Source organism: Manduca sexta, chromosome 28 (genome assembly GCF_014839805.1).
Source record: "Manduca sexta isolate Smith_Timp_Sample1 chromosome 28, JHU_Msex_v1.0, whole genome shotgun sequence".
Classification (NCBI taxonomy): domain Eukaryota; kingdom Metazoa; phylum Arthropoda; class Insecta; order Lepidoptera; family Sphingidae; genus Manduca; species Manduca sexta.
In genome coordinates, this window is record NC_051142.1 from 5,662,770 (window position 1) to 5,951,127 (window position 288,358).

Sequence of the window (288,358 nt, forward strand, 5' to 3'; positions counted from 1 at the left end):
TACATAGTAAATGAATAGAAATATGAACTATTTTGGAAACATAAACATTTTTTATTTTACCGTGTTCAAGCATAATTATGCATATGAGATTTTAACAACGGCTTGCTTAACAGTTAGCAAAATTAAGATAATTGTGAAGACTAGCACTATAATTTTACACAATATAAAGAGCCATACTTAAGCTATTCACTATTATACACTATGCATTAGGTATAATAACTAATCTAACAACACAAAACTAAGAATTTATTTGAATATGATTATTCTCTCACGAAAAGCATTCCATGCATAATTTAACATTTTGCAATATCATATAATGGCACATTTGCTACTAAAAATGCTACAAAATACAGAAAATGTTGAATACATTATAATGAAAATATAATATTAAATTAAAAGGTAAAATTACTAATTCTGCACAATGTAAATCAATAAAAATATGAACAATTTGGGAAACATACACATAATACTTTTTGTAGAAATGTAATTTATTTACTTGACAATTATCTGGTAGGCTCATTTTAGGTTGTACAAGCATAATTATGTATATAAGATTTTTAACAACTATTTGCTTAACAGTCACCATAATGAAGATTATTTTAAAACTACTATGATTTTATACAATAAACAGAAAGCATAATAGCTAATTTAAAACCACAAAAATGTGGGTAATACACTTTAAAAAACATCAATTTCATTTGCAAAAATCGTAATAATTGTGGACAAAATACTATGAAGAACTTTAATTAAGTGAGATTAGGAACTACGCCTTCTTTGTGATCTATAACTCAATCCTTTTGTGACTTTCTCACGGATTAGAGTTTCCATTTCTATATCTTTAGGCCTTGAATCAATATTATTCATTCTATTATTAAAATTAATACACCACTGCTTAACTTGCATTCTAACTATGTAGGACCAAAAAGCTTTAATAACAGCCGTTTTGTGAATATTACAGTTGTACCAAGTAGTGTCAATATATTTTATTAAATTACTTATTAAGTCAGAATAAATATAAACACTGCAAAGAAATGGCATCATCTTGTCAATAATGTAAATACTCTGCCAGACCATTTGACTAAAATTATTAGAAGGATAACATAACCTATCTACATTGGAACTATATTCTCTTAAATTAATTAATTCGTGAAATGACTCTCTCTGAGATAATAGTGCTTTTGTACAATTATCACAATCTTTGCAGTTCAAATTGGACATCAAAAAACGACAAACTGCACCAGCAATATATGGTACAGACTTATGTTGGAATATATTCTCGTTAGGTATAGAAATTTCTATAAAGTTAGTTTCATTACATTGAAGACTATCAGTGTATGAACCATATTTTTGGTGGCTGACTAAATGTTTTAATGTTCCCAACATTTTGTCATCATCATCAGAACAATTAGTGTATAAAGATTTACCGGTAGTAATGTTGTTAATCAACAAGGTTTTAAAAGCCGATACAAAATGAGTACAATTAGGATTTGTACTAAAATTACCATGTGCCCTTATTTGACCAAAAAAGTTTTCTATCGGATCTTGATTAAGACGTCTAAGACTTTAAAAATTTAACACCATCAATTCTCAGCAGATCTGACCACAAATGTTTTATTGTTTTTATATTATGTTCAAAATGCTTCAGTGATAAAGGCTTCCTTTCCCTTTCATTGGAAGCGTCAAAGCGCATTGAAGCTAGCTTTTCACAGCATCATTCCAGAATGCAATGTGCTCCGAATTATATGAAAGAGCATGTTTTAACTTATTCCCATAATGACCAAAACCATTTAAACTATCAAACAAATTATTTATAAAAAGAAGAATTTCTGCTGTGAACAAACCATTTCCAATGTCTTCATTTAAACTTATGTAATCATGATCCTGGAGATGGCAGAGACTTCATCTGGATTTCTAGTGATGTAGCCACTTGCCGGCTAAAAACTTGGGCTGCAAATTTGACCTGAAATGTTAATAATATAAATAATATATTAGTAAATTAATAAATGAACGATTTTAATCATGGTATGATTATTTAATCTGTTATGAGCTTAAAGATATTTAATTAAATGGCCCAAAGAAATTGATATTCTGGCCAATACTTTCACAAGAATACGGCAATTTAACATATTATATTAAGGTTTTTTTATGACAATTGTTGTACATTATGCCAATTTCAAGTTGGGGAAAGTGGTTAATTTAATCACAGAATACGATTTATTGGAAACATGAAAGGAAAAGGATCAGTAATGATGATATAATTTTATTTCCTGATGATAGTACGGTACTATTCTCTGAGAAAACTCAGTTATTACTAGAGGCTAGAGTAAATAAGGCATTAGAGGACATTGTGAATTGGCTTACAGAAAACCATTTATAAATTAATTTAAAGTAAAACATCTTATTTTTTGAAATTAAACTAATTTTCGGATTCTATCGCGGTGTTCGTATTTTATTTTCTCCCGACGTTTTTGCAGCCTTCATGGTCATGATCCCCGTGGCCATGGAGGCTGCTATCTTGAAACGTCGGGAGAAAATAAAATACTCCAGCAAAAATAACAATATCTAACATTCGCGTAAATATAAGAAATCATTATCTTATTTTTTTTTTTCAAGAATAGGTCAGCAACTAAATTGCTTTCTATAAATTATCACTTACAGGCAGAAGCCATACGATTTTTAGGGCTCCAGGTGTACTGCAACTTAAAACTGGAAGGAACTTAAGGAAAAATTCTTACATTAACTAGTTTATTTATATACGAAATTTCAATATTTGTAAAAAGCCTACATATATTATGTACACTAAATATTATAGCAAACGAAATAAAAATGCCACCTAACAATACAGCTCTATTAGATAAGAGCAGAGGTATCTGCATGGGTCCAAGTCTATAATATAATAAATTACAAGTTGTATTGTAAACATAGAAAACATAGATATATTTAAACGTAAATTAAAAACCTTTTTAATTGATAAGACATATTATTATATAAGAGAATATTTACAGGAATAATTTTGTGTAACAATTTGTAACAACTGTGATAGATTATATTATATTATCATACCTACCTAATGCTATACTATATTAATATACTATATTAATAGTAAAATTATTATTTAGCTTAACTTTATATTGTAATTTTTGTCATTCGCCTAAATATGGTAAGACGCTATGTTATAAAATACACCACCTAATACTTAAGGTACCCATATTTGCAAAATAAATGAATTGATTCATTGATTGATATGGTAACGAAATTAAATAAAGAAATCTGATTATGGATATGTCGGAGATAAGCCAGTATCCACGTGTTCGGAGTCCATTATAATGAAAACACAAACTTAATATTGGTTGGTTTATTCTCTCTTGATCTTGGAACACAAGTGAAGTGAATTTAAAATGACCAGGCTTTATATAATCCAATTGAGTCATAGTGAATTTAACTGCAACTTCCTTTTTAGAAAAATAATTAAAATTACTGTACAATAAATCGTAGGTTATAGCTGAATATTCAAAATTAATATTATAATGAATTTTACATAATTAGATATAATATTACTTTACATAAATAACTTTTAAGTAAGCAAACTATTATTTTACATTATTTTCTAACAGATGCCGCTATTAACAAGGTGTGAATATTTTTACTTATAGATTAAAACAATGATATAGAAATCAGGATAATATTAACAATTCTAATTGAATTTACTTTAGACGTTTAGATTACATAAACAATTAAATAATGATATAAATAAATATCCATTATTTTCCAAACACTCAAATAGTCAATACAGTTTCTAATTTATTCTGAAACTTAATAAATAACAAATTGCGGTTGTAAATACTTGTTTAAATATCATTCTTTAATATTCTAGACTTTTCATAATAATATAATCACTAAATATAAATTTGCGCCCATAGATACGATGCGAGAATACGAAAGGCGATTACGATGCTATTGGGAAACATCTCGATAATGTAGATTGGGAAAAGGTACTTGGTCACAACGGCGTCAATGATATGCTCACTAAATTCTACGGTATTTTACATGAGACTATCCAACTTTATGTACCTAAATTTAAACTAAGAAGTAATAAGTATCCGGTTGGGTTTAATCGCAACCTCATATGTATGTTGAGAAAAAATAAGTTTCGGCAATGCTATAAATTTTTAAGAACCCGTTAAATGGAATAGAATTTAAATTACTCAGAGAGAGTTGCAGATCCTTATTAAATAAATGTTATAATACATTATCTTGAAAGTATAGAAGATAATATTTAAAATTTTTATAATCATTTTGGTCATTCATCAAGGCCAAAAGAAGAGGATCTTGCTTTCTCCCAGCTTCGATGTCCGATGGTAATCAAGTTAGTTCCAAAGAAGTTGAAATATGTAATATGTTTGCTTCGCACTTTGCATCAGTGTACGAGAAAGATACTAATGGAGTCGAATGTCGATGCTAACCCGAATTTTTCTTATCATTTCATGGATAGCTGTGCGAGTTACTCCTCGGACTTGGACTCGTAGTTTTACGTCGTTGCACATCACACTTAATGAAGTTTCACGTAAACTTAAGACTCTTGATATAAGCAAAGGTTCTGGCCCAGACAATATTCCACCAAATTTTATTGTTGCATGAACAAGAAATCTGACTAGTCCACTTTGTAAAATCTATAAAAATCACTGAAAACCGGAATTTTTCCAAAGAAATGGAAGGTAGCTAGAGTGGTGCCGATACACAAGTCGGGCAATAACACATTAATGTCCAACTATCGACCGATTTCTATTTTTTACTATGGCAAAATTGTTTGAATTTGTAGTATTTCCATATCTGGAAGCTTACTTCAAACCATTTTTAACTGAACACCAACATGGTTTTGTTAAATTTCGCTCAACAAGCACTAATTTGGTCTCTTTTACTGAGTTGCTTTCAGAAGTCTTAGACAATAACATGTTAATTGTACTAATAACTGCATGGTTTTTAAATTTCGCTCAACAAGCACTAATTTGGTCTCTTTTACTGAGTTGCTTTTCAGAAGTCTTAGACAATAACATGCAAACTGATGTAATATATACAAATTTCAGTAAGGCTTTTGACAACGTTTTCACGAACTCTTGCTGCAGAAGTTATCCGGGTATGGGTACTCTTGGCACATGTATGAATGGTTTCAATCTTATCTTACTGGTCGCACTTACCATGTGGTTCTTAATGGTTTTAGTTCCAATTTCCATCATATTGCTTCTGGGGTGCCCACAGGGCTCCCATTTGGGACTGTTATTTTTAATATGTTCATAAATGACATTATCAATTGCTTGCATCATTCCACACCTTTCATGTTTGCTGATGACCTAAAGATCCTGAAGTCCATTAATTCTCCCGACGATGTCAAATTGTTACTGAGCAATTTAGAGGACTCATTCATTAGAGGATTCCACATATGGAATATATAATTAAAAAGCATCTAGTTTGTTAGGCTTCGTTATAAGAAATGGAAAATGTTTAGTTTGTTATAGTTGATTATTAAGGTATTGCATTAGTATTTTAAGGTAGCCCACCACCACTCACCCCCCGCTAAGCTACGACCCTGGTGCACAGCTGTCTAATAAATTGTCGAACAATGTGAAAGACAGTGATACTTTTAATAATTTACTTAAGGTTATAGCTTAAGGTCCATTTTTCATACATTTTGTTTCACCTTTAATCTGGGTAACTAAACAAGTATTGACAAGTAAAGAATTTAAATTCACGTCTAGTTAGTGATTAGTTCTCGCAGTTGAAAGAAAAACGTAAAAATAATTAATATGCATGGATATTTCGGCCTTTAAAATTTCGTCGTATTAAACAAAATGTATGAAAAATGGACCTTAAGCTATAACCTTAAGTTACATATTATCGCGAAGAGTAACAAAGACTAACTAATATTGTTGCTTTAAGTGATAAATGCATGCATCTCATTATAAGTGTTCTTTAAATCTATAAATAATATATATTTTTTTACATGATTCTGTATGATGAATATACATAAAGTTTTATTTATTATGTCATGGTTAAAAGAACAAGGATGGATTTCAAGTAAAATAAGGCGGTGATATAAGGTAGATGTATCATATTTGGCACACGACATGACATTATGGGAATATAGATTTAAACCGAATTGAAAAAATAGACTGATTGTTTAAAAATACTCTACACTTTATAGAAAAATCATAAAGATAACTCAAAAAGCCCAAAATAATAATTTCATAAATAACTCCAAAAATAAGTTTAAAGCTGCATGGCAAATAATTAACAAATTCATACTACAAGTATCAAGAGTCAATAACGAACATAAAAATAATCACATATACAAATCTCACAGACAATGCATAGATGAATTTATTTATTATTTTGTTAATATTATTGAAAACAACATAACATTTATGAATAATGAATATATTATTATACAAAAAGTAATATGAAGAATTTTTGTTAATATTATTGAAAGCAACATAACATTTATGGATAATGAATATATTATATTCCAAAAAAGTAATATGAAGAATTATAGGTCTGTAATGTTTTTTTATGGTTATAGCAAAAATTCGTAATTTTCAAAAGTTATTGGGAAAGTAATTTACAGACTAACTGTGCTCATTACTCATATTTCGAAAAACATAAATTATTCTGTGCTGATCTAAAAGGTTTTCATAAGCACAGTTCTATTCATATGGCATTATTTGACCTGTTATCAACTGTTATGGCAGCTGTCGACAAAATAAATCCAGTCCAGGAGGTTTTTTATAATATTAATTTGTAGGTGACAAACTCCTATGCCTACAGTTGATGCATTATTATTTGAAGCAGCACAATAAATATGATGCCAGTTAGGCCAATTAGAGTTTGTATAAGGGTAATTTTTAATAATGTCAATATTGAAAAGTATATTAGGAGCAATTATCAAAGTACAATAATCATGCTTAAATAAGGGGAGGATTTCAATCTTTTATCAATCAGTCAAGACTTGTAAACAGAACTGTGATAGAACAATGTATATTTATTTACCTTCATTTTGTCATATGAAGTTGGATTTATGTGCTTCTCAGTAAGTTTGGTGCTTCTTGCTCTGCCACCAAAACCATCCACTTTATAAAGTCTCTCAATATACTCCCACTTTGCCCTTTGGTTGCCAATGAGTAGGTTTTTTCTGAAAATTATTGCGAAAACATTTCAATAAATGAGGTACATCATAGATATGGTACAGTTGGTTTGGGCCGATTTTATAACAGATGTCATTGGTATATTTGTTACTACGTGAGGGAGTTCAGCATTAGAATCTGATATTAATGACTTAATAGCAGCAACATTGGCAGAACCTTGGTCACTGATTGTAGCTCTTACTATGAATCCAGATTTAAAACTGCTAATACTATTTCTTTAATAATATTTTTTAAAACAAATGTTTTAACCCCATCTCGAGCAAAATAAAATGCAATTGGAATTTTCCAAGGAGAAAACAAACCCGTAACATAAAAACTAAAGCTTTATCAGCCACATTGTTTGTGCGTTTGCCAGAACCTATATCTTCAAAACCTTCAATGACCCCAGTAAAGAAATTAAAATTTAAGTGTTTTTTAATGGACATTTCATCAAACATTAATGTGCATTGCCTGTCTATTGCGTTGGTTTATCCAAGGCAGCATCTGCCAAATGTTGAAATATAAAGTCATTAATACCAGGCCTCAAAGGAATATTGCTGAGTAGAGAATTAATTCGGGATTTACATGGTAATGCTAAATGTTTTCGTAAAATCTATAGCACTTAGGGCTTAACTTATATAATGATAAAGCAAAAACTTTTTTCTGAGTCTGTGTAACGGCGACCTTTTAATGAATTACCAGTCAAACGTAATTGTGAATCTACTAATAATTTCCCATATGTACTCAAAATGTTATATTTTTCAAGAACACCTTTGTTTTTGGTGCATGAAGGTCAAATCTAGTCTTTAACTTTTTATACCTTGATTGCAAGAGACGTAATTTATTCTTTAAAATGTGAATTGAAGAGCGTAAAATTCGTTTACGAGGGGTACATTCATTGGAATTTAATCTAATACGATTAGTTAATCTACGTTTAACTAGGCTGTGACTTTTAATTTGTGCTCATTACACACAGCAATGGTGGTTGATGTGGAAGGGGTTATACATATTGGGTATTGCGTATTGTGAGGTATATTGGGAGTAAATTGAGTTGGAGTACTACTATTTGCTTCATTCAATGAAGCATGAATTGATACCGTGCTAGACAGCTCAGAACTTTGATGTTCTTGTATGATAGAACAATTTTGCTCTATAGTGGGTCGATTAAGTTCAGAAGGGTTAACTACTTTAAAAATAAAGGGTTCAGTAATGCTACTAGTGGGTTCAATTTCTAATATCAAATCTCGGTTTGTAACTTTATATTTATCTGTATTTCCTAAGTTTACTAAAGGAATCGCATTAGGTGTTAATCTTAGATTCTGTTTTATATGTTCGGGAATAAAATGTTTATGACAAAAACGAATGTTTTCGCGTTGAGTAGGAGGATAATTTTGTAGGAATGGACATAAACTTAACCACTCTTCCCACCTTTTTTTATTTGTGAACGGCACACTATAATATTTAATACCTCGGCCTCGAGTACTGCACCCGGGAACAGAGCACTTATAAACCATTATATTATCAAATAAATCAAACTATACGAAAAAAACAATTACACGTTTAAACTGGTAAACACTAAATGATTGCTTTTATAATATACTGTTTACAAAAACATTCACACACAATAAAGCACTATAATTAGATAATAAATAAATGAAAACCGCCTTCAAATCAAAATAGCGAATTGCGACGGAAAATTCAATTTCAAAGCAGCGGTTAAAGGTTAACCACAATAAAAATGGCGCTACGCGTCGTTTCAGAATCCGAGATTAGAGACGCTTATTTGCGATCGAATGACAGCTTATACTATAATACACACACTAATAAAGGACGTTGTGTAGAAAGAGACATTTAAGGAACGATTCATTAAATGTATGGAAAAATCGTGAAAAGTGAGATAGCTGCTCATCTAGTGTTACTTTTTTACGCCGAGTTAAACGGGTCTGGCATTGCACCTTCAGCGCCATTTTGAAAAAGTGACGTTTAATTTGTCAAAATATGTACTTCGTATTTTTTTTTACAATCTCGACTGAGGACGCCAAGTCATTGAACTAATGCAGTACCACTGGCGAAGTTACAATATTTATTTATAAAATAACGTACTAAACACGACTGTCACACCGTATGAACGATCGATGAATGAATGTAGTTTCGAACACAAGTTTCAAACCAGCAACTAATACATACAAATAAAATTAAATTGAAGTGTCCTTAATTTCGAAACAGACTTTTTTCAAAGCTTTTTTTTTCGCAAGTTATGTTACCGAAACCCAAACATGCGTTTTAAATAATTTGTCTACTTATATATTTATCCTGAGATGTCGTAATTCCTGACTAATCTGTAAATCTTCTTTTGTATCATTGACAAGTAGAGAACATTTAAAACTAATGGAAGTAACATTTTAGTCCGCGGAAGAGTTACTGGAAGAGTTGCACTAACCACCACCCCTGTAGGTTTGATCCGGAGTCTAATCTAGGGTTTAAGTATATTAGTTAGCACATGTTCGGCCTACGGTTTCTGAGTGGACCCGGGTTACTTAGCGGTTTAAAAAACGTTTTATTACCCAGTAGCGCTTATTTATTTTCAGTAAGATAGGAGAGTAGAAAAATGTCCTCGGATCTAAAAAAGTAATAGATACTACTTTACGAAAAACAACTAGAAACTTGCTATAAGTTCCTATTAGCGGCATCAATAAAAGGCCATACTGCATAGTGGTCTATGTAAGGGGTGGATTGGATGTCGCGGTCTGGAATCAGCCTGTGTATTAACACAAAATTCGGTTTGGCAGGCCAGGATTGTTATGTCTACTGCTGAGACATAATCACATCTCCTGAATTAATACTCTGTCTCGGCGCTACTGAATTAACTATTAAGTAGGTACAGTGGAATCACTTTCCTGTACGCGTGTAAAAAAAAACTAACGTTTCGTGTAACACCATGTGTAGCTACTCAGAATGAATGTATGTACTTAATACATGTTTTGGTACTACTGGCGTTACCACTTTGACTTAAGTAAGTATATACTTATATCTCACAGAAAACCAATATTGCGATCGTGTCAGGTTGGGGTTGCGTTTCCTAGCGTACAATTTCCAAAATTTCGTTACATTACATTTTAATTAGTTCCTCGTATTGATTTATTCCCTTTACGCTCATTATGTTTAAAACTACCTACCTGCTTATCGCTAGCTTGACTCTATTAATGCCTGGAGAGGTACCTACCTACATTGGATACCTACATATTTTTCGTAAATATAGGTACTTTTCTACAATGAACATAAATTAGTTAAGTAGGTACTTACTTAATTGAAATTTATTATTACCACAACATACTGGTAAGTCATTTAAAATAAAAATAGATTAAAAAAAAAAATGTTGAATATAATAAGGTCAGGGGGGAGGGTCAAGTGAACCAACGGGGTAAGTGCACCTACCCTAAAAAAATCTAAAACTATTGATGTTAGAAAATTACAACAATCTTATATCTATGCTACTAACTGAAATATAGATCCACTAAAAAATATAAATGGCTCTGTTCATTTTAATACGATTTATTCGCCATTTTATTTTAAGTGTCATTTAGACCTGTAAACAGAGATGACCCAGTGAAAGATAACATCAAATATTTCAAGATATTTAACATATTTCTGTAAACCAGTAAAGTGAGTACATAGTTTAAACCTTTTATTTTAACTTCCTGCCTGAATTTTATTTATATATATTAAAATAAAGTTTTTTTTAGCAATGTGAAAAAATGTACCCCAAAATTGTCGAGTAGGGCTAGTGCGCCACAGTTAATAGTCGTATGGCGCACTTGCCCCTGAACCATATATTACAAATCTTTTTTGAGAATATGTTTTACTAATATGACTTATTATTATTAAAATGTAACAGCATAATTTTTTGTACTCAAGGTATTTTGTTTTGAGCCGATTTAAATAAAAGGGCGTATTAGTTAATTCGTCGGATATTTGTTCGTTTCAGATGGTTCGTTTTTACAAAAGAAGAAATGAGAAATGTTATAAGGCTAAATACTAAGTAATTGAGTTATAACGCATTCAAAATTGTTAATTCCTACATTTTTGTATGTTTTTTTTAGTTTTTAGAAATAACATGGATTTCGTATTAAAGCTACCATTTCTTTATAACAACATATCCGCACATAAAACTCTAATATGAATACCTAAATATCGCAAAAAAAACGCGTAAAATGTTTTGAAGCCCTTATTTACAAATATATGGCGCACTTGCCCCGAATTTGATTTAAAAGCCATAGTTTGTTATAATATTGTGAGTTATTAAACATTATCTAAGTGCAATGCGGGTAAAACTTATTTTTCTATGGACTAAAATGAGTGTTTTCTTTATAATGTTTCGTATTGGCGATTTTTTTACACAGGTGCACTTGCCCCATTTCTGGAGGCAAGTGCGCCTACTACCATTTCTTTTTATTTTGAGCAAAATAATATTAATTTATTTTCTGATTTCCTTGAATGGCTATAGGTCGTCATCACAAAATACCAAATATTCTTAAATTAATAAAAGTACATTCTTAAGTCAGCACAAAAAGAAATTATTCTGCATTGAATCCAGCTATGAAAATTTTATGGCGCACTTCCCCCGACTGACCTTAAATACTTACGAATTATAAACACATTATTTAATGTACCCTTCCGTTCTCACAAAATTAAGAAACACATTATAAATCAGTTTTCCTAAACAAATAAACGAATAAGATGGTTTTCAGATAATTAGATGAATTTGCAATCTTCACAGTACTTGATCATTGTCTTATTTGGCAATTATTAAATACCTTTAAAAGTATCTAGTCTATTTGGAATACTTTTCAGAGAAATAAAAGTGTTCAAATGCCACATTCATCAGAATAATATTACTGGAAGCGTAACTTCCAAAAAAACAATACTGCAAGTAATTAAATAATAGACTAGCTATATTATACCAGCCATTAACTTTTTACATCGTCTCGATTTTAGACGTTAATAAATGGGGAGAACAAATTAGCTTTTTTGTGTCCATCGCATCGAAGCGATTCTTGCCTACAACCTTCATTTCATTACTCACCTATTGTGTCGTCATGGAATTATATTCTCAATAATTACTTCAAGGTTGTGTTCGCAAAGAAACCAAGTTTTGCATTTTAATGAAATATATTCAATTACATTCCACAAGGTTTTTAAAAGTCTAAACTTTGTAGCCTACTAAATGCATTTTTCCTATAGTTTCACCAAGGAAAAACCACAATGTCACCTCGGTTCCTACCAGGAAGAGCAGCCAAGCTTGTTTTACCGTCAGGTATCGGTAACACCCGGACCTCATAAATTCTATCAGCACTCTGATATCAGTGCGCAGCTTCTGTCGATAAAGATCAAACACATAAATCTTTATTGTTCTGGCAAAATATATTTTAACTCTCAAACCTATTGTACATTATCTTTACATTACCTATGTCTATGTATATTCAATTTTATTTCTTTGTATTTTTACGATGATCAAAAGAAGTGCATATGTAGGATATGCACTATGGGTCCTGGGTTCGATTGCTAGATCAGGTAACAGTGTGTAGGGCTTTTTAAATTATAATTTGAAGTAATCGTGTTAAAAAGATTCCTATCAGAATGAGGCTGTACATCGACTATATCATGGTTTTACATATTATAGGTACCATCATTTCCTCAGCTGTTGTAGGTGGAGCTATTTCTACCCTATAAAATCCTTTCGCAACTTCTATTTTTCTAGCTAGTTCAGATTTTCTGACGTCATCTAGTTTTTCTGAAATATAAATATTTTATTTTGAATCAAGACTTACTTGCAAAACGAATGGCTAAATATTGTGATTAGCGCCAAACACATTCAGAACCTCGTGCTGTCACTGTCATCGATGAGGAGTTAACAAAAAACTATGATAAAAAAAATGCATTAATCATAATATTTAGTGAGACGCTCATCGTTGTGCAAGCCAGCCTAAAAAATATTTTATCATAATTGCAAACTTGATCCTTGAATAATATTTTTTTTAAGATTTGATATGAGATTATAAATATATTGCGTATATGTGTAAGAGAGAATTATGTATATCAAATAAAATATAGGGTTTAAATAACCAAAATAAATCTTAACAAAACAACATGAAAAACATTATATAAGGTATCTATATAGCTAGTTAACATCGATTTTTATTTAATAAATTAGATAGTTAAGTACCTACCTATTGTAAAATAATAAGGTACTATAAGTATGTATTGTAAAGGTTTATTACTATTTAGGAGGTCAGTAAACTTTTTCCTTTGTTTGGATATAGCTTGTTTGTACACTTCCACAACATCAGTAACTACAGCCATCTTACCTGTAATCAAATAATTTCAAAAAGAACTGACGAAGTCCATGTTAATAACTCTCCTACTTCCTAGTATTATACATGTAAATCTTAGTATGGATGTACAAAGCAATCAAATATTATGAGTTTCTCGAACACAAAGATCAATGAGCTCTAGATAATAACTTACTAAAGTGTTTAACGTTTTTGGCATAGATCTACTTATTTTTATTGGGAAAGGAGGACTTTAAAGGCCGAGTCGTGTGCTATGTATAATTAAATTATTGTTATAATAATTAAACATGATATCTAAAATGAACAAAATCTACGTAAATATAGCCTACGTAAGTACCTACTTATTTATCAAAAACGTAAATATAATCCACTTACGAATTACGGTACTTGTACGCTTTACAGCATTTATGCCTGTAGACATATTTGCCCAGGTCTATTATTTCCAGAATAATAACCAGTGCTATTTTATAATAACAGCAATAAATGCCTGTAAGACTTAGGAAATACAGAAAAGGTGTTGAAAGCAGTAAGTAACGAAAGTTTTATGCTTTTTGATAATTATGGATAATTCAATTCAATTCAATTCAATTTTTAAATTGTGGCTCCATCGTTGGCAGACGATGATTTTGCCAATGTCAAAGTTGAAAGTAGGAAAGGTTACGGTAAATTTTTATGGGTCTAATATTATCTATGACTGTTGAGCGGTAAATAAAGCAATGGCAATACAAAATAATCGAAAAACACATTATACGTAAATTCAGAATAAGAATATTATGAATGTATAAAAATATTAAAATTCGAAATATAAGAAAATAAATACAGTACAAAACAGAGATAAAGAAATAAATTAAGGAGAATATAAAAACAAGTATCAAAAATCATAATCGGATATTATTAATTTTTAAAAATTTATAGAGGACTTTAATAAAAGGGGAATGGACTAAAGTTAAGACAAAGGGAATATTAATTGGGCGGGGGATGTCTGCAGGAAGAAGGTCATAGAGGGGGATTAATAGTTTAGGACAGAAAAAAAATATATGTTCCAAGGAACCCTCGTCCAAGCCACACTCGCACAAGGAGTGATCTTTCACACGAATTTTGGCTAAAAAAATTGGCGTGCAGACAAAACCGAGACGCAGACGAATGATCACAGATGTGATTAGTTTATCAGAAAAATTCTTCCTTCTAAACCAACATTTTGGAGAAATTGAAGGTTGAATGAAACCGAAATATTTTCCTTTAGTCTGTCTTGATAATTATGGATAAGTAATTAAAATTATTCTCAACACAGACGTATAAGAGTTGCAAAAATTTCGATAGAATACGTGTCAAATAAAACCTAAGTAATAAGGTTTGTGATAAAACGTATTATTTAAACTAGTTATACTTTTTGGTTTGTGAATATTGTACGAATAGAGTTGTTAATTATAAGCATGGCATTTTTACGGAATAACAAAATTAAAATTTTTGTATCTAGACTTACATTTAAAGATCTGGTTGGGCAAAGTGAATATTCTTTAAGATTTAACTTATTTCTCATAATTTATCCTGATACAATATTTCCATGTAGCTTTAGCGTTTCCAGGTAAATCTACATAATTCATTAAAGCCATGTTTCCACAATGAAAGTATAGGTATATATGATGTTCCAGTTAGACATAAGTTCAAAACTACAACATTTCAACTTCCAGCTTGCATATTATATGTTTACATTTCCACCAATCAAACTTTACTTTGCGTGTAGGTTACTTGCGTAAAAGAAAACGTGATATAATTTTAAGTTGATAAGTAAATAAATTCAGAGGTATGAGTAGTGCTCTATACCGACTAAGCCCTATCAATAAATAACAAAGTTGACCGATACTATTATTGTGGTCTGGCATCCAAGAGCACAGGCTATTTCATGTGCTGCTGGTCTGATATTCAGGTAGATTGCGGAATATTCTTTCTATTAATTATAATGTGCAGCAGATTAGTTCCATAATCTGCGCTTTACAACAGGGTAATTTAAATATTACTTTCTGAAATATTGTAGCAAAATCTTTGCTCTACATTGCTGTAATAGTTGTTCAGGCGTACAATAAATATAATACGCAAATTTAATCAGCTTTTGCGATTGACTAAAACATTAAATTTTAATAAGTCGGTTAATAATTTACTTGGTACATATTACCACACAAACTATAATGCACGTTATTTTATTTATTTAAGACTTTATTTGTTTATCTATATCCGAAGATTTTGTTTTTTTCTTCGGAAGTTTCGACATTCTACTTTGTCCTATTTTTTTTTAGGTGGCTCCTCTGGTTTTTCGGCTTCTGCTTCGCTCGCTTCCACATATTCTTCTTCGGCCTTAGCAGCAGCAGCTTCTTTTTCCTTTCTAACTCGTTCTTCTTCAGCATCAATTTCTTTAATCTGTTGTCGCAAGCCAGCTTTGAAATTATTAGCCGTGTTTGAACAATAATCTTCAAGTTTCCGAACAGTTGGTCCGTAAAAGAAGCCTATTGTCAGGGGCGGTGCCATTTCGAATTTTGCATATTGCCACGCTGATGTTATTTTTGGTGTCAGATGTTCAGTTACACCTGAAACAATAAAATTTATAATGTCATATGAATTCTGTTGTGAAAGATTGTTATTTTGTATTTAATGAGGACTCGCTTAAATCGTATCTGTATAACTATATTGATGCCAGAGCAATGTTCAGCCGGACCAACCTCCGACCGGGCCGCCGACCAGACTGGCGATTCGATTTTTTATTATATATCTATTGCTATTTCTCATGCTTTAAAGATAATAGCATGTTTGAAATTCAAGGAGATTGCACACCTAATATAATAATTACTTAAGTATGTCGATAGTAAAGTCTATCAATCTGCAATATATCAACGTGGTTGGCAAAAGATGTGAGCAATATCAAATGTACAGCAGGCCCTATTTTGTAAGCAGTAAAATAGTACAGGATTGATATTGTAATTATCACTAAGCCCTATAATGTATTCGATTCATGTACCTAATCCTTACTCGATTATTTAGCTTATCTACTTTGATCCCGTTCATTAAAGTATAAGTCTATGAGGCGACTAAATGTCACAAAGAAACATCTTGCCCTAAATACCTACTTCTGATTTGACATGATAGTTTTGATTTCCACCATATCATTAGCGTAGTAGCCACATCTGTCTATCGCTTTGGGGACAGAGCTAACTCCATATTGTTTTGTTTATTTATTTAATTTAAAATTGCTTAGCATTTCTTAGGCTGTTCGATTTTAGCGGATTTTACATTTGTTCCTATCCTCTTCTTGATTTTTTCTATTTCACTCTCCAGATATTTAAGTTCCCTCGGTAATAATTGTTTATCACGTATTTCTATTATTTTCAGCTCAAGGAGTCTAGAAATTTTATCCAGTATGGTCTCGAGTTTTTCAATTACTATATTATCCACAAGCTTTTCGGCCCGTGAAGATTCAATTTTCTTTTTGGCCGTGAACCATACTTTTGTCACAGCAGGACGAACTGTTTTCAAAGAAACTGTAATACAAAACAAAAGCGGACATTGTTATAATGTTCATTGTTATGTTAATACTGCACTTGACATTTTGGGAGCTCTACATCTTGTTACTAATATTAAATATTTACCATTGTTCACTTTTGCTTTGGTACAGTTTCAATGAAAGACTAGGAAATATCAAAGACAAGTCGATTATAGGCTATTAAGGTTTGCTTAAGGTCAGTATTTCGTTTTAGCAAAGTGCGTGTAGAGATCGAGACCAACTAGAAAAAGATTATAATATATTTTTTTACATTAATCTAGTTTACACAAAATAATAAAATGTATATTGTACCTAATACCAAATCGAGAGCTATTCTTGCTGTTCTGGCCATGTATGCTAGGTACAGTAGAAATTAAACGCTGCAGCTTCAATTAAGTATTATCTACTATAATTTGAAATATTTTAATTAAAGTTTTGGGGATAAAGTTATGACGTGGATGACATTTGTAACTAGGACAATCTAAATATTATTTTTTACGACTTTTGAATAGCCAGTACACAGGAACAAAACGCAAAATAAGTATTATTACCACTTAATAAGATTTTTCCACGATATTTCATTTTTATTTGCTTAATTTTTTTTTTATTAGCGACCTTCAATAAATAAACTTTGACCACTAGTGAGGCTCATTTTGTAAATTTTATATTTTTATTATAAATATAAATATATCGACCCAGTTTTAATTATCCTTGTAACTTAATTAATGGGATTCATAATGTATAAAATTGGTATTAGTCAGTTGAAACATCTTTACAAACAGTGTTTTATTATGATGTGTTCTGTATTACATTTATCAAAGTTTCATAACTATGAAAATTACTAAGAAAATGAAATTGTATTTTTAAAGGCTGCGAGACTATTTAAAATGATTACGACATAATGTAATTATTAACAAAAATTTATTTACATTACATGTAGTTACAGGTAAAGAATTGTGCTTTAAGTACTGATAATTCTCCAGATTTTTTCGAGTAATTAATTTCAAGTTCACTTTTTTCTTAATGTCAACATTTTTGCTAATCCGATCGTTTAATTTGCAGCATATTACTATTGTGATGTCGTTACTTTATAGATTTTTTTTATTTTGCGCATGTTCAAGAATAGTATATAAAATAAATTAGATATGAATGACACAATTTTCCTCAAGAAAAATGTTTATAGGTACTTGTATCTTCAATTATTATGTAGATAGCGGTTAGGAGTGCTTGTTGATTAAATCCGTGGGTTGGCTTGTTTAAAAAAGCATTGACTTTCGCACGCCACCAAAATAAATGCACACCTGTTACTGACATCTAACGTTACAATGTTATGGCTAATACTACACATTCGCAAACATTTACTTGTTCTGAATACTCGGCTCACAAATTGTTGAATAAATTCTAACCACGCGTGTGACTGAGAACGTGATTATATCTGAAAAAGAAATCCCACACTAAATTGTATAACAGGATTTCCAATTATTGATCAATTCTAAATATCTTTATAAAGTTGTCCTTATACGGTGTTAATATGATGATAAGTTACAAATAGAACTGCTGAATCAATAATTATGTACTTAGATCATTATTAAGTTAAAAGATTTTATGAAGCTTTGAACACTTGATTTTTAAGCCATTAATCAAAATTACTAGATTTAAACCAATAGTTTGATAATTAAATAATATAATTACATTTAGTTTGTAAACTGTACTTTCAACATTTAATTTTATTTAAATTGTTACTAAATATGTTCAGAATCTAAGCTTTGTGTGAATTTTTTAAATTCTTTTACATGTCATAACACACTGTTCTAACACACATTTCAAAATAGAGAACATTTCTAACTCGGTAAATAGGTTTTAGTCGCGTTAGCGTTCCTAGTTAAGTTTGCGATGCACGTCACCATGATATCAAAGTGTGATGGATGAATGGTACAGTTAGGGGTCAACAGAGCCTAAGTGCACACAAATAAGTCCAAATACAACGACCTCACTGAGCAAATTATTACTAATGCTATTTTCGAATCTGGGATTGCTTTAATTGCGGTACGGAAACTTAAATCTTATTAAACTCATTTTATTGTTTATGTTAAAGTATATAAAGTCACTTGCTTTACCTGAACAACCAAAACTTTTGAATTACTGTCGACTGTCAAATTCATACATTTAAGTGAAACTATCACACTCATTTAATATGCACGTTATACATACAAACATTTTTTTTTAAACTAGAGTTGAGTTTCAAAACTCGTTATAAACTTAATATTTCTTAATATTTCTTCTTCTATTCTCTTTACATTTAATGTATAATATCTAGGGCTAACGTGTTAAGCGACATATTAGTTGGAAATTACTACTAAGTATAAACTAAATTATAGTAAAGGAACAAATGTTCGCCAAGAAAAGAATAGAAGAAAAAAACAATTTTATTTGCATATTTCTTTATAAGTTGCAACCACAAGTAAATGTTAGTCATACTAAAGTCTAAACTTAAGTACTTGAAAAGGAAAAATATTATGTAAATCAATAGTCTTTATTCTTCCAAGTTCCAAGAAGTTCCAGTTAATTCCTAAATTCGTAATACTGGTCCCGTTCACTAAATTATTAAGCAATCATAATTTGCGAACACACAACGAATCATTGACCCAAATCAATTGTTTTATGTATGCACTTACTCACTGAGTAAAGTAGGTGCCACTGTTTATATTATTTAAACGATCCTTTATTGTAGGAAATTGAATCACTTTACCCATTTATCGCTGATGATTTCTTGTAAATTATTTCAACAATGTTGTATTTAATATTAATATACTTACTATATACATTTTCAACTCAGGTAGTGTGATAGAACACAGCCCGGTTCCTAACATAGCCCAGTTTTCATGAATCCTAGTTAAACTTTACCAAACAATTATAAATTATGTGGGTTTATGCGTCTGCGACTACAAATGAAATTGCATCTGCCTAGTTCCAAAGGCCAACTGCCATTTTTAAAGTGACTGTCATTTTTCTGTAGTGTCTCGTAAAAGAAATTCAAAGTACATTGCATTGTTTTTAACATTGCAAGAACACGTATAATCTGTTCGACATTGAATAAGTAAAGTTTTATTGTTTTTTCCTTGTCATAATATTTGCACAAGATTTTACTGATCTCAGATGAGGTGTTCCAAAGCCCACCATGCTTCCCAAACAAACCAAGAATAGCTGAATTGTTGCCAAATGTTATGCTAGATAACTACATATCTGTCACATTTTAATTCAAAGAGATTTTTTTTATATTTTGTATTTAGGTTACTGCGGCCAAGCTTTAAAAGTTTTGCTTATTTTATTGTTTTTTATTACAGGTAAAACTGTCTTTCTATGTGCTATAAGCGAAAGTAATAATTAAATATCGATAGCATACATACCTACGTTAACATTACGGGCCATGCATTCATGTTCCTAATGTGGCCCACCAACTACGTTTTTATCTATCGTCAATGCATCACTAATTCCAAAAAAGGGTCACGAGAGACAACTGATATAGAAAATCAATGTTCCGGCGGCCATAAGAATTATTTACTTTTTTCGTAAGCGGCCAATCATTGCTCCTCATAAATATAAGTTTATTAGCTTTGCTAATTAATTTTGCCCGTTGTATTAGCTTAACAAACAGTATTGTGCTCATATATATTAATAATTATTTATTTTAGCTTTATTTACAAACGGTGGATCGTGAATGAACTGACCTACTTATTCATCAAGTATACGACGATTAACCTTGTGATGGCCGGAAAATGTAATCATGTTTTTTCCTCCCATATATTAGGGTGTGTCCAGATTGACGAATGTGTCTCGAACACGGATTGAGTGCATGAAACGCGCGAAGGTCCTCCAACGACTAACTGCTGCCACGCGTGTAATACGGCGCGTGAGTTCAGTATATTAATTGCAAATGCAGTTGAGACGTGAGTACCTTGCAATTATTGCGCGTTCGAAGTATTTTCGCAAATCTGGATGCAACTTTATATAGTTAGTATTTTGTCATATCTCCAATGAAGATTCGTATTTATGTCTAAAATAAAGAAAACGTTTTAGTCTAGAGTGATCTAATACCGTTATAGTGTGCTAATGGCCTATGAAAAATAATAAATCCAAATAGATTAATTGTTATGATTGCCAGACTCATCCGTTATTCAGGAGGGTGCACCAAGCGTGAGGGTTAATTTGGGTCCGAAATATATTGGCAACATGCCACACACCCCTGAGGGCAGTATAATTAATATTAATTATTTAACGTTCTGTTTATCTCTACATGTATTTAAGTACTTTTGATACATTACACTCGGTGGTTAAGGTAATCACGTGTGTTTTTATACTTTTATTTTCCTCTAGCGATTGTAGAAGCGATGACACAAGCTTTGAACCGTCATGTAGGTAAAAATATTTATACAACGCGACTAGTGATATTAAAACGATAATATCTGCAATTTCCTGGACATCACCAAGGTAGTTCTACGAGCATAGAACTCGCCCTGTAGGATAATTTAGTAATTAATAAATATCTATAAATTCATCTACGTCGCGTTTACAACTGCAGAAGTTTTACCACGAACCATGCACTAGGGACTCTTATCAACTTGTTTTATTGCCATCTTGTTAACTGATGTGTGCTGGAAATATGCGAGAATATTAATAAGCATAACGGTTGCAGTGTACTGCTTTCTGACTTTATTACGAACTAGCTTCCGCTCGCAGCTTCGCCCGCGTGGTTTTCGGACTTCAAAAATGGAGAAGGGGCTCAATTTGTCGGGATGTTTTTTTAATGTATGGTGGTATGCAGGTGGTCCGATAGTCCGGTCAGGGTCTGATGATGGGATCCTGGTGAAATCGAAGGAAGCTTATAGCATGATTCATTATTCACGCGTGATGGCTTATTATTAGCGTATTTCATGTATAACTTTGGTGTTTCTTTACCGATTTCTATGATTCTTTTTTATGGAATATTTAATAATGTTAACTTTTTAATTACGGATGACTGAGAGTGTTATAAACGTAAGAGTAGACAAATATAATGAGAAAGCTTCGAACTGCTAAGCTATCGGGAGTTACGCGTGTTATTGTGAGTCAACCATAAAAGATAGACATATGCTGTCGTGGGATATTTTTTACATAATTTTAAGGAGAACATTTCCGTCATACATGATTTCTGCGTAGCTTTAACCATTAAGGTTGCACACGCGACGGAAGCTTAAAAAATGGAGTAACTTCTTCCGTTTTCCCAACATTTCCCTTCACTGCTGTGCTCCTATTAATTGTAGCGTGATGAAAAGTATACTATAACCAGCACAGGAGTATGACAAATAATTGTACCAAGTTTCTTTAAAATCCGTCGAGTAGTTTTTGTTTCTATAACGGTTATACAGACAGACAGACAGACAGACAGACAGACAAAAATTTTACTAATTGCATTTTTGGCATCAGTATCGATCCCTTATCACCCCCTGATAGTTATTTTGGAAATATATTTCATGTACAGAATTGACCTCTCTACAGATTTATTATAAGTATAGATTAAAATAATGTGCCACGACTGTTTTAAACTATTTTGACATAATAAAGATTAGAAACTAATAATATAGATAATAGCTATATTATTAGTAATAGCTTCCTGTTAACTAATTTAATCGAAATTATTATGTAGCGTCACGGACTCTACATTGATTTTCTTGTACTATGGATAGTTACGGAACTACCTATGAGGATGCTAACAAAGACTACTACGATTTGACGTCAGCCAGGGTCATGAACTTTGAAACCTTGAGTATAATTAAATTCTTGTGAGTTAGTTACTCATACTTATGCCGGAGCCATACTAAAGACTTATGTCAGATAAACCATAAGTTTTAGCCACAACTTATGGCGATAATTTAACAATAGAATTGGACATTTCATATGCAGTACTTGTACGACCTACGTTAACTAACCTGTGACAATAGCTTGTCTCATATTTTCATGGTAATTTACGTTGATTCTTCAATGTATGTACTTGAAGAAAATTCTGGTACGTTTTTATATTATGCGTAATCTTTTGTAACTTTAAGAGTCGATTCGTTTTAAGATTAAATGCAGGTGACCGTGACACCATTAAAAGTAGAACACGTAAAAACGACGTGTAAATATTTTGTTTTTTACTCTTCAAAATTAAGGACAATAAACTGAGGAAAGCAGGTGCATGATAAACGACAATCGTAGTTATAAAAACGACGAGTAAGTAATATTTTTTGTACGATAAAATATTAACCTTGTTTAATGTTTCCGTCGATATATGTTTAAATGTCAGAATGGTTTTTCGTATATTTTCCAACTAACTATAAAAAATTTACGTCTTTATGTTACAAAAACAAGTGTTTGCATTCACCTCAGATCTTAACACGTTTCTTGAAATTACTTATTACGCATACGATTACGATTCACCTGATGGTGAGTGGTACCATGAACATTTGCAATGCTAGGAGGCATAGAGATGCATTGCCGGCCTTTTAAGTGGAAATATGCTCTTTTTTTGAAGGTCACCAGGTCGTATCTGTCCAGAAATGCTGCATTTGTCCAGATATTTATTTACCCGTTCTAGGAGAAGACCATGACAATGTCGTCACTCGATAAACCACTTCACAATTGTAGGCTCTAATTGTACTGTCACAACTCGCGTGCCTCTCTGTATAGCACTTTCGCTTCACTAGTTGATGCAACTACAAAATTGTCCCCTAACATTGCATCATCGATCGTTCTAGCGTTCCGTAACATTTGGAAAAAATCCTGATGAGATACTTGATATGTAAATAGTATAAATATTATCAGATTCTGTTGTCACGTTACCACATGAAAACGTGAAGCGTGCTTTTCAATGTCTCATCACAGGGGAGCAACCAACATGGCGAAATGTTTGGTAAACATTGTCTAATTAGGGCCTTTACAGTAAAACATAATGCATGGTGTTAACTAATATCAATGGTAGCATATTGTTTTGTAAAGGTATAAAGAATTTCAACGAAAATATAATTTAAAGTTATTGAACAAATAGTAGACAAAATTAGTACCCAATAGCGTCGGTATGTAATTATTGATATTAATCTAATTGACAATTTTAATAAGATATGAGTACTATACTTCAACTGGACTTGTTTAGTCGTGAGATTTTTTATTTTGTTGGAAGTAACTGGAGATTAATATTTCTAGAATGATATCTATCATGTTCAAATAGATTAGATTTAGTAAATTGCTTCGAAACTGATTTGTATTAAAGTAGGTATCACCTTTAAAAAACCTATAACTAAAAAATTATATCTGCCCTAGAATTAGCTATACCAGAACACTATTACCATCATCACCTTAAAAGCTTTCGTCAAACATTTGTTTAAGGTGTAACAAATAATTAAGGTCATTAAACGCAAGAAAACTGCTAGTTAGAGTGGGATAATATAAATAGCCAATTACTTAATAGAAAAGAACCTTGGCACACCGCTCACACTCTCACTGTTCACGGTTTTTTTTCGAGCACATATAATTAGCACATTTAGTGGCATTTTGGGGTGATGTCCTAACATGCCGTTAGTGTCTTAGTGTGAATTGAACAATGTGTGTTTATCTCTTAAACAATAGTCGAATAGCATTGTGAACGAAGGTGAATCTGATAAACCATGACGTTTGAATTCTGAGGTTAGACAGTTATATAATAAGTTTTTGTGTTCGCGAGTACGTTACCTGGCATGGATGGCGGCGTTTAAAAGTTCATTACGTACCTGAACTATGTTAAACATACTCACATTAGGAACACCAGTAATGGTCCTGTTGCAAGAATTCACATATTCAGTAGAAATACTTGGTTTTTCTTTTTCTAGAAACTTGATTATAATGGATTTTAGGCCACAATGCTAAGCAGCTAGTGCATACTTGTGGAATTTAGGTTCTAAGGATTCATTTATACTCTTTTTGCTGCTGAAGTCGAGGGCACGTAGTAATTGCTACTCAAAGGGCATTCACTTATATATATCGTGATTCACGACCCAAATTTAAACAAGTTAAAAAAACCGTGTTACCCTGATTTAGTTTTAGAAGTCTGTTCTTTTAAATAAACACGAGACCGGGTAAACGTCTAAAGTTCTATACCAACGGATATCAAATTCGACATTAGGGTCACTTGGTGCATTTCAAGTCATGTCAGAATATAATTGTTATGTCGGTATGAGTTAAAAAGGCTATTTATTGACATAGCTGTGCTTCAACGTATTTGCTTTAAAGTTAACATAAGTCATATTCTGCAAAATAATGATATAGAAATACTGCCCTCGCGTGTTAACCTCCAGATTCATCTGGAGATGTCACGCTGCGTTCCGTATCTATAAGAGGAAATATTATAAGTAGAGGTGGGTCGTAACGTCTCAAATCTCAACAAAGATTCGAATAATCCGAAGCATAGCGAGACTGTTATATAAATATAGCTAAAATCAGATCTATCAAGCGTAACCCAGATAATAAAATATATTACTTGGCCATATTGCTCGACCGTTTGACTTAGTATGCCAATGTGTAACAAGCAAATGATAGTAACAGTAAATAGGCAACTGGTCGAGAGGTAATCGCGCCGATTAATATCAAATATGAAAGAGCTAAGCACGACAATGCATCGCCGCTCACTATTTCAAAACATCTTCATGTATACCAGCCACTGTTGCAATAACAGAGATTCTGTCACAGAATTGTTCGTCTTAAAAACTGGGTATAACTTGATATTTTCACTCATACTAATGTGGGTCAGAAATTAATTTATATCGTGAATTATGAAGCAACCAATATCACTGGTTATAACAATTATTAAAATTAGTTTTCTATTGTATAGGCCATTTGCAACCACTCCACTTGTAATAGACAAATATGTGGCAAATTCTGCAAATTTACTGTTACCGTAATCTAATTGTTATTCATGCGCTATTCTAGCTAATACGTTTTTTATCTTGCTTATCAAATCAACGGGCATGGTTAGTTTTTTTAAGCTGCTTACGTGTGTACAATGGAATCTGTTAGTACGTCTACGTATGGCAGTAATAATTAAACTATCTGAACCGTAACCCCGATATTAGACGCTTGGACACTTTTTCTGTGGTCCAGAAGTGTTTTTGTTGCCTTGTCCCCGTTCACAGGTTCGTTGCCTTCGGCGTCTAACTGGACGGTTTTTTACAAGACGAGATCTCGATAAGTACTATTCGATATTATGTAGCGGATGTGTTGTCATAATTTTAGGGCTCAGTATGTTTTTGTTGGAACTTGAACAACGTCTCTCAACCTTAATGATCACTTTAACATGAATTTAAACTCTTCAGTTGCCAAAAGACATTTCGATATGGATTATTTCATTTAAAAGTTGTGTTTTACTTATAACTAATTATTGCTCGCGGCTCCGTCTGCGTGGAAAGCCTTTAGCTATAAAATTCCGTAAAATACTATAGCAATTTTTTAAAGCCGTATAAACAACGCCAGCACCAATTATTTAAAGATTTAATTATTGAACATAGGAAAAATTTATAAGGATAAAACGTAGCCTATGCTATCCAAGATGTGGTAAATTTGTGTGCCAAATTTCATCCCAATATTTTCAAATGTTTCTGCGTTTACTTTTAACAAACATTTAAACGGCCAAACAATGATAATATTTGTAACAAGTAAAATAACATGTATTAATTACATTTTCGGTTCACGTATATTTGAATTTTTTGTACTTTAACAGGATACTGCTCTACTGGGCTAGATTAGTTGTTATTGATTAAACCGCGGAACCCTATCCCGTAAGAGTACGTTTCATTTACTATTACTTGTATTCAATCTAAATGTGGTTGTTGTTAATAATGACATTTTTTGCTGCAATGTGTGTTTAGATTTTGCTGTGGCATGACGCGTTTTTATGTGTCTGGAGATGAGTGAATGTGGCTTGAATTATTTCAACAATGACGAGATAAATAACACTGAATTGTAAAATGTTGTAATTTAATTCTGGACCGCCGTCTGGCAATTCGATCTTGAAATCTTAAAATTGGTTAGTGGGACATCCTTAACATTTTTCGTCGTTAGTGGCATTTACACTGTGGGTGTTTACTTTTTGGTTTTTAGGGTAGGTAGGCTATATTCATTATTAATAATTAGACGAGTAACATACAGAACTAATTCCTTTTAAAACATATTTCACTCTTGCATACCTAGACGTTGTATTGTAGGTGTAATTTGTACCACACGTTATGTTTGTTTTGTTCATTTTCCCACATACTCATCCTTTACCGTAACAGCTCGGTAATTAAATATGTAATTAAGGTTCGAAAAACTCATTTGCTCCCTCCCGGTGGGTTTGAACTCGCGACCTCGTAAGACGCTCTTAAGCTGGGTTTAGATTAGCAAGGAAACATGGAAATGTTATCTTGCTTAAGCAATTTTTACTAGGTCAACAGGCACGGCAAGGTAACTTCTACAACTTTTGAACCTTACCCCAACTTGCAGTGAGTAGCGCGTGTACAAAATTGTTGAAATATTGCCGCTAGTGTTAAAGTAGGTAGTTATTTACTATTGCTGCTAGAACTTGCTAGTTTAAACTGAATTCGGTCTCTACACCAGTACAGCAACTATTGCTATTTGAGTCCATTACAAGTATTCTGTTTGTTTTTACCATGAAACTGATATTAGGAAGTAAGTTGCGTAAACGATGTTTGTTTTCAACTCAATGACAAAAACTCAATGAGTTTCTGCGTGACCAAATAATAGTTCAATAAGCATTAATAATTCTCACTCAAAATATATATGCGTAAAACAAAACGTGACCACATCGATTGTGAGTTGTACACGTTAGCACGATAAAAACGTTTATAATTAGAATCACGATGTACAAATATTTTTGTAAAATGATGTCTAACCTTCAATATCAATGATGGTACGCTATGTTGATTCAATAAAACTTAACATTAAAGAACGTAAGCATATAAAATATTTTCGCAAAATTACCTCATAAAAGAGTAATGACCAAATTAATGAACACAACGTTTTGAATATTTAAGTAATTATTAATTCATTAAAGTAGCGGATTTTAACATTTCTCATATTAATTATTTCATTAAACTATTTAAAAAATAAGCAATGGTTCTTCAGTAGAAAATTACTATTACCTACTAAGTGTTTCTTTATTTAAGGTAAACTGCAAAATGTAATGGTCCTTGCAATTATACTATGAGTTCTTAAACAAAATAAACAAGGAAATCTTTATGTAGAAAACATGAATCTGAGAATATTCGTGATGAAGAAGACCTAGGACCGACCTCTGACGTCACACCCTCTTGTTATCATAGAAATGATTTTCCCATGATGCCATTATGATATCATCGGGTAGATTCTATTGAATTTTTGTACCTTAACACATCCGGAAATAATTGATATACTGTGTAAAGAATGAAGGGTAGACAGGAAATTCCAGTTTCGGGACGTCTTTGATTGTAGCAATATCTAGTAGGTTGGAATAGAATATAAAGTTTTGGGCCCGATTTAAAGAGAATAACTTCGTTTGTGACAATAGAGTGGCAAAAGACAGGTTGTCGATATTAAATATTTTAAAATACATTTTATTACGACCAATAATAACATTGGTGCATTATTTAGATATAGAAGTAAAGTAAGTGATATTGGGGTGTACTTTCTCGTAGTCTGAAATATGAGCCCGATATGACCCATCCTCTATCAGATCATGCAACGTAATATAATAGCAAAAAGAGGGCTGCGTGCACCCCTGCATACGTCTTTAGGGATAAACGTAATGTTTTCAATTAATGTTTTTTCACCTCCACACTGTTTCTGTCATCCTTTACTTCCATAACACAATAGCGACACGACGAGACTTCTAGATCGGATAAAATGATAAACAATAATTGTACATACATAGTTAATAAACTATTACTGAAGAAGCAATTATATTTCATATACAGCTCGTTAACTTCCACAGCTTCTTATCAGTGTCTATTGCATTCCTGTCGTTTCCGCGTTTCGCCCAGAAATTACTCCTTTAATCTTGCCTCCGTAAAGCTCGCTCGTTATCTTTTTAATTAAATTCCCCTTTATTGGCTGTGAAAGAAAAATATGCACACTACTCTTTTTTATTAATGGTAATGCGAGGATGTTTGGATGTTTGATAGAAGGAGATGCAGAGACCGCTAAACGGATTTAAAATAAATTTGGCTTATACATATATAGACCGTAACCTGGACCAACATGTAGGATATTTACTTTTTATCCAAGTAATTTGCTTTTGTGGCAATATCAAATATAACTATTTTACGATTTTTATAGCGGTTATTTATATGATTGTTTTCTCCCGACAATTCGAAGACTTTGCAGTCTATGTAGTCACGAAGCGGACAATATAAATAAACGTGATAAAACCCGTAAAATCATTTTATTTCAATATTAAATATTTGTAGCGGGAAACGTATTATACGCGAGCGGAGCTGAAAGCACCACCTCGTCATTAAAAAATTAAATTCTCTTAACATTGTTGCTAAAGAAAATATTTTAGGCAATTCATGTTGCTGACGTATTTGTTTAACAATGAAAATCACATAATAAAAGTAGGCTATCGTAAAGCATTCTTTGTGATAGCTCGCCTGTCACAAACACATTAGATTGTATTTTTTATATTCTAGGACACATGAATATTATCATCGGCTCTGATGCAGAGATATTTATTGATCGGCATTCTTCTCTGATCGTTTAATTATTTGAGTAAAGTTTATTATTATGTAAGTAATCCAATTTTATTCATAAATATGTTCATTATATTAATATCTACTTACCTAAATATTTTTTCTAAAAATAAACAAACTAAAAGAGAAAGTAAAGTATTAACTCGGAAAGTATAAGGATTTATTTAAAACTTATGATAGTGATGACTTTATGTAAACGCCACGTAGAGTTCAGAGATGCAAACATGAGCTCAGGAAATTATTAAAAATTGTGAAATAGATATTAAACAAAAACGTTAAATGTTACAAGATTAACGTTTTTTTATGATACGGTATGATGTAACAGCGAATCACTTATAAAAATATAACAACCGAGTCTTAATTTTTGAGTCACGATTCTGCTTTTGATTATCTAATCAAATATCTTGATGCCTATACTCAAAAGAAGTGCGCGGAGGTGGTTGGTAAGCGTGTTAGGTATGTAGGCATGCCTGCAATACGGACGAGGGATGATAAAATTTATTATTTATGTAAAAGCGTCCCTAAATGTAACTACATAGAGACTGTCTACTTAAGGTTACTTGTAACTATATCATTCAAGCTGGAAACTCACACAAAGGTCTCCCAAATAGTGATCCGACTTAGATGTTCTCAGCAAATTTGTGCTATTCCCAAAAACTATGTGATATTGAATAAAATTATATAAATTCCACTTGTCTACATAATTGCGACCTTATTGCGATTATAACATACGGAGAACTGATACCAACGGATAAATGCAATTTGGATAAGCAAAGGAAGTTCTAAATTCAAAAAGTTTTGCTGGTGGTAGGATATTTTTTATATCCGCTCGGATAGCAATCATCATACACAAGGAGTTAATACCCGCCATAGTGGCCCACGTAAGTGTGTCGCGTTTCGGGATCATCCTGTGTACATCTGGCTCCAATAAACTGGCATAATTGTGTCGACTGTCAAGGGATCCTCATCTCTCCTCAGTCGACATTCTATCAGACCTCAGACCACTTAGCATCAGGTGCAGTGGCGTCACTTTGCCGGGCAAAATTAAAGGCACAGTTACATAAATTACCGTACCAAGCATCATCGCGGGTAACACCGAGTAGTTTTAAATATAACTTAAAAATATAGATATACCTTAACATGAATGTTAATCTATGAATCACGATAAGCGTGCTCGTTTAGTTTATCCTCATTCAAAGTATTACGTGATTAGTTTAGTTTATGCAGGTATAGCCACGTGGCTGTACAGGAAACCAGCTGGCATTGTTCCTACGTCTCAGGTTGATAATGTTTGTTTGTGTCTCGTGATGTGAATATTCATTTCTTATTTATGATGTCACGGCGTTTATTTAACGTTTTTTATTCTTATTGACGTCATCTAGATTTACTTGATATTATAAATTAACTATTATCTAAACAATAACTAGGGACTATCAATCTTTAACTACAAATGACTACATTTTTACTAAAATTTAGTTAATTTTCACATTATATCTTAGTTTCGACTGCTATGTAGCTCACGGAAATACCACAAAATGGTTACAATGTAGCTAAGTGCTATTATTTTAAATTGTGGGATGCTGTTTGGTGGCCATATCCAGCGCATTGTCGTGCTATACCAGAATTTAGCGCAACAAAGGTGCCGAAGAAACTTGCTATCTAGGATAATAGGCTTAATATTCGTACCATTTCTAACGTTCCGACCACGATGTGCACGATAGAGTCAAGAAATAAAAGAATACTTACTGAGACAATATTTCTTTTTACAAAACTAACCATGTACAATTGAAAAAGTACTAATTGAATACTAACGTAGGTACGTATTGCACAGTACAACATCGAGTGCGATTATTATGCTAATTATAAGTTTTTAATTATCATTATTATTGTATTATATTTACATTATTTTTCCGCTGGGATTATGAGGTACGTGAGTTTAACATATCGTGTATATTGTGATAAATTTAATTGACAACTTTATCAATCGTGTTAATTACGACTTTCAAATTAAATAAGGTATGAAAATAATAAGATGGTATGGGCATTTGGAGAGGATGGATGATAGGAAATTGACAAAGAGGATATATAAGGCAAATGTGGATGGAAAATACGGTAGGGGTCGACTGCACTGAACCAACAAATATTAGATATCGGACATTCTTAGTAGAGGCCAGGTCAAAAGTACTCTGAACCTGCGGAATTGCATGAAAATATTGATGCAGGTGGAGTAGTCTGCCTACCTCTATGGGATAGAAGCGTGATACTATGTATGTATGAAAATAATTATTAACCTAGATAACATTTTGCTGTTGGGCGGCCTTTGTATAATAAATCAACCGTTGCTGGTTTATTATCTTAAAACGGTGAGATGAGACTGTGGGAACCAAAGAATTTAATTCGGCAGTAAAATACTTACACACAGTTTTATAGATCAGCAGCACAGATACCGATAAATCTTCAGAAATAAAGCATCCCTTGCTGGTCGAAGATTTCTTGGGCTTCACTTCAATTAATATTAGGTGAATTGCTTGTCATTGTTCTGAGATGAATTAATGATTTCTTATGTTTACGTCAATGTTAGACTTCAAAATAAAACTGTCGGCCCCGTGACCATGTAGACTGCAATCTTCGAAATGTCGGGAGAAAATTAAAATACATCTAACCGCGAATAAATTCGAAAGCTAATTTTATTTCGATTAAGTTAAGTTACTTTGCCGTGCTATAATGAAGAAATATTTCGATCAATAAGTATCACCTTTTCACTCATATAAAACCTAGTCAAAGTAATTTAATCAAGAAGGCATATCAAAAGAAAATTATTAAAGATTGTACACAGTCTTCACAATCAATTTCATCACGCGCACATTTTATATTGTACTCCACGTAACCTGTTTATGTTTTTCTAACGGAACATAATAATTGATCGTCAACATACTTCGAAGTGAACTTCAGCACACGCTAGCCGTGATCAATATTTATTGCTTTACATGTATTCAAATAAATTAAAAGTCTACGAGCTTGCCCAAGTCTTGTAGATTTAGAATTATGCGGTGGAAGCGGTGAAGTTGGTATGGAATTACTATTCATGATCTCCCGTGATATTGGCGTGTTAGCCTGTAATTGCTAGGTAGTCAGTAATAATTTAAACTTAGTGATGTAGTTAAGCACAATTGTATTTTTTTTTATATTATTTTCATACAATAATATAATACAATGACTAATAAACATTTAATTATATGGGGTGTGAATTAGTAGAAAGCTATTTAATTCGAAATTTATTTATTAAACATCAGGATCACCATATTATGATAAAACTGAGGTCTCGTCGATCTCCGATCGTTCATATAAAACATATTTTTGTTCACACCTCACCAATAGTACTCGTAATTGGCATACATTTTAGAATGGAATTCCGTGGGAGTCAGTTCCGTTGTGGTGTGACGAGGGCCTTAGAAATGCGCAATAAGAATGATAACAAGTCGCTTCGGGATAGAATAACAATCAGCTGTCATGCGCTCAGTGATAGTCGCTGACATTATACGGATACAGAGCTAGCATGCTCCGACGGACGGGCTAGCACGTACAACCGCAATTTTAACCCACGCAATATGACAGACGCCTATGAATATTTATTGCGATAGCTCCGATAACAACAAAATAGACGTAGGATCATTCTTCAACTACACTTCTCTCGTGGCCAAGAAAGTGTCGTAAACATGGATTGTTTTTCGCACTACATTAGCTGTTGGAAACATTTTTGGATAACTATTATTAATTAGTATAGTTGCCTGAATGGCGATTCGAAGGAAATTATTTATTCCATAGTAGTCTAATGTAATAGTTTTACAATATTTTCAGCAAATAAATGTGAAATGAAAAATATGTAAATAATACGTGAATAGGAGTGCCAAATTTCATAGAGACGGGAATATTATTATCTAATAGTCTATTGTCTGCATTAGAGACAGCGATCCAAAGTCTTATATACATCTAACTGTGTGTAATTTTTATCCATTGACGTAAAAAAGGATAGAGACTATCACTCCGTGAATCAGTAGTTTTCAAATTACTTTTGAACACCTAATCAGTTAATTAGTAAGTTAAGCAGGCTTAGCTTTAAAGTTGACTGAATAAGAAGTTTTCGAACTTACAACAACAAAGCTAGTAGAGCTTCAAAGAATCTAAAACCTTTAAACCTTATAAAACAAAACCTTATACAATACAGAGTCACGCGGAGTTTCAACCTCGTCTGAGTTAATAATATGATAACCGAAATTACCATGTGCTCAGTTATTTCCTTTCTCACTTCATTCTTATTCTTCCTCCTTAAAGGCTAGTATTACATGCACTCTATACCTCTAGTTATATTACCTGGTGGTGTAAAGTTCTTGCGCAATGATTATCAATAACAAGTAGGTGACTTCCCTACTCGTTTATTGTCCTTGAGGAACATAAAAATTTATTAATGATAGTCGTTCTCTAATAGCGTAGATTGCTATTACTTTCGGCGAACTTTCGGTAGTTTTGTACCTCCTACCATTAATTTTGTCGATAAGTTATTCTTTGCGCATTATTACGTAAAAAAAACTTACGTTCGTTGCTGCCTTGAACTTCCTTATTAAGCTAGTTAGGAACGAGTGACAGCAAACAATAGTGTCATTACTTTTATGACACTGATAATATGGTGGTTCTATTATTTTGGTTGTAAGGACGATAGTGTATTTGAAGATTAAATTAGACAAAGGCGAAGTGGCGTCCACAACATGAGTATTAGCAAACGTTATAGAATAAATATGTTGTCTGCTCCCAAGTGATTTGAGTGTCACGCAATATACCTATGGTTTCGTTAATCATTTGGTTTATACAATTTTTTTACAATACTATTTTCATGTTTCCCTTGCATATCCATTTATCGGCATTATAGTTAGCTCACTAGGATGTTGTAGCCAGACTAAGCTAATAAAAAACTGCACAATGGTGCGGTAAAGTCTGGAACTAATTTCTTGTAGTGACAACGTCAACTTTAAAACGAAAAAGCAAAGTGGCGACCATAAAACAGGTGTTTTATTTCTCCTAGTTCTTCATTAAATCCCGTATTGAAGTATTTTTATCTTCGCCCTTACCCATTATTTCTTATTTTGTCTCACATCTGTCTTTTGTCCTTGCTGCAGAAAATCGATATTGAATAAGTAACTCCCCAATGACCTTAGATACGAGGGCTGTGTACTACATTATACATGTGTCATTAGAGTAATAGGAAGCTCGGAACAATTGTAGCTAAGTATCCAGTAACAAGTACGTAATGTGTGATACACGATATGGGCCGTGTGTGGCAATATGAGACCAGTCTGTCGTTAAATTTATATAAGTGGCTATAGTCGTGTCAATATTATATTTAATTCATTGATAAATTGTTGTTTTGAAATTGTTTTATGTTTAGTTGGATATACAGAATCATTTCGACATTTCGTTACTAAATGAAGCCACATATTTATCTTCTTGAAAATAAGACTACAATAAGTAACTGTAGATATAAAAATAAAAAGTGTAAGTATAGAACAAAATAAATATCAATAAAAAGTAATTTTATGTTATACGCCCTAATGCGATGATTACTCTAAGAGAATTCGTCGCAGCGGCAACAACACACTTTCAGTCAGAAATACTCATTCACACGCCATATTCGCATTAAACTACGAAATGAAAAAAAAAACCAGAAGAGTAAAACTGGGATTTTTTTGTGAAAATATTCTTTATTTATAGATTATTTTTGGGATAATGTTAGCAAGTAATGACAAGTATTTGGTTTCATTTATTAACGCATGTCAGAATTACCCTTATAAATCGCTGATATAATTGGTTCATGAAACTAATGTGTAGTTTCTTTTTTTTTTAACATGACTAAGATATTCGTTAAGCTTTTCTTGACTAAGATATTCTTGCATGAGAAACAAAAATGCACAACGATATACGAATTTGATGCAGAAAGTCCCAAAAATGCAACCGCAACATGTGCGCGAATAAATTATGTAATACTTAGGTCATTACATAAGCTCAGTTTAATATTTCTAATGGGATAGAAGTGTATTTAGAGTATCCTAACTTCGCCAAGCTTCCGTTTCATGTGATAAAGGTGCTTAGCATCAAATCTGACTAAAAATCTAGCTCCAAAAATCGTATTTTCTAACGCCCAACCTGACAATTCTATAAGTACGTGGACCGCAAACGAAATAAAAGTATCCTGTCGGACACTCGGTCGATAGTCGGTTAACTTGAAATTCAATTATAATTTTGTTACTTACTCGTATTGGGAACAGAATTGCTGTTGCAAAAATTCGAACGTACGAACTCCGAACGCGAAAAGAATAAAATTTATAATGATAATATTGCTGTAGATTTTGGTTAACGAAAACTACATTAAGTTATAATTCATAAAACTGCGAAATAACGTATGATTATCTTACAACCCGAACTATTATTTCTTTAGAAGATAAGTACTAATACCACAGATTAAACTTTATCTAGAACTTCAAAAAGCAGATCCGTTTAACGTAATAAATGATTACATCCCAAGATAATACAGCCATTAAATCAATTGTAACTTCAAATAGTTGCATAAAAATTTATTAAGTTATAATTTTAGCATTTCTTTTATTAAAATTAGAGTTATGGTACTGATACTTACTTATTTATAATTTTTGGAAAATATGACACATGGCATCCAAAGTATAAAGACCTTCAGTCCAGTGCCATGATCAATATGGTAGACTCATGCTGTAGATATAAAATCGTAATTGGAATGGCATAACAGGCCAAAAAAATTCTATGTTAGGATCGTACTTTAAAATGTCTATTTTATCAGATATATACGAGTGCGTCAGATAAATCATTGGTATTATTGGGACTAAACACAGCATAAAAGAGACCAAATGTAACGTACAAATAGTTCCCAAGTACTTTTCCTTTACCTAGTTTAGTGACTCACTACACCAATACCTTCCACATTTCTAAGAAACCGCACAAATCATGAAACTAATCCGGATAAAATGGATGTTTAATTCTTTTACCTCAATCAATCTCAGCCTGGTTATAGCTTCTCGAACATATTCGCAGAACAAAGCGTGAAGACGTATATATTTTCGCAGATGAATTAACATTACCCGACCTACTTCATCCGTCCCCCTTCTTTATCTATCTCACAGTCATCTCTCCGTCGTAATGACACACAACAGGAAATGATGCGTAAAAATTTTATTGCAGCCCGGCAGCGGTAAAAATATGTTGGTAGTCAATAAAAATAATTATCATTTCAAACTGTATCGTTGATAAAATCAAACACAATATTTTTAATATTATCTTATTTTTTATAAATGCATTAGTTTTTTGGTTATTTTGCAAGATGTTTCAAAGTTTGTTAGATATATGCAGAACCACTGAACGGATTTAAATGAAATTCGATGACAGACAGACAATGTCGTCACTAATACGTATATATCGACTACGTTTTATTCCGGAAAAGTACAAACTATGAGATTTTTAATCCGAAAGAAATCTTTCACGCAGATGGTGTCGCAAGCAATAATAATAAGTCTACTAAATATAATTATTTCCAAAAATATGTATTATATCATAAGATGCCCTTGGATCAAGGAGGTAATGGTATTTGGCGGCATCTAATCATTAAATACACTGCTAGATTATTACTGTAATCTGCTTATCTATACTACTATATAAAGCTGAAGAGTTTGTTTGTTTGAACGCGCTAAACTCAGGAACTAATGGTTCGAATTGAAAAAATATTTTAGTGTTATATAGCCTATAACCCATTTACTGAGGAAAGTTATAGGCTATATAACATCGCACTATGAACCCTAGGAGCGGATCATCTTTGCAAATTTTTTGCAAAAACGGGAAAAAATTATTCCGTTTGAGACCTTATGTTGCCTGCGGAAACGGTTAAAGTCACGCAACAATCATGTAGGATTTAATTGTTCCTCTTAAAAAGATCTAAAAAAATATATATTTTAAAAACAAAGTCCTCCGCCGCATCTATCTGCCTGCCTGGACGTGTATAAAAGACAAAAACTAATCAACGGATTTTGATGTAATTTGACGCGGAATCAGTTTGACACCCTGCAATGGACATAGGCTACTTTCCGTTCCGGGAAAATATACCTAAACCGGGACTTAAATCTTGGAAAACTTCATGTCGGTTAAACTTTTTTACGCAGGCAGAGCCGCGAGCAAACGCTATAATCAAATGAAATAAACCCTTGATCAATTTTGACAGGGCCTGTTTAATTTAAAACCATAAATGCACCAAGTTCCTGTCCGATCAAATTTATTAACTTATCTATTAAAAATAAAGTTTAGATACATAAATATATAAGTAAATTAATTGGTATAGTATTTGTATTTTTATTAGCAAATTAAATCAATGTTTCAAATCAATTAATACCAGGGAGTACCTTTTTCGATTTATATCAACTGATTAGAATTGGAGATATATCCTGATGTAATCTATATAAGAAGCGTCATTTGTCGTAACTTGCCAGGCAATTCCAAGTGGGGGGAGTGGTGGGCCAAGCTATCAAATAATTCACCTTTATCTAATCATTACACATCACGTTTTAAGATATGTATATAATAACTGTCCTTCTTTCTACTGTTAGGCACGGCTTTGCTTTAAGATTTGGAAGGTCTAGAATAACCGTGCTGATGGTTGAATGCCTTTGGCGATTACCTCAGGCAGTTTTCCTTCTTGTGGTCAACACGGACAATGAGTATGATGTCACATTTTTATCCTGATATAAAGATCCAGCACAACCTACAGATACTACTAGCAAGACGCTTCAAGAAGGTAAGTAAAGCACTCATGTCTGCTTCTGACCCGCAGATTCCAAAGGCGACTAGGTTCAAATATTCGGGAAGGACGACTGCTTAGGAACACCGGCTGTCTCAAGAAATAAAGAACGTCACAAGGCAATCTTATTAGCAGGGAAACTGACTAACGAACAAGTTCCCAAAAGTGCTAGTAGATCAATCAATTCAGGATACTTCACACCGTCGCCTGTGTAATGTGCTATGTTAGAGACGTAGTAATTTCGCGGAAAATCGTATTTCAAAAAGTAATTACACAGTCGAAAAAAATACAAAATCCACGTATTCAAAATCGATTGCAGTAACAGCTATTTCGTTGAAATAACCAAAAGTTAAAATGTGGGATACTAAATACCGCATTAAACGACCGTGACTAATGCGTTTTAAAATTTAACATGGCCAAACTGCGATTGGTTTGATTATATTTTTTTTATCAAAATCCGTTTTAAATCTGCTTCTAGTTTAAAATACGATCTAGTCGACTGATCTGCTCCCTGTTCAGGAAATTGTGCAATACGTTTTCTATTACATTACATCGTGGCTTCCTAGTGCTCACCAACATACCGCTCCCGGAAGTCTGATAGACTCGGCCTCCGCATGAATGGCCATTTGTATCTCAATATTACATACCTACCATCCTGTGTTCTGGCCTGAATATTGCGATATAATTAGGGATTAAAATATATTTTTGTTTGCACGATCTAACACGTTCTCTATGTAAAGAATTATTCACATATATTTTATAACATTCTCAGAATTGAACGTTCAGTATGAAACAAATATTATAACATATACAAATAAAGTTGTACGCGTGGTAAGATGATGAATGAGGTTTGTACAGCTTTGATTAACTGCAGTGTAAAGTGTCCCAAGCGAACCCCCTACAATGAAAGCAGCCAGACGTTGTTTGTCGCTAATCTTAGCCGGGACAAAAAACGCAGTCGGGTTGTGGCCCTTCTTTCACGGTCTCAGGCCGGCGGGGCGCTTCCGAACCGCGCACACGTAGGATTATGTACCCACACAGTCCGCCGCGCGCCGTCACCGGGGGCGCCTGTGTCGCTTGCTCTGCATGTTCATTAAAACTTGTCTTTACGCAAGTTTAGACCTATATGTGCTTAAAGTCCACAGATATCTGGATTGATATATTTTCGGAGTGCTTCTTACAGAACCGTTTAACAGAACGGTTAGGTGCACGCTCGCAACTCAAATGCGGGCTTGGAACATTTGTGGGTGGAAAAATAAACATAACACTCCGGTGAGTTTATTTAGCTTGTTTTAAAATGCTCTTCATCTTTGCTTTCTCAGTGATAAAGATTGATCGCAGGATGGAAGTCCTTAGTATTGTCACGATTACCTTACTATTATCGTTGAACGAGTTATGTTAATTGGCATACCATGATGCCACTCGTACCACTTTTACAACTTTGATTAGGATTAAGATCACAGTGAAAGCGAAATTATCACATAAGTATGATGTTAAGTAGTAATTAACTTTTCTTTTTTTACTTTATCATTATGAAAACATCAGATTTAAGTATTCCTTTGAACGTATCTGAGATGAAGTGCGGCAATAAAATAACAAACTTATAATATTAAGGAAAACGTTCACATTTAATTACCCGTGTCTTTTGTACAAGGAGTACCTATATCCAAGTTTATATATGACGATTTTAGCTTTGGATTGACGCCAAGATGTAATAAATCTGGTACCAAAATTACGTATTTTTATGAATTTTACGTCCTAAATGAGCTAATACGTAAAGTAAACGCTGTTTAGCGCGTATTCATTTTGCTTACATCATTCTAGTCGCAAACATGTATATTGTATACATAAGCACATGATTTATTTTGCTTTAACTATTCACTATTATAACATATGTATATGAAGTTAGATTGAAAAGCTAATTTTATTGATAAATTAAAATTCCTGTGATTGCAATAGTCTTAAAGGTTCAAATCTGTACTGAGCTTCAAATGCGTTAATCTTAACAACTACAAGAGGATTTTCCAATTTGTAATAAACCTCCTTTTCATTATTTAAGTTTTAATGGCGGGCAAAATGACCGCCGGCCGAGATACAGGAACGTTCCAAGTTCAATTATTCAAAGTCGTTAGCGCAGATGGATTTGACAGAAGTTAAATACGAAGAATCAGTTCAATGTCTTGTATTTACTTAAAAAAGCGTCTTGTTGTGTCGGTTCTCGTTGCCAAGGAGCATTAAAAAGGTGCTAATGGAAAAAGGTACTTACTGGTTGTATTTTTGGGCATTGAATCACACGGATCGTCCTGTTTTATATTCAAACTAAAGCAATTTCACATCTTGCGGGGCTTCCTTTTTAATCGCGCGTTTATTTTTTTAAATATTGAGAAGATGATAATTTGACTCTGTAAGTACTTATATGAATTATTTCAAGCTTTGTTAAGGTGGTAGCTCAAGGTCCATTTTCATTTAATTCAAATTTAATATGACGAAATTTTAAAGGCCGAAATATCCATGATTATTAATTATTTTTACATTTTTCTTTCAACTGCGAGAACTAATCACTAACTAGACGTGAATTTAAATTCTTTACTTGCCAATACTTGTTTAGTTACCCAGATTAAAGCCGAAACAAAATGTATGAAAATGGACCTTGAGCTACCACCTTAATGCTCTTAATTTTAGACGAATTATGGCATCTCCAAATTATTTTAGTATATCAATAATACAATGTTTTAAATATTTTTCCATGATGTTGCTTTTGTTCCCTAATAAATAGGTGGCCATACCTACCGTCACGGCCGATACACGCCCCTCTGTCGCTGGCTAAATCAATAGACTGGCACACAGGGCGAACACAATACCCCAGACGTACTAAATAGAAGTGCATTCGAAAATGTGAATTTGAATATAAAAGAAAGCCGTGTGTGACAGTTCGTAACAGACTGAATAATAAAGCGGCCAAATTGTGATGCCTTTGTGCCTTTGTAGTCAAGCTTAAAGCTTGCAAGGCGAGTATCCTTTCTTGTATGGCTTTCTGTTAACGTTAGAGTACTTAGGTATGTTAGTACTGTCCGAAATTTTGCCATTGTTTAACACTGAAAGTGCCGCCGTTCCATTTTTGCCCCACCCGCAAGTATGATGTCTCTAACATTTTTATTTTTTAATTAAGATCGATATAAATTATTCACATGTATTCATATTATTGGTATAATCAATACAGCTCTCATATTAAAGGAACTAAAATAAAAAGCCGTTCGTTACACGTCACCCATGAAGCGAGGTGAGTGTCACCTTAGGGTGACACTTGGTGTAAATATTGTTTATATGCACAGATTGCCATTGGTTACCCATGGCAACCTGTGCAAATAAATTGTCTATAGATAACAATAAAGGTACTAGAAAACAATACTATTTATGTACCACTTGTTCTTTAAATAATAATAATAATATTAAATATAGATATTTACTGTATTAAATATCTATATTTAACAGTTATTCTATCATATGAGTTGTGATGATATTGTTCCTAAATCAGAAAATATTGAACTTACGATTTCTAATTTGATACGATTTTTTGTTAATCAATTAGACTTTAGATATAAATGAGTTGCAAATATTTTACTAAGAATTTTATTCATTACTTTCATATCGTATACCAATCACTATCATTGTAATATTTAAATAAATAGGGACAAATGTTTCAATAAGGCAGCTTATGGGGGTCTTAATCTTCGGTGCTTACTATGAAGTTTCTAATGTTAATCTTTTGGACCCTATACTTAGGTTAAATCAAGCAGAACCATTATATGCAACATGTAAAAAAAATTGCCTCTTTGTTGACACAATGAAATTAACTAAGAACTACTCCAAATTAAGGTACTGCATTGAAGTTCTATTCTAATTTTCTTATATTACGTGACTGAATACGGTTAAAATAAAATGATGTTCGCCACATAAAATATAATTCTTTTTTAAAAGTCTCATGTTTACAAAAAAATAAATACGTAAGTATTATAAATTAAATTAGATTTGCTCCAGATTTTTTGCAAACAAGCTAGAGCTTGTCGAGATCAGCTATATTTAATTAAATACTATTGCATAAATAATTTATCCTGAAGTTTACTTTTAATACCTAAAAACTAACTTAATTTACAATTGAAAATATACGTTATTTTTTCAAGGAGTCACGTTTGAATCTTCCCATTCGTGTCATCAATGCACACCCAAGCGTAACCACTCACACAATTGTTCGTTGTACTCATTAGACTGGCCTGGACAAAGAACTGGATCTATTCATAAGCTCAGTCAAGTGACACCGCCAGGTAAACTAGACCTCACGAACCGTAGTTTGTCTTTTACCCGACTACGGCATAGGCAAGGGAGATTATTATTTTAGCGTATTTATCAATTTTCATTTTTCTTTCTCTCACTCTAAAATCGTTTATTAGAGGTAATAAAAGTGTTAATGGATCCTTTTCAATAAGTATGAAATAAGGCATTATCATCCTAAGAAACACACGGTTAAATAAAATGTAAGAAAAATGTTTTTGATATTTGCATCATATATAATAAATACTCATGTGACCACGGCTTTATTTTATCAAGGATATTTCATTTTTATTTAAAGTCAGTATAAGTTTTTTATAATAGATTTTTTTAACACAGTTTTTCATATATGATCTAAATCAGTCAAAGCTCATTTTATATTGGCCGTTATTATTACACCCTTCAGTTCAAAATGCTACAAGTAGGTAAAGGGGAGACCCCAGCGTTACGCAACGTTGCTTTAGCAAATTAACATGTGCATGTAGTTGTTATTCCCTATGTTTACGAACCCTACCCTGGATGCCTTTTTGCAGAATATGCTAAAATTGTAGCTTTGAAATATTTTTTGCTTATTATTAATTTATAACTACCTATTATGTATTACACATTGGAAGCATGTATTAACGCTACTTATTTTGTTTTATTTTTATCTACATTGCTACAAAAATAATCTTTTGCTTTAAACGTAATCGTCGTATTTTGATTAGATAAAAATGCATTACACATAAATGACGCGTGACGATAATAATTTGTGTCTTTGAACATTTTTGCAAACATATTTTTATGAAAAATAAATTTTCTGTGTAATTTAGACTTCGATATTACATACGGTATAGATAGAATACAAGTCAATGAAGTCAGAGTTCATCTAAATAAATGTTAAAACATACGCCATAATGAAGACTTCAATTCGCTAGTCAGTCTCTTTACACTTTACATTTAAGACCACCATAGAGATAATTATCACAATGTTACTAAATCGGACATCATATTAATATTGCAACGTATCGCACCAGAGCAGTACAATAATAAACATTGCGATTAATGATGTAACTAACACATTATAATAAAAACGGCAACTGGCGATCGTGCGCGTTCATTAAACACAACAGTCTGGTACAATCTGCACTCTAACGACAGACAAAATTGTTCACCAATTTCTTAATATTATTAAACCTTGTAGTCAAGGGGCTCTATTCCGTCTACGGAGTCTTATCCGTTTTTTTGCAATTCCCTACGTTCTTAAAGGACAGCTTTTTACAGTCATATAGGTAAAAGAGTCAAAAATTCTCCTATTTATCTGTACTTCTATTAGAGTTGCCTTGCGATTAGAACAGCCGTAATTGTAAAAAAAAAAGATTTCCCCCCGTAGACAGGATAGGGTCCCCTGACTACACTAAAATTAATACTTATAGCATTTTATTCAATTATGCATGTAGATCTTCACGTCTAACTCTGCATATTATTGGAAAAACATCCGCTCTTAGTTTTAAATATGCAGGTTATTAACGGGCAACTAGTTAAGCTTGTGTAATTAAGTGGTCTCATAATATAAATTCTAGTCATCTTCCACGAGTCGAGGGAATATGACGGTACTTCGAGCTAGAAGCTGCGTAAATCATCCTTTCTTATCGAACAAATGACGTTCGAGATAGAACTGGTGTCGAGGGTTTGCAAAAAACCAACGCCATTGAAGGCGTAATGCCATGATATATGATACTTTAACGATAAAGAATGATTCTAAGTGCAGTGTGTGCCATTTTAACATAGGTAAGTTAAGTATTTAGTGTTGCATACAGCGAGTTCATGCTGTTTAGATAACTGAACACAATGCGCCTGCGCCGTCTGCATTCCACGCCACCAAGCGAACTCGGGAATTAGCTATAACGTATTTTAGAACCTTTAACACCGCACGCCGTCCAACGAGCTTAGTTTCACACATGTTTAGTTACTTTTAAGAAGGCCAAAGGAATGCGAGCCATTGTTTTTGCAGCTGTAAGTAATATGTACTGTACAGTTAGCACTAATGCTTTAACGAACTTCAAACTCACATCCGGAGAAGTAACCTTTCAGTATAAAATATACGGAGATTTGGAAAATATCAAAGGGCTTTGTAAAATGTTACAGCATGGCTGCATCTAAATGGCAAACTCTGCCAACACGCGGAGATAGATGCCGTCAATAGACAACTCATATATTCTGAACAAGTACTAGAACGATCGCCTGGAATGGTTCGAGTAACATAATTATTGTAATACTATTTCTACAGAAAGCTCTGAGAATCATCTACTTCTGATTGCGTGTTTTGGATACTAAAATCCATCATAATGTTCACCCAAGATACCAATCTTGGATTTACTGCAAATAATACCTCGGTAGGCTCGTCTGACTGTCTATCATCCGTATGTAGCGAAACCAATAGCAATATTTGTGATCATCACAACTTCTATCAACTCTTAAGATACTCTGGATGTTACTTTAGTCTGTACCTTTGAAGCTTTAATCAGAATGTACCAAACGGTACTAATGCATTTGTATAACAAAGGTTACGTCTAAGCGGCACTTAGGAATTCCTTGCTAGCAATAAAACTTGTGGTATGTGAGGCTTTCACGCCCTTTTAAAATGTTCGTTAGTGCGTGTAATTAATCTATCTCGCTATTACAGAAGAATGCGGTAAGCAGACATTAATTATTTTCTCGTTGTACTACAGTTGTAGTTGTCTCTACTTGTTTTATTGCCAAATTCTTAAGAGAAACCTAAGCAACTTTTGAATGAAGTTAGACCAAGGAATTCTGCTAATGTTTGTAGTTTAAAGTCTAAGATCCGAAATAGTAAGTTACATTTGATACTCGTTTCCGGCTCGGTAGAGGTAAAAGTAAATTTATAGTGATTTCGAGATCTAAATACATTTTTATTAGATGGTCTCATCACGTTAATAGTTGCATTATATAATGTACTCTAAATGCTAAATTTGCACGGAGTACATCTATGTCGTTTTGTAGAACAAAATCGTAATATGAAGGTAAAAATTAATTAGTTATACTAAGTACATAAATTTCGATGGTTTACTATTGATATCTTTGCTTATTTTAAATCTTTAATACATTTTTAACATGATTATCAACTAACGATAATCTGTGCAGCCGTTATTGTGTATCTTACCGTACATTACGTAATTATTTAAACGAGGCCGCGTCCATCAGGCGATTTAAAACAATAAGATTGAGCGACAAAACCTACACGCTTACTGGTAATCTTAGTTGTATGTGCATGAGTGAACAGGAACAAGTTTAGCATAGAAGCAATAACTAAATTCGTGTTAAACTTGAATATTTACTAGTTGCAGTGAGGTAAATCACACGTTTTATGCATGCATACGCATTCGTCCATAATAGATGAGTTCTAATTTGGTCTACGATGCGTCATCGTGAGAACTAAGTCGTGGCCATGCAAATTGTTTTCAAGTGCCTCTGGATCTGATCTTATCAACCAGTGCGTATTGTTAGAACACTGCTTCGAACGCATGCTTAGCCTAATCTTAGTGATTTTTTAAATATGATAACATTAATGACTTTCATTTAGCACCAGTAATAGTATAATATCAATTAAAATGCTGTCACTGACCTTACGGCCAGTAATATCTATACTTGCACTAATTTTGTAGACAAAGTTGCCGAGGTCGACGATGAAATAATAAAACCTCTCATGTTCTATCTTAGAAGTTTCTTATAATTTTATAGATTTTGTTCGACATCTAAGAATACTATTAAAATAAGGATTGGATATGTCCTCGATCCGTTATTTCTTGAACACTTGCTTGATAGTTTTGCTTCATATTTTTATACAATAATCCGCTTACCTTACAACATTCTTTATGGAAAAGATATTTTTTTATCCATGAGACAAGAAAATTGTAAGATTTAGCAAACATTATTATATATCATATTATTAAGTAACTATAAAATTTGCTGCATAAATGATTACAATAAGTAGACAAACCCAAGTTGGTTATGCAAAGCTTCGTAATTGCATGTAAATTATTTCTTTACGACACAGTAGGACACTTCAGTTTTAATCTATTTTAGCTTTGATGATTACAGTGGCCATTGTGCTAATGCCTTATCCCAAAGGGCCAGGGAATTGCATGTATCTTTAATAGCTCTGAACAGAATATGAATCTATACTATTATATAAAGCTGAAGAGTTTGTTTGTTTGTTTGTTTGTTTGTTTGTTTGTTTGTTTGTTTGTTTGAACGCGCTAATCTCAGGAACTACCGGTCCAAACTGAAAAATTCTTTTTGCGTTGGATAGCCCTTTGTTCGTGGAGTGCTATAGGCTATATATCATCACGCTATACCCAATAGGAGCGGAGCAGTAATGGCTAATCTTGGGAACTACCGATCCAAATTTAAAAATTCTTTTTGCGTTGGATAGCCCTTTGTTCGTGGAGTGCTATAGGCTATATATCATCACGCTATACCCAATAGGAGCGGAGCAGTAATGGCTAATCTCAGGAACTACCGGTCCAAACTGAAAAATTCTTTTTGCGTTGGATAGCCCTTTGTTCGTGGAGTGCTATAGGCTATATATCATCACGCTATACCCAATAGGAGCGGAGCAGTAATGGCTAATCTCGGGAACTACCGATTCGAACTGAATTTTTTTTTTTGTGTTGAATAGTCCTTTGTTTGTGGAGTGCTCAAAGTTATATATCATCACACTATGACCAATAGGACCAGAGCAGTAATGGCTAATCTCAGGAACTACCAGTTTGAACTGAAAAAATCTTTTTGTGTTGGATAGCCCTTTGTTCCTGGAGGGCTAGGCTATATATCATCACGCTATGACTCATAGGAGCGGAGCAGTAATGAAACATGTTGCAAAAACGGGGAAAAATTATTAGTTTTGAGAGCTTCCGTTGCGTGCGCTGCGTAAACGATTAAAGTTATGCAACAATGATGTATAACGGGATTGTTCCTCTTAAAAAGTGCTAAAAAATATATTATAAAACAAAGTCCCCCGCTGCATCTGTCTGCCTGAACGAGTTAAACTCAAAAACTACCCAACGTATTAAGATGAAATTTGGTATGGAGAAAGTTTGAGACCCTGGGAAGAACATAGGCTCCCGGGAAACTACTACTTTTATAACGGAAAACTTTAGCCTGAAAAACTTTATAACGCGGGCGGAGCCGCGGGCAAAAGCTAGTAAATTTATAATGTGATAAGAGTCATTTAAAATGGATAAAAACCTTCTTTATTATACTGAATCAAGAATCAGATATATATTTATATACTTATCAGTCCATTGAGCATTTGAGATTTGTATAATATGTAGTATAATTAATTTATCGTAGGTTAACAATGTTTTTTGATTACGATGAAATTTATGGTGATATTTATTGTACTGTTTCTCCTGGACTTTAAGTAAGTGATAATCATCGACGTCTTCATCGGTATGTTTTGTTTTGCTATTTTTTTTCGTCCATAAGTTTCTCTTAGCTATGCAAGCCCTTATGTAACGACGCCGCCGACACTGCATAAATATGCAGTTACTGTAATAAAAAGAGAAGGAATTACTAAGCATGATATTTTAGCAGGTAATTGTGTTTGTATTTTTATGATTTAGTATTTTACATAATATCATGTTAGTATTTTTATTTAGTCGCTGACTGATCAACAACATAACGCTTAATAGGGGACCGGACAGGTATTACCAAAAAATCTGAAATTCAGTTTAAAGTAAAGTTTGTAATATTAAAAATATTATCTCATATTTGTTTTTGTAAAAGAGTTGTGATTTGTATTTTTAAATCAATAAATAAAATAGAATAATTATAATATTTTTAGTCTATTCTTTATGGCAAATGAAACACCAATCACGGCGCATGACGTCACACGTGGGTAAAATGTAAACAAACAGACGTCATCTGGATGTCATACCGCGTTGTGTTATTTTAATGCTTTAAAGGTGTTTTTTGACACAGAACTGCTCTAATAATTAATATTAATTTATACGGGACGTTGTTACTATCTTCCAGCTTAACGTTTACAGATTGTTTAATCGATAATCATAATGGACCGCAAAAAATATCGTTGGTGCATCGTACCTGAATGTAATAATACTTCTATATCTTTACCAAACAAATTATTTATTGATGTACCACGAAAAGCAGATATACGAATAAAGTGGTTGCGGTTAGCAAGACGAACCTACGACGGAATGTCTGCAGACTCACCGATTTAGTTTTGTGAGGATCACTTTGATGTAAGTAAATAAAAAATAGTGTTTCGGTTTAAAATAAAACGATGAATATTTCAATTAATTAAATCATTTGTACACCTAGGGAGGTTGTGGTTATGAGATGTATTTATTTATGTTTTAGCTGCCACATGATATGGAATAGAATATTTATTTATATAGAATTCTGGTTGTTACACAGTAACCTGAGATTGCCTGAGATAACACGGTCTATGCAGTGTTGCCAGATCATAATTTCTCTTTACCCCAGGATTATTTGGAATTTAAAATTTTACCCTTAAACCAATCATAAATAATTCGGTACTTTTTTTCTATATCCTTATCTATGCAGACGCCACTTCTTTCTTCACTTCCACTTCAATAATTATTAATTTAATTATCTCATTTTATTAGGAACAACTAGCTGTACACGAAAATTGTATTGAATAAAAAATTATAATTGTTACATGGCCTACAATTTTTGTAGGAAACATCTTTCTCTAAGCCCAATATTTATTACAATACCGTGAAACAATAGCTTTAATACCTTAACTCGTAGAATTACCCCAAAAATTACCATAAAAAAATACCCTGCTGATTCAGTTTTACCCTAAATCTAGGGTAAATAACCCTAATCTGGCATTATTGAATCACTGTTCAAATGACAAGACTTGTCAAGTTGCTTTATCCACGTATGACGTCACACGAGACGAAATGACATAATGTAGCGTTTGCGCGGGAATTATAGCTATTTAACATTTAGGCATGGTTTTATGTACTTTTTAAGCTTTATTTGTGCAAAATACTATTTTTCTTGGCTATTTATATCCACAATGATCAATTTAAAACACCTTCTGAAAATTTGTCCGGTCCCCTATTGCTTCTAGGTTTTTTAAATATTAGTTTCAAGAATAGTTTCATTACACGAATACGGACGATAATACTTTTATAAAATAAGCTCACACATTACAACATGCTTACACGTAAAGCCGGTACCTAAACATTCACATACGGCATTTTAATTATACCAGTTTTTAAAATAACTAAAATTATTTTGGGCGACATTTTGTAACGGTATTACTTAGGTTATAAAAAATTTAAAAGTTTACAAACGCGACATAAACTGTAAGAGGCACCCAAGCTCCATTTTAAAAGTACCAAGTGCGGTATTATGATTCGTTAATTAAGTAATTGTGTTGCCAGTTTCATAACAAATGTCACTGATATTTATGTTATGCGAAATTCAACAAATCTCGCCGAGGTCGTGAGAAAGCTATGGTTCTATGCGCCGTAATATTTCTTTGTAAACATTGACCTGTCTGCCGGTTTTATTATTATTTAACAGAGTGGTGGAAGTCGAGTTGCATTCCTGCGCAGTATTGGCGAGTGTACGTGCGACGTGCGCGGCGCCACCGTGTGATACACTTACAGATTGCTCGAAGACCTATTTTGCGATGCACCGGTAATGCTTCAAATGCGCTCCAATTGACCGTTAAATGGAAAAACATTTAGCCGTTCAACATTACTGCCGGATGACAGAATATTCTTTATTGAAAATACATTTATTTTGAAGGTACTTGACGCTTTCACCGTAATGTGCTCAGGAGCCAAAATTGATTCGTGCGTTGGATTTCAATCTAAATATTGACTTGCTACTAACGGTGTTTTGTTTAGAGGTTCGTTCTTAAATGTAGTAAATGACTTTGGACACCAGTTCGTGCAGAATTATTCATCGTGGAAATTCGATCCGTATGCCTTTCAGCACACGTGGCTGCGGCGTCAATCTTCAAACTTAATTTTGCCAACGTGCCAAGAATTTGGACTTATCTTTTTAACCAGATGTCAATCGCGTCCAATTGCATTTGGAGTCACGAATAAGGAAAGATGTTATGTCATCCAGTACTAGAATTAGCATAGATCTTTCAGATGGGTTACATTAACGTCTGGGTTATGACTTATGACACAACGAGAAATTATAAAATGAGATTAGGAAGTACATATTAGACTGGAAAGCGTATTATTATCCTCCCAGAAACAACACGTTGAATTCTACAACTCGATGAGCAATGGATTCTTTTGTATTGAATAATGTCTACCTGGATTTGTAATGTATCGGTGTGCATATGCTTTTTCTAGTATTTTTTTTTATTATTATATATCTCATATTTTTATTTTGTACTAAAAACAAGAAAAGATGAACTTTGGTCCATGTTTTGAATTATTTTTGGCCTGCGAATGTGACTATAAACTTTAAGTTCTCTCGTTTTTTTAACTTAGTTAATTTATTAAACATCATAAGTTAGACATGCAACAATAAAATTGTAACAAGCCCGTGTCTGTAATATAGATATTAAAGAAAAATTATATGGGAGGTGTTTATTAGAGCAAGGGGGAAATAACAAGTTTTTAAAATTTTCGTCTTTATGATTTTTTTTACCGATGTATTGCTAGAGATCTAATTTAAAATATAGGCTCAATTTCCTCTCATAAAAAAATAAAGCTGGACTTTAATCCCGGGTTTTTTTTTACACGTGCAGAGGTGCGATCCAAAGCTAGCATACATCATATATGTATAATATAAACATATCAGTCCCAATATTTACAGAAGGTATAGATAGATATAATAAAATATGTCGGTTCCCTGTGTCTGGTATCATTGCAGTCGTTATCCAAATAAATTATGTAGCTATAGCATGACTCTTATCTCTTCCTTATATTATTTACTTGTATAGAAAGAATACCTGATAGAATGACACTCTGTGACTATACTCAAATACAATTAAAAAGTTATTGGTTTTTAAACACTATTGCAATTTAATGATTGGCATTAAGTAATCTATAAATTTTAAATCTAAATCAATGTAACTACGAATATTTAATTGATTCGAAAGGAGAACAACCTTTTGTCAGAAACTATTAACGTTAAAGCACTTCCTGGATTGGCTCCGAGTAAATTATTTTGCGATCGTTAAAGCGGTTCAAGACGAAAGCACGGAGTTAACATGTTACCTATTCTGAAGTAATTGACACATAATACGGCGCGCCGAGCCTGTTACGGCTGAAATACGCTTCGACCAGACCTTTTCGCAGCGGAGCAGATTTTATGCTGAATCGAAAAGTTTACTGCAAAACCGTTTACTACGGCTGCAAGTGCAGGGAACTCACAAGTTGTTACTGTAAATATTTTCGTTTGAAAGCCTTTAGTGCATATGTGTGTTTAAATCTCTTTCAATATTAAAAATGCAGAACGATTACTCCTCGCGGATATACTATTGAATCGATTATTTTCATGTGTGTGCCGTGCTGTTTGTTATTTACGCGGTATTCTGCGGCAAAATATAATTTATAGATAGATAAATAACAGTTTATTGAACACCACATCAGTGTAAGAAAAAACATATATACAAATTAACTATAGCAAATTTATTAACCTTGTCTTTAAACACGATTCATTATAATTATGTTTTAAACAGGAACGGTTAGAAATATATGAATGTAATAGAGTTATCAACTTCCTCGCTGCTCAGATAATACGTGACATAATAAAAAGGGACGGCATGAGAGCATCATTTTTTGCCAGCGTGCTCTACGTTCATACAAAAACGTTTGCGTTTATGAACTAGTTTTTGCATGCAGCTTTTTATGCTTCCATGTAATATTAATCTAGTTTTTCAACGCTCTGTAATTTCGCTTGACGTATTACGTATATTATGACACAAATTAAACTTATTTAAAAAAAATCAAATTGCTTGCATGAATATTTTACGTTATAGGAACTCGTGCTGGTGATAAATAAAAGTAGAGAAACTGTTTAATTACTCTTATCATCAAACTTTACAGAAAATAAATGGTTTTATGCTCGTGCAATGCTTAATCCAACCAACAAAGTGATAAAATGTTTTTGATTTTAAATCGAATATACAAATACTTACTTTAGAGTTATTTTATGGAAATAATATAATGCAATATAAGACACAATTGTTGCCAAATTAAAAAATGAAAAGTGTAACAAAATATTAATGAAGATACAGACGTCGAAATGTAGACTTTTGTCAATAAATTGCAATTCAAATATAAATGAAAATGTATTTTCTCTCAAGAGGTTAGAAATTTACAATTAGTTTTAACAATTAAAGCGTAAAGCATACATACTTTCAATCAAGTTTAGAGTACTTTTTTATTTTTTTTTCACGCAATATAAGTATTTGTATAAATGTGTACTTGTATATAATATTATTTATCGATCCATGCTGTTGAGATGGATCACGATTATTTATTATACTCGTACTATATATGTTTTTCTCTTATACTTGTAAATTCCTACCGCCTATGTATTCTTTTCTAAAGTTTTAATAGTAATCTCAGTTGACCCGTGATTCATCGTGACCTCATGTCAGGCATGTCATAACTTTTATTACCATAGATATATTTTTCTTATAAATAATTAATAAATTCAATTCTTATCAATATTTTTAAACAAAATATCGATTATCATATACAAGATTAGATTTAACTCGGGACTTTTCCCTTTGGGAAGACCATTTCGATTAAAGTTGTGGAACCACGAATTAATAAGATCTACATATCTATTTATGTATTTCCACAATAATGATTGGATCTCAATCTCTTCTTACTGAATGCTTATTATTTATAATAAAACTCTGCCAAAAACTTTTATTTTAATTTTAATTCGATTTATAAATTATGCGATTAGTTATTTAAAAGCTAGCTAAACTTTTATATACATATTTTTATATACATTATATACATATACACACCATACGGATTCCACAACAATTTTTCCTTTAAGACCCTATAATATAATATCTTACAATTGTTATAAGTATCGATAATGTCTAGACAGAGAACAATGCCCTAGAAAATTCCGAATGCCTAACCGACGGGAGTTAAAATAAGTTGCTATTAAGTTGAAATCGATGCCCGGAGCCATAAGCCCGTGGGAATTCCCAACTAAGCTTAGCAAAGGCAAAAAGAAATGATTCATACCTTACGCAGTAAGTGCGTCATTGATCCATCCTGTAGCGAGCAGGCATACTTAAATAGCGACACGCGATCAAGTTGATGCGTTTAGGTGCTTTTGTTACCAATATAAGGTGGTAGTGCGCATGAAAAAGCAGATTGTCATGTTAACGCTAACGACCATTAAGGTTTTTTTCTATATGAAGGCATATTTTCTAAAAGTAAGAGAGTGTGGGATGGATCTGGTCTAAGCGCATTTTTATTACATATTTTATGTAATGATAGGGTGTGATGATTAGGTAATTATGTGATGAAACGTCTGATAGAGTTACGTTGGTTTTGAAATTTCCTGTAATGGGCGATTGTCGTATTATTTATCGTAGGTCTGAAAATCCCATCCCCCATGTTTCTTCTAGCGTTGTTTTCTAAGATTGACAAAATGAATAATTAATATGATGTGTCTACTTACTGTCCTTTGGTGCGCATGCGCATTTAGCTGCAGTTCATTTACCGCTTTAATCTTCAATCATGCTGCAGTCAAGCAGGAAGCAACAATCGACTCTGGAAATCCTTGAATGAAATTGCATTTTTTGTCAATGACTACTTGTTTATTACGAACGCTATGTACAAGGCGTACGTGACGCGTTAAAGATATACAAGGAAAGCCTTCAATATACCCAGTAAAGCAGTCGCTTAGCACCTTGAATACGTTAGGGACATGTTTCTACGACCAAACAAATATTATAATAAAATATATTGTCGTATGAGTCACCCTATCGTGTAAGCAATATACAGAAATAGGACTCTTAAAGCCCCCAACGACATCAAATTCTCATAATTTTCAATTCATTCACGCGGATGTATTCAATTTTAGCTGTATCTTGTATTGCACGAACACGCACTATGCTGTTGATATTACAGTCATCGTTGAGTATTATTTACTTTGTGCCGTATTCATTGCGAATATTTTTGTACTTTATTATAAAGCGAGCTTTATTTTCTGTATTGTAAAGTAACAAACACACAAACGTCCAAATAATATAGTATACGGTTGACTAGACATTGCCGAGAATATAAATGAAAACATTCATGTCCTTACAAAATTAGTACTGACTTCTTTAACAATGCTCCTCGAGATAATTGGACAAAACAAGTGATAGAAATCTCGATAGCCACCGTTAACATAATGTTTGATCGTACAATGGATACAGTTCTATGGACAATGACATTCAATATGGAGAGTGGACCCGATTGGTACAAGGGCGCGGAGACCCACTTACGTCCAACATACCTCAATAAATAAAGCTGTACGGCGCCATTACGTATTTACACCTGTTATTTCAACCAACGTGTCAGGCAAAGGAAAAAACGTGACATGATTGCCGCTTGCTGGTACTTTGGATCTCTAAGCCTAAATTAGAAAAGCGAAGTCATAGATAACAGTCAATGATTGTGGGTTGTAAAATCTGGTTGAGAACGGAAGTTAAAAAAAATATATATTCCTATACTACAAATAGTTCAGACTAAAGTTGCTGAGAAGTACATCGGTCAGTCTCTTTGTTGTCAGTTTAACGACAAGTTTCCTTAATTCTTATAGTAAATACTACAATAATGGAACCAAATATATCACGGTTAAAAGCTATTGAAACAAATAATTCTGAGAATGGTTGTAGGTATATTATACTTAAGCTGTATTCGAAACCTTGATATAAAACATTTGGGGCATTACGAATTATCTTGTAAGCGGAACACGAAAGTATTAAGTGCTTAACGTTTTGTGTAGACGAATGCTTTAACACATACATGTGTACCACAATAAGATGGTTTACTATGGAACGTGTTCTTTGAATGCAGTAATTTCCTCCTTTCATTAACTGCTTTTCAGTTTGACGAGCTGGTGAGAAATTCCTAAACCTGTGAAAGGTCATATAGCTTTAGTTTGCAATCAGCTTTGCAGCTCTTTGAAACACCTGACATAAATTGAAGGTATGCAGGTAAAGAATACTTGGAAAGACGCCAACAGACGCTGTTTATAAAAGTCTTGGATCGAACGGATGTTTTAAACCACTTTTTGAAGACACATTCTCATTGATTTATGGACTGAATACTTGATTTTTTCGTGATGTTAAAATGAATTTGCTGTTTATAACAACAATTTAAGATATTTGGCATTGGATTTTGAGGACAGTGGCGTCGGTGCACTTAGCCAATTGAAATGTATAGTTGTGACTGCAATCTGTCAAGTTTTTGTACTGCCTCAAAGTCTACAATGGCGTGTGAAAACACACACGTTTTAACGTAAAATACCATACCTCAGTCTATTACTCAGTCATAGTGTGTAAAAAAAAAGGAAATTAGTAAACAGAATAGGTAAATAAATTGGTTGGAAAAATAAGTTACTCATTCAAAATTAATTACGTAGATTTTTTTATATTTTATTTTGTAAATTCCATAAATCAAGTGAGTCAATGCTTTAAACCGCTGTGCGACACAATCAGAGTTAGTACCTATCTCTCAAACCAAATTACCTTGACCCGCGGCAGTTCGTTCTCCAGCCAATTTGTTTTATAGACAAATGATTAAACTCATTGGTCGTCTAATAAGTTTGACCGTCTATGGTTATTGCATTTTATTTAACACTTGCTTCAATTATTATTTCACTTGCCTTGCGTTGACAGTGTAGGTACATAATGCAATAACAAAATTAAATTATGTTTTTTGTTGGCTTAACTTTATCTTATAATTTTATAATAATTATTTCACAACGTGTTCAAATGAGTAAATTTAACTCGAGGTCAGGTAAAAACCTTTTGTATACTTATTATTTATTTTACCCTAAGGTTCTTGTTGCAAAAGATGTAAAGCAAAATATTATCGCCATGACACGAACAATATTTCTGAGGTAAGCGAAAAAATGTATTCATATGAAAAAATTGCAAGACGTGCCTTATATGGTAACATTACGCTGCGCATTGAAATAAAATGTCGCGGCCTCGTTTATACCATTTGAAATAATGCACATACTTACTCAATAAAATTTTGTTACCCAATATCACTAAACAATATCAGTAAATGTTTTACTGTAGGTACAGAAACCCGACAGATAGATGTAAAAATAGCACTTTCTTATTTCGTAATATGTACAGGTTATTTTGTAATTGACGCTTTATTCCTACAAAGTTTTGCTTTTTGGAGACAATCTTGAAAGATTACCAAAGTTCTGTAAAAGACCTAAAACAGTTGACTTGTTTTCGATTTCTGTTTAGGTCAAAAGAGTGTTGGAAGATTCTGGGTTACGTAAACAATGCCGCATTTGTGGAAACGCAACTCTTTCACTGACTTGATTATATTATAAAAACAATATTTTAAACAAAATATAATCTCTATATATAGATTTATGTACTAGAATATGTGGTGAAAAATAAAGATAATAAAGGAAGTATTATTAAATAACATTTACGTGTAAATTAGTGGGCAAATTATAGTAATATTTCCATATAATATGTAGTTTTAAAGTCTAGATGTAAATGTAAATCTATGTATTCCGTAATCTTTTCCGTTTCAACTTCGAAGAACAATCAGAAAGATATAAATCGCAGGTGTTTATCTGGTCTGTTATACTATTAATTGCCTGGCCGACTCATAAAACTGTTGTCCTTGCATTTGCATAATATTTAAACAGGGCTAGTTCGTCTCAATTGCCTTAATTGCTTTGTTAATTGCGGTTTATTGATTCGAATGTCAGTTGGGATAGGTTCAGATTTCTTTCAGAATGTCAAAGACTTATTAGATTTTTATTTGTTATTGTTCGTTAAACAAAACTTGGCTTATATTTTGATCGGAGTTAATTGAGATTATAATAGAAAATGATTTAATGTACTACGTAATAGCGTTGGTTAGTATTGACCTCAGTCGAAATAAAATTGGGTAAATACATAGGATTATCTGAAAGTGAAGGGTCCGTGGAAATCGGCACAATAATTCTAGAGCACGAAAAGAACATTAGTCATTAGTCATACAATATTTATAAAAGATCATTTAAAGTTGGACTTTACCAACTTTAACAGTAGATATGAATTATATTAAGCCATTTCATAAAAGCCGGACCGAAGAAGTCATGATTGAGAAAACTTATTGTGGTCCTCTTAGGCGATTCCCAGACAAAATAACAAAGTTGTAATTTAAAATAATTTAAATACATATCAAAAATTACTATGCAAACCAATTTGTAACAGTATTTCTTATAAAAGACGTAAACATTTAGTCACAGCCATGTCCCTGGGAAACATTATAATTTTATATTATGGAATTTGTTATTAAAGTAGCACGTAGTGTAAAAACCAGCGGATGTATCAAAAACCGCATTTCGTTTTGGCGCGATTAAATTCGTGACGTCTCGGTTGTGGTGTGTTGTACCTTTTTTGTAACTTGTGGTTCTCGGAACTTCCTTAAAGAACCATCAATTTGCCGTGGCTTCGCCTCTGAACGGTCACAGGCCGACGACCTTCTACAGTGAGTCATTTATACGGCGATTAACTTACGGAAACAAGGTTGTTGGACATCACCAATGGCAGAAGCGTTTTGCAAGAATAAATATCTAGAAAAAAAACGCGCAAAAAATCAACCGAACTTCGCAGTTTGGACTCGGCTACGATGAAAATGAATAAAGCGGTTAGATTTTACACAAAAACCTTGTCTGTTTTTTATGATTTACTTATAAAATTCTTATGCTTAATTTATAACTTTATAGGTAATATTTATGCAAATATATTTATAATACACTACCTAGGTACAGCACAATTATTCATTCATAATTATTGTGAGAGAAAAATCATATTTTAAATGTTATAAAAGTATAGCTGTAAACCTATCTATAATTTATTGTTATAGATATCTCTAAAGTATAAAAATAATAATAATAATATCAGCCCTGTATTATATACTTGCCCACTGCTGAGCACGGGCCTCCTCTACTACTGAGAGGGATTAGGCCTTAGTCCACCACGCTGGCCTAGTGCGGATTAGTAGACTTCACACATCTTCGAAATTCCTATAGAGAACTTCTCAGATGTGCAGGTTTCCTCACGATGTTTTCTTTCACCGCTGAAGCGAACGATAAATTCACAAAGAATACACACATGATTTTAGAAAAGTCAGAGGTGTGTGCCCTTGGGATTTGAACCTGCGGACATTCGTCTTGGCAGTCCGTTCCACACCCGACTAGGCTATCGCCGCTTTTTAAAGTAAATAATACTATTAATTATATTAATTTCTAAAGTATAATACGTATAAAGAATTTTATAACATTTTATTTGCACCAACTCATAACTCTAACAAATACCAGAAACCTAATTAATGTTTGATTTTATGCAAGAGATTATTTTAATCCATTATCGCGTGTAAAAAATATAATGGAAACCCACGGTTGACTTAAATTCATTGCAGTAAATCGCAGTACGTGTCGCGCTAATGATTCTGCAACATGATTAACTATTCGCATTCATGTATTGTCTACAGACTAAATAGCCTGCTAGAAATAGTGCATCAATACTTGCCGCATTTGTGGAATCTTAACTTTTAATTCGGGGTACAGAAAAAGAAGTGCAGTGATACTTTTCATATAGGTACTACTACTACTACCTTCCATTGCCGCTTTACCTTGGGTAGGTACACTTATGCTTGTAGATACGTGTCACAAAATCATCAGCCACGCCATCGGCCTTGGGTAGCCCAGAGCTGTAACACTGCAGTTGCGGTGAAAGATATCAATTTGCCGCAAATCAGATTTATAAATTGTGTGCAGTTTTGCAAATTAAATGACAAGTACGGCAGTCGCGGTTAACGTGTACGCTTCTGTTAGAAACGCCGCTGACACTGTTACAACTTATTGAAACTTATTTTGTACGAGACTGCAATCAAAAGTTTTATTATCTGTGGGAATTCTATAATTGTCTATATACGCTAAAGTTAATGTATAGCAATTATCTTATGTATTAAGGAATATTAGAATCATGTACAGTTGAGACAAAAATCGTTCAGAATTCACATACAGAGGTCGGATAATGAGAGACAATTCAAATTAGATCAATTCAATTTCAGTGTACACGATTAATGCAGACGCATGAACAATGGATTTGGTCCAGTACCCTGACAGAATTTGCAAGCTCCTGGCCTAACTCGTAAAGCGATCGCATCAATGGCGCCGTTAACCCATCTAGGGCTTAATTAACCACGCCACACTTATTCTGTTTATAAATAATGAACGACCCGGCATCAGAGTTTCTTATAGTTCTTTAGGTTGTATTAATAAATAACTCAAATTCGCTCTCAAGTGCGATATCAACTTAAATGCTGATAAGTTAACGTCAGCATCTTAAGATCGTCGTTATTTCATAAACAGACATCAACATCTCACATTAGATGTGTCTAATGTGAGATGTTGATGTCTGTTTGTCTTTTGTCTTGTTTCCGTAAAATAATATGTGAGTGATGTGTCACTCACATATTATTTTACGAGATATCATAAGTCACAGCATAATATGATTTTGACAGCTGAGATTTTTCTATCATACAGCGCCAACTCACCTGACAACAGGCACCCAATTGACATCTCAAATATTGTTTCTACTTAAGATTAAACTCAGAAGTGAGATTGGTTTGTTGGTCCGGCCCTAAGAAATATTCATTAAAATTATATTAGTATCACCTTTATCACTTTTACTCAACGTAAATATAGTGCAGTAATCTTATGCGTGCCTAGGTTTTCATATACAAAAAATGCGTTATTCTGCATAGAGATGGCAGAGGCCTTTTAAAGGTCCAAATATATTTAAATAATAGGAAGGCAGAACACTCAGATTATCCACGACACCAGTAGCATAACGCAATAAAACTGAAATGTCGGAAATCCATCGGCCGATAATAGCACTATGAGATCGCAATGACTGACCGCTCACGACTACGTGATTGATCTAACCAGCGCTAGATTTAGTAGATTACCTCTATATGTTTCAAAACGGAATGACATTTCGGTTCCATGAAGTGCATTTCTTAAGTTGATTAAAGATAAGAAAAATGATGCCAGTCTGAGCAATAAACTGTAATAATGAATTTTAACACTCAAAATAGGATTTATTTTTTGTAATATACGTTTAGGTAAGTATTGAAAGAGCATATTAATATATAATTGCCGATTAACGTTCTACTTACGTTACATTTGTATTATTTATTACCACAGATTATTAGAAATTCTATATATATACCTTAAGGCGTAGGCAGAGCCGCCACTGGTACCAACGTTTGGTCCTGCGTATTCCGTCCCATGACATGATAGAGGACGAGCTTGTCGCCATAAGCAGCACAAATTCAATACTGAGTAAAAAAAAACAATATAACTGCCGGATTAAGACCGAACACAAGACCTCAGCATTACAGTCGTGCTTAAATAGAATTACCCCATCGAGGCAGTCAGTGCGTTTGTATAACTTCGACGAAACACACATCCTGGTGTTACTTAGTAATTTGAAAAAAGAATGTGTGAAAAACGTGATTCAAGTCTCCATTTGTTAATCTTAAACAAACTGTTAGAGTAACTTACAGTATAATTGGCACTGATTGGAATACAAAAGGATAATAAAAAAACACGACGTCAAACTGCGAATTTGTTCACTTCACCTCGCTCCATTTAAGATGCAAGTGTAAATGAGTGCGACTTTGTTAAAACGCCTGGTCCGCTCCTCCTTTCCCATTATGTATAAAATCTAGCCGTCTTGTTTGCATATCGTGACTCGACGTGGCTACCATTTCGTCGTAGTTGGCTCGAATATTGCGTATGCAGACCACGCTAGCTGCTTCCTGTTAATGAAGCGGCTGTCTGACTGCCACACTATGTTGCGACCGCGCGCCGTGTGCCGTACCGTTTGAGTTGCAAGACTGGCTAGTCAAAGGCCGGAAAAACATACAATGCATCATTCTTCACAATGAATTGATGCGGGAGCGATAATTCCAAGATTAGACTTGAATATTTTTCCTCTGCATTGATTCTCTTCGCGAACACAGTCAATTGTGATGACGTAAATGGTAGATAAAATTACACGTATACGGTTGGTTGAAGTGCAAATAAAAATAGCACTCTGTATCTAGCATCCACTTTGAAGACTATTCAGTTGAAAATTTATTTATGTCCAACATGTGTTCAAATAGAAAGAAAAACTCGGCTTTATGTTCATCGTCGTCCCGACTTTGTTTACTAGGTGCTGATTTGTGCGTCATGCGCGTTATGTATACACTGATGTTCAGTACGAAAGATAAATTATCTCCTTTTTTCATTCATGTTCGTTTTGATATAACGTGTTAAGTATATATACATTTTATCATTATGGGCTGAACTATAAAACTAAACACTTAGATAAAGTCAGAAATTAATATTTAAATTACAATAACATAATAGAACTAACTCAGAATTTCATGGAATGTTATATTTTATGTAGGTAATGCTAATAAGTCACTTTGTCATGTAAGAAACTTTAAACAAGGCCAAATAAATAAAATGTTTCCCATTATAATATGAACAATTCAAATTATTAATGCTTCATATAATTTTGCAACGGGTATTTACATATCAAGAAAAATGAGCGCGTTCTAATACAAAGATCGTGCGTGAAATACGTACCACGTGAATCGAATACGTTTGGCAAACAGAGTAATAGTGTACACTAACAAATTTACCCTACTTTTAGTTTTTAGCGTCTAACCAATATTACGTGGAGTTATGTAATGATTTCAGTTCGATATCTAGAATCTTGTTTACGTTTAGATATAAGAAAGTTATCAGAATTCCGCATAATATCGCTGATGGTTTTTTTAATTGTTTCAGTCTAATGGCTTTTACAGCTATACCGGATAAGTTTAAAGCTGTAGCCAGCATATTCATCAACGACTAGCGTTACTTCTGGGTGGCTCAAACTTCAGTTGGGCCGCTGAGCAATGTGGATGGATACTTAATGACGTCCGATACGTTATTTTGCCGGGACCGGCCATTAGCATCGTCTTCCTTTACGAGCTACGACATAAAACTGTCACATAATTTTGGTCCTTCGATTTAAGTTTGATAAACCATTATAATGTTTATGTATGTACATTAAAATACTTCAATATTAATATATTGAAGTATTTTGCCTTTATTTATTTATCTTCGTTTAGGTAGTTGATTATCGTAATTAATTTGTATTACCGAATCCGTATCATGTGCGGCAATCTTTGTAATGATTCCGTTATCTGTCTTACTGGTATTAGTTTTGATTTATATCTAGGTAAAATAACACAACTCTACAAATATCTTAGCTCCAATCTTAACTAGCTGACCTTGTACTCCCACTACATCTTGCATGGCCCATCTTCGCATTGCCCACATATACTATGCACATATTGTTACATATTTGCTTTCGCGTATTTGACTATCACGATAAAAGCAATTTCGTCACATGTACGTCCTCGTGTAACCAGCTTTTGCAACAGCCGTTCTATATCGATAAAAGGAAACCTTGGCATTATTAAATATGTGGAATCCGAAAAATTATAATTATTTACCAATCATGCGACTACCGATAGAAATCTACTGTATTTTATATTTATAATGTAAATTAAGTATATAACAGTATCATTGTATAGGCATACTTTTATTATTTTGTTGATAATCGTGTCTTAAATTAAACATCCAGTGTATTAAAGTTTTAATATAATGTTTGTATACTTATAATATTACATTTTTATTGTTATAATGATAAAAGTAGTAGGGCTTCATTACTTTAATTAAAGGGAGAAATAAAATAATTATATTTATGGTTATTATTCCGTTGATATATTTTGGAGTCACAAGATATTTTAAATAAAAAGATATGTAGTAGTTTGTGGTCACGTTAGACTTGTTATTACTTTAATACGAATAAACCATTATGATATTATTTTGCGAATTTAGAATGATTTGTTAAATTAATATAATATATAAGCGACACAGATCACCATTTGTTTGCTTCATATTCATTATCGCTGGGCAAACAAATTCTAACTTGATTTTAACAATGATATGAAAGTTATAAATATAATATATTTTGTCTATTTTTAAAGAATTAAGTGGATAGGTATAAAATGCATATACCTGGCACAAGAAGTCATAAAGTTGGTAAAATGCCTTGAAGGTCAAACATGATTTCTTCAATATATTTGGACTATTGCAGTAAAAGCAAAAGTACATGTAGGTCCGAATCGGTCCTACATATTTCACCCCTGATGAGATAGGAGGCGAGACTATCGCCAAATCGGCCACAAAATTAATAAATCATCGTTGTAGCCAAAATACTACTGTCCTCATCATAAATCGATTATTTTGTTACTTCACTGCAAATAAGCTATATTTCAGACAATTTTGACATCTATTCACACAAAATAACTTGCATAAAAGCATGACATAACCTCAAAGGCCTGTTTAAGCAGAATAAGATGTCAACTCATTGTATTTATGATAGGAGCATTTTATCGATACGTGCTTGCGATTCCCTACACGTTTGCTGCAAAAGAGTAAGTTAACTAAAGCATTATAATCCGTTTAAGTAAAACACTTTCACCTGTGAAGGTCGGACTGTGCTTTGAATTTACCGAACGCAAACTGCATTATACCGTATACGTAATGTGTACGTTTTACTTTACATATAAAAAGGTAGATATTAGCTGCCCCTCCGTTTATGAAGTTTGTACACTACGCGTAGATATAAACTCTGCTGCTTCAGGAGGTTTCTTGTTTCTGTTATTAAACGATTTGCTTTTATAATACAACGTATTTTTATGCGAATTTTGTATTTGGTAGGGGGCAATGACATGCCCCAGTTGTGTCTACATTGCGAATGGGTCTGAATATGAAAACAGTAAATAAAGTTCAGTAAATATATATAACAATATAAAATAAATATTTATACATTATTGCAAGGGTGTTTCAGATATTTTTATACATATTTTCTTTGTGAGAGTATAGACGTTTTTATTTATAGCCCGTGTGAGTCAGTCTTATAAATAATAATAGTAAATTATAAATAATAATATAAATATTTAAGTACAAACATGCATTATTGCAAGGTTATTTTAAATAAATAAAATTAACCCCTACACATTTTATATAAATATTTTAATATTCAACCATGAAACATTTGCAGCAGTATATCAAGAAGAATATTTAGTTTTATATAGAATTGCATTTGTACTGAATATACCGAAATTCGAGCATGTATTCAGTCTACCACATACAAACTACTTACCATATTTTTCACATTTACATGAATATTGTATTCGATGTCAACCACAGTATATCTCATATGCAGGTAATCTAATATTTGCAATAGAGGTGTTATGACACGGTTTACGAAATACTAAAACAAGCAAACCATAATAAATCAATAACAATGTCATAAGTTACGAGCATACGCTCGAGATTGATCGCTATTTTCATATGAATTAAAAAATATCTCGCTTTTCCGCTTTAGCTGTTTAATAGTATCTGTATCTAGCGAAATGGAGTTATAGATTTGCGAGTGTGACATGTCAATTTCCAACACTGCTATATCTTGTTTATCGGCTATTTAATTATTCAATTGTACGTTCCACGTCTTGGCCTTGTTTCATTCAGTGAGTGGACGCGAATAGTCTCATTAGCCGCCACTTGCGAGACAATCCGGACCAGCCACGATCTTATCTCAACATGAGTGGTTAATTCGATGTTGCTATTACCACTAATGGATCTATTCATAGTGTACGGACGATTGTTTAAAGCCTCGCGTTGAAAGTCGTGTGTGGAGAACCTCTATTTATCTAATGTACTTACCTAAGGGCCGTAATGCAATGAGCAGCAAGACTCCAAGAGCTGCTACTACAAAAATACCTACATTTATAGTCACCGCCACCATAGCGATCACTCTTCCTGCCATTATATTATATACTAACATTTTATACGAAACATAAAGGAATTCTAGACTATGTGTCCAGACAGACAGGGGGTCTCTCCCCCAAATTGGCGTAGTTTGATCCAGACTCCCCGGCGCAGATTAATACACGTCGAATCACGCCCAGTCTGGCGTCCAAATTTTTAAACCCCTGTCAGGCGTGAGGCATTCGCCGGCAGTATTTGATGTATTTCCGTTTATTGTATATATATAATTTATTTAGCGGTGTTTTATATGAAGAGTAAAGCTCTACCACCGTTCTTTTCATGCTTTTTATATTCTAAAGGTAATTTTTTATCATCAATTCTAGAGATCCAACGACATTTATGCTATTTATAATCTGATAATATATTAGTGAAACAGTTGAAGTATTTTATTTTTGCTATTTCATATTTTAATTTGAACCTCTTATTTGTATTTCACCGTATGAATAATAGGTTTGGTTAATCATTCCTGTAAGAATTTTCTGATTTCCATTTCTGCATTACCTATAAACAATGTATATTACTAACTCACAATCCTCAATTTGCTTGCATAAAGGGACTACGAAATTTTATTATGAATATCAGTAACTCGTGATATACATTGAGGCGTGAATGAATAATTTAAATATGACAAACTGGTTTCCTTGAAGCTTTATTGGAACCACAAAGGGCAAGTGACCACTGCGTTGGATTCCGATTCCGGTTAGGATGCAACCACGTCCACTTTTGTTAGCTGGATTGTTGACCCTGGAATGGTACTTTATCAAATTTAATGATATGCTACATTAACGCTAAAATACACTTTCAAACGACACAATTATAAGTACCGCTTAAAGTCTATTCTTATTTTCTATTTGTATTATGAATATTTATGGCTTGAGAAAACAAGACCCAAGTTTATAAAACCAAAGAAGAAATTAACTAACATCAAAGCCGTACTCAGACATAATAACAAAACTACCGTTAATATTAAAACCGGGTGTTACTAATAGCCAAAGTCACGACCTATGTCTAATATTAAAATTGCTTTGACCATGATGGATGTCCGCCGACCGCAAACGCTCACATGTTTCCCTTGCTGGGAAAACTGAATAGTTAAATTCACTGTAAGCAAATTCCCAGTTGACATAAGAACTTACGAGCCATTGTGCTGACCGCTCGTGACAAAGTAAAGCCGGGCGGAGGCACATAACGTCCCTCAATTTGCGTACCTGCCGGAGCTCTGAATTTTATTTGCAGCTTAACTTCGAGTTTGACAAATGCCCGTATGTGCGAAATTAAAACGGCTTTGTAGCTTTGAGACTTGATAAGTTAATGTTTTGTTTCATCTTATATTTCCTGGGAAGTGTCAAAGCGTGTTTCGAATATTATACAAACTGCGATTTTCAGAGCTTAAGTAGGGTTTACAAAATTTTGTTCCTTGGTTCCGATATTTTCTGATATTAAGTTACTGTGTAAAATGAATTTTACAATATTTAATTTTCACAACAAGCAGTCACTAATTAAAAACATAACACTAAATATTACATCTGAGACTCTCAAAATTTCGATCAGTAACATGACAAGAAAGGTCACATAAAATTGGGATGGCATGGCACGTCTACCGAGCCTAATTTATTAGATTGCAATAACGGAAAGAAGTGGTCATCTATGAAATAACCATTACGTTCCGTTACGCCTCGGCTGTCCTGCTGAGTCAAGGTCGGTGCGAACGCATTATCTAATCACTTACCTATACCGGTTTCGCGTTATTCATTATTTTTAATCACGATTCATGTTTTTAGTTCCCTTCTATTACCGTTGGTAGTCTTTGGGTAAACATTGAAGTGGAGAACTCTTCGGGCCGTATTGACAAACCAATGTCACCTTTGAGTAGCATCTTAGTAAACATTTAAAATGTTAAACAGCTGAGTCGGTGCAGTTTTATAAATAAAACACAGCTGTCAAAATCACATAGTGTGAATTAAGATGCCATTTGATGTGTTCTGGGTATGTTTAAATTAGAGTTTCTTCCTTAGATACCGATTTTAACTTAAAAGTGTCTCAGGTGATAACGCACTTCAGACGGAATCAGAGTTGTATGTATTAATTGGCCCTTAATGTAAGCACGCAGTTTTCAAAAATGGCTACAGATAATATTTGTAGTAATTTTACTATAGAGCTCTGTAAAGTTAAATGCAGGTATCCTAATTCTAATCAGTCTGATTAAAGGGATGCCCCCATTAAAACGGCGCGCTTACCGTATTTTCAGAGGCTATCTATTTGAAATTTGTAATATATAATGAAAAAAAATGAAAACATTTTATTTCTACAATATGTTATCTATACTCTGGGTGTTTTAATTTTTTTATAATGGGGTTATTGCTTCATTGATTTGAAATAACGAAAATATCACTCTAATGCTTTGTGAATCGCGTCCTAAAGTAAACATAATTTTATTAAAACAATTATTATAAATCTCTCTAGTAAATGTTTGCTATTTTCCGCTCATACTTAACTCGTGCGCCGTAAATGTATATAACAAATACTCAAGGTCGTTTGCTCCGAAGAGAGCCTTAAGTTGATCCTTCAATAGTTGGTGCACGGTTAATATCAAGAGACTTCTATGATTGCAATTATATTTATGGACTTTACTGACTGTTAAGACTTTTAAACATTTTAATACACAACATATTGTTTAAATAATATAATTAGTTATATTAACTCTACCTAATATTAAAACAGAATTTTCAAATACGCATTTGATATTGTTTAAGATACAAAGTTATAATTAGGTATTTTGTGTATTATCATCTGCGAAACTCTTTGAGACTTGTATTTACTCAGAGTATAAATAAATTGTTATTGTAAATTACAAATGTGAGTATGCGCAGAACAAATATTTATTTGTATGGCATTTAATTTTTTTTACAAGCACAAATAAAACTCATGTAAGTATGTCACCAATAATAATTGCAATGATAGTGTGAGCCTGTACGATAAACATATACATACACAAATTGCATAATTTATCGTGAGTCACTGTTCCATTTTAAATAAGTTACAAATATAACACTACATACTACTTTTAATGAGATCTAACCTTATGACCAAAAATATCTTTTTCTATAGGAAATGCCCACTTTATGAGAGCTGTTACGTTTGGTAAGTTCTTTCTAAAATGACCTCAGATTTACATAATCCAACACCCAAATACCTCCAACATTGAATTGTTTGACGAACAAAGAACATTTAAACGACGTAGCCACATTAAAATACTGCATTATTACGTTGCACGCATATAAAAAATATTGCGCAGTTTTATCAAAACTTCGATAATAATTATTGGCTAGTGATTCAGATGGGAGTACCCGAATGGGAATTCATGTACGATTAATTAATCAAAACATTGTGTGCCATAAGTGGAATACATGCTGTGGTAAAGTGGTAATTTTGACAACAAAGCCAATGGGTCGATTCGAACGGATTGGCATAGTGTCAAGTTTGCATCTGAGTTTTTTACGGTTAGACAGATTGCTGGAGGTTCAAAAATCCCCTTTATTTCTTAAGTCATATCCATAAAACAATTGCTATTTCTCCTTCTCAAAGGTTTTCGACGCAATCACAACAATTGTATTCACACAGCGCTGACCTGCTGTTGGACATTGTAAGCAGTTTAATAACTGGGCATTATGGGACTTTACACTTATATCTTAGGTGATAAATCCGGTGCAATGTCACATCGTGGTTTCTCCCCATTTCAAGGTTTGCGTAGTGTTAATTTAATTGAACAGTCGTATAGCTTACTATCAGACGAATGGTTTGTTCGTCTTCTCATTCATTTATATAAAAATATTTTTTCTGTGAGGGTGAATATTGACTAATTTACCTTGTATGACTTATGTTTCTACGCAGCATGAAGGTGTTATTAAGAAGTTTATAATTAATTATTATGTCTAATAACACGTATTTACAAACGGAAAATAGTTTCCTTATTCTTTTTTTTTATAAAATAGGTTATAATTAATAGGGCATAATTAAGTTTCTACTAACTTTAATATGCCAAAGTAATTAATTAAAAACTGGTACAAAACCTTTTGTTTATTTCACAAAGTTTATTAAACAAAAAATTGTGTGTATATTGTAACACAGCCTTCACTGTGTTACAATATACACACAATTTTTTGTTCCACACTGCATTTCACTAAGCGTCATCACTCATAAAGCAACTATATGGGTTTTAGAGAAATAAACCTCGTACGATACTGCAATAAGGCCATTTCTAAGCACATATAAATTCATAATGCAATCAAAAAGAAACAGGAAATACATTTTACGCGCGTAAAATTCACCATTACCGTGAATAATTGGTGTGTTTAGAATAATACGGAAAGGCCGTGTGCAATTAAAAAGTAAAATAACCGATGTTACATCACTGCACACCCATTAATTGTTCAAAATTATGCTAGACACAATATTGATTTAGTATGAATTTTGTACGAACACAAACAAACTATACCGATTTACTTAGGCACAATTGAGTTGTGATCACAATTGATGTAAAAATCGTAGAATATTTGGTTGTTTTAATTTAATATTAGATGTTGCGTGCACTTTCGACGGCGTGAAGCCTTCTTTGCTACAGCGATGGCTACAAGGTTTCGAAATCACTGTAACGATTTATAGCGCCACCTATGCGATGCCAGCACCATCTATTTCAGAAATCTGTTTATATAATTCCATTATCTCCCATAGAAGAAAATTACCGAAAGAAAAAATAGCCTTTATCTATCCATGTGGCATATTTCATCGAAACCCGCTCAGCTAATTCTGTGTTCACTTCTAACAAACATTCAGTTTGACAAACTCTCGTATTTATTAAAGATGAAAAAGTACTCCAATAATATTATGTACTAACGTATAACGCCTTTAATTAATACATCTTAGCGATTTACAAGAAAAAATTGGTGAATACAGTATTTTGTAGGTTTATCATAATATCTAGGTACCAAAGTAGGTATACTATGAGGTTTAAAATATAATATCGCACCAAGTGACCCCTTGCAAAATATCACCTACAATTTTATTTAATGCTTATTTTTAATTTCTCTATTCCGACATAAAAAAGTTAAGGCAATCCGCACAACAATTTTGTACGTATACAACAATAAATCGTAGCGAAAGTGCTTTATCAGGAAAGTTTTATGCCGGCTTTATCCCGCCAATCAAGGACCTTTTCCTGCGGACGGTTGTAATTATGCCCCATATAGGGCAATATACGCGCTATCTAATAGATAAGATAGTCTGCATTTCCTTGTGCTCTCATAAAACACTCGTTAGGGATATATTTATTTCTATATTATGCAGGATGCTGGTGGGAAATTGACTGCAATTTAATCTCACAGTAATGATTTTTGAATCAGAATATTTTCTACGAATAATAACATTGATTAAACAATAAAGATAATAACTTCCCTCCATGAATATCTGTTTTGAAAACATTATTTAAAGGGATAAATTATATAATACTTCTTGATGAGATTTAAAGTTTTCGCCCGTATCTATGGAACGGTATGCGCACGGCGAAAAGTAGCTGCACTAGGTGATAAAAGGAATGAGTATGTGTATGTGTCTGTGTTTTTTCGTTGGGAAAAATAAAATCCGTTCTCCCAAACCCCAGGGCATAATATTATCTCCATCTCCCTCATTTAGAGAATGTGGAAAAAGAGTAACACGCACGTAAATAAATCGAACATGAATTACACGAACGTGAGAAATCACATTCTAATAGCGTGCGGGATTACTCGTAACACTTTCCTTTACCGTTACAACATGCTAAATATAATTTAGTTAAGAACAACTCATTAATAAACTCCAATACTTTCCCGCATACGAATAACTGTTTTTTTACGTATCATATAGAATCCAAAAAGATACAACGATTTTCATCGGAGAATAATTTTTCAAACCATTAAACGGCCGCCTCATGGGCGCCAAGTATGATGCTGTGCGATTTAATATATTTAATCGCGCGTTAGTATTTTAGATTCATGAAGCTATACCAGTTTTGTTACAATGTGTCATGTTGAGCCACAGACCTAACTTGAAATATATATGAACGACTTGCGGCCCCTTATTTTTTTTTATTAGACGACATTAATATGGTATGTGCTTAACATTCATTACGTGATACTTTTACATTAAAATTCTACAGCTATCTTGCTAAACTATTGGAAAAATGTTCGAAAAGGAATGCAGAATTCAACGGTATTGCGATATCAGATCAAAAAGTATTTTACTGAGATATTTCGTGCAAGTTTTCTGTGTTACATTTAATAAAAAAATGTGTTACCGCATGAGTCTTACATTTATTAAGTATAAAAAAAGGGAAAATCATGTCTGGCTTTGAGTGCTATAAAAGCGGTGCATAAACGCTGTAATGATCTCTGCGTACATAATAATGAACAAAAATAACGTCTAACCAAGTTTATAATAATTGCAGTGTTCTGGTGAAATAAATTTATAGTGCTTACAGGTTTTATCATAATGAATGTCTTCGATTCCACGAGCAAATTCCACGCGCAGTAAGTTCTCGCGTTTAATCACGCGCCAAAACCGTGCAAGAAGAAATATACATCACATTTCCATAACATAAACTGGTAGGAAATGCCGGTGAACTTGTTTGTTATTACTTCTGTCGTGGTTTGTTTGCGTCTATTACAATTTAATTATACCAACCTACATAAATACGTAATATTGAAGCACTAATAAAATGTTGCAATACATAAAGGCACGATACTAAACCGCCAGCCAACCGCCGCCAGAATGAGTAGTGCTGTTAGAAGTTTACTTTAAGATCATATTATTTACTACCAACTTTGTATTCACACAGTACGCAGAAGCTATAAACTTCCTATAAATTGTATGGTAACAATGTTAAATCTGTCTGTCTGCTAGATATGAAAATAACCTTAAAGCTTGCTATGGGGTTGCGTGCTTCGCGGCACATAGAAATGGGAATAGAGATAAGATAGATTAATTTATCCCACAGTCGGTGCCGATACCATCTGACTAACTACGATCACGCGCCGATAAATGCTAATCAGAACACAACTCGCTAATTAAAACTCAGTGGGAAAAAAACTAGTCGTGGCGCCGTAGTTTGCTGTTTCACTATAAACAAAATATTGATTTACACTTCATTCATTGCGGCTCATACACATTCTTTAAAGTTTTTATAGTCCAGGCTGACTGCAGTCTGTCAGACACATAACATTTATTAAACTGGAAGTCTGAGTGTCCGTACGGATAGAAAATTGACATTTTGTGAAGAATAAAAGGTTAATTAAAAATCTGTTTATGCAACAGTAACCACGTGAATAAGCTAGTAATTTACATTCGTTATGTAATAATATTGTCTGGTTTTCAATAAAATCGATGGCTCGCCATGCTCACGACACTGATGACACAGAAGCCCGAAGGCATGTAATTAAAAATTTATTTAATTGCAATTCGCGTAACGCAACATGGCCATTTCGCAGCGCCCATACAATATACGGGACTTTTAATGCATTATAAAACTAGACAATTACAGTAATTGTGCCCCAGGTAAATGAAAGATATTTTATCGTTTCACTACGCATAATAATAGTTATTCAAATGAAGCATCTCTTTTGAATTACTATTTTATGCCACTGCATTATTACCAATTTCCTTTGCCTAACTGTAATTGAGATTACATGCGTCTTGGACATGAGTTTTCGCAGGAACTGCCGGCCGGCGGAGCTGCTTTTGCAAACGTCACTATGTTTAACGTTTTTTCAAACAGCTGCCACGAGTGACGTTTAAAACTGGGTATTAAAATAGCGTTGTGATTTGTTCCAGGAGCGGCATCAGAGCGAGGCGCCGACTCGGCGCCCAACTCCACACGCCTGCTGATGACACAATAAATTGTGATGCTGGCACGAACAGGTCCCTACAGGAAACTGCGTCCTAGAGGACGGCGAAGGACGTTCTAGCAATCGAATTTCTAGTTCTATAAGTGCAAGTGCCTAATTATTTTGTAAACATGTTGGGTAACCGACGTAACTTAATATTTAGAGTGAGCATTGTGATCAATATCGCCGTGCTGCTGTACGCGGCGATGCATCTGTCAGTGAACACCGCGCCTGGGGTGGAGTGGATACCCATCACGGTAGACGGATCCGAGAGGAGCGCCGAGCTGCGGTACCTCGGCCGAGAGGACGTCAGGAACGACACTGAAATGAGATCAATCGAGTCGAGCGTTAGGAATTTAGAGGAGTCGACATCGCAAAAGACTACTTCCACGATGCCGACTACAAACAAAACAGCGTCTAGTACCGCTTCTATGGTAGATATAGAGAAGAAGATTAGTGCTGTGCCCTCTGATGCAGATATAACTAATGAAACGCTCGACCTTGATGTAGTGGATGAGAACGCGCTGTCGGAAGCGACTTTGACACGACTGAAATGTTTACTCACCTGCACAGACAAGGACTTCGCTTCGCAAACAGTGCAGCGGGGGGAGTTCTGGGTGTTAAAGAACTACGTGCGCGCTGACCACGGCACGATTCAATGTCACGAGACAATTACTTACACCACTCATGCCGGTTTTGAGTTCCTCGATAACGTTCTGCCTTTAGTTGAAAGGTGAGTGTTCATTTATTTATTATTTTGTTTTAAGAATTACCAATTGTGTTTCGCAGATAATTATACAACAGTTTTGCCAAAAAAAATAATTTCAGCTAAAGAAATATGTAGGTAATACATCCATTAAATATGACATGAAGTATGAACGGTATATTATCACATCCCTATCCACACTATAATATGATATCGACGTCGGTTGTTTGTTACGTCGTTTAAGAAATAAATATCATATTGCTTTGTACCTTGGAATCTAGTAAAATCCAGTTATTAATTAATAAAGCGGAATATTCGCTTCATAAAACAACGAATGGACAACTTTCGTGTCTTGCCTTGACAGTTTTGACGCAGCTTCGGTGCAACTCAATTCGACTCATAATGCACCTTGCTAGATTTTTAATGATTTGTTTCATAGTTTATGTAATACACTAATAAAATAAGTGAGAAATAATAAAAACCTATTTCAAGATAGCTACGTATATTCCGACTCACTACGATCCTCAGTGAAGTAAATGCGTCATACGCGAAAATTTCAAATACACTATATTCAAGAACACCAAATCATAATACGATATTTTTATAATATCGTCACATTTTATTAAAATTTGATGATGATAAACGATCTAAAAACCTTAAACAGGCACCTCTCTATTAGTTTAATATATTGGGAATTACAAGCATTCTTTGTTTTGATACTTACACTAAAATTATAAACCAAACATATTTAGACAAATTATTGTGCATTTGACATAGGATCATTGACGTAACAATGATTTTTTCTTGGGACCAACCAACGTAGGGAGAAATGGCACCCCCCCCCCCCCCTCCATCCCTTATGAACCAGCATGGTAGAAATATGATTCAACTCCTACAATATCTAAGGGCTAATCGTTGTTGCTACTATGTCACAAGGCTCAATTCAGCTCAGCGCTGATAATTTGGATGATTGTAATTATTTCTGAAATCTGGATGACTGTTGAATCTAATTATACCGTCTTCAAAAATAAAAGTTAATAGCAATGGCATATTTTAAAGAAGAAATTGTATTATATTTAACAGACCTTATTCGGCCATCGCCTGAATCTATATTAAATGACACAATCAAATCTTTTTCAATAAAATTCAAAATAACAATTGTGTAAATTAAAAATAAATTACTTTTTCGGTATGATTTTATATTTCAAAACAATCAATTGTGTCGACTGAAAGGCATTACCAAATCACATGTAGAGCGGATATGTTATTAAAATTTTGCAATACATTATTACAACACGAAGCACATTCTAACAAAAGAATAAATGCAATTGATTCGGCTGATCGACATGGCTATTCATCATATGCCAACACTTTCGTAATAATACTGATGCAAATTCTTAATACTTAATGTTGTCATCTTCTTTCGTAAGACGGGTAAAAGTACTCGTGGGTGACTTACAGATTTGTAAATAATTTACTACCATATAATAGAATTATTTGTTATAATGATAATAATGATAATATGCTGAAACAACAATTATTGTACAGGGGCTCTTACCACAACCACACCACATCGCAGCAACAGAACGCAATCAACAGTGGTTCATATTATACTACAATTAATTAGGTACTCGTCAGAGACAGTATTGATAAATTAAGAAACAAATTATACTGCCATATCACTCCTATTTGAACTGTTACCAAATTTAACATCACCACTTTAAAAATATTATCTAAATCATAGGTTAGGCAGTTTAAATTTAATAACTGTAGTGTTTACATTTGTTTGTAAAACGACGATGAGTGTTCCATAACAAAACGTAACAATCACGTCAAATGTCACACGAATGGAGTATTGTATTAGGCAACAATCAAAACAACAATGTGATCGAGTGCCGCGCCAAGAGGCGTACCGCACACGATGTCGCCGAGTACCAACTACAAGTAAACTCTGTGAATGAATACACTCTAACAAAACTGTTCCCGGGATCTTGCCTTGTGTTTAGATGTTTATATATCTTGCGAATAGAACGCTTTTTGTTTAGTTTCTGTGATATATTGCACATCAAAATAAAGGATATGTTTATTACCACTTGATTAGTAAACTGTTTCTATCAAACTGTTGGGGGATTTAGCTTTAACTGATTCGAACTTAGACATTTTTTATATTCATTAAAACTAATAACTGTTACGCATCTTGTGTCTGAGTCTAGAATAATTAACGACATGTCCGAAAATGAAACGTACACTGGTTTGTTTATTAGAATGTGAAAAGAAGGATTCAGATAAAAATAAATATGTTCCTTTAGTACATTAGTATAACGACTGAAAACAAATTTCTAGACTAAAACAATTGACAAAAACTTTACTTATTGTCTTAAAGATTTCGTTGAGATTTTTTTTTTCAAGAACACTAACTACTAGGCTTTTTTCTGTATTTTTTAAACAAAATAACTGTGGATTGCATTGAATTCTCGCCCGATAATTGTAGGAAATAAATAATGCTTCGTTAAATATTGAGATATATAAGAAAGGGTTCACTCCATCGAATTTTCTCTAATTTCTTATATGTATAAAAGAAATTATATCTATCGCTGGTGTTTGTCAAAAACTGATGCAATTACAATAATATAAAGCGCATAATTCAGGTTGAAAACGCATATTTATCTGGGTGTTAATAAAATGTTATTGCTGCAATATATTTGGCACATGTTTTTAGGCAGGCAATCCGTAAACATTCAGTAAAGATAACCATTTATTTACTTAGGTGCGATTCTCGAAACGCGACCAGTTAACAGCTATATCACAGAATTAATGAATGTTGGAATTCGCCCAATTTTTTTCTTAATAATTTAGAGCATGGCTAAACGCATTTAATAACTGGGACTTAGCGCCTAAAGTGAAACGCGTTAGAAAAGCACGAAGCGTGAAATAGTTTACGTTGATACAGACAAAGTAAATTACATACAACTGCAAAAAATCAATGATCCGACCAATTCCGTTCGTCACGGCACTGGGTGTGGCGAATTGGATGTACTTCGCGGATTTATTAATAATAACATCATGTCGAATACCACGGCGGTCATATAAATCTTTATTGCGAGGCGACTGTGACACTGAATAACTAAGATCATTACGTTTACCGTTAGATGTAAAAGGGTTGTGTCTAAAACTGTCCATTATCTAATATTTAACTATTTTTAATGACCACAGCCTATTCGTAACGGAAACGTGCAAAATCACGTTGTTTATAGTGTACATAAATCTTCTAATATATTACTTACTGATATTATGTATATCACAGTGAGCCATAACGAAGATGTGTTACAGATGTGATCTGTGCGAGCATGATCATCGTTCGGGAGGCCGGGAACTGATTGCATTATACAGATATCGATAATAACAACGATATCTTTAACGAAGCTATTGAACAGCTGTTTTTTGATACCGCCATATTTCAACACTAACGGTCGCCGTCAATCGATAAGTTAACATTCATATAATAGACAGGAGCATCTCCATTTAAAATAAAACATCTAAACTCATTTTTATGTTTTGAATTTACGCGACAAGATATTGATTCAAAAATTAAACTTAAGTCGGTCAATAACTTTATGCGTATAAGTATATACTTTATTAAGCAATTGACATACATGACGAGCCTTTTCAATATGGTATGAACAAAACATATTAAAATTTGTTATTTTGCAACTATGATGTTTAAAGCTCGCACTGAATAAACAACTCGATTAAGTTAATTAATAATTTCTAGCTTATGTATATTATTAGCCTTACCTTTTCATAGTAATGCTACATCGAGTTTTAACATTAATATAAAAAGTATAATAATGTTAACCTTGTCTGTGGTTTCAAACTAAAAGATAAAGAACTTACTGACTAATGGCTAAATTACCATTCACTGGTCATTGAAAATCAATACTGAGCTATTTGAGGAATGTACTTAACCAACAACGGGTAAAATTTCAACAAATTACGAGAATAGTAATGACGCGTCTGAAGTTGTGTGGGTGAAGTCAGAAATTATCAAAACAATGTAAAACAGCATATGGTTTAATAGAGCTTGCAAATCTTACTTTGACTGGCGGTATTTCTGGAACCTATTTCTAAAAACATTGCAATAACCCCGAGGCAAGAGACACGGGTTTGTAAAACAGTTACATTGATTAAATAATATTGACTCTGTTTGTTCAATATCGTCAATTCCATTATCCTTCTTATCTAAAAGATCGGTAGAGAAATGCCTCATGGGATTTGCCCCTTACCGCCTCACCGCAGCTACACTCTTGGTTCGCAATATTCCTTACAAAAGCAACTTACTGTCTATTTACATCGCCATTCGAATCGCAGACTTAAGTTTCCACCCTCGACCCGGGCATTGTATTCTACATTAACAATGCCTTTTCTCGGAACGAAAAATAAACTAGAATTATCAACTGATTCTATTCTATGTTAAAATGACGAACAATCTTTTATTATATGACATCAGCAATAGGAAATTAATTCATTGTACAATATACAGCAGCTGCTTTCCTCGAAACTGAAAATGTAATTATCATAGAAAGTAGCAAAAAATCCTTCCCCGAAATACAGCTACCGACTGGCAAAAAATTCCGCGAACTGAAATCCAATCTAGGTGATAAAACAGATAGTCTATTGATTGACGTAGGCGTATTCAAATAATATGGTTAATTGCGATTGGTTTGTTGGGTTGAAAAAACGCGATCAGATAAACACTCTATTGTTTTGTGTTGCAATACGAACTACAGTTGTACATACATTTGTTCATTATCACGTTATTATTTGATAGCATAACGTCGGCAATGTTACAAAATATAGTAATTATAATATTTACACATTTCGAAACCAAACAAAAAGTAAACGTAGAATTATCAAGCCTCCGCCGGGATTCTGAGTAGTTCGGCTTAACAATAAGGTAAATACTTACTTCTGCCTCCCGTTAACACAACGGTCAAGAATAAATACAAAATGTTTACTCTCTCATATACCTCGCCGGCTACGTGCTCTATCCATATATTATGTCTATACATTAATTTGATGTCCTCAAATAAAGTTTAAGGACACAATACATACTTTCCAAAGTTAATGACAGCGCGTGTCATTGCCACTAACTGCTCGGTTACTTTTAATTTTCATTGTGGCCGACACTCATTGTCGTTCAAATTCATTCATTTCACGTTCATCTTACACTGAATAACTTTTTCAAGGCTTCTTATCCAATCCATGATCTAATTCACTAGTGTGAATGCGAGTACATTGCATTTTTATGGCTTGGGAATTTTAAATTGAATATTTATTATGAATACAGATAAAGTATTGTTAATAAAGTAAAATACTGCATCGTTATTCATTCTCTTCGGCATGCCAGAATGATTTATAAGTTTTCAAATAATATTCTTTTTATAGATCATACGTGACTGCAAGAAAACTGGGGCATCAATAGTAAAAAGAATTTAAAGCAATTTAAAAATATAATCGATCGATAGCAGTTGATTTGTGTTTGAGCGCAAGTTTTCTCAGTTTTTAGAAACACACATTTCCCTATAGTATAGCATATAAAGGATTATCTCCATATGAAAAAAAAACAAATATATGAGGAATATACTGATATTTCTGAATAATATTTGGTGTATTCTTCGTCTATAATTCCGTGTAAGAAAATATTTTTTATTCCGATTCCAAAAATTACTTGTAGACGTTATATAAACTAGGAGTTATTAAACATTGCTAAAGTAGCACTTCGCCAAGTAGAATATATAGTCATAGTTTTCTTAGCCGTTAACTAATTTGTATCTACAACCATTGTTGATGAAAAGCCTATAGTCAAGTACACATTTGCCTTCTACATTATGTGAAATTCCATAGAAAATACGTACCATTAAGATGCCGCATAAATTACCATCTATTGTACGAGGAAGGGTTATTAAAAACGTTTCTCAATGCTTTTTCCCTATCCTCAATGCTTTTATTACACTTCCTACTATCCTATATAATGCAATGGACAGTAAATTGCATTCGCTTGTCGTATTTATACTCATTACAACACGGCGAAGTTATGAGCCCGGGTAAAAAGGAAGATCTGTAGTATTTCTGCAAACAGCCGTTTGTATCGACTGTATACATTACGGTACGATTTAAAGCTTCCTGTAAATTCAATGCTTTAGGGCGCGGTCACACGGAGCAAATAAACTGCTCCCGTTTTTCCGTTAAGTTTACACCTTATACGATTTTGAATAGTGTTTATATTTTACAACGTACGCAACTTGCGGAGGTTTGCTTGCCGTATTCAGAAGTATTACTGACTGCAACATTACTATCATTAACGGTTACTGTTATGAGTCAGTGGTCGGCAGCAAATTAAACTAACTTGTTCGGCAGTTTTCTGACCTTCAACTAAGCTGCTACAAGCGACCAGTCACCCAGACACGCTGCGAGGAAAGTTTGTCCATAAATAAGGGTAAGCCCACACTTTACATTCGTGCGATTTTTTTCGCAAAATTTTGGGTACCTACGTCATGAGACCCTAAACAAGGAAGCGATGCGAATAACATGAAATATGGCGATTGCGGCAAAAAACTGCATCATGAGGGCTTTAATAATGTATTTAATTCTTATTGTACGAAATAGTTTTGCAAAATATCAGCAAAACAAAACATATTAAAACAGTTGTCGCAATGTAACCATGATAAACTCTATGAAATGTAATATCGATTTACAATTAATCAGCTTTATAACACGTCAACAAACACAACAGTTAGTTAATTTGCGCGGCATTAACTCTTTTAATATTCGACTATTTAATAAAGTATTTGTGCGAATTAAATTGCAAGTTGCTTGATTTTGTTTTCCCTCGTACCTTAAACAGATTAATTAAGTATTGGGAAAAATTACAAATAAAAGTTATCGGTGCAGTTAACTTAAAAATGTACATATTTAAGTACTAACTAAAACACTGGTTGCCTTATAACACAATATAAAATCCAATGCTGATATTGTAAATACTAAAATAATAACGATTCCTCCAATACGGACGTCTCTATAATGGCCAGTCGTCTACACCGTCCAACCGCTCACATCGACTAGCGTTTTAATTAATCCGCGTTTGATGTACAGAAACAATTAAGAAACATGATATTTCATTACCGCAGACGTATTCTGAATATGAAAGTGGTTTGTGTTCTGTTTATTCATCTGTGAAACCGTACGTTGGAACAGGCGCAATGCTGAAACGGGGACAGCGCGCGCGCATGACCGACACTCGACAGGCATACTGCCGGCTCACCGACAATCCTGTCACTTTAACTTTACTATTTCATTTACTGTCAAAATATTCAACATCTATCGAGATGAAGACCATATTTAATTTTTATCAATGACGTAATATGATTGTCCGTCGCCTAATTTTTGCGCCATGACATCTACAAATAGTAACAATGTTTCTCAGAAATACAGTTCATACATGGTATTTCAAGGGTTAAGTTTATGAACATACTAATAATGAGTTAAAATTATTTAATGCCGTTCTAAGTAGAGCGACGTTTTTTCTAAACAACCGCTGTAGACCACGTGTTAGCTGTTAACGAGTGTCGCTCTGCACTTGTGTTTAGAACTGCAATAAAGATATAACAAATGTGTTTTAAGATTAAATATCTTTATAAATAACTAACTAACCTTTAAGCTAGTAAAGCAACATTTATTGATATTTAAATTTTAATACCTAAATTACTGTAACAACTTTTTGTCTAAACTAAATAATATTTTGTATTATTCATTTTTCTCCAAGCTTACGATACGGTGCATTGGTTACTTTGAACCATTTAGTAGGTTAATTTTTATACGGTCCGATTTACCCAGCGGATGAAGTCCGTGCAATAGTGAATTAAAATTGAAATCGCAAGTGGTGTAAATGGCGCAACAATGGCCGTATCCGCTGATATCACAGAAACACGGGTTTGTAGCATTTATCTACTTGTGTTGTGCAATATTGATACATATTTTATTCCACACGAGCTGACCCTGAATTAAATTTGTTTACCCTTTCGTAAGTACATTCTAAATGAGAAACTGTCATTAATAGCAGCGAGTTGCCAAGCGAAAAATAAAAAACCTGGTTAAAATATGTGGCATAAAGAAATATTTAAGAAGTCGACCGCATCGACCTCGAAACTGTTCACAAAAGAATATTGGATGAATGTTTTAAATTATAATGTAGCGTTAATACGAATTAACGGTCGCCGCACGCGATTTGGATATTTGGGACTCTCGACATTATCCAGACAGGCTTTTACTCTAATTACTTCCAATACACAGAAATGTCACTTTAATGAAATGCCATAAATTGCTTTATGCCAGAGAACTTTGAGGCTAATTTCATGTAAATAGTTCAAGTTACGTAAATCTAAGCCTTTTGCATATAAAAATCGTTATAAATATTTTATAAAACCCATACAGATCTTTTGAAATTGTGTTTATTGCGTCCATCGTGTAACTATGTAAATTTGTGTACGGACCGGTTCAGATCTCTAGTTTCCACGACGAAAAGTGAAAATGCGTGCATCAAGGTGTGTTTCATTGACACAGCGATGGTAAACAATCATGTGACTCTTGCATACCGAATGAGCCCATATTAATTATTCTGGGTTCCGTAAATATTTCTTACCAGCCATTACTTTACGCCAAAAGGTTTCTTTGATTTGTGTCTCCAAAAAAAAAACAAAAGATATTGCACGAATGAACATTGACACACATATTAGACAGCCAGCCCCTAGATATTTTTCGTTTAATTAAATATGTATATCTGTTTAAAAACATCCGCATTGTATATATTTTGTAAAATCTTAATTAATGGGAAATATATGATAAAATCATAGGAAATGATTGACTTTGACACACTAAGCTGTAACACACGGACATCAAAACCGGCATATTGTAACATATTCTGTTACTGTGAAGTTGCGTAATTTCCTAAAAAAATTATCACATGATAGATAAATACCACATTCAATTATTGTATACGGAATAAATGTCATTAGTAATTCACTAATTATTTTTCAAACTGTAAATATAATATTTCAAGTTTAGATATAAAATAATTACATTGTAAAAAGTTTTTATATAAAACATAATGTTTAATATCATAAAATTTCTTCTTCTAAGTTAGTCTTGGAAGGTTTTTTTTTTATTGAACCCTACAATATTTCACTTAGCCCGCAACCAGCTTTTCTTTTGCCTAAATGTAATGTAAATATTGCGCTAAGCAAATATTGCTTAATCTTTAACACCATTAGATCTCCCTTTTAAGTTAGTTAACTAAACAATGTCTTTTTACTTAACTTCCAGTAAATATAATGAAAATTATTATTACATAATGGTATTACGAGTCAATTCAAGTAATTTCCGTAAAAAATGTATCGACAATATCTGGATACAATAAATCTCTTTGATTCCGGGATAGGACATTGAAATTAAACTAATTTTCGGATTCTATCGCGGTGCTAGTATTTTATTTTCTGGGGAGAAAATAAAATACTAGCACCGCGATAGAATCCGAAAATTAGTTTAATTTCAATGTCTAACATTCGCGTAAACATAAGAAATCATTATCCGGGATAGGACATTGACTCGGACGAAGCCGCGAGCAAAAACTAATAACAAAATGAACCACAAAACTGTTCCCTTGATGCTTAAATTACCATGAAGACAATTTTATTGTCTGAAATACGAAGTCTGTTTAGTTTCGTACTCTGCTAGCTATACTAAGAGCCTGGCCTTGGATCATTCCGAAGTTAACACACAACTGCAGGCACTTTTATAATATTAGTTTAACGACAATATTAAGAGAACTTTTGATTGACATCGCTTTGATTAATATGCAAATTATTGATATTGCCATATGATATAGTCATATAATTAATATGCTATTTTTGTACTAACGTCAAAGGCTTGGCATTGAGTTTAATTTATTTTAGAGCGGCCATGAGAGATCACACACGTCCTATACATTATCGAATTTAATTTTGCTAATAGTTATTTGTTGTTAGGCCATAAAAATATGTCGATACCACTCCGCCGTAATTAGTTCTATTAAAGTCATGTTATTATGTTACGCGGGTCTCTACATGTTAATGTAATTGTATGTAAAAAACAATGAATTTTGCTATGTTCAATTTTATTTGTCATTGTTTTTCCTAATATGATGCGATAAGAGGCAGCGGGGCTTTAGCAGGCGTAAGACTCAGCGTAGGTGCTAGAAAAGGGCCTTGATTTCAATTTCATAGGTTGTTATTCTTTGTTGATTAATGGGGTGGGCGATCGAAAAAGAGGTCGTCAGCTAAAGTATGCCTGTTGCCCCATTAAGCGCGAGGTTTGGGAGGTCGCCGCTGATAAGGGTGTTCCTATTGCCAGCAAATATTCTAATACCAGGCAACCTGGGTATTTTTTGAGGAGAGGTAAAAAAATCTAATCCACGACGTCACGAGTTTAACTCCTTCATTAAATCAATAAAGTACAAATACATCATAATTGCGCGGCCTATAAAACAATAAAGTAAATTGATGAAGAAAAGTAGAGTACCATTTGCGTTTGATATTCATAACGGTCTTAAAATAATGCAAATCGGACAATACTGTCTGTATTGTAAATAGTGAAAGGAAACTACTGCCGAGTTGATTAAGCATTCAGTACCAGCTTCCTAGCTATTATTATGAGTTCAATAATAACCCGTCCTTTCTCCGGCGCATTTCCGGCCAGCGAAAAGCCCAACGTCATCCTTCTGACCTTATTGTATACGGAGTGGGAGTGACACGTTTTCTATAATGTTGTAATGAAGTTCTGGATTATAAATCTCTAGTTCGTTGTCCTGCTATATATTTAAACATAATCCACGCGTTTTCTAGCGTTCATTAGTGCTATCAATTAGAAGTATGGTAATAATATAATATACCTACCGGACCAGGAAATAGAACCCAAACTCTCACGCTTCTGACGCTACAAGATTAACGAGAGTATTTCGAACCAAACATGCAATTGTCATAATGAACTTGCAGTTAGTTTTGTGTGGGTTCCGAGCTCTGGCCAGTGTAATCCGTAACCACGAGCGGCGGAAGAGTAAGGAGCTGTTCGCGTGAGCGCCGACATTGAATAATGACACACCGCGAGATGGCACGAAATTGAAGTATGTTTTATTTTAATGAACGCTATTCGGGTCGACCGTTGTACGTGCCGTCTGCCGTGGATGATTACTAATGATGCAACCTTACTTGAAAATATTTTTGATTGATTTTAGAATGGAGGAAGCCATTAACCACATGAAATGCTAATTACACGCAACGATGTCTAACCGAGCCGGATCGTACGAACGAATTTACTTCGCGTATGAAGAATAGCTAACTGTAATCGAGATTTGCCGTGCGATCCACGCGTCGTAAGTGTTCCACGGAGCTCCGAGGAGCGACGCGATGTGGAGCACGAGACGTCACCGTAACAACTTACTGACCGACTTGTGGAATTGCTTCATTTAATTTAAGTTTTGAGAACATCACAATCATCTCAACTGAACTTCGTTGTGAAAGCATTTCAAAATAACATTGCGCTTTATTTAGAGTATACATGGCACGGCGAGGTAGATGGGAACGACGAACGTGCTCGTGTGCGGGAAGCGATATAGAGTTGTTAGCGAGTTGTAATCTGGCCATGGCAGTAACGTTAGCCATCGACATTCATACATATTATATGCGGTGCATTAGCAAACAGGTGTACGTGCGGCGGAGGCAGGCGCAGGCCAGGCGGCGGCGCGGCGTCGACGCATCGCGCTCGTCGCTCGCGTGAGGCCTTGCGGTCAACCCAGATGAGCCAGTGCAGTCTCCCATTACGGCATCAACATCTCTGTACTGTTATCCGCATAGCGACTGCGGTCACACATGTAGGTCGAACACTTGAACGTGAAATTAAATTTATGGTTTAAGAATTCCATCGCTAATTGCGACGAACCGACACCGTGTCGCGTTATAAATGATCGATCACTATCATAAATGTCTTAATAACAGCGCTTGATACGGATACTGTTAAAGCTGTACGCATAGGCCGCTTATTGTACGTAGCTTACATGGAGGTAGGCATAGCTGATCATGATTCATGTTTTGCCTTTTTATTAGGTACTTACTAGCCCCATGCCCTATAGGGCTTAAGAAAATAGCTTACATTTTTTTAATGCTCATGCTTACCTCCACTAAGAACTCGTGTGTGCAGTAAATAAAAAGCAAAAGTTTCAAGAGTCAGCGTTTCAAGATGCGTGTTGTCTGTCCGTAAATATCAAGAATTGTATTAAGTGCATAGAGTTATTATCTGATTGGAAAATTCTAGTTTAAACTTGTACAAGACTACAGACTCGTAATATTGTGGTTACTTATTCTATAACAAGATATCCGCTTGAATAACTTGTATTAAAGGGAAACAGAAGTTTCTGTCATACCTACATAACTAGTTTGTATACAATATTTAATAGATTAGTTGCCTTTATTCCTGTAATAAGATTACGAAATATACTTTTATATTTCAAGATTTTGGAAAGTCATAGTTATGAATTTTTTTAAGTATCCTAACAAAGTAATAGTTATTTGAGCTACTTATTCATTGTTAAACTGTATTACATGACACGAGTCATTATGGTAAACAAACAAATCACGTACATTTAAAATATAATCATTTCATGCAAAGTTAGCAAATGGAAACCCTCGTTAAAGCATTTCAATGAGCACCAACAATGCCCTAGAGCTCGAATGTGACGGCAATAACTAGTCACAAGACAACAAAAGATTCGATTGTTCAGCTGTTAACGCGCGTTTTATATTAATACTAGCTTTGGCTCGCAGCTTCGCCTGCGTGAAGGAGTTTTCCAGAATATATTTTTTCCGACTTACTTGATCTATCGTTATATTTTGACCAAATTGCACAAAATCATTATAATATATTGTAGCATATATTATTCTGATGTTTAAACAATATTACTATAAAGTTTCATCCAAATCCGTTCTGTAGTTTTTTCGTGAAAGAGGAACAAATATCCATACACCCATCCTCACAAACTTTCGCATATATAATATTAGTAGGATAGGTATAAGAATTATTGGCAGACACTGAATTGTTAAACCAATAAAAATAGCATCGCCATCTGTCCAAAATAAAAACAAACCGCCATTTTGACGACAGTATTTCACTATTTTAAAGCGAATTCGTAATTTAATAAGTATTTTTATTACGTATTATTTAATACGTATTAGCGTGTGAGGTCCAAATTCAACCGTGGAATTTATTATGTTTGTAACACATTTTATAAATGAATTTTATTTTTCCCTCCCTATTTAAACTTTAATTATGCCAAATCTCACACTCCCTCTTGCGCGCAATATGGCATACAAATGTTTTTTATTCACGTTTATACAATTATACAATAACCCCAGACTAGAAAGAAAGCAATAAATATCCGTCAGTTGGCCTTCGATTATATTAACGTCACAGTAATTCCTATGGGGACCGAGAATCGCTCAACTATCAGAAGTAGGGGACGGGCCCCATCCATCATTTTTAATCCGGTTAACAATCGATCACAAAATCCTTACTACGAGCGGTGAATACCCGCATAATGCTTTATAACATGCTCCTACTTTATACAAGTTGCGGATAGTCATACTTTAAGCCCTATACACCATTATTTAGCTGTTGCAGAGAACGATCGTTTTAATTTTAAAAGGATATTTTCATTGCAAGATAGGCGACTCCTCCGTTAATAGCATTAATTAGAGATGCTAATTACATAAAATATAAAAGACAAGAAACTGGCTATACAACTTTAAATGCGTTGGTAATATGTAACAAAAAAACGTAAGCTTATGTACTTATTATTAGGCAGGAGCTCAAGTAATACATTCACATCAGGGTTTGTCTTATCACGGAGGTGAGGCTATCGCCTTGCCGTAAATATCAACACCAGAGAATTGGTGTGGGTTCGAATCTGATGTCATAAAAATCATGCCCAAAAAAAGAACTGAACTCACGATTCATATTCCAAGTATGCCGCCACTAAATCAATGAAGCGATCAAGTGTGCCAAACATGTATTTAGAGCACCGTATGATTTCATAGATTCTTTGTCGATTCATTCGTTATTGACGAAAATAGTTCATTCCAAGAAGAATAGTTTACCAAATGTCGACGCAAATTTTGTAAATGTTTTAATTTATTTCCAAATGTTTTGTGATGAAAATTTACGAACACATGTGGTTTGATGGCAATTGGAATATATAACTGCTGACCTGATCTGATTAGGTCCTGGAAGATATTGCTCAAGTTTTAATCTTATTTGATGGCGGTGTGATGTGGGAATCACTTCCTAATTAATTCGAACAGACATATTAATATTTTTATTTACTTTTAATCTCCGTGTGGTGGAATAATGTTCTCTTAATTCATTAATGTACAATATACATACCTATTACAATAACATTAGATACTCAATACAATGCTTCCATAATATTTAATTTCACAGGCTAGTAATGGCACCAGATAGCCTATTGTGGATGGTCATCTATAATAACATTATTGGCATGAGAAAGATTTTTATTTGAATAAGTATTTTGTTTGAGAAACTAAGATATAAATATACCATTCATCATGTAGAATAGTCATAATGTGTGATCAATGTTGTATGATGAGTTACATACTAATACAATTAAAAACATGATAAAATAATAGACAAAGCTTACGCCATTTAGCCAGTACTATACTAGTGAAATCATTCATAGTTTAAAAATTCGGGGCCCTATTTAAACAGAATATCATTCGCTCCTGAATAAACGAGTACATGAGAACAAATTATGTTATGAGACAGTCTGACATCTTACGACTAGTCGAAACTCAATAGGAAGTCCTGGATCAAGAACATTTTCGTCAAGTCCGTCGCGTATTGCTCAGATTTTTTACAGTCTTTGAAGCAGACAGCACGTCCGCTATTGTGAATCTGGTAGGTGCAAGCTCCGTGGTGCCAGCATTCATCGATGCAATACTGTCTGTTTAATTTAAATGGGCTTCTATTAAACGTTCTCGTTGATAAATAGTACGTCTCTGAGAGGAAAAGTACCCTCTAGATAATACAATGGTATTGGCATCCACTGCTACAAAACAGCTATTGTTGGCTCCCAGTTTGACGTATGACAATGTAGGGCAATTCAATAACATGTAAAACTTTTAGATAAAAAATATAGAAATTTTAATGTGGCCATGTCCATAAATAAAAGCAGATAAAAAGAAACAAAATAAATGACTATATTAACACGCTTGTGACAAGGTTTAAAGCTATTGGGTAATACCATGACGACTTATAAAAAAGCTATGTTTAAACAAAACATTAACAGAGCAAATGATTCCCATTCCGTGGGCCGTCGTCGTGATACTCAAAAAATAACAATGAACATGTCAAGGTAGTAAGGGTACACATTAACACATTAACTACGAATTAAGATTCTTTACTTGTCTCGGGAATTACTTAATCGCTGATTAACTGTCGAGTAAAAAGTGGATTACCTCGTCAGTTATTGCCGGGCTACGTGTGACTGCCTCTGTAATTACTTGTCATTGCCTTAGTCACCAAATAAGACTGAATATTTAGTGACACCAACAACAAACTATTGAATTTGAAATCAATACATGAGGTACGCACCTACCTATATAATAGAAATGACGTATTCATGTTCAAAGTTAACTTATTAGGATTTTATGCATTGTGTACAACCGGTTACTCAATTTTAAGAAAATTAAAATGCATTTGCCTTGACACTCAACATTTATTTTTAAATATAAACACGAGAAAAGAATAATAAGATATTGTTCATAAAATGTATAGATGTTTATTTCTTTTATATATTAGCTATGTAAATTTACCTATTTTAGAATATACGCGTAATATATGAAAATTCGTGATCGACACTATATTGTGTAAAAGGCAAGTCGACACCCACGTAAAGTTTAAAAGTCATGAGTTTGTAGAAAGTAAATCTCAATGTCGCCGCAGCACCTCGGTATGACTTATCTAATAACAGATAACATCTTGTATACATACTTACTGTCATACCGTTTTACAGGTTGCGAACACGTCATCCGAGTATATTTTGAGATAAAACACAAATATGGGATTAATTTGGTGTGCATACACTGATATACAAGAGCTAGCTATGCAATAAAGTCCACATACTCGTAAGTTCTTGCTTTGTCGAGCCTAGAGTACATAGTCTTAGAATGAGGTAATGAAATATCGCAGTTCCAAATATCTTTAGTAGTCACTCCAAATATAAAAGATGTCACAATTTGAAATTATAATATGTTTGAATCGAAAGGTTCATGTAATAAACATAAACTAGATTGATTATTATAGTATTGTTACTAGATTTTTCAAGCCCTTAGAAAACCTTTTAAACCGCATAAACATATAAGTAAAGAACCTAATAATAAAAACAAATGCATAAATATATCGACGGACTGCATTAAACCACGCCACTTGCTATACAAACCTTCAAAGTAAAGTGTAGTTGTGAATATCTTTTTAGACCGTGTAGAGAGTTCACGTGATAAAAACACATTCCTTTTGCCATAAAGTGTCCCTTAAAATAGAATCGAATGGTTGTGATGTTATCCCACGCTTATTATCACGCGATCTACAAGTGAACTTGTTAGAAAGAAATTTCTTTATAAGTATTGGGTTATTATCGTCCATATATAGCGTATTGTAAAACAGTTCTATTACGGTCGGACAGGTTATAGAGCACATGTATTTTCTCACGTCGTGTTTTACCAAACACTAACGCCTGTATTCATAGACGTTATTTATTTAAAGACGGAGTATTGCTGTGATAACAAGTCTGTTTCTCAGTGTTGACGGAATGGCAGCCTTCACAGTGCGTAGACATAGGGCCTTTGTGATTGGCTAGTATTCATGTATCTCAATAATAGCCAATCACAACGGCCCTATATCTGTTTCTCAGTGCTGTTGGGCATTGAGAAACAGACTTGTTACCTCAGCATTACTCCGTCCTTAGACAAAAAACGTCTATGAATAAGCGGGAAAGTCTTCATTACATTGGGCACGCCACGATAGCGGCGGTAAGTCCCCTCTTCGAGGTGTGGCTGACGAGACGTCACGGCGTCCTCTCATTCCGGACGACGCAGGTACTGACCGGTCACGGCTGCTTCGGCAGATACCTGTATCGGATCCGGGTGGAGGATACGCCCGCGTGTTTTTACTGTGCGGATCGGCCGGAGGACACGGTGGAGCATACGGTGGAGGTGTGCCCAGCTTGGGCTGAGCACCGCCGTGTTCTCACAACGGCCATCGGTAGCTGAGACCTCTCGCGTCGGGGCCTGGTATAAGCCATGCTCCGGGGCGAGAGAGAGTGGGACGCAGTCACCTCCTTCTGCGAGGACGTGATGCTCGCAAAGGAGGTGGCGGAGCGGACACGGCGCCAAAGCGCCCAACGTCCCATCCGCCACGGCAGACGCACAAGACGCGGGCGTCGAACGTCTGCTGAGGATCGTCGGCCTCCGTAGGCGCGGACCGTCGGGTGACGAGCATTGGGTAGCCCGTCGCCCGAAACACCCCTTAACGGCCCGTGTGTTCGGCGCGTAGTGTTCCACGCGCGCCTCGAAGAGCAGTGTCAGTATAATTTGCGGGGCCCTTTAGGGCCGGTGCCTGCCTAGGTCTCAATGCCACCGGATCTTGGACCTAGGCACATAGGCAAAGGATGGGAACACCGTAGGTTCTTAGTCGGTAAAAGTCTGACACGCCCTCCCGCCCATCCCAAGGCGGGAGATAGTCAACTGACGATTTACCTAAGTAAAAAAAAAAAAAAAAAAAAAAAAGTCTTCATTACATCAATAATGAAGATTAAGTAACTTGATTACTAATTATAAACTTTAAAACTGTGTTATTGTTTTTTGATACCGGGGTTCCATCATTACAATAATATTGGGTCACTTAAATAAAGTGTGAAGAAGTAATTAGGTCGCCACAGGGATACAACTTCTCTTACTAAGTACCTACTTGCAGTTAATTACTTGTAGTGTACCTAATTACAGTATTTTTTCTATTCCACTGTCTCCAGCAACACTGTTATATGTGTAACCTAGAAATTATAATTAGTCTTATTTAGTAGGATTTCAGGGTTTTTGACAAAATCATGGTCAATTATGACATGCTATTAGATATAACTCATTATTACATTTTTGTGAGTTAGTTTTGAAGGTCGTGTCAAAAATGATAAATATAATGTTTGTTACATAATAATCCATTTCTGATGACTTTTTTAAAATAGCGCTACTACATTTTTACCTATGGTTGAACGTGGGCGACGTCAAATAATCCGTGAAATAAATGCGTGTGTACGCCGTCTGGCTGTCAACTGATGAAAAATTACTCACTTTATAACCTCGGTACAATATCGCAAAAATTTTAAATAAATGTTACTATATTCGATCTATTATACGTCCGACATGTACAGTTTATTTGCATTTGATATCGTAATAATATTTTCCGGGAAATAATAAATCTTTTTCTAGTAACTTAATAAAACATACAATTACAGTATATAAAAGATAATTTAAAACTTAAGATGATTTATGAGCTAGTAGTTAATTTCAATCTTGATAAACTATTTACTCTAGTAACGAGTCTCTTCGGCTAACGAAGAAACGTTTTGAAACGGAAATAATTAAATTATATGATTTTGTAATTAAATACACCCTCAGAGGAGATTTAATTAATCTTGCTTCGATGTAAATTCGAACCTAGCCGACCTTTGAACCCAAATACGCCAAATATCAATAGATTGCTATATAATGCATCCACCCTCGCTGACAAGATCAGTGCTTCGTTCGTGTTAGCGAGTTACTAAATGCAAAATCGCATTCAAAAATTTAATAACGACAAAAAAGAATGCACATACCTTTATTCTTCTTCATAGAAAAATAAAAAAAATATGTATTAGCATATGTTTTTTAATAATAAGAAATTAAAGTTTGTGTGTTTATGTCTTGTCCTTGATGTTGTTTTTCCGGCTTAATTGAGTACCGCTGCCCTGTAAGTCGTTAGTCGCTTCCACATGGCTTGATGCGATTCTGACCATCTATGGCTGATATTGACTCTCAAATCTTCCCCAATCCTAGTTATCGACAAGATAATGCAGTGGTACGTACTGACACAGACATTTACGACAAACATACTAAGGTTTTATTAAACCGAGAACAATCCACCATAAACCACATTCTTGAAGGTTACTCTACCGCATCGCATAATCCAAGGCTATTGCGGATGTACTAAGAATTTATACATAACGCCACACATCTGTCGCACCATCTTCATATCGACGGAGCAGATCTCCTTAACATGTAAAGTGATAGAGGATTGTAGACATTTTGAGTAGGCCGGATAGACCGAACCATAGGCTCCAAACGAACATAAAGAGACTAGTGAGTAAGATTATCGAAGCCGTTACCACTTCTTGCCTTCCATAACACTCTTTCTTTTAAAATAGCAACTTATCTATGATTCGTCCATTATTTTAGGTGTTAATATAAGGTAATATAAAAGAACTATTTTATACTGGCTCTTTTAAATAATAAGCCAGTAAACCTTTTGGTACGTTTAATGAAGTGTAACAATGACTAGCCAAATTAGGCTCATCGATGATTTTGCCAATAAAATATGAAAGAATAATAGCTATAAGTGTATTCATATATTATATAAACAACGAGGTAATAAAGGTCTTCGTCGCAATATAATGTTATCTAAAAGACTAAAGCCAGTAAAAAACCTAAAGTGAATAATGAACGAGTGTGAACAGCACACAGACGAGCGCAGCAGACTGTCGCGTCGCGAGTCGCACCCTCCCGGTTATACTCCCTACTCCAGCGAGCATTTAATAAAACAGGGCTCGCCAGCAAATATAGCACATACCTACATCACATGATTGATACGTGCTGAGCGATTTTAATTCAGTTAAGCATATTGGTCCACAAGAACTTTTTCATTTGTCGTTAAGTTTTATGGCTGATTCGTCTCGCTTGAGTGACGGCAGACAGTTCAATTTCCATAAGGATTTGCATATTTACTGTCACTGAAAATGTATTTAATGATACGTAAAATATTACGATATTAAGTTTTTTAACACTCCGCGCGGTATCCAGTCAAATCTAAAGATTCTGCAACGATTGCGCCTCGTCGTGCATTCTTACATCGCATGCAATACCACGGTTATTTAGGACGTCCCAAACGGAATCCACTTATCTTCTATTCAAACACAACTTAGACAAAATAACACCAGTGACATTTGATGTAATTTAATTGTGTAACACAATATTTCTTGTTGCGCCACCGGCGATGCGTTTGTTACGTAGTAACGCACAATATAGAACGCGGCCCAATGATATTTCCCTAAATACCACGGAGCGATGGAAAAGCGGAACACTCGACGTTTATGTTAGTAATAGCTATGAATTTCGTGACCTGGAAACTGGTGGAAGGCACCTCCATCGCTTTTTTGTGGCGGCAACACCATTAATAACGTCTGTTATTGTCAAATGAAATGGTTTTTTGCGGTTTATCGATTTACTATCTACGCGTCGGCCGCGGTAGAAACATCAATTAAATTTAATGATGCAAGTTAAAGAACACGCCGAGGTATTCACGATCGTTGTCACATCTGCATTTGAGAAAACAAAACAGTTGGTTGCTGTGTCTACCGTGTTAGCATGTTGCCAACCTGTAGTAAAGAGCGGGCAGAGGCGTAAATGTGCTCCGTCACGCAATCACTTCCTATGGACTCCGCTGTATATTGATTAAACATAATTACCACGCTTCTAAGTGCTAGAATTGAACATATTTCGGTAGGAGGAAAGTTAAACAGTTTACTGTACGAATAATAAACACTGTTACGCAGTAATGGCGTAATTACGTTATTTTTTAATTTATGAATACTTTTTGCTGTTACTGTGTTGTCGGAATGTCGGCGCATTGTTCAAAGTGATTATATGAGGATATATTGTATAAAATATCCGCATATAATCACTTTTTTTTCTGTTTCGCTTGTTTGTTTGTTATGTTTATGTAACTTTTGTTTGTTGCAAAATAAATTTCTTTTCTTTCTTTCTTTCTTTTCTAAAAGGTTGTATATTAATATCGATATCTATGGACCGAAGTAGAATATACTGAAATAAGACTGTATTAAAATGATGGATAAAAGAAATGATGAGTTTATGCACATTGTCATCGCATAGATGGCATACCTACTTATCTATAAAAAATAATAATTCATTGAGCATTCTTTCTTCGATCCTGTTGCTATAGACATTCATTATGCATTATGCTGCAATAAATTAGACGGCATCCATTTAAATGCCAATTTGGGTATCGAACTCAGCGTACGGTACTTAATTGCATGCACGCATTCCAATTACCAGTGACTGTATTGATTATTCTTTTACAGATGGATGGCGCCGGTGAGCCTGGCGATCCACGCGCCGGGAGCAGACATGGCCCCGACCGTGGACAGCATCAGATACCTTCGGGATTGCACCGGGAACGAACTCATCCGACAATATGTCACTTTCCACATCTTCTTCCCCAACAAACATATACCTAGCAAGGTGAGAACTAATAAATATTTGGTATCATCCATTATTTCTCCCTCTAAGGCGATGAATTTAAACATTAAAGAATGTTCTAGATCTTTATTCGTTTTACATTCTACATGAATATAAATGATTCTTCCTGAATACTCATAAAATTATATGATATTTGGTTTAGAATGTCATAACCCTGTTACTTTGGAAATGTTAACAACCTAAGTTTGAATATTTTAACTTCTAATAGGTAGTGATTCGCGAATAATATCAAAAACAACGGAATAGGTAACATAGATGAGTGTTCGTTTGATTTGTATGCTCGAAATAATTAAGGTAAACTTAATTAGTAATTACTATTATTAGAACGGCAAAACGAGGCCAGCAAACAATAAATCACCCACGCATCAAGAAAAGAAATTGTGATTACACGCTGAAATGTTTGCTATTTGAATTGGTTGCCAAATTGTACCACATTATTATTATTGTCATTACAGATACAAGACCCTGAGAAGTTCCTCCTCACACCGTATAACTGCACGTTAAAACCGCCATATGACGTGAACTCTTCAACGACTTACATGAAAGAGAAGAGTCTCTTATATCCAGTGAATGTTGCTCGAAACATCGCCAGAGATGCTGCTGTGACACATTTCATATTGCCCTCTGACATAGAGCTGTATCCTAGTCCGAATTTAATACCTAGATTTTTGAATATGATAGCAAGAAATGCAAAGCCTTTAAACACGTCTACAAAGCCGAGGGTGTTCCCTATAAGTATCTTTGAAGTCGACGCCAAAGTTCAAGTGAGTGGAGAATTCTTGTCTACGTATTTATTTTTAAAAAATGCAGTTCAAGTCTTAGTTCGTAAAAGATGCGCAAAATTATCACCTTTTAAATAGTGAACTGCTAATCAACGTCCTTATAATTAACCAAAGAAGATTTACAGTCTGCATTTATATATTATTGATATTTTTTATTACAGGTGCCATCAACAAAGACGGAACTCCAACGTATGTTGGCGAATAAGACTGCAATACCATTCCATAAATTCGTATGTCCTAACTGTCACAACATACCCCAAGGTCTGCAGTGGATGACCGCGCCGGAAACAAGCCGTACGTTACATTTATACTGTATTAAACTCGTAGAACATAATGACCGTTAATAGACTTCCAAATTATAATTCACCACATAGTGATAGTGGCCACTCTTTTAATATTCACCTTGGCAATACCACAATCAGTACTTGAAAGTATGATTTGTAAATTATGTTGCACTTTTTAAACGTTGTTACGCAAGCAGATCTGTTGTGCCGTGATGCAGTGGCAATTAATCTCTGTGCTGTTAGTGTCGTGAGCTATTTATGCCGTCTGTAGCATGGCGTGGCCGTCGTATGGGGCATTCTAATTGCGTATTATGGTTCAATGACCGCGCCTTATGCCTTAGCCGCCGTTCCCAGACGACCGACTTCGGCTTCTTACGCCAATTTGCAAAATCGCAAACTATATGTATCAGCAGTTCGTTGACTTGAGACAACTCCGCTTACGCACCAATTCGTTCGCAGTTGTCATTTTAGATGTAATTGAAGTCATTTTTCATAAAGTGTTAATTTTTCCGTTTTGCGTATTACAGAGATGGGTGTGTTCCACGTGGGGAAGCGGCATGGTAAATACGTGCACTGGGAGCCAATTTTCATTGGCACTCACCAGGACCCGTACTACGACGAGAGACTCAGTTGGGAAGGAAAGAAAGATAAAATGACACAGGTATGCTTGATAACATTATCACAGGAAAGACCCTAAAATATAATTAACTTAGGTTCTTTTTGTAAATGGTTATACTACATTATTGTTCTTTTACATTTTGATATAGAAGATATTCATCTAATTTGACATGATACAATATAGAATTGCAGTGTATGATATTCTAGAATTGTCGTCAATTTTGGACTTTATGGTATATTGCTTGTTCAAATTTGTCATTTAAAAATGATATTATTACAACTTATATATGAATACCAATGTTTCAGGGCTACGTTCTCTGCGTAAAAGATTACGACTTCATGATCTTGAACAACGCATTCCTCACGCACAAGCCTGGCATAAAGCACTACGTGAAGAACCCGAAAAGGGAGGCCATAGCAGGCCGCCAAACAAACTTCGTCAAAAACGTAATCATGCCTGAATTGAAGAAACTATTCGGCACGAGGAGTGGATGTGCGCTGTGACGAATTAGAACAATTAATTATAGAATTTTACCGCAGTGATAAGTGATAACAGATCTAACCAACCATCAACAGTGTGCAATTTTCCGCCTGACTTTTATAAAACCTTTACAGATGGAATTGCGACTCGGTTTAAAAACATATCATTATTGTAACAATGGATAGTATTCAGTCATCACCCTTAATTTTGTAAGTGTGACCGCAAACTGAACAACACGCAAGCTTCCGACCATCTATACTGTTTTCAAATCAGTCTCACCCTCGTCCGTATAGTCTAAGCTAAATTGAAGTGTATATTTTATATTTTCGATATAACACATTTGATAGATGTAACGTATTCTATTTTGCCGCCCAAAATGATTCCATTAAATCCTGCTACGGTATTGCCTTCGTACGTGTGTGAGAGGCTCGAAATAGTAACATAAACACACTTTTAGTTATCTTTTATTTGTTTTAAATGTAAATATTTCATCTCTGAACATCAACGCGAGGTGTTTACATTGTTTTGTTTGATGTAAGAAGGCACTTGACTGTATTTAAGTACTTTTTTACATCGCAAACATTAAAACGCGTAGATATTATAGACTTATGTATTTTTACGGTAGATATAGTTTTATCAGCTTCGTACATATTTGCTTTAATATGTATTGTACTGTCTCATTGAGTTTAGAAATTAATTTATGTTTGTAAACAGTCCGCTAGATACACATGCTAGATGATTTAAACGACTAATTAATAATAATTATTATACAATTCATTGATTTTAGTCATTCGAATTACGGCAAATTTCATGTATGTATTTTTGTATTGAGTATTTAAGTTGAACTTGCCACATTTTATCTGGTATGTTGTTCCGTCTCTTATAATTTATTTAAAATCATATTAAATTCTATTCTGTTTTGTATATAATCATCAAGTAGGTATTTTACTGTTTAATATTTTGACTCTACATGATATTAATATAAGTACTATTTTATTACATTGTCAACTATTCCAGTATTAATTTCTCCATTTATTTTAATGAAACTATAACAAACCAGTCATTGCATTCATCCATAAAGGTTCCTAGAGGTACAGACGCCCAGTCCACATCGCAAAATTTCATTTTATCCATAAAAATCGCACAGACGATAACCATGTGTAACGTGGTTGCATTATCTTTTTATAAACTTTTATAAGTAGCATTTAGAATACGTATGAATTCACTTGTATCAATTACTATAGATCCGTAATAAAATTGATCTATATTGCGTCAATATTCAGAGTCTATGCAGCATTTAATGATTACTCTTTAGAATTAGACTTATTTATATAATAAATAATGCTTGATTCATATAAAGGTTTGAGGAAATTGAGTCATAAAGCCTATATAGGATAAGTGTAAAATGTGTTGGGCCTTATTGTGGTTTTAGTAATGCTATGTACATGTAAAGTAAGTGTTTAAACTCACCACGTCCGACATTTAGCTTCGAAACATCTTTTAGTTGTGTAGGGTATCCTGTACTTCTTTTACTTTTATCTTGTTAATATAATTTTTTAATTTCTAATTAGTTGCGTGTAGTATTTGTGTCTTTTTTCAGTTAAATATATTAATTTAGAATTTCACTCTTCTTAGAAACTATAAGGCATTACATTCTTTTGTAGAGCTATGTAGCTAGTTATTTATGTATGAAATAGTAATACAAATCAACTAATCAGTAATAACATTTTTATCAAAAGCCACAGTAGTACAAACGTGGTAGTAAAGATATGCGTGATAAAAAATATTATCAACCATGTTTTTCTATTTCAAAAAATACAATAGATAACAGAATCGTTATTCTTCCATTAAGATTAATATCAGCGAACGCTACTCGAAGCGTTCTCAATACTTCTAGTTGTAGTTACTTCCTTAATCGTAATAATGTAAGTTTTCTTTAGTCTATTTAACATTAGTATTACATAGTATTTTCCGCATCGGGTTTGGGTTACGGTAATGCATGTGGTGAGTTTTCACTTGGGCTTCAAGTGCCTGTTAGTTATAAGTGCAATATAAAAGTCTTTAAATGTGATCATTTACGAAAATGTATTTATCGATATGTAATTATTCCAAGAATTTTACCTTTTATAAACAATTTCGTACGAATCTACAGAACGTGTAATCGGTGTAAAGTTGAAATAAAAGGAATATCACTCATTGTCTGCTTTTATTTTTATTATTAAGGTTGTTTTAATAAATATTACGTCGTATAATTCAATGCAAGGAGCCAAAAGTTTTATTCGAACGTACTTTACACAGTAGTTTGTGTAAACCTAAATATTCAATATTAAAACTATATGTTCCTTCATAATATTACCTGATCGTAAAAAGCAAAAATTGTCCTGAGTTCATAAAAGCCACGTGTTTTTAAGCTATTGGCGTAAATATCAACTACATATGGGTAATACTGCGAACCATTTAGTAGCTACAGGACAGTACTTAGTACTTAGGAATGCTATTGGTATGCCTGCAGAAATTTTGCCATGAGTAAACGATATTAAATATCCTAACCGAGCAATTCACAACGTTCTGAAATAACATATGGTTTTATAATAAACAAATACGAGATAAAAAAAACAAATATGAAGTTTATACTTACACGTCACTCAAAAAACCCACTGATACGCAATTTGTGATAATTAGTGCACATTGAACGACTATTAAATGTAAACTACTTTCACACATCTGACCTATACACCGGTTAAACCTTGATCCAGGCGCTGGTGGATAGTGACTGTCAGGCGGGCGGCTACTGTCTCGGAACCGAGCATACTCGTCGTAAGTTTCAATGCGGCTACTTCTTTGTGGCTCTTCGAATGACTCCGTCTGAGTTTCTTTCTCTTCTGTTCTTGGTGGCTCAGATTCTGTTCTTGGTGGTTCAGAATCTTCTGTTCTTGGTGGATCAGATTCTGTCCTTGTTGGTTCAGAATCTTTTGGCTCGTCCAGCATCGGATCTGGTGACGCACTATCTTCATTCCGCCCATTACCATTATCGTCATGTTTTGAATAACAAACAGCATTAGAAACTGTTTGCTCACATGATATATAAAAATCAATTCGACTGGCATTTCTTATCGAAATTATATTTATAGTTGCTGGCTTTGGTAATAACATTTCTCTTATAAATATTGTAGTGTAACGAAATAAAGCAGTATTTTGGTAGAGAATAATTAAAATGAACACCAGTGAAATAGGTAAAGACTTTTGCGCCGTCATTTCTTTGACAATGACACCCTGCAGGATCAAAGAGCATAATACACAAAGAGTATTATAATACATACTACGGAAACAAAGAGAATTGTCATATTATGCTACGGAAAACTCAATTATGTTTCTCTTCAAAAGTCTGCAATCATGGAGGTAGACAACAGTAGATAACATAGTACATAATAATATTTCCATGGAAGGTACCCTTGGCAAAACGGAGTGCTATCATTTTTTTAGAGGCTATCTATTTGAAATTTATATATAGAAAAAATATTAGAGATCACATTTCTACATTATGTTTTTTTTTCTTTGATTGTTGCATTTTTTTTATAATGTGAATATTGATGCATTAATTTCATAACTACAATGCCACTAAAATGGATTCCTTGCATATGCTCCTAAAGTATGTTACATCATTTAATTTGCAACCAACAAGGTTTGCAAGATGAACATTTTAATGAGGTAAGGTCAGTCGGGGTAAGTGCGCCATAAAATTATCATAGCTGGATTCAATGCAAAATAATTTCTTTTTGTGTTGACTTAAGAATGTAATTTTATTAATTTAAGAATATTTGGTATTTTGTGATAACGACCTATAGCCATTCAAGGAAATCAGACAATAATTTAATAATATTTTGCTCAAAGTAAAAAGATGGTAGTAGGCGCACTTGCCTCCGGAAATGGGGTAAGTGCGCCTGTGTAAAAAACGTCAATATTAAACATTATAAAGAAAACACTCATTTTAGTCCATTGAAAAATAAGTTTTACCCGCATTGCTCTTGGATAATTTTTTATAACTCAATATTATAACAAACTATGGCTGTCAAATCAAATTCGGGGCAAGTGCGCCATATATTTGTAAATCAGGGCTTCAAAACATTTTACCAATTTTTTTTTGCTATATTTAGTTATTAATATTAGAGTTTTATGTGCGGATATGTTGTTATAAAGAAATGGTAGCTTTAATACGAAATCCATTTTATTTCTAAAAACTAAAAAAACATACCATTATGTAGGAATTAACATTTTTGAATGCGTTTTAACTCGAAACTTACCCCCTTATTCATAAACGTTTTTTATCTAAGGACGGAGTAAAGCTGTGATAACAAGCCTGTTTCTCAGTGCTCAACGGCACTGAGAAATAGACATAGGGCCGTTGTGATTGGTTATTATTGTTGTGTTCAATATTAGCCAATTACAACGGCCCTACGTCTACGCACTGTGAAGACTGCCATGCCATCAGCACTGAGAAACAGACTTGTTATCACAGCCTTACTCGGTCGTTAGATAAAAAACGTTTATGAATAAGGGGGTTAGAATTTGGCCTTATAACATTTCTCATTTCTTCTTTTGTAAAAACGAACCATTTAAAACAAACAAATATCTGACGAATTAACTAATACACCTTTTATTTAAGTCGGCTCAAAACAAAATACCTTGAGTACAAAAAATTATGCTGTTACATTTTAATAATAATGTCATATTAGTAAAACTTATTCTCAAAAAAGGTTGGTAATATATGGTTTAGGGGTAAGTGCGCCATACGACTATTAACTGTGGCGCACTTGCCCTACTCGACAATTTTGAGGTGTATTTTTTCGCATTGCTAAAAAAACCTTTATTTTAGTATATATAGATAAAATTCGGGCAGGAAGTTAAAATAAAAGGTTCAAACTATGTACTCACCTTACTGGTTTACAGAAATATGTTAAATATCTTGAAATATTTGATGTTATCTTTCACGGGGTCATCTCTGTTTACAGGTCTAAATGACACTTAAAATAAAATGGCGAATAAATCGTATTAAAATGAACATAGCCATTTGTGTTTTTTAGTGGAACTGCATTTCAGTTAGACGCATAGATATAAGATTGCGATAATTGTATAACATCAATAGTTCTCGATTTTTTTAGGTTAGGTGCACTTACCCCGTCGGCGCACTTGCCCCACCTGACCTTATATTTTAGTAGTTTTAAATTTTCAAAAAGACCTAAAATGTATTTGTTAAGGTCCTTTTCATGAATCGGCATATTCCCACCCGTAAACCATGCGCCGTAAATGTTTAGGACGAATCCCCAAGGCCGTTTGCTAAGAGGAGGACCTTAACTAATTGTAAAATCCTTGACCCCTAAGGTCACAATAAAAATAGATTAACCTTTTGAACAAGAATTATTAAGATATTATGTGAAACTTGTTCGACTACATTTTTCTCGAATGTAAATTAGATGAGCATTGCAAAAATAATACGAAGCCAGTTAAATTATACTCGTCACCATTAAAAAGACTTATGTAATTCCTTCTCTAACAAGTTATAGTAACTTTTGGTATAAGTACGTACGTATAATTGCGGTATTAATTTTGCACTGGATTGCGTTTTAGTGTTTCTTGAATTAAGTATTTACATGGCATGCCTCTATCAAGCTTTTGAATAGCACTTAGGTAGATTTAATCTTCGATGTAGCAAATGCCCTGTATACTGCACCTTTTACCGTAAGCTTTTAAGTTGCAGTCATAGACATATATTTGCTTATGCTTGGTAGCTAAATCAATTTACATTGTAATTGCAATTCTTTGAATATCAAAGATGCATTCGTTAATTCCTTCCTAATGACAAATACTCTTTTTGGTTTCGCGGAGAAAATGCCTTATTATTAACGTCTGGCCTTTGTGGGGGTGCGACTGAGCGGTTAGATGACGTCACCGTGCCTTATGACCCGACGTTAAGGCGATACCTCAAGGTCCATTTTCATACATTTTGTTTCGCCTTTAATCTGGGTAACTAAACAAGTATTGGCAAGTAAAGAATTTAAATTCACGTCTAGTTAGTGATTAGTTCTCGCAGTTGAAAGAAAAATGTAAAAATAATTAATAATCATGGATATTTCTGCCTTTAAAATTTCGTCATATTAAATTTTAAAGGTATCGCCTTAAGCCGTTCGGAAAACCACAACCAAACTCAAAAAACCAGTTACCATCGGGCGACCGCCCGGCTGAATCACTAAGCATATTATATACCCTACGCCTAGCATACCAACTAAAACTTCGCGGTGGCCATGGACGCGCGTCCCTGCGTGAATGGTGGACGGTAGCGGGCTTCCTTCGACGCAAGTGTCTAAGTGTCGTCCGCAGCCGCCCCGGCGCGGTACCACCTAGTGCAGCCCCTCTCCTGTTGTGTGCGCATCGAAGGACACTCTCTGCGTCTGCGGCAGCATGAGGTCTACTTTCCACGCTGCTGTCCATCCCGGGGGCTCATTGATAAAACTTGCATACCTACGTCTTCTAATAAATTGCAAACAGAGAAGACCTAGATTGTGTTCGTCTTCCATAACATTAACATTATTTGAAGTTGTAGTTGTGATAAAATTATTGACCGAACATTATAATTAAATGGATCTGAACAAAAAATACTTAACCTTCCAAATAATATTTCGGATATAAAATAAAAAATATTATCAAGAATATCGTTTTGTTGCTTCAAAATAAAGTTAACATTTCAGGCGCGGCCAAAACTTTTTTCTATATTTATTTTTAACTAGCTTTTGCCGGCGGCTTGGCCCCTGTAAAAAGGTTTTTTGGAATACATATTTTCCTGGGATAAAAAGTAGCCTATAGCACACAGGAGTAATGTAGTTTCCGATTAGTAAAAAAAATTCAAACATACAAATTCTTCTGCTTGATATCTATATATCAAGGTACAGGGTCATTTTGACATTGCGTTACTAAATGAAACCACATATTCGTCTTCACCTTTGCTGACATTGTCCCAAAAATCATACATTTATAAAGAATATTTTCACCAAAAATCCTGGTTTTAGTTGCCGGATTTTTTTAACATTTTACTGTTTAATACGTGTATGGCTGATTGAGAGTATGATGTCGCTGTAACGAATTCTCTTAGAATAGTAGTAGTGGCATTAAAGCGCGTAAAATTAAAATTACTTTTTATTAACATTTATTTTATTCGAAACTTACACTTTTTTGTTTTACATCTACGGCTCAAGTAACTTATTGTAACGTATTATTTCCAAATAGATATGTATGTGGTTTAATTTAGTAACGCAATGTCAAAATGACCCTGTATAATACATGTATTGACTAGATGTATAGATTAGGTGCTGTTCATGACCTCGACCTCAAGGAAAACCTTTCCTAAAATAAAAATTCCACTGCGTATTTTCCAATATAAACAGTAGCCTATATTACCTATGGACATGATTCATCCATATATAAATTTTACCCAAATCAAACATCCAAATATTTTCACAACTTCTGCACAACACACAAATAATGTTGATTGTTACCAGCATCCGTACCTATCAACTAGAGACTCTACGACAGTTCAAGTTATCTAATGAAGTAAACTTTGAAGTAATGTAAGTTATTTGCTTATAAATTAGCTGTTACCAAGTGCAGTCCGTACATTAAAACAATATATTCAAGTCTCAAGAGTACATGCATCCATTCTAAAATTGTTACAGAACACAAAAAGGTCAAAAATTCTTAACAGCCTACCCATCGTGCGTTAAGTAATTGCTTAATACGTAAATAAAGAAGTATGGTTACAAATAGCAGTCTCGAGGTCATCATCATTTTGCATATCGATAGTCACAAAATCGAATTCGTAATAATTGAACTAGCAATTTAGTTAGTCGTTTTTTGTTAATCCTTAAAGATACCTAGGTTCTTTTTAGCTTTGTTCTTTAACACATTAATATTCGTTCGGCACTTAATTTTTTAATTGATTACAAAACATTTTATATCATTAGAATGTTATTATAAACCAACAATTGTTTAAACATTTATTTCCAAACACTAGAAAAAGAAACCAAGATATCTAATGCGTTATCTTTATTGTATAATAATTGCCTTCTATCGACATTGTTCCGATTTTTTATTTCAACTCTCCGTTTAAAAGACAACGTGATTGTATTGAAGACTCATTTATATTATTCCTCCCATGCAGTCTCAAATAACTGTAAGCCTTACACGTGAGTCGGTGATTTTATCGCCTTTGCCGCATCCATTTAGGTGCTGAAATATGAAATAGCCAAAAATACTTAATATCATTATATGATTGTCGCTGCGAATCTCCATAATTTTTGGTTAAGTTTTTATTGTCACCTTGGACAATGTGAAACCAGATTCTTGTATTTTATTCTTATTTGGAGTTTGTTTTTAGCTTAGGTACTGTAAAAACGGAAGGCAAATATGCATACGTAGCAAAAAACGAGGTTTGGTTTTATTACATTTGTTTTATTTAAAATTATCATTGCTAGATAACTTCTATTTTTATTTGACTAATTGAAAAACGTATTAATATGTTAATTTGTAAAAAAATAATATGTAAGTACTGAATAGTAGGGGTCGGCGTTTTAAGAACTGAGAACCATTTGTTAGTAAAGAAAAAAAAATTATAAAATATTTTTTAACATAATTCTACAAAAAAATATCATAAGACATGTTTAACTTGGCTAAATATTAATAAATGGTAGAAATATCGAATGGTGTACTTACATATTTTTTATTCTTTAAAAATAACAATTAATTTTTACAAATCCATAATATTAATTAGATATAGAGTAATTACACTTTTTAAAATATTTTTAGTAGCTTAGATTGTTTTACATAGTTCTAGGCATCGGATTAACAACAGATATTTTTTGAATAAATAACAAATCAACAAAATCATTTACTCAACAAAACTCATTTTTTTTTTTTTAATAAAACTACTGGGTATTTTCTGACCATATAGTTTGAAAATCCATTTAAACAGTAAATACTCCATAAAAATTAAACAAATTCTTGCAAGGGGATAGTCCGGATCTACAAGGGAACGGTGAAATATTCTGTCTTTTGGCATCGTAAACACATCTTACCCGTCGCAATCACTTATTTAAACTAGTTAAACGTAGGGAGTACGATGACGTCAAAGGGAATGTCCTCAGAAAACAAATTAGCAAATTATTTGATTTATAATATGGTACAACTCATAAGGTCTTACCCCATCACACCTTAAGTATATCATCTTGAGACTAATAAGTTTGAGTCTAAAATTAACTCCTTTTTGTTATGATAAATAGACTTAGTGATTACTTATTTTTTTATGTAAAACGACTAAAATTTCAACTCCATTTATGGACAGTGTCATTTTAACATTTAAATCAACAGTTACCTACTCAAGTCTCAATCGCCGTTGCGTTGACACGTCTGCAACATCATTACAAAATCGAAGTGTAAATTTGCAAGACAATGCTAAACTACAGCTAACATCTGAGAATTCATAACCGACACAAAAAGCATTCAACTGTAACATCCACGTTACTAATATTGAATAAATCAACATCTTCGAATTCCCAATTTACGCTAACGTTCCAGACATTTGCTGACTTGAATACAAATAGCGTAGCGGACTGAGACTCGAAAAGATAAGGAAGTTGATCTAGCTAGACGGCACAACTACGTGACCAGTTTACTTAGCTCTATAACTGAGGTTTCTCCATATTTGACTGAAATTCTATATATCCCATATTACGAATTTTGCATCATCACCGAGTTTACGCAAACTACGATCAATCTTTAGGCTTTTGGTGAGGACTGAGGGGAATAACAAATACCAGATAAATCACATGGTCTCACGGGAATCACACAAAATTTGGGATAAAACGTGTTTTGTGTTTCGATCGCCTGACTCATCATACTAAATTTAACAATGAATTATACAAATTCGGAAAAAGAAATAGTAAATGGAATGAAAAGATTGGTACTTAGGTATGTAACTTCAATACTTGGATTTCTTATTTCTCATGTAGCATTTCAATTCAGTTTTTTCCATGTACCTACCTAATAAATACTTTTATGTTCAAAATAATACTGGAAATATATAAAATATTTACGTAAAGACTTTAAAAGAAATAAAATGAAGCACAAAAGAAATAACATTAATAAATTTCAAATAATCGCAATAAAAGCACGTCTGACGCTTGTCATCTGAATGGGGTCTAATTAAATAAATTCTTACGATTGTAAGTATATGTATATTCTTAATACACGTTTTATTTATATCATGACCTGTCCTCCTCATTATCAATGTTGCCAATAACCCAAAAGTCACATTGATTTTAATCCGGTTTCTACAGTACCTTCTAGATATTAATATTATAACAAATAATTATAACATTGAGGATATCGTTAGGACACGCATCTGTTCGCGCGATCGAAATGATACTTTAAACAAAAGACCGTGGGAATAGTAAGTTAAAAACGAAGTTAAATTTCAAGGCTTCTATGTGAACAGAATTATAATTATGGATTTCCTATTTATATTTGGCCATTCAATTCTTGGAGGCCTACTAAATCTGTGTTCGTATAAGTATTTTTACATGTTCCTGCGAAGCGAATATTGTAATACTGAAGAGTTCGTTCTTTGAATAAGCTTATCTCAAGAATTTAAGTTTTTTTTATATATCTTAAAAATATGTCCAATAACACTTTTCTAATTGTCTCTATTAAGGAGAAGACACATTGTTCGCGTGTTCTTTTTGACTGTCACTCACTGCACTATGTTGAGGAGTTCAATTGATTTTGATTTTTTTTTACTATTAGGAAGTTACATTACTTCTGAGTGTCATAAGCTACCTTTATGACGGAAAAATCTATTGGACGCGGGTGACGCCGCAAACAAACGCTAATGCATAATTTATATATAAGGCTAAAATATAATATACTAACTATAAAACCACCGAAATAGGAGAAAATTTTAATTTCTAAACTTACATCTCTGACTATTTGAAAATAAAATTAGGTCATAAGTAATTATGGATCTAGACCGAATCTTTGAAAAGTTTTACTTTATTCTTTAGCCAATCTAGAGATTGACATTGTGATATTCGATTATGTTAATATAAAATGGACATTATAATTTATGTTATTATTATTTACCATCTCTATGCCAAATTGAATAGATTCTAGACTCCAATAACATTTCCTAATAAATTCTATAAGTGTTCAATATAATGTGTTTAATATTAAATCTCAATTTTAACTGACTTCAGAAAAAAGAGGAGGTTCTCAATTCGACTATTTTATTTTTGTGTTTGTTTCGCGATAGCTCTACTAATTGTGGACCCATTTTCAAAATATTTTTTTTCGAGGAAAGAAATCAAGGGTAACCCTCAAATAACTAACGTACCTTACATTACTCTCTTATAGACTCTAAAATTGGTAACTAGTATATCGGTAATGTTAGATTATTTTTTGGTTTTAAGTGGTTTTTGAAGGCGGTTTAATTTTTTGTTAAAAAGTTTTTATTTATTTCTATATCTAAACCTACTCCTGCCTCTAAGCAATATGTATGTTTGTTGATTTGTATACATGTTTTTGTTGTTCGATCTAAAAGGCATTGCGGGTTGTGCTACCACTGGCTATTGCTTAGGATTTCAAGCTAAATTCTGATACTCATTGCTTTATTTTTTATTTTTATTTTATTGTTCTTATAATACACAGATCTAAATATTGAAGTTATAATCTGAATAGATCTTGCACATCATTCAAGCTCAATAGTACGTCATGTAGAATAAGCATTTTTCTTAATAAAATAGGCGTTGTACATTATTTACGATTTCTATCCTTGACATTTTACGGACATTGATGATGCTTTAGCTTGATAATTAAATTTCAAAGGTTATATATTATTCTAATACATCTTTACTTTATTATATTAAAACAATAATGATGTTAGTCATAAAAATATTTAAAACTACTAATGGAGGCTTATAGAAGAACGCTGACGTAAACGATGACCTTTAACTGTGGGATTTATAGTTTTATCGAAGATTGATTCACCTACTTTGATTTTACACATGCTAATCCATATAAAATCGCAATACGCTATAGGTTTTATTTATATACTTATAGAAATTGTTAGTATTATATCGAGGTATGTATGATAGGGTAAATAAGTAAGACGAATGGGTAGTTAAAAATAAACACACCGGCTGGTTAATGAAAGGAATAGATTGACATTTATGACTTTTATAGATTATATTTATTACATAGTAGCTTTTGCCCGTGGCTCCGCCTGCGCGAAAAAGTTTTCGTGGGATAAATATATTCTCGACATAAAATGTACTCTATGGTACTCAGGAATAATATAGCTTCCTATTAGTAAAAGAATTTTTAAAATGTACTACCTATTTACCCGACAAAGCTTTATATAATACCTTAAAGCTATAAGCGACTTTATTTAAGTAATAATTAAATATTCTCATATACCCTGACTTATCATAAGCGCAATTATGTCTGCCTAGGTGAGGAATTAAAGCATTTTTTATATTTTGTTTATATAATGAAATCGCATTATAAAATATTTACTGAATGCCGCAATATGTTAACCGGCATAGAGAGGAACTACACGTAACATGACAACCGCTGGCAGTAATTATCTTGTTTTATATGAATCACGTTGAACTTTAAGATTATTCACAAGACTATGTATTCACAATGCGTTATCCTTTGCAAAAAAATTCTTAACATACTTACGTTATTTCCCTATTGCTTATTTTTATCTACATAGATATATAATATGTTCTTCTGGGTACCAAGTCCGATTTGAATAATCTAAGAATTTTGTTGTATAAGCGGGTAATATTATCGTATTTTTTTTTATAGTACATTAAGACTATAGACAGATATTTGGTAATTATAGTACAGACATTTAAAAGTTTGTTCTAAGATAATAAAATTCTTGAGATGCGCCAAAACTTTATGACAATAATTTAGGATTTAAACATAATATCGACGATTGAAACGAATTTTTTTTCGAAAAAATTTAACTCGGTTAAAAAAAACATAGAAAAAACCGCTGATTTTAAATATGTATGAAGCTTTCTGTCAAATAATTGTCGCTTCAGTCAATAAGCCTTTAAACGGTATACAAAATATAATATTTTCATGTTATGTAGACTTAGTCATTACACATTCCGTTGGTGTTTTTGGTGTGATGAGCGATAGTCGGAACCATGTAACTCCTGATGTAACAAGGCGCGGTTAAAGATGAGACCTGATTGCACAAGACTGTCCCCAAGGTCGCTTCTCCCCGGTTCTTGCAGAGCCATTCATTGTCCGAGTGAAGACTGTGCGAACGTGTTAGTAACCACAGGCCAGTCGAGATGGAAAGGATTTTTTTGATTTTGGCGTGCGCGTGCGCCGTTGGTAAGTTGGACTTTGCTAATACGAGTTACTATTAAATTTAACTGAAAATATTTTTAATGTTAAGAAACTTTATAAATATTATTTGATATTACACGAAATTCTAAAATTGAATTATTATTCAGTAAATTTTAAAATATTTATACTTACATATTTTTAAAAAGGGCGACAGATACCCTTTGTAAATTTTAAATGGATAAATGCTTCAAAATTAGGTTTATTCCTATTATTGAAAGAATTATAAGACAATTCATTTGCAAAAAACTGTGCAAGTCATTTTTCACACCACCTGCTTCAAACAATAGGAAGCATTAACGATCACACTGTTAACGCAGTTAATTATATCATTACGTATATGCTAGCAGCTATCCTATTTTTTATATATATGTATACTATAGGTACTTTTGCCGGAATATTAAATCATTAACGTGTACATGATATACAAAGCTTTTGATTAATTTTTACTTTAATTAAATCTCATTAAAAGCTATTATACATTAATTGAGTAAAATATTTACATTAAAAAAATATATAAAATACTGGCTTGAATATAAAAAAAACCACGTTGGACTAATCGAATTATCGAAAATCGAATAATATTCAAATTACTCAATAATATCAAACAACTAGATTACTAATATACCTCATCGAACTAAACTGCAAGAAAATTTAAAACAGAAGTGAATGGAAATTTTAAGTGAATATTGTGTTACATATACATAATATATGAGAAGTAAAAACTTGATCAAACGCTTTAACCTTCAAGTTTAGAGGACAGCAAGACAATTCGCATAAAGTGATCATCTCCATACATAATATCCCACACAACTACATTTATTATATTCAGCGCGCGTTGTTATTTCAAAGAATAAGCTTTTATTTGTTATAGTCATAGGACGGTTGCATTGTTGAGAATATTGCAAGCACAATGTATGTTTCCGTTGCTTTATTACGCCTTTTCCTCCTGACATATATCATTTTTATTTTTAAATTTGAACCCTGTCTTGTTTTTTTTCAATGATTTTTATATACGGGCCTTGTAAAGTGGCCACTGCACCTGATAGTAAGTGGAGTGGGGTTTCAAGAATGTCGACTGACGATAGTTGGTTACCCCTCAGTAGTCGACACAATTATACCGACCTGTTGGAACCGGATATACACAGGGTGATCCCGGAACGCGACACACTTACGCGGGCTATTATGACGGGTTTTAACACCTTGTGCACAGTGGTCGTTATTCTTGCGAAAATAAAATATGTCCTACCACCAGCAAAATCTTAAAATATTATTCTATAGGCAATGTGGTTTAATAGTCAAATCAACTATCCGTTTTTTATGTGCCTGCCTATTAAACAACAGATTTTCCCTAAACAAAAATCAGCGGCATTTTGATTGCAGTTATACTTTTATTCAGTTTGTTGGGACAAAATCACTTATGCTAGGAGAATGATTTTTAAGTTTATTGTAATTGACACTAACATAACAAAAAGCCAAAAATTAATTAAATGCACTTCGTACCTTGTAGAGTTTAAGAAAGAACTTATTCTGACCTCAAATGCCGGCGACGCATAAATAATTCGTTTAGTATTGTGAATGTTTATATGTGGTGGTGATCTTTTACCATTCAGAAACACATCAATTACTCGCTTGCCCTATCAACTAAAATGTACCTATTAAAAGTATCATTCTCGTCCCACAGCTTTTGCACAGTATTCAGGACCCGGAGTTTGTAAGGAATTGAATGAACGCCACCCAGTATCTGGTAGCTGCGACAGATACATAGAATGCATTGTAAGTAATCGAAGAGTTTTATTTTATGTGATTCTAGCATTTCTATTTACTTAATACCGTACCTGTCATATATTGCGGGTGTTGTCTTAGTAATTTAAAAATCTATTGGTATACTAAAAATCTATTAAAATCGGTATCTGAGCAGAAAGAATAGTTTAAAAAGCAGATACTTAACCTCCAAATCATTCACTATGCGAGTACAACATTATTCTTTAGAACGATTTAATACCTAGCCTATTTCAGGTTTTTGAAGAATAATTTATAATATTATCTCCACAGAACGGAACAGCCGAAGAGAAACTGTGCCCCGACGGCCTCCGCTTCAATCCCAATGTGAACTTCGACGTGTATCCCTGCCAATACCCTAACGAGGTGGCGTGTCTCGAACGATCCGCGTTACGTGAGTTACATTGATACTCCTATATCACAGAGCTGAGGTTTTTCCCTTTCCAAAGATCATGCCATCGCTAATTTTAAACACGGTTATTTCTGTTGTGATTTTTCATTTCGAAACTTCGCGGCACGAGATATGAATACGTAATCGTATGACACATACTTCTGTAATGAACGGCATTCGATATGTAGGTCCTTGTTAGCTTCCTAATTGACGCATTAAGTTATGTTAATGTGGGGAGGAATGCTAGAATTTAAATATGTATTTATACTCAACGCCGATGTCGTAAATCTCATGTCTGAGTTAATTTACTCAATTTTGAGAAAAAATTTAAACTGAATTAAGTCATAATCGAAATAATTTCATTTATGATGAAATTATGAACAGCATAGATTTAATTTACGAACTTAGAAGCAATAAGAGAGGATCTCATTAAAAAAACATAATTCCTTCCAGAACCTCCCCAGCCTACAGCGGATTGTCCTCATCAATTCGGCTACTTCAAAATCGGTGACGCTCGCAACTGCAGCGGGTTCAGGACTTGTGTGAACGGCGTAGGTTATGACTTCGTGTGTCCCGACGGTTTAGCTTTCAGTTCAGAGACCTACCGCTGTGAATGGCCCGATGAAGTTGCCGACTGCGACGCTGAAGGTATGTGCTATTTCTATTACCTATTTTATTACAGATATAATCCTTAATAACATATATACCACTTTAAAGAGTATTTTTGACTCTAGTATCGTTGATTGTCCTTAACATTCTATTTAAGATATCTATATTGGTACATATTTCTTTCAAAACTACAAAAAAATAAGGTAATAGAAACTCTATTACTTTTGTTCTACCTATAGAAAAAAATATTTGGATATGTCGTAATATTTTAGACGTCTATGGAAAACTATATAACTTCATACAAAACGTCCTCAATTTGTTTCATAGCCTATTAGCAGTAAAATATATTTAATAAACATTTGCACTGACATTTGTGCTGATGAAGTAACTGGAGTTCAATTCGCGTAAGAAATTTGATTGCGTAGTATGACTTTCCTGTATATGGTTTCGGCAAATTTATTTAAGTGTTTGTTTAATGTTTAGAAGCATTTGACCTCTTGTATATGACATGGTATGCCTCGTAATCAAGTTATTTAACTTCATATAACGATTGCATAATACTACTTAGTAATTACATTGGTTATATTTACAAAGCTTTCTAAACAATGTCTCGAATACATGTATTACAAAAGCATGCCTTATAATGTTGCTACAAAGTAGCCGGAAATTATTTATTTTCTATCGATTTTTTTTTTCACATTTTCATTTTTTTTTCACTAATAGGAAGCTACATTACCTCTAAGTGTTTTTTATATTGTTATTAAAATTAGAGGGGCCTCTATGGGTACCCATATCTTAATAATATATGTAAACAATATCTCTAAAATAATATTATTTTATTTTCAGCTTTCGTCGGATTCCGATGCCCCGAGGTTCCCATATCAAAGGAGCTTGGCCCACCCGCCGGCTTCCGATTCTACGGGCAAGTTATTACATAAATATTCTTATTAGTATATTATCCTACTTATCTAACTTAATATCCAACTCCAACTTTCATATTTATGATATCCTTACATATTAGAAAACAAAGTCCCCCGCCGCGTTTGTCTGAAAGCGAAAATCTCAAAAAATTCCCTACTGATTTGGATTAAAGTGTAATATGGAGATAGTTTGAGACCCTGGAAAGGACATAATACTTATGTTACGGAAAAAATCTTTCACGCGGATAAAGCCGCGTGCAATAGGTAGTACCTAATAAATGCAACATTGAAAATGTTTGGATGTTTGTGCATTTTGACATCATTTGACATACAGAAACATCAAATCTTATAACATATTACATGTTTTTTAGTCTAGAAAATTGTGCAATTGACCTTTTATAAAAGAAAGGCTACCGCAACCCAGCTACTACATATTATTAATGTCCCTACTTCAATAAATATGTGATCTTATTTATAATACTAGCTTTTGCTCGCGGCTCCGCCCGCGTTATAAAGTTTTTCAGGCTAAAGTTTTCCATTATAAAAGTATTAGTTTCCCGGGAGCCTATGTTCTTCCCAGGGTTTCAAACTGTCTCCATACCAAATTTCATCTTAATACGTTGGGTAGTTTTTCAGTTTAACACGTTCAGGCAGACAAATTCAGCGGGGGACATTGTTTTATAATAAATTTTTGTATAACTTTTTAAGAGGAACAATCCCGTCATACATCATTGTTGCATAACTTTAACCGTTTACGCAGCGCACGCAACGGAAGCTCTCAAAACTAATAAATAGTCCTCGTATTTGCAACATGTTTCATTACTGCTCCGCTCCTATTGGTCATAGCGTGATGATATACAGCCTATAGCACCCCACAAATAAAGGGCTATCCAACACAAAACGAATTTTTCAGTTCAAACTGGTAGTTCCTGAGATTAGCCATTACTGCTCCGCTCCTATAGGTCATAGCGTGATGATACATAACTTAGAGCACTCCACAAACAAAGGGCTATTCAACACAAAAAGATTTTTTCAGTTCGAATCGGTTGTTCCTGAGATTAGCCATTACTGCTCCGCTCCTATTGGGTATAGCGTGATGATATATAGCCTATAGCAATCCACTAACAAAGGGCTATCCAACGCAAAAAGATTTTTTCAGTTTGGACCGGTAGTTCCTGAGATTAGCCATTACTGCTCCACTCCTATTGGGTATAGCGTGATGATATATAGCCTATAGCAATCCACTAACAAAGGGCTATCCAACGCAAAAAGAATTTTTCAGTTTGGACCGGTAGTTCCTGAGATTAGCCATTACTGCTCCGCTCCTATTGGGTATAGCGTGATGATATATAGCCTATAGCACTCCACGAACAAAGGGCTATCCAACGCAAAAAGATTTTTTCAGTTTGGACTGGTAGTTCCTGAGATTAGCGCGTTCAAACAAACAAACAAACAAACAAACAAACTCTTCAGCTTTATATAATAGTATAGATTATGTCTAATATAAAAGCAACGCACGAGAACTATACTATACCCGAGTTGTAACACGTTATTAGTAAAGCGGATGGAATTGTAGAACTGGTTAGCTAATAAGCGGTCGGCGGTCAGCCCGTGTCATCGGGCACCTAAATGTCAGCAGATGAGCGATGACCTTGGTTATGTAACCTCGTTATTAGAAATACCAGCGGTTTGCCAACACGTCCTCAGCTCGTTCATATGCCTACATTTCGAATGTTTACGAGTTAGCTCAAACTTGCTAATATATTTGCAATACGTACTTACGTATTTCAGCAAGAATAATGTTAGTATGTATTTTGTTACGGTTTACACTTTCACTGTCTTTAGAATAGCTTATCTAGGAAATTTTACCTTGAAAATGTTTTTCTTCAACCATGTCTGCAGTAATTCGAAGTATTTTACATAAAGGAAACTTATTATCCCAGTAAATCTTAGCACAATCTATTCATCTTCGTATTATGATCTTGATAGATAATATATTTTATACAATACATTATACCAAATAATACTCTTAAATAATCAAATAATTTGAAAACAATCGGAGTACTTAATTGTTTTCATCAATAATTTAAGCTAAATAGGAACCGATGGATAAAATTTACGAAGGAAATCAACAAATTTAAAAAAATACTTTTAAAAACACATGAATTAACATAATACCGTTATTGCATACCGACACTTGAAAGGCCATCATATCTAAGCGACAATCAGCAAATTTTTGAGTAAAGTGCTTTAAAGTTCTGATTTAAATATGAAAATTCGTAACAATTTAACTTTTTATTTTATAAAGATATAGTCTAATGATATAAAAATTATCCTAGACCTAAAAACCTAGATCAAATGACGCAAAAGAAATTGGCGATTCTAAATATTTATTTCATTCATTTTCGGTATATTTGTCGCTTAGATATAATTTTAAGCGTAATTGCTTTATAAACGTCGATACGTACTGTACCTAGCGACCATACTTATAATACGTAATGATCTGATATTACATTTTTTAACCACAACAATAAGAACTATTATGTTCCCAACAAATAGAATAAACGCCCGTGTGTTTTTTTGCAATTATGATCATGTTTATCTTAATACATATCACCTCAAAGGAATAGCGTTGAAGCTTATAGAAAATCTGCCTAAATTGCGTAAAATAAATTCCATCAAGACTAAAAGCCTCCTTCATTTGCAGGTCAGACAACGACTGCCAGAAATACTTCCTTTGCATCGACGGTCGCCCACGAGTGTTGTCCTGCGGCGGAGAATCCGGTTTCGATGAACTGACCTCATCATGCGTGTCTGCTGATGAAGTACCTACCTGCCCACCCGAACTCAAGGCTGCTGCTGCCAATACCAAGGAACTACAAAAACAATATTTAGCTAAAGAACTCGAATTCAACGCGCTACAAGCTAAGAGGAAAGCGTTAGCTTAAGATTCATCCTGTACTTTACTGTTTTCGGATAGTAATGTGTTAATATCTTAGTACCTAGTCTAATAAACAATAAATGTCTAGTCTAAATTGAGTTACCGTTAACAAATCTGTAAGTAAATTACATTAAGTTGGTGATGTTCGGATTTGACTAAACATGTTTTTTTCTATTCCTGCTGAATAATAACATTTCTTGTTCAGTAACTGTTTATGCCGTAACAAATTGTAAATTGATTTAGTACATATATGCATTTTTTTTGTGGTAAAATTATTCATTAATAGAAACAGGTTTTTATTTTCACAGCAATAATTGTACTTAAATATCAATAATTACAAAATGTTTTTATTTACGATTTTTTAATTACTCCAAACCACAACCTTTCTCTCGTGTTATCATTAAGATCATCAAAATTCTTTGATATTGATGACACTCTTTGGTATAAAACGTAATAGCAAGAGCACAGCAACATCATTCAGACATCGAAAATAATAACAAACACAACCATAAAAACATCAATTAATATGTTTTTTTACTTGAGTATCGCTGCCCTAATAGTAGCATCAAGTAAGTGTTATATATCCTTTTATACATACTTAACATTTAAAATAATTGTATATTGATTTCATAAAATATTGCAGGCTACGCCCAGCACCAGGAATGTCCTCGAAGAAACGGTTACTTCAAATACGACTCGAGCTGCGACACCTACGTTGAATGCAGAGTAAGTGAAATGCACACTCCTCAATATTATATGTATGTCAGGTCGGGAAACATAAAATGTGATATTTCGTATATAGGATCACAAATCTCATCGGATGATGTGCCCGGACGGTCTCAACTATAATCCCAACATCGAGTGGCCTGAGTATCCCTGCAGCTTCCCTGAAGACATGCCCTGCGATGCAGGCAGATACCAGCGTAAGTTAAAAACATCTTTACAAGTAATGGTTCTAAAAAAGATACAAAATTACATACATACATACATAACATCACGCATTTATCCCCGAAGGGGTATGCAGAGGTGCAACTAGGGCACCCACTTTTCGCCAAGTATGTTCCGTCCCATGATGTGACAGGGGGCGAGCCTATCGCCATATCGGGCATAAATTCCAGACTCCGGGCTGATACTGAGCAGAAAAAACCCAAATATCATTTTGCCCGACCCGGGATTCGAACCCAGGACCTCAGAGCGCTATTGTACCGGACATGCAATACAACTACGCCATCGAGGCAGATACAAAATTATCTTCAACAATACCAAAATAGTTGAAATAAAATACGTTAATGCGTTTATGCATTACGTCTTTTACCATCCCATCATAGATCAGTCGTATACTATTACAGTCTAGTACGATATCATAATTTACAATTACCAGAACCCAAGCCGAGCGGTGAATGCCCGCAACAATATGGCTTCTACCCGCACCCCTCCGCTACCGACGTCAACTGCGCACCGTACAAGATGTGCGTCGCTGGAGTCGCGTTCGACATGAAGTGCGCCGCCGGGCTCGCCTTCAACCCCGACATCGGTCGCTGCGATTGGGCTGACCGCGTGCCTTCCTGCAACGCTGAACGTATGTCGCTTAATCATGAAATTGAAAATTAAACAATTCAACCACGATTAAAACAAACAAAAAGATGGAATGATGTAAATTTAAATCTAGACATACGACAGCAATGCATCAAAGTTTTATTTTTTACAATTGCAGGGTACCTAGGCTTCAAATGCCCAGAAATCCCAATTGACGCTGACGGCGACCCTATCGACATCGTTCTGAACTACAGGTAACATAAAATACTAACTCACATTTTGTAAACTTTGTTTCTTCAAAACGTATTTAGACTGCTATTGAATTTTAAGTAATCCCATTTGGAAATTGTAACTGCCTTTCATATAACGTTCCCTAATGTGAATGAATGCCAGTTTATGTAACTAATGTTAACATTATTTATCTACCAGCTACCCGAGTCCCAACTGCACAAGCTTCTTCTCGTGCGACAAGGGCCGTGCGCGGTTCTTGTCCTGCGACTTGGGGCTCGCCTTCGACGAGTCGATCGGCCGCTGTCGGGATGCCGACCTAGTGCAGTGCAACTACTGAATACTTCAGATTTAGACACTGTTATAATATGTTTATATAGTTCAATTTTTCTTCAATAAAGTTCCTATGGTTTTATGTAAAAATTTATTTAAAATTGTCCCTTTCATAAAACAACCCAAAACAAACTCGGATAAAGGAAAAATGGCAATAATGATTATTCTTATAATTGTTGCCTCAGTGGCATATTTGTGTCTACATCACGACTGTAGATGGTCTTGATGTTGACCTCCGGGTCGGGTAAAGCGATATTGGGTTTTTCTGTTCAGTATCAGCCCTAAATATGAAATTTTTGCCAGATATGACGAACCTTGCCGTTATGATATGCCGAGTCTATGGACCGCAATACACAATACGAAAATCGGTTGTACTAGTTCTATCTCGGTCTACAACTTCAGAGATACAATGGCACTCCTTTTATAACGGAGTGAGTGTGTATGAGCATTCATGTAAGTCATAAGTAACTAACTGCTATGGCTATTTATCCATTGAAACATACGCCGTATGTATGCAACTTAGCTTCACAGAATTTATATAAATTTCCCTCACAATTTGCATCACTTGTGAGGATCATTATTATCTACCTAATTAAAATCATACTAAAGAGAGTATAATGAATTTGCACTTTCCACCTGTGTTCTAAACAATTGACGATAATATTACTATTTTGCAACAATTTCAAAAACTTTTCCGTTTCAATTTCAGTATTATTGATTTTCAATTAATTAAAAAAAAAACAACTCATAACGCTATTTATATATATTTTTATGAAATATTAGCTACGTCTCTGATTACCTATTTTTAACTACCGTACATCGTAAGTCGTAACTAAATGAAAATAAATGTGTATTAAGCACAATTTGAGTAGCTGTCCTAGACCTTCTAAACAATTAATTTGACAGCCAATTCAACCTAAAAATTACCTTTAAATTGGATTTACTTACATTTTTTGACACTTATAATTGTAAAGTCCGAAAAACTGGACTCCTTAGGATTGAGAAATTATGACGACTGTATTATTTCTAACAATAGCTGTGCAAACTTGTGCTACTACAAGCTAGAGAGAACTTGAAATATTTCTAGTCCATTCTCGGGATTTTACAGGTCTCGGCTTCAGACAAAAGTACTATTGATTTTTTATTTATTATTTGACCGTGTTTTAGAGTACAATTCTAATAGAAAATAAATATTGTATGATGAGTATTTCTTAAAATAAATATATGAGAGGAAATATTTTCATAAATTTTTCTTCTCGTCCGTCTTTTTTTAACCGACTTTAAAAAAAGGAGGAGTTTATCAATTTGGAGTGATTTTTTTTATTTCCTCAGAACTCGCTCATTTATGGACCAATTTGGAAAATACTTTTTATTCGAAATAATATACCTCCAGATTGGTCCAGATTTTAGGAGATGAATACACCGCCACAGCATAGCAAATGGAAGCTATTAAGCTAATATTTAGATTTGTGAACTGTCCACTACCCCAATGCTTCCCCTGTTACATATAACTGGTCAAATGTGGGTATGTTACACCCCCTGCCCCGAAAAAAGAGAAAAGAAAAAGATGAAAAACCATACATGTGCTTTCACACCTTTCAATGTGTATATTTTTAAGTAGTAAACGCGAACTCCTTTTAATTGATTTGAAAGCAATTTAGCTCATATATGCACATTGCAATTAAAATTAAACAATGTTTCCGTATATTTCTTCATGTATTTATCTATCTTAACTAGCGATTTTAATAAGGCACCGACTCCAAAATTGGTATCGGGTATATACCTGTTTGGTAATATAATTTTTTGGTTTTGAGTGGTTTTCGAAGGCAGTTAATTTTGTTTTTTTTGTTTGTCTAAACACATTCGTTTTATCAAATAATATATAGAATTACTGTATTAAGACAAACAAAAAAAACAGATAAGACAGAAAAATCGTAATAAAAATCTTTGTAAACTATTTCGGTACGTGCATTTATTTCGAGAAATACTCTCTGATTCATGTTATCATGTGGTTTAGAAAGCGGGGTGTTCATACAGAACATATCATCATTATTAGACTCAGGACTTCCTAGGAGAATTATAATATACTAGCTTTTAGTCACGGCTTTGCCCGCGTGAAGGAGTTTTCCGGGATAAAAGTCCCGCTAAATATTTTCCCGTAATAGCCTATAACCTTCCTAAGGTCAACTATCTCCATACGAAACTTCATAAAAATTTGTTCAGTAGATTTTGAGTTAATCGACAACATACAGACAGACAGAAATGGCTCAGTACTTTGGTCACTATAGTGGCTTCCACATAAAAGACAAACAATCCTACAATACATCATTTTTGTCTAGCTCCAATGTACGCAGGCAGCGTACGTCAAGACAGCAATTTTTTTTCCGACTCACTTGATATGTGTCGTTATATTATGACCAAATTACACAAAATTATTATAAATTGTAGACTATTTGTTATTCTGATGTATAAACAATATTACTGTAAAGTTACATCCAAATCCGTTCAGTAGTCTTTTCGTGAAAAAGGAACAAACATACGTACATACATCCATCCTCACAAACTTTCGTATTTATAATATTAGTAGGTTATGGAAGGGAAATCCACTGTTAAACGTAGGCCTCCTCTAAAGTCTTTCAATTCGATTTGTGAAAAACGGCCTCCACCCAACGCCTTCCTATAAATGTATTTATTTAGTATTTTATGGGAAAATTTGAAAATGTCTACCGTACCAATTTTTTATTGATCGAATCGTTTTAAATTTGCATTACATATTAAAATGTTTGTCGCTAGGGTGAATTATTTGAGTACTTCGTCGGGGCAGGGAGAATGAAGTCAAACCCCGAGTTGAAATAAGTTTTAATATATTGACTAAATTAGTACAGCACAAGAAAAATAACAACAGTGCAGGCTCAAGCGTACGAATTGCGCCCGCGCGCTTCCACCCTGAGAGAGCACTATTTGGACGCTGAGGCAGCGAGGAGCGATGTGCGCGGGTGCAACCCGTAAGCTTCCCAGCGTAATTTTACTAGGACCTATTATTTGAGAGACATAATTTAACGAAAACTGCGAAGTAGGTAAGTAGTAGGAACAAGTTTATTAAAGAAAAATTGAACTATATAAACATATAACAATGTCTAAATGTGAAGTATTCAGTAGTTGCACTGCACTAGGTCGGCATCCCGACAGCGGCCGATCGACTCGTCGAAGGCGAGCCCCAAGTCGCAGGACAAGAACCGCGCACGGCCCTTGTCGCACGAGAAGAAGCTTGTGCAGTTGGGACTCGGGTAGCTGGTAGATAAATAATGTTAACATTAGTTACATAAATTGGCATTCGTTCACATTAGGGAACGTTATATGAAAGGCAGTTACAATTTCCAAATGGGATTACTTAAAATTCAGTAGCAGTCTAAATACGTTTTGAAGAAACAAAGTTTACAAAATGTGATTCGTTTTTCGTATTACCTGTAGTTCAGAACGATGTCGATAGGGTCGCCGTCAGCATCGATTGGGATTTCTGGGCACTTGAAGCCTAGGTATCCTGAAATTATAAAAATCAAACTTTGATACATTGCTGTCGTATGCCTAGATTTAAATTTACATCATTCCATCATTTTGTTTGTTTTAATCGTGGTTGAATTGTTTAATTTTCAATTTCATGATTAAGCGACATACGTTCAGCGTTGCAGGAAGGCACGCGGTCAGCCCAATCGCAGCGACCGATGTCGGGGTTGAAGGCGAGCCCGGCGGCGCACTTCATGTCGAACGCGACTCCAGCGACGCACATCTTGTACGGTGCGCAGTTGACGTCGGTAGCGGAGGGGTGCGGGTAGAAGCCATATTGTTGCGGGCATTCACCGCTCGGCTTGGGTTCTGGTAATTGTAAATTATGATATCGTACTAGACTGTAATAGTATACGACTGATCTATGGTGGGATGAAAAAAGACGTAATGCATAAACGCATTAACGTATTTTATTTCAACTATTTTGGTATTGTTGAAGATAATTTTTAATTTTTTTTTAAGAACAATTACTTGTAAAGAATTTTTTAACTTACGCTGGTATCTGCCTGCATCGCAGGGCATGTCTTCAGGGAAGCTGCAGGGATACTCAGGCCACTCGATGTTGGGATTATAGTTGAGACCGTCCGGGCACATCATCCGATGAGATTTGTGATCCTATATACGAAATATCACATTTTATGTTTCCCGACCTGACATTACCTGACATACATATAATATTGAGGAGTGTGCATTTCACTTACTCTGCATTCAACGTAGGTGTCGCAGCTCGAGTCGTATTTGAAGTAACCGTTTCTTCGAGGGCATTCCTGGTGCTGGGCGTAGCCTGCAATATTTTATGTAATCAATATACAATTATTTTAAATGTTATGAATCTATTAGAGGATATATAATACTTACTTGATGCTACGACTAGGGCAGCGATACTCAAGTAAAAAAACATTTTTAATGATGTTTTTTTGTTGTGTTTGTTATAATTTGCGTTGTCTGAATGATGTTTATGTGCTCTTGCTATTACACTTTATACCAAAGAGTGTCATCAATATCAAATAAATGTTGATTTGCTTAATGATAACATGAGAGAAATGTTGCGGTTATACATAATTATTTAACGGTGCTTGCCATTTTAACTAATTTCATTTCAATGTCGTTAAAAATAGGTATATCGTTAATAAAGATACAAGCAATTGTTAAAAGCATATTAATTGAAATTGCTTGAGGTATTTTCGCATTGTGGTTTGATTGCTTCATTAAAAATTTTGCAAGATTAAACGTACAAATGATCTTCCGAGTGTACCCGAAAAAACCGTGGTGAAATAATTATGTTTTGATATAGGTGATTTAGAATTCGCCTGATGTTTAACTCAAAGGCATAACTCCTCTACAGACCATAAACAATAAATATTCTTTTAAGTTAGCATTATATATTTATTTTTACACTTCGTAATCACATTTCATGCAGTGGGACTTATTTCCACAAGCATTCTCTCTCAGTTAACCTTTTAGTAGTGGAGAGATAAAAGGAAGTAGGTGCAAAATAAAACTATTTAACGGATTTTATCGCGGTTTTTATATTATTATTTTCTCCCGACGTTTCGAAAACTTTGCAGCCTTCATGGTCACGGCGGGACACATACGAAATCATTATAAAAATATAACTGTAAAAATGTGTATATAATTCTGAATTAATACGAAGGTATACAAATAAATAATAATTTATATAAACTAATATACATATATTATAAATACCTACATGCCTATATAACCGAACCTACATTATGAAAAGTCCAACTTATCAGGTTTTAATTGTTTTTTTATCATCCACAAATACTCGTATCTAATATATATATTCTATAAATTGTCAGTATGGCACAGCAAATGCCTGTGTCCATTTACCACCATTTGTCAATGGTCGCTTTTAGAGCGGATGCAAATATCCTACAACCAGCATTTTTATACAATATGGATATATTGCACAACTTTTGAGAAAATGCTACTCGTCACATAAATGTATAAGCCGACCAAATACAAAAGTCAGACTCTAATTTATCCCATTAAATGGTTAGAAACTGAGTTCTATCTTACGTTATCTTTTTAATATGATAACTTTTAAATAAAATATACTTTAAACTTTGAGAAAGCCCCTAAAATTTTGAACAACGTTATACTATCTAAATATCGTGAATAAATCACACAAATTGTGGAATGCCTTAAAATCAGTTCGTTCAAAAAAATATTTAAATGTAAGTATAAATGATAAATGTATGTATATATAGAAAAAATATATCGTTCCATAAAATAGCAATTTGGGTATAATAGTATTATTTATTAACATTTATCATCAATAATCATGCATATATGTATTCTTTGTATACTTATAGTAAAATTCTGCTCGTGTCATACAATTAATATCATTTCATGAAATGTTATAGCTTTACTTTAGTATTATGCACTGTAATACAAGAAGAGATACGGCGACGAAAATGTTGGCGCTACGCTTTCAATACAGTAGTATACAGTACTGTATTGAATATATCGATAATATTAAATTGTCATATTCAATATTAATATCTATTTGAATCGACCATCTTCAAAAGTCATTAGTTAGCCTGTATATTTTGTGTAACTTTTTCCGAATGCATTCAGTCCTAAAATTAGGATGCAAGAATAACATTATCAATATCATGAATTTATAAAAATAGACTAAATGTAATATCACCAAAATGTTAATGTATCTTAAAATTAAATATCAATTATCTAATGATCAATAAATGAGAATAAATAGGCAATCATCTAATAAACTAATAATAAGTACTTGTCGATAATAATTTAAAAGTGTCATCACAATAGCCTACATCGCAGTATGCTTTACGTGTCTAATGTGTGAACAACAGCAAAATGATGTTATTAATTAAATTATTTTTAATATTACTTCCACTAGTTAATTTTAGTAAGTGACACTCATTTTTATTTTGCTTTATTCCAAGCTATTGATATTAATATTACAACGAAGTTAAACTTTTTACAGCGAGGGCCGGAGATGGAAAGCAGGTACAATATGATGGGAATTCAAGTGTTCGAAACCAGCCTCCTAATGTAAACGACGAAGCAACTTCCACTAACAGCCCACTAACAAGTGATCGCATACTGGCTAATTCTTTGCCAGTTAGTAGAAACGTAAAAGCAGATTTTCCACGCAGTACAGAAAATTCGGCAACATCTTCCACAGGCACACCTACATCATCGGCTGCAACAGATCCTACTACATCCACATCAACTACTACTACAGAATCTATAAACACGAAATCCGCATCTTCTAGTTCTGCACCATCAAACGCAAACCTTACGTCATCGACAATTCCTGACTCTCAAATATCTTCTACTAGCGCTGCCCCATCTACATCTACAACTGGTGTTACGAACGCCGTACCTAGCGACAGTTCAACTCTTACAACACTCGCACCCACATCGCCCGTTACATACGTAACACCAGGTCCTTATCCCCAACAGCCGTATCCATATCAACCCCCCTATCCATATCCTCTACCATATTATCCGCCACAATATTATCCACCACCGCCCTACTATCCACCTTATTATCCTCCTTACTATCCCTATCCACCTATGAATTATACGCCACCTTATTACCCACAAACTACGCCTATTCCACCAACTTCCACCACGATTGCATCTTCAAGTACTACACCAGGCAATGATAATGTGACTGCAACTACTAGTCCCGTTATAACGTCTTCAACATCAGAATCAACTTCCACGACTGTCGCACCACCTGATGGATCTACAGCATCAACTGCTAGTACTGAAGTACTATCAAGCACAACGTCCACTAATGATGGATCAACTACAATAAACAGCACGCCAGCTAATAATGGATCTACTTCGACGAGCACAACTACTCCTTTACCACCGGGTATTTGCCAACCAGAACCTACAAGTACTACCCCAGCTAGTGATTCAACGAGTACTACTACTACTACTACTACTACTATACCACCAGGTATTTGCCCACCAGAACCTACAAGCTCTACCCCAGCCAGTAATGATTCTACATCAACAACTCCAACGAGTTCTACAACAAGCACTGAAACAACATTAAGCACTACACTAGCTAACGACAATTCAAGTTCATCAAGCACGACTTCTTCGTCTACTAATATGCCAGAAACCCCGACGACGCCACAAGCTTCAAGCACAACCGTAAGCCCCACTACAATGACTTCAGCAACTCCACCTGGCAGGACAACATCCCCGCCTGAATCGACAACACCCGAAACAGCGCAACCCACTTCAGATTGTGGAAAAACAAATAGTTTTAACTCAGTTCCTAACGAGTGCGACACTTACGTTGAATGCAAGGTAATTTTACCATTTAATTATTATTTAAAATATACGATAGATTATACTCAATTTGTTTCACTACAAATAAATAATTTCAATTTACAATTTCAGGATGGCGTATCCAAAAAGCACTATTGTCCCGATGGTCTAGTCTTTAAACCTTCTACGAAGTGGTCCGATTATCCGTGTGTTGCAATTTCCGAATATAAATGTACCAATGGATCTTTTAAGCGTATGTATTTATTTAAAACTTAAAAAATAACACTACAACAAAACAAAAATACTATGAACATCAAATATAAATTAGCAGATGGAGATTAAAAAAATAATAGAATAATCATCGCAAAATCTTAATTTCTATTACAGAATAGCATCCATGATTACTCATGTTTGTAATTTATATAATTTTTTTTTGTAAAGGGTTAATGTTTCTTTTTCAGAAAAAACCGTAGCTACAGATCTTTGCCCTCATAGAAATGGCTACTTCCTAAAGAAAGATAGTGACTGTAGTCAATATGTAGTATGCAAAGCAGGAAAGCCTACAATAATGAATTGTGCGCCGGGTTTAGTATTCAACATTAAAGAAGCTGCTTGTGACTGGCCAGCGAACGTGCCGAGCTGCAAGGCAGAGGGTGAGTAGCCTAAAAATGTTTTAATGTAAAAAAAATATGTCTCGAAAATCAGAGTTAATTTATATACTTATACTTATATATTTTAAATATATTTATGAGTTAATTTAAATATACAAAAGCCTTTTTGACTGCTTCGGTGGCGTAGTTGCAATGCGTACGCGGTATGATTACAACTTTGGAGTAGAGTGCATTTATGTAGTAAGCACACGTTTGTGTACTATAGTTTCTCCTGCGTACTTGGCTGATCTGCGTTGAGATTGGCCGCCGTGTCCAAAATTCAGCTAGGAAATTAAATATAAGTAGCGGTAATAAATTAAAGTACGTAAAGTTCTAGCGGTTATTAAACTGAATTTTACTGTCAAATCTACAATCAAAACGCATCAAGATTACTCGCCCCGGAAAACACAACAAGAAACATTATTGGAAATCACTCTTTACTCTGATTTTCTAGACTCAAATTATAATTAGCTACGGAATATTCAAATAATTTAATTCATAATTCCTAAAATTTATTTCCAGCATTCAAAGATTTCGAGTGTCCGGCTGTTGAGGCAGACGATTCTGATACTGATGAAATCTTTAAATACAGGTACGGTCTAAATTTATTTAATACTTAGAAAAAATATAATTTATTGAAAGAAACTATACACAAAAACAAAATTAAATAAAAAAACCGTTTACAACTTGAGAAATATGATAATTTTAAAACATTAGTCTTTTGTTGTTTGTTCGATTAGAATATTATGATCACTTCTTTACTTATTTTTCTCACAAAAATCAAATAATAAATGGTGTAAAAATTACGTTTTATGTAACAAAATGTTGTGATAAACGCAGTAAAATTCCAAGCAATGCTTAGTTTTCATTGTCAGCTTTCATTATTGTCATTACGTGTCGACGCGACATTGCATGCTCGCTTTAAACCTTGATTTAGACTCGCAAGTTCTCGCAATATCTTCCAGACGCATTTACACTATCGGCAATATTTAAATAATTCTATACACGTTCAACTGGCCACAAGTTCCACAAGCTTCAAGAATTGCAGAAATCAGCTTACCGTGATTGTTTATCCGGTAAAAATCGCTTGCGACAATCAACTTCTTTTACTAATTTTTATCTCGTTAAACAAAAATAATCTCAATGGCGTTATCTATTTGTTCCAGTTACAAGAAGAGCTGCAAAAAATATGTAGCGTGCCAGGGAGGATACCCTCGCTTATTGAGCTGTGACGTAGGACTTCATTTCAGCGAAAAGGAAGAAATGTGTGTCGATAAAAGCAAAGTGACGGATTGCGTAGACTAAAACAATCTTGCATTACAAACTTAAAGATCTATTTAATTAATTTATTAATGTATAAACGAATATTTAATTTATTTAATCATGTGTCAACTAAATTATTTAATTTATTAACAAACTATTTAATCTAAGTAATTGTAAATGTACGTTATAAAATGTTTTGGAAATAAACATAGTTTTAACCTTTACCACATACTTTCTTTTTAATGAATTAGAAAACATATGTGTTCCCAATAGATCAGTCATCAGGTACTTAGCTCTTAATATTAAAATTCCTCGACTAAAGTTGCTCACAATTATTATTTTTGTTAAAATATATTTCTATGCAGACTCGGGCTCACCGTTTTTTATTATCTTAACTAGCTTCCGCTCGCAGCTTCGCCCGCGTGGATTTCGGACTTCAAAAATGGAGCCGGTCGCGAACGTTCGAGAATGTTCGTTTTACGAAGCTACTCGCTAGGTGATTCGCTAGCCTCTGGGTGCCAAGCAAGCCGCCTGCCTGTGCGTTCGCGACCTTATATATATACAAAAGTAATCCTTATAGCATGATTCAGTATTCACGCATGATGGTTTATTATTAGCGTATTTCATGTATAACTTTGGTGTTTCTATACCGATTTCTATGATTCTTTTTATGGAATATTTAATAATGTTAACTTTTTTAATTAGGGATGACTGAGAGTGTTATAAACGTAAGAGTAGACAAATATAATGAGAAAGCTTCGAACTGCTAAGCTATCGGGAGTTACACGTGTTATTGTGAGTCAACCATAAAAGATAGACATATGCTGTCGTGGGATATTTTTTACATAATTTTAAGGAGAACATTTCCGTCATACATGATTTCTGTGTAGCTTTAACCATTAAGGTTGCACACGCGACGGAAGTTTAAAAAATGGAGTAACTTCTCCCGTTTTCCCAACATTTCCCCTCACTGCTCTGCTCCTATTAATTGTAGCGTGATGAAAAGTATACTATAACCAGCACAGGAGTATGACAAATAATTGTACCAAGTTTCGTTAAAATCCGTCGAGTAGTTTTTGTTTCTATAACGGTTATACAGACAGACAGACAAAAATTTTACTAATTGCATTTTTGGCATCAGTATCGATTCCTAATCACCCGCTGATAGTTATTTTGGAAATATATTTCATGTACAGAATTGACCTCTCTACAGATTTATTATAAGTATAGATAGATATATAATGTCTATTAACGTATAAAACTGCACATATTTGAGTACTAAAGTAATAGTTTTTGGTACTTTTCGTCAAATTATTATTGGTTAATATTACTATCACACTAATAAAATATTTTTGTTAATCAATCGTGCCTATTAGTTTGTTAGGAAAGAGAACGTCTTAATACAGTTATGAAATATAACACGTGTACATCCGTACTCCATCTTAATCCCCTTTTGACAAAGAATAAAAAAGCAGCATGTTTCTTTGTATTGTATGCCTCATTTTTTTGAAATGAGGTATCTAAACCACACAACGTGTGATTTGAAGACAATTAATGTTATCAAAAAAAAATGATAGACCCGTCCCTTAATATCAAATCGTTAAATCAAAAGAAATCATTTTTCTTACGTACATTAAAATAAACAAAAAATATTATATCAACCCTAACAAAAAGGTTAGCCCATAGGCTAACCGGGCTAACCTCTTCTGCCATAGGCAGAGAGTAGATTGATGCCGTTAGAAATGACATATTTGTTTTGATCCCATCACAGAACAAGAACAAGCATTGTTCTGAGGATCCCATAATATCCTATATTAGTGTATTATCTATGCATAATATGATGGATTGCAAATTAAACAATGTAACCTTTAAATGTAGTTTCATGTCATTATTAAGTAATTATTGTTTTTTTGCATAGTGATTTCTTATGTTTACGCAAATGTTAGACAAATAATTATTTTAAAGAATTTTATATTATAATTATCTCCCGACGTTTTGAAGACTTTGCAGCATTTATTTTCACAGGGGGACTGAGATGTTGGTCGTCCGTAAAGTCAAAGTTACAATATGTACCTACGTTTTACAATAATTATTATGCAATTATTATTTTTTTAGCTTTTTACAATCGGATTTGCACAGAATGAGCTCAATGTGTTAAAGTCTGGCCGGTCTTTTGAGTTCCGATTTAATTAAATGTAGAACAGGATCCCGAGCTTGTGCAACCTTTCAATCATCTTCTCTATTGAAATTCGAATATTTTTTAGTTTCAGTAGTATTACCAATCATCATTGGTAGGAATCGGTGTTCTTTGTAGATAATGATTGGAGCCTTCTTCAGAGTCTTCAGGAACTGCAGACTTTGGTTCAGAGGGTCTGTGGCTCTCGTCAGCTATACGTATAAGAGAGGTCACATCCAGATGGAGTTTTATTGTTAAATTGGACATGATTATGCCATCCAGTATAAATAGACTCTCTACTGTTCATTACCAATTTCGATATCTCGATCACTACAAACGACACCCTTGAATGGCCTGTGATATAAAACCTTGTAATTGACACTCACACCATTTATCCTGAAAGGGGACTCACTTTTCGACAGGTTAAAATGCTTTTTATGGAATAAATACAACGGTCTACGGAAATCTGGAAAACCGCACCTTACATTAAGATTTTGTGTATTCATTACACTGCTAAACAGATAAATTAAAAAAAACGCGTCGACTAAGAATTGTTATTTTTCTTTTTCTTATACAACTAAGTGACAAGATGAATAAGCCGGTCGCAAGGGGCGCCAGTGTCACGACTTTGATAATGTTTTGATATTGCTACACGGCGTATGGATAACTTATAAGTACTGGTTGGCACTGCGTTTTTCACCCTCAGATATTAGACCTGTTGTTAAGTTTTATAATGCGCACTAATTTCACTGGTAGTAATTTCTCATCAATCTTTAAGAAGAATTTATCAATCTAAACGTCTGAGCTATTAATAATTATATATTAAATATTGTTTTGTCTAAAATAACTAAGAGTCAGGATCTTCTTACACTTCACACCAAATCCTTATATTTGATAGATGTTTTAAAAATCCCGTACTTTTAACAAATATCGCAGCTTATCTTGTAATGATTGTCGTACGTAAAAATATCATTTTCTTTCTCGAAAACAATTTTAGCAGTAATCTTTATTACAAAAAAACAAAAACAAGAAAACGGGACTACAAGCACCGAATAAGGCCACCTCGTGATGTATTTATTTGTAATGAAGTTAAAAGTTTAAAGTGCGCATTAATTTAGCTAACTTACCAGCGGATGACAAGATGATTTTTTTTTTCAATTTCGCGGAAAAACGATGTTTACCACTATCACCCATCCTTAAGGGTATTGGGCGATTGTAATGGGTTACTGCGCTTACGAATTGCCCAGAAATAAAAAAAATATTTAGCGACTGGTGGGCTAGGTCTATAAGCCCTAAAATAGGTACGTCTCTCAGCAGCATGCCAATTGGCATATCGTTTGGCACAATGGGGATGAAAATTATCATCCAAAGGGTTTTGAAGCAGTCTGACATAATAATCGATGTTTACAAATAATAATATACTTCTAGGTCGAAAAGTTCTCAGCTTTTTAAGAAGTCTTTAAAACGAAATCACGCTGTAGCACAAAGCTGAGCTGGAATCCTTTTTTGTTTTGGTTTGTTTCTTTTCTCATTTAATTTCTTTTTATTTTTTAATTTAGTTCCTCTTCGTTATTTTTCTTAAATAATTTTTATTATAAACTATTAAAGAAAAATAAATTTTAATTTAATTACTAAAACGAAATAAATTATTTATTTCTATGGAGCTTAGTTTCAGGTTTCTTCATATTATTCCCCCAGGACCTCACATCTAAGCCAACCTCGTTACTACTACGGAACTATTAGTAAAAATCATCTCATGTATTGATGAACATAACCGTTATAGTTACTGTCTTTTCGACATTAATTAATCATTAAATTAAATAGCCATTACTTATCTAGATATTATTGATAAAGTGAAAAAAAAATACCTGGTGACAGTTAAATGTTTGATTTATAAGTCAGACCATCATACTGTGAATTCATTATCACTTGAGGCCTTGAAGCAACAACATTACTACCATGTTGGTCTCTACGCTAGTGTTGGTCATCTTACCACTTTTGCATAATGGTAAGTGGTATTAACTAGTGCTTCATATTACATTCAAATTATTTTTATTAGAACAAATATCCAATAAAACTGCTGTTGTCATTGATAATAATTGATAATAATATGATAATACCTACAATGACTTTTATAATTTTTATTTCGCTTTTTCTAAAATAATTGGTAATTACTGCTATTTTCTCCTTTGGTACTCAAAAATTTAAATTATATGTGAATATTCGAGGCATCTTCATTTATGAATATATTTTTTAATATAACTATATAACTACAATGGCTTTATTCTGTATAGCATAGTTCTATAACAAACCATCATTTAATTTTACAGCTCAAGCCCAACAGGGTAAATTTAGCGGTGACGCAGCAGTGATAACAGCCCCTCCGGAACTATCAACACCCCATATGGCAGCTTCACTGGATATTGCAAGAAATGTCTCAGCTGCATTTCCTTCCGATGTTGTTGTCCCTATTCATACTGCAACACAAGTGACTCCCTCTTATACTAACCCACCACCTACTTCAGCACCAAATAATGGACGAACTACTCAACCAACATCGGCGCAGTCTCAATACACAATGCCACCTTATATTCCCCCGTGTTGGACGCATCCGACTACAACGACAACAGTAAAGCCACGTTACACAACTACGCCATCTACGACACCTTACGTTCCCCCGTGTTGGACACATCCCACTACAACGACAACAGCGAAGCCTCATTATACAACTACGCCATCAACGACACCTTACGTTCCCCCATGTTGGACACATCCCACTACAACCACTACAACGACAACAGTGAAGCCTCGTTACACAACTACGCAATCGACGACACCTTACGTTCCCCCATGTTGGACACATCCCACTACAACCACTACAACGACAACAGCAAAGCCTCGTTACACAACTACGCAATCAACAACACCTTACGTTCCCCCGTGTTGGACACATCCCACTACGACGACAACGGTAAAGCCTCGTTACACAACTACGCAATCAACGACACCTTATGTTCCCCCGTGTTGGACACCCACGACCACGACGACTACCGCGAAGCCATCCGTAACCACACCATATGTTCCCCCCTGTTGGAACCAAAGATCACAGACCACAACCCAATCTACCCCAACAACTGGCCCAACCACCACAACGGAGCATGGACCACAATACGTCTGTGCACAAAGAAATCACTTCTATCCAATTCCGACCGAATGCAACACTTATATAGAATGCAAGGTAGGTCTATGCAATCTGTGATGTAAATAAATCAAAATATAAATATGTAATGACATGTTAGACTAAACATTTCGAATATTTTGCAGGACAATGTAGCCAGCAAGCAGATTTGCCCGGCGGGTCACGTATTTAAACCGGACGTACTTTGGCCAGCTAATCCCTGTGTTAGTTCCGCTGAATACAAGTGCACACATGGCTATGTGCTAGGTACGCACTAATGTATATAAAATAATTTTATCATAATCGTATTATCACTCGGACATTGTTGTAACATTGTTTTTTTTTTTTTACAGAGGATATCCCGACAAATATCTGCCCCGGGTCAAAATAAGAAACAAGTTTCTAAACTTTGAAAGGGCACAAACATGTCACTATCTGATATTTTAATTTTTAATGTATTTTTCTGTGTCAAAAATACATATATGTTTCTAATTTTAAAATATTGTTGTCATGAACCGAAAATAAAATAGCTAAATTTAACCTTACTAAACGGTAAATACATCTTAATTTTTATATTTTTATTTAAGTAGTCGTAAGATTGAATACCTACCTAATAAAATGTAATAGAATTAACCAGTTTTGTTTAATGTTTACAATTCCTGACAAGAATACTGTCCAATGATATTTTATTTGAAATATGGAAAGAATAGCAGAATTCAGACTGTCGTATGATACGGGAGAACTCAGTAATAAAAACTAACTCTGAAGTTGTTTGCGATGGATCAACTTCCACAATACCCTGTAATTCCTCACTATCCACCTTGGTCTCCGGCCGTCCACGGGGCTCGTTCTAAAGGTCCAAACTTCCAGAACGAAAACGTTGGAACCAAAAACGTGCTGTGTTTTCATTTGCGACACCAATGCCATACACGTCGTTAATCCTTCGAGCTGTTTCGCAGCACTGGTGCTACGGTGAAACTCATACTCGGTAACATAGCGATATTTCATGTTCTCCATTGTGCGATATAAAAGACGCCAAAGAAAAAACTAAGCAGGAAATAACAAATAAATTTTTTATACATATATGTACTATTTTCGGAACTCAAAAGTACCAGTCCAATGCATTTATAAATTTGAATTTGGAATTCTTAACCAAAGAGGAGATATTTCTGATTAAAGTGGCTAGTACGAAAAACGCCAATGTCATATTATGTAAACACCTAATGATTAGTTAAATTAAATTTCTACAATGCATAAACTGCCACCGATTCTGCATTGTACACTACTCAACAAAGTCTAGGGAACAAGAGAAAAAATATTGTTTATTTTAAATTCAATATTATTTTGTTACATGTATGTATATCAATAGCAGCATAATTGAATATTCATTTATATTTCGCAATATATAAAAGGCTTCTTAGTGAAAAATTAAAAAAGATTACATAAACCTAATATAGTGCTAGAACCAATAAAAACAAGTTCGTGAAAATTAAAAAAAAAAGTACTTATAGCATAAGTAAAATTAGTTAAAAAGAATATTCCTACCAAATTTTGGAATAATCTTTTAGACCTTCTAAAGCATAAGCGACGGCTCTACGTCGATGTGGCATACAGAATGAGGTTATCAATTATCGCCTGTGGAATGAGGCCCCATACTCTGGAAATTGTAAAGAAAGTTCTTCCGTGTTCAAATTTTGAGAAAGAACACTGAAAGCTCTTCTCCCGAGCAAATCTCGCGCATGCTGAATGGGATTGAGATCGACGGACTCAGCAGGCCCCTATAATATAGTGATATTGACCTCGCGGAACAAATTCATCGCCAACCTTACGGAGTGTGAACGTGCATTATCTTTCATGAACATTGATTTTGGCCGAGTCGCTGTCGATGAGAAATGACCATAGGGTACACAATCTCGTCGCGGTATTACTCCGCATTTAAATTGCCTCGTATCTACTAACTAACTACCAACTTCTTAAGGATTCTGGAATTGAATTTAGCGACCAGGAACTCGCCAAACACGTTTTCTCCTTGAATCGGGAAGAAATCCAAATTGAGACTCATCCGAAAACAGAACACGTGCATACTGTTTGTTGGTCCATCGCAAATATGTGTTAACTCACAATAAAAGACGCCCTAATACAAATTTATACGATTTTTGTCATATTATTTGTACGATATATATCCAATTATTATATTCAATAGAAAAATAACCCATTTATACTATATAAAGTTAACAATATCTATTGTAAACGTAAACTTTCCCTTATAATAATTTACAGTAGGGTTAATTGAAGAAAAAAGCGGCGATAGCCTAGTTGGGTGTGGAACGGACTGCCAAGTCGAATGTACGCAGGTTCAAATCCCAAGGGCACACACCTCCGACTTTCTAAAAAATCATGTGTGTATTCTTTGTGAATTTATCGTTCCCTTTAACGGTGATGGAAAACATCGTGAGGAAACCTGCACATCTGATAAGTTCTCTATAGGAAGTTCTCTATAGGTGTGTGAAGTCTACCAATCCGCACTAGGCCAGCGTGGTGGACTAAGGCCTAATCCCTCTCAGTAGTAGTGGAGGCCTGTGCTCAGCAGTGGGCAAGTATATAATACAGGGCTGATATTATTATTATTATTAATTGAAGCACATTAGGACGTATGTATCTTAAAAAAAGAAATGGTTATAAAAGTATTTTTTATTAAAACTTCTTTACACTTAAATTATAACCAAACGAGGAAGAAATAAAAAAACCTACCTATATCGATCGCCGCTACTGAGACAGGATAATTGTTTTATTATCTGTAATACAAATCATATAGATTCTATATGCACAATAGTATGTACAATAGTACTTAAGGAAAAAGAAAGTTTCATTAGTAAATAATTTAACCACAAACTATCGGTTGATATTTTTTTATTCAATCACATTAGTGACCCACATTCATCGAGCATAGAACGTATTTTAATTACCATGTCTATTAACCACATGTAAAATGATTTAATGACGTTCTCGCCAAACCACAATTTATAAGTTTACGTATGATTGGCTTTTTCTAGGCGGCTAATATGGTATCATTTTGCTTTTTACGCAAATTATAAATTTTAGTTACAAGAGTTTTTCTTTTATGATTAGATTCACAAAACCTAAAGAATAAATATGATATTCGCTTTTATAAACCCCTACGTGTGGGGGGATAAAAAAAGGGAACTATTAAATCACTGAATTAATTGTGATAAAATTCGATATGAAAATCGTTACTTTAAACCATGAAATAGTTTATGAACTTCCCTAACAAAGTTAGTAAAAGGGGAGAGGAGAGTAGGATAAACTGAACTACTGCACTAAGTTCGATGAAATTTAGTGTACTTTTAATCTCACTTATTAACCTTCTAATGGAATATAGCAACTTCAAAATGTAGAAATGTGCAATCGTTATCAGACTTTTCAGATATATAAGAGCATGAATATATTTTTATAGGACCTATTTTGTCCTAATTAATAGATACTATACAAATATGGAATGGCATATTTATAATATAGGTAATAGTTGGCAGTAAATCTTTTTGCCCATAATATGGAGATTTTGTAGAGGATTTTGTTCTTATCGCCATTAGAAAAAATATTTTTCACTAGAATTTAAATGACATACATCTACACATATTCTATACATATTATAAAACAAAGTCCCCTTTTCTGACTGTCTGTATGTCAACGATTTTCTCAAAATCTACTGAAAGGATTTTTATGAAATTCGGTATGGAGATATCTAAAACCCTGGGCTACTTTATATTCCCGGAAAACTCCTTTACACGGGCAAAACTGCGAACAAAATGTAGTAACAATACAAAACAACAGTTGACAATAACACCTAGTTAAACCGGTTCAATGATGTAAAAATTAAAATTACTATGGCATGACTATTGACTCTAGCAATTCGACACTTGTCTCAACGACTTTGATTACTACAAAGTATAAAAAAAGCGGCGATAGCCTAGTTGGTTGTGGAACGGACTGCCGAGACGAATGTCCGCAGGTTCAAATCCCTAGGGCACACACCTCTGACTTTTCTAAAATTATGTGTATTCTTTGTGAATTATCGCTTGCTTTAACGGTGAAGGAAAACATCGTGAGGAAACCTGCATACCTGAGAAATTGTCTATAGGAATTTTCGGGGTTATGTGAAGTCCACCAATCGGCACTAGGCCAGTGTGGTGTGGACTAAGGACTAATCCCTCTCAGTAGTATAGGAGGCCCGTGCCCAACAGTGGGACAGTATATAATACAAGGCTGATATTATTATTTATGATTATATTATAAACGCATGTATAAAGATTGTAGGGACAAATACTTTTTTGATTAACACAGTTAAAAAAAGTTAAAAAAAAAGGTAATGTATAAACATTCTCCTGGGTTCGAAGTATACAGGCAGTTGTAGTAAATATCTCTAGGCAATCAATTTTATTTTACTTATTTAATTATTTTCATGAATAATAATGCCACGATTTCCAAACGCCATATTTTTATATCTTAAAAGTAATTTATTTTTAATTAAACAAAACAAAAATATAAAATAAAAATATATGTGTACGATATTTCTGATAAATCTCTATTAATTAAACTCGTTAAAATTATATAACCATTACTTAATGGTTGATAAAAATGTAATCATTTATTAAAGACAGATAACGGAAGAAATTTGATTTGTTTAAAAAGCAGAGACACCACGAGAAAGATCATTGTGATCTTCTAATTGCCGAAGTGAAAACTACTCCGCCATCATGGACCTCACAATATTATTTATTTTACCTCTATTGTATAATGGTAAGTAACTGAATGTGCTGTGCGACCATTACTTTAAGCAGTTTTTTATAAATTGTAAATACTTACTTACATAAAGAAAAGAAACAAATTTTAGTCACATTATTGATAGGGTGCTACAAAAAATTCAAATCATTTTTAATTAATAATCACGCTACATACTGAGAAATTATTTAATAATTTATATGGTAATAATGTGATTTACCATAATTTTGATGGTAAATCTTTTTGTTTTTGTGAACGTGCTTACACTCTAAATTCGCAGTTTCACAATATTTGAAGCATTGATTTATTTCAACTTCAAGAGGTGTACAGCTAGGAGAAAAAAGTATTTTGTAACTAACAATCAATATAGTAATATTTAAGTATATAAGTGCAATGCAGTGCACTAAAGAACGTTAAAATTAGTGGAGTAGCTTGCCCTAGATGAGCTCAGTAAAAAATTTTCCGAGGGGGGGGGGGAGGCTTCGGGAGCGCAGCATCTATACAAACAGATTCCCAAGTACTCTCACCTTACATATATTGGGGCCCCTAAAGCTCGAGAGTCCCGTATCATTGATATTATTGATACGGCGGTTGCCCCGCCCCTGGTTGGAATTATTTTTGTTGTTATTATTATTACTTATTTACAATCTAATACAAAAATCCAAATCTAATTAAGTACTATTTACGAGCAGTCGCAACGCTTACTATTAACCGCATCACGTGGTCGTGCTCGACATTAAATTGTTTACTTGCCGAAATATACTTAACATACATGAATACCAATGTAACACAATTTTACTTTTATTCTGCTCATACAAAAGAAATCGACACATCTAAATTTATTTTAATATATTATACATAAATGTATTATCATTATACGAATGTATAACTTACTGCTTTCTTTTGGTTTACAGCTCGTCTGGCGGCCTCACAATCTGACCCTATTTTAGCAAACTCCTTAGACGTTGCTAGAAACATATCAGCAGTTTTTCCTTCAGGGTCCCATACTGCAAATCCGATACAAACATCTTCAACCACACCATATGTACCACCGGCTTCATCAACATTTAAGTATTGGACTACTCAACCTACACATCCCACTCAATCGTCAACCAAATATATCCCACCGTGTTGGACCCAAACGACAACCGCTAAACCTACACAGACCACCCCTCGGTACACGCCACCTCCCACCGTTTCCACAACTAAATACATTCCACCTTGTTGGACCCAAACAACAACCGCTAAACCTACACAGACCACCCCTCGTTACACACCACCTCCCACCGTTTCCACAACGAAATACATTCCACCTTGTTGGACCCAAACAACAACCGTTAAACCTACACAAACCACCCCTCGGTACACGCCACCTCCCACTGTTTCCACAACGAAATACATTCCACCTTGTTGGACCCAAACAACAACCGTTAAACCTACACAAACCACCCCTCGGTACACGCCACCTCCCACTGTTTCCACAACGAAATACATTCCACCTTGTTGGACCCAAACAACAACCGTTAAACCTACACAAACCACCCCTCGGTACACGCCACCTCCTACTGTTTCCACAACAAAATACGTCCCACCCTGTTGGACCCAAACAACAACCGTAAAACCTGCAAGAACAACAGTATATCCTGGATTTGAAAGCTTCGTCTGTGATAAGAAGAATAATTTCTATTCAGTGCCCAATGAATGTGACACTTTCATTGAATGCAAGGTGATTTTTTGTTCATATTACCTGTAGAGATAAAGTATTAAAAATAATTATTATTGCTTGTATCGCATGCCTTGGTATTAGTCAATTTGATATGAATGAATTAACGCATATTTTACATGAAATAATACTGTTTCAGGATAATGTAGCTAGAAAGCACTTCTGCCCAGAAGGTCTAGTATATAAACCTAGCACAGTTTGGCCAGCGTATCCTTGCGTGCTACCATCGGAGTATAAATGCTTGAACGGCTCAATAACACGTATGTATAATGTCCTATAACATTCCTACATTATATCAATTATTGTTTTTTGATTGTAATGTAACGTGTTCTTTCAAGAGCCTGCACGTCCCAATGCACAGTGTCCTCACGAGAATGGCTATTACGGCGTGCCTAACAGCGACTGCAGCCAATACATTGTGTGCGAACAGGGCAAAGCTACTTTAATGAACTGTCCCAAAGGTTTAGTATTTAACGAGGCAATTTCCGATTGCGATTGGCCAGTTGCGGTGCCATCCTGCCATCCCGACGGTAAATATACATACGAAGTTCAACCTAGATAATTTTAAACGTGTATAAGTAATAACATAATTTTTTTTCCAGCACTCAAAGACTTTACTTGTCCGTCAGTGGATGACGCAGATAATGATATGATCACCAAGTACAGGTACTTACAGTAAAAATATTATTACATAAATAAAACTACAGCATAACTAAAATATCGCTATTAATAGCGTAACAACTTATTCACAAACTCATCAGTCGTCACGCATTTATCCCAAAAAGGGTAGTCAGTGGTGCAACCAGGACATCCACTTTTCGCCATATTATGCGTTCCGTCCCACTGTGTGATATGGTTCAAGCCTATCACCGTATTGGGCACAAAAAACGTTAGATTTTCATAAAAAAAAAACATATGAAACGAAAACAACATTTTGTTTAATAATTTTACTAATTGAAAAATGATATTTCAGATATTACAACAGCTGTACAAACTACGTAGCTTGCCAACACGGATTCCCGCGGTTATTATCCTGTTCAGCTGGTCTACGTTTTGACCAAGACCAACAGAAATGTGTCGACGAAAGTAATATCGCAAATTGTGATGCATAAAGCCACAACTTTAGACACTTTTATAAAAAGTGATTACATTTATATAGACAATTATAATTGATAAACTGTAGAGTTATCCTAAGATACGGTAGCAATTTAATAGAATATGACTTAATAAACATTACCAAAACAGTCAAATTTTTAGTTCCTATATTCATAAATATTTTCGTCAGTACGTAAAATAATCGGATTCCTAAAATTAAAAGTCTATAATTATCTTTCTTACAAGTACTTAGTATATTAAGCTTATTATTTAGCTCTTCCGGGATTTGTGAGTAATATGTAAAAATATCTGTATCGAGCTTACTTATATCGAGAGATGCATCCTTTAATTTCGAATGAGGTCCCCTTTAACTGCTCTCCTGCTACTTTCTTACCCTAACTACACCTACTGCGACATATCATGTGAGCTATGCGCAACGTATACGTATACTGAAAAAAAATATTAATTTGTAATAAATAATAAAAAAAATATATATTATTTTAGCCTTTTATTCTTCATTTAAACTATACCTATACTTAGTAAGAAAGAATTCATCGAAAGTTAACTATCGATCTACCAGGTTATAAAACATCAAGAATAAAAAGAATAAAATGTTACAATGTACTATTTATGACACATCATACTAAATTATTATAGGGGTAGGAGCATTATCCCCCGGGCCAACAGGCCATAGTTTTTTTTGGATGGCAATGAAATGAATACTAATTATTCAAACAAAGCGACAAAAACCAAAATTTTATTGAACTACTTATATTATGAACTCTCAGAAAATATTAAAGCAGATTTAAGGATCCTAATTTACATATTTTTTTCCTCCAGCACATACGGGGTACAATAACACATATTTAAAAAAATAAAATCAGCCTAGGCGCCATATTAAATACGTAAAAGTTTAGTTCATAAAATCTACACAAAATAATATTTGTGCCATTTTTTCAATAAAAGTTTCGCTTGAATCTAGTTAGATTTAGAACTTTTTTTAAATCTGGCAATCAAAACTTCTGTTCTCGTTTACACCAATCAAAAAAATTGCATTATGATTGGCCGTTGGAACGTCACCGAGAGATTGACCAATAACATTCGCACTTAGAGAAACCATAAAACACTTGTGACTTTTTCTGCAAAAGTAGCGCGCTTTTGGAATATACAATAAACAATTTAAATTTGAATTTTAATCTCCTACACTGAGTAATTGTGAATTAACATTGAGAACGTTGATCTTTTTGCAGTAATTAAATGTACAATGATAAATACATTATTATGATTGTGTTTGACGAGGAACCAAGTAGCGGCCGTGGACGAGCCAATAGCGCAGCCCTGGCGGACATCGCCCTAGTTGCCCCTTCGGATCGAACAGTTGCGTAGTCGCGACTCCCGACCGTAGCCTCCGTGCCCTGTGTAACACTTATGAGTTTTAAAATAATCATGGAATTCTATTCGTGATTTGTTTTTAAAAACAAGACAATCTCTATAAGCTGTCAATTGTGATCAATTTTAATGTTCGCAAGAATTCGTCTATTATTTAATGTTGACTTTAGATTGTGCACAAAATGGAAGATTCCTACATCATAGCTAACTTCCACGCGTTATGTCGACTCTGTCTGAACAAAAGTACGCTCGCAGTGTCGATATTCGGCGCTGTGCCTGACGACGAAGCAAATGCTTCTTTAACCTCTAAAATCGCTGAATGTTTCGAACTACAGGTTGGTATTACCAGAAATACTTATTTTCAAACTCGTTAAACGTACGTATCTGCTAATTATTTGATTTGCATACGTTATATAAATTCGTACAATTTTACAGATCGACCCCAATGATGGCCTACCTGGAAGGATATGCTACAAATGCTTATTTAAGGTGGATAAATGTTCAAAGTTCAAACTGCAATGTATTCAGAGTGAAAACAGACTGAGACAAATCACCAACCGTATAAATGAACTGGAAAACTCAAATTCATCTGAGATCAACAACTACAGCTACAATAACTCTCAAGAATCCCTGAAACCTAAGCCTGAAGACTATATTGTGGAAGACAGTGTTGTTATGGTTGTAGATCCTAGCCTTGATTATGATTCATCAGAAGATTCTGACAATGTAGACACTATTGAACATGATGTTGCTGAAAGTGACAATGCACATGACAGAGACACAACTCAAGAATCATTTTTCAAGAATGTTTTTATGTGTCAATATTGTGATCAAGCTTTTGTGTCGCAGGAGAAATGCACAGAACATGAACAAACCTACCATGATCCCAGCAGACCTTACAAATGTATAGAATGTAGCTTAGTATTTGCTGAAAGGAGTCAAATTGTACAGCACACAAGACAAGTGCATGGTAATGATAAACCATATCACTGTCCTGAATGTGAGAAATGTTTTGGGAGAAGATCAGATCTGAGAAAGCATTCTATTGTTCACACAGGCATAAGGCCTTATCAATGTCAATATTGTTTAAAAAGTTTTTCTCGTAACACAAATTTGAGCAAACATTTACGTATACATGCAGGCCACAAGCCACATGTCTGTCCTCTGTGTCCAAGAAGCTTTGTAGCTAAAGGAGATCTTCAGCGCCATGTCCTTGTTCATTCTGGCATGAAACCTTATGCCTGTAAAAGATGTCCTTCAACATTTGGCAGAAGAGATAAACTTATAAAACATGAAGTAAGACATGGACCCATGAGCCCAGAACACAGAGATGACTTTGACAAAAACCAGGACTCCCATGATATGGTTGTCAGTGTAAATCCTTTTAGCAATTTAATCTCGTCACCCACTGAAATGCATGCTGATACCTCCAATGCTCATTATGAGTTACCCAGAATTCCTGATCATATATCTGGTGAGAGCAGTTTCATGAAAGTCCAAAAGCCACCTGCTTCCAGTAAACAATTGCAAAATTCCCCAACAAAGAAAGCTGTTTCTAACAAAAACAGACCAAAGAATATTAAATGTCATCAATGTCCTAAGAGATTTTCTTCATTAGATGCATACAAGACTCATGTGTCTATTGCCCATATTGGGTCAAGGGTCTTTCAGTGTAAGATTTGTTTCAAGAAATTTGCAAGAAAAAGAGAACTTGACCGCCATGCCACAGTACATTCTGGAATGAAAGCTTTCTCTTGCAGTCAATGTGATAAAAAATTTACAAGGAAAGATAAGCTTGACAAACATGAGCAAACACATGAATGCCTGGTTGTGAATATGCCTTGCATAGAATGTGGTGCCACATTTGAAAAGAAAGCTGATTTAGTTGCACACATTAAATCCCATTTTAGTGACAATTATGATGACAAGATTCCTGAAAGTGAAATAAAGAAGGAAGAGGAACCTGAATACCCTGTTGATGAACATTTCTATGATATGGAGACTTGAGTTATTGAATTTATTCTTGTCAATATAAATGTAGAGACAAGGATAAAACATTATAGTAAACAGGTTATGTGGCACTCATATGCTAGTACTTAATTATAACTTTATACAGGTAGATTATGACTTTTTGTTGAATCTTTGTATTCATGACTGGTGTACAAATAACTAGGTATTATATTGTATAATTTTTTAGTACTCACATCATTTATCGTAAATAATTAAATGTAATATGTGTTAATAATTTTATTTTGTGTATTTATTTTGGAATTGTAATTTCAGTAAAGTCCTAAAAGCTTGGAATAACTTTTGCCTTCCAAGTAAATATGTATTTAAATAAGTTACTTAGACACAATGTGATAGAAACACCTACTATTATGACATTCATCCAAAGATTTTCTAAGAATAGAATTAGAATAATTATAATTTATTTTGTATCAGTTATATAATTATTGAATACAATTGTTAAAGATAAACCATATTTTAAATATGTTTTGAACAATACATTGTAATGAATAATAATGAACGGTATTAATCTGATGAGTTAATGTTCAATGTTATAATGAACAGTAAATCTAATTTAGTCAGTTCCATTTAGATCATTGTGTCAAAACATAATTTGATATATTTGAAATGTAGGTATTAATATTATAGTCACTGCCCATGTCTCAACAATTTAAATGACACACATTGTAGTAATGCAGTAGTTCACAGTAATGTTATTTTTATATTTATATTAGGGTATGTTTTATATATTTACATCAGCTGTACTCAACCTGCGGCTCGCTAAGCTTTTCCATGCAGCCCATCCAGCAAAAGCGCAAGTGGCCCCATTTTACTTTAAAAATTTCACTGAAATAAAAATCTTTTCTCTCAATTTCACTTAATGTATGTACTGTATGCTAACTAGTGACCTAGTGTGGGTTCTGTCACCACTTTTTCCCACCCAGGAAGGACCGACCGAAAACTATGCTACGCCAATGATGATAGATATAAATATAACATCTTAATCAAATGTGTATGTTTTTAATGTAATTAAATAAAACAAAGTTTTGATAGGTTTTAGACACATGAATAGGTAAATAAATTTACGTTGCAGCCTGAGGCACCATAACTGCGACTTCTTTGCGGCCTATATGAAAAAGATTGAGTATAGCTGCTTGACATGCAAAGTCCAAGCAATATGCTTCACAGTTTCCTTTTATGCATAAAAAGTAACACCAAATAAAAAAATAATTATGGGACACATCAATATGGATCAAAATCAGATTTCACTTATTATCAATAGTAAACATGTGTAAATATATGTTTATTGAAGAAATATAAATCATTGTCCAGAAATAATTGTAGTTTCCATTAAAAAAAAAAACATTTTTGTGACCATTTTTTAATTCTATCCAGCAAGAGGATTAGCATGTATTGTGACAGATGTTATTTTAGCATCCGATAGTGGCCGAAATGTTTTTGGATTTACTGCCATCTTCTCTAGATCATCCAGTGCTTCAAATCCATCTATGACTCTGGAATGTAAAAAAACAAATGTCATAAATTCATCTGGAAAACAACATGTAGACTAGTAAAATATGAGTGTGAAAGATATGTAATGGTAAAATAATTTAATGCTTTCTCTTAATGCAGATCTACACCCAAGCGTATAGACAATATTGCCTGTGTCATCAATCAACAAAGTATTATTATTATTGTCTTCTAGTAATAATCACATACTTTATGTAAAATTTTATAAAAAACTTGATAAGAAACAATATTTAGATCAAAATTGTTATGAAATAAAGCAACTTTACTGTTATGTAAGTCTTATGTTGAAATAAAACATTTAATTTTAAATAGATACAGTTAAATGGGTTTACCTGGGAAAAATTTACTATATAAATTTCATTCCTATCCTGTTTTTAAAATTTAACAGTACACTAGATTCAAACTTTATAAGTTGACAAAGTTTGATACTGGCAATTGGCATTGAACTTATGGGTTTCATATTAATTTATCATGAATACCAATCTTATAAAATTTCTTATTAGCAACATAAAAATATTTTTTGTTGTGTTGATATATTAATTATAATAATATTACTGTTAATAAATAAATTACCTTCCAAATATTGTATATTTTAGGTCTAAGTGTGGTTGTTCTCCGTAAGTGAAGAAGAATTGACTTCCATTAGTGTTTGGTCCATTGTTGGCCATACTGACTATCCCTCTTGCATTGTGCTGAAAATATAATTTGTAAATACACACCATTGACAGTCAAAGTCAAGAAAAATTTATACAATACTAAATATTTAGATTACTAAATGCATTGTCTATGATCTTTTTTCATTGCCTGATTAAGGTGGTCCATTTTCATACATTTTGTTTCGGCTTTAATCTGGGTAACTAAACAAGTATTGGCAAGTAAAGAATTTAAATTCGTCTAGTTAGTGATTAGTTCTCGCGGTTGAAGAAAAACGTAAAAATAATTAATAAACATCCATATTTCGGCCATTAAAATTTAATAAGACCAAATTTTAAAGGCAGAAATATCCATGATTATTAATTATTTTGACATTGTTCTATCAACCGCGAGAACTAATCACTAACTAGACGTGAATTTAAATTCTTTACTTGCCAATACTTGTTTAGTTACCCAGATTAAAGCCGAAACAAAATGTATGAAAATGGACCTTGAGGTATCGCCTTAAAGTATAAGCAAATATTAATTGAAACTACAATGGAAACCAATTATAATGTCATTGGTTATAATGATGAATCAGTTATAACAGCTAAAAGATAAGATCTGGCATATATAGAAAAGGTCATCAGTTGTATTAACTAGATATAACATACATTCAATGTCATTATATCTGGTCTTCAAATTTGAAATTAGATTAAATCCAATAATTGTTTTTAATACTGAATTACTAATTCATTTAAAATTATTTTACCTTTAGTTCTTCTTTGAATTCATCTTCAAACTTTTTACCCCAGATGGAATTACCGCCTTTGCCAGACCCTGTAGGATCTCCTGTTTGCACTATAAAACCCTGCAAAATAATGAAACATTGTGTGTATTGTATACCTTTCTAAAATATCTTTGTACTGTTGTTGTTTTTGATGGTATATAATTAATTTACATCTTTAGCTCTAAATGTTCAGATGGATAACCAAATCCTCTACTGATATTACAGTTTCTCATCAGTTATTTATGAAGGAGAGAAATAACTGAAAGTCGAGCCATTCAGACACGCATTTTGATCAAACGGTAATTATGTTTTCCGAATAAAAAACTGACAATTGTTCATTACAGACGGGGGCTTAAACCGAAGACCTTGCGGCTATTTGTTACCACAGTACGATGCTTTTAGTGATTTGTCTAACGTGTCGAACTTGAGGATAATAATGTTTTTATTATCACCTTTATATTTCTATGAAACAAGCATCCATTATAGTAATCGCTTGCACATAACGCTAAGAAGTTTTCACATGCTTTAGGGCACTGCTCACAGTACAATTCTATTTTGATATCACCAACATCTGTATGTAGAGTGACTGACATTGTGGAGGATAATATTCAACAATCCCTTTACGAAATTTTAATTCCAATTCAATTAAATTTTCCAAGTTGCAGCTTATTTTATCCACGAATAATAATCAGAGACCAATAAACTAGAATAATAATGCTGAAACAAAACCTATTTTGAACTGTTTAGTGTTTACTTTACAAAATGTCAAATTTGACACTGACGTGCGACAGTCGAACAGCAAAAATTGACATACTTATCAAAGAGAATATAACCATGATTACACTCTCAGAACCTCAGAACAATGACAAGCATAGAAGTAACACTATGACATTTGAGTGTACTCTGTTTTAGCAAGAAATTTAATTGTGTTGCGATCCCTTCTGACATCTTATCGATATCGATAGATGCTTTATCTATCGGCTATGGTAAATTCACAGACCTGCTAAAATAAACACTTTTCGGTCAGTCAACTACAAACCGTTGCAAATTGCTATTTTAGACAAAGGCTAAAACAAAGATATCAAAACCCTGATTTGGTATTCAAGTACCAGAAGAAGTCTGGGTATATAAAAGCACTCATTAAGAAGCTGTTAAATTACAATAAACTATGGAACTACTGGCTTTCTTCGAGCTAGATTTTTTCCAATTTTCATTTGCTATTTACAGCAGTTTCCATGCCTTCCGAAACATCATTCACACAAAAATGGTTTAGCATTTAGATTATTAAATTAAGAAAATGTTAGAAATTTCGGAAGGAATGGAAACCGCTGTAAGTAACAAACAAGAAATCGGCCGGAATTTCGTCTAGGAGAAAGCCAGTACCCCTTCTGTTCTTTTCTGACTTTCTTAGGGATTAAAAGATACCCAAGAGGTGTGATTTGACAGAAGCTACTAAAATGGGACAGTAAAATTAAAACACAGCAGTATCATTCATGTCACATATGTTTGATAACTTATTTCAATGTTAATAAAACTTTGCCGAAATGCTTAGAGCAAACACGGTGCTGTTTTTTCCAATGCCAATTGGGATCCATTTTTGCCTCATAGCATCATCTTTGGGGAATCTGCAATGAAGCACATTTTATGAAACACACTATGAAAATCAGATAGTTTCCTCGACCCCAGCCTTCGCGCACGGTTTCCAAGTGACTTTTACCACTACACCACCGTATATTGAAAGTAAAAGGCAATTTATGCAAAATAGTAAACTACAATATACTAACATCTATGTTATCGACAGAATATGCAGCACAACACTATTGAACACGACTATGTAAATTGGTAAAAATGAAAAATACTTAATAATGACTGTATCGAATAGCCAACAGCAGATTATAATATGACTACAGCATAATAAAGTATAATTAATAACACTTTTTGCACTTATGTACAGGGTTTAAGCAAATATATTAGGTTTTTTGTTTACTCACCGATGGAAGCTGATAATTTCAGTTTCATTTTCTTTACGAGAAGAATGAGATTTACACCCCAAAATAACGCGGGCCATTGCTTGTTCGTAGGGCTATATTTTACTTAAACAGCACTGTGTATTTATTAAAATTAACAACAAAAATATTACAAAACATGTAGCCACTTTTGAAAAGCACGGCTGAAGTATAACGTAACTAAATTGTGTGGGCGCGTTTGTGACATTGTTTTGAGGTTGGCAAGTTGGAACATTTGACATTTTATTTGCTTTTTAATTCGGCATCATAAAGAGGACCAAAGGTGACCATTTGATAATTTTAAAGGGTACGCTAGCCAACCTTAGCAACATAATATTTGTCTCGTTCTTTTCAACGGTTTTGGCCTATTTGAAAAAATAGGATAAGTATATGAGGGTAATTTAGATTCCTTCTATGCTTGTTCTTGTTCTGTCTAATATATTTGCTTAAACCCTGTACATAAGTGCAAAAAGTGTTATTAATTATACTTTATTATGCTGTAGTCATATTATAATCTGCTGTTGGCCATTCGATACAGTCATTATTAAGTATTTTTCATTTTTACCAATTTACATAGTCGTGTTCAATAGTGTTGTGCTGCATATTCTGTCGATAACATAGATGTTAGTATATTGTAGTTTACCATTTTGCATAAATTGCCTTTTACTTTCAATATACGGTGATGTAGTGGTAAAAGTCACTTGGAAACCGTGCGCGAAGGCTGGGGTCGAGGAAACTATCTGATTTTCATAGTGTGTTTCATAAAATGTGCTTCATTGCAGATTCCCCAAAGATGATGCTATGAGGCACAAATGGATCCCAATTGGCATTGGAAAAAACAGCACCGTGTTTGCTCTAAGCATTTCGGCAAAGTTTTATTAACATTGAAATAAGTTATCAAACATATGTGACATGAATGATACTGCTGTGTTTTAATTTTACTGTCCCATTTTAGTAGCTTCTGTCAAATCACACCTCTTGGGTATCTTTTAATCCCTAAAAAGTCAGAAAAGAACAGAAGGGGTACTGGCTTTCTCCTAGACGAAATTCCGGCCGATTTCTTGTTTGTTACTTACAGCGGTTTCCATTCCTTCCGAAATTTCTAACATTTTCTTAATTTAATAATCTAAATGCTAAACCATTTTTGCGTGAATGACATTTCGGAAGGCATGGAAACTGCTGTAAATAGCAAATAAAAATTGGACAAAATTAAGTTCGAAGAAAGCCGGTAGTTCCATAGTTTATTGTAATTTAACAGCTTCTTAATGAGTGCTTTTATATACCCAGACTTCTTCTGGTACTTGAATACCAAATCAGGGTTTTGATATCTTTGTTTTAGCCTTTATCTAAAATAGCAATTTGCTACGGTTTGTAGTTGACTGACCGAAAAGTGTTTATTTTAGCAGGTCTGTGAATTTACCATAGCCGATAGATAAAGCATCTATCGATATCGATAAGATGTCAGAAGGGATCGCAACACAATTAAATTTCTTGCTAAGACAGAGTACACTCAAATGTCATAGTGTTACTTCTATGCTTGTCATTGTTCTGAGACTTATACATACCTATACCCACATACCCGACTACAGCGAAACATCATGCAAGGAATCTTATGGACAATATTATTAAAATTTTATTTCGTAATAGTGGTCTTCATGCCCGCAACTTCTTTTATGTGTAATTTATGTTTTTATGTTTCGGAACACGCATGCGTATTCAAAGCAAGTACAATGCCTATCTACAGGTTTACATTTATTTATCTCTGAAAACAATCAAGGATATTTAATAGATAATATAACTTAATTGATCCATGATAATATAATAATTAACAGTACTCAGTAAGTATTTATTATGTCCCAGTATTATCCCAACTTTATGCTTAGATTATATTAGCTGATAGGTGTGTACATCGATTCGATGCTTATTATAACTCTCCTTGTATCGATGTATCAGTAAAGTCTCGTATCGATTACGCGCGTCTTATTATTCTGCCGCGCGTGCCTAAAGTAAGGGGCAACCATTTCAAATGCATGCGCATTTATCACTTCACCCCCATTGCCGAGTTCTTAAAAACCATCAAACCAAAAATTTGGAAATTACTAAGTATCCATTTCAATTTAGTTACCACTATGTGTTACTCGTGACTTCGCCTGCTTGAAAAGCCTTTCGCGTTTATAAACACAATAGATATCAATTCAGCACCATTTAAATAAAAAATCAGATTAAAACAAAAACAATTATTTTTCAGGAGCAAGTTACCGTGATAAAAACTAGCATATGTGGTAACTAGTGTGCAAACTAGTTACGTTACATACATTGTATGTTAATTTTTTTTGAATTTCGATACTTCTAACAAACATCTAAACCTCCAAAAACTTTCTCAAATTTTCGCATTTATAATATTAGTAGAATGATTAAGTAATCATTACTATCAGTTTTGTAATAGATAAGTAACTGAGTCATAAAACTTATTAATTTTGATTTCATATTTTATAAGTATATCACGTTAAATTAAATAAAATAGTCAAACTAAGCAGTAGGTAAGCAGGCTTACATAAAGGTATCAGAACTATATGTTAACAGCTATAATATACTTACGTACTCGATAATTTATTCAGAAATGGTTACTTTCATAATAAGCTTAAATAATATTAATAACTAAATGAAACAATATAGGTACCTAATAATCTCAGTCGTTTATTATGTTAACAGTAACTAATTATTCTTATTCACTGCCGCCAGCTCTTTCGTTTTGCCCTGCATGAGGTTCGTGCGTATTTTCATCCATTCCTTGATCTCCGTAGTTTCCAAGAAGTCTTTGTCCGCTAGGATCGAACGGCGATTTGAAATGAAACGTTGCCTTGTGTTTCTTCCCCATTACTTCTACCTCGTATTCTCCGCTCTTTAAATAGTCTTTTGTGACTATAGACCCTTTGTTTGTAACGTAGCCAATACCTATCGGCTTGTCCAAGTAGTAAGCATACTCGCCTCTACGAAGATATCCTACAGGTACTCCATTTCTGTAGATAGCTTCTTGTCCAAACAATGGAATCTGTTAAGAAAAATTACATTGAATTGCATTTAATAATAAAACAAAACAGGGGTAGGGAGAGGTCAGGGCACCAACTTTTCACCAAGTGTTCCAACCGTTGATGTAATAGGACGAGCTTATCGCCATATCGGGTACAAAATCCAGTTTCCTTGCTGATACTGAGCAGAAAAATGCAAACATTACTTTGTCCGACCCGGGATTCGAACCCACGACCTCAGAGAGGTGCTGTACCGCGCACGCAATATCACAACGGCAACGAGGCAGACCGTATATTAATAATGAAAATATCTATAGTGATAGTAAGGAGATACTAAGTACATACGCTGACGGAAATGTGTTAGTTATCCATGAATGGTACGGCAAATATAGTCAGCCACAAAACTAGCTGAACAAATTCAAAATTTCAAATCGTCTTTAAACTTTTGTCCTTATCAACAGTCGTTTTTCTTACCTCATATAAAATTTAAGAGGTTTACTTTATTTTAAACGTAAAAAAAGAATTTTTCGATTAAAGTTAACATGTAGAAAAGTTTTTAATTTTTTCAGCTAATTTGGGGATGTTTGTACTTTCAATAAATCAATGTGTCATCAGTACAATGCATCTAACTTGATAGAGTCACAGAATGCAAACCACATTCCTACGCGGGGAACTCAGATGTTTCTTTAAAAATTCGAACTTGTCCGACTTTTATAGTGTTAAAAACGACATCCGACAACTGTGAATACCAGACCAACCTTGTCCTCCAAAGTGAAGTATGCGTATTTTTTGGTTACGCCGTTTTTAAGAAATTTGTCAACTTGTTCATTGCCAATGTATTCACCATTCTTTCTACATGTAAAAGTTAAATTGGCCTCTACTGGGTTGTCGTCAGATCTTAAATCAGCATTCCATAAATGATAACCTGCAATATAAAGTAGATAATTAGTTAATTACAAAAAAAAAAAGTAAAACGGCAGAAAAGTCTCTATGGTATGGTATACAAAACGTATTCAATATTACATAATATTAATATTTAATAAATTTTGTCTCGTCTCCCGCTTTACTATAGAGGGAAGTGGACAATTAATATTTTCAACTTCTCCCTATCTTTCTATTATCTTTATATTAATTTCGTTGCGGGATAATGACAAATTAGTTTTCCCTGAGACTCGCCGAGCTTCACTGCTCGGTGTCATAATGCGTGCCACTGCTGATCCTGGCTTACAGGACTTGTACAGGTGGGTGTGAGGGCGAGAAAGTCTCATTCATTGAATTTTGTGAACACTATGTACAATAGTGACGATAAGACTAAGATATGTGTTACCTCTTCCACCGAGTAAAGTTGGGCGATTCATAGTTAACTAACGGGCTAAATCGGTGATCTAACTTTTAATCTAACTATGAATCTCTCTGAGACTCGCCTCCTCTGATTTTGACAACCATACCTTTCTCAGCGCTCAATGAAGTCAAAGCTCTCCATCCAGCATTCCTCAAGTCCTTGGATGCCGTGAGCGCCCTGTAGACCTGCACCGCGTTGGCGGACGGCACGTGGAGCTCCCAGCCCAGCTCGCCAGACCACGCCACTCTGAGAGCTCTGCAGGTGAACAGCTTGTTCTCTGCCGAGTACGGCGCCTTCGACACTTGTATGCTGCGGTGAGTGTTCACTGGGAACGCGTCGTTTGAAAGCCCAGCGTTGGTGAAACGCTGCAGGATTCTTTGACTGAAAAAATATATAACGCCAGATATGTGTATTTACTTTCGATTGTGCATTTTGTTTGTGAAAAAAAAATCTCAAAATTTTTAGAATGGATTTAATGAATAATCTACTACGACTTTATGATTTATTTTTGGGTAAGTTTTAGGTGGTAGGTTATTATTATAAACCACAGGAAAGTTAGGTAGGCTGGTATACCGATAATGTTTGAACGTCATTAAATAAATTTATTAAAATGAATATACCTGTTAGGCCCTTGTACACTGAGAATACAGAGTTGTTTCGACACATCAGTAATGTTTGCTCGTAATTTACGGGTTTGGATAATTCGCCGTAGGTGTGCCAAGGTGTGGTTCGCGTTGAAACCACTTGTGACCACATAGTATCCACGACCCTAGAGACGGAGTATACTTATAGAAAGAAAGTCGATTTATCTATCACAATTATAACACGAAAAGAAGATTTAACATAAAAACATAAAATTAAATACTTCGCCAAAATAATAATTCAAATAAAAATAAAAAATGATAATAACTTGGGTATTTGATGTTATTTATTTTTACCCATGGCTCAGTTATCTGTAAGAGGTAAGAGACCACTCAGAAAAATATTTTAGACTATAAATTTATTGTTAATATACGTATACGCAGCGACTATGAGGACACGAAATTGAATTAAAAATTAAATACATAATACTATGCAGAACATCTAACTCCGTAATTAGTCACCTCTGTAAGTCAGTACTAGACTAGGAGACTACTGTAGAGCTCCCCCTTTTGAGGATAAGTCACGATAAAGATTACCTTGAAAATAGGTTCGTGCAATTGTCCACTGCCACCGTCTAGGATACTGACAGTAACATCAGCTTCTACTCCACCTTTCTCGTTCAGCAGCAGTGAATAAACTACCCTGCAAACGCACAGACATAAAATCATAACTAAGAATTAATGTTTACAAAAAAATAACAATTGATGATTCGAGAAGATCACGTTGGTTGTTACGTTTAAAAAAATATATTTTCCACGGGAGTAAGTTCCCGAGATGAAATATATGTCTTACTCGGGCATGATCTATATGTGTGCCAAATTTCATCCAAATCCGTTCAGCTGTTAATTCAATTTACTTCTCATAAACATCCAAACATTTTCAAAAACTTTCGAATTAATAGTACCTGTTAGTAAGAAGTAAGATTAGTAAGATAAAAAGTAGGATTATTCATCATTCAACATATTACACAGAGTTAAGGCACACGGCATAAGTCATGAGCACAGGTGAACAGTGGTGGGGGCGAGGTCTTGTAGTTACACATTGGAAAAAAAATACTTATAGTAGTTGGCTGGCACACGTGAGCCAATAGACAACGAGTATCAACTAAGCAACCAATCATGTGAAACATCAGCGCGTTAGTCGACAAACCGACCAATCAAGAGCGTGCTCACCACTCGTGCCTCCAACTGTACCTGTCATCCTTTTTAGATAAGTCAGATGTAAACGCCAGTTCGGCCGTCCGTTGCGCGTCAGGTCCGGTTATGTAGAACTTTCCGTAATACGACATATTGAATAGCGCCGCTTTATTTCTACACGCTAAAGCTTCTTCGCCAATCTAAGTACAAAAATGATTGTTTTAATAAATTGTACTATAATTTTGTATGGTCTCAATGCTATAATTCGATGTTCTGCGTAGTGCTGACTGCTGTTATTCTTTATCGCAGTAGAAACCATCAAATAAGCGATTCAAACGTATCTTCATCAAGGAGACAAAAAATATATAAAAACACTAAAGTAGGTTAATACTACGTTTGGACATCTGTTTCTAATAAGAAATGCAATAACATTCGATTATCTAGTCAGCAATATTATCTCGTCTGTGCCTTAGGGCTATTACGCATTTCACGTGGATGGTCAATAAACTTATATATTAGGTGTGAACTTACGAGATCATGATGTTTAGAGAAGTCGAACGAATGGTCTCCTTTGACGATTTCTTCATAACGCTGATCTATATTCCTGGGATAGTCATCGGTTCCGCCCCAATCGTATTGTTGGACTCTTATCTAAAATAAAATCCATTATAATAAGTATTAACATTATTAGTATATGCAGACAGACAGATAAATATTAGAAAAACTGTTGTTTTAGCATCTGTTACTCAAACAAAGACTCCTCATATTAGTTTCTCTTCAATATCTACAATGTACAGACATCGTTCTTTTACAATTTTATTATAAACTAGCGACCCGCCCCGGCTTCGCACGGGTGCAATGCTGATACTAAATACACTACTGAAAAACTGTGAACGTTATATATAAAAACATAGCGGCCAGCTCTGGCTTCGCACGGGTATAACATAACAAAATAACAGTATTTCTCTACTATTTAATGGATGTTATTATACATATAAATCTTCCTCTTGAATCACTCTATCTATTAAAAAAACCGCATCAAAATCCGTTGCGTAGTTTTAAAGATTTAAGCATACAAAGGGACATAGGGACAGAGAAAGCGACTTTGTTTTATACTATGTAGTGATATGTACCTTTTCTCCAGCCATGAAGAACGCAGGTCTCTCCCACCCCGCCCTGGACTGCATGATCGCGCCATCGTCAACTAACTCTTGGTGCAGTGCATCGTGACTCGCGTCTCGTCCTGCAAGCTTTTCATCATGGGGGAATACGATACTATAATTCAGGACGTAGGCCTCGTGACTGCTCTCACGCATCCAGTGTGCGCGGGACATCTGCGCGGGGGTGAAGCGACGGATGTCGAAAGTAAACATGTTGAGGCTTGGTCTGTAATAAAGATATTTTTTTGTGATTTATTCCATATGAGTATAACTATGATTAGATGGGTTTGTGTGCTTGTGTTAAACCTATTCCTTTCCAATAAAGGCACTACCCAAATTGAAAGGATGCGATTTCGTCTCGGGCATTTCCATGATTTTATGGATTGTGAGGCGGATAGTGCGGGCCTAATTCTTAGTTAGGTTGATAATACATTACATTACGTATGAAGTCGCATGGAAGTAACGCACATATCTCAGGAACTATTGGTTCGAATTGAAAAATAACGTAGAGAGATTACGCTCCTAGAGCCCCATTAACATATACTTACATATCGATAGAGAGCCCATTTATGGAGGCAAGCTATATGACATAACTTATGACTAATAGGAGCGGAGCATCCGTGAAAAATGTTGCAAAACGGGGTTTTTTTTTGTGAGCTTCCCTTGCGTGCGTTTCATAAACAGTTAAAGTTACGCAACAATCATGTCTAACGGAATTTTTCCTGTTAAAAAAATCCAAAAATGATTTTATATAACAATGTCCCCCACCGTTTTTGTCTGCCTGTCTGAACGCGATAAATTCAAAAACTGCCTAACGGATTTCGATTTTAGTATGCAGACCCTGGGAAAGATATTAACTACTATCTATCCCGGGAAATTCTTTTAAGCAGCCGAAGTTGCGAGCAAAAGCTAGTTAATAATATTGTTGCCAATAAATAAGTCCAACATTATGATTCTGCGGGATTGCTCATTACGTGTATTAACGCAGTTGATAAATAACTGATAAATAATTATGTATTCATTAAATTATAATCAACACATAGTCGAATTCCGTCATAAATATTATCGGGTTCATGTAACATTTTGATAACTTACGTTTAAATTAATAATAAATTATGAGAGATTTCGCAGATCAGTTATCATAATAATTAGATATTAGTAACCAATTCGTCTAAATATTGACCAAGTGCATACTTTCCTTCAATATTTTCTCTATATTTTCTCATCCTGACCGGGCTGACATATTCGACAATTTAAAGTGTAAAAAAATACCAATGATAGTGTCCTTCAATGATTGTCAAAATAATGGCGTATCAGACTCGGGAACGCGACGATACTTATCCGAGTACCTAAATAGTTGCATTGTTTTAGGCGCACACAAAGATATGTTTGTTTTGAGAAACTATGCCAGTTTAAGTTTGCCAGTTCTAACCTTATAACTGATTATCAATGATGCACCGATCCATTTACATGCTTTGCTTTAAGTACATAGACCTCTGTAATGTATCATGTGTTTTGTAAACATGATCTCAGAAACTAATAATAATTACAAATTAGTTTATGATTGCTCTTTGATCAGAATTATGTTTATTTACATTATTTGCCGTTAAATTGCGGTTATAGTATTTATATTTAGGTATAATAATATCGTGTAATATAATTATTAATTTTCGACATAACAGGTTATCATAAATAATTTGATGGCAATCCACTGGTGGGTCACGAGGCAATATTAGGTAAGCCGTGAAAAATGTAGAATATATCGATCGAGTAGTAACTCCACTGCACTTGATGGTAAATGGCGTAGGGATCAGATAGTGTCTGACTGATGAGAGATGATTACACCTCGCTAGTCTATATAATTATGCCAGCCTGTTTGAAACCGCGTAAACATAGTTTTACCTGCCGCTAATAATCCAGTCTGCCATCTGTATAGCGCAGCCCGCCGAGAACATCATTCCAGCTGAGTTGTATCCACAGTTGTGATATAAACCTAAAATATAAAACAATAAATCCATTTCACTCTTAAACAATCCAATAGTTAAGTAAAAAATGATACCTAATCGCAAGTAGCTGGGCACATTCGGGGTGGATGATTTAAAAATTGTAAAATGTAGTACTGACGAGGATCCTTTCAGATAAAATGAATTAAAAGACAGATATAAAACGCGAAAGTAAAATAATATGGCGATTATAAATCAATTAATATTTTTATTTACCGTAAAGATTTGGGTCTTCCCCCAATAAAGGTTTGTGGTCTGGCGTGAAAGATTCTGGTCCGCATATTGTGCTTTTAATTCCCAATTCTCCTAATTTGGGACATAACGATGAAGCGCTACTCAAATGAACACCGAATATGTCCCAATCTAACTCGTATAGATGGAATTGAAGATTGTCTGGAACCTAAAGACAAAAAGTATTTTATTTATATCCTTATTATTTATTTAGATTATCGGACGAAATTTCGGCAATTTCTTCAAATGCTATATAAACAAGTTTTGATTAAATGGCTTCTTTAAAGTAGGTATTAAGTTAGGTACGTAACGCAGCAATTCCATTTAAAATACTCTACTATTTCAAATACATAACATTTTTTTTAAATAATTAAATAATATCAGCCTTGTTTTATATACTGTCCCACTTCTGGGCACGGGCCTCCTCTACTAGTGAGATGATTTAGGCTTTAGCCCACCACGCTAGACTAGTGCTGGTGTGGGACTTTACGTACCCTCAAAATTCTTGATAAGGAATTCGCGGGTATGCAGGTTTCCTTCAATGTTTTCTTCACCATTAAAGCAAGCAATAATTTACAAAGAATACTAACATAACTTTAGAAAAGTCAGAGGTGCGTACCTTTGGGTTTTCAACTTCCGCACATAAATTAAATAAAATATAAAAAATATGATAAGTCTTACGTAGATACCTGATCTAACATATGCGGATTTCCTTCATACCCGCCGACGGCACATGTCTCTCCTTGTATCTTTATATATAGATTAGTGTCATGATCTCTTATGTTAGGACAGTTGCGTATTTCTGGCGTGGGTTCGCACAAAACGTAAGCGTGTTTGAACGGCACCAGAGGCAATGATGGTATGCCGGCGAATCTTGCTATTCGAGGACCCCAAACACCTACAAGCGTATAAATAATGGTGTATATCACAATAAAGTCAATTTCAGCAAGCTCTTTTTGCAAAAGCAAATAAAAATGATAAACATATTATAAACTAGCTTTTGCCTGACTTGACTGGCGTGCAAACTTTTTCCGGGATAAAAATTTGCCTATAGGAATGAGGATGTAATGAAGCTTCCTAGTAGTTAAACAATTTTTATTATCCGTTCAGTAGTTCCTGAGATTAAGCCTCTACAAAGAAACAAACTTAAAGACTTATACTCTTTACAATATTAGTATAGATCATAGTATGAAATGGTTCTCTTAATATTTTCTTCAAAGGATAATGATTCGGAACTACACACAAATATTTATTACATGTAGTTAAAAAATATATCATAAAAAGTAAGTACATATCTTAAAAGTAGTAACAATTTGAAATTGACTTACCTCCACAGTTTACAACACATTTGGTTTTAATGATGCCTTTATCAGTGTACACGCCTGTTACTTCTTTATTTCCAAGGGCATTGTGCGAATAGTGAATATCCAGAATTGGACAATTTTCATAAACCTATAAAATAGTTACAGCAACACATACTATAGTGGTTAAATAGTCAAATTAAAATCTCCTTCCAACCACAACATATCTATATATATAAAAATGAATCCCTATTTCCCTTGGTCACGCCATCACGCGTGAACGGCTGAACCGTTTTCACAAATTTTTGTGTTTGTTATTGTCAGGAGAAGGATCTTATGAAAGAAAAAATTAAGGTAATTGAGCGGAACATTAGAAAATTACTTAAAGTTAATTTCAGCGAATGACAGAATGCGCGCTGCAAATTCATAGTCGAGACGGGACAACGTCTGTCGGGTCAACTAGAAGAAAAGTAAGAACAAATCTGGATATTTACCTTACCACCGTACTTCGAAGCTGCTTTCACCAGAGCACCACATGCCATCGTGGGATCGATCGTGCCATCAGTAGGTACATACAATGCCATCTGGAACACTGAAGGGTCTAACAACGGGAACAGTTTTTGTGCCTCGTTTGGATCTAGAATTTCGCTCTTAATTCCCATCGCGTTACCTAGTGTGTGCAGGCGCATGTATTCTTGTGTTCGGGTCTGAAAATTTTTGTAGTTTATACAATGTACGAATATTTTACTTGTTGTTGATTTTCTACAGAATATTAAGATGTTTCATGTTGGTGTGTTAAAATTAGACGGCTATTCATTTTGATACATAATAAAACTAAATAGAAACATAGGTATAAATAGATAGGTATCTTCATAAGAAGATAATTACTTAAGTAATTCATGCTTATTAAGCAATGAATTCTCACCTTACTCCTTGATATAAACATTCCACCATTGTTAATCCAACCAGCGTAATCTTCGACCTCATTTTGCAAGCTACTGTAGACTGATATTGAGTCCCTTAACAGGTTTACTTCTAAATCTGATGGTCGCAGTGACCACACCAAACCTAAAATCATCATCATCACCAACATCAATCATTAATTCTACAGCTTAGAAAAAGCTTAAAATATCAATAAAGTACATTAAACTTTGTTTAGTACCTAAAAGTCATGGTTCAAATCTATTTATATAGACTGGCACGAATCTACGTTTTAACACACGCCTTCAAAGCTCATAATAGATAATGTTATTTACATTTTATATAACGGCCCTCGTGAGTCATGGCGCACTTACGAATGTCCATCTTTAAAACGGGTGCATGTGGCTTCAAATTCTGTTTCAGCATATGTATTTGGGAGAATCATTAACATATCTTATCAGTCAACACTGTATTTTTGCAAGTGGATATGTAGTCCACTTCAAAAAAATTACTAAAATATAAGGAAACTTGACCCAAGATCGCTTAAATTGTACACTGGCCTTATAAGAATAGAATAATTCAGTTTATTGTAAATACTTTTTATTTAAATGTTACATTTTAATTACGTTTTTAGACATTTAAATAACCCAATAATTTTAGTTGTGGCCCGAGGCAATCACAACTAAGACATCTTTAAGGCCCGTATAATGAAAGGTTGAGTATGTATATGTAGATATTTGGGTTTTTCTGCTCAGTATCAGCCCGGAGTCTGGAATTTGTGCCCGATATGGTGATAGGCTCGCCCCCTATCACATCATGGGACGGAACACACTTGGCGAAAAGTGGGTGCCATGGTTGTGCCTCTGCATACTTCGGGGATAAAATGCGTGATGTTGTGTGTTGTGTGTGAGTATGTCCGCTCTATATGAACCCCACTCCACTTATCATCACGTGTAGTGGAATCACTTCGTCGTGCGCATATAGGAAGACTCGGCCAACGAGTTCCCCGATATTTGCCATCGTTCCAGATGGCTTAACACTGGGTCATAACACGGGTGACCCTGACAAAATATCATTAGCTCCTGAGGCCTATCGGTAGTGTTTATTCACATTCTCCGCAAAAACATAAAAATAACCACCGCTGACAAACAAGACCGGGTTTTTATCATAACGACCACGAATGACTAAACAGATACTACTCGTAGAAATAAACGTAGCTCAAACTAAGGAATAAGTGAGTGAGACTGTTTGACCTTTTTATATGTAAAAGTACATAACGAAAATGAAAGTACCAGCTATTTATTAGGGGACTGTGTTAGTGCCATACTACATCCACTCAAAAATAATACGGTGTTTAACTTTTTTATGCTTTCTTCGCGGCCATGACTTGATCCATCCGCAACCGTAATGGTAAAATTTATACGACGTAATAGTTACATTGGTCCTCGCTCCTTCCCAGTTCCCAACAATAAGAATCTATTACGACACTCCCAATAACTCTTCAAAGAGCGCAGATACAAATCGATTAGGCCTACATCGCAACAGCAGCCCTAATTTATACGTCCTTCGTATTGGTCAAGTAGTAATGATGTAATATTGAATTACCGCCAGTATGCCATGTCGTGCCGCTTGTGATTGTAGCCCTTTCTAATAGCACTGCGTTGACACCTCTCTTCGCCAGTTGATATAACAAGTTAGATCCCGCTATTCCTCCTCCTAAAATCTCACACAAATTAGTTATAATTTTAAAAAATATCTCGAATAAAAATAATAAGGCATAGTAAATAAAATAAATTAAATTGTAAAGATAAAATATATATTTAATAGAGAGGAAAAATATTACAAAATATGTTCAAGGAGTTATTACATAAGCATGTTTAAGTAGAGCTCATAATATCAAATGATTTTGTTTTGTTTTTGTTATCAGTTTTTACATAATGACTATTAAGTGACCGGCAACGACGCGATTTCTTTATGTGAATAAATAAAAGAAATATCATAACGGGAAATTCGCTAAGAATATTGTATTATTTACATAATAAAAAATATAGCTATTCTTGTAATTCTGATGCAATTAAATATTATGACAGTTATTATAAAAACAAATAGCACCCGATAACATAATAGTCTTCGGATAAATTCATCTTAGGGATATTTTCTAACAAAATACACTTATGTTTATGTGAAGACTGACCTCTTCTATTGTTTTATACAGCTAAGAAAAGGAAACTCCCTCGGACTCACCAACAATAACAACATCTGCAGCCGATACCACCTCCTGATTCGACGTGCTCGCAGCCAAAGTTCTTTCACATTTTATTGGTTTCAAATATTTTAACGCCTGTGCCCTTATACCCGTGTCGCGGATCAATTTGAACATTTTAAACTAAACAATACGGCAGATGTTGCTTCGGGCACAATCAATTTAAGAATGTTCGCTAGAGAATACATTATCATGAGATAAATAACTGCGGTCCCGCTTGTGCTATCATAAGGAACCTTTGCCAGAGTTCAACATGATTTTGACTTGTTTATCAATATGTTTATGCTTTTAGTTTACCATTAGGCTAGGGCTAGTGAACCCAATATGTACGCGTTATCATGTGCCAATTTTTTATCGTACTAAGTTTTTAAAGTTGTTTAAACTTGTTTATATTTAACAATCTGCGTGTACAGCAGTCACATCTTTAATATGCTTTTAAATAAAATACCGACAGCCTTTCCCAAGCTGTAATAGAGCGCGATTCGTTTATTGCATTGTATAATCACAAGGAAATCATGTGCGTACATAAATTTCTTGAATTAAAAATCTGTCACTCACTCGTATCGGGATATCTTTCGTAACTTAATCCTGGATTTGTAAAGCAAATAATTATTAAGCTAAGCTACACTGGAAAAAGAACGATGGAACTAATGTAATAAAAAATATACATACCTAACTAAATTATGATTTATATTAAAGTACTTCTTGAATATCTTTGTATCGAAGTTCAAAATAAATACATTATTTCTCCATTACATAAGTACTACTTTGTTGCATAATCTTTATATAAGTTATGTGTTTAACATACTCTCATAACTTTATGTACTTAGTATTTATAATATTTGGTATTTAAATAATTCTACAGATATATGGTAAAAATAAAACCAAATAAAAATAAATTGTCAATTTCTTATAGTTGAAAAATTTTGGCGTAAATGCGCTAATGAGGCTCGTCAGTATGTGTAGTTATTGTTCTTTGACTTTTACAATCTAGATATTTGTAAATTATCCTATTAAAAGACTGGTTTCTTACAATAATATTTATTTACATTTCGTCATAAATTACATTTTCTTTTACTTCAGAAAATGGAAACGGAAATGAATCGGTAAATTCCAAATAGGACCAAATCCATGACGGTTAAAAGCACAGAAACGCAGTATTAATTTGCGAAGATGGCCTATTTTGAAAAATATTAGATAAAAACAAAGTTTCAACACTAAGCCTGCCCGTCATAACATGGAATTAACAATACGTTTTTTTTTTTTGTAACCAACTACACATGTCAGTTACAATATATTTTAAGTTATAATTATTTTAAATGTTCAATAAGTTCAATTTTTGATTTTATTCCACGGTTCAAGAATGTAAATAATAAAAACTTGCCCTGTAGAACGCGTTATTTAATTTTTCTGACAGATATTATCTTCGTCAGGTTTATTTCATTCGAAGGAATTAACCACTTTGCAATTTCCATATATTTCGTAACTTATAATTTTTTTAAGTTATTCCTCCGATAAAACTTAACCGTCGAATTAAAAAGCCAGCAACAAATCAAATATTATTTTACAAGTCAATTAGTACTAATTGTAAATATATTTTTTTACGATACAATGACCTTCATATTAAATCGAAAGGTTCTCGTTCCGCATACGGAATAAAATACAAAGCCGTCTTTTTAGATACTTATTCTAAACATAAATGCAGTTAAATATACATTATATTCGCTTATTGTAATGGAGAACATAGAGCCTCAATTTACACTTCTTAATAATATGTTAATTAATTATTAAAGAATATAGACTAACCCCCTTGTTCATAGACGTTATTTATCTAAGGAGGAAGCATTGCTGTGATATCAAGTCTGTTTCTCAGTGCTGACGGCATGGCAGCCTTCACAGTGCGTAGAAATAGGGCCGTTGTGGTTGACTAATATTGAGATACAAGCTGGTTGGCTGTCAGATAAACAAAGCTGAACAAACAGCATGCTGTCAGATAAACAAAGTTGAGAAACAGACGTGTTATCACAGCAATGCTCCATCCTTAGATAAATAACGTCTATGAATAAGGGGTTTACTTATTAGCAGTGACGAACTTAGAGGAGACGACCTTCCGGTGCCTCGCGCTGACAGGGGCCTTAGAGGACCTTTTTTTACCATCTTACCTACAAAACTGTTAATATCGGGAGCTTTCATTTTCCTCGGCTTCGCGGGGGTTAAGGCCGCCATTGCTTATTATAATTTAATTATCTCTATACGCGAGACAAATAGAATAGTCTTTGTGCATATTACAACTAAGTTATTTATTGTAGTAATTTGGCTTCTTATAATAGATATGTGAAATTAATAAATGTGCATAAAATACGACAATTATTTCTATACATAAATATAAAAATAAAGTGAAAGCCGAAGCTATTTTACATTACTTAACTAAATGTAAACAAGCACTAGAAGTATTAAATACACTCATATGTTTATTAACTTTACTACGATATCTATCAATATTCATTATTTAGTATACATTAACGTATATTCTACATATATATCAATGTTAGTATATTTATAATTCACTAATGTTTGCTCGCGGCTCCGTCCGCGTAACTTTTCCCGGAATACTCATAATTCCCACCAATAATTTTCCAGTTTTAAAAATACTTAGCCTATGTTCAAGGACTTGTTTAATCTAAGTAGCTGTCAAACAACCGTAATTTTCAATACACGATCTCAATCCCTTTTTTGATCTATCTCAAAAATGCACCAATCAGAACAAAGATTTTTTACATGTTTACAAATAACTAATTTCGATTGGTTTATTCTCGGTAACGGATTGAAGATCGAAATTGGGATCGTTTATTGAATACGGCTGTAAATCGACTCGTCTTGATTGGATAATATATGTAAAAGGAATAAAGTAACAGACTGGTTTTCAAGTAGTAGCCACGCCGTAACATTTGAATAATTAAAAATAAATTCACCATTGAAGAAGAAAGTTACAAGGATATTATGTGTTTCGCGAAATGAACTAAATAATATAAAATACTTTCGGTACCTTCTTTCTATTATAATAATATTTTTATAAATTGAATACTTGGCAATAAAAGTTAATATCGAAATACCGTTTTCATAAACAACTGTAGATAACTAGCACAATATTATTATTTTTATTACTATTTTGTATTACACAGTTAACATTCTAAAAGTATTTCGTTACTGAATACAAAGTTAAGGACTTCATATTTGCCGCGCATGTTTCTATATAATGGAACTATTGGGGCTGCTAATTTGGAGGCGCTATACAGGCGTCAAAACAAAATTCTCCATTATTTACCACTACATTATACTTACGAATACATCATATTTTTAGTTATAAATTATAACGGAGGAAGAAGAAACACGAATGCCTTGCTGTTGTAGACAGAACAGTGATGCAGGTTTTCAGTGTTCTTCCCGACACAGGTGCGTCCCACACCTTTATAATGATCACAAGTTAAGGAAAATCCACTTCACTTACATCACACTGTGATGGCTTCTTTTACTCCTCAAAATACATTGATATACTAAAACCAATATACACAACCGTATATTTCCCACTCAAAAATCATCTGTAATAGCTTACATGAAGATCTAGATGACCGAAATTCTGTTTTTGATGCAAAAAAGTACGTTTAAAAATTATAAACGAACTTGAATCGCGGAACATATTTTCTGTGAAACAATATTGTCAGGAGTGATTATTCCTGAATTGAATTTCGGCATATTACAAATTAAACATCTGGCATTACTGATACAAATACAAATTGTGAGAATTTAGAATACCGGTGTGTATACAGTTTTATAAGAACAAGTCCATATGACGAATATATTGAATGTTTTTTTCTACTTTACGGGTCTGGCAACAGAGCCATTGCGCCGCTGCACGTTCACGATTACACATCGTCAAATATCCACGTGTGGCACATGGCGCTGAAGGTGGAGCAGCTTCAGGCGTGGTGCGGGCTGGCGACGCGCGGCGGCGTGAGGCCGAGGCGGTGGTGCTTGGCGGCGTGCTCGCCCGCCGCGCTCGCCGCCGCCGCCTCCAGCTGCGCGCGCAGCGCCACCAGCTCGCGCGTGCGCTGGTAGATCGGGTCCTGCACGACACACATACACACATACACACATACACACATACACACGTGTAAACTCATCACGACAATATTAAAACTTCCTACAACTTATTTCTTGTGCTGAATGATAACATTACAACGAATAATTTTTATTGTTATTGTATGTTTTTTTTTCTCTTAATTTAATAGTATTTTTATTTTATTTTTTTTTAAATTACTCTCTTTAGTGTCTGCCTTATAAAATTGTATCATAATTGTTACTCGTATTGTGTGAATGTTGTACATACCTTTAATGGGCATGTGCATCAGAATTGTTTTTGTATAATAATGTTATTTGTAATTTATTAATGCATATGCTGCTGGTGTGTCATTAAATAAAATAAATAAATAAGAAAAAACAAAAAAAAAAGTGAAAGAACTTTAAAGAAATTATATTTTGCTGATAAGGAATGTGATCTGTTTCTTACCTGCTGCCTCATGGTAGGGTTCCATCTGCAATAAAGCGCCTTCCACAGCTTGATGACCCTGAGTGAAGCGACGGGCACGAGCACGACTTGCGGCCTCGTGTACGGCGTCGTAGGCGAATTGGCCCCGAATGAAGACGGACCCCAGTACAACGGGTTTAAGTATAAATCCTGACGACTGTTTATGTACGACCATAATGAAACCGTTTTGGTCTTTACCTCTGTGAAAATAAAGTTGAAAAGGGAATGAGTCATTTCCTTTATCCACCAACATTAGAGTTAAATTAAAAATATAGTATGAAGGTATTACACACACATTTATTATCATGTATCTAATTTTAAAATATAAAAAATTATTTATAGTAATTTTATAATTTAATTTATGGTATAGTTGTATTGCATGCGCAGCACAACCACCGCTCTGAAGTCTTGGATCGTGCAGTGATATTGTGTCCTTCTGTTTAATATCAGCCGGCGTTAATATTCGTGCCCGATATGACAATAGGTTCAAACATGTTGCACCCCACCTAGTTCTTCAGGGGATAAATAATATATTACCTTTATATTAATTGTCAAATGTTGAACTTCTAACTTAGCAGTGTATGCATTAACTTCTAGCAAATATCGACATAAAAACATTTTAACATTATAAAAATTCTTAACCCACACTTATAATTTGTATAACTGTCCCTAACATGCTACAATAAATAAATCCTTGCCTTCTTTAACTCTCTCCCTCTCCGTGTTGAAAAGGAACGTGCCGAACCGACACGAGTAAAGATGATCGACAATGGTGATTAGCAATCTCTCTGTGAACTCGAAGGCTGTCGGGAACTGCTGCTGTAACTGCCACACGCAGTCCATCCATTGCACGAACACTGGAGACCGATCCGCGTCTGAGTGACGGTCGTCGCCGTGGCCTATACGCTGCAATTAAATAAATAGATTATTAAACTCTTCAAATATTTATTTGGCGATATATTTATGTTATGGAGATATGGTTTCGATAATAATATTATGATTACGCACAAAACTCTAGTTGGAAACGAAGGATGCACAGATTTTCCTTAAGAATTTTGAATGTATGCCAACCCACAGTAGGTCAGCATGGTGAAGTAAGACCTTCACCCTCTCAGTACTGGAGGAGGTCATTACCCAGCAGTGGGACAGTATAGCATAGCATATAGCCGTAAGACCTTCAGTAATTAAAGATTTTTCCTATGATAATACAGAGCTGGTATTATCATTGAAAAAATCTTTTATTCTGTCCCGATTTTGAATCGCAAGGGAACCGGAACAATAGTTAACAACCAAAAAATATAATCCCCCCATTTTTTTTTCATTAATAATGACAAAGATAATTGCATAATTTCTAAAAGTTTAAATATAAGTAAATTAATAAATTCCAATCACTCACCAACTGGAACTTATGTCCGAACGAAAGCCATTCTTTTTCTATGAGCACTTCGAATCCTCGCAGGGTCCTGTAATACGGGTCCAGCATCAGCATGGCGAGGGCGGTGAGCTGCGCGGTGCGGTCCCACCCGTCCGAGCAATGCACCAGCACTGACGTCTTATGGTTTTCTACCTATCGGCATTGAATTAGATGGTAAATATACGCCATGAAAATGTTTATTATTTTGTCAACAATATATATGCACCTATTTTCCACCCTACATTAACTTACAAGTATACTTATAAATAGAAAGAAATTAACCTTATATAAAAAAAAAAAATTAAGACAAATCTTAATAGACATATAAAAAGGGTGATATTGATCGCAGGTTCTGCATAACAATTTGTTGCAATTTACAAGAAGATAAAAAAATATGTACAATATACCTTGTCGACAATGCGTACTGCTCCAGCTAATATACATTTAATGTGCTTCAGCCAACAGCTAGCCTCTATTCCACTGAACCATCTGAAATGTTAAGGTAAATAAGCAAATAATTTTTTTTATGTATGCATGGCACAGTGACGCCACTGCACCTGATGGTAAGTGTAGTGTGGTCCAATAGAATGTCCACTGACGAGAGATGATTTTCTATTAATTACAAAGCATTGTTTGGTATTCCACCGAGCTCGCCATCCTGGGGCCTTATTCTCTATCCCGCGCATTATTTTAACAGTGCGTAACAAGCACGGAACACAACGCATCATGTTTAGGACTATAGAAATTTGGCTTACAGAATACCATTCCACGCACATTTCTCGAAGATAACATGACACGGCCGCGTTACGCGTTTACACTATCATACAGAATAAGGGCCCTGAGACATGAGGTGTTAAGTCTTATTATGTCCAGTAGTTACTCTGCTTACAATGTCCTTCAAACTGGAACACAACAGTGACTACACAATGCTGTTTGGCAGCAGAAATAGACATTGCGGTGGTACCTAACCTGGTGGACTCTCACATATGAGAGACCTACCACCAGTACGTCTCTCATATGTAAATGTAATAGAGATCCAAATATATTTTTCACCAATAAGATATACGAGATCTCTGGACAGCCGACAGTCTTAACGACTGTACAACTAATCCTGAGGCGATAGATAGAAATAAAATAAGGAAACAAAAATGTCATATCAATATCATAAATAAGCTATGTTACCTGGTCTGATCTATCTGAGGGAAGCACAGTTCTTTAATTTTACGCAAGCACTCCCGCATTACGTGGATGTTGTGAATGTCCAAGAACACCAAGTCAGCGTTCTGGTAAGCATCCTCGGATTCATACCTGTTAGAAAATAATGTTCGTTAGCAGACGTAATAAATAATACCAATCCTGCATTATATATAGTGTCACACTGTTTAAGCCTTAGTCCAGCATGTTGGCCTTATGCGGGTTGGCTGAATTCACATACCTACGCAATTCTGACGTTTGAAGTTAATAAATGATGGAAGGACATACCCTCCTCCTCTAGTCTTGTTAGCGACCGCGTTAGCAGTCGGCCGAGCGTCCATGATGAACAATTTGTGCGCCTGCGCATTTGCATCCATTATTAATTGGATGTAGCGCTCGTCCTCGCGGCTGCGTTTGCCGCTCACCTATTAATAAAAAATTAGTGTTATTAAATTAGCCTTTATGATGGTGAATAAATTAAATTGCTGCCACACGTCAATAGTAAGAATAAACCAATTAAAATACTTATTATCTGTAAGCAATAAACATGTCAAACAAACTTTATTTTAATTGTTTCATCTTCATTTTGTATCTGATGATAAAGATGTTAAGATAGTTTATAGGATTTGGCCATAAGCAAAGGCGTAGTTAAGGGTGGGCGGCGCCTACCGTAGAAACGTCATTGCCCATTCTAGAAAAAGCCTTGTGCTTACAGGGGCCTTGTGTGATGCAGGCCTTTTGTTGAATTCCTCATATATATTTTTTTGCTTTCGCCAGCTTCTCGCCAGAAAATCCGTAACTATGTCAATAGCTATAGCAATACCTAAACTATTATTTAAAACTAAGGAAAGCATTATTATAATGTTTGGTCCACCTGTACACCTTTTGTGTATACAGTGTGTAATAAATAAATTATAAACAGCAATTTTAAAGGTCTTACATTAGGTAATTTTAAAACTTACACCAACTAACGGTTGACTGCATCTAGTAATAGTGGCTTGTGAGCTGGGGTGTATCCAGGCAAGAACAGGCAGCCGTCCACGCGACCTGAACGTAGCCACGGACCGCAAGAGATCGTCGTTAGCGGCCGCCGGAACCGCCCACACGGCAGGGTAACTGTCGCATACTTCATACTTATCGTTGATACGTGTTATCCGCCACATGTCGTTGTTTACACCCTGACAATAATAGTATAAACTAAAATTAACTTTAAAAGTTAAGGCCATAGAAATTAAAAACATCTTAATGTCAAATTCATATCATTACGGGCCTGTTTCACCACTTCAGAGTAAATGCTACTGCTTACATAAATGAATAACCTGACCAAAGACAAAAGTCACACTTTAATCTATGCTCCCAAATAAATGGTAATAAAATGAGTACAATTCTAATTAATTGCTAAGTACAACACCTGTGAAATAAAATTATCTTAATGCTTATGAAATAGGCCCTATATCATGTGTAGTAATTCTGAAATATCCTATTTTACTAGTAGGAAATTTGATACTTTGGTCTTATTTTACGAAAATTAATGCATTAATATTGAGCTTTTTGTTTTCCCATAGTTCTTGTAGCCCTACCCCCAACCCTTCCACCAAGCTTAGCTTCCACTGACCTACATGTGAATCTGACCCAGAACGATTTCTGGGTTGGATTCACATGTAGGTCGTAGGTCAACATATCTGTTTACTTAAAAATTTGATTCCTTGATATGTTTATTTTTATTTATTGCTAATTTTAATTACCATTCTTCTTAATTCTGCAATGGGCTCATAAATATGCCATCCATCATCAGGAAATGTCTCCGAATAACTGAATGCAAATAGTGGCAGTCTGTGTGACAAAGGAAATGCAAGCTGCTGCAACTTTTCAAATATTCCACGACGAGAATGATTCTCTTGTTTATGAGCGAAGCGTAGATTTCTCATATCCTGAAAATAATAAATCCTTTGTTATTCATTGTAGTTTTACTTATATATGAGACATACCAATTAATATATTATAATTGATTCAATTCATAAGCACAAAGATTTTTAAAATATTTGTTCAACTTACTTTACAAAACACTTCAATGCCATAGGAATTTTCGCCTTTGGAGGAAGCTCCACCCACTTTTTCTATGCGAGATACCTGAATGACATAATACCATATACATGAATCAAATTTCCCTACAGTATTAAAAAAACTGATCTTGTGCCTAGAGATTACAGATATATTACATTTATATGTAAATCTTAAGATCAATGTGTCACAATCCTTATAAAAGAATAGCTTAATTATGTTACCTTTGGACAATTACACCATAATTATAATAACAAATAAATATATTCTGCAAAACATTACAATATATTATTAATACAAAAAACATCTCAAAACAAAATTATTGTAAAAGCTAATATTGTTCTTACAACTCCCAAAGGCACACTCAATGTCCCTTGCAGCGCAGTAGGGTCCGTGGGTCTGAAATGAAGCTGGTAGTTGGTAACTTTAAGCACTCCTCGGGAGGGGCCACTATATGGACACAAGTATGTTACATCTCGAGCCACACTCATTACTTTCTCACCATCTAACAACTGAATGTCTCCTAGAACATTGGGCTGTAACAAATAATTAAGGTAAGTATACTCTCAAAGCAGAAAGTAAAAAGAAATTGTATAAAGTTCTGTTGTGGTTGTTCCTCCTCAGATATTCAGAACTTATTTTCATTATTCACATTAGTCGTTATACGTCACTACTCTTTATATTACTCATACACTGGTACGCAACATGGACTTAACAAACATTATAACTTAGGTAAGTTGGTAGATATTGGTTTCGTACGGTTTTCTGGCTAGAAAACTGGTTTATACTGGCCTTAGATAGCTCACTATTCAATCGTTGACTATGCACTCGTTTAACAAACAAACATATATGCACAGATTTACTTTTGTTGTTTGCAATACTTGGGAAATCCCTTACTGAAGTCATGTTTCAGTCACCTAGTGCCGATAAGCAGAAGCTTAAACTGTACAATAACTTAAGGAAATAGCCAACCAGTTGTCGTAACGTTCAATAAGAATAAATTAATCGTTTTAGGAAACTTACGGAGTCTTGTCCGTGTTTAGAATTCAATGAACTCGATTTAGAATCAGAATCCAAAGAGTCCGAACTAGCATTTTTCGATAACGAAAATTCAGAACTTAGTAACTCTGAACTGTTATGTTTATCCATTTTGTGTTCTATTTAACAACTCTCTGTATGAATTGGCCATGAAATGAAATCGGTCATTCGCGATAATTTGTTGTAGTTTTTGATGTTCAATGTGTAACAAAGAAACGTATATAGAATTTTATTGGTGTAAAAAGGATAGACTTAAAGCAATGTTAGAAATATCATACGTCACTGTTACTCAGTATAGTGACATTTGATTAGAGGTTTTTTTTATTTATTCATAGCCATGGATACATGTGCTAATTAGAGGAAGTTGTAAAAATTGCCAACTTTTTTTACTATTTACATTAAATTTATGATAGTTTTCCTTTTTTTTATGAAACTTTATTACAACAAACAATATATTTACTGTGTATATGTAATAATGTCGAAATATAATAAAAAAATCTTACGATAACCTTTAGAACATATCTAAATAATATTTTAAGACGACCATATGTACAAACATATCAACATAGTATCTTATACTCATTTGTCTATAATTAGTAATATGTGCAACTGTTTGTTGGTACATACGTAACAAAATAAAGAGAGTAGACAATATTCATTAATTTAATTGAGCATATCAGATATTTTAAGCGATATTATATATGTAAGTCAGCGATATAACTGTGAAAGAAAGATAATATAAAGTTACCAAGGTGCTCAAACACCATAACAACGCTATCGATAAATTTTCAACACCTTAGTTAGTGATAGCAATTATAAGTACATTTATTTTTAAATATGTTATTTATTTCCTAATTATGAAGTTACCCGAAAGTATAAACAGAAATACATATCTAACGTACAATCAAAATGGGGATAGCGAGCCTCGGAGAAAAATAAAGGCGGAGAACTTTGAATGGGACTTCAATCATGCTAAATCACTGGTTGCTATATGTATTGAGAAACTGGCGGAAAATTGGAATGGTGAGTGAAGAACTTGTTAACTTTTGATTTTAATCTTTTTCAGACATAATACATACTTTTATCGGCTTCGACGTTTGTCGACTTTGGCTACATATAGTCTTATGCCTGTATTCCTAAGCGAATATTTTAATCAGTTGAAACTAATACACCTAATAGTCCATTGAAATGTTACATTTTTTAGGCCTTACCTTGCGTTTTTTAGAGGACGCAATTTTATTTTTTTGAAGTTTAGGGGGGGTCAGTGTAAAGCTAAAACCAAGTTTGTGGGGTCGCCACCCTTGTCCCACGGCCGCCATCTTGAAAATAGGGGTTGAAATGGTTTTTACGATGTATCTCTTAAACTATTTATCTGACAAAAAATGTATAAACATTTTTTGTTGCAAATTAAATTCTCTACAACTTTGGTCTAGTAACTTTTGTCGTAGAACTATAAATAAAAAGTTATAAGCGAAAATGTTAAGAAATTCAATGTTAAGGTGGTAGCTCAAGGTCCATTTTCATACATTTTGTTTCGGTTTTAATCTGGGTAACTAAACAAGTATTGGCAAGTAAAGAATTTAAATTCACGTCTAGTTAGTGATTAGTTCTCGCAGTTGAAAGAAAAACGTAAAAATAATTAATAATCATGGATATTTCGGCCTTTAAAATTTCGTCATATTAAATACAATATTATCAGCTATTCTTACAATAAGAGAGGTTAGAAATAATAATAATAATAGCAGGCAGATGTTCTTTTGTTCCCTAATGGTCCCTTGGGTATTTGGGTATTAATGAGAGTACAAAAAAAAGTATTATGAACCTTATAAACACACGTTCTGATGACGTTGCAATAGACATTGCTTAACATTGAATTTCTTAACATTTTCGCTTATAACTTTTTTATTTATAGTTCTACGACAAAAGTTACTAGACCAAAGTTGTAGAGAATTTAATTTGCAACAAAAAATGTTTATACATTTTTTGTCAGATAAATAGTTTAAGAGATACATCGTAAAAACCATTTCAACCCCTATTTTCAAGATGGCGGCCGTGGGACAAGGGTGGCGACCCCACAAACTTGGTTTTAGCTTTAAACTGACCCCCCCTACACTTCAAAAAAATAAAATTGCGTCCTCTAAAAAACGCAACCCCAAATGTAACTTTTCAATGGACTATAAAGTTTGTTGAGTTTATTTATTTAGTTAAATGTCATAAAATGCCATGTTATCTTGATCCTATCAACTTACCGACTCCATTATTTCATTTTGAGCCGATTTTATTTGCTTTTTATTTACACATGATATTAATGGCGAAAGGTGAAATTTTCGGAAAGAGAATCCGACACAACATAATATAGATACTAATATGCATAAATGCAGTCTGTTAATAGTTCCAGTGATATAAGATTGTACATAAATTCTAAATAAAGGAAAGTCGACATGAATCGGGTTGTATGGACCCTTCGGCACTGCATAATATGATAGTTTTGAAATTGCCATAAAAACTAAACGCCAGTAATCGATACCCATGGTTTTAAAACTAAACCAAATAATATAGTGTTTCTTCATAACCTAAAAAGAAGCGAGCTGTAACAACACCGCGACATTGCAATGGAATAAGGGTGGATGGAAAGAGAATAAGATCTTGATATAGCGATCTCACGCAGCTAATTCTATAAATTAATCAATCAGCCTGTCGCCGTCCACCGCTGAATGTAGGGCTCCCCGAGTGACCGCCAACCATAATTCTATGTTGTACTCTAAATAAATAACCTTTGTAGTTTACACCCTGTAATTACGATAAATCGTCAAGGCGTTGAGAATTTGAAGTTATTAGATTAACCTGCATATTGTTTTCGGCAACTTCTTATAGTCAACCTTGGGTAATTTCACTCGAATTAACTTGAAAACAAAGACCTGTTTGCATTTCTAGGCCATCCAAAACTAGAACAACTTATAGCAAAGGATAGAGAATTTTTCCTGCAAATATTGAATACCAATGTGCCACTTCAAATTCTAGTAGAGAATATAAAAAGCGATATATTTTGGAAAAGATGCTACTTTTCTAAATGGTCCATTGCCCCATTAGTACCACACAATAAAAAATGGATTAATATCTTTATGGAAAAACACTATGCAGACATATTGGAGAATATGAATCCTCGTCAATATGATCCTGAGAAAGTAAGTGTATGAAAAAATATTCAGTAATAGAATCAATCAATCAATCATCAAATCTATACTAATTCTGCTTTATCCATTCAACAGATAACAACGTTAGTCAAACTTTGCGGTCCATATATTGAAACGTTGTCAATACGAAGTTTAGTGCCATCAGATATTCCTGTTCAGCGAATTACTTCACCTGAAATGGTTGATTTGATAACAAGTCAAATTAAAAATGGCAATACACCCCAAATAAAAACTGGCGAAACATTCTCGAGAGGTTTAAATGTTTATTTATATTTAAGTTAAGTTTAAATAAAACATACAAATATTTTGACCTTAGGACGAATGTAGGCAGGATATCTTGGGTTAAACCATACTTTATTAGTTCACAAGCCTCATAGTTGACTGCCTCAGTGGCGTAGTTGTAATTGTATATGGTACGTGTACGACTACCGTATTGAGGTCCTGGGTTCGAATCCCGAGTCGAGCAAAAAAAAATTGTGACTCCGTTGATGGTGATCTTAAAAAATGACTCAGTCACAGCTTGGAGTCAGGAACTTAGCGGTGTAATCACCCCGTGCCTCGGAAAGCACGTAAACCCGTTTTTTCTGCGCCTGATGTCTCCCCGGTCATGGCGGATTGCCAATAAATGTTATGAGATCTAATGTCTGTCTCTGCTTACCTTTATTATTCTACTGCGCAGTTATGATTATCATCAAATGAATTTACTTTTTCATGACCAATGAAGTCAACGGTACATAAAAGTATATATTACGTTTTACTAACGATAATAATTAATTTACAGATCACATTTCTCTTCATGCGGCCCTAGGAAGCTTAACTAATTTAGTAGAGTTACATGTAACTTATCAGTTGCGAGCTATTGGAACAGAGTACCGTAAAGATCAGTTTCAGTTTACTACTAATGATGCAAAAAATCTCTCACGTGGTTTAGAGAAATGTATTCAACTCAAAATATTAAGGTAAATCAACTATTGAAGTTATGTATTATTTTCGCAAAATTTACAGCACATTAACATTTTATGCGAATTTTAGGATAACTCGAACTGACTTAAACTGCCAGAAAGTGAAATATATTTTACGTGGATTATCAGATAGTCAAAATTTAGACACAATTGATTTTAGTCACTGCCGAATTGCAGATGAAGGTGCCTCAACCATAGCAAAGTTTATCACGAAAAGAGACAGCTTGAAAACCATAATCCTTGGAGACAATCTTTTTGGTAACTTATATTTGTTGTATAATATATATATGTTTTTTAATGTCTGACCGTTTTACTTCTATTTTTTTTAATATACTTCTTGTACTAGGTCCAGCTGGGGCAGAAAATATATCTTACGCTCTTAATCATCATGGATGTAGTGTTAGAGTACTAGACTTAAGCCTTAACTCTAAGCTAGGTTCCGAAGGAGTCGCGCACATTGCCGTATCTATAGCAAGAGGATGCAGTCTTACGACGTAAGTTGGATGTTTTTTTAACTTGATTAATTTTTATTACAATAAGACTCAAGTTATAGACAACGTTTAATTCCACTGTAAAAACATGTATTTTCATAGCCAATGAATTTAAATTACTCATTTCAGACTCAACATATCTGGTTGTGGCATACAACCGCAACCATTAATGAAACCGCCTGCAGGAGTATGGTCTGTGACGAGTGCGGAAAATCCACCTTCTTGTGGAGACCTTCTAGCACGAGCTATCGGTTTAGTTAAAACACCACTAAGATCATTGGACATTAGTGTAAATAATATTGGCACTGTAAGTATTTTTCTGGAATAGACTATTTTACAACTAGAATTTGTATTATCTATACTTTATTATATAAAGCTGAAGAATTTGTTTGTTTGAACGCGATAAACTCAAAAACTACCCCCTGGAGTTCAACGAAATTTAGTATGGAGATTGCTTGAGACCTTAGGAAGGACATAGGCTACTTTATATCCTGGGAATGTATATAGCATACCTTTATTCCCGGAAAACTATTTCACACAGGCGGAAACGCGAGCAAAAGTTAGTTAATAATATAGCAGTAAACTTTAAGGGATTTAACCCTCTTGTGGGTTGTATTTTCAAAATTGTATATGTGCTAACTGTCAGTCAATACATTATCAATTTAATAAGTTTTAAAAGATAGCCGAGTGTGCGCTTCATCGATATATATGTATGTATATACGTAAGTCAATGTTTCGCTACGATGAATTTAGAAAATAAACCACCTAACAGTTATTAAAGATGGAAGTGTCTACCAACCTATTAAAAATGTTGCAATATTAAATATGCACATATATACAATTTCAGCCCAGTGATAATACCCTGTCAAACGCTATTTGTCTAAGTTACATAGTTGACCTAAATATAAAAAGGTCAGGTATGGGGCCTATGGCAATGGCTATAGCAGAATCCGCAGCGGCGGCTCAGAGGTTAAGAAGAGAAGCCGAAAAGGGAGTTAAATTTAGACGTAGCGCTGGCAGAGTTTTACAAGCACGTCGTGTTGCGAAAGGCATGAATATTGGTAAATATTCCAATATTATTCTTTTATTTTTTTTATCCAATTCCATTCAGAAGTAAAAATGTTAGTAAATGATATTCAAATTTAATTTATCTTATGACAATAGTCATGTTATCACAGTTTCTAATCCTTGGGAGGCTAAATTTGAGGTGTAATTTAAAAAAAAAACTCTTCTCTTCTTTAACAATTCTGATATATATTTTTCAGATGCAGATCCTGTATTACTAGCTCAGCAATTATCGGCTAGGCCATCGATAGTTTCCGTTGCATCTGAAGAAGGAACTTACAACATAACAACACAACCTCTTCCAACTGACTTCGGCTTTGTTCCAGCATTTAAGGTTCGTTATGTGTTTTTCATATCACGTAAGTAAGTTTCTATTAATGTTATTTTGCAATGTAATATAAAATATTGTATTTTAGCCGTTGCTTTCTTTTTTGATAAACTAATTTATTTGAAGTTATTCTACCTTTCCAAATATGTTTCTTTCGTATTTGTTTTGCACAGTCTACTTACAGAAAATAATATATAATAAAAATATTATAATATACTTTCAGAGCCCATTGCCTTCTTCTCAAACTTCATCAATAACAGGACCTTCAACATCGAGGAGATCAAGTCATCATATGGTTTTACAACCCGTAAAAGTTAGTATAAAAGAAAATTATTTTTTATGTCTAAATATAATCCTTGATCAGATTTGATTAAAACAAAACAAAAATATGTTGTGTTAATTATTGTGTCAACGATCAATGATCTAGTTGCAGCAAATACTTCTAAACTATTAATCGTGTGATCTCTGGTTCGATTCCTTCATAGAATTTCTAAATGGGTGATAACTCGGGAATAAACCTCCCTAGCGGAAATAGACTTCAATCAGGTGGCCGTTCGTAAAAACTATGCTAATTTGCTGTTCATTAGAATGGTATAAGGCTGGTGGAAGAAGATATTATGATAATTGTGTAGTATTATTTTATAATCATATTATTATTTGCAGGAAATCCGCAAAGCAGCTTTGGTTCGCCGCGGATCCGATGGCTCCTTACTACAATCACGTGGTGGTACAGCATCTTCGGAACGGCATATAAAAATATTTATCTCTTAAAATAATTTAAACAAACAAGGCGCTACTTTATTTATTTTATAATTTAAATCAACTGATTGCGCGCTACAAACACTCCCCTTAGGTCTGAGATGCAAATAATATCAACTCAGAGTCTGAAATTTGTGTCCAAGATGGCGAAAGCTTCGTCCCTAATTACGTTATAGGGCGAAATACGCATATCAAGGGAAGGTGCACGAGTTGCGCCTCTGCCTACCTCTTCGTCGATAAGACGCGAGTATATGCACTCCAATAGTGCTTACCGTTTAATGATATAAATGACTGTAATCGTAGATTCCCAGTGCAAGAAATTTCATAAACCGGGTACATAAACTAGATGATAGCGGGATAATGTGTTATGTTTTATGGTTACAATTTCACTGGACGTCTTTAACGTAATTATGCTTTGCAAAATTCAACACGATGTTACTTGTATAAATAAAGGCTACGTACATTAGGTAATATATAATGTGCTTATTCTACAGTCTACTATGAAACAACATATGTGTCTAAAAGGACATAAGAGAAGGAAAAAAACGTCGATATACAAAATACATGTTTTGCTCTCGGCTTCGTCTACATGAAAGATTTTCCAGGATAAAAGTCCTGCTATATTTTTCTGGGATAAAACGTAACTTATGTCCTTATCGAATTGCGTTTGTTGCTTTTAGTTATCGCGGACAGACAGACGTAGTGCAAGTTCGTGTCGTTCTCTTCGTAACACTGAAACATAGGTATCTAATTTTAATAAATTTAAAAAAGCAGATAAAAATGCGTAACCCAACAAAAAAATTAAGTACTTTTACCAAAAAAAAAAAACATATCCCCAAAGGCGTAAGCAGAGGTGCAACAAGGGCGCCTAATTTTCGTTATGTGTTCCGTTCCTTAATGTTGTGATTGGGGGCGAACCTATTGCTTCGTCTAGGACAAATGAAAATATTATTTAATAGTTATTTACATTTTAAAACATAATACGTTTTCGCTTACTACTGAACCCATTTTTCCTCTACCTAAACAATATTATTTTAATCTGGTATCCCTACCATAGACGAGCAGTGAGTATTTTTTTTACTTCCGACCGTCATTTGCGATCAGTCTCTTGAAATGTCATGTCAGTCAGCCATGTTTATTTCCATGGAATGTGTTTGGAAATGGTGGTAGTGATAAAAAATAATTTATTTGTGGAATTATAGTTATAATTTTTATGGTAACGACTGTAGTGTGTTAGTGAAGCTTCAATGTGTTTTGTTGTGTAAGTGAGGTGATTGTACTACCAGTAAAATGAATTGGGGTATTGAGCTTTGGGTAAGTTCTTTGCGAAGAATGAAACGGTGTCGGTTTCTATCAATGTGTAATTTGATTGCTGCAATTGTATTATGTACTCTAATGTTTGTTTAGGTATTAAGTCGGACAGATCCGAATATGGTATTTTCTTATTGACGGTCAAATATAATAATATAATAAAAAATATGAACGAATAGAAAGTTATCAGTACTTTCCATTTACCACTAAGTATCACCACACGACATGTAAACGCTTTCATAGCAACGGACAATATAGAAACAAGTTATGTATGTTTACAACAAACGAACTTTTGTACTCTTACGAAAATCTTTTTATGGTTATTATTACATGTTTAATTGTGTAAACGTTTGCTAGACTTGTTTTTACCGAAGTTAAAAGTACGCGTAATGATGAAAACATTTGATAGTATATGTACATAATTTAATTCCAAGTAAAAGTTTTGAGTCATAGAGAATGATTAAGAAGTCCAAAGATATAAATCTTACAGAACAGCTAGCAGAATAAAACATACAGCCTGGTTTAAAACAAGTGTCATGTTTTCAACTAACTGTATGAGATAAACATCATATAGAATTTTTACTGTATTTTGTGTGCTTATTTTTTGTTTTGTGGAAAACTCAATTACAAATCTGATGCACACTCAGTTTTTATTACTATGGAATCATAAAAGCTGTGTGATAAATGGTTTGCTTCATTTAAAGATTACAATAAATAATAAAAAAATAATTAACAGGGACAAAATATATGCATATAAAATAAAAACTCATATATATATATGTATATATATATATACCATGTTTTCATTTATCATGCCAGTGATATTTTTTAAATCTAAAGCAATATCTGTATTATCACATGTAATCTGTCATTATGCCCAGTCTTAGATTAGTGATTCAAAGAAATATGACTAAAGACAATTAACATGAGCCAAGATAAGGAAATATTTAAGGAATAATTGGTGTATTGCAATGACAAATATTGTGAGATAATTATGAATTATCAGCTATGTTAAAAAATATAATATATCAAAAATAAGCCAGAAGTCTCAATGTCAATGTCATATTTCTTAACCACTTGGTTGTTATTTATAACTACTGAAACATTTTTCCAATAAATGTATTATTTTAAGGTACCAAATATACATTAGTAGAGTGGAAAAATGGCTAAGTTAACCTATTTACTTCAATAGTTAATCTCTAAAATCTAAAAAAAATCATAATTACATACATCATTATACCCTAAAATGAAGTCAGTTATTAATTTAGTATCTTCTAATGGATGTTCTGTATTGGAAATACATTAGTTAATCATTCTAAATGAGTCATCACACATAAACTAAACAAAGTCAAAGGAAAGATTTTCTGTTTGCATATTTATGAATCATATATAAATAAAACATTGAATGTTTTAAAATATTTATGTTTTGTCTCCAAGCTAATCTAATGTTGCATCAAATATGTATTGTGTGGCTTCTAAAACTGAGCGTCTGGCTGCAGACTACTGACATTGAGACTTGTGACTTGCTTAATTAATTTGAATGAAGCAAAAAACATCCATTAACATGTATCCAATTACTAAACTAGCAATAAATAAGACAAAAATGATGATGGTTTAAATAGATTCCTATTCTCTAACTGAGATTGGATGTCATATTGTTTAGAAATTGCTTTATTTATTTTAGAATTTACATTATTTAAATCAATAATTTACTGTAATGTAAAACAATTAATAAACTTTCCAATTTTTTTATAAAATGAAAAATAGACAACTGAACAATTATTGTGCAGGTCATAATCCTTTATCAATCATGTGTGGGGCATTGGCATGTGGGTTAGTGTTGCAATTGCGTCTCACATAAAACAAGGAAGATGAACATAAAATATTATTATAACAACAGAAACTTTATCTCAGTGAATGTTAAACACTTTGAACAAATAAAATCAAACTTGATTATGCAAATATAAATATACACCCACTGAGATATCATTGTTATCCACATATTTGTGAACAAAAAAGGAGAATGTGGTATTGTAGGGTGACCATTTTAATACAATTGATGTCATCTTTTATAAAAGACTAGGAATTGCGAGCAGCTCCAACTGCTTTAAAAAAATTCCAGGATAAATATTTAACCTAGATAAAAGTAACCTATCAGGAATAATGTAGCTTCCTATTATTGAAAATAATTTCAAAATCACAATGAACAAACTCTTCAGCTTTATAGAATGAATTATTTATTTTTAAACTATCTGCAGGCAGTATGCAATAATGGTAATAAAATATATTCAGCATGTTGGGTTTTTATTATGAAATGGACTTCCCATTCTTATTTAGTACATCTGAAGTTATTTGTAGGTACATGTTTTTCCTCAAGTTGTATTGTATTTTAATGCCTTTTAGCTTGTAATTGAATCACAGTTATTAAATAGTTAAAGGAAATTATATGTTTTAGCCCTAGTAATAACTTAAATATTGGTATGAGTAATGGAAAAATGGGTAATTTGAACCTGAAAATAAAAACATATTAATAATTTAAGTGAGACTGAACAATGGTACAGCATAATTTCTATGATTGAATAACAAAGTACGAACTCTACCTCCATTCAAAACAAAAGGCTATATGCTCGAGAACAATAATTGTCTAAGTGCATATTCCCATTGTGCTATAATCTGCTCATCTATGTGTCTGCCAACAATCATTGCGTGAATGTAAGATGCCATTTCTTTTAACATTCCATAAGAACATGGCTTTTTATTCATTAAGATATTGTGAGATTTGTAGTCTATAATACTTATCAAGGTCACAGGTTTAAAGCCCAGCAACATTTCTTGTGAAAGGTTGATTGGGCTCAATTGATAATTCGTTTGTATGTTAAAGATTCAAAACTGGTATGGGAAAAGTTGTCTTATAATATGATTTATGGCATAGGTAGAGTTTTGTGAATACAAATCAAAATCGTGATGTTCACATTTGCATAATTTTCATTTAAAAACATGTAAAATGGGCAAGTTCACATATTCGACCTAGAGAATGCTCAATTGTGTGTGCTCAATAGAAATTAGTAACAGTGAAATTGATTTTTCCTGTTTGTAGGGCATTAAGAACCAGTACGCCGGCTTTCTGTACGTCGGAATGAAACGCGTCTTTGTCTTATGTGTGGTAACATTGAGGTTGCGGCCATTGAACCGCACGCACAAGTACTTGAAACGCTATAGCTATTTGGATCTAGAAGTGCGCGAGAGTGGTTAACTTTGGCAAGCTGCAAGGTCGCTAGCGGGCCGCATTCCGCTCTATACGCATTACGTTGTGAAACGTATTTCATAGCCTCTATACGGCTGAAATTTGTTTAAATATTATGCTTGTACGAGATACCGAGAACACACCAAATTACTGAACGAAAGTGAAACTTCCATAGCTATTCATGACTTGAAGTTCAATATTTCATAAAACTTAAATTACGTTTTCGATTTTAATTTACCGTATTGGATTTTTGCATAAAAAATATAATCAACGTATGTCAAAGTGAAAGTCGTGTGTGAAATTCTTGTCTCGTCTTGATAACATGCTAGTTTCTTATTATGAATCCCACTACCCACACCGCATTCACGACATCTCGACCTGCATATAGTTTAACAAGTGTGCTATTATTCTGTGCCTTTTGTACCTTAATGGCCTTTATCCTGTGGCATAACAGAACTCATTGTTACTTTTCGTCCTAATTATATATTTTTAATGTTCCCACAGTTTTTTATGTTTAAGTATTATATTGTTGAATCCGAAACGTAAATATGGGCCAGACTGCATGCGGACAGATTTCATTTAAATCTTTGGTCAGTTGTCATGTTCAAACAATGTAAGCAATCATTGTTGGTCGTCTTACTGTTTCATTGCAATGTAGGCGAAATAATTATTTATCGAATTAGAATTATTATCACATCTGCCTCTAAAGGAAACAATTTTTTTCTAATTTTCGGTAAAAGGTGTTAAGAACTATAAGTTATTTTCAGTTTCAACAATTTAAATAAGTTTATTACAGTACTGATAAATATTTTAACATGCCCATTATCACACTAAATCTATACTATGTCATCACTGCACAGATACGCAAATGAACAGTTCCGCTTGATAGCCTAAACATTGCTGATGCAGCTAATTTGACATAATAACATTGATCAGGATCAAAAATTTATCGCATTAAAGTCGATCTGCCGAAATAACAATAAATAAGAAGAGCAGGTGTTACACAATTCAATCATTGTTCCGTCCCTGAACTAGTTCGGCGAGCGTTTAGTAATGCGACCTGGTTAGTGGCCGCACTGAGCAAACAAATTGTGACTAGACACACGGCTAGTGAAATAACAACTAAATTCTAATGGATCATACAAGACTTGGCAGGGTTGATTTATTAATATTAAATTCCAAATATCCTAACACCAAGTTTTGACCACGATAGAAATACAATCAAACTTGGGACTTCGGATATCGTCCATTAAAATCCAAAACAATATTAATTTTAGTACATTGTATAGTATCGGGAAATCTTAAGAAAAAATTGTAAAGCACTCTCGTTCCGTGCTGTTCGTTAAATATTTTCAAGACCGAGACCCTTTAGTAAGATGTTTTTGTCACGCTACTATTTTCAAGTCGTATAACTGAATCAGACAGACTAATTCCAAACTATATTGTGCTGATTACGCCCGAATACTCAAACGCTACTTAAATATTTAAGATGGCCTCACGGATTTAAGCATTCGTTATCTTTGAAATTGGTATACTGAAACGTCACTTATTTTCTAACCTTAAATTTAAGGCGCCGAAGGTTTAAGGTCCGCTTATTGATTCAAACGGTATTCACAAACCCTGCTTAAAGTTTGACAGCTATTTAAGGCCGCCTTATATGGCTGTTTATTGAGATTAATTTGAGAGTGCTTGCGACTACTCTCAAATCTTTACGCTAAAATATTTATTGTTGTGTTAGTAGTTATTATATTCTCTTTCGATTTAATAAAATGTCTTTTCTTCACTATCATCACTGTCTGAAGAAGAATATAGTGTCAATCGAAGAAATCGAAAGAAATTAGACACTTTCGAAGAGTATTTATGTTATTAATTCAGGAATTGTCCTAAATTATGCCTTTTAATTCAGGAATTGTCATTTCAGCAATGTTCATTCATCATATTGATTTAAACTGGATATTGATCCAGCCTAGCCGGTCATAACAAGAAATACCAGATATTCATTGCCCTTCATTTCTTTTGCCACAGGCACCTATCAAAGGGTCATCTGGGATATTTTTCATGTGTAGGAACCTACTCACAGTCAATACTCATATCATGGCACTAGTTATGCCTGTGCTTATATCATGGAACTAGTTGTGCCTCTGCCTACCCCTTCTAGGATGATTAGCTTTTTTTATGTGTGTATGTAACAGTTTTAAGGGAAATAAATTTTATTGAAAGTCTGAACATGTCTGAATGAGGAAATAATTATTAGAGAAGCGAGAAGAAACTTTATTGTAATTATTATATTTTTTAATTGTAATTCTTATATATCAGAGATATAAACATTACATTACACACATTTTGCTACACATAGTACATATATATAGATATGAGTACAATATGGTACATCATATTGTACTCATATCATGGAACTAGTTGTGCCTGCGCTCATATCATGGAACTAGTTGTGCCTCTGCCTACCCCTTCTAGGATGATTAGCTTTATTATGTGTGTATGTAACAATTTTAAGGGAAATTAATTTTATTGAAAGTCTGAACATGTCTGAATGAAGAAAGAATTATTAGAGAAGCAAGAAGAAACTTTATTGTAATTATTATATTTTTTAATTGTAATTCTTATATATCAGACATATAAAATTTCATTACAGACATTTTGCTACACATAGTACATATATATAGATGCCTGCAGAAGTCTATTTCTTGAATAAATTATTGATTGATTGATTGATTATATATATCACACAAGAGAACCCACGGCCTCTCACTTCACAGCCGGCTACTCGCCCACAGCTCACTGCCTCTGTTCCTCGCGGGCATTGCTGAACAAAGGCCTCCCGCAAAAATTTCCAGATTGAATGTCCGAAGCAGCCCGCATCGAGCAATGCCCTTTTTTCTTAATTAAGTCGATGGTCTTCCAAATAAATCCAATACTTACTTTTTCACTATATCCAGCAGTTCTTGTTTTTCTATTTACGTATAATGTCTACCCCTTTATTGGGTTTTGTTATTTGAAGACTCCGTTGATAATTTATAGAAACTTCTATGGTAAGACACGAAATAAGAATTATGAATATTGTTAACAAAGAGAATATAATCACTACGATTTAATTGTTGACGAAAATTTGACAGATACAGAAGTTTTTTTTTCTAAAGTGACTAATGTCAATACTGATCATGCTGCCAAATGGCAAGTATAAATAAGTTGGAATGTATTTACTACATCAATGTTGAGAATTTAATAATAAAAATCATTTTTCATTAAACTGCGTATTACGTTATTTGTTTTTTTTTTTATGTTTCATAAATTATGCTGCGTGAAACGACACATAAATATCACTTTATTAAAATTATGTAAACGAAAACAAACTTTTATAATCTATAGCAAATTAACTGCTCCTCAACTGAGTTTTCCGTAAAATCTTTTAATGTACGTTTGAGAATGCCATTTAAATTAAGTAGCCTGTTAAATTTAAGTAGGCCTCAGACAAGTTGGTTGGTTGAGTAGCGTTTCAGTATTCGGGCGTTAGTCACATACGTTCTACATCAAAATACGACGAAAAATAAACAGTACGAGTCAAGTTTGCACTAACTACATGAGTATGCGTTATGAGTCAGTCAGTGTTGGTTATAAGGGCACTTATTGAAGAAGACACGAAAATGAAAACGTAAATCTTAATGACATCAAAGGGATGATGAATTGCCGTCTTATTCTAAAAATACGTAATTAAGTTTTAAGAAATGCGTTTAAACTGTTTATGGGCAGACTTTTCTGATATGTTAATATTGTTTTTTTATCTGTAATGCCAAGTGCTTGTTGTTACTAACTTTTGTGAATCGTACGAAAGGAAGATAGATTTTCCTTTCGTACCGTCATTATGATCCGGCGCTTGTCATCTAGTAAAATAAATATAATATGGAAAAATTCTAAAAAAAAATCTTTTAATGACTTAATGAACACTTATAGATTGGTAGAAAATATCGGGCTCCATTCATACTGATCGCAAAATACAATAAAAGACCTTACATACATATTTTTAATGGAAACCGTTATACTTTATGCGCGCCCTTTCTACATCATTGACCATGTCTAGATGTTGCAGAATTTTACTGGTAAGTATAAATATAATATTAGCCCTGTATTGTCCCACTGCTGGACACGGGCCTCCTCTACTACTGGCTCCGTGCGCATTGGTAGACTTCATACACCCTCAAAATTCCTATAGAGAACTTCTCAGGTATGCAGGTTTCCTCATAATGATTTCCTTCGTCTTTAAAGCAAGCGATAATTGGCAATGAATGCACACTTTTTACTAGTTGTTGCTTTTAAAGCAAATGCCCAAATTGTTGGCTACATTGTAGCTTCAGAAGTTTTTCTCGATTTTTGATACATCGTTATCAACTATTTTACTTAACTGGATATTGGCAACGTGATTTAATGCATGTGTTATTCCATATTGATCAAGAGTTTTGCTCTAATACGTTAAGTGTGGCAAGCGTTTTATGTCGCTTTGTACTCGCGGAGTGTCGCCGCGTCGCGCTTGGGCGGCTTCTATTGACACATAGCCATTAGGGTACTGGGTTGAAAGTATTGGTATCAAGACGCTTGGCAAAATATCGATATCACCTGGAGCAGTTGCGAAACGAGTACGCTATCGAATGAATGAGTGCCGCAAAATCTATATATTAATTATGTCAACAGACTTATTTAAAATAATAAATAAATTCCATGCATAAGTTTATGCATAGTTATGCATAATAACAAAATACTTTAATCATTGATTTTCGATTTAATCTGTGCTATCTAGTTTTCAACTGCGTTTTGCATAGAAATACTACTTTTAAATGCAGATTTTAGATAATTTTGAATTCTAATTAATGATTTCTAAACATTTTTTTTTTCTAGATCGTGAACTAAAAAAAATGTAATAAAAACTTCTTCTTTTTAAGTAGATCGTTATAAATTATAATATTTTTGACAGGCGAGAGACATGACGTTTTTGAACGTCGAAATTATTTTTGGACTGCTCTTAAAAAAATTGCCATAACAGAAGAAGGATTCATTTGCTTTCACGGAAATACCATGTTGCAGGAATAAACTATTCTAATACAATATAATCACGAGTATTTGTAGGTATGGATGTGATGTTTTAGAAACCAGACGATCTGTTTACACTTTTTAATTTATTATATCATGAATAAATACTGGCATGAGATGGTGGCAGATGGTCATCTGATGGTGATATTCAGCGTTCATAAATACCCAGAGACTATAAAAATAAAGAACATAGATATTGGATAATGGATATGCTGTCAGTCCAGCCTTAACGAAAAAGGATAGGGTACCTATACCAGGCAACGCTCGCATTGTTTTTGGGTTGCGGAAATCGGAACATTAAGTTGCCACTTGCTGCTTATCAACTTATGTTAATAAAAAAATTATGATGGAATTCTCTAATACAAAATGCAAAGTGAGCCCGCTGCACCTGATGATAAGTGGAGTGGGGTCCAATAGAATGTCGACTGACGAGAGATGATTACGCCTCGGCAGTCAACACAATTATGCCGGTCTGTTGGAATCTTATACTAGTAGCTGCAAAATCCAGGTATTTAATATTTATAATAACATATCGAAGATTCTAATAAAAATATTTCTGCCCTTGCTATCCGTACCAACAATTTGAATAACCATGTTAGAAATAAATAAAACGTACTTAACAGGTTAACAAAACCAGCTAAGTGCTTAAACTTAATTGGACTAAACTCGAATTATCCCTAGGTGTGCGAGGCTTTTAAATGTTACCCTCAATATAGATAGATAGCTGCCACACCTGTGCCATTTATTGCCGAGTTAGTGTTGTCTCAAGGACTTCTCTGACGTACGCCCTAGCTCCGAAATATCTACCCATAGGTACAATATCAAATATAAACAGTTTCGACCGTTTTGTAAGTCTATTTGTCATAAACCTACTTTTTAAAGCTGTTATCAAATGGAACATAGGCTAAGTAGTAAACTTATAGGAAGGAGCATTACATAAATATCCTTGCCTGTGTATTTGAGATGTAGGTTCGCGTCTCACACGACTCATTTGGCGAGCAGTAGCGAGTCCAATCGTGGTCTTGCTTGTAGAACCGGTTCAACGAGAATACGCAGGACCACGCCAAATAATGGCGAGTACTCGGCAAAACTGAGCGCACAAATTACACTTTTATCAACTTATGTTTAAGGTTTCTAATCATTATGAGCTGTATCAGTTCCAGTTTACTTAGTTATTATGGCATCGTGTTTGGTTGGTAGCGTTTTTTGAATTCCGTGAACGTTAAAAGGTATCCTTTCCTTAATGGCCACATCACTGGTTTTTTCGCAATTTGTGCTGATTTTTTCACACTAAAAGGAAATCTAAATATGTATGTCAGCGGAATATGCTCCTAATTCTTGCATTATTATAATCCGAGTGCTATTTGTCCATAGTTGCAACTTGCATGTGATTGACGTACCCGTCATTAGCTTCTCAAATATCCGAAATTGAAGCGATCGGTAGACGATAATATGATTAAAACATTAATCTCGTGTTCAATGGTGAATCACATTTAAAATTCATAAAAGGCTTTGTAGAAGTGATTCAGTGAACAAACAGCTTTTGCTTTTTATGGTATCAGAGATTTCTTAATGAAATTTAACACACGGAACATTTTTTAATAGGTATGAAATTTACAACTATAACAGTTGAATAGCAAACATGTAGCCTAGTTCAAAGTTATCAAACATTACTTTTAAAGCTCTAAATCTTAAAAATCGCTGAGATCGTATGCATTTTTGATTTGTGTGCACGACCCGCGGTCGTTCTACTTGCAAAATTCAGGGCAACGTATCATAGTGGTGTGTAATATGTGTCGTTTGTATGAGCTTTTGTTTGCCATTTGGTTTATGTGAGTCTTTTTTCGGGATAAGTTGTAACCATTTTTATTCTTCCAGAGTTCCAGCTTTCTCCATATTTCACTAAAGGTGTTTTAGCTGCTTGTCATCGCATATATATTGCATTTCGTTATATTATTATGGATTCCGGTTTAATTTTGTGTATTATTATATTATTAACCTTGAGTAAAGAGCATCGTTATTTACTGAAGGTTCAAGTTATGTCATTTGATGATATTTACGATAAATTGTTCGTTCACAAATTGCGAAAGTTGTTTACGTACAAAATGTGTTCAATAGGAGAAAGTGAAACCAAATATCGTTCGGCACGATACAAGTCGTTCCCATCTCCGATCATTTATACATACATTATGTAAATGTCACGAATGTATGGTGTTACCACACACTTACCATCACCAGCCTACATAATTGCGCATGGAAATACGTAATCAATCATCTGTGATGTAATTGAAATCAACTGTGAAATAGTAAATGTTAACTAATGTGGTAAATGGTAAAAACATTATGACATGACTATGAGTAATGTTTTAAGACGTTCCCAGGTGAATTAAAATTTACTACGAATTGAAACAACCTTGCTTCTCAGGGTCTTAAAGAGAAAAATGTTGAAAAATCTAAGCTGGCAGCGTAAAACGCTTGATTTATGTGAATCGCTCGAGTAATTAGAAGGCGATGGTGCAATTATGGTTAATCTGTTGCGCGCATGCGCTTAACTCCACAGCATCGAAACTGGTGCATAAGTTTACATTTACAGTTATTTTTATACTTAATAGACTAAAAAGTAATTATGTGTGGCTTACACGGATATTTCGCTTATAATTATTTAAATGATATCTTAATGTTATTTCACTTATTATTATTGTACTGACTATGAAAATACTATGCAAATTTTATTTTAATAAAATAAAATGCAATGAAATTTGTGCACTTAAAAATATTTTTGAATTTATGGACTTGAGAACTTAATTAATTTATGTTGCCTATACTCTTCTTTAATTCCCGTTTTAGTATAGTTATGTTATGTTAGGTAAATATTTAAACAACGTGAAGTAAAATGTCTCCAATAATATTATGTAATTCCAATCCCATAAGAAATTTGTGGGGATTATAAATAATATGTTTTTGATGAACAAATACCTAGATACACGTCAACGGCTGTTGTTAAGTATGTACCCACTTAAACACATATATGTATGTAAATAAAATAAATAATCGTTTAAATTAGATTCAAATTATTTAATTACTATAATAATTATAACATTTAGTTGGCTCTTATTTGCCGATCACGGAACGATGCCACATGTAAGATCAGGTTACTTTCCTGATGTCGTACCGCAGTAATTCTGTGGTTTATCAGAAGCTCATAATTCTGTTGCAGCTTTACGGCCCATTTTATTATTAGATATAACAAGTTCAGAATACTAAAAAAGTCGATACTAAAATCTTTTGATAGTTTACGTTACGGTCATAAACATAAACGTTAAGTAAAATGGCAGAGGCGTTAGAAAAGTGGATATAAAATGTGGTTATTGGCCGTGTAACATGTTGTATGGAGATGGTGGAGGCATGTGTGAACGATCGCCGGATTTCTCCGCACGGCACGTGTTGTCCGCTCAACACGGAACCGCGCCTCTCGTGTGCAGGAATCTCATTTGTCTGACCAAGCCACTGCTTCCGTTTAAATCTGTTTACATTGTTACTATCTTTATTCAAGTTCGAGGTAGCACGCATTTGTTTTTATCGTCGCTATTCAATAAACTGTATCTGCCAATCACATCGTTGGATATATTATGAAGTAAAGTGTATAATTTGTTCAGTCTAACATTCTTTTACATTAAAGTTACTAATTATACCGCATTTATGAATTGTGGTACTAAAAATTTTCCTTTTAGATGAGGTATTGCGAACGTTTGGACTAGTTTTGTTCCAGATTTCTATTTCCGTTAGTGTTCTGGGAACAATAATTATAATTAATGCGCAACTTGAGCCGCAAAACATGGTTCATAGCTTTGCACAAATTCAAACATTAAGTTTATTGTACCTTACCTTTATCATGTTACGAATATTTTGGCAATGCAAATGTTGCGCGCCGTTGGGCAACATTCAAATACCTCCTAATTTTCAAGGCTATTTCTAATTACCACAATGTAAGGAAATGAAAAATCAGTTAGTGGGTACCAATTTTCCGCGTAGCAAATTAGAATCTGCATATAACCATGCTAATATGGCTGTTTGTTATTGTTTCAGGCATTACGTAATCTAGTAAATATTTGTGTCCGGTAGTTTGATAACAATAATTCGCTTGTTGATATCAAGGTTGTTTCGGGATATGATATGAAATAATTTGCAGATTATGAGATAGCAATGTCAAGGAACGACTTTATTAAATTAGATATTTAATTTGTGTTGTTGATAAATTAATTATTTATATTTAGTTCTTGAGTAATATTCAATTCGTTTTCAATTTAGTGGTATTCTGTGTGTACCGTGTCTGTTCATTTTACAATCCTTCGCGTCTATTTCAATGTCCGCTTATCATGATTTCTATTTCTTTATTGTAGAGATTGATAAATATTTTTTAGGCGATATTATAGCCTCCATCGCTCACATTTTGCCTTTATTCAATAATAAATATTATTTCATTAGTTTCAGTCGACATGACATTTACCGATCGCAAGTATATTATCTATCGCGATTTCATCCAAATGTCGTTTGTCGTATCATCCATCACAGATTGCTAATACCTGTTTACATTAAACGGAACCAAAACATCAGTACTATGTCTACAGCGTTATCAATAACGGTTATTTTTAAACATGTGACTGTGTACTCCGTGAGCATCAAAACATTGTTATCTAATTCAAAATTGCTAAAATGGAAGGGATAGGGTTACCTTTGTTTACGAAGGCATTAGCTCCCGCTGTTATATTGATTTCCGACGTACTAACTTAAATTATAATTAAGCGGGTGAATTTAAACAGGATCTTATATAAAAAAGAACATTTAAATTGATTGAGATTTATTAATTTAGTTTTTTAATTGTTACGAAAAAACAGGCATTTTTGATTTGCTCCGCTCAAGTGCTATCATCCTGAATTGTATTTTAATAATGGAAATAAAGTAATTATTTCCATTATTAAAATACAATTCAGGATGTTATGACGAAAAAAAAAACCTTTCCACTTTCGTTTACAGTTTAAGATATAATTTATTGAAAAATGAATAAAATTAAACATAACCATTTACCATTTAATGTTCATTATCGGTCAACAAGTTTCAAAACACAAGTTTCGCTAATAAAATACGTCCAAGGAAACACTATTGATATACAACGCATGTTATCTCAGTGAATCGATCGTGAGAGTCTTCCTACGATAAACTTACCCAGATTAGATAAAATACTAGTTTAGTCCGCATTTGTAGCGAAAAGTGTCCGTTAATACGAGTTTATTATAATTTATTTATCGACTAAATTAAATTGCTCAATCTAATTGTTTACGTACAAGTTTTAAAGTAAGCGGGTACAATCTGTAGTTTTAGTCTGTCTTTTTAAAGTATTGATTTAAATTCATAAAATGCTGATACCATATTACATATTTAAACAATAATACTGTAGATTTTCGAATCTTAGACTCATAATAGTCTTAGTAGAGCACGTACCCCAGAGTGGGACGAGTGACATGCAAATGCATGAACATGTATGTAAAGTATTGGTTGCAAGCTATTCATATGTATATTTTTGCTCGAGTCTCTTCATATATGTCGGTACTTATTACTTAGCGACGATGTGGCAAGGAGTTAAAGATAGACGGCCGGTTTAGCTCAAGTCTAGTTAACTCTTGGTCTCTCGTGGCTCGCCGGCGAGCCAAGACAGCTACATGACATTTGCGTGTGTCACGGGATTATAACCTTATATACTACATAATAAGGTTATTTTTCCGTCACACGCGTAGCTGTCAATGTTTGGCGGCAAACATTCAGCTACCTGTACATATTTGAAAATAAAATTTTGACAAGTCATGACGGGTTAATAAGCAAGTTACGCACATGAATATTGATTTTACTTGGATACTTGGGATGTACGCGGTGGCAATTAATGTGTTTTAATTAATATGAACAATATAGAATAAATAATGCACTATCACTTGTCATTTTGAGATTATAATGATTAGTTTAATGGATTGTAGTGCAGTGCAGCGTAGAATGTTCTGCTTTTAATAGTTGCGTATTATGAAAAAGTTGTACTGGGAATGTCTAATTATAAACCGTTGTTAAGTAACAACTGATTGTTGTTTTTCGTATGATGAGTGAACATATCGAAGACCCAATCACACTGTGCTAATCAGTATTCCAAAACCACCTGTTCGTTCCTCATAGTGTTATGCTGTAGTTTTGCGGTTATAAAAATACTTTCTGCTTCTCTCATTTATGTAAAATCTCACAAAAAATTCATTAACACACTTATTTTCGCAACTTAATCAAATTATTACTCTGTTTTACATCTAAATCGATGAATCGTAACCGGGTTTATTTTGCATCCAGATCAACAATAAATCAATTTCAGTACCTAATTCTTTTCGATTTAATGTTCTGTAAAAACGACTTTGTCGCAATTAATTGCAGTTATTAAATAATATATTGACGTTTTGTATTCGCAAGCTGGTATTTTATGCACAAATCCCTTGATAAATTATTATATTACTATACTTAAAATTCCAATATATATAAATTGCGAAGAACTATTACTAATCCAGTCAGAAACATATTATTTTCGATGCGGAATATTATGGATTTACCCAGTTCTATTAGGTGGATATATATACATACATAGATGTCTACCAAATAATCAAATATTCCAAAAATCACGTACCTACGTTTGTCATAACAAATTATTCCATAGCCATCCCCAAGGACAAGTCAGTACAGCGCGCACATACTGATTGCTTGGAGTGGCGACGAGTGACGCTCCATTTGTATCCGCTGCATTTGCAACCATTGACTAAATATAAAGAGGACAGGCCCCAAAAGTTAGCTATATGAATAAGTTATATTTATGTTAGGGAAATCGACGCAGAATTGTCAATATATATGTCTATCTCTTTTACTCAAAGCTTATTTGGAACGCAACAAACAAAGACAAAAATAATTGCTTTCTTCGAATATGGCACTATTTCGTTTACTTCAACACACTGGGACCGCCTTGCGGCCGAAACGCCATTTTACGAAACCCAGTCAGCAAGTACATGTAGTGTCAGACGATGTAAACAAATCTTCATAAATATTGAATTTAAAGTAATATAATCATATTCTCAATTGTTTAGTTTGTTTATTAGTGTATTTGTTAAGTTTCGAAAGTGACTCAGTGTTGTGTGAAAGGATGCAAATCGAATTCACGCAAAAAAGACCCCGAAATATCTTTTCATAGGTTAGTAACTGTTTTACCGAAAATTAGCAAATATCTTTGTATATTTACTTTTGGATTTGTTTTTATCAATTAAAATGATATGTGGATCTGGTTTGTTAAGCTTTGGACCCTTTTAGGCGTGATTTATACACATTAAAATCATTATTATGTTTGTTTACACACGAGCTTAGGGATGGGTGGGTGGATTTGTTTAGAAATTATTGATATCGATATTTTAACAGACGCCCGTTTATCAATTACGGTTTTTGTCTTTGAAAGAATGTTAGAGCACACATCAATATTGTATTATTCAGAACGACAAACTAAGTGAAATTAGAATATTTTTTTAGATAACCAAAAATTTAAAACCAAGGCAAAATGAATTGAGAATATTGAGCGACGTGATTGAATCCTACACCAAATACATATTTCTTTTACATTTTGAGAAGATATGCATAAACCACACGTTTAATTAACGCGAGTAAAGATAACTGTTTTCCAACAATATTCCCGATAAGTAAAATAGTAATGATTATTATACTTCACCTAATAGTAATATTACTTTAATATATTGCTATGAATAAAATTAGAATTGTTACATAAAAAGAATAGATAAACATAAAAGAAACAACATAAAGATGAAATGTAAGATATATTTTACAATTGGCGGTCTTATGTTTCGAACAACATTTGCATGCACGGAAATAGATACATAATCATATTGTTGTTATTGCAAATAATTATTATAATTGATTATCTTAACCACCATTTTTACGGTCATTGATTTTAGTTTGCTGAACCATTGTTATGTTTCTCGATCAAAGAGCATAATAATAAAATAAAATAAAACCAACCAAATAATTGCTGGCTACGCTATCTTATTCCATTTATCATGTATTAAATAAATATCTTAATCTGTAACTTTAAATTTTTTAGCAAGGAATAGTGCAACATACAAATATAGATCAAACACAACTGGATGTTTGTCACAACAGGTACTGCTTTGTTTAACAATTGTTACTTATAAATCACTTTCAGTTTGTTTGTTTACATTATGGTTTGTTATATTTATATTATGGTAGTTCCTAACCCCTTTCGTATTTGATCTTTTTTTGGGCTTGTTTGTCTCTCTTAATTCTTCGATGTCGATACAAAATTTTCGGTACTAGCATATCACTATTGTAAGGGGCGGAGTCGGCACCATTTTATGCATTAAATGTGCCGCATGTCACGTGACCATATCACCCATCCTCTATACTTCTTTTATCATTGTTTGCAACACAGACGTCTGTATCGATATTATCAACGTACTCGCTATAAACGAATGCATTTGTGCGTCAATCCAATACCATATTTGTTCTATTATGAACTCCTATAAACAGTCCGCCTGCACGTTGATTAGATACTTTATGCGAAAGAATCTGGGGTAAAAATCGGGTGCCTGTGCATATTTTTGGTTTCGCCTAGTTTGAAACAGGTTTTATTAGAATAATATATATATATATATATAGTCACCCTCGGAGTGGGTTACACATTTTGAGTTCAGTATTAAACTAGTTTAGCATTTTTATAATGCCGTTATTTAGGATTTATTGTATGAGTCGGCAGCACTGTTGTTTGACAAGTTCTCGCGTGGCAAGCGTTGTTTGGTGCAACGATCCAAATCAGCAGCCAAAATGAACAGGTGTCACGTGCAAGTAAATTAAACCAAGGATGTAACAAGATTAATGCATCCGCGGTCAGTTTGCAAATCTTAATGCGGATGGGCAACTCGTAACTGAACAGTATTCAAGTTTGGTTCACAAAATTATTGTATGCACTTATTTGCTCGTAACTTCTACTAACAACAATAATATAGGTAGTAATGGGATCGCTTTAGAGCAGTTGCTACTTGACTACGCCCGTTGGTAGTAAGTATGCGTCGCGCTCCATCACCTCTCGACGCTCGCACTGATACACCTGAGACGCTTACATAGAACCTGTCACATTAACATTGCACAAACACTCGTGATATTATATTCGTTGCTAGTTGCACAATTCACTCCTCGCCAACAACTCGAAAGTACAACTAGACTTGCAGTCGTGTCTATTAAAACTTCGTCGTAAAGAATGGATGTCTGCTCCGTACGTTCATATAAGTTGACAGACAGAAAGCAATTGAGTATAGGATGTACAGTTGCGGTCAAGTCGAGTACATCCTTGTCCACGACTCTAGCGATATCTAGATGCATTGACTGGGAACAGTTGCGACAAATAAGTTTGTCTGTGATGTAAGATGTTGCCTATTATTTCTTAATTCAATGTTTTTTTGGTCTGAGCCAAGGAAACGACAAAAAACACCTGGTTTAAAATGTATGGCATGTACTTGAAAATATTGCAAGTATATTAAATCAGAAGATTTTATCATTATATTATAATTTATCAGATACATGATAATGTCATAAAACACGGAAACATGTCTAAACTACGTAAAATACCGAAACAGATTACGCGATCAGTAGGGCATTATGGTCGAGATTAACCTGTCCACTCCCATTTCTGATAAAGAACGTGAAGTTATGTGAATGGCAAGTGTGAGAATACATCGATAGTTTACGGTCGCGTGCATTCCGTGCGGGAATTCGCTTGAGACGATCTTTCGACTTTGTCTGTCAGCGTGGCTGCTTAGCAAGATTACATTTCAAGGCTTATTTGTGAAAGGAATTTTATACCTACGTCACCTGTACTATGTACAAGATTGTCACATAATTCAAACATGAGAACTTGAGATTTAAAAATGTTCTCAACATTATACATCACTTGATGTTAAGTACTGGTAACATAATGGTTTTGATGCTAAGCTCACGGTGTTAGACTAAGAGAGCGGGTAGTCAAGGGTTTTTATAAGCGACATTGAACATATATTATACATGTCTTGAAATGATTTTGGTACAGCGTGCAGTCTACGCTTACATATTTTCTAAAACACTCAAAACGCCCCGCTGTATTCGACGCCGATGCGCCTACGAGCCAAGAGATGCCAGCGAGCGTCATGTCATTAAGCTTTATAATAACGACTTGCGAAACCGGTTCTTTACGCTTCGTTTAAAAAGAATTTAATTTTTAATAGGAAGGAGAAAACGCATGAGCAGGAAGACTATTCAACAGTTATACGCCACTGCAGGGCTACCAACTAACGATCTGATCGTGAAAGATCTCTTATTAGTGAAGCAGATTAGTGTCAATTGATCATACGCGATGTAAAGTTATCTGAAAATAAGTAATTTATTTGTTGTTAGGTTCTTTCTTCGAAACATGCATTAATTTGTGATGATATACATGTATCAACATGTGTGCTGAGATATATTAAAAATTAAAATGATTATAAATAATTTTACTTTTCTGTAATATGCCATAAAATTATACTACAATATAAATGTAAACAAACGCATATATTTCAATTTCGGATGATGCCTTTGTAAGGATATGCCAATTACGCATATTAAAATAGAAGTAGTTAAAACATAGATAGGTTATTCTTTATATAGGTATATTAATATGTTTTCTTTCCTTAATCATTGTTATGGACAATGTACTACCTATGTTAATTAACGTATTTTATTCCCATTAACACAGTTTTGCAGTTTTGTTTAACAATTCTCTATGCGGGTATTCGAGTAGTAAAATGTGGCAGAATAGGGTTATCTCATTTAGCGAACAAAAATGTTATATAATGTAGGGTCGTGATTGTTACTTGCTTTCAAATTGTGTTGTACTATCTGTACATATCGATGTAAAGTACAATAACCTTATGCTCACGTGCATGTTTTATTTCCCCACCCTCGTTCTGTTTGTTATTTGTGTCATACGCTAGCCTTAAAATATATGTTTTACGCTTTTTAAATTGGTTTGTTTACTCTCACTTCTTTCATTGGCGGGGGAACCTGCACGGTACACATTTAGTTCATATTGTGAGCAACGTCCATCGCTTAGGTTAACGCACTCTTGCTCGATCTGTTGTATATTTTTCCGGGTTGATTTTATTTCGTATCAAATGTTATTTTTGGCTCCCTGTTACGTCCTTTTAATGGAAATTCTCAATATTCATTTTTCATTAACGCAATAAATACCAAACAATGTTCGTATTTTCAGACAAGGAATTTATCGTGCAATCAAAATAAAACCAGAAATATTTCAGATTGTTTATAGCCTGCCACTAGTGTTCGATATAGTTAATACATATTCTATTTTAATTTTAGAAATTTGATTGTTCATTAAACGTGTTATAGCGGCCACTTGAAATACCAAATGTTTTTGCCAGATCAGTCATCACAATATGGGCGCCGCTGAAACCAAAAATAGCCGCACGAGCACGTTTTCGGCAAATGCTGACGTCAGAAGGGGGCCATTTGGACAGTGTAACATACAAATTTAGCGGTAGCTTATAGCGTGAATAAGTATCAAATCATCTCGCCTTCATCGGATGTGCTTGACATTACATTGTATTTAGAGAAAGAGAAATTATACATAATATGCAAAAAAATATATATTTCCAGTATATTTGCTGTTTTTATTGCATTTGATAGGAAAAGGGGAAAAGTGTTTTCCGTTTTAAAATATTATGATTGGCAGCTATATTTCTTTCAAAACATCAGTGTTCGTTCATGTCATCAGAAAGCTACACCGAAACGTTTTAAATTAATGTCAAATGTTCCCGACCTGTACCAATACATTGGTGTTTCGCTACTGGTTTATTGGCCAACTGTATGATGTTTTAATGTAAAGTAATAACTACTGGAGATGGGTGCGTCGGTGGCGCCGCCGGTGCCATTACACCTGCTGCGGTGGTTCGACCCCTCTGACCGGTCTCGCGTTCATTCTACTGTGAAATTATGCACATCTGCTGTCCACAACTTTTATTAACCTCACTCTGGTTTTTAGTACTACTAAACATTTCTATTGTATTCGTTGGCTTGATTAGAATAAGACGCAGTACCTACCATATGATTGTAAATAGTACGATGTTGTTACACAATGTAATTAGGTTGAACGACAGGTCGTCATTGCAAAATTCATCATAAGTAAAAATCCCTTTCTCTTTAATTAAGCTTCTACGAAATGCGATTTTGGTTTATGCTTTTATTACTTTATGAATCATGTTGACGAATACTTAGACATCTCCACTTCTCTACCCAGTATAGTTTTTAATATCGCCGAATTTCGTTCTGCAATCAACGTGAGATAAAAATGCATTCTCGCACACAGTTATATAAAATGAGGTAAGCTATTGTCGCCACGCATAAGACTTAACCATACGACTTGACCGTAACCGACTTTACTCGACTGCTTGAAGTTTTCTGAGATAACAGCGATTATACATTCCATCTGATACCGTCAGCAACTTTCGTTGTAGTAGGTTGTCTAACTTAAAATAATGTTAAAGCAGACTTGCAGCCGTCACATTTGAATTATTATTCATTGCTTCTCAGATCTACGTTTATTATTATTTGGGTGTCAACGTTCTAGTAGTAATAATACAATTGCGTATAGAGCGAGACTCGCGGCCAAATGTGATGGTTTCTAGACATTGAAATGATAGCGCCGCTTATATTGAAACTCAAAGAACAGAAGCAGGCGTTTGTGAGCGACAGAACTGTCGACACTAGGCGCCAGGGTGTCGCATAAATGCATTGCAGTTCTGTTATTCCAAAGTATTACGAGTGCAGGGCTCGGAGCTTGTACGCTCTTTATTTATCGGGATTTGCTCGCAATATTGGAACTGATATTCACGAACATTATTCTCGAAATCGCCTCATAAACTACATGTTTACTTTCCAACAATGCGTTAACATTTTTCCACGAGAAAGCGGAAACGCGCATGTGTGAACAATGGATCGCCGCTCGTGCTGAGCCATGTTCTGCACTTGCATTGTGTATTATTCTTAGAACTACAGATAAGTAAACTACGCATGTAAGATGACCGAACTCGTTTCTAGCGTATGTTTATTGTCACAACAAACTTGAAACAAACGTTAAACCGTCGAGTTATGATTATCGATTATGACGTAATGTTCCAGTTTGAATATGTTTACACGAGGAGGATATTGAGACAATAAACAAAGGTGCCGTATTCATTTCCAAAGCTGGGAATGCAGCGTTTGGGCAAGTGGCTTTAATGTCTTTCCAATAATGTTTCCCTTGGAATCGATTCACTTGTAAAGTTTACCTATGCTCCTTGCGTTTCCCCTAGTCTTGGGGTCTTTTAATGTAATCACGCCGCTGCAAGGGGTGATCGACTCTCATGTCACATGCCTACGCACATATTACACCCAACAATCCAGTATTTTATTATTAATGATGATGTTTTCGTATCTTTTAGGTTTTAATTTATAACGAACTTTGAAACAAGTATTCGTTTAAATATAAAAACCTTTCCATTTTATGATACGTACGTACCTAGAATGAACTTAATAGCAGGAAACAGGTCCTTTTGTGTTTCAACAATGAGCAATAGAATAACAAAAAAGTTTTTTCGTATCCAGAGCTGGCACAATTTACCCGTGGCTGGCTTCGCCCGTCTTCCCACGTAATGCTTTAACCGTAGACTTGTTATAACAAACAGCCTGTCTCGAATGATTCTTAGTAAAGTACAATGGCAAACTTAAAACCTTAGATTATGTCCAACGACTTAAAACTGTGTCTATTCTAAATAGCACAAAATTCTGTACTTTAAAAATTAGTCACATTAAAGTTTGTTTTGATTATGATTAAAGACTATTTATAATTTAAATGATAAGGTATATCATTGCTATCTTAGTTCTACGGCAAATAATTTCAGATTCAAGGAGATAATACAGACATTCGGTTTATCTGATTAAAAATGTTTCATTCGTAAATTTTTAATGAGTTATACCATACTGTTATAAACTAACAGAACATTTTATTAGGTAATTTAATTGTATGAAACATTTGTTGATACGTTGCGTACTATGTTTGTAATCATGAATAGAGCGGACCTAATATTATTGTTATGTTTAACAACTTGTGACGTAAGCGTCTGATTCTAAGCTTGTTTATTATACCCTGAGAACGCAAAAACGGTATTGGGAAGCAGTTTTATCAAACAAAATCAGTTATACGGTTTGAGGTCAATCTTATTACGATACGTCATAATCAGCTAACTACATATTAATGCAACATCCTCGGCAACTAATTCATTGAAATAACCTGTAAAAAACGAATTGCATTAAATATAATCGTCATGCTTACAAACAAAATAACTGGCTATATTTACGACTATGATATGAATAGGTCACTAGTTATCCTTAGTTCTATGGCAGGAAGCTGACGGATGACTAAATACACCTTTTGGTAAATGGTGGTTAAGGCTCATGAACAGTGACCATCCATAGTCCCAAACGAATCATGGTTATCATACCATCATTTTCTCCCAAGTATCAGATCGGGCTAACCCTATGATGTAGACAAAACTGACTAGTGCTGATACCTTATTTTATCTAACGACCACCCTAAAATTAGTTCAAGCGTCACTGTCCAATTGTCTGACATAAAAATGTTTGTAATTATTACGTTTCTAATAGTTAACTGTAAAATTATCCTTGCATTTTACAACAGTAATTGAGTTCCAAGTTTATAGTATAATTTCGTTATGTAAGAGGCGAGTTTGGCACCAATTTTGGCACAAGGTGTTACAGCTCTCGGCAGTTGATCTCGTGCACGACTTTCACAATGTAACTGTTTTGTTATGAAGGTCTTGCCCGTGCCGTATGCACGATTTGTTCATAAACATTTCTTAAATCTAAGTAACGCATTTAAGGGTATATTACGTACTTCAAGGCAATTGCTAAATTGTCATGCGTCGCGTATTTTGCAATATATCAAATTTCTGTATCATGGTTGTTAATGAGAGAATGTGTCCTCGCGTTACTTTCTACCGAGGCGAGAGTCGCTTTCCACGACTTTTACTCATCCGCTGCGGATACCCTTGTCTACGTATTGACCATATAGTTTATACAGGCTTTGTGCAAACATGAATTACGCTCAGTGTTATAATATCCATAAAATAATAAATATGTACGTATCTAGATTTCCGCATTTTATTGTCTGAAATTAAAATAATAAAATTGAAGACTGAAATTCAAGGTTTTATGACAGTCCATACTTACTATTTTGTCTGACTATTTAATATGTATAGAATGTTTCCGTTTCCAAAATGCACGTGTGATGAACAAAAACACTGAAGCAGAGAAAGTACCAAAAGTAACTGCAATAAAAAATCGGACGTGCTCATTGCTCGTCTGAAGTGATGGTACCGAGTGTCGCTCGTCGGACGATTGTGAAGCACGTCCCACGCGACCGTTTCATAACAGCCTGTGTGAAATTGTTATATTCAGGAAGATAATAAACATCGCTATTAAATAATGTTATTGTTTGTCTACAATAGCACTTAGTTAAAAAAAAAATGATGTTTGTGTGTATCATTTTCAATTGAGATCGTGAAAAATAGTAGAAATATAAACTTAAAAGAAAAAATATGCTGGCTTCACTTCTAAAATAGCCATGGCGAATAATTTAACAAGTTAATAACATGAATATTTATACAATGACCTGTGAATTTGCTATCACAAATTCCGTTTAAGTTAATTTATATTTTGTTTGTGAAGATGAAAGTGGAATTGTTACGTATGTTGGTATCGGATACGTGCCTTGCATCGTATTAAAATATTGAAAGTGTACATAAAAGAAAGTTTTCTCGTGCATTCCGTATGTACGTGTAATGTTTTGCTGTAATGCATATTGGCTGTATTACACATAATATAAATGTATAATACAACCAATATGATGGCATTTTTATTACAGTTCAATGCGTAATTCATATTAGTTGCGTAAAAATAATTTTCTTTCATTGTCATGACAATTTAATGCTCATTTACTATGCACGCTGGACAAAATTCGATTGTATGTGGCGGTACTAGAAGACATTTATAATTTACAATAATATGCAGTGAGCATAATTTATTTGCGTTTCTTCATATTGAGAGCGTATACTTGATCTAGTTGGCAGAAAGTATGATGCCGTTTTTAGGTCCAATTTATTTGCGTCTGGGCGGCCGGTCTGACTGGCGGCGGGCGGGGGTCGTGCCGTTGACTCACGCAGGGTGGCACACTGGGGTGCGTGTCTCGACACCCTGTGACGTCACACCAAATCATGACTCATACTCACTCGATATAGAAATGGGCCTCGGGCGAGCACGAATCTAATTCTGTAGACTTGTGCACTCATCGGAAGGAAATGGTTTAATTTAATGGACGTGTACGTACGCTCTCACTGTATGTCTTTCACTGTTCCATGTTTTAATTAACATTTTCTATTTTAAAGTTAGTCCATTTTTTGTTTGTATATCGACACCATTTAAATGTTTCCGCTCAATAATTGGAGCGTTTTATTAATTCCTTTTATCATGAGTTGAGTTTATTAGAACATTGACGCAGAAGAACGTTAGGCGAATTGAAGTGTGTTTTTAAGAAAATATTGGTTCCTAAAAGTATGATGAGCGTGACCTCAGAATGACGCAGGGGACACGACCGGCACAAAGAAACCACAGTTATATGCGTAATTGACTACTCGAAATGTGTGGAGAAACGATCGGTGACAAGCAATAGAAAATGTGCAAAATGTAAATGTGCCATGTTTATTATTATATTTAGTTCTATCTCTTGATTTTCTTAAGCCCTGTATAGTGTATACTTCTTGGCTGTGAAATTGTCCTAGATTGATGACCGCTTGTTAGTATTCGACAATAACTGATGTCAGATTTATCAAATAAAGTATCGTAGTAAGGCGTTTGGGGTTAAAAGTAGATCATTTATTTCATTTAAGAAATATAAATCCGTTCCACGTTTTGCTTTTAAAATAAACGGTAAATTATACGTTCTTTTGCGAATTTCTAATCGACGGCTCATTCATTAATTCGTACAGGAAATACTTCGCTGTCCGCATAGGAAATGTATCCAGAGCAATAGAAATACAAACTTTTTTTTAAATATCTTACATTACGAAATTAATGCCTAATGATTCGACTCTTTATTCCGTAGAAGCTTTTCCAAAAAAATAGTGCGTTGAGATGACGGGGATGGCACCATTCATAGAAAGCTAAACTGTTTGACGTGGTTAGTAAAATTGTCTTACGTTCAAACTTTTTTATTTTTTCCTTAAAAATACCTTAAATCCATTGCCCCAAGTGAGTATTTAGTATTCTGGTTAATTCAGTGTTTCCACCTTCTGTTTTAAGTCAGTTAAATGCATTTTTAAATATAGATCGGAAGCGGTTGAATAATTTTTAGCCTCTTTTTGCTGTATTAATACACTTTTGACGTATACAAAGCTGTTGTTTAACATGACTGGCGCGGCGCCGGTACCGGCATGTATGTTTACTGTATAATGTTCATAATTAGATCATCCGAAACCACAAAAATTAAGTAACTTTATTTGATTTTTTGGAGCTCACAAATGTTTCACAATAAAAATCAGCGTGGCGGCGTTTCATGCTGCCTACAATGATACTCCCTTAGATATCTAAGAAAACAACAATAACCTGATTCAAATCATGATGTCCAACGCTCCATTTAATATAACACATTTGGTGAAGATAAGTAATATTACGTTTCTATTATTTCCGTGTACGTAATCTTATCACAGTTAGGTGTCCGGCATTGTTGTCTCATTAGTTAACGATGAGTAATGAGTGCTAATCAGCCAAAGGACGGGGCAGGGCGTTCCTCCACCGTGACTCACCGCCGATCGCCGACATTCGATCAAACAAATCGGTTTCGACGAACGAGACGATGTTCCGGTGTGATTCCACACGCAGCGTTTATATCAATGAGTTGGAACTGGGCGGAAGCGAACATTGAACAAACGCGAAATATGTGCGTGTGAAAGGCCAGCGTATAAAGCCGCGATGATTAACTCACTCCATTCTTCAGTTAGACGTATTAGTGACAGCTCGTACAATACCTTTAGATGACGTAATGGGATTTTCACACTACGTAATAGTACCGCAGTGCCTGGATTTATGTTAGGATTCACAAAACTGCTATTCGCAAGTTGGATCTAAATTCATTTGGCAACGTTACTTCTCTCAGCCTTGATGTGGTAGGTCATGGGGTTTGACTAGGTCATTGACTTGCACAATGCACATAATATCTTAATTTAATTTGAGCGATTTATATTGTTCAACTAATGACCTATGAATATAAATTGTTCAACATAAAATCAAACCTTCAGTCTCACGGTTCACAGCTTAACTAGGTTTCTGAAGCCAATAACACGCTCTTTGATTGGCTTTAAAATTACATAAAAAGGATCAGTTTAGTAGGCATAAAAAATACAATCGGCTAAAATCTATGAAATGAGTTGTGAACGGCGGTTGTTCTGTGACATTGGCATTCAAGTGAGACGTTCAGGTATAGAGCTGGGGACAAGGTCATCTGAGACTTGTTTGCTTTAGAAATATTGTGCACTATAACCGACACTATGACTTTATTATACGTCATTTGTTAACTTTTTAACGGACCTCATATATTTTTTTATTATTAAATTATTGATGTGCGTAACGAAACGTAGTTAATTAAATTTTTCACTACGTAATGACACTTTACCTGCTCACCTCTCATTGAAGTAGCCAAATATTCTTGATATAGCAATATAAAAACAAAATTTATTTACCGGTACTGGTTTTCAAGGTGACCTCTGGAATCCCTAATATATTCTCCACAGCATCTCGCGTTTGTACCTGTTTCGAATAAAAAAAAACGACCTGCGCTTTACTCGGAACTATAATATCTTAAGCCTTTCTTAATAATTTCATTTAACATGAATGCATATCTTTGAGATTATTTTTTATATCGTGCATAATATACTTTAATATTTAAAAAAAAATAACTTAGAAACGAATATATTAAGTCCTTTAGTTAACCAGAGATATTTTTGTTAATTATTTTAATGAAAAAACTATTCGAATAAATTGTCAGTCCGTAGTTGTTTATTACATATTGACACGCAGAAAGCCCCAATGACCCAATTACTTGGATGACCTCGTTTTAAAAATTGTCTTATCATATTCAAATTTTATAGATTTTGATACTTGGTTTAAGGAACATCATTCAAATAATATTTGCAACGTGCAGATAACGGGCCAAATTTTATCACGAGCTTACTACAGGAAGATTAAAGTATAAGTACATAATTATATAAAATGAAACTGACTTGGTTATGATATATATTAATAATAGTCTTTTCCTTAAATTCACAGCGCTGTTACGATTACAAAGGTTTAATAAGGAAACTTGTACTCCAGTAGCCATGGAACTATGATGATAGCGCCAACTCGTCATCGATAGCTATAAATAAATTCATTATAATAAAAGTGTTATTGCAGCTCTATATATAGGCCCTCTGTTACTTAGCTTCTTATTATGATTGGTGTGTGGTGGCGTGGTGATTTTTTTATTTCCATTCTATGTTGTAAATTCTACAGCCTAATCCCTTAAATTGTCAAGGGAGTCACCTAATGAAAAATTATTTCCTTCACTTCAAACACTTAAAATTTAAGAGAATCGTAGATGCCTTTCCGGCCTTAAAGGATTAGAAAGGCGAGTAACTTTAAGGGTCACCGGAAAGTTTTACCATAAGAAATATAATAATTGTCTCTTTGTCTTCTCCAATGGATTTCTGTGATACAGTAGCACTATACCGCTTATGCTGGCGTCTTCATTTAATTGAAATTTGTAGTACGACTGCACATTTATTTAAGGATTTAAAAGCCACACCCAAGCATCTACCAAACACGACTACATGGTGCAGTTTGGTATACTCAGTAGTTAGCAAGTTTTACTTGTCCAAATGTGTTTTTAATTACCTCTACATACCACATTACATTTGACACACAAAATAAGTATTGACCCGATAATATTGTTCGAAATCAATAGATTGTTTACCGAACGGTTTTGGTTCAAAGTAAATATTTATCTAACCAAGTCTCGAGTGCAAATTATCGAGTGTCGTTTGTGTTCGTCACGTTTGCGTTGACACCTCGGTCATAGGCTGCACAGTGACATCTCCACCGCCAAATACGGCACAATCAAAATTCATACAAGCTTGCATGCAAATATTCGAGACGCATTGAATGCAACCTATTATCGCATTCCTTTTCCTGACATTGTTATTGTTGAAAAATTTGAAGAATAATATTATTTTAAATTTTCCATGTTCGTATGAGATGAAGTTTAATTATACATATTACAATAATTGGCTTTAACAAAACAAATAACTTTCAGGTTTGTGTAATTATTACTTATAATTAATGGTATTGTTGTTATTCGATAATTACTTATTTATTGATTAGATAAAGCAAAGTTTTCTAATTGACAATTAGTTTTGACTTCTAACTAATTTTCATTTATTTGCTACATTCTACACCCGTTTCGCTGCGCTTTTTTCTTGTATCACCTTAGCTGAGTGACAGTGTTCTCTAATGAACAACCTTCGAGATAGCTTGATGATGATGATAGTAATGATAAAAGTAAAAATCGATCCTACGAAGGCGAAGTACTTTACTTTATTTATTATGGTTTCTTCTTTTTACTATTTCTAGTTTATCAACGCGTTGTACTGCAGTTGGTAATTATTCTGCACTTTACAGACGAGCAATAAATAACTGTATTAAATTGAACTTCTATTATTTTTTTTTGCCTACAAACATCAGCTGAACTCAAATTGAGTTTCCATAATTGACCATATATCGTTAATTTTATTTGTAATTATCGAACTTGAGGCGAAATATTTGATGCATTCGTCACGTTTCAATTATCATATTATGTATATGAATTGGAATAATTAACCAAGGTAACCGGGAGCTGTACACGTGTCGGTAACCAAGCTGGCTGTGCTCTGCATACTGATGGTGTGGACATTGCGCGTGCGCATTCCTCGACGCTGGCGCCGCCCACAGACATCTTTAAAACAAATATCACGACTTAATGACACATTTAATTGCTGTCTAAAGCACTTTTATATTTTTGCGATTCACGTCGAATATTTAATTATCCTGCTTCTTTGTAGTCATTTGGAGTTCCACCTTTTGTCTACCCACAGCCCGTCCGTTATTAATCCGTACAGGATAAGTTAATAGGTTCAGAAATAGCACTGGGTTTAAATATACCGCAAAATAATTGCACAACGAGTCGGCTGTTCTCAACCGCGTTGTAAATGTTGCGAGTCGTCACAGATCCAGTTCTCCCACGTCCAGCCAGGCTCGCCCGCGCTGCCAGGCGGCGGCCGCGGCGTGCTGTGTCGCAGTCCGCACCAGCTAACACAGGTTATCGAACCGTGCCAGCCAGTTGCCAGTTGCCACCACAATGTTCCACATGGTTCATCGTAATCTCTCCTTTTTCCTGTGTAATACTCATTTATGTTTGATAACTGTAAACTTTGACATTGATGTTAATGAACACCAAAGATTTTATGTGGATAATAACACGGTTGTATACCGTGTATCGATTTCTTCGTCTATAATGGTCTAAGATGACAAAGCTTTATTGTAATTCAATTGATCTTGTAAATTCTTCGTAAAAATTATGAACTATTCACACTTGACGTGCAATTATATTTTGTATCACAATGACAGGTTTCTAATGGCAACGGTACTCTGGTGGGGCGCGCCGGCGCACGGCGTCGCAACTTCAAAAACAGACAATGTCTTTGTACAATAGATACGTTTAGCTTCCATACGTTATCGATGCCGTTACACCATAGACACCTACATCAATAACAAAAAAACCCAAAGTAAATTTACGTGTAACATGAATCGTAGAAATACAACAGACGAGAGCAGTCCATAACATAACAAATTCGCTTGTTAAAATTAAAAAATCACATTGTAAAATGTTTTTTCTTACCCGATATATACCTCTTAAAGTTGACTATTAAAATAACTATTTAATCATACTACTTGTAATAAATTTATTGATAAAACAAATATGTAGAGAATATATCGCATATTTATTGCATCATCGAATTCTTAAAAAGTGTTTGGTATACATCCTTCCGAGCACGATACAATTGTAACATACGTCCGTGCAGTTATGGAACAATTGAAATAAATTAATTTGTAAATTTAAAACAACAGTTTATGCGTTTACGTTATGCGGAGTGGTGCAAACTCATTTGGACAATGTCGCGCGTCACACGGTAAACAATATTTATCCGTGAACCCGGCGCACACGCTCAGAACAACTATAACAATACTCGTGCAACGTCAAATACCGATCTCCTTTATTGCCCCACTTTGTTTTATTCATTCATCGTTCAGAGTTATACAGCAGCACGAAACGTTCGTACAACTTACGCTTGCAACGGTCTCTTTAAAAATCTAGATGTAAGCGGTGTCGCTTTGTCACGTCTAAAAATATTCCATTCATATTGTGCCCGCAAAATAGGCTACGCAGCGAACCACACATTTAATTAATACCATTAGTTGATAACTGTTTATTCACATGAACGTTTTTTCGTATAAAACAATTTAGATATATGTATGTACGCGTCTCGTTTGTTGGTATTTTAATTGCTGTACTACATATTTGCCTATAAAGTTTGTCATATCGGTAGAACTAATTTTCTTATTATTATTATGTATATATACAAAGAAAACTAATATAGGAATTTCGCTTGTCGATATTTATTCCAAATTAATAATTTTCCCATAGAAGTCTTTATGATTAAAATATTCGATACTTACATTATTCATAGAATATAGTCCAGAAATTTGTCAGATCCGCACCAAGAAATGATACAACTGCGATGAAAAATAAATAGTATAATCTTAATTGCAATGATAGGATTGATGTAATTGCACCAACAAAGTAAACGCGATAATTCAAGATATGAAAAAAAAAATAATCCGATGTCGTTGTACCGTACAAATAGTGAAGGAGTCAAGGGCGCGTGATGGAGGCGTCGCATGCGCATCGCGGCGTACAATCACAGCTCCACACGACTTGCCACCGTGAGACTGGGAACTGGCAACTTAGCGCATTTTGTAACACATATCCATTTTTTGCAATTAATTCATTTTATATGCAGTTTTTGCCATTGTACAACATTGCCGTATCCGTAAAACATCATTTAACACTTCAAGCGTACAAAGTTGAAGTTAGCAGAACGAATTGTTCGTTGTTTAGGCTTCCGACAAAATTAACAAAGAATCAAAATATATTGTGTAAGCGAAAATACATCCATTGGATGAACAAATAATGCACGTACATGCTTGAATGATATTTTCCTTATATCTTTAATTTTCTATTTCTATATTGCCTTTACAGATCATTCTACGTCCTCTCGTCTCAGTTTAAAACAATAACCAACATTGATAGTTGGGACTAATAGGTTCGTAACTAAAACGTTAATGCTATAAAATCTAACTGTAGAAAACCAATAAGTTACAGGCATTCATATTATAGGTAATTACGGTTATGATAGTTAATTGTTGAAAGAGCGTAGTGTGCGGTGCGGCGGCCGGCGAGTCGCGAGCAATGGTTATCGGCGTCAGTGCAGTTTCCCGCTGAGATGACCTCGTATCAGCGGCCGTTTCCTCTCGGCTTATGATGACTACCACACAACGATACGCAATACGTGCCGTACTGCTAGGGTTGGCAAAATGTTTGACCAGATTTAGAATTGTTTAATTTGTAATAGGCTTAAAGATTACAATAACGTTATATTGAACTCTTTTATATCTAGTAAGCAATGAGGTTTTTAAAATTGTGGCGCTATAATTGTTTTTATAATTAACACCCGTTGAACAATGAAGGAGATATATACAATTTTAAAATGTTGGTAGCCCTATTACAGCGTCCATGTGTTTTGTTATTAAAATTTTAATAACGTTGTTGTTTCATTGTTCACAGGATCAATATGATAACTTAGCTGCCCACACACAAAAAGGAATTGAATTTTTAGACAAATATGGAAACTTTGTCAAGGAGAGGTGCGCTATAGAATTAGAATATGCAGGAAAACTCAGGTAATTCATTACTTTTTGTTAATATTTTGTAATTGTATTAGTGTTGATCCGAGTTATTTCGTATTATCGTTACCATTAATTGTATTTGCAGTCTGTGTAATGTTAACTACTTGAAAGACGGACCGATTAGTATGGTTTTAAATAGCTTATATCAAATAACGACCCATAAAGACACAAACAGTGTTGTCCTCCTCTGTTTAATTGAATTACAATAATAAATGTCTAACATAATTTAATTAGATGTTTCCGTGTTGATTTTCGGAAATATCTCTTTTTACCTATTGTTTAAAATAAATTTATCAAACCATGTTCATAATAACTCTAAATGCTCATTCATTTTATAAATAAAGTATTTAATTTTGTAATATTTAATACAAAATGTATATTACTATGGGTATATAAGGATAATATATCATATTCTGTATATTTTCCTTATGTTTGCCTTGAGGTTTGAGGAAAACAATGTTATAGTGCTAACATTTTATAATTTATATTTCAGGAGGCTTGTCAAAAACTATCAACCAAAAAGAAAAGAAGAAGATGAATATCAGTAAGTGTTGACAATTTAGATAGAGCACGTAGAAATTTAGTTCGCAGCGATTAAGACGTGATGTTTTCACGCAAGTCATTCGCGCTCGGTACGAACGATGACCGACTAAAAAGTGTGTGAGCTCATATACCGGTGTATGTATCCGCATATTACCTGTTAATTTTATGCTATCTTGGAACATGTTGAAAATATATTGATAGTTAGCGTAACCGCGCCTAGCCTGTCTGGATAATGATTAGACATTGGGAAAACCGTCACAGTGACTCATTATAGTTAGTTTATCCGGATTTTGTATCTCTGTAGCTAGATTCTTTGGACCTAAATGGCTATCTAGCTGTATAACTAAGTTCAATAAAACTTACTCCATCGTTTATTGATGCTTCTTAAATCAACTATCATCAGATTATTGCTTAAGTCGAGCGAAGCAAGCAATATAACTTGATATTTCTTAATTAAATCTACAACAGTATCATCTTATCTCATAGGCTCCATGATTAAATTTCTCGGTGCAATACCAAACATTCCGATCGGCCCTAGCATAATGTGCAATTCAATCGTTATGCAATATAACGTACCAAGTTCCAACACTATGTTTCATAACGATATTTGATATTATATTCTATATTGGACGTCGACTTGTATAATGGATTATAGGCATAGTATTTATTATCTAACTAGTTGGGCCGACAGAAGTCCTGTCTTAGTTATTAAAAATCAATTCTAACTGCGAGTTTTCGTCTAGTTTCTTCTCAAAATCATTCTGGGAAGTAAAGGATTTCAAAATTAAAATTCATCAACCGCGTGAAGTTAAATAGTCGTAAATTTTAAGATTTTTTAAAATTTTCTTTTCGTACAAACATTCGACAGAGTACTACTTTAAAAAAAAAACAGGAATAAAATCGGTCAAGTCGTAGTCAAGTTATAGCGTGACCAAGGAAAATAGAGATACATTGTTATATTTTTATTGATATTATGTATCTACACCCTTTTAATAATTATGGAATGATTTACACTTGTTTGATTTATTGCAATAATATGGCAATAGCACCATTACGTTGCACCAAGAACAATTATTAAAACGTACCCAAATGTGTAATGAGTTCCATTGTCCTTTTGAATTGAATTATGTTTAGTTCTATTTTTTTTTCTACACGAAGAAATGTAAGCTGATCCAATGTAGTACTAATGTGACAAAATTAGTTTGCAGGCGTAGTTTTATTGTTTCGTATGATCTGTTAAGTACCACATGCTTATAATTCGATGTGTCCTAAACCATTTCATTCCTTATAGAAGCGCTTGGTAAAATACAAACACGTTATTTAACATATCATTGCAGGTACACACCGTGCAAAGGTTTCAAACAGTTGCTTCAAGAGTTAGGCGACTTTGCCGGACAGAGGGAAGTTGTGGCCGAGAACCTACAGTCAAATGTCGTGCGAGAGTTGCATCTACTCGCCAAGGAGTTGCGAGAAGAGAGGAAGGTAAGTATATTAGACTACTAGTGGTAGGTTTTTCATATGTGAGAGTCGGCCTGGGTAGGTAGCACCGCAATGTTTATTTCTGTCGCCAAGCAGCAGTGTGCAGTCACTGTGTTCCGGTTTGAAGGACATTGTAGCCAGTGTGACTACTAGACATAATGAGACTTAACATCTCACGCCTCAGGATGGCGAGCGAAGTGGAATACCAAACAATACTTTGTAATTCAAGGTGTTGGATGGTGTTTGTACTGTTTATGGGCGGTCGTACCGTTAACCAGGCGAAGGGCAAGCTCGTCTCGTCATTCAAAGAAAAAAAAAAAACTTGTACGTAATTTGTTTAGTATTGTTAATACGAATGTTTATTGCTTAGATGCCCTGTGCACCGCAAAAGAGCAGTGTATTTATATCTAACTTGAAACGTATAGGATATGTTTTACGATGACGTGATCCTGTTAATCGTATTTGTTCAATTTTCCCTGAATTAGTATAACGTGACAAAAGACACGGACTACATAATTATACTTTAACTATAGAAAAGGATTTATGGCATGGTAAATTGATTTTAACATATGATCCCAATCGCTTTTCTGATCCATCGAGAAAATGGTCCTATCAGAACTACTTTTCTGACATGATTACAAGTTATATTAAGATTATGGTTTTATTTTAGGATAGTTTATTAATAAAACCGTTAAACACAGAATATTTTAAATTTTCTGTGCGGATATATCGTTATTATGATAAATACATCCGCATCTTATTCTATATGTATAATAATATGTTAGAAATTATTTATATCTCTATCTACAGGTGTGTATGTGGGACAATGTTAATTCATTTACATTCTTTACGAGAAATAAAACGAGTTGAAGTTTTTGTTGCCGCTAGTTTCTCGCGCAGCGGACCACGGTTGTATGTAGGCGTGATTCTGAATCGTGTTATGACCCAATGTTCGAATTATAATGGCGGTATTTTATTTATGACATACTTGAATAGTCAATGAGCACATACAAATGTACACTCACTGTATTATACAATAATTAAAATTATGTTTTAAGTCATTTTTATTTTATACTGTATGGTATTACTTACCTTTATTGAACTTTGCTTACGAGTCTGTCTCGATCCGATATCAAAAATTATTTCCTTAAAACAACATACGATCAAAAATATATGTCTTCTATATAAATACGAGAACAATATGAGCATATTAAACCGACAAAGTTAATGCACCTCAATGTGGTCCTAATGAAAAGCTTTATCGGAATTAAACATAATATACAATACGGTAGCTTGTAACCGGTGATACAAGCTGTATCGGTCGATCAATCAAACAGATAAGTTATCTGAACTTCACATTCGCTAATCGGACAACAAATTAAACAACTGCAGTTTTACAAGTATTGTTTTGTCATAACGTCACTGATTGTAGAAAATTTGTATCCGCCAGGATAGCAAACACAATACACATGGTGTAACGTCATAGTGTCACAAGTGCGTCGCGTTTCGGGATCAACCAGCGTTTATCCGGTTCCAATGGGCTGGTGTTACTGTTTTGATAACCAGTTTTCATCAGTCGATACTTGATAGCCGATATGTTGAAACCACCCCATTTAACATCGGGTTCAGTAGAGTCGTTTTGTGGTGTTCGTATACAAAATATGTCTACCGTATATTTGAAAGGGGTAGTGTAGATTTTGGGAATGTTATCTATGTCAACTGAGAGTTGCGAAGTATATAACTGCATCGGCGTATACCGTTTCAGCCTTAAAAAATACTAGTTTCTTGCAGCGCAGCGCATAAATATTACTTAAAACAAAATGTTCGTGTTATTTAGGGATAGTGCAGCGTTCTATTTATGAAAATTTCTCAGGAATGGTTCAGTTCAGTCGTACAATACATTATTATCTATAATCCAAATCAGAAACGTTATTTTTTTTACAATCATAGTGCGATATATTCAAGAGACACGTATCTACATGTTTGTTGTATTATTTCCAGCAACATTTAAACGAAGGAGCGAAACAGATGGGCGTGTTGAACACGTCGATAGCGGCGCTGGACCGCGCGCGGAGAGCGTACGAGCGCGCCGCCCGCGAGTCCGAGCGGGCGATCGAAACCTTCCAGAAGGCAGACGCCGACTTACACCTCAGGTAGGACCCTCAAACCCATCATTTATCCGAAATAATCTCGTTCTGCTACTCATTTACACTTCGCAACTCATTTCAAATCGTTAGCTGATTGTCAAAGCCTGCCATAAACAAATTATGTCTTCCAACGATATGCTTCAAACATGAACCGATATTGATATTATCGTAGACAACGTGATGTGTACGCCCTGGAGAACGCACCTATGAAAACGCGTCATTAAACGTTTTTGAAACATGGTGTGCATAGGCCCTAATACCCGTAATCAATCTCCACGCCCAAATATCCGGCAAAGTGGGCTAGTAATCCAGTTTTTTTGAATGTCACATCTCGCAACAAGTCATGTCATTATCTCATCAACCGACTTCTAATTCCTGACGGCTGACCTATTAAATATGATAATGTTTGATGAGCAAACTGGATTGATTATAATTAACCGGAATAATTGTCTTGTTTTTTTGATTAGACCCATGATCACATGTGTTATTCAAAAGCTTGTGTAGTATAATAATAATTTCTATGGTACTGTTATATTAATGCGTAGGTAGTTGTGGTTAGGTTATTTCCACTTGTATGTAGAGTACACGTACTTAAAACATGATAGCGGGTATTAACTGTGAACGACTAGGGGATATTTAATTCCATTTACCACGGTTTGTGAAGTACATGATATAAGGTTACATTTTGATAATTAATAATTGTGAATGTTAAAGCCATGGTGTAGATCGGTTGTCTCCACTACAAATGGTCTAGCACAGACGTTATAACAAACCCATAGAAAACTATTGTTAATAATCAATTTTAATGATACCTTTAGGGAAGTCATACTATTAACATAGCTGCTGCCTAATGACAGCCGAAGATCATATTATGTACACTAATGATCAGATGGCCTACCTGATTCTTTACCTGCCTATAAAAGAAAATATGCGCCCACAGCCGTGCAGAACTTGAAAAACAGAAAGCGAACATGAAACAGCGGAGTCAAGCGTGCGAGGAGGCAAAACAAGAATATATGGAACAACTGCGCAAAACGAACGAGGCGCAGCGGCAGCACTACGAGCAGCGACTACCGCACGTCTTCAAACAGTTACAGGTGATGACGTCATGCCTTATGTCGTATCGGGGCGGGCTTAATATGGTAACTTAGATGAGGGTAGAGTAATATCGTCCGCGCGCGACCTCCGAGGATTTACGTGGAATATTGACACAGAAAGAAAGAAAGAAAATAAATTTATTTTGCAACAAACACATAACAAACAAACAAGCGAAACAGACAAAATAAATCTTAAAACTGTGTTTGTCACCAAAAAGACACATAGTGGTTGAATTGATTGCTTTACCGATATTACGTTATCAACGTGATAGATGTTTTACACTTTCGGTGTCTGATCTTACCTACATTGATAATGTAATATCCAAAAAAATTAATTATTATGCAAACATCCTTTAAGAGTCCTCAGCCTTCACGTCTGGACTGTAATTCAGTAGTAATTACGTATATTAGTAGCATATCATAGTTGCTGTTAGTTTCAGCCGTTGCAGTATAATTTTATACGAAATTATTCGGTTCTTACGATCTATTAATATATAAAATAATACAATAATTTTATCTAATTTAAAATATATTTATTATATATAATTAGATGTTTTAAGTGACTCAACGGAAGAAGCAATTGTCCGAGTTTTGACAGAGTCGTGGATTTCGAAAGCTTAATCTCAACATAAATTAATTACGTTATAAAGTAGATATCGAACGCATAGATTTATTATAGTGGCTTCATTAGCATTTTATAGATGAACAAATTAAAATTGTATATCGGTTGACCTTTTGTACAAGTTAATCGGCTCGAGATTGCCATCAAAGTAATTGTGTTATTTCTAAAAAAAAACCGTTACGCAAATTTATACGTATCGTTTGACGTTTAAGAAAGTGATAAAGAAATTTGATTTATAAAATGTGAATGAGGTCTCGTTTTACTTATATGTCAATTTTAATTTCACAAACGGATTTTCCTTTTCAATACACCTCCCCCCAAAACAAAATACCTATTAACATAGAATAGTGTTGAGTCACGGAAACTACGAAACAATTCGAGGAAGCTTTGCTTACATTTGTGTCCGGTTGTTAATGTGGCGCACTTTGGCCGCAAGCCAAATGGGTCAACCAGAAAACATAAAATTGATGCACATTTTTGTTCTTAATAACGGGCGCATGAAAAATCATGAGGAAGATACCTGAGCTATATTTATCTGAGCAGTAAAATTGGGACATAACGAGTTGCGAAATAATGTTTACTCGATATTTAAAGATTTCAAACAAATCGACGACGCTGTTGATTTTAAATGTTATTTTGAAACAATTTATTTTTGTCCTATTCAACTGAGTGAAAGTTTACGTTTTATGTTAATAAAATGTTTGTTGATTTTACAGGATTTAGATGAGAAGCGAATAAAGAATATTAAAAATTTTATGTTGAGTTCTGTGGACGTCGAGAGGAAAGTGTTTCCTATAATTATGCAGTGCCTTGATGGAATGGAGCAAGCGGCAAATAGTATTAACGAAAAAGAGGTAATTATAAAAAAGTAATTTTAATATGTGGGATATTTATTCCATTTCGTAAAATGTTGTATCTTCTGTTTCTGGGAAGTTATCTTAGATTAAAAATTTCATTGAAAAATATATACATATATCAATTATATATTTTTTCTAATGAATAAAAAAAAATTGTTTTGCGAGGTGACTAAAACTTCGACATGTGTGGTTTGGTTTAGCAACTGAACTATAGCAGATGTGGTAATTAATAAACATAGCTATAAAGACTAGATAAAATGTGGGAACAGATCATTATCTAGATCAAACCAATGGTTTTTATAAAAATGACGTTAGACGCTTTAAAATAAAACCGTTACGTCGTTATAAGGTTTGTATTGATGAAGATAATGATCGGATTATATGCATACTAACTATGGCAACTCATATTTGCTAAAGTATACTTATATATTATAACAGTGTTCGTAGCTTTTAGTAAGTATCCCAATAGTGGAAGTCCTTCGTCAAGAATTTATTTGAACATTTATAATGCCATTCAAAAATCAGATTTTAGATGATAACATAATGTTTTAATTTTCGCAGGACACAAAGCTGGTGATAGACAGGTACAAGTCGGGGTTCGTGCCGCCCGAGGACTTCCAGTTCGAGCCGGCGACGGGCGGCGACGCGCCCGACGCGCCCGCGCACGCGCACCACGCGCACCACAACCACCTCACCGCCGCGCGCGGCACCGTCTCCGGCAACAAACTCAAGAAGCGCGGCGGGCTGCTCTCCATATTCACCTCCAACAAGGTGAGACTCATCTATTCCAGCGAGTATCAATATTTTGATGGCGTTACTCTTGGCGTAGTTGTTTCAATATTTTCGCTTTTTGGGCAGAGCAATATCGACTTTGTATTATTTATGTACAGGTACTAAGTTAATGTTGATTTTCCCAAATTACGCAAATATTCGCTCAAATAAGCCAAGTGTGGCGCCACCATTACATGTAAGTGCTACTCGAGTTAAGTAGTTGGAATAAATACCGACTTATTTATAGCAAACGTACCAACAAATAATTGTCTAGAGAAGTAAAGATACAATTTTAGAGATATCCGGAGGATGTACCAACTTATTCATAGGCATGGGAAAATCGTTTGGGACTTGCCGGTGAATTCATCTAAAAAATTATGTGTTTGTGACATAACATGTACGTCAAATTGTGTCAATGCCATCAATTTAAAATATTATTTAAATTTTACCATTGTATTTATAGCAATTGTTTGTAACATTTTGTCTATTTCGAATAATACAACTAACTTTATCAACAAAAACAATGACGACGGCAATGACCGGATCATTCAGCTCGATCATTATTTTAAATGTTAGAATAATTTTATGGGTAATGTTACTAATTCATGTTTTTAATCAAGGAACTGGTACAATTATTAATTCCATTGTGTATTATCATATTTTTATGTACTACGTCATTATTTAAATATGAATGAGGTATATTACGCTGTTCGCTTGATGTCATATTGGGCTTTTTAGAGCTTGATCGATATGCTGCATATAATTTACTTTTTATTAAGGAGACATTTTTGCATGGGATGGGAATATGCCATATTATTTTAATAGTGTATGTGTACAAGCATCATATTATTATAATCACTTTTTCTATTTAGTAAATATCTGGTTTGTAATCATGTTTATTTAAGAACATTTAGGAACATTCAAGGTGGTTTTAAACCAAGATTTTAGCAATGAGGTTAAGTTTTTGGTATATATTAAATAAATTCGAATTGATCAGTAAGTGAGGTTCAAATAATCGGTAATAAATATGACTACAAACCCGTTTAAATTTTATTTTTATGTTTATTTATTATGTGTAAGATGGAGGTACTAATTTGTTTTTATCTTTCAAACCCTGTTCGATCCCTACCTAACATGGGTTCACGTAACAACAATATATTATTGACTGCCGGCGGACGGTGCGTTACCGAACGAAAAAGTAAGTCGACCCGATTGCGGGTTATATTAAGCATGACTCATTGTAGACTCACTCAAACGACAACCATTATTCAATACATTATTTTTTATTTTATTGCTATTTGTTTTTCAAACCAATAACACCTGTTGCTTTACTTACAAACGTCGTTTAATTCATTCACGTAACAACAGCTGTAATAAAAATTGTTAATGACCTAACTGATAGGCACGTTTCGTGTATAATAAATCGTGACTAATTCATTTATCAGATGAAAGTCGCCATGACCGATAATTTGAATAACATTTTTGATAAAATCTAGTGAAGTTTAATGCGATGGAGATAAGCTTGTTAAATTATTTTGTGCACAATTAATATAATTTTTAGTACGCACTATTAACATAATGAACGATCAACTCATTAGATTTGTTAAAATACTTTTACCTAATTCATTTATGGTACTGTTGACCTAAATAAATATAAGGAACATAGTTTGCAAAGATGATTATCGTCCGAGGAAATATATCGTGATTTTTAATCACTCCCATTTTGAAAAATAAGTACTTGCGTACGAAGTATAGTCATTATTTAACGTTAATGAACGTTAATGTTCATAGATCATTCTAGATAATAAAGCGCGTTTGTAAGTAAACCCTATCTCTGAATGAAACCACTATTAAATAATTTTATGTTGCGTGATATATCGCTTATATCGGGACTCGCATACGGTGTGCGTCTCTTTACTTCTTGTTTTAATATTGTTTGTTTGCCTCCCGCCTCGCCCGCATCATCTAATACTCGCAGAAGATTGTCGAGGCGTGCAACTCTATCAAGGTCAGTTCTGCTTGACGTGACGCGTGTTTCTGATGTATATTTATTGATATTGTGCCGGTAGCCTTAGTGTGAGTTTGATTGATCAAAGTTGGACGATAAATAATGAAAAATCGGCCAGCGCTCGTGGATTATGCATGTGGTCTTTCCCCATTCCTTACCGAAACCTGGTAGGGGTAAAGGAACGAAACCGTAAGAAAGGATGCTTATATCTATGGTTGGCATGCTTGACGACGCGCTGTTATAAAAAATATTGCTCGTGGATAAATAGACGATTAAAACCTTTGTATGTTGCTCATGCTAAGGTGACTTGCCTTGTGTTTTCAAGGTCTTCATATTAGTCATGGAGATTAATTTAAATTTGTTTGTTGTGGAGTTATTATACCTTAACTACGATTTACAACGTGCGATGAGCGGGCACATTTGATTTAATCCATTAAATACCCACTTGATATTAGTTAAACGTATATTGATATACGTTTTTTTTTTACATAGATTTAGCTATATAAAAACCAAGTAATGGTTGGTTGAAAAGAACAATCCTATCGGCTATCTTCGAATCGACAGCAAAATTTGACCAATCAGAGTGAAATTTGTTTGCCATGCTTATAGATGACTTATTTTGATTGTTTTAATTTTTACATTGATCCGAAGTTAACGACTAGAATTTTGGACGACTGATGTGTGACAAATTCAATAAAAATATATACAGAAACAACGCACGTTCTTGTCTGTTTCGCTTGGTGCCTGTTTAATACGATTACGCTTGCACGGCTTTTTATGTTCTACATTTAGCGCACTGTACGGCGTGCTTTACGATTTCATATAAAAACTGTTACACGATGTTTAATTATGACAATCAGTTTTTCACGAAATGTCAAATGCACTGTAGTCAGTTGCGCCATGCTCGATGAACTGCGCCCATAGAATGTGACATAAGAAACTGACGCGAGCGCCAGTGTCGTTTGACTGTAAACGTTGTGATTGGTCAAGAGACAAACGTGTGAGTCACGTGTTAACCTCTCAACCAATCACAATATAGCGATATTGTCGTTCGTGTCGTTTTCATATCGCATTCTAGAGGCGCAGAGATTTCTCAAGTTTTGAATTTGTGCTGTCTCAGATATTTTGAGACCTTATCAATAAACATTTTATTAGTGCGTAGTCTATAACCACTGTTCTCTGTCTTTGGTTTTCAAATCATTTGAGGTATGGAAGAGTCGCAGAACGGTAATTAGCTTTAACGCTGAATAACGTTCATTGGTAAGAGAGCATTTCAAAAGAAAAGTATCAACTAAAATTGGCGCAAATAGTCCTAATGTTTTAAAAGTGAATGTTATACAATTATACTAGGAATTTAAAGTTAAATAAATTATATGTAAATGTTCATGATTGTTAAATAATGTACATTGTTTTGAGTTTTCTTTTATAGGTGTGTGGTAGGCGAGTGGTGTGAATTGCGTTCCATAAACTAGAAAAATCATGATATATTAAAAGGGAATATCCGGTTTTCAGAATAACATGTCGATGGATGGAAAGGAGGATTATTCAGACTTGCCACCGAACCAAAAGAAGAAGAAACTACAAGCAAAAGTCCTCGAATTAAGTAAACAGGTATGTGCTTTATATTTTTGATTGTTTCTATCAATTTAGCATTCATAGCGCATTTGATAAAATCATATAATATTATGTACTCAATTGTTGTCGTTTTATTTTTACAATGAAGAAAGATTAGGAAAAATGATTCGTTTATTTGCAGGTGGCTCAGGAACAAGCAGCCATGGAAGGTCTTATGAAAATGAAAGGCGTATACGAAACGAGTCCCGCATTAGGAGACCCGATGACAGTTGAAGGTTAGAACTCGCATTGAAACTCCATTGTATGACACAAATTACCTCGTTAATGCTATGTTTGGTTAATGACATTAAGTTTACTATACTGAGCATTAATATTGCTGTGTTTAGAATTAACGCCCAGAACAACTCTTTTGCAAAGTAATAGACTAAAAAGGACATTGTTCTGTGCCCATACATAATTCGCCCTGGAACCAACAGCAATGGAAAAATGTTTGTAATATTTAGAATCTTTAATAAATTCTCGTGACATATTATTTATAAAACGGACAAGCTGGGATACCGCATCAATCCGAAAAAACGATGAGATTTTGAGGTTATAATTGATAGTAAACATTGAAAGCTTTTCAATGTTTAAGGTAGATTTATAGTCCTATCATTTGCGCTTTAAATATGCTTTTTATTGATATAAGTACCTATATAATATATATAAGCCCTAAAGATTCATCACTATGTAGGTATCTGATTATTTTTTACTTAAATCAGGCTATTTTAAGACTTGATTCATATATTTTTTTATAAGTAAAAGGTACCTAATTATGTAGTTATAGTATTTACATCCTCTAAGAGTACCCTTCAGATTTTATGTATTTTCTATATATACGTACGTCATACGTATTCCCCGAGGAGACAGACAGAGGCGCACTGTTGAGCATTCACGCTTCATCAGAAACATGGCATATTTTACACACTTTTGGTAGACTCTTAGGGCATGTAGGATTAAATTATACAATAAAAAAATATTTTTAGTACATATTATTTATTTCCTCATCACATACATTGTTTTATAAAATATTATCTGAGTATGGTGCAGGGTTGTTGTTATAGTATTATTTATTAATTCAGTTTTGCCAATCACAATCACCGAGTCCGGAGTTCCAACATTCTATTACAGAGCACGCAGCTTCTACTAACATTGTTACAGCTGAAGTACGTATAGGCTCTTGGGCCGTGGTCCAACATGCTGTACATATAAGATCAAGGGCTACAACCTGAAAAAAAAAACAAACACATTATGCTCAAATTAGAATGGCAATATATTAATATTGTGTCACACGGAAAGCAGATTTATGTATTCAAATCTTCCAGCTGAATTAAATGTATGAAACCTTCAAGCATATGACACACATTTTTTAATCAACAATATACTTGCTAGTTTGCTCTTAAGTTGCCACAGCCACATGCTAAAGTGTGTAGTAGGTAGTATACAGACTCTGTTCGCTGTCTCCACGCAGTTACCAAGAACAGGAACTGAGGAGCGAACTAGAAGTTTGGCGGCAGTTAAACTTGTACGATTAAAGAAAAATGTGCTTACCAAACAAAGCGCTGTCCATTGTTGTATACAATGGCGAATCTGCTCGTTCTCCAACACCATGGATCCGCCAGCAGAGCCACAATTAATGCAAAAGCAATTTCCATTTCGTATCCGTTATCAATGCCAGGTAAATTGTTACATCAGTTCACAAAGTCCAGAAATCACAGCCAGTGCATGTCGATATCGTAATTAATCGCACAGAGTATAATAGCCGAATCGTCAAGGATATAGTGAGAGTCAGAGAATTATAATATATTATATGGAAAGTGAGAGTCTAGTTTATTTGTCTCTGATGACTGAAGTGTGAGTGACATTAAATTGAATTGAAAAATGAAGTAAGTATTAGGGATACTACTCGACTAGATTCTGAATCGATTATATCGATCATTTATACAAAAATCGATTTTATTCAACATAGGGTTATTTTTATTCGGAAAAATATTTAGCGGGACCCTTATCCCGGAAAATCTTTCACACGGGCGGATCCGATAGTAATTTAATATGGAGAGAGTTTGAGGCCCCCGGATGGAGGGAGAGAGAAGAACGCTACTTTTATATGTATAAATCATAAATATTTTGTACGACAGAAAAATAAATGTTCGCATAATATATTATGATCTGCTATCTGTACCAAACCAGGGCGAGTCGCTAATATAGAATCTAAATAAACAAAGTAAATCAATATGAATTAAAAACTAAAAAAACTTTTTTCATAGACGACTTGATCTATAATCAATTTAGTCCTAAAACTAACTACTTATTTATTTGAGACGCATCCACTGCTCGATTAAATATTATTATTATAATAATTAAAGAACATATCGCCTCACAAATCGAATATATTAAAATGTTTCAATAATTCATTATCGGTAATTAGATTTATCGTTTTGTCAAACCGGTACATCTCTATACACAATTAGTTGTAAACATGTCGGCGACTTTGACTTTAAGTCGTTACAATACTTTTATATTATATTCATTTTGGATGTAGCAGCTTGTCCGTTTTATACACATATTTGCAAATAATATAAAAAAATACATTAATAATTATGGTGCTAGTCACACCTTTGTTGGTTCTGGGGCCGTTTTCGACAATGTCCTTTGTTCTTTTAATGTACTCAATAATTTTTTATATTAAGTAAGTATATTATATAATTAGAATTGTACCTAATATAGTCATGATAAGTTTTGCTTTTGTTCATAAGGTCAATTGCACGAGTGTTGCGACAAACTAAAGAAGCTGCGAGCGCAGTTAAACAAGTTCGAGGAACTGCTGGCCGAGGCGACCAGCCAGGCCAGCGCGCCGGCGCATGCGCTGCACCCCTCCGCCAGGACCAACGGCGCGCCGCCCACGCAGGCCACTAGGTACAATATCGTCATGTCTATAATACGTCCTTATATTCATTTAATGGAAATTATTGAAATTGCATGGCAGTTCACATTACTTGAATCAATGTAAGCAAGGAATTCGCCATAGAGCTCATGAAATAAAAAAAAACACTTGTATACAAACAATTCATTCGATTTAATAGATAAATACTTTTATATACATCAGTAATTAATACACTAAATGCGGTGCATAATATTTTGTTACCTTAACGTCAACCATATGACTAAGCAAATAGATGTTCTGTAGTTTCGTTTTTCGTCACAGACTTAAGTCGTTAATTTGTTTATATCGCCAGCATCGGATCAAACAGCGAGTCGCTGTCCCGCTCGGCATCGGAGTCGTCGGTGAGCACGGGCACGGGCGGCGGCGGCGGCGCCACGGTGCCGGGCGAGGGCGCGCGCGGCGCGGGGCGCGCGGCGGGCGGCTCGCCCGAGTCCGGCCTCGGCGGCGAGCTCGCCGCGCAGCACCACGACGCGCCCGACGCGCCCGAACACGAACACGACGACCACGACGACCGCGAGTCCGACTTCGACTACTACTACACCGAGCCGGACCTCCAGCCCGTCGGATACTGCAAGGCGCTCTATGCTTTCGAAGGTTCGTTATCGACAACTTAAATTGTTTCTACTTACACGGTAACCTAAATGTGAAATGTAACGTTGTATTGTTCGTTTATCAGGCATCGGCAGCGGTTCTACGATGCGCATGGAGTGCGGCGAGCGGCTGCTGGTGCTGGAGACGGACGCGGGCGACGGCTGGACGCGCGTGCGGCGCCACCACACGCGCGAGGAGGGCTTCGTGCCCACCACTTACATCGCCACCACGCTCTACGCAGACTCCGCGCACTAACCGGTACATACACTATATACAACCTCACTTTATAACTGCTAATTCCATGCTACAATATATTAGATAGTAACAAAAAAATATTTTACCATTAAAACCTTTGTTTTAGTGTAATAAATTCACAGACACATGCACATACATGCAATTAAAGTTTTTTTTACCAAAAAGTGATATATTTTGTTTACATTTAGTTTTATATACATTTTTTACTCAATAACCTATAGATTGATACGTGTACCTAATACCTATATTGTATATTTTTACAATAGATTTTTATTTTGCAGCTACGGCAAAAATTAATGAGTTCGCTTGCGCTTGCAAGCTGACGGCGCGAGGAACAATCGAGAACGCGTCACGCCTGTCATTAGTGCCGAAGGAGTGTGTACAAGTATTACATAAACGTCATTTCATTTAATATTCCCACCATCTTCCCGTTGGAAGTAAAAGAAGAATCTCGGCTTACTATCGTAGAGATGAAAACTCTTTTGAGAATGCGTATAAAGTGTAATACATTTTTCTCCATTTATTTTATAATAACATTTTGCAGAATTAACATATTTACTGTCCCATGGTTGACTGATTTATTTGAGTATGTTTTGCCCGATTGCGAAATGTTAAAAGAAAGGATATTCAACATGCTTTATTTTACTTCAAATTTGAGTATATTGAAGATAAATAAAGCATAAAAATACTGTTTGAAGCAATGTTGGGCGGCAATCTTACCTACATGTAGAGGTATTTTTTTATGTTATTACAATATTTCTATGGAAACGAAAGTAATTTTTTCTTTAAGTTAATTGTTTTTTCTATTGAAACCATAAACGTTCGTGTGTCGATCGTCAGTTTTATATAATTTGAGTGTAACGTGTAACAGTGATGTTATGCGCAGGAGTAAGTTTATTGACTATCCTGAGTCGTGTGCAGACATGTTGTCGATAATGTTATGTAATACTTGAAGATGTCGGAACGCGTCGCGCTCGCCGCCTGCATACTCGCTATAATGTTTATATTATAATGTTCTTGTGGCCTATATAGTAACAAATATTTTTGCTATAATTTATCATAATGAAAATGTCGGTATTGCGTTTGTTTAAACACGTCCTTTCTATTACGATAGGTTATCCCGACGGAGGCCATCATGAACAAAATGGGAGTAAACGAAATTCTTAATAACATTCCATGATCTTATTTATTGTGTATATTGTTGGATATGCGGCATACATATTTTCATGTATGATGTGTACCGTGATAGCGTTATGTTAATTGTAATATTGTAATTCATCTAGAACTTCATTGTGCCAGCTATTTACGTGTTAAGGTTTTTTGTACTTATGATAGTTATTGCTTTTATGTGACTCAGCCAATGAAATTATAGCAAAAATAGAATTACAAATGTATCAACTTATGAAGTGTAAAAAGTGTTATCTTCAAACCAATACTAGATGTAACTACTGAGAATTTGCTTTATATTGACTTGTAATGAGTAACGAGTAATAAGGAATGATAATCTGTATCCAATATCACATAACGTGTATTATATTATATGAAGTGCTTCTAATACTTGAATTTTACGTAGTTATGTAATGCTAGCTAAAGGTCATAATTAGCCAATGCTATTATTTTAAATATTTCCTGTATGCGAGATAAGCACGTATAGTTAATGTATTTATACATAGGTGGCGAAGGATGAATGACCGTATATGATTTTTCTATAAAAATAAAACTATATGAGGACATAACCCGTGTTTATTTATTTCTTAATGTTTTTAAAATTTATAAACTAAATATAAAAATGCATCCCAAATATGACACCTTATAAATCAGTGTGGAGGTATTTATAAGGAAAAAGGTCTAGAAAAAGTTTTTCGCGTTGATGTTGCTCGCTTGTTCGAAACCGAAAGACGACCCATAAACAGTAATACTACAGTACCCACTGGTGGTAGTACTTTTACTGTGGATAGGTTTCATATGTGAGAGTCCGCCTAGGTAGGTACCACCGCAATGTCTATTTCTGCCGCCAAGCAGTAGTGTATAGTCACTGTGTTGTTCCGGTTTGAAGGACATTATAGCCAGTGTAACTACTGGACATAATATGACTTAACATCTCATGTCTCAGGATGTCGAGCGCAGTGGAATACCAAACAATACTGTAATTCAAGGTGTTGGATGGTGATTCTACTGTTTATGGGCGGTCGTATCGCTTACCTTCAGGCGAACGTCAAGCTCATCTCATCATTCAAAGCAATAATAATAGTAATATCCCAGATGTGATGAAAACATTGCATGATACTGTATACAGTACTTACTGTGTTCGACATGACATCGTAAGTTACTTATTACATAGATTCCCAGTTACTACAAGCTTCAATAAAAGTACCATTATTAAAGCTGGCACCGCCTAAATTGCTGACGCCGGATAAACACGGCAAAAATCTCAGAAATATGGGCGAAATATAGGTTTTTCCCCGGACACCTCTAAAAAAATATTTTATGCAACACGCGAATGGGGGCGTTCGATCGTCGACCATTTTGCTGTGGCTTTTTGAATGCTAGTGCAAGTTATTATGAATGAATTTTTAACCAAGATTTATTTCAATTTATCGCTTATCTATAAAAAAAAAATTGCCCCTGGCAACATTTTAAAAAACCCTGCCGGACAGCCCCGGGCCCCCTTCAAAATAGGACAAATCCGGAGAATTCCGGACGGATGGCAGTCCTAACCATTACTAATAATGAACTTGCACAACGATGGCCATATTCGACATAAAGCCGACAATGAGCCTAGTCGTTAGAGTTCAGTGATGATTGCCTAAGCGCATAATAGCGATGTCACCTGTTGCAAGATCCTGCGACTCCTTTCTAAAGAGTAATGACCGACGAGACCTTGTGGACCTATGGAGATAATCGATGTCATTAGCCATACAAACACTTGATGCGTACCCACGGCCTTCAACTCTGACGTGTAGATGGTTAATAATTATAGATATGTACAAAAATATTATGTAGCTCCTTGAGAGTTTTTAGTGTCAAAAATATCTAATAAGGTTATTTATTTTATTTTATTTAATATAACGACTCCGACAGACGTCCTGTTCTAAAAAGGAGAATATATCGTAGAACCTGAGTACAGCGCCAACTACTGGGTCCAAACCCGAAAATATACTTAAAAAATCATTGAAACCGGCCTAATATAACGTTCGTTCACAATTTATGGCGTGACCAAGGAAAATAGAGATTATATTTCCTTAGGAACTGGGGAAATAGAGATAGCAGAGCTAGGAAGTCTCAAGTCACTAGGAACAATTAACAAAACCGTAAGCGTAATTTTCTCGTGTGGTAGTAATAGTATTTTCTGAAGGACCGTCTAAAATAATTAGAACAACGTTATTAAGTATATAAAATTTTTCGATGTTAAACATTCCCGTTAACATAAGAAATTATTACAAGTACTTAATTACCTTATTTTTATTAGAACGTCATACGTCGCCATAGGTACCTACTTAATTCCTAGATTCGTCGCTAGTATTTAAAGTCGACTGTGTCATTGTTGTTTTATGACGACATATTTTGTATGGAAACTTCTATGACACAATTATTGAATGTTGTTCTTTATTATCTTCGCTTCATTAGTTATACACAAAATAATGCCTTTGTTCAAGAGTATTGCTAGCCACCAGAATAGTCGATGGGGGACATGGATTTACAGCCGAAAGGGGGAAACCGCTTTCCTTAATCCACCCGTTCAATCGAGTACTTACTTCAACAAAACATAGGTACCATATTTTATTTTGAAATATTGATAGAATTACACTTCTCTCCATTCCATTCGAATGGAGAGCAGTGTAATTTTATGGTGTAATAGTAGAATGGAAATCTTAAATAATTAAATCATAAATGTGGTATTTTCGCAAACTTTTGTTGCGCGTCGTTGCCGTTCCATCGATACCTAGTATTTTAGTAAGATTTTAAGATGTACTTAATGTAATCCTTCCAATTTGCATAGGTACGTATTAGAAAGGTATAGAATGATTAGAAATGAGGGGTTATACCATTAAATTGACAGCAACGATATCCATGAAACAAAACAATAAAATTAGTTACCTAAATTCATGCACTAAAAACACGTACGTATTTTGCTATATGAAATTCCAAGTTATGGACAATTGGGATTTATCTTAATTCATTAAAATCACTGATGGGAGTACGAGTGGGAGGGGAGTACATTTTTCTGATTGATTTACGTGTAACTTAAAACATTTATTTCATATCGATGTCATTTTAAACTTATACACCGGTCTATTTTTAACCCGAAAAAAGCACAATACAATGAACACAATGAAAATATTTTTCTGCACAACGTTCAAAAACCTTTACAATGAAAATTCTCTTCGTTATTAAAAATATTTTCGCAAGAGGAACACTGCGTTGTGGAAAACTGTTTTTATTGTTAATAGAAAGCCGAGTTGCACAGACTGTAACGAGAACAAATATGATAATAATGGCATCAATTTGTTATTGTATTTAAACTGTTTTTTTTTTATGACTTTTTTCTGTGTGTTTTATATCGCCCAAAGACTATCGGATAGTTCTCATGAATCACGGGACTTCGGTAGTTAATTATCTTTATTGCAACGCTCGGTGTTATTAATAGTTCGAACTTCCTACAGTAGGTTCCTATGTGACCTAATAATATGTACCTACTTATATAACAATTCAGGACTTTACCGCTTTACGCCGAAATAGTTACAGGCAAATCTAGTAGGTATTTATATTTAAAATAATATATACCCACTTATTTACGCCGCGCCATTGCCACATTAAAGATGCACTCAGCGGCTTAAGCTGTGATGAAAATGAATTTACCTCCTAGAGCCTATCGAATTAACAAGAACAACGGTGGTTTAATATCATCTAATTCGTGTTACACGATATTTTAAGTAACAGAAAAAATATACTTAGTGTATAATTCTAAGCTTGCATGAGTCGTGAGATGCTTACATTGCGTTCGCTGCTCCATTGGCCGAGTGCACCGCCTTCCGTGTCTCGCCACGCAACTATTATGCAACATCGCTAACCAATGGTTTATGATTATATTCAATGAGTGCCACATTCATCGTTAGTTTCACAGTCTTTAAATAAATTTTGACGAGTGTGAAAGTCGATGTACGACAAATATGTCGAAGTAAACACTTAGCGATTAAAGTGGCAACTGCTATATGAGATAAACGAGTTTTGCGGGAACTAGACGCGGTACCTACGCCATCCCGAGGTCAGGAATTGTGCAAATATTTTAATGGCTTTCCTGCTATAACTACTATGTTACGTGTTATATAATTATTAAAGAAAATTCACTTAAAGATAATTTTCCCATCAATCATAAATTTGTTTAAATGCAAAATATAATATTATAGGTTTTACTTAATCATAATTTATATTTATGCCTGTAGCTCATACTTTCGGATTTGTAAATAAGGTAGATTTACTTACCTAATTTTTTAAGGTTACGTATAGATAAGTATATCTAAGCACAATGTTATATGGTTCTTACATACGAAGCCGACACATATATTGAACATAATTTACATAATCCTGAGTTCGTTATGTTATGTAGGAATATACATACGTGATAACCATGTTGCCGAGTTCAACCATTTTAATAATGTTTCAGATGAAAGAACTTTGTTTATGTTGCCCTCGTAATGCTATTGTAATATGTTCTACGTACTGCCGTTATTGGTATCTATCTACCTAGCATTAAAATATAAGTTATTAATGTTTCACGCGTTTTTAGTTACTGCTTAGGTACTTTGTACTTAAACATGTACCATACTTAGATATATAATATACTTAATATAATATCAGCCCTATATTATATGTATACTGTCCCACTGCTGAGCACGGGCCTCCTCTACTACTGAGAGGGAATAGGCCTTAGTCCACCACGCTGGCCTAGTGCGGGTTGGTAGATATGACATACTTAGATATTCGTTGCTAAAGAGCATTGAAAAAGTAATTATTAATTAATAAGACTTCAATGTTGGTACTAGCTGCGGTTTACGAATAGCCTTTATAAAAAACCTCTTTAGCTCCTAGCCTATTATCGGGCAACTTACATTTAGTAGGGCGGTACGTAGTTACCTATTGAATGTAAGTACCTGCTTAGGGTAAGATTATCTTTACAAAATAGGTTTTACTTAATCTTAATTTGTGAAAATAATCTTTCACCTAGAGTAGGTAGGTATGTATGTACTATGTAGGTATTGAAGGAAACCATAGTGAGAAAACTTGTATACCTAACAAGTTCTCTAAAAGAATTTTGTTAGTATTTGAAGACTGCTAATCCGCATCAGGCCAGCGTGGTGAACTAACGTCTAAACTCTCTCAGTAGTAGAGGCGGCCCGTGCCCAGCTGTGGGACAGTAGGTACATAATACAGGGCTGATATTAAGTATAATATATTAAGATCATATAGGTACCTATAATTATAATAAGAACAACTATAATATACATATCTATAAAAAGGTACGTATTTTAAAAATACAAATCATTTTTTAAACAAATGGTACGTACATGCCACGATAAATATTACTTTATTATCCAGATCCTTACGAATTAGTATGTGTTGAGGTTGTTAGCAGCTCGTAAATTCATACGTGTTTACAATAAAAGAAAACAGCCCCTATGTTCTTTGAAGAAAAACACGTCGGTACAGTGAAACATTTACCACATAAAAGGTAACAATTTGTACCTTATCTTGATATACAAGAGTAATTGTTTGCAGCTTTCCACAATATTTAAAGAGCATTGTGACTAATAGCGCCGTGGTTTTAAAATTTTTGTGTTGTTCCGGATGTATACTTGTCTATTATGATTTGTTGTGTAATAGATACTTACATGATTTCTATTCAAATAGAAAAGGTTTTGTTTAACGCTGTTAAATCGGAAGGCTTAATATTATTCTAACGGTTTTTACATGCCAATGTTATTTGCCTAAGCAACCTACCCAAGAAAAATACCGCCCTGGGAAGTCTTCAATTCTTAATAAACGGTGAGTTATATTTAAAAAAATTAAGGATGAAAAATGCCGTTATTTACTGAAAAACCAATTAATGTAATTTTCAAACTTTACATGAGAAATATATTGTAGTTATACGTGTTAAGAGAATTTTATGTTATAATTAGAGTATTTTATTTGAGTTATACTTCATAATATCAAAATCATTTCTTAAATCTTGCATATGTACAGAAAGGATCAACATGAAAAAAACAAGATTACTTTCGTCCGCTTGTGTAAAAGGTCACACCTGAGCCTACACGCCACGTTCATTCCGAACCCGTTAGAGTATTACCTCGCTACACAGATTTACAGACAAATATAACCTCAGAAAATATCACATTATTTATAAAAACGCCAGCTGAATAAATGGAAAACTGTACATACGTGGTTCATACTACATGATTATGATCTAGGATCCGTAGTTTAAATAATATCTTGTAACTTCATATTTGCTAATAGTTAATTTGTATACTTAGAGTTTTTATACCAGGCAAATCAAAAGCGAAACGAAAATAGCCGTAAATGTCATTGCGATATCTTGACATGATAGGCTTTATTCTGGGCTTTATTTTCATACTAGAAAATTAAATCCTGGGTACTTAAATTGTGGGATAGGATAGGATTCGCATAAGATTTGTGAAATCTAAGAATAGAGGTATCACCCCACCTTAATATTCATAGAATTAAGAATTTGGTGTTCTTCGCGGCTTCGTCCGTGTCAAAAGCCTTGCCCGCTATAAAAGTTTCTAAAACGCTATAGAACACTAGTGCCATCTATTTAGAATCAAATTAAATAATTACATATATTACTTATTTCCTATGGCAGTAATTACTGAGTAAAAGTAACCTATGTGTTAATCTAGACCATGGTTTACTTGTGTGCCTAATATCCTAATCTGTTTAGTTGTTTCTGCATTTACTTTTAAATATTATTACAAATTTTTGTATGAATAATATCAGTACGAAGTAATATAAGATAAGATATAAAAGTAACCTATACATATTATTAAAAGGCGAATTGGTAGTATAAAATATTAAAACTGAATCCTTAATATCCGGAACAAAAGCGTTCATTGAATATTCCGAAACGATTTGGTTGTTTTAAGACCGCAAACGTTCCGTCGCCGGATGAGACCTTTCAACACGAAATTAATTCAATATCAAATGAAAGTATTTAGATCCTTATTTGAGTAATGTATAAAAGGTCACCTACTTTCAGATAATAGGTGTTTTTAAAATTACAAAAATGTTATAATCCAATATGAGGGTAGTTTCACAACAGTGACATCAATTTAAATGTGTGCTGTAATTTATGAGATGAATAATATACTCCACGAAGAATACTCAGAAGTGAGAGGTTGTCGTTTGTCACGGTCGTAAATATTCGACATTTCACATCACCATTCCGTTTCTTTAGTAATTTGGGGTCGTTTTGTTTCACAAATGAAGCACCAGATGAACGTTTTATTACTCGCTCTGGGGTATTTTGTACAACGACAGGCGGATAATTATTGCGCTATTAAAGCAAATATATTTTTGTCCGTCATTCATTTGCTAAAAGACATATTGACACTCTTATTTTCGTGTATGTTCTATACATGGACGTAAATTTTATTTCTCATAAAACTGTAGTAGTCTAGTCAAATAAGACAAAAAAATCCTGTGAGTTAGAAAAAATTCGCATAGAGCTGAAAATTAGTATAGACGTTAAATATGTCATTACCAATAAAATGTCAAAAGTCCCCATCGATCCATCGGCAAGGTATTTAAGGGCAAAACCGAGTTCAATGCATTGTAATCGGGCAAGAATATTGTAATATATGCAAGTAAGGTATGTTTCCTCTATCTAATCCTAACAACCAACCTATACTAAATATTTTTATGATTAGACTGAACTAACCAGGTTAATCCCTAGTTTTCCACGCGTACATTAATTAATTATAAGAAGACACATCAATCCCGGAAGATCAAGATATATTACCAAAATATCCGTCAATCATTCATCTTTATACATCGCTGTCAAATAAGTTTGCTACATTCGATGGAATATACTTATTTTGCGCACTCGCCTATACTTTCTTATTAAATAATATAACACTCGTCGAGTAACATATAACTGCATAATAATATTATCCATTAAGCGGGGACGCGATCACCGCATCCGCGCTAGGCCTAGTTAATTTTTTGCGTAAACCAGCTTGTTGACATAACAAGTGGAAAATATTAAGGCAATACGGTGTAAGTGATATTGATGTAGCACACTTTCATATGGGTGGTAGTGGTGGTGGTGGATTCTGCGGGCAGTGTCTGCACGAGCGCCGCCACCGGCGCAGCGCACCACCGCATTTGCCAGTTACCACTTCACGTGTTCTTGTAATTAACACAACGTATTGCCAACCGGCACTGGAGCCGTTCTGTGCAGTGTTATTATATGTGTGAATTTAAAGCCTTCTAAAGGTATGTTTAATTTATGAATGCTTCAAATTATGTTCTGAAGACAATACGCGAATTTACATGTACCTACGTATGGATTAGTCAAAGGCCATGGGAACCAATTATTAGATTTATGAATCAACAGACTTCAGACTTGCATTTACGTAATATGCTGACATTGTGTAATTAGAACTGTTGATTGAAGTCATTAAACTTTAGAGTGCTTAATGGGTCTCCAGCAAGCGACGTTAAGCTGTGCACAAATTTTACTTGTCAACCAGTTTTGATCACTGAGTGGGAACTTAAGTATTTATAACAGAATTTCTCTCTATATTACAAAACATTTTGTAATTATGTAATTAAATAAAAATTACTTTTGTAATTTGTAATATACATACAATATTGAGGTCAATAAATTTCTTCATCCCATTCTAATATTTATATTTTTTTCACTTCTAATAAGGTCGAAATGTACAGTTAGGTTAATTATATTTATGTTATATTTCTTCGTAGATTTTTATATTGTCCGCAGGATAGTTGCCCAAAACCTTTAATAATATTAGTTCGAAAGTAATAAGAAATGTCGTAATACCGATGTATCATAATAAGCTAGCCCTGTTGATCATCGCCGCGGAATTAAGGCGAAGTTGTTGCATTATCGAGTTGCGTAAACTGGAACGAAATAACTGGATTTGATTTGCCGCTCCATTTCGGCAAGCATTCGTTTACACAAGAAAAGAAGGAAAACGTAAAAACCTTTCGCATTAACTTTGCAATATGTCTAACTAAAATAGACTTATTTAAAGCCTAGTGTTAAATCGCGTTAAATATCTGTAAAACGTGAGAGAAGTCATCTCTGCAGAGGCGAGGCCGCGGCGGATGACTCTGAACTTTCACCATTTGTTAGTTTTGCCTTCGACATAGATGTCTTGTTACGAACTAACGAGAAGTATACGCAATTTTATGTAAGTGCGTAACATTTCTCTTGTTTATAGGTAATTATTTACACGCATCGTGTGATTCAACGAATTAGCGGGAAATTATATTTTGTTAGTGTTATTGACCTCGTTGAAAAGACGTGGTCGTCCTCGAACAGGGGCTATAAATCAAGCCTATTACGCCACTCGCCAGCGAATGCACCGCCGAACACACCGTCCTCCAGTTTCGATGCGAATCTCGACTTTCTCGTGTTGGTTATGAGACCCTTAATGTCAAAGTTATAAAAGTTGACATATCGGAGGTATAATAGTCCGACGAAAATAAAATTCATGATGCAATTTTCCCTTACGACATTTGTTCTTTTTAAGCGGTCTATGGGCGGCACTTAACATTATCCCTGGGGAAATTGCGACCGGTGCGTTGTTGCTTTGTCAGTTTTAATAAAACTATCTACAAATATAGTATAAATTTGTTTTGTGCTGTTTTAGGGGTACAAATTCTCTATTAACGTTTATTTAGATAACCTAGTTTTTACTTGCGGCTTCGCCCGCGTAATGGAGTTTTCGTCATAAAAGTCCCGCTATATATTTTCCCTGGATATAAAGTAGCTTATAACTTTCCATTTCCTTCTAAATCTATCTCCATACTAAATTTCATAAAAATCCGTTCAATAGATTTTGAGAAAATCGACAACATACAGACTGACAAAAAAGGGACTTTGTTTTATAATATCTACAGTTATTCAGATGTGCAGATAATTTTCGGATCGTGATTTTACTTTAGTATACGTCACTTATAGTTCTTGCTATCCAGCGACACAAAACTTATATCTAAGTCAAAACTAAGATGCAAGCTCTGACCTAAGTCAAAACTATGTGAGGGAGTCTGACGGGTGGGTTTATTTATTCCACATAATATATATTACATTACCTTTTACCTACTGACCATATATTATTTAAGAACACACGTTCTCTTATCCATCATACAATCGCACAAAACAAGAATAATTTTTCAAGTAGGGAGAATCGTCTAAGGCTAAGAGACACACCTAATTAAATATTTTTATGAAGATACTCCATGACACAGGCATAGCCTAGTGTGGACATCGTTGCAAATTGGTGTAAGAAGTGTAAATTTTGGAAAATAAATTTATTTCTTATTTATTTCTTATACAGTCTTCTTCTTAAGAATTTCCGGGCTGAAGTAAAACATGAACAAAATAACGAGCAAGATAATGCACCGCATTCTAATAACAACAACTAATAAGTTCCTAACAAAGTTCAAGCGAAAATTTTCCATCACAAACTCTCGCAGCTCTGTTTATACTTAACTTTCCTGGTTTGTGTTTATTATTATTATAATTAGGATGTATAAGGGTCAACTGGGGTATAAAATAGGCTAAAAGACCCCTCATTATATCTCGTATTCTCGTAATTATTAGGCGACAAGCGGTTATGTTCATTTGTTGTGTTTATAAATAGAAGTAACATAATTAAATCTGATATTGTCGAGTTGCTTTGAAACATTTTCGTAAACTTAAAAGAAATATACAATCATATAAGCTAATCTAATGATACGCTTTCTTTCAATGACATTCAGTATACGTGATATTTTTTACATAAAAAACGTGAAAATGTTTTCAAATACTTTTCACTATTTACTTTTTTAATGTTCCCGACTAAAAATTAATAAATATGAAAAGATTAAATAATTATAATTTCTATAAGTAATTAAATTCACTAATGGAATCATCAAAAAGTTAGTCTATAAGAACTAAAGAAACAGCAAGTCTTATTAAACACCTGCTATTTTAACATTACTTATTCCAAACGATAACATTATTTATTTTCTAAAAGTCTTAAAGTCGATACATTGTTACGACTTACAGAAATATCAGTGTATCTGGCATTTTCAAATTGGCGGGTAAAGAAAAAAGGAAAACATTTTGTCGGAAATAGCTTCTAAGGGGAAAATGAAAGCGTTGGCCGACACACGCGTACGAAGGACGTAGGTGCCTGCTGCCTATCGTAATAATATGGCTGCAGCTGGTACCAATAGGTTTCATTAAGAAATAACAAATAAAGTTACTTGTCTTCTCGGTTACATAATATAGAAAATCAATTGAATAAGAGGAGTATATTAGGTATATGGTGTTAATAGGTATATATTTATTACGGTTTCGTACTTTATGTACTGCGCAAAAAAGCAACATTTATAATATTTACCGGATTAATTTATTTGTCGGGCAACCTGACAGTCTGTGTGTTATAAACGGCATGAAAAATTTATATTCATTTTTTAGAAGATTTTTAGCGTAAAATTGCAGTGAACTTTTTTTTTTTCTAGAGGTAGTTTAAAGCAAAATTTAATTGAACTGACTACAGGTACATCAAAACTTATACGATGTTTTCCAGTAACTTAAAATCTTAATATTTTGAATAAAACGAGTGAGATTTGACATAAATTAAGAACAAATACAAAAAACGGTAATTATCTTACAAACACACAAAACTTGGAAATTTAGTAGCGCTGGACTCTTAATTCGGCAATGGTTGAAGATATTAGTTTAAATTAATATTGAACACTTAGTCAGAATAACATCGATGTTTTACAAACAAAAAATTGGCATGCAAAAAATACACTTCAAATCATCAAACTGTCTCTTGCGGCACATGTGAAGGAGCTAATACGCAAATTATAATTTAAAATTCTTCATGTAATTAGTACGTGTACTACTCGTACAAAACATAAAGTTTTTCAGTTAATTACGTTGAAATGAACGTACATTTACTCCGTGGAAAACGTGAAATGGTACGGAACCATCCCTACGGCATATGACGGATATTTTAATTTTTTCGTAGCATTTCATTTGAGCCAGGTATTTTCTAGGCGAATAAAACATGAATGCGACCTACGAATTCTAAAATGCTATGCTTTGTCAACATTCCGAATACAATTCAAACGAAGCAGAAAGTGAAATAATAAAATACTTAAAATATAATAGCATCAGAACTCTCGTTAAAATCGTGGTAAAATTTTCAATAAAAAAACACCATGGTGTAGAAACATAAAGCCCCTTTTATTAGAATTGCGTTCTAGGAATACTAGCGTCGGTCTGTTTATGAACGAATCTATTTTCTCCGTGTGGAAACATTAATGTTCTGCAAACAGTTATCAGACAATCTTGCAACATTGCCGGCGTACCTCTAGGGACAGTTTATTTTCTGAATTACTGGCATTTACCTTTGTGTAAGAATGCGGGCAGGGCAGAAACATCTCTGACATAAAAGGGATGAAAAGCTCTGCAAAACAATGATAAATGAATTTAATGAAGAACGCAATGCGCATTCTAATTTTTTGTCTCTTGACAACGTATGCCTATTTGCTCCGTTAAACACGAGATTTTGGAGATCGACCTTCATGAAGTTCCCGAAGGCAACTACAAAAAATATTTAGGCCACAAAAATATTCACGCATTCTTGCACGACTGGTTATGGAGACATGGATCTATATCCGGGTAAAAAAAATACTGGATAAGAAATAATGAAGCTACATACATCAAAGTCAGATTAAAAGGGCTGCCAACCCAAAAAGGTCTGTCATAAATGTTAGTTTTCTAGAGCGTAAAAACGAATCTCGTTCCTCTCTATAAAACGTTCATTTGTAACACTTAGAAAGCATTCCATTTTGTAGAGACGAGTTGGATGCATAAAGTGACTCGTTGCTTTCAAACATGCACGAACACTGGTTCGTTTAATGTCATTTAATAAATTGAATGCCGCTTTTATTCAAATAGGGCGTGAAATTACGGCACACTGAATAAATTATGGCAATTTGCATCAGTCAGGTGAATATTGAACACATTTCCTGATATATTGATGTCATCAACTGGTGATTATGTATAACAATACTTCACTGTTTAGTTAATCAATGCTCAAAACTGGGTTTGAGAGCTTAATAGATAATTAATTCATCAAGTTTGTTGGAATCCAGATATTCACTAGATTTCTGAGCAAGAAATAGAACATTTCCAATACGGGTGGTTTTATTAAGTATCGATTACTTTAAGTTTAGGAGCCTATTTATTTAGGTAGTCATCACGTGGGTTTTGGGACAATTCAACTATGGAAGACCTAGTTAAACTTCAATAATAAAAGCAATAAAATTATAGGTTTTATAGATTAGTATTTGAGTCCTTTACATAGAAAAAATATATACAAGTATGTAAAAACTGAAAAAATATCTGGACTAACCTTTGACTTGTGGAAATAACATAAGTATGCTTGAGTCATTGTTAGTACAGTAAAATAAACCTCTGGACAAGTAGTCGCCTTGATCCATTCTATGACGAGTTGAAGTGCTCGTTATCATAATGGTCATTAGATGTAACATTATATATAATTGTATACGGTGGTAGTTCATTCTTTCAATGGAAAAAGTTGAATGGGTTGTTTATTACTCTTTAGATAGATGACTGCCTCGATGGTGATGTATTACGTGGGCGGTAGGACACTACTCTGAGGTCCTGGGTTCGAAGCCTGTATCGGAAGCGATATTGGCTTTTTCTATACAATATCAGTCCTGAGTCTGGAATTTGTGCTTGATATGGTAATAGGTACGCTGCAGCTATTACATAATGGGACGTGTTCCATCCCAAAGGTAATATATGTGGTACCCTGGTTGCACCTCAGCCTATCCCTTCGGGGATAAAGAAGTGGTGCGTGTTTGTATTTAGACACGTGATATTTGTTTACTGCTGTAAAAAAATATCAGCCTTAATACCTAATAAGCCTCAACTCACCACACTCACACACACTTTAACAAGAACTCATACTGCTGGACAGGGGAGACTGACGAAGACGAACGAGAAGCCCCCCCCCCGTCACTTATTCATAACGCTGGCAAGGGGAACGGCCATCGTATCAAATACCGAGACCCTACCTTTTGCCGGTCACACAAAAATACATAAACACAACACTCCGCAATAAAACACAGGGAAAAAGAGTACTAATAAGCTATACTTGCCTACGCTAGCTAATAAGCCTACGCTTATGTCCTAAATTGCCAAACTACGTCGCAGCAAAAGTACGTTTCATTCCAGAAATTGAATAATAGTTCAATTTCAAAACAATACTTCCATTGCTGCGGAACATAGACAATGAGCTAAAATGCGCTGTTTGCACGGCAAAACAATTTTCAAAACAATTTCCGCCCATACGTGTTTACTGCTTGTAATTAATTAAAGTGAAAATGATCGTATTTCGAGATAGATAAATGTATGTTGTGCCCCAAGGGAATTTAATATCAAGTCAACAAAATCTAATATCTAAGTTGTAGGTTTTAAGGGATCAAATTTATGAGCCTTGCAATTAAGCCGTTAACAGCGGGCGAAGCACAAGTCAGTTCCAATTAGCGCCTGAATGTGGCTTATCGAACCCAAGGAGAGTTAGTGAACTAGTGATCCTGATATTGCGCGGTATTGTGGAGTTACTGGAAATCTATTTCAATATAAGTAATAGATATAATAGATTTTGCGGTTTTGCTCGTGGTTAAAATCCAAATAAAAATAATCAGATAAAAAATGTTAAGGTTGTGTAACATATTAAAAAATAAACAATTACCATTTAAATTGCTTACACCAAACCACCTTGTAACATTATTTCTTAACTTTTAAAACCTGCCAAAGGTTTGAGTTAACAAAACAGAAGCGAATTTTACATCGCAGAAGTTTGCCTTAAAATAACGCTTTTAAGTTTATAGGCTTTGTACTACAGATTTCGCGATTAGTCAGACAGGGAATGTTTTATTTTTATAGACAGCGTTGAAATTTTTGAGTTTCTAAAGTTCATGTTTTTTAAATGCCGAACAAAGTTTAGGCGTGCCCAATTTTATGATAATGTACGCTGTATAAGGCTCATATTCAATCGAAATTACGTTTTGTTGCGAATATAACGTTTATTTTCGCGAACCACATGCGGCTAAGCACCCGTGGTATGTTTTTAGTTGGACTATTTTGGCTATCATTTGGTTTTATTACATTGAATACTTACTACCTATAACATTAACGAGAAGCTATTTTTATGAAACATATTGTAATAAATAAAATAATATACTTATAGAAATTACAGTCATTAACTGAAAGCAGAATAGAACTACTTTGACCTCTATTAAATTTACCGAAATTGGCAATAGTATATATTGTTGATACATTAAAATATTTTAAAAGTAAAATAATAAGTAATTTAATTAAAGGATAGATGCCATTCGACGAGGAATAATATTAATGTAAATAAGAGCTTATGGTATGATACGCATGGCTCAGTTCTGCATACTCAATGGCACATAATGTAATCTATTTTGCATGCAAGTAACAAAATACTAAATTGTTTTTCTTTATCTTGAGCGTGCAAACAGTTCGCAAAATGTCTGCCACAATTATTAACATTTCGTTTGGCAGTCTTTACACAACGATTTAAACTAAAAAACAGATCTAGTTAGAGTTCGTAGTCGTTGTAAAAGTGTCCAATTGACATGTTATTATACTTTTGAAATCATTTCTAATTGCGGGCCATTTATATTCACATACGAAGCAATAATAGGTACCTAATTTGTTAATGAATGAAATGTTTTTGCCTTTTTCAATGTTTTATTTTTCCCACAGAAAAGGTTAACTATAGTTAAAATAAACCTCGACTCATCTTTAAAAAAGGAAAAACTAAATGTAAAACTGTTAAATCATGGTTGTCTGTTAATTTCGTATCACATAACAAACATATTATGCCCATTTACTTTAATCGTCACGGTTACGGACATACACATTTTTTCGCAATTTTTTTTATATAAAATGTGTTATGAAATAATAATATGGCGCCGGCGCGGCACTACAAAACTCACGGATGCACGACGCATATTGCTCGATACGGAATTTTATTATCACCTTAACAGTTATTTTTATTTTAAATGATTTTGCTTACGCACGAAATTCTAGTGATGGACTGATTGGTGAATATTATCGAAATTCTGTAATTAAATAAACTGAGGACAGTTTATTTATTACAGGCAAAGATATGGGTACTTGCAATGCGGTATAGGAATACCGCATTGCAAGTACCCATATCTTTGCCAAATATTAAAATTTCTTAAGTTTGAGGACTTTACATTGATTATATAATTTTTATTTTATACGATATTCAGTTATAGTAGAATTAAAGTAGGAGTTTTATTTCTTAAAAGATATTAAGGCAACAACAGATACATGAATCCAGTTGAAGTTCACACACACACACACACACACACACATCACGCCTTTATACCCTAAGGGGTAGGCAGAGGTGCAACTGGGGCATGCACTTTTTGCTACGTGTGTACCGTTCCATTATGTGATAGGGGATCTACTTGCAGATTTTATTGTTCTATTACAAAAAAATTCGTCAGCTTTTGGTTGACACCATTGTGTTGTCTGATCGTGCCGCAAAACATAGTTAGTAATTAATCTGCGTTTTGATTTGTAGAACATTCGGTAGCGTAGCTGAGCAACCCTTTGATTAGGTGCAAAAAAATTGGCACCTCTGCCTGGTGTGTGTACCACAATTACTTTTAAATTTAATTTAAGTGGGGTAACGACTAATGGCGTTTACCATTAAAAGAGACGGTTAGCTGTCCTACCATTAGGTTGTAATAAAAATAAAGTAGTAAAATTTGCGTAGCGTGTCAGACCTAGATATTTTATTAACCTTATCTGTGCTGCGCAGAGGTAGGCAAAAATAATTTCGTCTCGTTCCATGCATTAATGTCCTTTGTGTTATTTCGTAACTATGCAATAGGGTATTTGGCTTGTTTTTGTTCGTTACTTTTATCAAATATTTACCTCATATAAATTTTTACATAAAAAGATTGATAAAAACCTGGTATAAAATCAACAAGTTATAAGCCATTGAATATCGGTAGAATGGGTAAGTGCCAAGAAAGAAGAAGAGGCTAAGTAAGCGCGGGTAACGTCATCGGCAATAGAGATGCGTGCGACAGTGAGATGGAGCAATATCCTTCCTCACTACGCACCGGTGGCAAAGGGTACCTCGATACTTTGCGGCTATCCTTTTTTAACTTATGTAAAATTTAATGATCATTGGAATGATTTGCAAACCACGTTTATGCATATTAGTTTAACCATACTAATTACATTATACGAAAAGGACAAGATACGATTCATACATCACTTTCCGCTTAAAGGAACCAAAATGGGAATTTAAATTAAAAATTATTCTATACATCCATAATATTTGGGCTACCGTCCAAAATACCATGAACCGTGCATTGTTGTGGCATCGGCAGCTCGGCGCACGTTGCCACCGCAGCCCGATGCGGGAAGCGCACCATTCAACACAATTTAGGTCGACCGTGCGTCTCAAACACATGGTATTGCGACGAGCTGCAATCGCGAATGAAAACCGCAGCCTGCCTTAGATAGTACATTGTACGTACCTACTATATTGATGGTTAAACGCACCTGGTTGATTATATGTATGCTCGCTGCCAACTGCAAACTATCTCTATATGTCGATATCAGATCACACACGAATTACTTGTTTAAAATATTATAATATGTACTTAATGTAATTAAGTATTTGAGATTATATTAATTAATACATCTGAACTTATTTTGCAAAGAGCAACATTTGGATTTCTTATAGTTTCTTCTTTAGTGGAAACAGTTTTCCGAACCGGCGGTAGGATTAATATTGATTTTTTTAGTGCTTTGAATGACAAGACGAGTTTGCCATTCGTCTGATGGTAAGCGATACTGCCGCCCATAAACAATAGAAACACCACCCAACACCTTGAATTACGAAGTATTGTTCGGTATATCACTGGGCTCGTCATCCTGAGACATGAGATGTTAAGTCATATTACGACCAGTAGTTACACTAGCTACAAGGTCCTTCAAACCGGAACACAACACTAACTACACACTGTTACTTGGGGGCAGAAATAGACATTGCGATGGTGCCTACCCAGGCGGACTCTCACACATATAAATCTACCACAAGTTACCACCACCATCTAAAACAGGTTTTAACACTCCTTGGGTTTCTATAAATCATTTCATTATATATTATTCTAATATAATGTTGTTGTACGTAATTTATAATTTTATAGCTAAAATACCAGTAAGTTCGGACTTTAGCTTTGTCTTTACTATCTCATTATATACCTTCCTCTGGCAAGCTACAATCATGATAACGAATTAGATGTAGAGAATAGATCATTTTACAAACGTACTTTGCAAAATTGCAGAAACAGATACTCCGACTATGTTATCATGGATATAATTTGTGAGAGCCACAAAACGCAATTTGCTCAACTGTGAAGTTATACAATCGTTATGCCATGAGTTACTAAAAGTGAAATGAGCCGCGTGAATATTTTTATTAGGTTAATTTGGTATTAAGTCTGCCACGGCCTGTTATACATTTTGAAACCAGTTATTTTAAATAATCAAGTCCGTACATTTATGACGTTGATTCATTAATAATATAATTTATGGAGAGTGTTATATATTCAAGATTTCTACGCAGTTTTATGAGAATAGATATTATTTAGTTATTCTTCGACTGAAAAATGTAATCCTGTAGAGATGTTTCGGGTTTAGATTTCGAAAGTGCATTGTTACAAATGATGCCGCTTTAGGGAATTGTTTACATTACAATATAATACATATTTTGTGAAAATATTAAGTGATTTCTCAATACAAGTATCTACTTATCTAATTATCATATAACACGTTTTTATAATGAATTAGCTATTGCTCGCAGCTCGGGCCGCGCAATCTGGTTGTTTCGGGGTAAAAGTCCTAACGCTTACTTTTTCGGGATCAAAGGTAACCTCTATCCTTCCCGAAGTCTCAATCTATCTCATACCAAATTTCATCGAAATCAGTTTAAATGTGAAAAGGTAACAGACAAACAGAGTTACTTTCGCATTTATAAGATACAAGGTACATACAATCTGGAATAAGGTACATTCAAAATAATTGCGTGATCACCGATTACCACTGTGAATTTACTTTGCAATTTTAAAAATCCCAATAAATTCTAATTACCTTTGTGCCGGCTTTGTGTTGTTAATTAACGGAGCCTAGTTGTTCCTAACCATTGTTTCCCACCGGTGTGTTTGTTTGATTCTTGGCTTTATCGGAGACGGAGACCATTACAAACACTGGCTTCGTCCCAGAGCTTTGTTAATCTAAAATAGGATGAACAAGCTCGTAAACAATGTATAGAGCTGCTAATTAAATGTATAACATTTTAATTCTAAAATAAAATAATTCGAATTAAAGATTTTAAAAATTATTTTTTAGTGTTTGATGTGACCTCCCGCCATATTACGCCTAAATCCAATTTCCAGTAAAACACAGTATAACAAATCAGTAGGGATTGATTGGCTGACCCATGTTCCCAGACGACGAACTCTACCCAATGCGTAGTAATTTAAAAATTCAATTGAGCCTTGGAATTTGATACCATGTCATATACCTACCTATATTTAGTATATAAGTTTAGTCTTACACAATTGCTACTGATTGTGGGGCAACGACCAATGTTCGCACGTATTAAAAAACCATCATACTAAGCAATCAAAATTGTATTTATTATTCTGTATCATGTAAACTACAGTAAAGTGTTATAATTCATTCATATTTGTATTTCATAATAAGACGTGTTAATTTCTGAATTATAATGGATTATGACCCGGCAATGAGACAAGAAATTAATGCAAAGTAATCACAATAAAACATATTTTTTTGGTTATCCCAAAAAGGTCCTGAATTCCTCATACATACATAATATCAGCAAGATTACTTTCATAACTTTATAACTAGAAAAATATGTTACCCTACTATCTATCTAGATTTCACATTATTTGGCTCAATGTAGTAAACTTCGTTTTGTATCCTTCAGTCCATTCTACTAGTTCTTTTGAATCAACTTTGGACTCAAGAATAATGATGTCCTTATATACTCAAGAGTTTATTTGTTTGCAAGCTCAGAGGTCATTGCCGACATGTCAAAGAATTCCAATCGAAACTCAGTGAGTGAAACTAATTTCGTCGCAGTCAACGAAAACTAACGGTTGAATTGAATAGCTTCAGTCGACAGGCTGGTTTGTAGAAATTCTATTTTAGCTCCAGAATGGTTATCGTTAAAGTAAATTGCGGTGATATATTTTTCTTCAGAATGTTAGAGAAAAGTAAAGGAAACGGATCTCAGGGATCGTTAAAGCTCCGAATGTCATAAGATTAATGTTTAAAAAATGGTGTAGTCTTTATAAAATCAGGTCCTATTGGTCAATTGAATATTAAATTTAAATTTGAATTAAATATAACTTGAATTATTATTAAATAGTTTTTATTGTTAATCAACCATATCGGATAATTTTATTTAACTCTACTTATTTATATTATTATACTATCTCTTTATTATACTCTGATTATTTATTCCTCCGTATTATTTCTTGGAAAAGAAATTATAATCAATTTAAAACACCATTGTTCATTTGACAATATAATGCTGTAAAATTTAAATGATTTAATCATTGAATAAAAAGTGTAGACCAGCTGGTGAATGTAATTCGCAGGCTTGCTTTTGTCAAACCGCAGCCGGGATAATACGGCCGACCTTCCCCGCAAAGCTGGGACTGGATTACATTCATTGATTTTTCATGAAACATCAACGCAGATGGCAAAATATTAATTTCTCTTGCAAAATGAATTATAAAACCTCGCGCCAGTTTGCTGATTCACAGTTTATTATATTTTTTTTTTGACGGGGATAATACTAATGAAAGAGAAAAAATGTTTGTTCACTGGAATGGGATTATCTTTGCTTTTCATATTTATAGTATAAAAAATATTAATATTTTCCCTATAAAAATAAAACCGGACACGTGTGATTTGGACTCGCGCATCGAGGGTTCCGTATAAACTTCTACGTAAAGTATATTTACGGTTTTATTTTTTTTTGCCTACATGTACATTAAAAAGTTAGTTTCGATTCCCTTATGAATTCGCAAAATATGCGCCACAAACGGTTCATATCTTCTGATCGTGTTGGTTTACAAAAACCGAGTATTTAATATACACTTAACTTGATATGTCTACGTGTTCCTGAGAAAAATTGTCTAGACAGACAAGACGGATAGCAAAGTGATCCTATAAAGATTGCTTTTGAAGTACCGAACTCTAAAAAGAATTTCACAGAGGTTTTAAACACAGAGTTTTTGCTAGCACAATATTAAAATACATATAAATAACCATAAAAGAAAGTACACTAACAATATTAACAACCAGTATGGTAAACATATTTAATAAAAGCTTTTAAAAATAACGATAATAATATTGTTTCAGATACAACCCGACAGTTAGTGGAGAAGTTATAGTGAATTTTTAGACAAAAATTATGTGCAAATAGAACTTGATGTCTTAAATACAGTATACAAAATGAGAACAATGTTTATAGCAACGATATTAGTGTTAGTGAGTGTAGTGGGTGCGAATGTGAACTCTACTTCCGAGGTGCCCGGGAGGTCGCGCATGGCCTGGGTGAAGGCACTGCTGGATCACCACGGATGGCCGCAGCTGCTTAGCAACACAACGCTGCCGGCGCTCTGTGAGGATCACTTGAGATTGTACCTACACGCTCTGCATGATGGACGACTGTGGGCTTCTAAAAGTGAGTAATCATTTTAAGAATTTGATGTATCAAAATATGTAGCGTGAGAGAGCATATTTCTGATCTATTTACGTTATACGTACTACAGTACTCTCATAATTGATGAGTAAGCAAACAGAACTTTCGTAAACCAAGATTGATAGCTCATAGGATCTTCTGAATATCCATATCTGTGTATCCATACACTTTGGTTCAGAAAATTCAAGTCTTGTAAGCCAGGATAAATAAATATACCTTGTAAATATGCACCACTTCGGAGCTCTTTGACAAGAAAATCTCATAAAATACTTAAGTATAATAATTCTCATATGCGCAGCGTCGATTAACGTCACGAAAGCAAAGCTATGACGGAAAGTATGTTGTCGCAAGAAAATTGTTTTGCCTCAAGTGTTGAGCTATAACCATAACAGCTCAAAGTTTACGCGACAAACTGTGTAAGGCGACACAATTTGTAAAATGCAAACATTCTCCGAAATTTAAATTCCTTGATCCGCTCTTTATATGCAACACTATGACCGAGCCAACGTGCACGCTGCCGGTATGGATTACGTATTCATTATATTCGTTGCGGTATTTTTGTAGCTTATGTTTACGTCACGTTATGTAACATGTAAAGAAATTTCTGCCAGCCGGTGCGCCGGTGAGTTACTATGTAGCGTATGCTGAAGACTTACTAAACGGTACTGATCGCGGTAAACTTATTGATGAATATGTAAGATCGTAAACATGTAATAATCTTGCGGATTGCCGAGGTAATCCGGCAGAATGTACTAAACAAGTCTGTAAGAGTAAATCTCTTAAAACCACGAAGAGTGTTCGGAATGTATAAGTCCTAAAATACTTGCTAACCGACTATAACTAATGGGAAGACTATAGGATAGATAACACGATAGACCATATTGTCTAGTAATAAGGGCTATTGTTAATACATATAAATGTATGTATGTTGATTTCAACAACACGAGTGTAATTTTCCTAACGATGTCATTAGAATGAGAGTGTCGCCATCCGTGACAAAACATAACAAGTATTTTGCCACATTTAATAAGCATAGCCATAATGATAATAGTCAAACGGCTAAAGTAACTATGTTATACACGCATCAAATAAGAGGAAATATTTTGAAAAGTAAAAGTGAAACGGAGATAATTAATAATAAGAGTAATTCTCAGAAGTTTTAATTTCTAATAACAAATCTAGCAGAAGCTTGGATAAGTAGCCTAGAAACCTTGATTGAGACGGAATATCTTTATTAGATTATGTTTCAATATTTGCATTATATATTGCATTTACAATGAAAGTAATAAAAAAGAAGTACATATTTCATTTTATGCAAGTAAATAGTCATCTCCTCATTCATAATTTTCTGTTCATTGTATTATGGTATTATTTAAACACAGCTCTACAAGATGGTGTTTTTTTTCGCAAATTTAGCCTTATTTCATTTTATTTTAGTGCGTTAATAAAGCTGACTATATTTTTACAAGTTGCGTAAGGTGACGAGTAATTGACGCGGGATTGTGGGCATCCTCTGCTCACGCACAAATAGTCATCTGTCAGTTGACCCGCGACTCACCACATAAGACTGCAATGTAAATTACAATTCACATTTCACTAAATATTATTTGAGTAGTAATATTTTTAAATAAACAAACAATTTAAGCCATGTAAAATATTTCATATAATGACATATTTCGTAAATAACATCAAATATCGTTAAAAAATAAGTCAAAGGCCTTGTATACACGACTAAGTGTAGATACGATTAAAAACAAATTGTCTAAACTGATTTACGAAATAGATTGCTAATAATATAAAAATATCCTGATATTTAAAGAAAAATCTATTGACAATATGTTTATATATATGTTTATTTCTATGCTTCGTTCAGTAAACTATAAATCTTTTTTATTTGCATCCACCGATCATATCATTGTTCATGTTTGTTCTTTACACTCAAAGTCAAATATTCTGCATGACCAAATCGCTAAAAAAATCCTGAAAGGTAATATTGAATAGGTTATCTGGTATAAGAATAATACATAAGGTTAGACAAAGGTTAGGTTCTGTCAAGGATCGTAGTAAAAGTGGAATCCAATAATTTCGAACAAGATTAGAATAGTAGAATAAAATATTAAGGTCAGATATACGTTTGTACATCGAAAACATCTGTGTGTCCAAGATGTTAGCTTTTACATTACCAGAACAAGGACTAAAGTAAATAATAATTCAATTTGTAAGGTACACAGCCAATTGGGTCCCCTTTTTCTATTTTATCTACTTACTAAGAATTACGTAGAGTAAATTTACTCTAGTATTTCCTTTTTTATTATATTATTAGTTATATTGTGCCAGATTGGTATACGCTATTCTCAATCAATACATTTCAGGATAAAATCAAAAAATTGGAACACAGGAAATAAAGAATTTAAATATCTCATATGTATTGTCATACTTATATTTTAAATCTTCCCTTATTTAATAGTCGTGTCCTTAAACTCCATTTGAACCTCTCGTTTTAATACTAACGATATTTATGACGCCAGACGGTCTCAGTTCAATCCATTTATCACCAGTTTTGTATTCATTACCCGCACTGCATACTTAATATCATCTTTACTTTCATTTATCTCTTCTTCAACATTTTAATATTTATCCGGTTAACCGGTTTACGACAAAACTCTGTATTAACATAACTTGGAATTCAGAACTTAAATAAAATATTTAAAGAATGACGAGGGTCAACGATGATGTTTCGCTCGATATGACCTCATACATTCAGGTAGACATTACGTGATCTTATAAAAGCAAACGACTTTCTTATAAATAACATTACTTTCGTTACGCTTTTCGGTTTTCCATATAAGTATTTAGTTTCATATTTTATTTATTACCAACAATATAATAAGATAGATCATGTAAATGAAGTACGTATTAATATTAGTGAAGTCGAATACTATGCAGTTTTTTTATAAAAGAATTGTTACTGGCATAATATTAAAAAGGGTTATAATTAATGAATGTATCTGCTATAATTGTAAAAGGAAGCTGAGTTATTGAATTGATTTACACTTTAATAAAAAAGGTTTCAGAGTAATGGTTGAAAGTAGATGAAGCTAAATGAGTGTTCTCACATGAATGAATGGTGGGGCCCCTTGTTGACTCACTCGTATCCATTCACTGCGCCTGGAACCCACACAAAGTCTGAAAGAGTTTCTCCTTAAACAAGTAATACATGAACAAACTTACTTAATAAATTTTACCTCAAGACACAATAGGATACCTGTAAAAAATAACAACTTCTTTTGATAAATATATAAAATGTTTTTCAATTAAATGAACAAGCAAAGAGTTTGTGCCAGTCTTCTCGATACTTACGTTCATTTCATGCACAGTGACATAATAAAAGATTCATTATTTTTAAAAGGGCTTTGTCGGCTCATCGAAATTTATTTCACCAATTCTCCTATCTTTGAAACCAATTGTTATCGTTTAATTGAATGGAAACGAAATGACTGCAAAGAAAATAAACAGAATACTCGAATTGAATGTTTGCGTTAAACTAGTGCCCCATGGCACTCTGTTATTTTAACGGTTTAAAGGCTGCATAGCGAAATGAGTTTATTTTATACAACGACTACACAACCTGCCAATCGCATGAACGAATTCACTATTGGCCAAATTATGAACAGTATTGAAATTTTAAGATTTTAAAATTGATTATTCTAAACATAGAATCAGTTATGATTTTAAAAATTTCGATAAGCAAAATAAACGTATAATAAATTGGGAGTTATGGATGTATGTAATTTCCTAAACAAATATTGTTGTTTTCGTGCTTTCAATATAATTGATAATTTTTCTAACAGAAATGTTTTACTTTATTCCTGTAATTGCACACATGGGTTGTGGTTTTACAGAACAGTTACAGGAATTTGAGATCATATCAAATTAATTAATTAACATACAGTACATTAGACGTAATGCGTTGTTACAGATAACTTGCTTTAATATGTACATTAACATGATTCTATCTTTGATTATGGTAATTCTAAGAACATGTTAATTGCGTTACACAATCGATTTTAGCATAGAACTACGCGCACAAGCAGTGATCTTAATTCCAAACAAAGCCGGCTATTTGTGAGAGCTGAGAAGTTATTTGAAAAATATTCGTTGCTTTAAACTTAATTAATTCACGACAAAGTTTAAAACGTGTAAAAATAAAGAAATGCTGTTGCACGAATATAAATACCCTGACATTGTAATGATAATTGTATTTGCTGTTCTAATTTATATTTTTTTTTTCATAAATACTGATAATTTTAATTTTCTATATTGCTTTCTACGTTCTATTACCACTAATCTATTGAGCTACACAAAGGTCATTCATTACAAAATCGAGGTCACCCATCAATGCTGTCAAGGTAATGTATTGAAGGTGCATTCCCATTAAACTACAGTATAATAAACTATAAGGATAATATCGTATTATTGGGTAGTGTGTGATGCAAGAAAAAAATTATACACATATTGTCAACACAAAATAAATATAACGTTGGTAGGTTTTTATAGGCATAAGTAGGCATTGGTAAAGTGCAAATGTAAACAACGTTTAGTATATAATATCCACATTATTAATAAAGTCTTTAGACACTAGACATAATAGAAGCATACCAAAATCGACTAAGCACGTGATTTGAGTCCAACTTGATGCCACGCTTTATTTCAGATAAATATTATTCAACGATTCTGCCTAAAGCGTTAAAAACTGAATGATCGATTCGGCGTTTATCGGCGGTGGCGATCGCTTAACATCAGATGACCTACTTTCGCGTTTGCAAGTCTTTATTATAAAAAAGGCATGTAAACAAATATTGTACTTATATTTACTATGAGCTTTTATGGTTCATGAATAGAACTTAATCTATATGCATTTGTACTTGTATTTTATGTATAATAACTACACATTATGATCGCTTTAACCAGTCCACGAAACACAATATTATAGTATTCGACACTATCAACTAAGGCGGCATAGTTGTAATAAGACTTACCAGTGTGCACGCCTCCAAGTTCACGGGTTGTTAACCTTTATTTCGCAATTATTTACATCCACAAGAAAACACTTGCACTCATTGAATATTGCTTTTTCCCACACAGAATACTTATACGAAATTAATGTGTCTGTTGGCTAAAGTTGCTTAAGATTTAATGGATTGCTTTGCGGATATCCGTTTGTCGTACAGAGAATTGAGACATGTAACAGAGATTTTGTAAACAATGCAGATATTTCAGAGTTATAAGTTTTCACTTACTAATTAGATACGTTAAGATAGCAGATTAAAATATTTATTATTATTTTAATTGCATACTACTTACTATACATTCCTTAATGAGTACACCAAAAACTATTTTATGTAAGAAAACCTTATTGACAAAACAATGATATGTAACAGTAATTAATAACCACTATGACAATGGCGGAATATGGTTAATAATTTAATCTCTTAATATAGTTTAAGACTCCAAAGACAGTGATAAAATAGAGCCCGGAAGGATCCGAGCGAATTTATCTCAAGATTATTAGACGCCCTCTCAAAATTAATAGCTGGTCCCACCCTCGCGGCGTAGTGTGCGTCACATGCACCGGTAGCTTTGTCTCTATCCACCTACCTCATATATATATTGCGGTATAGAGCAGACACCTAATGGTATTCACAACTATCTTACGTTTATGTCTGTGTATAACCTGGGGGATCCAGTTATTTAATTACAGTGTTTACAAAAACAGGCCGTATTAAAGTTTTTGATATTATGCTGGAAGAAGCGAATAACATGCACTTCTATTGGTATTTATTTATACATACACCATTTAAAAAAATCACCGTATTTGTATTTGATGTTAACTAAAATTAAGACAATTTTAATATCAATGGTTACGTCATAAATACGACTGAAGTTTCTATAATTATTCGCGTTTCACTACGTCATTTTTGTGAGACAAATTAAGTCAAACAAGTCTGAGTGTTTCTTGCCCAAATATATTACGTATACATTATACATAATGTGTATGGCAGAATACTCCACTTTCTTTGTCCTCTCCTACCTTTGATTTCAAGCGCTCGCTGATTGTGGTCGGGGTCACTTTGCAAACAAAAACAACATAACTTAGATATGAATAGACTCCCCTTTGTGTGAATATTTATGATTATAACTTTGGGATTTAATATTTAAATGCAAAATATTTTCATTTGTAAAATAAACAGATGTTTTAAACTCAGAATATATTTTTAATCGGATATTAAAAGACACTACTAACTAGAAATACTATTGTAGAGTACAGTACACTGTAATTGTTTCTTCTACATTTGTGGCTGATTTTCTAGTAGTAGGTGTCTCGTATGCGAGTGGCCGCATGGTGAGGTACCACCGGAATGTCTAATTTCACCGCCAAGAAGCAGCGTGCATACAATGCTGTGTTCGAGTTTGAAGGGTATTGTAGCCACCGTAATTGGGTATTATGAGACTAAATATCTATGTTTTTGGGTGAAAAGCACAGTGGAGTGCCATACAGTACCCTATTATTCAAAATTCTAAATGATGTTGCTACAGTTTTTGGGCGATTGTATCGCTTACCATCAGGTCAGTGGAATGCTAGTTTCAACGTCAACTGCAATAAAAAAAATATTACAAACAAGTATAATTTGGTTGTACAAGATTCTCTTACATTTTCTAACATATTTTGTTATACAGGTTCTGTTCACAACAAAATGAGTTTGTCCTCCTTTTATGGCCCTTTTTGTCAGTCATAATTTTATTGTCTCGGCCTTGCCAGTTACCTTATCATCAAAGAAAGAACAAAACATGTTCTCTTAGATTTTTTGCTCAAGTATTACACGAATTCTTTTATAAAAATGTCAATGTTAGAATGTTTTCACAAGGAATTTTATAGAGATATTTATACGAATATTTATCATTGTAGTTTCAAGTTTTTTGGACGTTTATACTGAGTTATAATAGTGTTAATCTTAATTTTCAATACATACTACCAAAATTTAAAACATGAAAATAGCTATCTTCTAACATGAATTAAAAACAATTGTGACTAAGATTTAACAATGTCTATTCATTTAATTTGTTTTGTTTTTGAAAATAATATTATAACACGTACATTTTTTTCTAACTTTGAAATACACATATGTCCTACGTACATACAAATATCGTCCATTGTAGGTTATATAAAAACGCTTTTATTGTTCCACTCTGTTTTACAATCAAACAAATCGAACATTTCATTAATACGGATCTGGATTTTTCCTATTATGAGAGCAATTTCTGGCAACCATTTGGGAATAAAATACTCACAAAACATATTACATTTTATCTAGAAAACGAATGAGCTGGCTAAACCAGAACTGTGGCAAGGTTTCACTTGCTATTCGTTACGTGAAATTTTTAATAGGTATATCAATTATCGTATTACTATACGTACCCTTAAAATGTTTTTCCCACTCACACCTTTTACCTCGTAGATGCAGGCAGAGGCGCAAATGGTGGACCCACTTTCCGTCGTATATATTCCATCCCATGGTGTCATAAAGGAGAAGCCTATCGCCATATCAGACACATATTCCAGACTCCGGGCTGATACTGAGTAAAAAAACCTAACAGCTATACTGAAATACAACTACGCCACCAAGGCACCCAAATAATAATAAATAATAATATCAGCCCTGTATTATATACTTGTCCACTGCTGAGCACGGGCCTCCTCTACTACTGAGAGGAATTAGGCCTTAGTCCACCACGCTGGCCTAGTGCGGATTGGTAGACTTCACACACCTTCGAAATTCCTATAGAGAACTTCTCAGATGAATGTTGAATTAACAAATGATGAATGAAAGGCACCCAAAATTCATTGTTAATTTTAAAAGAAGCAAATACTAATTGAAATATCTCTCGTAACTCGTACCTATACGTGACACTGTTTTGGTAGCTTCCACTGCATTTTCTTTTTGTGTCACCAAGCAACATCGTTAACCAAAAAGATATTGAACCCACTATAGTTATCGTCCATTACGTGAACGTTTAGTCTGAAGATGACTAGCACGGTGTAATGCGGTGAAGTAATTAAAAGTTACGTGCAGTGGTACTATTTATAGGCAATCCTGGGTTGACTCTCAGAAGAGGTATTCGATCGTTGTGCAAAAAATATATATCGTGTTTCTGTGTTCCATTTCAATAATTTCGGTAACACACAACAGCTTCAATTACCGGTATGGTTAGAGGCGACGATTGCTCTATAGTTTTCCTTATGGCCTTCCTGCCACTCGTTAAGGGATTGTGGGCACGATGGCCGGATGTTGTAATTTATTGTATATCGGAGATATTAGTCTATAACGTATTTGTTGCGCATTGACGACTGATTGCCATTCAGAACAAATTGTGTGATGGCAAACGGACGAACTTACCATTTTTTTAATACTAGCGTAAATAATCATAGTAATAGAGCTACCGACGCGTGCGTTAACTGCGTCTGCGCACCGCAACGCGCTTACGCAAAACCTCACGCGTATTTACAAAATATTTGCGCCTTTAATAAAATTTTGCGTCAATGCAATATTGTATCTGTGTTCTTTGTGCACAAAGTTGATGTTGCATTGTCCAGATAACGCACATATTCGCTCAAGTATACCATGTGTAGTGCTAGCATAACGTGTAAATTCAATTTTCACAAGTAACGCGTGAAAGTGTACTATTCATTTCACTCACACGGCGAATTGACTGGTCAAACAGGCTCCGATGACATAATCTACGATCTGTCGCCCGCCTGACCGGTGTTGTAAACATTTTGAAGTCTCGTAATCGGAGGTATCTAAAATTAAATCCGGTATGCTAAAAGAACTTAAGAAAACCGCATAGTCACGCGTTGTGTAACTTAATGTTTTGTTTAGAATGTGTTTCGTCATTGTAATGACCAAAATCCCAAGGAGTGGTGGTGAAGTTAAACACAATAAGACACTTTAAAATTAGCTACTTATGACTGTACAAGACACAATATATATAACATAATCTCTATAATGTGATAATATTTTGATCAATTAAGTATAAAATTAAAAACCCTTATGTCGTACATCCAATCCACAAGGGTATTGATAAAAGTACGCCGCGGTAACGAGATCATTCACTTCTGTAATTGGATTGGCACATATATACCGGTATGTTTCAGCCGTTGCGAGCCCACACCGCTCTGATTAATTCACAAGCGTGTAGTAACACTCACGTGGCCGATATTGTCGATATAAAGTATTTGTTTAACGGTTTCCGCATTTGTTGAATAGGTTCTCATCAGTGCATCTAAATATATTCGTTATAATATCTGTTTTGATAAAAGCTTGTTCTCGGGAAAGTAGCCATTCAAGAATAATGTAGCGTCTCATTAGTGAAAGAATTATAAGAGTCGATAAATAATTTTAAAGAAACAAACTCTACCTAATAATAGATCTATAACAACCCATATATATATTTATTTTGTATTATGCGAAGATTTCAGTGTGCTGTTTTAATAAAACTACACGAAATAATGACTAATATTTATCTCAATTTTAGAGGCTGAAAATAAATAAGTAAGACAGAAAGGTGATAATATATTGCACTTCTAACATTGCTTGCGGCCGAACTATATTAGCAGATTGTATTTGTTCGGGCTTTAAATAAGCTACGATATTGCAAATCTTACAGTAACTCTCTTGATATTGACCGAAGTCTATCCTTTAGATGTTTTTGCTAATCCTCAAGTAATGTCAACCCTAAGGTGTTAAATCAAATAGAGTGCTAATGCTGGTTGTAATTGTGGTTGCGTCAATGAACATGATTTCAAGTTATACTGTGGTGCAAACGACTCGGCCAATTATCAACTTTTACACATAATTCAAGGAAATTGCTTAATATTTCGAAATATACATTTCTGCCTTCGATTCATGAAATATGGTCGGTCAATTAGCGAGTTGGTGTGTACATCTGCCGACCTAACGAACGGTGCACTTTCAATGAAATCCGCGCGCGCTGTGAAAAAATCCAACCGTTTAACTCTGACGTTGTTAAAGTTTTACGACAATTTCAAAAGGCGCAAATTATTCATTTTATTATTTTAAAAAATATATAAACTAAGTCTGCGACAGTTGATCGAATTTAAACATATTCGTGTTAAACCTAACGAACTTTCAAAGATTATTCAATTAAGCTTAAGTTCGTGATTTACATAAAACATATAACATAATCTTGGAATTATTAAATATTTAAAATAAGCTTTTATTGACGAATTATAATGTTAGTATATTTTTCTCCTACTCCTGGTAAATTGTTAAAGGAAACAAGATCTCCATAATGTTTTTATTGCCTCTTCTCTTTGATCTTAATATCTAATTTCGTTGAGTTTTAGAAATAATATTACAGTAAACAAAAGAATAGATTATTAAATAAATTTATGGTTTAGTTTGAAAACATTAAAATATTTACATATTAAGCTCGACGCAAAACTGTATGATTTATTATGTTTACGCAATTGTGTATTTGGGACCTTTAAACTTTTTAAAATTTAATTTAAATGAATATTCTATATTGTGAAGATCTCTTTCATGATCTATAAACTCAAGATTTAACAAAAATAACCCTTATAAGTCACATTTTTGCCGACAGTCAAGACTCTTTTTCTTAAGAACGCGTAGAAGTGTCAAGATGAAATTTATATCAAATACTCGAGTCTATGGTATCTTTCAGCTATTAAAGAATAAAAAATTATGACCGTTTATGACGCATACTTTGCGATTTACCAAGGGAATCAAATTCTACAGATTAACCTATTCCATTGACCTAGAATCATGAAATTTACCAAGACGCGATGTCTTACAGCACACATAAAGGAAAAAAGGCTTTTTGCCATAATACCTCATATTTAGTTGATCCATTCATTGTGCAAACAAACATATAGGTAATGAGAAGGGCAGATATATTTAGTATACTATATATATCGCTTGGAATATAGTGTGGTAACGATGTCTGTCATTTTATAAGTTTTGAAATAAAAAAAAATTGCAGATGTGAAATTGTATTTATCAATTAATATTAAAACGAGCAAAAAACAATTTGTTGCGTACTGCACTGTGTTAACTAAAAGTAACTTCGGCCTAAAACCGAGGGTTAAAAATTGTGTCAAGTATCAATGTCACCCCGGTGTAACGTGCCGCCGCCCTGTTGGCAATATAAATCCTGCATGCTCTCATTGGCATCGCTCGCACGAACTGCTCATGCTTTAATCGCGCGATTTAATCGCATCTCAAAATGCTCATACAATAATTTACTAATCGTGCGAACATAATTTAGGACGAGCAGCGATTACAAATGGTTTGTAACGTTCGCCCTCAAAAAACAGCTTTCAGTAAGATTTATACAATATGAATTTTGGGTAATGGGTTGGTAATTTTCTTCCAAATTATCACAATGTTTCATACAAAAATGATTAATATACGATTACGCTTCGCAATATTACGAACTATTGTATAGCAAATGGTTAAATAATACCCTACTTATTGCGAATCCATTTAACCTCCTTAACAAATAAGACCTCTACGTTCCTCATGAATCTTCCCCTAATGTTTTGGCTCTTTTAATGCCCCGACGCCTACAAATTTAATGCCAAAGTAGCTGTCAGATGGACCTTGTTAAAGATTTAGAGCAATGCCACGTAAAAGTTTACAAGTTAGGCAACTTTTACGTAACATGCATATGAAAAATAAGCAAGTGAATGCAGAATTGACCGCGAAGTAGGTCGTTGACCGACCCTGACTGAGCACGCGACAACACTGACTGAGGACTGATGGCCACACGTCGCTGCACTTCGGGCACAATTCCTTTCCGATTACACTTTGGATAATGAGGCACAACACTTTCGCACTTAAATGGTGTTGTAAGGTTTACGCTGTGCCTGCCTGCGTGTCTGTAGCATTGTGGCGTCAAAAATACCTGTACGTAGCGATCGAATTAAATTCTATTCAACAAATTATTATATAGGTTTGTGGTGATTTTACAGTAACAAAGTTCAAATATAACGCGATTAACGCTTTATGACTACATTGGAAATATAAGCTCATAGACAATCATTATAAAACATCAAAATAATTTTAGTTTTATTTATAATCCTATTACTTTTATTTTGGAACTCACGTTGGTTAAGTTAGGCCCCATTTGGTCATCCGCCTTGAGTCCGTCTGCCTTTCATTAAACTTTAAAAGTTATTATGAAACAACCGTAATTACAGACTACGTACCTTAATTAATATAACAACCGAATAAAATAATAATTACATTCTCATGTTTATTAATAAAAAAAATGCAAATAACAATGAATCATACGGTATAATTATCAAGATTAATGTTTTCCGAAACCGGCCCTTCTTTATTCTAATTAAGATTTAACGAAACAAAATATCCTATAAAGTACATGATATTCTTTGCACACTAAAAGTTAATGTAACAGACATTGATAAGGGTCTCTGAAATATAACCGAAACGAAAACATTTGTGTAATGATGAGATGAATTGGGCGCATGCCTTCCTTACTTTTAGAGGATTTATAAAAGATTTAGGCGAAAAGCCATGTAGATTCCCCACGCAACGCTAAATATTATCAACATTTTAATGAATAATTATTATAAACTTTTAAATAATTTTTAAATTTATTTATTTCTTTATTTAACATTTAACATGTTTAATAAAATTACAATGGTATTTTGTTAGTCGATAACATCGAGATGCCAATTAGGTTTATATTGGTGCTATCAGAGTTGAGATAGTAGGTAGTAAAGTATATTGACAATTAAAAAACGACAATTGATTACTTATTGCATAAGACACATGATGAGAATAGAAAAATAAGATAATATTTACTTAATGAAGATACATACGTAATAAACTCTTGTCTTAATTTTGTATTATAAAATGTTTTTAAAAACTAGCAATGTTTACATTTGGCAACTTCTGTTGTTAACTTTATACGTAGGTATAATATTTAGACAATGACGAAGCTACGTTCGTTTATCTTCAGACGCACATTACTTGAAGTTGTAAGAGGCAGTTTAACTCTTGAAAGGCTTTTAACTATTTGCTAAGTTGGTCACTGATAAGTTGGCATAAACGTATTACCGCTACAAACTTGTGGAACTAGTCAAGTGTGATCACCTCGCAACATGAGTAAAACCTACATTATTTAGCTTTTATATCGGTATATTGTACGCAACCGTATCGGTATATGGAACAATAGCTTATTTGACGTTCTTTATTTATTGCAGGTCGTATTAAAAAATACTTAGTTTAGTATAATATGCAAAGAAATTATAGACTGAGTAAATATTAATTAAAAAAGACTGTTTTGAAATCTGCATCGAGGAAGTTCTTTTTATCTAATTGTTAAATATGTATTTTCAATTTAATTACGTACTTAAATCAGTTTATCATAATCCTCCGTATCTTGGTTACTTCGATGTTCGATGCACCTAAAGCATTAACAAAACAAAGCGCTGTTAGTGTTACTAGTAACATATATATCGGAATATCAAAAGTTTTGTAAAATTCATAATGTGATTTTTATATTTACATACTTTTATTACCTATCTGTAGAGGAGTAGTGCTATCCAGTATATTTTATTAAACATTTATGAGCGAGAGAAGTACCTGCGTGCGGTTTAAAGGATTTGCTCTTCACTAACATTACGCTTTCATGAAGGTTTATTGCGCTATTTGGAGAAAACGTGTGAACAAATTGATTCGGTACCTCCCTTGTACATTATTTATTATCATCCGTGTTTTTCAGTCATCCTCACGTAGTGTGTTCGTTTTTTAGCGCAAGTCAGGGAAAAAGGTTGCTTTGAGATGTTTTCGCAAAATTGTATTTTTATGTGGAGTCAGAACTATACATGACTAGAATCTGGTAAGCGTGACTGTACATCTTATATTCATGTTCGAATTTAGTGCTTATAGAATGTTGTCTTACGATCGTAATGAATTGAAAAGGAAGGATGAACAGAACTGCCATTGCGGCGGAAAATCGAAGATTGAGAACCGAATGGCTACGGAATCAAATCTCTAGCATACTCTATTCAGGTACCCAGGTCGACACACCCAATTGTATTCCGTATTTCTTCGCTCTATAAAGCATGACTTTGATGTGCCAAAATTCCTCTACTTAAACAAACATAATTACCTTTAAGATTGCTTTTTATAGCAGACGACTGTAGGAACTAAGTTACTTAATATTTTTTTACATAAGTAGCACTCATAACATTCAGTAGATTCAATGGCTTTAGCTATATTAAATTGGTTCATAACAATGACTACACGCAGTTTCTTGATAATAGGAATACATAGAATTGGTACCGATTTAGACCGACTCACATATAAGATCATATGCAAGACCTAACGATACTACTCAACAAACCTGCTAGTGACCACATACTATGCCAGAGGCCTTATTCTCTACGTCACACGTTATTTTGACAGTGCGTAACAAGCACGTAACGCACACCGTTGCATTTAAGATAATAGAAATTGGTATAGAGAATACCATTCCACGCTAAGTTCATAACGTAACACGGCCGCGATACGAGTTTACATTATCACACAGAATAAGGACACTAAAGAGTCGTAAAGAGTATTGCTGAACTTTATTTTTTTAACAGATATTTGTATTATTATGTTTTTCTAAGGTACATCCAAGTCTTTTAAAATAATTAATAAATAAAGCTAAACGAATATAAAACGTATATTGAGCTGTTGAACTCATTCTTCGGTAATAGGATTTTTAGGATTATAACTTTAATTGTCGACTATAAAAATAGGCAACGTCTCCATTACTTTTGTTTATTGCCGAAACAAATGAAATAAAAACAAGCTATAAAAAATACATTAAACTATGTTCTCGTTTGACATTTGTTTTTCATCACCATCACTTCAATTTAAAATAACCCACGAAGTAAGCAAATTGAGAAATAAATTGTCTAACTAGTTTGTAAGAAACAGATTTATTTGCATTTCAAACGATTTATATTATACTCGCAACTAGGGTGTTAAAAATAAATGGTTAATAGAGTGGGTATTGAGCTCCTTCCCCGAACAGACAGCCCTGATAATTGTTTTCATACACTTACGGCGTACAATTAAGGGCGGAAATATGCAAAAAATTAGGAATAGTTGCTTTATGAACACATTTTTAGGTCTTTTCGTAAATGTTAAACTACCCATGTTCCTCGTTTAATTGTCTGTCTAATAGTATTGGTTGCAAATTAATACTAATAGGAGGAAATTCGCTGAATCAACAATTTTAGTGTAATTTTCTTTATAAAATTAATGAAACAATATCCACATAACAAAAAATTTAAACAACTCAAATAAAGGTTTTAAATTGTAGAAATATGATTTTTATTTTTTTTTTCTATATGTATAAAAAAATTCAAATATAATGCTTCTAAAAACACGGATAGCGCGCCGTTTTTCTGAGGGCGCCGCCTTAATTGAACGTGTGAGGTAATAAATAGCGGTGTGCCGAGAGTCCCGTGATCAGCCGGCGTCTGCGTCCGGGCAGGTGAGCGGAAACGTGCCGGATACCCGGGCCGGCGGCCGCGACAGCTCCGAGAATAATCAACCACCAACTTTACTAACATTTTCTCCGCAATTTTTTGCTTTGAGTGTGTTTATGCATTTTTATATAGGTTATTATTTATTTGTTCGGAAATTATGTTGTATATGTCGCAGGTATGTTGTCAAAGTCGTGATATAACAATTTCACGAGTCATATTCTGTCATATTATAACTAAACGGTACATTAATTGGCAATAATTTCTTACAAGTGTCCCCGTGACGTTACAATGACATTAAAACCAGGCAGTTAAATAGTAAGAAATGAAATCCAATTACAATGTACCGTTTAATTGTAATATGACTAGTGAAATTGTTATATCACGACTTTGGTTACTTGCGTGTTGTTAAAAAATCTTGTCTCATTGGTCATTGTCATTTCAAGAAAATATTAAATTTACGTCTCAGTAAAATATTTTTTATTTCTATGTGTTGAAATAAAGTAACATCTACTTCTCGATGCGAGTGCAAATTATGAAAATCTTTATAATTTCCATAGAGACTCGAGCGCAATTAATCTTTTATGAGATATGAAGGATGTCAAGGCAAATAAAAAATTGGTATAAGTAATGTTTCTTCAACGTAATCAGTCCTCGCGAAATATGATTTTTAATCTTAATTTATGGGCTCAGAATAATAAATTGGCTGTATTATATATTCCCACTACAATTTTAAACAAAAATAAACTTTTATTACGTTATTTTTAATTTAAAATAAAATTTGTTTAACTCTGAATACCTCGTAATAGTATATTTTGCTGATGACCTTCCAAGATTTCGCCTTGCCCTATATTTCGCAAGGCTTTACATGTTCTAGAATTAGAGCTACTTACCGGTTTAATTAACGTACTGAAATAAAAACAAAAACTTTTAACGGTCTAACTACTTCACTGACCGGTATTTTGAGGCAAATTCCATTAGGAGTTATAGCAGTGGCAGCGATAACAGAGGATTAAAGTCTTAACATATGAAAAGCGTGGACGGTAAATCACTATTGTGATTGTAAAAAAGATCGTGCAGCTGTTTGTGCGCTCAAATAAAACGAGGAACCCTTTTTTGGATTTTCACATTAGCCGACATGCAAATAATAGGTAACACCTAATGGCATCACATATATTCAGGACATATTCGCTGATTGCATCCGATGATTTATAACATAAATCTAGAATGCTATTACTTTAATTAACAAATGCTAGAAATATGTCCTTATAAATTTAAATGTAATTCGCGCGAGGTTTATGTTAATAGGAGTGTAGCACCTGCGTAGGGAATGCTACAAAGCTAGTTATTAAACTTGGCACAATGCGTTTCAGTTCAGAGGTTCTTGGAATAGAAACATTATGGATAACATAAATAGGAGTAATTGTTTTTTTTTTAATATAGAATGCGTGTTAATCTTAGCTTCGTTCCCGTGGGACACTTTTTACAGATCATAAATCTTACTGTGTATTTTTCGGGATTAAAAGTCGTTTTTGCTTCTCACTAACATCTAAACACCTCCACAAACTGTTACATTTACTATATATTAGTAAGATGTAAACGTATGTCGGAACTAAAGATAATATATATTCAAACTGATCATTTTATATTCCAGTCTTTGACGCGTCAGGTCAGTACAGCCCGAATGTGTTGTTCGGCAACGAGTACTGGCTGGGCTCGCTGAACGCCTGCCGTGACTTGCAGTTGTCGCAGTACCATGCGCAGACGCCGCCCTTCCCGCTGGCATTTTATGTCGCCAGGATCAACCTCACCTTGGACAACGACCACCTACCTCAAGTAAACTATTTAGTTAAAAAAGCAATTTCGTCTTTGTTGCAAAGTTTTATGTGGAGGAAGTTAATCAAATTTTTGCTTAGTCATAGCATTGAAATGACTGACGACATGAGTAGAAAGCTGTAGGTTTTACATTTGGATAATAATCTGTTTTAAACGAGTTTGTATATCAAGCTGTTGTTATGACAGGTGAACAATAAAGTGCCATAACGTAGAATCCAGTTTTACGTAACGAAATACGGAACTCTAAATAAAATATTCAACATTCGTGGAGATAAGTCCTTTAGCTGTCATTTTAATACCTAAAGCCCTGAAGTCTCTGTGAAGCAATTTCAATTAAAGTTCACCTGCGTTAAGCGCAGACCGTACAACGTGTAGATACGACATTTTCCTGTCTCTTACATGTGGTGAAGTTTAATATAAAAGTTTTATTAGTCAGGCCACTGATACAAGTGCCACACCATCGGCAGCGAAACTTTTTAGTGGGGTATTGTGGACCTGTTTTCTATGATTATAAGTTTTTTCCCCGAGTAGTGGAAGCATTTTGTTCAGCTTATATTTGGCTCATGATTCACGTAAACTTCGCTCATCATTATATTGGGTCGTCAGATAATTCGGAGTCTATTTTACCTCGATAAGGCACTTTTGTGTGGGTGAGTCCGCGAGCAAGAGTTAGTAAACTAAATGTGATATCTATAGTTTGCCATTACTTTCTACTGCCCTGATACAGGAGTCCCATTTGAAATCTTAGGTAAAAGTATTTGCTATATCCATTTTCTTTTATGTTCAAACTAATATCTTGATTATGCAGAGCAGACTGATGCTGGTTGGCGAGTGTGTGCCAGCGTCTTGCAGCGCGGACGCTCTGAGCTCTCTCCTGAAGGCGTCCGAGGTTACAGCAGCTGAGCAAGCCTCTGCCGCCGGACTCACCGCTTCTTTCCAACACATAACAGTGCGCCCCGTCCCAGGCGCCTATGACGTGTTTGCTGATCCTAAATTGCTTATTATTGGGTGAGATTTTAATGTGAATTAATAAAGAACTGCTTTATATAATACAACTATTTCTAACGTCCATGTAGACTGTGAAGTTTCATATTTTATTTATCGCACGTAGGTTACATAATACATAAACGGAATTTCTGTTTTTTTCTTTTAGGTAATTAATCTAGTGATTAAAAGGCGAAACTAAAACATTGTTTGGTTAAATTGTTATAATAATTTCTGCGCATTCTTCCCGGTTTTCTGGAAGCTCCTTCTGCCTTTGAAGTCATAAGGAAATGCTAAGACTGATATACATCTTCATTACGAAGGAAGTTTAGTGCGCCCCTTAACCGCAGACAAAGCAAATCTTAGTACAAAGTCGCTTTATGTTTACTATAATGCCGCATGCCTTAGTTAGTGTAATGCTCCATATGTTTATGCATCTAACTTGACATATTATTAAAACAATTAATTATCCCCCGAATATAATAAGAATATAATGAGTTTTTTATAAAACACGTTCCGTTATCTATATATTTAATTTCGTTACTAGCCTGTGTTTTATTTTGTTACCTAAGTATATAAAATACTCCAAATACAGAGTTTAAAACGAATCGTATCCTAGCACTGTTATTCTGTAACACAATAAAAGAATTAACTTAAAGCCCCGATTTAGTTCAGATCCAAGTATAGTTTCAGCCATTAACCCTTTTATTTTCAAAATTCGAATAGCTATAAATGATTTATTCTTTATAAATAGGTATTTAAAGCAAAATCTAGTTCCACCTGTAATATGAGTATTCACAGACGAGTGCGTTCGTAACACCCGCTGGCGATCGCACTTTCAACGTGTTAATATCATTTCCAAAATGAAACTTGTGCGGCTATCGCACCGGAATTGGAATTGTTGAGGCGGAATTGGAACAGAGCCGCATAGAAACCTCAAACTTCTTTTATCGGAAAAAATTCAATTCGTTTTCTCCTTAAAAGCTGTAAAGTGAACTTCTATACTTTAATTTTGCTTTGATATTTGGTTCGCTGAAAATTTAAGATGTTCATTATTTTTTATAAGGAAAATTATGACTTTTCAAACAATACCCAAGAATATTTTAAATTAATTTCGAAACTTTTGAATATGTTACGAAACTAGAGGTTAAATAAACGTAGTTTCAATTAGGTACACTCATATCTTCATTGCCTTTGACCGCTATATCACAAGTAAAAACTGTAAATTACATAATATTGCAGTAATAGCTAACACTAATTGCTTTATATGTAAACTTTACACATTAGGTTATGAATAGATTATAATTTATTTCATACTATTGTCATTGTACAAAATACATTTTATTTTTAATTTGACAACATTGTATCCTTAAAGGACTGCTTCAGAATATTTTATTAAAAACCCAACGAAGATTACAGGTATTACATATGTAATACAGCTATGTATGTAATCTATTCCGATATTCCAATAAAGTTAGCGAGCAAACACAAAGTGGTAGATGCGGGATATTGGTTAGCCACGGAGCGGCGCGCCCTAATCTCACTGTTTCAGAATGATTTATTGCTTCGAACACCATTAATAAAACCTCATTTGTGAATATGTAACACAACTTTTGAAATCGCAATCTGTAACAGAATTACTGCGAAATGAAGTTACGGTTTCAGTAAAAAAAAATGAAAGCTTGATAATAAATTGTATCAATAAATATTTTTAGTCCGCGGCAGTGAATTATGAGTAATAGTTAATTAATATTTAAAATAAACGATTGACTGACTGCGTAATCGAGATTCACACTCTAACCAGCCTCATAGATATAATAAATTAGACTGAAAATATTTATGAAGTTTGGGTTTAAGCGCCTTATAATATTTTTTAACTTCTGGCTGCTCCATTAGATTAACTAGCAGAGCAAACATTTTTAGGATTATTTAAATACTTTACTTTTATACAGAGACTTAGTTTGTTTTAAAATAAAAAATAACCTAAACGTAAAACAGTGTGTTTTTGTTATGTTATTTATCTATTTAAATTTAATTCCGTAGAAGTATTTGTATAAGATACATTGACTGATAAAAACTTAAAAAAAAGCGCTTACCAAACAATATAATATGCCAGTATTCAATTATAGCTTTCAATTAATTAGAATATAATTTCCTACTTTGATTGCCAAGGTATGCATTTTACATCCACCCTACCCTTTTTAGCTTGAAAAATAACTTTTCTTTTCAACTTATAGCTAAGAAAATATCATTATTAACGTAAAACAGGTTAATAAACTATTATTAACCAGTTTTACCTTAATAACAATGATATTTACTTATGTGGCTTAGCATAAATTGTTAACCTTTGTCTGGCATTTAACCTCACATTATTAATTTAATTTTGATAAAATTATAAACTTGCTGGTAACATTGAACTTTCGTTTAAGTATTAAAAGTTGAAGCGAGCTAAATTCTCATTTTAACATTCCGATTCGTATAAATATTTTTGGTCGTAATTTTTTTTTTTGACATTTTCCTTTTATTAAGTGTATATTATGTACCCTAGTTACATATTAAGTTGTATAATTTGTTAATCCTCAACCTCTTATAAACGTTCAATAGGATTAAAGCTGTTACATCTAAAAATATATGTTTACAATTTGTAAGGTTACACGTGTTCCATTGATGAAAATTGTTATTTACTAGCAAAATTAATTTACGTTGTGGACGAGCGATATTGACAAAATTTTTGTCCCTCAGGTCGGTGTGTGTGTGCGTGGGTGTGGTGATGTTGGTGGCGTCGCTGTACGAGGGCTATCTGGAGCGGCAGTACCGCCTCACCAGCCAGGACAAGGATCTGGAGCTCGCCCATAACGACAGTCATAAGCAAACAGTTGGTACTTTCGATAACACAATTTTCATTGCAATTTATTGCACTGCACAATTATTGCTAAAAGACATTTGAATAGTACAGTCAGGTACATAATTGTGGACTTTGTCATGTCCGGCAATATTTCAAGAGAAGGAGAAATAAATAATATTTTTTTAAGATTTTAATATCTTTATATACATATATCCATAACTGAATATATATTTACACAGAGTAAAAGAATATAATATACCTATTAGGTTCTAAAATTAGGGATTGTAATGAAACTTATATTTAATACGAAATTAATATTACTATTGAAAATTATATTACACTTTCGAGGGCTAATCAATTCGATTTTTTAATTCATATTTCTGTATTTATTGTGTTGTTCTAGTAATATCTACACTCGAATATTTAATGAGTAAGTCACAATGTTTTATAGCAGATTTAATAATATACGCAAGAATTAACATGCCCCATTAAATTTACGTTCAACAATAGACGCCACTTGACACAGTGGAATCAACGGTCTACATGCATTTTTACACCTACTCAGCACGTAGACTGCGACTTGTGAATGCGTTTGCCGTCAGAAATTCGAATTAATTTCACTCAAACGGCATTTTGTAATATGAACATTTCAAGAACTGGTTTTCTTTGTTTTCTTCGGTAAAAAATAAAGAATATTTTTTATACGGTTCCAGCAAAATTACTACTACACTTAAGTGACACAAATTGATAAATCATAGGTAATCGACGGTCAGTCGACACAATTATGCCTACCTATTCGACACATATACTTTACCTCAAAAACTCTAGATTACAAATGCTAACCGTGAGAATGGTTCATTATATTCCTGATTTTGTGTCCCGGGGAAATTATGACCAATTGTAGAGGTTAAAGAATTAATTCCATAGGCATTAAGTATATTGTAGGTGGACATCGCATAACTATATAAACCAGTAATACTTGTTCTTACGTTAATAAATTTTTCATCTACGGCAGTCTTAATTCAAGAATAATAAAGCATTTGTCTAGTTTTATCATAACTGAATTTAAGAATCAATTAGTTACAGATAACACATAAATACATTTTTAACCACGGTATTTAACTGTAAATGTTCACGAAACGATCACAATGGTATGAAGCAATGGAAAAATCCAACGAGCCGTCCAACCGACACCGCTCCAAGTTATCGCACAATTCGCCGGCTCAGTGAATATTTCAATTGGTATCGTTTGACATCCACTATGGCAAGACCCTTACATTCTCTTAAAAATACTACACCTATTTGGAAACCCAGCTGTGAGTATTCCACGACCCAAGTTCAAATAATACCATGTCGTTAATTGCCTTTATAAAAAGGAATAAAAAGTATGGGTAATTAAAAGACATTTTTAATTACCCAAATTATATTTTTGTGAATACACCAGTATTTAAAAAAAAATACATTTTTATATAAATCAAATACATTGAAATGAATGCACTTATTCCTTGACGGACATAATATACTTTACCTGACGTTTTATTATCGGTTTAAATTTGGTAAAGCAAGTATATTAATAAAATCAAACAATTTATTGACGCTATAATATTATTTATATATAGAAATTCTGACAACTCACACATTGTATACGTAAGTACTTCAAACATAGATCTTGATACCTCTAACACTCTTCTAATTACAGATTGTAACATATTACACAAGTCAGATGCGTGTAACATGCTCTACCATTATGTATTATAATTAATTAATAATAATACCTAGTTACTGTACGTCATTACAATAAATCATTAATTTCTACAAAATGGGAGATAAAGTACCAAAAATATCTCATTAAAGCATTCAGAACTTCAACTTTATTAAGTTTAAGTATTAATTAAAAGACGTTTTCAAAGATAAATACGCGGAAATGTTGAGGGAACGATTTTAGACCGTAATCTAAATGAAGGGGTAATTTTGTTTCATCTTTTATAATTCCTTCATTTATAAAATACTATTGAGTTTTCAACTAAAATAAAGACTTAACTATAGAAAAAAGTCGACTTTACCAGACTAGTGAATACTATATAGCCTATGTTATACGATTTATCGGGGATTTATTTTTAGGGTAGCAACGGCGTGCCGAGAGCCGATGAAAAGCCAGACTCCAACAATATAGACAAGGATCTCCGGCGGGAAACCTGCGGTGAGTCGCTGATCGATGTTCATTTATCTGCTGCCTGCCTTTTGTGTCGGCATTTATTATAGATATACTAGTGTGCCATTTGAACATGTTACTCTTGAATATAACGATGTTTATCCTTCACTATTTGTTCTAGAAAACTAGACGAAAAAGTAAACATAATTATACATTTTGCTATATATCAAAACAAATGAATCGATTTCAATTCAGACGTACAACAATTGCATCCACTTACGATGTTGTATTTCGTTTCATAATGTGATAGGACAAGATCACATTGCTATATCGGGCACAAACTTCGGACTGCGGACTGATACTGAGTAGAAAAACCCCATGGCACTTTTCCCGACTCGGGATTTGAATCCGAAATCTTGGCAATGCAGCCGAGGCTGTGAATTTCGTTTAACATTATATCTATATCGTTAAAATTAATACAGATCAGATGTTCCTGAAAAGGTAAACAATAGAAGAGAACTATATATACTATAGGTATAAAACGTATCGCAACTAACAAACTGCAGACTACTTTCATATCGAATATGATTTTCTTTCGAGTAATAATTATCAATCATTGGTGTACGTGAGTAGCAGTATAAAATTTTCTAGTCTACTGATTTTCCTTGAACATAATAAATGTTTGTGACATTATAAATGACAAATGACAATAATATCCTATGTTAAAGTCTATACAGGAACTTTATTTGTGTTTGTAGCTAAAGAACGTTCTATAAATGCAATAAAATTTGTGAACTCGGAAAACAAAAGAGACATAGAGGGTCAATTATACGCGTACAGTAAAAACTTTTGTATTGCGTTAGTAAAGTTATAAACTATGTATAAATCAAAGAAGTCTCATCGCATAAAACAAATTTGGAACTACTGAGCTAATAATTCGCCCGAAGTTAGAGGAAAACAGAAAAATGTTAAGCGTTCCCGACAGTTTTTCCGAATGCTTTCAATTCGTTATTGTAAAAGTTTTGAGATGTTTACCTAATTTCATACTTCCAAGACTTTATTTAAATTAACGCTTATTAACATAATTAAAGTACAATATTAATGTAGATTACGAATTTGAATGTATATTTTTTTATATTCCATACTCACGATTTTCGCCAAATTAAAGATAATGTATTTTCTTTTTTTTTGTTTTTATATTTTTACTTTATGTAAACACAACACACAAATTAATCAATAAAGATATATTGTTTTTAAGTGTTCAAGTTTCCAAAATGTATTTTAAATACTCCAATTGACAAGTTAGTTTTGAATTTCATACGCAAGGAGGTTCGTTGACGTTCTCGAGGACCGCAAGTTTATGTGAACTTCACAATTTGTTGAGTTAAAACCGTACTTTCATACTCTGTCTAGATCAAAGTGTGCAGCTTGTTATTAACATCACTTTAGGTTAGGTGGAAAATGTACTCTATTTTAATTAATATTTTCTACTTAACAAATAATGGCGATTTACGGTTCAGTGGCCTTGGTTTTGAAAATACTTGATGATGTGACTCTGCATTAAAGTTCTAGTGGATGAAGAATCTAGTGTAAATTTATTGTAATATTTGTGATCAATATTATATTTTTAGCACTGACCAGTCTAATAAAACCTCGAATAATTTATTTATTTATTTAAGAACCTCCAACAAAGGATACGCGGCGTATAATAAATACAATGTCGTAATATTGGTACAATTAGCAATGTGACGTGCCTCTTCAATTATAGGAGACCACAGCATTGCAAATTTATATATTAGTACAGCGGCAAAAATAATAATATTTGTTTCTAATATTATTTAGGTATATAAGTAGAAATATAGTAATAAAGTACATCTTACTTAATAAAATTGAAGTAAAAAGTATACTAAAAGTTATTTATTTCTATTTGTATATGGAAATTTTTAGTGTATGTAAACATTTCCCAACCTTCTTTCACATACATTAAAGTTATTGTTTCATTTAAATAATACTGAGTGTACGTAAATAATTCGAGATTGTCATGCATTACGTAAAATATACTAGTGAAAAGGCACTCGGACTGTCTCAAAATGAGATCTAATGAGTTTGTTACCCGCGACTTTAACAAAAGGTTTGGACAACATCAGTAATAAGATTTCCACGGTCTCACTGAAACGATCTTTGCACGAAAATTATGTTCATTTGGAGTTCAAAGCGTTCGTTGGCCTTCTTTTGTTTCTGCAAATACATTTATTAAGGTCAGAGTAATGTCGCATGAGAGCTACATTTAGAATATTTTACTATTCTTAGCTCAATTGCTTCCACTTTATAATTTTGTTTTATAGATTTTTAGCGACTGCAATTCTCACTGCTGGTCTTTAATAAATAAAAAAAAATAACTACGTTTTAAACGCACTCGGCACCGCAGATATAAAACTGTTTCAATTAATTACAATTAAAAATCTTTCACCGCTTTTTACAGTAACCTTTTTATAATTATTTCAGCTTATTCATTACGGTGGCTGGCGACCGCTGTATGTTTAAACTTATTGATTTTTAAGCTTATTCCGCGAGAACGATTTTAATTCCCGGCAAAATATGGAATGTGCATGTTGCCGCACCGATATCAATGGCTTACCAGACGCTGTCACAATTCAGAAAAAGCATAACTTACTAATAAATCATTAATAAGATAATTATATATTCGATTTTGTGATGTCGTCAAGTTTGTCATTCTCGTCATGTTGTTTCAAGTCCACATACTCGTTTGAAACTTGGATTTTAAAAATACGTACGGACGTTAATTAATCCTACACCTTTACTCACGTCTACGGCTGAATTTATTATCATATTACATATATTTTTCATAAAAAATAATTTTTGACCTTGTAAGCTACGAATTCAATTTAACGTACCATGTCGAAGAGATTTTTAATTGAAATTTACAGAGTAAACATATATAAGGCTGACAGTTTATAAAATTAAAATGGGGGAAACCCTTCGAATTAATAAAAAAAATATTAGTATTGAGCGAAATACTTTCATGTGATATTTCTTTGTTTGATCAATGTTGGCATTTTATTGCTTGTATTGTATGTTCTACTTGACATCAGAAACTTCTCCTGTTACAGCATGTATACTACGTGTTCAGAATAACCGTACTAAACGATGGGCTACGTGATTGCCTAACTAAGTACGTAACTGGGTACAGTCTAGCCAACTTGATTTAGAGAGAAGAAATCTTAACGAACGCGCTACACAATTATAAGGTCCTAATTAGTCTAGGTAGTTGAAAAACTGCGCAGTAGCGTTCATTATTACATTTATTGTGTTCAAAATATATGAGAAGTGTCCATCTTTCATACGAACTATTAAAAGATGGGGGGATTCTCATATTATTGGTGGAGTAATATTACGTCAGAAACTTTTTTAACTACTTGAATTATATATTTCAACAATAAATGATCCAAACTTAGTTGGATCATGTCCAGTGTAAATGTCTTTGCTTTGCTTACGGAACATTAAAAACTATAATAATAATTGACCCACACGATTAAAGAATTTTACTCACAGCCAACACATCCTGGTACGAAGCCAATAATGTAATTTATTTATCTCTTAATCTCATGCCAACAGTGGCGAAGGGTGAAATTCTTCAAAAGGTAACCCGTGACGAAAAAAAAAGTCTTGGTTAAACAAAATTAAAAAAAAATGATAATTTTACAGAAAAGACAAACGTAAATAAACCTAAAAGGGAAGCCGGTAGGAATCGGATTGTATGGACGCTTCGCCACTGCATGCCAATGTTTTTATTTCAAAGAAATTTTGAAATAAGGAAATTAATTAAATCGCCAGCAGACTTTTGTAGTAAAGTTCACTTTTATCCGAAGTTCACCGGCCACGGCTCGACTCCACGCCGGTTCTTTACTAATATAGGTAAAGAACTAACTTTAACTCTGCATAGTTTTCAATTGGTTGCAAAAGTCAGACGCCAATCGCTCCGTGTAATCTTGAGAAATAAAAGAATAATATAAATTTTCCGCGGAAAGCTTTACTTCCGTAGTTTTTGAATGTTTGTTCATCGGTTGATTTGTTTTTACTTATTTTTGCCGATTTGATTTTTGTCCATACGAAAATTAAATTGAAAATTTACCAATTTATTAACCTTTTTAGCGTAATGCTAATAATGAATATCCTTTTAATATTATTAAAGATGAAGAAATATAAGAATAACGACCGTCACATTGTTATATTTCGTAAATACAGACGGAACCTGTTACTGCACATGGGTTTTCTGTAAGACAATGGCTTTACTTCAACAATATTGGTCCCCTATTCATGCTATTCACAATTATCTGCCATTTTAAAACTTTTTAATACTCTAGATTCAACGCTCTTTAAAATTGACGCAAATTTTTTGTTTACATGAGTAATTGTTTTCAACAGGCGTATGGTCAGAATTGCTGCTATCGTTCTCCATACTATCCAATGGGCGCACGATTCTGAGCACCGACAAACCAAACGACGGTGCATTGACATGTCTGCACGGAATGAGGTAATTTATTTCGTCATATTACAAAATCGATAATGCACCGAACGAATACACAGTGTTGGGTTTGACTCATATTAAAGCGGAGTTATGTTCACAGCAAACTGGTTGAAGCTTGCAAAGTTGCGGCGAGTCGCATATGTATGGAATTATTTAAATATTGCTGCTCGTGTAAATACAGCTTTATTGCGTAATAAATGAATGGTAGAACATGCTAGTTTGAACTTAGCTTAAAAGGCGGGGACCAGGATTACAAGGGTCAATAGAAAACAATGGCTGTGTTGAAATAGTCATTGAGAATAACTCTCATACCTTTTATCATTTTTTTTATATGTGATCGGCATAGTGACCCCACTGCACCTGATGGTCAATGGAGTGGGCCCAATAGAATGTCGACGGACGAGAAATGATTACCCCTCGGCAGTAGACATAATTATGCTGGTCTTTTGGAGCCGGATATACACAGGCTGATCCCGGAACGCGACACTCTTACATAGGCCACTGGTGGTTTTCACCTTGTGTACTATGGTCGCTATCCGGGCGAATATAAAATATATCTCACTACCAGCAAAATCTGATTAACAAATATTTTTGTAACATTTTACGTTGGTAAAATTTCATAATAATCAGTCCTTGCCAATCTTAATAGCAATTCAATCGATTTATATACGCGATGCCAATTTAAACGAATATATAAAAAATTAAAGAATATAATATTAAAGAATTCCAGAACATTATTGGACGAATAATCACTGTAAAAGAATGCTATATTTTTATCAGAAGTGCCGCCTGATGAGGAAATTTTGCACAAAGTGGTGTTACGGCTATATTTTATGAGCGTAACAGAAAATGAGCGGCGATATTACATAATTTCATTCCCCCATTCACGTAGCACCATCAACGAACTGAACTTTGGAGGTTCAACCTTTAAGTGCTTCGCGTCCCGTGTACTCTCACACGCAATTTAATAAAAAATATCTGGATTTTGTAATCAAATTATTTTTTTCTCAATACGGGAAATGTCATAGTTAAGAAGGAAAATGTGTACCTATGTATATTTATACCTAACAGGTCATTCCTTTGATTTGTTTTCGTGGCCATGTAAATAATTTTATACAATTAAAAATAGGGTTTACATAGACCAATAGACATATAAATAGGTATAGAGTAAAATATGCAGTCCTAGCGAACGGTAATTATAAGACGGTGAATAAGAAGAACGTTCCTTATGTTTTTTATAAAAGTCAAAGTATATTGAACGCGAAAAGCACAACATCCACATTTTAAAACCACCACCCGTTTATAAATCGATAACAGCACAGATACGATTTGATTAAATACTCGGACGTATCCGATATTTGCTTCGATGAAACTCATTTCTTCATGAGTGCCTCCCACGAGGGACGCAAGTCGATAAATCTTACGAACACTAAAAGGAACGGTTATCCCTATTATATCTTCTCTTGGAATAAGTTATCTTGAATTTTATTTTATATTTGTTATGTTATTTCAGATTTATGTCTGTGTTATGGGTGATCATGGTACATACATACCTGACGATATTCTACGTAGCCGATAACAAATCGATGAGGGTTGTCACGGAACGCAGCTTCTGGTATCAATCAGTCGGGAACGCTTCCTACTGCGTCGACACGTTCTTTGTCATCAGGTACGTAATTAATCCATTCTCTCCCGCTAACGTGGTGATACTTTTGTCAGTTCGACAAAAGTACTAACTCTATTTATTTTAATGTATTATCACAAATGTCATTTGTATCAATTCAGCGATAGAGTTTTTTTTCCACGATAAAAACATTATACATTTTTATTTTTTTTCCTTTTTTGTATGAACCAGGTTCTTAGCATTAAATTATAACATAGTCCATAAGACTAATAAGCAACACAATTCTAACTTTATTTTCTAGGTTTTGAGTTGACTACAACTAAGAATAATGTTCTAGTCACTTTGTACACTATCACTTTAAAGTAACTTATAATTTTTCGTTGCAGTGGGATACTCGTTACAATATTATTTTTAAGAACAGAAGAAAAGAAAGCAAAGAAAAAGTCCGAAGCAGCAGCCAAACAAGATATTAACAAGAACTTAAACGGATTCACGAATTCCTCGCTGTCAGTATCCGTTATAAGCCAGCAATCATTTAAGGATGATCTGTTGGATCAGCCAAAGCTGAGCATTTACAACAAAATAGAAATATTTGGGATGGTGAAATCGTTTTTGATCTTGTTATCGTATCGTGTTGTGAGACTGACGCCGGCGTATGCCTTCGTGATTGGTGTGAACGAGATAGCTCTGCGGTACACTCACAATAATTCAGTGTTTGAGCCAGCCATCTTCGACCACATCACATGTGATAAATGGTGGTGGCGGAACCTCCTGTACATCAACAACTTGTATCCGCAGCGGGAGATGTGCATGGTTTGGTCCTGGTACATGGCGAACGATACTCAGTTCTATGTCGTTGGCATAATACTCCTATTGATTTCTGTAAAGTGAGTATATGTCTTGCTATGTTTAGTGAATTAATGCCATTATGAGATCCTTATAATTTTGATGAGGTTAAATTAAATGCGAGTATCAAAAATATATTATTAAATCATACAAAATATTTCGTAGTTCTATAAAAGTTTACAGAGTATATTCACAAAATTATTAAAACCAAAGGATGAATGTAGATAAATGAATTTCCATCAAAATCCCCTTTAATTAAAAACGATATGAACGTAATCCCAGCTGACATAATAAATTTCGGCAGGCATCCGAAATTTGCGATAGCGTCGCTGGGCATCATCATGGTGAGCTCATGGGCGACCACTATATACATATCTGTGTGGCTCCAGTACAAGGCGCGCATTCAGGAGCCCTTCGAGATGTTCGACCCGCTTTACGATAAGCCGTGGTCGAGGATTGGACCCTATTTAGTCGGTAAGTGGAGAATCGTTTTACCCCACTTGGCATAGCCCGCGTTTTAATAATATCCTTCAAATGTGAATCATAGCCTGCTCAAATGTTGTCTCTTTAAGTAATAATGTTATAAATTATGTTTATCTAGGAAAATCTAAGAGTGTGTGCGAAGTTTATTTTTATATCGATAACTATTGTTATTATTCCAAAATGTTTGTGTTCAGTACAAATTGTCAATGTTCTACTCAACAAAATCAAGCTCTAGGTAACTAATGCGGTTTGATTTGAGTAATTATTCCACCTCTTTCAAAAGGTATAGAAATTAAGTTCGAACTCCGATAACCGCGGATGGATTTCTAACATCGAAAAGCGGAGCGTAAATTGTACTCTCGCCGCCGTACTGGGTGACCTAGAAAACTCCCTTCATTCAGCCAATCAGCAGCGCCGGTTTTACATGTTTTATGTCAGCATTTGCTTCAGGTGCACCCATATTAGGAAGTGATTACGAGGCTACAAGTAGGAATTTAGTATATAGTAATGTTTTTTTACAGTTTTCAATTAAAGTTACAGAAATGACACAATACATTGAAATTCTTTCTCTGGTACTTGACAAAATGTAATATTCAGATGTTTTATTACAACTTGTTTCAGTTAATACCTTTTCCATGCCAAGCTATTAAGGTATTATCCTAATAACGCATGCGGCACAGAATCCGGTTAATAAATAATGTTAGTTAATGTTATTGATCGTTATACGATGTATGTGTACATTGTAATTTAAATTTTTACGGATTTAATCGCGATTTTATATGTCATCATGTTCTCTCGCCTTTTCATTTCATTCAAAATTTTGTATAATTTCTAAATGTAAGTAGATATTATAACTTTTACTTTTCGAATAACCAACACCTCAATCTACCTCGTGACCACGACGTAAAAGCTGCGAAACGTCAAGAAAAATAATAATATGAAAAACCGCGATCAAACCGGTAAAAATTGTTTTATTTCAATGTCTAACATTCGCGTAAACATAAGAAATCATTACAAAATATTTTTTTTTTAATGTGCCATCATCAAGAAATCAACCAAAAATCTAAACCTAGTTTCCTAGTCAGCTGTTGAGTGCTTGAGCCAAATCTGTATGCAACAAAGGACTAGCCTTGGGTTTGATAGGATTACGTACCTAGACGGCCTGCGCTTTTAGGATTTACTGCGCCACAACTCATAGCGAAACTTGTGATTTTACATATCAAAGCAAACTGGAGCATGCGAGTTCATTAGAGTAAAAGTTTGAAGCAGTCTACAACGCTCGTGTGCCTCACTAGAGCACCGGCCATTGTTATCTTCCATGCAGATATTGATTCTTAAAATGGCATTGTGGAATTTCGAGTTATAAAAAGATATATCATCCTTACATTCTGTTCATGCAATAATTATAAATGTACTTGGCATTATGTTATGTAAGAGCAAATATACGACGACGTTAGTGGAATAATATTTCTAATTTAAACATTTTTATTGAATAATATTACACTTAATAAAAACACAATAGTTATTTCAAAAATATCAGAACAACAAAATAGTTATTATAACTTAGGGAACAAAATATATAAGCAAATAAAACTCCGCAAGTTATCCCCACGTCACGATTACAAATAACTTTTTTAAATTTTATAAAAGTTGGAAATAACGTACAGAAATGTGACCACGGCAAATCCCAAAACTTTGTACAAAGTAATTTGCAATAAACATTTACAGCTCAACTAACTACGAGTAAAAATATAAAAACCGAGCATAACTAACAGCACTAACTATAAAAAACTTTGGTATATTTATAACCCCCTTCAAAGTTATATAACAAACAAGATCATTAAAATGATCCAACATTCCATCAATTAGCTAGTTTAAATGTCACGAACCAATTCTTCCCAGCATTCAGATTATAGAGTAAATAATATCGTTCCAACCTTTAAGCACTTCTCGTAATTCTTTAGACCATTCTTATTTTGACTTACAAATGAGTGAGGCTGAATGATACTAGACCGGCGGCATCTTTGCGTTTCCGTCAGTAAGCTTTTGAAAATTGGAATCCCTCGTAATCCCATACAATCGACCCTTTTACTGCGTTTTCATCGACCCCTTTGAAAGAGTTCTCTGAACATTGCGCCTCTCAGAGGTCAGCCAGGCGCTCGTAAAACTGTTCGACAAAAACCCAATAGGCG

General features: G+C 33.9%; 16 protein-coding genes and 1 long non-coding RNA gene across 22 annotated transcripts in view; 10 read left to right on the forward strand and 7 right to left on the reverse strand.

The window, feature by feature from the left end:
* Positions 1–12,325: 12,325 nt before the first annotated feature.
* LOC115453048 (ATP synthase subunit g, mitochondrial) lies at positions 12,326–14,165 on the reverse strand. Of its 2 annotated transcripts, none has more exons than XM_037444761.1 (4): positions 13,901–14,165; positions 13,454–13,540; positions 12,860–12,966; positions 12,326–12,549 (listed from the first exon to the last, which is right to left on the reverse strand). In XM_037444761.1, exons 1-4 carry the CDS (start codon positions 13,944–13,946, stop codon positions 12,379–12,381), a joined length of 411 nt encoding a protein of 136 aa, XP_037300658.1. In that variant the 5' UTR covers positions 13,947–14,165; the 3' UTR covers positions 12,326–12,378. The 2 variants fall into 2 exon arrangements, with proteins under 2 accessions (XP_037300658.1, XP_037300657.1); XM_037444760.1 differs by having other exon boundaries at positions 13,403–13,540.
* A 1,501-nt stretch (positions 14,166–15,666) lies between these two features.
* On the reverse strand, positions 15,667–17,552 carry LOC115453046. 3 transcript variants are annotated; one of them, XM_030181681.2, is made up of 3 exons: positions 17,370–17,552; positions 16,645–17,055; positions 15,667–16,107 (listed from the first exon to the last, which is right to left on the reverse strand). In XM_030181681.2, the coding sequence occupies exons 2-3, from the start codon at positions 16,682–16,684 to the stop codon at positions 15,806–15,808; spliced, it is 342 nt and encodes a 113-aa protein (XP_030037541.2). In that variant the 5' UTR covers positions 16,685–17,055; positions 17,370–17,552; the 3' UTR covers positions 15,667–15,805. The 3 variants fall into 3 exon arrangements, with proteins under 3 accessions (XP_030037541.2, XP_030037542.2, XP_030037543.2); XM_030181682.2 differs by lacking the exon at positions 17,370–17,552 and adding an exon at positions 17,164–17,318; XM_030181683.2 differs by lacking the exon at positions 16,645–17,055.
* Positions 17,553–29,018: 11,466 nt separating this feature from the next.
* LOC115453049 lies at positions 29,019–32,414 on the reverse strand. Its single transcript, XR_003939535.1, has 2 exons — positions 32,241–32,414; positions 29,019–29,186 (listed from the first exon to the last, which is right to left on the reverse strand). It is a non-coding gene; the product is annotated as an uncharacterized LOC115453049 (long non-coding RNA).
* Positions 32,415–39,713: 7,299 nt separating this feature from the next.
* Positions 39,714–100,927, forward strand: LOC115441833 (beta-1,4-glucuronyltransferase 1). Its single transcript, XM_037444941.1, has 7 exons — positions 39,714–39,959; positions 74,067–74,852; positions 96,388–96,547; positions 97,021–97,329; positions 97,509–97,641; positions 98,159–98,292; positions 98,556–100,927. The coding sequence occupies exons 2-7, from the start codon at positions 74,251–74,253 to the stop codon at positions 98,751–98,753; spliced, it is 1,536 nt and encodes a 511-aa protein (XP_037300838.1). The 5' UTR covers positions 39,714–39,959; positions 74,067–74,250; the 3' UTR covers positions 98,754–100,927.
* Positions 100,928–112,065: 11,138 nt separating this feature from the next.
* Positions 112,066–119,140, forward strand: LOC115441881 (protein obstructor-E). The gene is made up of 6 exons (XM_037444942.1): positions 112,066–112,185; positions 113,882–113,973; positions 114,253–114,373; positions 114,824–115,018; positions 115,826–115,901; positions 118,607–119,140. Exons 1-6 carry the CDS (start codon positions 112,143–112,145, stop codon positions 118,845–118,847), a joined length of 768 nt encoding a protein of 255 aa, XP_037300839.1. The 5' UTR covers positions 112,066–112,142; the 3' UTR covers positions 118,848–119,140.
* Positions 119,141–119,219: 79 nt separating this feature from the next.
* On the forward strand, positions 119,220–121,027 carry LOC115455090 (protein obstructor-E). The gene is made up of 6 exons (XM_037444943.1): positions 119,220–119,409; positions 119,484–119,566; positions 119,643–119,763; positions 120,222–120,419; positions 120,555–120,630; positions 120,806–121,027. Exons 1-6 carry the CDS (start codon positions 119,367–119,369, stop codon positions 120,942–120,944), a joined length of 660 nt encoding a protein of 219 aa, XP_037300840.1. The 5' UTR covers positions 119,220–119,366; the 3' UTR covers positions 120,945–121,027.
* A 2,984-nt stretch (positions 121,028–124,011) lies between these two features.
* Positions 124,012–125,582, reverse strand: LOC115441871 (protein obstructor-E-like). The gene is made up of 6 exons (XM_030166783.2): positions 125,360–125,582; positions 125,203–125,285; positions 124,996–125,116; positions 124,613–124,810; positions 124,403–124,478; positions 124,012–124,228 (listed from the first exon to the last, which is right to left on the reverse strand). Exons 1-6 carry the CDS (start codon positions 125,400–125,402, stop codon positions 124,090–124,092), a joined length of 660 nt encoding a protein of 219 aa, XP_030022643.1. The 5' UTR covers positions 125,403–125,582; the 3' UTR covers positions 124,012–124,089.
* Positions 125,583–127,150: 1,568 nt separating this feature from the next.
* Positions 127,151–130,934, forward strand: LOC115441847 (mucin-5AC-like). Its single transcript, XM_030166761.2, has 6 exons — positions 127,151–127,409; positions 127,488–128,836; positions 128,930–129,050; positions 129,259–129,450; positions 129,970–130,039; positions 130,614–130,934. The coding sequence occupies exons 1-6, from the start codon at positions 127,358–127,360 to the stop codon at positions 130,750–130,752; spliced, it is 1,923 nt and encodes a 640-aa protein (XP_030022621.2). The 5' UTR covers positions 127,151–127,357; the 3' UTR covers positions 130,753–130,934.
* Positions 130,935–134,676: 3,742 nt separating this feature from the next.
* Positions 134,677–136,581, forward strand: LOC115441880. Its single transcript, XM_030166797.2, has 4 exons — positions 134,677–134,894; positions 135,217–136,124; positions 136,211–136,331; positions 136,418–136,581. Exons 2-3 carry the CDS (start codon positions 135,647–135,649, stop codon positions 136,255–136,257), a joined length of 525 nt encoding a protein of 174 aa, XP_030022657.2. The 5' UTR covers positions 134,677–134,894; positions 135,217–135,646; the 3' UTR covers positions 136,258–136,331; positions 136,418–136,581.
* A 4,085-nt stretch (positions 136,582–140,666) lies between these two features.
* Positions 140,667–144,142, forward strand: LOC115454838 (salivary glue protein Sgs-3). The gene is made up of 6 exons (XM_037444857.1): positions 140,667–140,882; positions 141,779–142,590; positions 142,727–142,847; positions 142,926–143,117; positions 143,190–143,253; positions 143,561–144,142. The coding sequence occupies exons 1-6, from the start codon at positions 140,840–140,842 to the stop codon at positions 143,697–143,699; spliced, it is 1,371 nt and encodes a 456-aa protein (XP_037300754.1). The 5' UTR covers positions 140,667–140,839; the 3' UTR covers positions 143,700–144,142.
* A 655-nt stretch (positions 144,143–144,797) lies between these two features.
* Positions 144,798–148,413, forward strand: LOC115441866 (zinc finger protein 888). Its single transcript, XM_030166779.2, has 2 exons — positions 144,798–145,406; positions 145,507–148,413. The coding sequence occupies exons 1-2, from the start codon at positions 145,254–145,256 to the stop codon at positions 147,076–147,078; spliced, it is 1,725 nt and encodes a 574-aa protein (XP_030022639.2). The 5' UTR covers positions 144,798–145,253; the 3' UTR covers positions 147,079–148,413.
* A 30-nt stretch (positions 148,414–148,443) lies between these two features.
* On the reverse strand, positions 148,444–150,814 carry LOC115453465 (peptidyl-prolyl cis-trans isomerase-like 3). Its single transcript, XM_037444601.1, has 4 exons — positions 150,484–150,814; positions 150,014–150,112; positions 149,182–149,300; positions 148,444–148,592 (listed from the first exon to the last, which is right to left on the reverse strand). Exons 1-4 carry the CDS (start codon positions 150,622–150,624, stop codon positions 148,466–148,468), a joined length of 486 nt encoding a protein of 161 aa, XP_037300498.1. The 5' UTR covers positions 150,625–150,814; the 3' UTR covers positions 148,444–148,465.
* A 3,900-nt stretch (positions 150,815–154,714) lies between these two features.
* On the reverse strand, positions 154,715–166,682 carry LOC115453464 (sarcosine dehydrogenase, mitochondrial). Its single transcript, XM_037444364.1, has 16 exons — positions 166,047–166,682; positions 165,408–165,518; positions 163,807–163,949; positions 163,376–163,588; positions 162,909–163,032; positions 162,270–162,478; positions 161,566–161,749; positions 161,249–161,339; positions 159,320–159,572; positions 158,718–158,837; positions 158,244–158,386; positions 157,587–157,692; positions 157,029–157,177; positions 156,515–156,789; positions 155,825–155,991; positions 154,715–155,089 (listed from the first exon to the last, which is right to left on the reverse strand). Exons 1-16 carry the CDS (start codon positions 166,180–166,182, stop codon positions 154,763–154,765), a joined length of 2,751 nt encoding a protein of 916 aa, XP_037300261.1. The 5' UTR covers positions 166,183–166,682; the 3' UTR covers positions 154,715–154,762.
* Positions 166,683–166,960: 278 nt separating this feature from the next.
* On the reverse strand, positions 166,961–176,574 carry LOC115453463 (myotubularin-related protein 2). Of its 2 annotated transcripts, none has more exons than XM_037444365.1 (12): positions 176,343–176,574; positions 175,667–175,855; positions 175,314–175,388; positions 175,004–175,189; positions 174,221–174,436; positions 173,547–173,683; positions 173,247–173,372; positions 172,472–172,553; positions 172,047–172,217; positions 171,349–171,556; positions 170,633–170,850; positions 166,961–170,189 (listed from the first exon to the last, which is right to left on the reverse strand). In XM_037444365.1, the coding sequence occupies exons 1-12, from the start codon at positions 176,466–176,468 to the stop codon at positions 170,043–170,045; spliced, it is 1,881 nt and encodes a 626-aa protein (XP_037300262.1). In that variant the 5' UTR covers positions 176,469–176,574; the 3' UTR covers positions 166,961–170,042. The 2 variants fall into 2 exon arrangements, with proteins under 2 accessions (XP_037300262.1, XP_037300263.1); XM_037444366.1 differs by lacking the exon at positions 176,343–176,574 and adding an exon at positions 176,112–176,240.
* Positions 176,575–177,145: 571 nt separating this feature from the next.
* LOC115441852 (dynein regulatory complex subunit 5) lies at positions 177,146–183,283 on the forward strand. The gene is made up of 11 exons (XM_037444758.1): positions 177,146–177,380; positions 179,292–179,542; positions 179,627–179,804; positions 180,333–180,510; positions 180,584–180,771; positions 180,860–181,007; positions 181,134–181,311; positions 181,852–182,065; positions 182,270–182,403; positions 182,621–182,710; positions 183,061–183,283. The coding sequence occupies exons 1-11, from the start codon at positions 177,215–177,217 to the stop codon at positions 183,166–183,168; spliced, it is 1,833 nt and encodes a 610-aa protein (XP_037300655.1). The 5' UTR covers positions 177,146–177,214; the 3' UTR covers positions 183,169–183,283.
* Positions 183,284–184,233: 950 nt separating this feature from the next.
* Positions 184,234–233,802, forward strand: LOC115441853 (formin-binding protein 1-like). Of its 2 annotated transcripts, none has more exons than XM_037444360.1 (14): positions 184,234–184,470; positions 217,017–217,132; positions 217,632–217,682; positions 219,019–219,163; positions 221,162–221,313; positions 222,248–222,404; positions 223,743–223,880; positions 224,445–224,654; positions 228,175–228,273; positions 228,419–228,512; positions 231,033–231,192; positions 231,513–231,814; positions 231,897–232,069; positions 232,348–233,802. In XM_037444360.1, exons 1-13 carry the CDS (start codon positions 184,447–184,449, stop codon positions 232,064–232,066), a joined length of 1,818 nt encoding a protein of 605 aa, XP_037300257.1. In that variant the 5' UTR covers positions 184,234–184,446; the 3' UTR covers positions 232,067–232,069; positions 232,348–233,802. The 2 variants fall into 2 exon arrangements, with proteins under 2 accessions (XP_037300257.1, XP_037300258.1); XM_037444361.1 differs by having other exon boundaries at positions 228,199–228,273.
* A 7,590-nt stretch (positions 233,803–241,392) lies between these two features.
* LOC115441874 (nose resistant to fluoxetine protein 6) overlaps positions 241,393–288,358 on the forward strand; it is a 57,783-nt gene continuing 10,817 nt past the window's right edge. Inside the window, exons 1-10 of the mRNA XM_037444924.1 lie at positions 241,393–241,576; positions 254,895–255,219; positions 272,502–272,683; positions 273,492–273,691; positions 276,410–276,542; positions 278,634–278,712; positions 283,111–283,219; positions 284,727–284,882; positions 285,224–285,724; positions 285,988–286,157. Coding sequence (XP_037300821.1) covers positions 254,988–255,219; positions 272,502–272,683; positions 273,492–273,691; positions 276,410–276,542; positions 278,634–278,712; positions 283,111–283,219; positions 284,727–284,882; positions 285,224–285,724; positions 285,988–286,157 — 1,762 coding nt within the window. The 5' untranslated portion in view covers positions 241,393–241,576; positions 254,895–254,987. The remainder of the gene's footprint in view (positions 241,577–254,894; positions 255,220–272,501; positions 272,684–273,491; positions 273,692–276,409; positions 276,543–278,633; positions 278,713–283,110; positions 283,220–284,726; positions 284,883–285,223; positions 285,725–285,987; positions 286,158–288,358) is intronic.

What these genes read in the sequence shown, in the direction of transcription:
- LOC115453048 (XM_037444760.1), bottom strand. Translation starts at nt 13,946, where the DNA reads ATGTCTACAGGCATAAATGCTGTAAAGCGTACAAGTACCGTAATTC. An exon ending in GCGTACAAGTACCGTAATTC is followed by an intron (nt 13,541 to 13,900) that starts GTAAGTGGATTA and finishes ATTTGATTACAG; the next exon opens with GTAAGATGGCTGTAGTTACT. An exon ending in CAACAGCTGAGGAAATGATG is followed by an intron (nt 12,550 to 12,859) that starts GTACCTATAATA and finishes CTTTATCGACAG; the next exon opens with AAGCTGCGCACTGATATCAG.
- LOC115453046 (XM_030181683.2), bottom strand. Translation starts at nt 17,409, where the DNA reads ATGGCCAGAACAGCAAGAATAGCTCTCGATTTGGTATTAG. An exon ending in AGCTCTCGATTTGGTATTAG is followed by an intron (nt 16,108 to 17,369) that starts GTACAATATACA and finishes TTATTGTTTCAG; the next exon opens with GTGTAACTGAACATCTGACA.
- LOC115441833 (XM_037444941.1), top strand. Translation starts at nt 74,251, where the DNA reads ATGTTGGGTAACCGACGTAACTTAATATTTAGAGTGAGCATTGTGATC. An exon ending in ACAAACATATACCTAGCAAG is followed by an intron (nt 96,548 to 97,020) that starts GTGAGAACTAAT and finishes TTGTCATTACAG; the next exon opens with ATACAAGACCCTGAGAAGTT. An exon ending in GACCGCGCCGGAAACAAGCC is followed by an intron (nt 97,642 to 98,158) that starts GTACGTTACATT and finishes TGCGTATTACAG; the next exon opens with AGATGGGTGTGTTCCACGTG.
- LOC115441881 (XM_037444942.1), top strand. Translation starts at nt 112,143, where the DNA reads ATGGAAAGGATTTTTTTGATTTTGGCGTGCGCGTGCGCCGTTG. An exon ending in GGCGTGCGCGTGCGCCGTTG is followed by an intron (nt 112,186 to 113,881) that starts GTAAGTTGGACT and finishes CTCGTCCCACAG; the next exon opens with CTTTTGCACAGTATTCAGGA. An exon ending in TCTCGAACGATCCGCGTTAC is followed by an intron (nt 114,374 to 114,823) that starts GTGAGTTACATT and finishes AATTCCTTCCAG; the next exon opens with AACCTCCCCAGCCTACAGCG.
- LOC115455090 (XM_037444943.1), top strand. Translation starts at nt 119,367, where the DNA reads ATGTTTTTTTACTTGAGTATCGCTGCCCTAATAGTAGCATCAA. An exon ending in CGATGCAGGCAGATACCAGC is followed by an intron (nt 119,764 to 120,221) that starts GTAAGTTAAAAA and finishes TACAATTACCAG; the next exon opens with AACCCAAGCCGAGCGGTGAA. An exon ending in GCCTTCCTGCAACGCTGAAC is followed by an intron (nt 120,420 to 120,554) that starts GTATGTCGCTTA and finishes TTACAATTGCAG; the next exon opens with GGTACCTAGGCTTCAAATGC.
- LOC115441871 (XM_030166783.2), bottom strand. Translation starts at nt 125,402, where the DNA reads ATGTTTTTTTACTTGAGTATCGCTGCCCTAGTCGTAGCATCAA. An exon ending in CGATGCAGGCAGATACCAGC is followed by an intron (nt 124,811 to 124,995) that starts GTAAGTTAAAAA and finishes TACAATTACCAG; the next exon opens with AACCCAAGCCGAGCGGTGAA. An exon ending in GACATCGTTCTGAACTACAG is followed by an intron (nt 124,229 to 124,402) that starts GTAATACGAAAA and finishes TTTATCTACCAG; the next exon opens with CTACCCGAGTCCCAACTGCA.
- LOC115441847 (XM_030166761.2), top strand. Translation starts at nt 127,358, where the DNA reads ATGATGTTATTAATTAAATTATTTTTAATATTACTTCCACTAGTTAAT. An exon ending in TACCAATGGATCTTTTAAGC is followed by an intron (nt 129,051 to 129,258) that starts GTATGTATTTAT and finishes TTTCTTTTTCAG; the next exon opens with AAAAAACCGTAGCTACAGAT. An exon ending in GCCGAGCTGCAAGGCAGAGG is followed by an intron (nt 129,451 to 129,969) that starts GTGAGTAGCCTA and finishes ATTTATTTCCAG; the next exon opens with CATTCAAAGATTTCGAGTGT.
- LOC115441880 (XM_030166797.2), top strand. Translation starts at nt 135,647, where the DNA reads ATGTTGGACACATCCCACTACAACCACTACAACGACAACAGTGAAGCC. An exon ending in ACACTTATATAGAATGCAAG is followed by an intron (nt 136,125 to 136,210) that starts GTAGGTCTATGC and finishes AATATTTTGCAG; the next exon opens with GACAATGTAGCCAGCAAGCA.
- LOC115454838 (XM_037444857.1), top strand. Translation starts at nt 140,840, where the DNA reads ATGGACCTCACAATATTATTTATTTTACCTCTATTGTATAATG. An exon ending in TTTACCTCTATTGTATAATG is followed by an intron (nt 140,883 to 141,778) that starts GTAAGTAACTGA and finishes TTTGGTTTACAG; the next exon opens with CTCGTCTGGCGGCCTCACAA. An exon ending in GATATGATCACCAAGTACAG is followed by an intron (nt 143,254 to 143,560) that starts GTACTTACAGTA and finishes ATGATATTTCAG; the next exon opens with ATATTACAACAGCTGTACAA.
- LOC115441866 (XM_030166779.2), top strand. Translation starts at nt 145,254, where the DNA reads ATGGAAGATTCCTACATCATAGCTAACTTCCACGCGTTATGTCGACTC. An exon ending in CTGAATGTTTCGAACTACAG is followed by an intron (nt 145,407 to 145,506) that starts GTTGGTATTACC and finishes ACAATTTTACAG; the next exon opens with ATCGACCCCAATGATGGCCT.
- LOC115453465 (XM_037444601.1), bottom strand. Translation starts at nt 150,624, where the DNA reads ATGTCAGTCACTCTACATACAGATGTTGGTGATATCAAAATAGAATTG. An exon ending in AATTCAAAGAAGAACTAAAG is followed by an intron (nt 149,301 to 150,013) that starts GTAAAATAATTT and finishes TTATATTTTCAG; the next exon opens with CACAATGCAAGAGGGATAGT. An exon ending in AAATATACAATATTTGGAAG is followed by an intron (nt 148,593 to 149,181) that starts GTAATTTATTTA and finishes TTTACATTCCAG; the next exon opens with AGTCATAGATGGATTTGAAG.
- LOC115453464 (XM_037444364.1), bottom strand. Translation starts at nt 166,182, where the DNA reads ATGTTCAAATTGATCCGCGACACGGGTATAAGGGCACAGGCGTTAAAA. An exon ending in GGAAGACCCAAATCTTTACG is followed by an intron (nt 161,340 to 161,565) that starts GTAAATAAAAAT and finishes TTTATATTTTAG; the next exon opens with GTTTATATCACAACTGTGGA. An exon ending in TCTCTAAACATCATGATCTC is followed by an intron (nt 158,387 to 158,717) that starts GTAAGTTCACAC and finishes TTTTGTACTTAG; the next exon opens with ATTGGCGAAGAAGCTTTAGC.
- LOC115453463 (XM_037444365.1), bottom strand. Translation starts at nt 176,468, where the DNA reads ATGGATAAACATAACAGTTCAGAGTTACTAAGTTCTGAATTTTCGTTA. An exon ending in CCTCAGATAGATCAGACCAG is followed by an intron (nt 172,554 to 173,246) that starts GTAACATAGCTT and finishes TTAACATTTCAG; the next exon opens with ATGGTTCAGTGGAATAGAGG. An exon ending in ACCCTACCATGAGGCAGCAG is followed by an intron (nt 170,190 to 170,632) that starts GTAAGAAACAGA and finishes TGTGTCGTGCAG; the next exon opens with GACCCGATCTACCAGCGCAC.
- LOC115441852 (XM_037444758.1), top strand. Translation starts at nt 177,215, where the DNA reads ATGAAGTTACCCGAAAGTATAAACAGAAATACATATCTAACGTACAAT. An exon ending in GTGTAAATAATATTGGCACT is followed by an intron (nt 181,312 to 181,851) that starts GTAAGTATTTTT and finishes ATACAATTTCAG; the next exon opens with CCCAGTGATAATACCCTGTC. An exon ending in GCTTTGTTCCAGCATTTAAG is followed by an intron (nt 182,404 to 182,620) that starts GTTCGTTATGTG and finishes ATATACTTTCAG; the next exon opens with AGCCCATTGCCTTCTTCTCA.
- LOC115441853 (XM_037444360.1), top strand. Translation starts at nt 184,447, where the DNA reads ATGAATTGGGGTATTGAGCTTTGG. An exon ending in AAAGAAGAAGATGAATATCA is followed by an intron (nt 217,683 to 219,018) that starts GTAAGTGTTGAC and finishes ATATCATTGCAG; the next exon opens with GTACACACCGTGCAAAGGTT. An exon ending in GACGCCGACTTACACCTCAG is followed by an intron (nt 221,314 to 222,247) that starts GTAGGACCCTCA and finishes ATGCGCCCACAG; the next exon opens with CCGTGCAGAACTTGAAAAAC.